This window comes from Amblyomma maculatum, chromosome 4 (assembly GCF_055883805.1).
Source record: "Amblyomma maculatum isolate TAMU_Amacu chromosome 4, ASM5588380v1, whole genome shotgun sequence".
Lineage (NCBI taxonomy): Eukaryota > Metazoa > Arthropoda > Arachnida > Ixodida > Ixodidae > Amblyomma > Amblyomma maculatum.
Genome location: NC_139347.1, coordinates 98,432,357 through 98,720,714, shown reverse-complemented (window position 1 = coordinate 98,720,714; position 288,358 = coordinate 98,432,357). Strand labels below are relative to the sequence as shown.

At 47.0% G+C, this 288,358-nt stretch overlaps 6 protein-coding genes and 1 long non-coding RNA gene across 12 annotated transcripts in view; 3 read left to right on the top strand and 4 right to left on the bottom strand.

Moving 5' to 3' along the window:
• The window catches only part of LOC146191770 (uncharacterized), a 6,485-nt gene extending 143 nt beyond the window's left edge, over positions 1-6,342 (bottom strand). Inside the window, exon 1 of the mRNA XM_084602280.1 lies at positions 1-6,342. This exon is cut by the window's left edge and continues 143 nt beyond it. Within this exon, the coding sequence (XP_084458406.1) occupies positions 369-6,107 (5,739 nt within the window). The 5' untranslated portion in view covers positions 6,108-6,342 and the 3' untranslated portion in view covers positions 1-368.
• Positions 6,343-21,709: 15,367 nt separating this feature from the next.
• On the top strand, positions 21,710-27,040 carry LOC146191769 (uncharacterized). Of its 2 annotated transcripts, XM_084599983.1 has the most exons (3): positions 21,710-23,099; positions 24,179-24,270; positions 26,112-27,040. In XM_084599983.1, exon 1 carries the CDS (start codon positions 21,880-21,882, stop codon positions 23,071-23,073), a length of 1,194 nt encoding a protein of 397 aa, XP_084456109.1. In that variant the 5' UTR covers positions 21,710-21,879; the 3' UTR covers positions 23,074-23,099; positions 24,179-24,270; positions 26,112-27,040. The 2 variants fall into 2 exon arrangements, with proteins under 2 accessions (XP_084456109.1, XP_084456107.1); XM_084599981.1 differs by having other exon boundaries at positions 21,710-24,270.
• A 25,189-nt stretch (positions 27,041-52,229) lies between these two features.
• Positions 52,230-85,185, bottom strand: LOC146191768 (heart- and neural crest derivatives-expressed protein 2-like). Of its 3 annotated transcripts, none has more exons than XR_014706701.1 (2): positions 85,025-85,185; positions 52,230-54,414 (listed from the first exon to the last, which is right to left on the bottom strand). XR_014706701.1 is itself a non-coding variant. In XM_084602279.1 (2 exons), exons 1-2 carry the CDS (start codon positions 76,612-76,614, stop codon positions 54,325-54,327), a joined length of 702 nt encoding a protein of 233 aa, XP_084458405.1. In that variant the 3' UTR covers positions 52,230-54,324. The 3 variants fall into 3 exon arrangements, 2 of the variants coding, with proteins under 2 accessions (XP_084458405.1, XP_084458404.1); XM_084602279.1 differs by lacking the exon at positions 85,025-85,185 and adding an exon at positions 75,998-76,614 and having other exon boundaries at positions 52,230-54,409; XM_084602278.1 differs by lacking the exon at positions 85,025-85,185 and adding an exon at positions 76,018-76,614.
• A 296-nt stretch (positions 85,186-85,481) lies between these two features.
• On the top strand, positions 85,482-91,626 carry LOC146191767 (uncharacterized). The gene is made up of 3 exons (XR_014706366.1): positions 85,482-85,567; positions 85,633-85,716; positions 91,360-91,626. It is a non-coding gene; the product is annotated as an uncharacterized LOC146191767 (long non-coding RNA).
• Positions 91,627-114,117: 22,491 nt separating this feature from the next.
• On the bottom strand, positions 114,118-217,940 carry LOC146191765 (uncharacterized). Its single transcript, XM_084602276.1, has 26 exons — positions 217,522-217,940; positions 216,907-216,999; positions 209,951-210,063; positions 198,454-200,833; positions 193,727-193,809; positions 187,287-187,371; positions 184,176-184,482; positions 175,023-175,368; positions 170,562-170,696; positions 169,694-169,838; positions 168,121-168,236; positions 167,331-167,477; positions 160,743-160,920; positions 158,715-158,852; positions 156,785-156,960; positions 150,814-151,074; positions 144,308-144,465; positions 135,820-135,893; positions 133,122-133,284; positions 132,056-132,470; positions 127,941-128,111; positions 126,135-126,315; positions 124,651-124,733; positions 121,997-122,107; positions 121,798-121,911; positions 114,118-116,019 (listed from the first exon to the last, which is right to left on the bottom strand). The coding sequence occupies exons 1-26, from the start codon at positions 217,556-217,558 to the stop codon at positions 115,540-115,542; spliced, it is 6,690 nt and encodes a 2,229-aa protein (XP_084458402.1). The 5' UTR covers positions 217,559-217,940; the 3' UTR covers positions 114,118-115,539.
• Positions 148,743-149,503, top strand: LOC146191766 (uncharacterized). The gene has a single exon (XM_084602277.1). The coding sequence runs from the start codon at positions 148,784-148,786 to the stop codon at positions 149,477-149,479; it is 696 nt and encodes a 231-aa protein (XP_084458403.1). The 5' UTR covers positions 148,743-148,783; the 3' UTR covers positions 149,480-149,503.
• A 12,398-nt stretch (positions 217,941-230,338) lies between the features above and the next one.
• Positions 230,339-280,484, bottom strand: Cyfip (Cytoplasmic FMR1-interacting protein Sra-1). Of its 3 annotated transcripts, none has more exons than XM_084602274.1 (27): positions 280,385-280,484; positions 279,510-279,800; positions 276,748-276,825; positions 276,558-276,659; positions 275,728-275,909; positions 273,858-274,083; positions 272,705-272,809; positions 268,711-268,914; positions 267,682-267,855; positions 265,859-265,954; positions 261,146-261,285; positions 260,127-260,274; positions 259,595-259,748; positions 258,092-258,174; positions 257,536-257,609; positions 257,015-257,188; positions 255,686-255,914; positions 251,544-251,743; positions 248,891-248,981; positions 246,623-246,766; positions 245,531-245,621; positions 244,202-244,332; positions 240,320-240,392; positions 238,113-238,207; positions 235,327-235,565; positions 233,712-233,859; positions 230,339-233,371 (listed from the first exon to the last, which is right to left on the bottom strand). In XM_084602274.1, the coding sequence occupies exons 2-27, from the start codon at positions 279,714-279,716 to the stop codon at positions 233,159-233,161; spliced, it is 3,801 nt and encodes a 1,266-aa protein (XP_084458400.1). In that variant the 5' UTR covers positions 279,717-279,800; positions 280,385-280,484; the 3' UTR covers positions 230,339-233,158. The 3 variants fall into 3 exon arrangements, with proteins under 3 accessions (XP_084458400.1, XP_084458401.1, XP_084458399.1); XM_084602275.1 differs by having other exon boundaries at positions 240,320-240,386; XM_084602273.1 differs by lacking the exon at positions 280,385-280,484 and having other exon boundaries at positions 279,510-279,809.
• Between the last annotated feature and the right edge of the window lie 7,874 nt (positions 280,485-288,358).

Here is a 288,358-nt window from a genome sequence, read left to right as displayed (position 1 = left end):
CAGCTCTACTTGAGGTTTCAGGAAGAAAAGGGGGAACCAATTTTGTAAAATGTAAGGAAGCTGCAGAAACAAAACAAACTATGGGCCAGTCTATTGAGTCCCTCCATCAGCTTTAGCTTTCTCACAGAATGCAGTGTGTAATCTAAACAAGACGGTCGCAGTGAAACTTGTGCAAAAACAAAATGAATGCACAAAAAGTTGTAATGACTATACAAGCTGAGCAAAGAAAGACCTTAAAAGTAACCTTACAAATGTTAAATGCAGTCAAAATGCTTGCCTGTTAATACAAAATTTACATTCCGCTAGTGCTGATGGCATTCAAAAGTGCAAAAAACTGCTGCAACCTGCTTCCATCATTGCACAATTGATTATTTCTTCCTGATAATATCAGAAACAAGATTTGAAGAGCAGCTAGCTGAGATGTCCTGGACTTTACAGCGTTCATGCGCATCAGAAATTAAAGCACACCACTCTTCAGTGTCCTTGAGGGAGTCAAGATGTCCGCAGATAAACAAAGCCTTCCTGGCTCTCGTAATAGCAACATTCAGTCTTCGTGCATCAGCGACAAAGCCGATGGAGCCTTTCGGATGGTGGGCACGCACACATGAAAGGACAATGACGTCCCTCTCCTGGCCCTGAAAACCGTCCACAGTATTCACATCAACAGCAGCAGCCCATCGAGGCAAATTCTCCTGAAGCTGCTCCATAATGGCAGTCTTCTGAGCCTGATATGGTGTTATGACACCGAGTGACACATCTGGTCCGGCGAGCTTGTAGATGGCATGGCAAAGGCGTGCAACAAAGGCAGCCTCACCACGGTTCAGCCAGGATGTGCTGGAGGACTCACTAGCCTCCTCCGGGCTGTCACCAATGTTGAAAATAAGGTACGGAGTCAAGGGAAAAGATGCATATTTAGCATCTAATCCAGCAATCGGTCGAAGCTTGCCACCATAAAAATTCCTTGATGGGAAAAGGCAAATCTCTGAGTGCATTCTTCGCTGCTCGTTGAGTGTGAAGATAGGCTTCGGGTCAGCTTCTAGACTTAAGTAGTTGTAGAAGCGCTCAAACAGGGATTCCTGAAAGCCACGCTCCACAGCATCTTGCGATATCACTGTGGCTGGTAGCTGCATGGGATCACCAACAAGAATGAGCTTGCTGTTTGGATACTGCAAGCAGAGCAGAGATTCCACTTCGGTGCACTGCGTGGCCTCATCTACCAGAACACAGGAGAAAGTGCGGCCACTGCTGCGGCCAAAAGCCTCTTCCATAAGGCGGCTACGACAGCTGTTCAATGTGGACAGGACAACATGGGCACCCCGCAGGATAGCAAGTTTCCTCTCGGGGATGCTTCGGCATTGTCGGCCAGTGTTTTCAAATGCCCTTTTCTTCTCTCTAGTTTGTTGGAGCTGAGCCTTCAAGTGGTTACTCTCAAATTCAAGACGCCTCAGCAATTTTTCATCAGGGCAGGGATCACGCTTGATCTTAGTCATTTTGTCAGCACACTTCTTCATTTCATGCTCAGTGTAAGCTATGCTTTGCTCAAAGTCTCTTAGGCGCTCATTCCCTTCCTTCTGAATGTTTTTCTGGAGCAACTCTTCGAGGCAGACTCCACGAACTTCTGGGTGGACCTTGCTGTCTTGACCAATGCGGACTACCTTTAGAACCTGCTCGGCGGGTGTTTTTAGCCTGTACTGCCACTGCCTGTGCGCCAAAAGCCGACGGCCAATTTCATCAACAGCAGCATTGGACGGTGCCACAATCAACATGGTCTGTCTGCTGTTGCGGCAGAGAAGCTCTGTAACTATGCCAACGATAGTGTGCGTCTTCCCTGTGCCAGGTGGTCCATGCAAGAGCACAATTCTTACTTCACTACCTGGAGTGCTGACAGCAGCAACAGCAGAGCTGATAACTTCATGTTGTTCATCACTGAACCTATTCCTGATGCCCGACTTCATGGCACTTCCTGTGCGGCACCAAAAATTGGAAGCATTAGGTCTGGCAATACATTGGGAAAAAGCTGTTTTTTCTAGCAAAGACACAGCTTCCATCTGGCGCAGAGTGGGAGTGATCTTGCTCACCACAGACAGGCGCTGTAGCTTCCCAAAATCAAGTGTAACAGGCCTAGCTTTTACCTGAATCTTTAGGGTAATAAGCTTGCACCCATCTGAGTACGTGTTTTCCAATAACTTGGGAAGAGTTCTTTGGTGTGTGTGAGAGTCTTTTATGAACTTGTGCTCCATCACGAAACCAAATACTGGCATCGCAGCACTCCTCTTGTCTCGAATCCGAAGGTCCAGGCGCACCAGGTGGCCTTCGATTGGATACATCGACTTCTGCATCTGCTGCTGGGTGGCCACAACCACACAGGTGAGAATCATTATGTCTCCTCCAGGAACGATAAGATGGTCCGTGACAGCAGAACTGTAAGTCATGCGGGAGGTGCGTGCAAAAAACTCGCACCAGTTGCGGAACACAATCTGCCAAACCTCAACACACAAAAAATAGAAGTTCACCATCTTGTACTCCTCCAAGTTGCTGTACATAAACCGCTTGTTCCGGAACTTATCCATGTCCACCACAGGAGGTAGCACTGGAGATTCCAGCTGCTCCTTTAACCACTGCACCTTCCAGTTTAGAATGTTCATAATAAAGACATCCAAGTTAGCCTTGCACTTCTGGATTTGGTCAAGCCTCCTCTTCTTCAATGACGCCCGAACACGTTCGGCGAACTCTGCTCTCTGCTCATCTGTTTTGACGCTGGGGTGTTCAATATGAAACCGCACGCGCGTCTTCCTCTCTGTCACATCAATGTCCATTGGCTCGGGCGTCTTCCTTTCTGTCACATCAATGTCCATTGGCTCGGGTAACTGGTCATCAGGCCCAAAAGGCGGAGCCATACGCACCTCATTCTCTACACGAGGAACTACAGCAGAATCACAGGTCGACCGGTCAACAGGCAGAGCCACGGGCGCCTTATCCTCTATCCGAGCATCTACAGCAGAATCGCAAGAGGAGCGCTTTGCCGCTCTTGAAATGCGCACAGAATGTTTGAAGGCTGGCACAGTAAAGCGTTCCTCATTTCTTACAGACTCAGTTTCCACAGGATTAGCAGCAACAGAGAAAGGAGTATCCTGTCTCAGAGGTGAATTTGACGGTCTTACTGTTTCAGCAGCAGCGCCGCTTGAGACTGAAGTTCCTACTCCCTTTTGAAGGGACTGCGCACTGCTCAAAGGTTTGATTGACCGGCTTTGCTTTTTCCTTAATGTGCTCGTAGCAGCATCCAAGCTCTCTTGTGTATTTAGCAGGTGCACAGTGCGAGACTGGAACCTCTCTTTATAATGGGGCTTTTTGGAGCTTTCTTTGCCTGCTGCACCCAAACTTGGTTTCTCCACAATCTCGCCACTTTTCTTTTGCACTGCAGATCCACCTCCTGCCATTGGGACCCTGTGCTTCATAGACTTCATAAGCTTTTCTCTCAGGTTTCCTTTCTTCTTGGGACTTCTGGGTTGTCGCCTGTCTGTGTTGTTAGGCCGGTAGCTGATAGAAGACGGTAGAACGCTGTTTCTATCCACTAGTGTGCCAGAGGTTTTTATTTTTTTTGCAGGAACAGGTGAATCAAAAAAGCTCTGCGACAACTCGGGAAAGAAATCGACTGGCTGATCCTGATCGGCGACCTTTTCAGGCTCTGGGTCATTCCAAACCAGCCTTTTCTCGAGTTCCTTATCTTCAGCTAGTGGAGGTATTGACTCAACTTTCCCCTCTTCAGGCAGGTCATCCAAACAACTAACTGCAAATGGCATGTTATCATCCACATCAGCATCATTTCTGATAGACTCTTCCACTTCTTCTGGCTCTTTCTTGAACTGAAAATCAATTACATTAGATGCCTCATCTTCGGAATCAGAGAGAACAATAATTATGTCTTTCTGAGAAAACTGCACATCATGATTGTCATCATCATGCAATGCATCCAGATTGTCTGATGCCGACTCGACTTCATCATGCTCTATGTCATCTTGATCTGCCTCATCATCTTCACTAGAGCTCTCATTTTTATCCACGGGGCTCTGCACATATCCTTCGACTAGCACACATTCAAGCTTCTCAAGAACAACGCTGCACGGCTTAACCAACACTGACAAACAATAATCCGTATTTTTTTTAGATGCAGGGTACTTCTTTGCTCTGCTGTCAATCTCTCGAAAAGAATTTCCTGCTGTAAGGTCACCCTGTGCTTTCTTTGGAACAGAAGCACTGGAAACTTCCTTTGGCCCGTCACATCGGAAAGAAGTCCCTGCTGTAAAGCCACCCTGTGCTTTCTTTGCAACAGCAACACTGGAAACTTCCTTTGGCATGTCACTCATCCCTGGATTACAAAGCATGTTACTACTACCGCAAAGCAAGGGCTCCACTTTCACAGAAATGCTTGCAGCACCAACCTCTGGTGCTTGAGCTGACTGTAAAGGAGCTTCCTGTACAGAAGTTTCTTCACCTTCTTCAGCAGTAGTGGCCAAATCAGAAGGACTGCTGCTGTCCCTACTGTTAGCGAACACAGGTTCCTTCTTCACAGAAATATTTGCAGCATACTTCGTTGGCACTGTTTTCAACTGTACAGAAGACTTAAAACAAGACCCCTGTGGGCCTAATATACCATGTTCCACTCTGCTTTCAACTCTCTGCTGTGGCACGCCTTGAGCTTCATCATTTCTTGTAAGAGTAGCTACACAACCGACCGATTCAAAACGCCGGCCAAGGCTACTTTGAGTGGGTACATCACAAGAAACCTTGCTTCGGTTATTATAAATGCCAAGTCTGCTCATATCATTTAAAACTGGCATTTCTGAATCTTTTTTGATATTTTTCGGCACACCTCCTGGGACAGCTCCAAGAACATTGACTTTCTTGGGATCAGGACTTTGTGGTACTTCACCAGAAATTTGTCCTCCCTGGGCACTGTGTGCCGATTCTCCCCTTACAGCTGCAAATAACTGTGCAAGTGCAGAGTTTCCTTGGTGGGTCTCCGAAACGGCATGGCATTGGAGGCTTCCATTTGTAGTAATCGGCTCAGGTCTTAAACTCACAGGTGAACCTAAGGTGCCTAATGTTGTGCAAGCACCTATGATGCTAGACGTGTTACGCAAGTCCCAGTCATTCTTCTCAGTCTTGACTGTAACTGGCTCGATATTTAAGGGAGGAGGAGGAAGCGCTGGTGAACCTAAGGTGCTTAATGTCGTGGAACAACTTGTTGTGCTGCAGGCATCACTCAAGTCCCAGGCATTCTTCTCGGTTTTGACTTTAGTTCCTAAACCTCCATGTCGCTCAGTCCCAAGTGCAGAAGTAGTCGGCGTGGTATCAGGCGTTTGCTCCCTAACAGGCGTGCTGTTAGCATGCAGAACGCCGGCTCTATCAGTCTTCGGAATGCCAGCGCACAGAACGCCGGCTCTGTCCGTCTTCGGAATGCCAGCGTGCAGAACGCCAGCTCTGTCAGTCTTCGGAACATCAGCGGACGCTGAGAACTGGTCGGCGGAGGCCCGCGAGACGCTGAGGTTACGGCCACTTTCCGAGGGCTCCTTTTTCAGCTTTACAGTCGGGAAAGCATTTTTGGCAACAGCTGACGATAAAGGACTACGCGCCGCATTTTCAAGGCTTGAACTCCTCGCTGAAGCCGCCCGATGCCTTTTAGCAGGAATAACTTCAGTGACCACGACATCGTCATCATCGCTGAGCAGGTTGACACTCACCGAAGCGTCAGGTAAACCGTTGGTCGGGGCCACGGGAGCACTGTCCTTTCTTAATGTAAACACGAACACGTCCGCGCCTAAAGGATAAGGCTTCCCAAAACCGATGCAATCGCCTTCCTGCAGAGGCACGGGAACGGAAGGCGTTATTTTGGCGCCATTGACAAACACACCGTTGTAGCTGCGAAGATCAGAGACTTGTAATGTTCCGTTGCTGGAGGTTGTAAAGCGTGCATGCTGGCGGCTGATGTTGTTGGCTTCAACGCGATACTTGAACTCAACGTTGCGTCCAACCACGACGTTTTCAGAATCTAAAACTATAACGCGACCGTCTTCACCGCACCGAACAAGACGCCAAACGTCACCCATAGCGGAACGGGTTGATTCCGTTCTCTGTCAACGCCACAGATATGAACTGGTTGTCGCCCGCGAGATCCGCAAATAGCAAACATACTGGACGTCGCAGTCAAACGACATTGCAGCTAGCTTTCAAACGAACGATCAGAACCATCTCAACTGTTCGAACGCCGTTGAGCCGAGCGTTCCACTCGCGAGCCCGCGAGACTCGACTCGAGCCCCCCTAGCCTCTAGGCTTGCACCAGTTCAACTAGAAATCAACACATGTTCACCTCAATGTCCTAAATTCGCAAATTACGCTAAAATAAATATACAAAAATAAATATTCTCTCCAGAATGTATAAACATCGCGTATAAAGTAGCGTACAGATTGTCACCTAAATTACCTAAATTAAAGCTGAGTTGTCATTTCATGTCATTTGGCCGTCTGCCGTTTGTAATGTGTTCGTTTTTTTCTCATCACATTTTTTTTTTGTTACCAAAGTTTACAATTTCATTACTAGAGATAAAGCTATGAGGTGTAATCGTGTAATCTTGCATTATTTGTTGCCGAAGCAAGAGATCAGTAGCGGTTTGAGAGGCAGAAAATAAAAATCAGTTACTAACTTCATCTCTATATATTTGCGTCAAAAATAGTGTAAATCATTTTCTAAATTTTATTAGAACAATTTTTAAGCATGTTGTAAAACTCTATATACAGAACTATTTTGACATTGTTTTGGTACCTAACATGTCGATCGTCTGCACGAGCAGACAACCAGAGCTCTGGCAGACAACTGCAAGAATGAGCGAGTGCCAGCATAAAAATCTAATGGCGTCTTCTGCTGACGGCACTCGTGGAGTTTTTTGTGCACTCTGCATAGCCCATCATATCCTCCGAGACATATCTGTCTCGGAGGCTATCCTACGTCCGTACAAATGGTGTGTAGAGCTAGTGCTGGCGCATGCTGCGAAATGTTCCGAATGTGGCGGTGTTGACAGTGTTGGTTTGTCAGGCAGCCGAAGACACCATATAATATATGAAAGCAAACATGGCATCAGGCAACGTTGTCTTCGAGTTGCGCAGAGTCATGCCTTACTCCACACATAATTAGTATTTTTTTAAATTTGCTATATTGTACAAAAAAAAGGGGGTGGGGGGGGGGTGGGGGGAGGGGGGGGGGGGGCAAGACAAGTACCTTTCATTAAGCCGGTCAAACTATATAAAACCAAAACCAAGCAACAATGCTATAAAGCACGCTATAAATTCACTTCTCTTCTATAAATGTGCACAATACAAGTGGTTGTGTTTCCCCATTAGCGTACAAAGCGTTAAAATGTGTTATTCGTATATATTGCAGCTGACGACCTTTAATGAAGCGTTAAATTAAATTTGCCGCTTGTGATCTTCATGTAATGAGATTTCTTCCATGGTGTTACAATGTTTGCAGGGTTCTGTGAAAGGAGGCATCATCTGTTAGCCAGGCTTACCCATGATTAAAAAGAATAATAAACTTGCTTCGATATATTGAGGTGCTATTATAACGGTGTCACGTAGTTTTTGTTGTTTTCAGCTTCTGGCAATGCTGAGAGTGGGTAATTACTAAACTGTTGTTACGACAGCACCTGAAACTCGCAAGAATAGATGTAGCAGACAACATTCTTGGCAGCGAATAATTTAGTGGCGCCATCTAGAAAGAACCTTTGACTCTTCATATTTGCCTGCAAAGCAAACTAGCAGGTAGCGCTAGCTTTCTAGTTTAAGTCATCGCCGGAAAAATATTTTTGCAGATCCTCTGGTACGCAATCACGTGACACATAGGTGCTTCTTGGAGCTTTTTTCTTATTTTATTCTATTTTATTTGAGTGAAGGGCGATGCGTAGAGGAGAAGGAGAAGGAAATGTAGAGTGGAGCGCAGGATCCGCTCTTTTGCACTTTTTTGCTTTCGTTCTTTTTCTTCCGGTGGTTTGGCGTCGAATTTAGTGGCGGGAGTGGGCTTCTTCCCAGCGCGCAGGGACATAGGAGGCTATGCAAGGGATCGTGCGTTTGGTTTATTCTCAAAACATGCAAGAGTACTGCCCGTGTGCGGTTGAGTACCTAGCTGCGCATACGCGCGCGAGCGTACCAGCCACCGGTGCCCATACACGTGCAGCTTTGTAGTGGCAGAAAAGAAATAACTATCAGATTACAGCATCGTATATGTAAATAAATGCATTTTGTTATGGGAAAAGAGCAGCGTATCGGCCGTTGGCGGCCGAGGTCTTCTAACAAGTGGAAATGCCTCAGCGGACTCGCACAATGTTGTTCTCCTGGTTATCAACACCATTTTTCTGCATGCCGACCTCAAAGGTTGCCCGTGTCGTGGTCCTAATTTCGACGCACTCGCCCAGATTTTGAACCTCCATGAAATTATTTGCGTTAGCCAGTACGAAATGAACCAACTTTTGGACGCTTACCTGCGACAACATATTTTGTCAAACAGAAGCTTGTGGAAAACGCAGAGTTTCTTGTCAAAGGTCTAGAGTGCATGTATACGTACGTGTTTGACCCGGAGAAGGAGGAAGACAAAACATCTTTATTTTTTAGTAAGCGGGGGGGGGGGGGGGGGGGGGGGGGACCCTCAGTCCAGGCCGGGTCCAGTTGGGCGTGGCTGCAACGCGGCAAGCCAGCCATTGCTGGCGCTCCAGACAAGGGTCCTGCAGGGCGGCCTGCAATTTTCCATGCAGATGTGGGGGAGTGAAACTTGGCACGCCCAAACCATGTGGTAGAGCGTTGCCCGCTCACCGCAATGTGGGCGGTCAGGTGAATAAAGGGAGGGGTACCAGAAGTTTAGGAGAAATTGTGTAACAAAGGTATTAGTTTGCAGGCGGCGGTAAGTTCTGCTTCTTGAGTAGAAAGGGTGGGAGAAGGGGGTGGTAATTTGTACGGCGAGACAGCCTAGCTGGCGCGAAGTCTCAAGGATGGAGTCACCGCAAGTACAATCCTGCAGACAGTATAATGTACCTCTTTGAAGCACATGCGTTAGTTATAATTTTAGAAGGCCTCCACTGCGTCTTCCGTGCAACGGGTTGGCCACGTTCGGCGCCAGGGCCGATCCGCTTTGAACGTATACAGTGGAGGGCATGCGTACTGAGCTATATGCTGACAGCTAGTTGCGTCAGGGCCAATAGGGAAGCTTGACGACGATGTGGCATTCAAGCATAATATAGACGTGGCGGATGCTGTGGACGCTGTTGGTCAAACTCTGCCAGGAGCTCCCAACAGACAGGGGAATAAAGTCCTCTCCGCCGAACACCAGTGGACAACCTACAACGGCTGATCTCCTATTGGTTAAGCGTCTGCGGGCCAAAGCCACCGGACCCAGCCCCAGCCGAGCTAACCGCTCGCGGCCGAGTGCCTGCAGCGTCAGATCCATCTGCGGAATAACAGCTGGACACTTCACTTGAAGTCTGAAGATAAAGCAAACAGCTCCATCGATGATGCCCCTATGTCACGTGAATGCAGTAATTAATGTTCCGGGTGCAGTGTCATCATCTAGTATGGCCTGTGCTTTATCCACTGTTGTGGCTGCAAGCGACGTGGTCCGCTCTGCGCTTACGCCTTGGCAGAATCGGAAGAGGCAGAGGCCGTGGACAACAGCGCACCTTTGAAGCGTCCTGCAGATGAGGAGGTGTATGTGAGTGGAGATGAGCAAGAGACATTTGATGTGGTGGTCGCGGGGAGGGTAAATTAAATTAAATAAGGAGGTGGACGCTATCTTCATTAAAGGCCGCCGATTAGCGACATGCCAGCCCATCCAGGAGGCGGCGTGAACAGCCACCGAAAATGGCGAGCGTCGCAACATTTCAGGTCGCTACCCTTAACATTCGGGGTTTGCATAATCGCCGAAGGCAAAATCAGTTACGTAATTTTCAGAAGAAATTGGGTGTGAGCATGGCAACCATCCAGGAAACCAAGCTGTCATCATCGCTAGGATAGAAGCAGCTCTCGAGCCATTTTGCGAGAATAGATTGTTATCGTTTGCCACTCAAGAGGCTTAACTCGAGGGTGCATACTATTCTTGGCCAACACACTGGATATTACAGCGATGTCATACTGCATAGACGATGAAAGGCGACTTATATGGGCCTAAAGTTGGCTTAGGGTTTCCGCCATCCTGGGTGGCTAGGGTGGCAACCTGCCATGGTGAACACTGCTTCGAACTTAGAGAAATTCAAACTCAAGCCTTTGGTGGTCAAGTGATCGACAAACCCGGACAAACCGACGTGAAATCGCTGAGCGTAAGAAGCTTAACTATTTTAGAAGGCATGTAGACAAGTCCCCTGCACAATGCGTGCAAAAGGGTGCAAAACTGGACGAGTTCTAATCGTTACATTTTGGGAAACTAGCGCAATAAAAGGCCAGAGATGAAAGATAGGAGACACACGCTAGCGTTTCTCACAATTGTATTTTATTGCAAAGCCTAGATAATTTATATTGTAGGTAATTGTGAGAAGCGCTCGTGTGTATCCCCGTGTTTTGCGCTAGTTTTCCAACACGTAATCAGCCAATCCAGGAACGCCGGAATCGGGGAAGGGGGGAGGGGGCCAGAGCCCTCCAAATATTCTCATGGCTACCTGCCTTCCTACCTTGATGTTTTTCTGTGACATATAACTTCGGACCACCTCGTTCTCATAAAATTGGCTTCATACCACGAAGCCGTAGTGGGCAATTTTACCTTTATGGCACCCACAAAATACTAAAACAGGCAAGAATTAATTAGATGTGCTTGGCATCATTTTGTTCCGAACATTAATTTCCACAATAGAAACGGACTGGCGTGGGTAACTTGCTCGCTGGTATCGTTATGCTCAAAAATGCGAGAAAGGACATAGAGTACACGAGCGAGTACTTTTCACATGCATATGCAATAAATAAAAACAAAAAAAAAAGACAACTAGGCACCTACAACAGATAGGATTGCCATCATTCTTTTTCTTTAATTTCTACCTCACAGAAATGGCTAAAATCGTGTCGAATCTCAGGCTGCTACAGCAGTGATAACCAGGCAACTGCCGAGGCGAAGGCATGCTTGTTGTTATTGTTGTTGTTGTTGTGGCTGTAGGAACAAAGAAAAGAAAATGCACGGGCCTGTTGCTGGCTCTGTAGCTGAGCCACCTCCGCTGCCTCGTGCGGACAGAAGAGAAAATAGACAAGAAAGAAAAAAAAAAGAAGAGGGAGAGAAAGACGCGCGCCGCAACAACAGCTGTTGTGCTTGCATAGACAAAAAAAAAGTGAAAAGCTGCACTTTCGAATAAACAGGGACGCTAATTGTTTTGGTTGTTGGGGGAAGATCATGAAAGCGCTCAGCCTGCAACTTTATATTTTCGTTAAATTTCGAGTACAGAATTTCTAGAGTTAAAAGAATTTTTAGTTAAACCACCATTGCTTCGGGGTCAGCGTTAACCGACCGACGCCCGCTTAGCCTTCGACAAGCTTTCGGTTTAAACACCCTCCATACTGCTTTTTAATATTCGTGCTGCTGCCCAATGGCTTGCTCAAACCGGTATACTTCCAAAGACATACTGTTTTCATGCGGGGCCAGACAAAAAAAAAAAATATGTGTGCAATTGGAAATTTTCCACTTGAAACCTATTGGTCGAAAACGAGCTATTCATTAACTGTAGGGCCCAACTATTTGAGATCAATTGTTTCCACTTAGAAATAATCGCCAACTGAACGCTAGTGGTATATCTATTTCAACGGCCCAGCGAAAAAGAAAAAAAAAACTGGAATTCTATTTGGAGCATTTCTTGAGCACATAGGAGACCACTCCCTGACTCCGTATTTCAGGGAATTGAAATTACAAAAATTACAAGTTTGCGATTTCAAATTACAATAAAAGGCAAGCACACACCGCACACAAGGATCAACATAGGTTCAATACATATCGATAGAACGCTTTTGCGCTGACTTCGGGGAGTGGAGCTCTCCTGCTGGGGCCAGTGAGGATTTTCAGTTGATCGCGAAGTCATTTAATTACACAAACTTTGATTGTGGGATTGTGGGCGAAATCGAACGCTGAAGCTGGTGAAGCTGCTAACACATTTGTAGCGCCCTCCTATGTCGTACGTAGAGGTTTGACTTAGGCGCTCACAAACGGCGCCTTGGTGCCGACTAAGAAGAGGATAAAGTTGGGTCGCGCGTGCTATGATGCGCAAGCCGCAGTGCAGTCCCGTTCTAGATTCTTGCCACGCTGGTCGCTTCTTCTGGTGCACCGTTGCAATTCTCGACAGTGGAGGCTTAAGAAATGACTGCCCCTAGCAAACCACCACATTCAGACGATCCCCCGCCTCACGCTGCCTCGCACACAAGGCCCCGCGATCTCGCATGCAGCAATCCAGCTCGCCCGCCATCGTTCTGGCACAAGAATCCGATTGAAGGTGCGATTCACCCAGATGGAAGCAATATTTAATCGCATCACCTATTCCACCCCCTTTCCTGCTTGTCTTCTAGTGTGACTCAACTAGAGGTGACAGACGTCACCACTGGTCCGGTGAGCGATTCCCCGTACCAGCGCCTCAAGCAGAAATTTTCGAACACATGCCGTTCGAGGGCACGCTCCTTCGGCACCTGTCCACCAGCAAAGATCTTGATGTGGACACCAGCTAAGTTTACTCCAACGGTGCGCTCTTGTGGGAACTTTTCCTGCAGCGTTTGCTGCAGTCAACCCGCCTCACCTTGACGGCTGCGGGTAACTCTCAACCGCCTCGAAGAGCTCACTGATCGGGTGCACGAAGCAATCATGCGAATTCTTCCGGTGGCTCGGTGGTTGCCGTTTCAACATCACAGACCACAGAGAACATCATAGAAGGGATAGGTCTCGCCTAGAGGCTCGGCTGGACCAGCTTGCCGCTTCAATCTAAGCCCTTCAGACCTATTCAAATTGTCAGCGCGACCCATCCCCGAGTACGAGTCGCCGTTCCGATGCCACGAGCGGCACCCGTTTTTGCAGTTCTCGTCGTTCGCCTACCTGCTAGTATCGCCGCATCCTCCAGTATCGTGCACGCAAGTGCCCTTCACCATGCAGCTGGTCGGGAAGCTTGGCCGCCTTTTCTTTGTCATGGATAGCATTTCGGTACTGCGTTTCCTCGTGGACACTGGTACTGAGACCAGCGTTTTTCCGATCACCAAAGCTGACCGCAGTTCTGTCATCGGGAAATACGCTCCGTGCGAAGAATTCTATAACGCCACTTACGAGCTGCGTTCCTTTACACGACGTTAATAGCTCATTCTCGGTTCCGCGAATTTTCGACCCACTTTGACTTGGACGTTAGCATGCGGCGACATCGCCTCATTGACTTCGATGTTCCTTTCCATTTTAGGCGTGGTGTTGCCAGTCACTATACCACTGAGATCGCACCTTGATTCCGCCATTCCCGTACGCCAAGATTGTAGCGGATTTTTCTGCGGGCACGAAACCCTGCACTTCTACCTTGCCAACCAAGCACAACGTGGCTCACCTCATTGTCACGTTCGGTCTACCTGTCGCAGCTCGACCACTTCGACTCTACAGTAAGCGTCTGGTGATAGCTAAGTGGGAATTTGACACATGCTCCAGCTGGGAATTATACAACCTTCAGCCAGCAACTGTGCCTCGCCTCCACAATTGATGCCGAAGAAAGAACCGGGAGATTAGCGGCCGTGAGAAGATTAAAGAGCACTCAAAGCTCACACAGACCAGTGATGGATCGGGCTAGTTGCTGCAGGTTTGACATTTTTCGAAAGCGCTAAAACAAGGACGGAGGAGAAACAGACGGGAACAAGCGCTAGGGGAAGCGCTTGTCCCTGTCTGCTTCTTCTTCGTCCTTGCTGTTTTAGCGAAAAATGTCAAACCTCACACAGACAACGACAGCTATTCTCTTTCATACATTCAAGACTTCACCGCCAGTTTGGACGGTTGCGCAATCTTTAGCAATGTAGATCTTGGCGCTGGGAATTCATCCTCTGGCTTTCTACGTCCAGGCATTGACAAACTTCCCAGCAGTCCGCAAGTTACGTGAGTTCTTGGGCCAGGTCAGTTTCGCAAGGAACTTTATTCCGCGCTGTGCCGAGACCTTGCGCCAATTGACAGGCATTTTTCGCACGTCCAAGAGCTCATCCTAAAGCTCAAACCGCTTTCACGGCTGTTAACAAGTCACAAATGCAGTCCTTCTCATCCATCGGAAGACTGACGTGCCAACTCGCATCGTGGTGAATGCTTCCACCACCATAGGCGCTGTTTCCCAGCACGCAGCAAAACGACGCCAATTTCGTGGCACTCTCTGGGTTTCGTTTCTCAGAAACTCCAACCTGCTGAGACCCCCTACAGCGTTTTTGACCGAGAGCTTCTCGCTATACGCTCGACTATTTAGCATTTCCGGTGTTTTATGGAGGGCAAACATTTCATGTTCTGATGAGCAACAAGCCTCCAGTGTGTTTCGTGTGAACTCTTTAAAGTATGTCTCACGATAACTTCGTCACTTGGCACACATTTAAGAGCTCATAGTGTACATCCGCCATGTAAAGGGAACTGACAACGAGACAGCTGATGATCCTTCACCAGTTCCATTGGTACCTCTGCACCAGTAGTAAAGGGGGAATATTGGCCTTAGTGCAGGTGGAAGATCTGGAACTGCAAGCGCTACGTGACAACCGCGTTACCTCTGCCTGTGTCGGGGTTAACCTGGTGTGGCATGTCAGCGGCTATGTCTTGCGCTTTCATTCCCAATGCAAACATTGGTACTGTTTCCAACCCGTAACCGGCATGTCATCCCAGCATCCGAACCACGCAACCCCTCGTCACACACTGCTGGAATGTTCACTAGTGGACACGCTCGTGCCTACCCTGCCAGCCTGCCAGTTACCCTCCACACGAAGACTCCCATCTAGTTTTTCTATACCACCTGGATGCCGGTTTGACCATATCCATTTCGACGTTGGAGGATCTCTTCATCTCGAGGTTGCCATTGTATCCTAACACTGATTGATCGCCTGACTCGTTGGCCTGAAGCTCCAACATTTCAGATGTTACTATACCGAGACAGTTGCCTAAGCCTTCGTCTCGGCATGGGTTTCTCGCTTCAGCTGTCTCGGCATTGTCACAATTAACAGACCATGGCTGCCAATTCGAATGTGCCTTCATCACAAGATTGAAGCCCCTGCTTGGCACAAAGCACGGCCATACAACCGCATACCACTACAGTGCCGAAGGCACGGTCAGGCGTCTCCATTGTCAGCTCAATGTTGCCCTCACTTCCCGCCTAGAAGGAGCCCTCAGTCTACTACTTCCTGTGTTGCTTCTAGGTCTACTCGCCGTTCTGCAAAACGATCTTGCCTGTTCAGCGGCTGAACTCATCTTCGGTGCTGTACTTCTTTCCGGAGACTTATTTTCGACTTCAGCTCCCTCACCTTATCCTCAGCAGTATCTCCAACGCCTACAAGGCTTCATTCAGCCACTGCCACCAGTCCCATCTCGATCCTTCAACCGCCACCTCTCTCTCTGAGTCTCTGTGCATCCAGACCTTGCGTCTGCGACGCACGTGTTTCTACTGCGAGAAGCTGAAAGGCGCCTGTTACATAATAATAATTGGTTCACAGGAAATGAAAGACGCACTGCCACACTTGTTTTGTGGACACTTGACCCGCGCCGTAAGGGAAGGGATTGATTGATTTATCGGAAGGGAAAGGCGCGGTAACTGTCTCAATTGTAAGGGAAGGGACTCGATCGGGAGGAAGGTGGAAGTGAAAGCGGAGAGAGACAGATAGGTGCCGTAGTGGAGGGGTATACAGAATAATATCGGCCACCTGGGGATCTTTCACGTGCAGTGACATCTCAAAGCACGCGGACTCCTCGATCCTCCATCGAAACGCAGTCGCCGGCAGTCGGGGTAGAACCAGCGCGCACCATCCGGGAACTCCGACACTGTAGTCGGGCTCTTAACCACTGCCCCACCGCGGCGGGGCACACCCAGCTGCGTACAATGGACAGTACTGCGTCCTTAACAGAACGTCGAAGTCCGCGACCAGCTTAGTAAATGGACGCGAATAAGTGGTAACTTTAGACCGTTTTAACCCGCCTACATCGCGACGTCACCCACAGAGCTTCCCACATATGTCGCATGTCTATCTGCTGATGTGCCAGCCTCCAGAGCAGCCTCAATACTCTCTCCTCGGCGTATTCATTTCGCCATTTCGTCTGGGCGGGGGCGCTAGCTAATGTTCACAGGCGGCGCCTGGTGCCAGCTGAAAGAAAAGCAGTCTCGTTCAAAATGCCTGCCACGCTGGTCGCTTTTTCTGGTGCTCCGCTGCGATTCCCGACAGCTTTTTGCAAGTATGCAATTAAGTTTGGTTTCGTTTGAGAGACGCCATAGTGGACGACTCTGGAAATTCGACCACCTGGGGTTCTTTAACGTGTATTGATATCGCACAGCACACAGACGCCACTTTGTTTCGCTTCCATCGAAACGCAGCCGCTGGCAGTCGGGTTCGAACTCGGGTACTTCGGCACAGTAGTCCCAATTATCTCGTGACCCAATTATCTTATAAATCGAAATCTTTACTGGCTCAGCAGGAGCCAAGACCATCGACAGGCCAGATTTGACCTCGGGTGCAGCGCTAGGTGTCGACGTTGCGTTACTTCTTCGCACGTGCAGCGCGTAGAGCCAGCGGCTCTCGCTTGTTCTACTTCGCACACCTGGCGAACTTATTAATGCGTAAGCATTAAGGATATATTTGAGGAGTTTGTTACCAAAACTTTGTCGGCAGGATTGCGTCGAAGTGAGGGGAGGTAGGAAAAAACGAATGGTTGTAGTCGATAGAGGAGAAAAAAATGTCGCCAAGGAAACCATTTGGTACATGTGGAGTGATTAGTCAGAGCCAATTAATAAATCGGACGTCGAAATAGTGAACTAGGGTAGTCACATTATAGTCACATGGCCAATGAAGACGTCGGAATAGTGACGTAGTTATGTGAACGTTGGGATGTGACGTCATTGTGTGACGTCACAAAACCGGGAGTGGACATGCTTCGACATGAATGAGCCGAATAAACGAGTGAAAGTGATCAGAAAGTGTGTAAAGTGTCATTTATCAAAGAAAATTGAAGTTCCGAGAGCACTGCACAATATGCAGTTGAGAAATACGAAAACCTGAGCATTGTTGCTTCAAACGGTACATCGCGAGCTCCTTGTAGAACAGAACCAGCGTTCCTTTGAACGCATCAAAGTTCACTGGCGTTCTGTAATTGGTTTACAGGAAAGGAAAAGCGCAGTATATGGGGAATGAGGGGGCAGATAAACTGGATCGAAGTCTCACTTTTTATAATGGTTTCCACGTCGGCGGTACGCGAGAGATGTTGAACAGCAAGTTTACTGAATGAGGTGTATTCCTATATAGTAGCCTGAACTGCTGCGTATTTTCTCGACAGATTTTGTGTAATTCTTGTTCATTAGTTTTCTTTTTCTTTTTATTATGCGACCTTTGCCCTTATTTAAAGTGAACTAATTGTTCACGGTCTTTCTCATTAGCGTCGATGTCGTAGACGTTGCTATAGTATAACCCGACACATCAACGGCATCACATCTATTTAGACAGCCCTGTAATTTCAATTCGTAGGGAAACCCTTGGTCGTGAGATATTGACACACACGATACGTGTAGCGTGCAGTTTTGCAGAAAACGAGTAATTTAGCAGATGTACTTTCGGAATACCAAAAGCAGCACAGCAGAGCAAATGGTGAATACTTAATTTGAAGCTCGTACCTCCTCGTACAAAGACGAATTTCGCCTCAAGATTGTTTCACTCAGCAAGGGCATCGGTCGGCGAGAATAATATTTTGTGCTCGCTGTCAGGCTTAGTCATATAGGCTCACATATATTTCAACGTATATTTATATAGTATATTTCGCTCTTACACAATGCATGGGCGAAGGTGTGTGCCGGTGATCTCAAAAGTCGCCTCCTTCCTGCACCTCGAATACGATACGATGTTTTCAAGCGAATTTGAGTTTTGCATGTACACGAAGGCACTGCTGTTTAAAGTGGGAGTGGCTTTTCTCTTAGTCGTATTATTGCAAACGCGCTAGCATAGAAGCCTCTTGAATGTCTCTTTTAGAAGTAGCTAACTCGTACACCAGGCGGCAGGTTCGCAAATATTGCAAAGCTTTAAACTCTGCATGTGTCAATGCGTATGCGCTACTATTTGGACACTTCCGGCGAGTCGCTAGAAAGGCACGCGCGTCGTGCCGACGCGACCAGCCTCCACGGAGCCGCTTGGCGTAGCGTTGCACAGCTCTGCTCTCCCGCCTACGCTCTGCTCTCTCCAGTCTCGCTGTTGCTCTTCCCGGCAGCAACGGTTGCTGCCGAGTTAAGAAACTCGACTTCTCGTTAGCTAATACGACGGCTCCGTTTCCTCCGTCTATATGCTTCCTAGCCTTCGGAGGGCACTGCTCAACTAAAGTACATACATACGTATGTTAAATGAAATTTTGACAAAATTGAACTTCAACGTCTGGATCTGCTCCAGTTCGCTCCTCATCCTGCACGAGCTGTTGGAAATGACGCGAACAGGTTTGCAACGGGCTGATAAGCGCACAGTTAGTGATCGAGTTGGTGTCCGGGCACTAGCTGTCAGGTTAGTTATGGTAGAGGCTAAGAAAGCACGATTTTGGCAGCAGTAGCACGAGCTCTAGTATGCGCTAATATAACCAATATTTTGAATGGATTAGATTGGATTGGATTGGAAAACATTTATTGTCAGCAATGAGCGATTTGTGGGCGGATTCGTCAAGACTCGAAATGTAGCGGACCGAGGCTGCCCCCTCGAGCCTATTCGTTTAGTTTTGTGCGGCGAAAATGTTGTACTCTCGTTGTTTTTGTCTGTCTGGCTCTTTGTTTGCTTGCTTGCTTGCTTGTTTGTTTGTTTGTCTCTCTGTCCATCTGTATATTTGTTTGTTTGTTCTGTGGAGCACAGCGACGCTGTAAAGCGGGTTGTTTGTTTGTTTATTTTGTAGCGCACAGCGACGCTGTAGAGCGGAGGCGCTAAGATCGGCGTTCTCAGCCGGCGAAAGAAGAAAATAAAGTTGAACGGCGTGTGCTCGGTGGGCACGCGCGGCACGGCAGAGTTGTTCGGTTTGAGAATCCTGCCACGCTGGTCGTTTTCTTTGGTTGCTCCGCTGCGACCCCGTAAATTCCCTACTGTGGTGACTCCGGCCTATGAGATGACCGACCGCAGCAACCTACCGCCCTAACGCGACCCTCCGCCTGACGCTACCTTGCACCCACGGGACGTCGCGTCTATCCAGCTCTACCTGCCGACATTCTGGCCCAAGCAGCCACAGATCTGGTTCGCCCAGATGGAAGCCATCTTCCATCTGCACAACGTCACCACAGAGGCATCTCGGTTTCGTCACTTACTTTCCAACCTGCCTGCTGAGGTGGCTCAAGAGGTGGCGGATGTCATCCTTAGACCCTTGGGCGATACTGCGTACCAGCGACTTAGCAGTTTATTCTGGTTTCCTGGACCGCACCACGGCGTCTGAGACTGCGCGCCTCTAGCAGCTGCTCATCTGCAGAGTTGAGAGAACGCCGCCCTTCCCAGCTACTCACTAGCATGCGGCAGCTCCTGGGCGAAAGCAACGCCGACTCGCACGGTGCACTGTTGAAAGAGCTCTTCCTTCAGCGCTTGCCGCGCAGTCCACCCGCCTCGTCTTGGGCGCGACGGAGGACTTGACCCTTGACCGCCTCGTCCAGCCAGATGATTGAGTCCATGACGCGACTTCTCTTTCCGTCGCCGCCCTCTCCTCTCCACCAGAATCCACCGTCATTTCACGATTAGAGACCCGGATTGATCAGCTGGCCACTTGTCTTACTGCCCTTCGGACGTCCTCTCATGCCCAGCACGGATTCTCCTCCAGTCCTCGCCGAGAGGTTCGTGCTCTTCCAGTCCTCACAGTAAGCGTATTTTCTGGTATCACCGAACTTTTCAACACCGTGCCCGCCAATGCACTCCACCATGCAACTGGTCGGGAAACCTGATGCGAGATCACTGATGGCGACATATGACCTCGCCCTTCACCCTGGCCGCCTTTTCGAAGTCATGAACCACATTTCCGGCCTGCGCTTCCTCGTCGACACTGGTGCCGAAGTCATCGTTCTTCCGTCCAAGGCTGAGCGCACTTCCAAGTCACGTGGACTTATTCTGTGTGCGGCCAACTCAACCTCCATCGTCACATATGGTTTCCGGTCTCTCACTCTGGACCTTGGCCTGCGGCGCATGCACGTTTCGATCGGTCTTCATCGTCACCGACGTCCATCAACCCATCCTTGGATTTGACTTCCTGACGCATTTTGATCTGGACGTCAGCATTGTCACCATCGTCTCATCAACCCATCCTTGGATTTGACTTCCTGACGCATTTTGATCTGGACGTCAGCATTGTCACCATCGTCTCACCGACAAGACAACGCGCCTTTTCATCACTGGCAATATATCGGCTGTCGCTTCCACTGGCATTCGCACGCTGATCCCGTCATGCTCGTACGCCTAAGTCATCGCAGACTTTCCTGAGGTCACGAGGCCTTGTAATCTCTACCAGCCACCCAAGCATGGTATAACTCACCACACTGTCACGCGTGGTTCACCTGTCGCAGCTCCCCCGCGCCGCCTCTTCGGTGAGCGTCTGGCGATTGCTAAACGGGAATTCGACCACATGCTTCAGCTGGGTATTATTTGCCCTTCGGCCTCACCGCTCCATCTGGTGCCCAAGAAAGAACCGGGTGACTGGCATCCGTGCGTCGACTACAGGGCTCTCAACGCTCACATGGTCCATGATAACTATCCCCTTCCACACATCCAAGACTTCACTGGACACCTGGACCGATGCAAGATGTTTAGTAGAGTGGACCTTTTAAAAGCGTACCATCGAATCCGTGTTGAACCAGCTGATATCCCGAAGACGGCCATCACAACACCGTTCCGCCTGTTTGAGTACGTGCGCATGCCGTTTGGGCTGCCAAACAGCTCAAACTTTTCAGAGATTTATTGCTGAAGTGATGCGCGTACTCCCGGCTGTGTTTGTCTACATCGATGACATCCTCGTCGCGAGTCGTACTCCACAAGATCACGAGCGTTACCTCCGGGAACTCCTTCAACATCTCTAAGAATTTGACTTGGTCGTCAAAGCCCAGAAATGTGTTTTCGGCTCTTCTGAGCTTGAGTTACTGGGCCACCTCATCTCGGCGCAGGAAATTCGTAAATTGCCTTCCCACGTCCAAGTTAGACTTCCGAGCACCCACTCCCCTACACAAGCTCAGCAAGTTCCCGGGCCTAGCGAATTTTTTCCGACGCTTTATCCCGCACTGCGCCGAGTTTCTTCACCCACTGACCGGCCTTCTTCGCACAACCAAATCTTGGCCTCCAGAGGCTCAGGCTGCTTTCACGGCTGGAAAACAAGCCCTCGCCAATTCTATCTGTATCGTATCGAACATGGCACGAGCCACGCGTCGATAAAGCGCGTGACGTCAACAAGGTGCGTTCAACGCACAGGAAGCACACCCTCTCCCAGTTGCGGTGTATAAGCGATTGATGTATAAACCTGCGTCTGGTTTCGCAGTGGGATCGCAGTCGACGCCCTGTCTTGGTAAACCGAAGATTTCCATTGCAATTGACTTCTTGAAGCCACCGGGTCCGCTGAGAACTGATGGGGAAATTGCGAAGAACTGGCAGGCATTCAAACAAAGGTTTAAATTTTTCTTGACCGCATCAGAAACTGCTGACAAGCCGCGCATGGAATCGGTGAAGACAGCGCTTCTGCTGAGTGTTGCGGGCGATGAAGCCATCGAGATATTCAACACGTTCAGCTTCGGCGAGAAGGAAAGCAAGAGCAACTACGCAGCCGTCGTGCAGAAATTTCAAGCATACTGCTCAGCGCAGCTGAGCGAGGTACACGAACGCTACATCTTCCGCTCGAGAGTCCAGGCCCCTGGTGAGCCCTTCGAACCATTCCTTCGAGGCCTGAAGAAGCAAGCAAGTGTACGCAATTTTGGCTCCCGGAGGGATTCAATGATTAGGGACCAGGTCGTTTATGGAATCGCTGACCAGAAAGTTCGAGAAAAGCTGCTGCAGGACCACCAGCTGACGTTACAGAAGGCTGAGCAGGTGGCTAAATCAGCGGAAGTAGCAGCGTCCCTACAGAAGGTGTGGGCATGGCACGAAAGCCAGATGGATGTTGTGCGGAAGGAAAATGTAGGCAGTCAAGGCGAGGCACCACCCAGGCTTTACAAATGTGGCAGGTGTGGACGCAGCCACGCTCCAAGGAGCTGTCCTGCGTATGGAAAAATATGCAGGAAATGTCAAAGGCCGAACCATTTTGCTACCTTCTGCAAACGTTTTGCGATGTATGCGAGCTACAGGGCTCGCCTGTCGACATGTCGACAGGCAACAGGCGACATGTTGACAGGTCTCGACATGTCAAGAAGGGCGACAAACCAACGCGACTGGACAGTACGAGCCCAGATCTGCAACATGTCCCTTGAATTCAAAGTAAATACAGGAGCAAAAGCAAACCTGCTTCCCTTAGGATGCTATCAGAAAATTCACCCGAAGCTGCCCCTGAACCCAAGAAGTGCTGTGCTGCGTGCCTACGGCCGGGGCGTGATCAAACCTGCTGGTGTCGTTCGAACAGAGGTAGCACTTGGCGACCGGTGTGCGTTCCTTGACTTCTTCGTCGTACGCAAGGGCCATCAAGCCATCCTAGGCCTACAAGCCAGCGAAAGTCTCGGACTTCTATCGCGCGTACATACAGTATCTCGAAACAGTTTCACCATCTGTTCACGGGAACCGGCTGCGTTCAAAGGGCCTACCGAATGGTTCTGCATGACGCCGCCACACCAACAGTACAACCATTCCGACGGGTGCCACTCGCGCTCCAGGAGCTCCTCCGAGAAGAGCTGGATCGCATGGAACGCGCAGGGACCATAGCCAAAGTCACTGAGCCCATGGATTGGGTAAGTGCCTTGGTTATTGTCCGTAAGAAAGACGAGAAATTGTGGTTGTACATCGATCCCAGGAAAATTACTCATTGCATCAAGAGAGAACATTATAAAATGTCTCGCCGGGGGGACATAGATGCAGAGTTGTCAGGTGCAACAGTGTTCACGCGCCTTGATGCAAATTCTGGCTTCCACCAAATTCCATTGGATGATGCAACATCTCGAATCTGCACCTTTTCCATGCCATTTGGGCGCTACAGATTGCTACGCTTACCCTTCGGGATATCATCCGCGTCTGAAGTGTTCCAAAAGCACTGAATGAAATTTTTGAGGGCCTCCAGGTGTCAGAGTGTACGTTGATGACGTACTGGTATGGGGGTCATCGCGGCAACAACATGACACGCGCCTAAAGTCGGTGCTGCTAGCGGCAGAACGAGCAGGCGGCTGTTGTGTTGGTGTAGACAAGATCGAGTTTCTGGGTGACGTGATCGATAAGGAAGGCCTCAGGCCTAGCCCCTCACTGATAAAGTGCATGCTACAAATGCCAGAACCGACAGAAAAGCAGGGAGTTCAAAGAATGCTTAGCGTCGTCAGTTACTTCAGTAAGTTTATGCCGTCATTAGCGAAGAGGACAACGCTCCTCAGAAGTCTTATCAAGCAAAATGCTGTCTTTGACTGGACGTCAAATCATGCGCAAGAATGGAAACAACTATGCGACAGTCTATGTAAAGAGCCTCTACAAGCCGTGCTCGACCCGACAAAAGCAACTAAAGTGTCCTGTGACGCGTCATAAAATGGAATCGGCGCCGAGCTGTTGCAGGACCACGGTAACGCATGGAAGCCTGTTGCGTACGCTTCACGTGCCCTTACGGAGCCTGAGCAGCGTTACTCGCAAGTTGAGAAGGAGGCAATCGCCGTGGTATACGGTTGTGAAAAGTTCGATCACTTGGTATACGGTCGTGGGGTGATTGCTGAAACGGATGATCACCCTTTCATAGCTATATCGCAGAAGGCTATCGGGAACATACCCCCGGGGTTACAGCGGTTCTTTCTGCGCCTCCTTCACTATGACGTACAATTGAAATTCATTCCAGGCAAAGAACTTCTGCTGGCTGACATGCTGTCGCGGGCAACAACCGGATCGAGCACAATCAACGACGTAAACGACGACGTGGAAGTACACGCAGTAAGTGTTGTTTCTTCCCTCGTCACCTTGATAAGGTTGGTCGAGGAAACTAACCGCCGCGACGAACTAAAGCAAGTGCTTGCGAATTTAGAGGCAGGAAGAGCGGTTACAGGCCGGTGGAAGTCACCTGAAGGAGAGCTTTCCCAAGTGAAGGAAGTCTTGTAAAGGGGTGCGAAATGATAATTCCAAAGAGCTTGAGAACAGAAATGCTGGAAAGAATTCATCAGGAAAGTATTCCGGCCAGCAGACATGGCAGTAATGGAATTACAGTAATGAAATTACTGTAATTTAATCACTTTTTGCAGTAATTTGTAATGTAATGAATTACTTTTTCGGGTTGGTAATTTAGAAATGTAATGAATTACCTTTGGTAGTAATTTTGCAGCAAAAGTAATTAATTCCTTTCGAAATTACTTTTACTAAAGTGCACCACTACTCCTTCAAAGTAGTGCCGCGAAAGCAGGAACGACGTGCGGCAAGCCGAAGCCAGCGTATACCGGATCGGCAAAAGTAGACAGAATTGAGCAGAACAGTGCGTCTGAGACCTCGTGTGTAGTAGGGTCGCTTAGTGCGGCTATCCCATGATAACCATTCTCCAAGCAGCAGGATACAAGGTTTCAAGGGAATGCCGAAGGGACAGATGGTGCAAGAAGGCTGGAGTTGAAAACTAGCTGGGAGCGCGGCGCAGTGACACTCCCTCGGCTAGGGCACAGCGGCGCCTGGCTACACTGGTCACCACGGGGCAAGGTAGCTAAGATTGGGGGGGGAATAGGTCACAGGTGGAAGGCTCCATGGCGTGAGCCACCGTGGCTTGAGCATTCTGAGCAGGGAGTACAAGGGGCCGACGTCGATTCTTGGGACTGCGGAAGCAATAAATAAGCTAGCTTTTTCGGGCCCTTGAAATGGCGAAGACAGGCCAGCAAGGCGCTGGGTTTGCCGGTCATTTCACGACCGTTCGACCCTGCTTCTGCTTTTTTTTTCTTTTTTTTCCTTTTTTATTGCGGTTGTCTTGTTCTGGTAATGGCAGTGCTGTAGGAAAGAAGGAAGGAATAGGTCTCTGGGACAGAATTTGGCGGGAAGACGAAAGAATGTGTGTGCTTCGCGTCTGGAGAACAAGTTGTCTAAGTAAAGCTAGTGAACAAAGTTTGTTCACTAGCTTTACTTAGTTTTTGAATGGATGGAAACTAGAACGTAATTTAAAAGTAATTGAATTACTCAGTATAAGTCATTGTAATGTAATTTCAATACTTTTTGGGAGCAGTAATGTAACGTAATTTAATTACTTTCTTGCAATTTTCGGCAAAGTAATTAGTAATGTAATTTAATTCCTTTTGAAAAGTAATTTTGCCATGTATGCTGGCCAGGGATCAATTCGGACACAGAAGCTTTCACTCAGGCATATTCTGTATGCAAGATGTATGCCTACCGACAGCCGCCAGAACCCTTGATGTTGCGCCCAACGTCTGAAGACCCATGGTATCGTTTCGGTATTGACATCTTTTCAGCATGGCGGACGGGCATACCTGTGCATCTACGATGCTTTATCTAACTTTCTGAAAGTTGAGTTGCTCAAGGACACGTCTGCAAAAGCCGTCATTGAAGCAACAAGTGCGATTTTTGCTATGGTATACCAGTTGAAGTCTGCTCGGACAACGGCCCATAATTTGCAAGCCACGATTTTGCATCTTTTGCCCGCGCTTACGATTTCATCCATATAACTTCCAGTACGACTTACCCCCAATCCAATGGTCTGGCAGAAAAGGGGGTTCAAGTAGTTGAACGAATTTTAAGAAATCTAGTGCATTGAACCAAGACTTTTGGCTGGGTCTCCTTGCCTACAGGTCTACATCTTTGGAATCCGGGCCGTCACCTGGCGAAGTGCTACAACGGAGGAGATTACGAACAACATTGCCTGATGTGCGGCCGCGGCCGGTTCGCAGTGTGCAGAAGCGTTGACAGACAAGTCGTTCTAGCCGACAACTTCCACCGTTCAACCCTGGAGACATTGTTCGCGTCAAGAAAGAGGCATGGGCAACCAAAGCACAAGTCCTTCAAACTTCAAGGTATCCTAGATCGTATGAAGTCATTACAGAAGACGCAACAATCCTACGGCGCAATCGATGGCACCTACTGCAAACAAAGGAGGTTTTTGAAGAAGCTGTTGGGACATCGGTTCCGATGCCAGACAGGAAGGTGATCAAAGTTCTACTTCAGCACCATGCAGCCACAATGCCGCAGAGCTTCCGATAACCCCTGAAAGCAGGCATATCACAGACAACGTTCCTGTCATCGTCCCCCAGCATAATCAACCTCCACCTGCTCCAAGAAGGTCATCGTGACCACGAAGACCGCAACAGAAGTTGACTGATGGTCGAAACTTTGAACAAGTGCCATAGCCTGTGCTCCGAACAGTTTGGGTTGCTTCTACAGTGTGATGTGTATGATTTCTTTATTAAAAAAGGAGGATGTATCATCGAACGTGGCACGAGCCACGCGTCGATAAAGCGCGTGACGTCAACAAGGTGCATTCAACGCACAGGAAGCACACCCTCTCCCAGTTGCGGTATATAAACGATTGATGAACAAACCTGCGTCTGGTTGTTCCCCTTACTCACGGCCTGCCATGTCTGTCTGCGTCCCTCGACGATACACGATTCTTCTCATCCACCCTAGGACTTCCGCGCCCACTCATATTGTGGTGGATGCTTGCAGCGTGGCCATTGGTGCTGTTCTCCAGCAGAAAATCGACTCCAAGTGGCACCCACTGGGTTTCTTCTCTCGGGGGAGACAACGCGTAGTGACAGCGGCGACGGACGCATTTCACTTGGGCTCCGCAACTTTCTTGTCTTAACCCTGGACAGTGAGACTCCAGCGTACTATCATCGATGCTACTGGATTCCTAACGTCGTTAGGGTCCTAGGGAAACCATTTGGAAGTGCGTGCAACGATTTTTGACCATTCACGGTAGATTTTCCCCGCGGACACGCCGTATACTCTGCTAGGCCTATCGCGCCACCTCAGAGCTCCTCGTCACGGCTGCGCTGCCAGCTGCTTTGGGCACCGAACGAGCCCGCGCGCCGCCTGCCGCCATGAAGGTCACTGTGGAGGGCGTAGAGCTATAACGCCTGAAAGATTTGCAGCTAGTGAATGGCTGACTAAGGTGGATAAGCTCTGGGAAGCTAGAAGAGTGAAGGGGACACCCGCACCCGAAGTTTCCGGCTCTCAGGATGGAACTCCAGTGACCCAAACGACCTTCGAGGCTCCGGACGATTGTGAAAAGGTAGCAGACGCGCTTACGCCTCGCCAACGTTGACGCTAACTCGCTAGGCACTCGGTAGCTTCTAAGCAGCCCCGCCTGCCCAAACAACGTGCTCAAGCTCATTGTCCGCCCCAGAGGGAGATTACTACTCTCCAAGACAACTACGTTTCAACTGCTCGAAGCAATCTGCACGCCACCAAACTTCACTCGCGATTCCATCCGGCATGAAGACCTTATACAAACCAACTACCTACAGAACACTTTCGCTTGCAGCACGACAAACGTCGAACGCGCTGAGCGCATTATACATATTAAAGAGTTCGTCATCGACCAACGGCCGTACGAAATATCAGTGTACTGTGCACCAGACTACTCTTCAGGAAGAGGAGGGATCAGAGGGGTTGATCTATGTCTCGATCATGCAACTATTCAAGCGGAACTCCAGGACAACCGAAACCCTCCTATCGAGGACTTCAGAAGACTCGGCAACACCACTGCCGTGTTGATCACCTTCACCCAACCCCAAGTCCCTGCATGGATCTATTTTTGTAACAACAGACACCGCTGTACCATCTTCAAAAACCACTGCGCCAAACTCGGCCACCGATCCGACCTATGCGTGAGCAGTGACCAAATACCGAGACTGTGGGCTTCCCAACCCGGCCAACGACCACTCCTGCACGCCAACCTGCCATATCTGCGGGAAAAAACACCTCACGGGCGACAGCCGATGTAAAGAAATATTTCGCATTCCCTATGCCGTCAAGAGCCGTCAGTGGGAAAAGCTCAGACAAGGTGAAGCTCTTAAGCAACAAGAACAAGTACCTTCATGCCAGGTAACTTTACAACACGCCAGCCGCTGGGACCGTCAATGTTCCGGCAGCGATAAACGCAGTCCCAGGGACCGGTCGGACTCCTTCCCACCCATCGGGCCCAATGCCTCCAGTCGATCATCTCGGATGCCGCCCAGAACGCGGCCAGGTACGCCTGCAGTCGTCCAGCAGCATCAGCAGCAAGCTGCTCCTCCGGGGCAGCTCCAGGGCCCGGCTCCACCTCAGGCAGTGAGTACACTAGGAGGGAGTCCCTATTAGGAGGGAATCCCTCCACTCGAACAAGCCATTACACACCTCACGGCCGTCGTAACACTACTGGTCCATAGAAACGAGACTATCGAGAAACGCCTAGACGCTCCTCTTCCTACATCCCCCCCGCCAGCTGGCACTGCTCAGTGCTCACAAACGTAATGCTCTTGCCGCGAGCGATACGCAAACGCAAGACATACACGCACAGATAATGTTTTCACCACCACCTCCTCGAAGCACAGGGCGTCTTCTTTCAAGGCCGTATCCAATCGCTGGAGGAACATATTGAGAACTCCGTTCGCACCCTCAGCTCTCAGTTTGCTCTACAGCTAGAATCTCTTGATGAGGCAATCGATTCCCTCTGCAAATATGAAGGCATGACCCCACTCTCGGTTCAGACGCCATATCTCCCAACCTATTCGTGGCGGCTCGCTCTGTTAACACTACCATCTTCCAATGGAACTGCAGGGTGTTCGCGTGCAATAGCGCGGTCCTTCAGCAGTTCCTTACCGCGAGCGACACCCCTGAAATCTTTGCCCTTCAAGAAGCAGGAAAAAACGCGAAATTGGCTGGATATCGGACTTACACATCGGGAATAGCAAACTCCCAGGTGTCTACTCTGATTAAGCGAAACCTTATGGCTATCTTGCATGAGCTAGACTCCCCTTTCCCAGACCATATAATTCTCTAAATTCTCCCCCGATCCTCTCGTGCGACCAGGCAATGCCTTTTCGTGCTCAACATCTGCAGCCCACCCCGGTCAAAAAACGCCATCTTCGGGCCACTTTTCCTTCGAGTACAGCAGCTAGCGCGAGGGCAACCTCCAATTATTCTGGATGATTTCAACGCTCCGCATAAAGGAAGGAGTTACAACTAAGTTACGCTCAAGGGCCGAGTGAGATGATTGGCACGCACTCCATCTGAAACCCTTAACGGATATCACCCAACCCACTCGGAAAGGAACGGGAGTCTCCTGGGACACAACCCCGGATCTTGCCTTTACGGGACCGGGGATCACAGCTACCTGGTGTAATACTCGGGAAACATTCGGCAGCGACCACTACGTTCTGGAGATTGTCACGCAGGAGCCTACTCGACAATGTACGCGACCAGCTAAAGTGGTCAATTGGTACTGCTTTCGCGCCAAGCGCCAAAAGCCAAGAACAAGGCTCTTCCTAAGCTATCACAGACTTCGCCGCTTGGTCAACCGACATCCTCAAACAAGTTGCAAATATCACTGCTGAAATAGCTGTGGAGGACTCCATACCAAACTGCGACAGATATTATGCCCAACTGTCGGACCGCAAGCGCAATCTGGAGGCACTGGTGAAAACTCGCAAATGGGATCGGGACCTTTGACGACGGCTCTCCCGAGTGCATACTAACATCGAGAACTATGCCATAGAGCTTACACGTCCCAATATATATGACCAGATGGATAAGGCAGCACCTGGCAATTACTCCGTCACCTCCTCGATGCTAAAGGGAGCAATTTCCAAGCTTGCCAGCAGCTATGCTTATGCCAGCAGAACTATGCCATAGAGCTTACATGTCCCAATATATGTGACCAGATGGATAAGGCAGCACCTAGCAATTACTCCGTCACCTCCTCGATGCTAAAGGGAGCAATTTCCAAGCTTGCCAGCAGCTCCAGCGTATCTCCCACTACTTTCCCGGCATCTCAGACGCCCTCAAACAAGAGCTAGTAGACACCTACATCCGCTCGGGACCAGTGATATCTCACCCTCCTTATCAGAGGGAAGGAAAACGTCTGTTTAGATGCTCCCATCACCTTACCAGAGATACGAGCCGAGCTCAATCGTATTAAGACAAACCCAGCTGCAGGGCCGGACCGGATATATCTAACCGTATGCTTCGTAACGTCGACGACGCCTCGGTTCATGCGCTCACAGAGTTTCTGAAAACAATTCTGGGAGCGGAGAGCCATCCCGCAAGAGTGGAAATGCGCCAGCCTCGTTCTCATCCCCAGCCGAGCAAACCACTTACTCTCTCGAACTTCCGCCCCATTTCTCTCACGTCCTGCGTGGGAAAGCTATTGGAGCATGTTATTCATTCCCGTCATCTTCGTTACCTAGAAGAACATCACCTACTCCCAGACACGACGTTTGGTTTTCGACCGCACCTTGCGGCCCCAGATATCATGCTCTTGCTCAAGCATCAGGTGCTGACACACAACACTTTCGACACCAAAGTCATAGTTGGTTTAGACGTCGCCAAGGCCTTTGACAATGTACGGCACGAAGCCGTTCTGCAGAACCTCCAGACCCTAGGGGTGGGACGACGGACATATGCACGTTGTAACGGCGTAAGGTGCTGACACTTGCAAGACAGTCACTTTCACAGGCACAGGCACCAAGAAGCTCGCTCAACCGGTCTTCGTCCTCCTTGTCATCTCTCCTCTTCCACGCGCTTACCCCGCGCATCCTCTTCTTCGCCCTAACATCTTTCCACCAAAGGGGGGAGGGGTAAGAGTTCAAGATGTGGTTTAAGTTCACCCCATCTCCTTAGTCAACCTTGAGCAGGAAATCGGTTCCCTTCGCGAGGCACTCCTCGAGTGGAGCCGCAAACAAGAGCTGTGTGGTATTTGTAGCTTCCTTCGCTTTTTGCAGCACCGCTAGGAGCTCTGCACACAGACACTCGTGCACAGATTCTTCTCCAGGTTCTGCAACAGGCACATGTGCACGACCGCTTCGTCCGCGAATCGTTCTGAGGCGTTGCGTTCTGTGACCAGCTCGACAGTGAGGTCTTCCGGTCGGGTCTACAGCGCGTGCACCGTTTTCTCCATTTCCAAGGAGCATTATTGTTTTTAGTAGGGCTGTCAAATGTACACTGCGCTTAGCAAAGTTCGGGATGAATCGACGGAATGAGCGCCCACAGATTTTCATGGTCGGGACGTATGACATGCCGGTTCACGGCATGACCTAAGTACGTAAATTGCGGAAAAGCGAAGAAACATGTTTTTGGCTTCAAGCGAAGCCCAGTAGAGGTAAGGGCTTCGAGGACAAGTTTGAGGCGTCTCTGATGCTCTTCAAAAGTCGCGACGTAAACAGTTACGTCATCTAAGTAGACCAGCACCATAGTCCACTTCATATGGCCCGAGACGCGGTCCATGAGGCGCTGGAAAGTGGCTGGAGCACTGGAGAGCCCGAAAGGCATGTGGTTGAACTGGTAAAGGCCGTCGGGCGTCACAAGGAAGCACAATTGCCAGTATCAGGAGAGCAGATCTAGAGTGGAAAAATAGCGGGCTCCCTTAAGAAGATCAAGCTCGTCGTCCAGGCGGGGTAGCGGATACACATCGAGAATGTTCCATCCTTCTTGCGAACAAGAACGACAGGGGAGAACCAAGGACTACACGAAGGAGCAATGATCCCCTGATCAAGCATATAGCATACGTGCTGCTGTATGACTCGAGTTCAATTGGTGCCACGTGACGAACGGGTCCGCGGCCGTCGGTGTCGATCCGGTGTTGAGTCCAGGAAGTGCACCTGAGTTCCGCTGTGCTGACAGCAAGGCAACTGCGGTAATCAAGCAGCAAGGCCTTGAGAGAGGCAAGCCCTCGCAGGTCAAGTTAGGCCCAAAGTTGAATATTTCCCACGGTCGGTCCGCCAGCTCTGGAGGGTGGTGAGGCGTAACATCAGGTTGCAGGGACGCCACTGGCGAGCCAGGGTTCAAAACTGAAGCTGTGCCTAATTTTGTGCCGGGAGTCAGCTTGAGAGGCACGCAGCTGATGTTAAGCAGAAAAACATGGGCCTCTCCTTTAAGCACAGGGCTTCGAGAGGAGGTCATCTCGTAGGCTGGAGCGAAAGACCGGGCGGATTCGAAAAGCACGCCCGCCGTGACCGGGCTGGAAAGCTTAGCACGTACCCAAGTTGCCGCGCCCGGTGGCAGAATCACGGTGGACGCTGCAATCACGGTAGTCATGTCGGATGGCTTGACTCGACGTGGACACTTCGTTGCGAGGTAACGTAGAAAAACTGAGGCGCGTCTGGCGGCCGACATCTCAGACTGGCACAGGGCACCACTGAGGTCGAAAAGCCACCTAAGCCAACCTGACCCACAGAGGGTTTGTATCACCCGTGGTTTTGATGTTGCAAAATTGAGGACAATCCCCACTTTTTGGCACCAGCCACATCCAAGTACCACCGGCCAAATAGGACTGTCTGCCACAACAAATGCGGTAGAGATGGTCTTGCCGAGTGCTTGCACATTGACGATTACACGTCCGATTTGCTCTATCGGGGCGCTGTTAAAAGCTAATAGCCAGGTCTCGGCGGCTAGCAGAAGCACGTGGAATGCGTTAATAAGACGCGATTTGTCCAAGACACTGCCAGCTGCTCCAGTGTCGATCAGGCCCTAACATGTCGACCAAGCATAGTGACGTCGACTAGTACTTAAGGCGTATCAGGTGTATTCGAAAGCGATGCAAGGAGAGGACGCAGAGAGCGAAGGATTGTGGGGACGAACTTTTCTTCGGCGGAATTAGGCACCCGGATGTTCGCCAAATCATTTGCCGACCTGGGAGAGCTGGCACAATTCGCGTAGTGTCCCCGCTGGCCGCAGCAGCAGCAGGTCATGCTGAGGTCGCTGCGATCACGTCGGACAGCGGCCGCCGTAGGGGCCGCGGATCGAAAAGCCTGCCCCGGTACGCTGCGCCTGGCAGATAGTGTCGGCCCCCGCGTGGCCAGCAAAGTCATCTCCGCTTTGATCGCGAGTGCCATGGCGGCGCGGCCGGAATTAGGGCGCCCAAAGCGGACCAAGCGCTGAACCTCAAAATCCCCGATGGCATCCACAAAAGCTTAGGGTCCCAATCAGGGCCACAGCGTTCTGAGGTGCCCCGGCAGCGACTGTAGAGCCAGCCGCTCAACGACTGCAGCGAGGTCCTCTTGTGCCCCCCCTGGCTTTTGACGGCGGGCCCACAGGCGCTGGTACTACACCCGGGGGTGGCCTAAGGCACTGTAATGGTCGGAGAGGAGGCCCGCCAGCACAGAATAAGAGCCTAGCTGGTCGGGAGGCACATTCTGCAGGAGTTCGGTCGCGTGGCCTCGCAGTTTGGGGATGAGAATCCAGGTATTTGTTTCCTCGTCCCAGCCACTTACTGCCGTAATACCGTCCAGCTGGATACGGATACAGTTCCGTCATATGTAGGTAGATCTACAAGCTCTAGTACATACTGCCGTGAGGACGTACCCGCGCCGAGTACGTGATTGGCAGTTGTGACCGCACGCCCAACGACAGCTGAGTTAGACACAGCAGCGGCGATGACGTTCAAAGGCAACGGACCTATTAGCAAGCTGACGTACGCCGCGTCGAAGAGCGCTGACCTCCGCAGCCTTGGCAGCCATTCCCATGCGTCCAGCCGCTGGCCGAATAAATCGAGGAAGCGCTCAGCACAGGTGTCCGGCTGCTGAGAAGGACCGAACCCCTCCGCTCACCTAGGCCTAGCGGCGCCGGCCCTGGCATCGTTGGCGCCACCAGCTGGCGATGGTTTTTGGTCATCCGGCTCATCAAAAGCTTGTATAGTGGGAGCGGGTTAGGAACATGATCCAACCGCTGCCGCCAAATGTAATGGTGTAATATGCTGACACTTAGAAGACAATCACACGCACAAGTACAGGCACCAAGAAGCCCGCCCAACCGGTCTTCGTCCTCCTTGTCATCTCTCCTCTTTCACGCGCTTGCCCCGCGCATCCTCTTCTTCGCCTTAACAATATATTATACGCGACTTTCTCACGAACCGCACAGTGCAACTTCACACCGGCCCAGGAGATCCTTCCATCATCTCTCCTGGGAGCTGGGGTACACCCCAAGGCTAGGTTCTTTCATCACTCCTGTTCAATACTGCGCTGCTTGGCCTACCTAACCTTTTGGCTGACATCCCCCACTTGCACCACAGTCTCTACGCCGACGACCTCTTTCTGTGGATTACACACCGCGGTGACATGCCAGATCGAGGAGACTCTGCAGACAGCCATAGATCGCGTTGGTACCTACCTGGCCACAGTGGTACCTACCTCGGCCACCAAGTCTGAATAAATTATTGTCCCGATCCCGGGTAGATGCCCCAGATCACCTCCAGCATCTTTAAATCTGCAAGTACAGGGCACCCCCATACCCCGTAGCGACCGAATCCGCACCCTGGGTCTTCATCTACAAGAAAATGAAGGAAACGCCACTAGATCAATCTATAATCCAGATCAGCCGCCTTCTCAAGAGAGTCGCCAACAAGCATAAAGGCATGCGTGAATCCAACCTTCTGCGCCTCGTGCAAGCCTTCGTTTGTACGCGAATTGCCTACGTTGCCCCTTACCTTCGCCTCACGCGAACAGATCGTTAGCGACTCGATGCATCACTACGCAAGGCATACAAGACAGCATTGGGTCTACCATGCCCACGTCCATCACCAAACTTATGGCCCTCGGGATCTCCAACACAGGGACGAGCTGATTGTAGCTACGCTAACTTCTCAATAGAGCGCCTCTCGCTGACGCATGTGGGCCACGCAATGCTGGGCGGCAGGTAGGAATCACCCATCTGAGGGCGACTTATACTTATATGGACCTCACGCCTGAGCAGAGACTCAGTCTTCGTATACCTCCGCTCCCCAACCGTATGCATCCAGAGTATTAAACAGAGCCGACCGAGCCCGCCAACTCCAGAAACGTTTTGCCGGTCGCCTCGACGTTACATACACAGATACCTCCCACCACCCCTTCGCCCGCTATGGTTGCGGTTGCATTGGCACCGCACCGAACCTGGCACAATGCCTGCAGCATCCTTAACGCCGCAACTGTTACCACCGCGGGAGAGGTTGCCATCGCGTTAGCTCTGACCGATCCGTTCACCGAAGTTGTCGTTAGCGATTCTAAACAAGCAATTCGTAACTTCGATGCAGGTCGCATATCCCGACAGGCACACACTATCCTCCGATATCTCCCCTTACCGTCTACACCTCGTCTTCTCATATGGGCCCCAGCCCATGCGGCGCTCAGCGAGGACGCATAGGCGCATGGTCTAGCCTGAGAACTCAACTACCGGGCGGAGCACCCTCCTCAGCCTGCCGCATCCTCTGACACTCCCCAAGGCACTCATTCACGCCTTGTTACGTACACGGAGATCCCCCAACATTATCGGCTCGAACGGTGTCTATGCCCCCCAGTACACCGGGAACTATCCCTGCGCGAGGCCGTCCGCTGGCGCAAAATACAAACAGGAACCTTTCCAAACCCATGGATATAGATCACACTTTTCCCAAATCTTATTGTACCTACACCTGCAAATACTGCTCACAACCGGCCACATTCATTCACATGATGTGGACATGTATACGACACAACGCAAACAATACAGCTACAAGGGATGCGTGGGAGTCCCTCCTGCGTACCACCGAGCTCGCTCAACAGCGCCAGCTCATTTTGCGCGCATTGGAGGCCGCAGAGTCCCAAGGGATCCCTGCTGACCTCTGTGATGCCGCCGAGGTCGGGTTCGAACCCGGGTACTAAGGTACAGTAGTCGGGCGTCTTACCACTGCACCACCCCGCCCTCCGCTGCCTCGTGCGGACAGACCGGACAGAAGAGAAAATAGAGAAGAAATAAAAAGAAGAGGGAGAGAAAGACGCGCGCCGCAACAACAGCCGTCGTCCACCACCGAAGCAGTGGTGGGTGCAATGACGGCCTACAACATATAAAATTAGGTAGCTGGCTAGCCCCCGCCGCTAGCGGCGTTGACCTACCGTCCCAGCCCCGTAGGGCCAGGAACTGCCACCCTTCACCCCCTCCCACGCTGGCTCTGAGCCATTTGCTCCGCGCTCATATACCCTAGCCGCAGCGGATGTTATGGCTGTCTCCATCGCGTGATGACGAGATGGCGTGGTTTGAAGCCAATCACGTGAACAGTCACAAAGATCCGCCCCATTCACCGCTCTCGCAAACCATATTTGAACGGTCACCCGCAAGGTCAGAGGTCAAAGGTCGCCCAAAGATCAAATGTTTTGAAGAAAGAAAACGACAGGACAAGTGCTAAAATAGCACCTGTTCTATCGTTTTCTTCTCAAGGCCATGACTTGTGGTGCGACGCCAAGGTGGTCCACAAAGTTGGGCTGAAGGACTTAGCAGTGGTGAGACTTAGGTGTAATTCCCAGGCACGCGAAGCGCGGTTCTACCTAGCGTAGTGAAGCTTCTAGAAAGTATAGTAATTAGGCATCCGCCGAAAAAATAAGGGGGGGGGGGGGGGGGCATCGAGCAAAAGAAGTGATGAACAAAACACAGCAGTAATGTGATGATGTAGAGAAAAAAAAAATGCATTTAGGAATACAACACACTCATAACATTTTGACTACGATCCGTATTAGGGCACAAAAATAGACAAATGAAATGCGTGACACAGTATAGTAAAGCCAGTGCTTATAGTGTGGCTCCATCGAAGGGGGTCTATACTGATTCGAGCACAGGTGGCAAGAAAAATAAATAAGAAGAGAGAGAAAGCAGCTAGTGATCTGCTTCGCAAATCGTGTTATGCAAAGGGGAGAAATTAAATTTATTCGTCCTGGTTTTAGGAAATATATTAGTTGTTCTTTTTAAAACTCACTGCTATGTTGTACAACCACTGACAAGAATAAAAGATGTCAGCCTGCATTGTATTCATGCCGTCCTTATAGGTTCGAGTGCGTTCTTAAATACTTGCGCGGGTCTGAGACCCCACGAGACCCCCCTGACTTATATGTCCTGGGTCAAACGAAAAAAGAAGGAAAACCAAACTAAAACAAACCAACTAAAATATGAATATTTCCCACTAAGCCATTAGGCCTTTCAGTATTGAGATAAAGTTATCATGATCAATAGTGTCAGAACGGCAGAGCATTCCGTTCCCTTATCGCTATGTGTATATATGAATGAAAACTTTACAGCGTCGGTTTGTGCAAATGGGGGTTCGATTTTTTTATCGCAATCGAATCAATGAATTGTGCGTGTAGCAAGCCTAATTAACGTTTCGGAGAAGGATGTGGGTTATAGTTTAATTTATTAAAAAACGCAAGGCTCATAAAACGCAAAACGGGATGGCGTACGTCTGCTTTCTAACGTTGGGAGTTCAAAATTCTCTTTTATTTCAAATATGCTTGAATAACGTGAGTACTCGCAAGAGATGAATCGACTGGCTTTGTTTTGAAGTGTCTCCAATTTGTTAATAGGGTGCAGTTGACGAGGACTCCAAATTAATGACGCGTATGCAAACTTCTGTCTCGCTACTGTTGTATAAGCAATTAGTCGAGTATCTGTATTAGCGTTGAACAGGGACTGGCAGATAAAACTCGGAGCTTTATTAGCGTAATTCAAAAGATGATTGAATGCGTACTCCGAAACCGATGAGGGGTTAAATACTCCTAAATATTTAAAAGACTCCACAGACTTTATTTCAACGTTGCTAATATAGTAGGTGTTTCACAAATCATGGCTGCGGGTAGTGAATCGCATTGACTTAGTATTTTTAGTTTTTATAGTCATTTGCCATTCAGTATACTATCTGTCTAATTTAGATAAATCATCCTGTAACGTAACGCAGTCCATAAAATTGTAAACTGGACGATAAAGGATGTAACAGTCGTCTAATAAGCGGATTGATGCTGTAATACTGGAAAAAAATTATGCGGGCCCAAGGACGGATACTTGGGGGACACCAGATTTTACAGACCGCGGAGAAGAATTAACACCTTTGTTAATAACCGACTGAAGTTTGTTGTGCAAATACCCATCTGATAACTTCATTATTTATGTTAATACTGTTTATTTTGTATCAGGCGATTACGGGGCACACGATTTAAGAAAAAGGCTTTTGCAAAATCATTGAAAATGACATCAGTTTTCCGCAACTGCTCTAAGTTTCGGTGAAGGTCAGTAGTCAGTAGTAGACTCAATCTGACCTTAATCATAAAGTGTTTTTTTTAATATTAATATAATATTATATTATTATATTATTGTTTTTATAATAATATCTTAATATTATTATAATACGTATTAAAGAGGCATGACTGTATGTATATCTCAACTATACTGAGCACGGGTGTCCAGGTTTGGTACTGGTCGCGGCGGCCAATTTTCTATTGAGACGAGACACAGCACCCGTGTGCTGTGCGATGTCAGTGTGTGTTAAAGAACCCCAGGTGGCCGAAATAGACTGAAGCACTCTACTGCGGCACCCTTCATAGAATGAGTTGGTTTGGGTCATGCGCAATACTTTTTTTTTTCTTTTTTCTTTTAGCCTCTATTGAAAGGCGATCGATCAGCTCTCTCATGATTGAACCCGCGAAGTCGTATAGATTAAAAAAAAAAAAAAAACGACATTGCACTGACTGCGAGGATGGTCGGAAAAATACGACTGATTAAAATATTGAGCTAGGGAATTCAAAATAGTTTATTGGGCATGTTTGCAAGGTTTTTTATTGGCTCCTGAAACTTAAGTTCACTTATGCTCGGCGCTTCTAAGGGCATTCGAATAGTTACTGCGATGTAAGCTTCTTCATTGACTAGATTTTCATTTTTGTATTTGGATCGAGTCTGCTTGCACATAATTAGCAATTTATCTCATGCGTTACCATGAGAGCGCACCTAGTCTGGGACCAGGCTCGGCTTCACTCCGAGCTTTGCGGGCCGTGCCTGACTCAGAAGTGCGCTAATTTAGCGCTCACGAGCTGGGTCCTGGCTTGAAGCCGCGGGTCTGAAATTGAGCCCCGTGCAGTGCTCTATACGAAACTGTTAACGAGGCAGGTGCAATTCTCACTAGCGATTCCGGAGACATTTGGCCGATCTGCATAACTGTAATTACGAGAGGCTCACTCAACAGCTTGCACTGCTAACGAAAGCCTTAATCATTAATATATTTACGAAACACAGGAAGCTTCGTCCGGGCTGCATGCTGTGCTCGTGCGTAACGTTAGATGTGAAGTCGGGGTCTCCTGAGCGTTCAAAACAATCAACGCTCTTCTCATCTGCAAGCGAGCACTCTCAGACTGATGAGGCGCAGTCATCATCTCGAAATGCGCACAAGTCCCGCGCATTGTTCCTGACGCCGAAGCTCCGAAGCCAGACAACGAAGAAGGAGAGCATCGACAAGGCGATCGATCTCTTAGAACTGCTCTGCCGGGAACCAGCGCAGAGCAGCAGAGGGGCGTGGACTGCCGAGAAATAAAGACTTTAGAAGAGGAAAAGAAACAAGCAAGGATTCCGAAGGAATCAGGAAAGAGAAAGATGAAGCACCAGGCGAGGAGTAGTACAGCTAGAGACAGGGACCGCTGAGGATGAGGAAAGAAGAAAAAATGGGAAATAGGGGGTACCGTCGGCCGTCGAGGAAGACATAAAACAAATAGAAGGAGGGAAAAAGAAGATAGAGCGAGAGGAGAAGATAAGCGCGAAAGAAGGAACGACGTCGCAGTGTTTAGAGACGGGGTCGAATTACATGCGACGTAACGGCGACGTCGTCTTTCACTCAGCTGAGGACGCGGCGGAGCTCAGTGGTGAGGGGAATCTACGACGACGCATCGCTAACTCTCCTCCTCCCCTCCCCACTCTTCCTTTTTCTTTTTTTTTTTCTTTTTTTTTTTTTTTTTTTTTGTTCAGCCGCGCGGCGGGTTTAGGCCGTGGCTGGCCATTTACCTCAGTCGACCGGCTGCGGCTGCCTAGCTCTTTCCGCAGTCTCTATCTCAGCATTCTTAAAAGTGTGTACATGCACGCTCGCAGTGGCAGCGTGCCTGTTGCTCTGCAAAAGACAAGAAAGAGATGGACACAAGAGACCCAGGGGCTCTGCAACTACCTCTGGTGGTCCCGCCGGCGCCTGAAATAAGAGAGAGAGAGAGAGATGGCTTACCAGAGACCCTGGCCTTGCTTGAGGCATTCATAATGCCCGAACGCTCACTCTTACCACGAGAACTCCTGGCCGGCTGTTTCGGGCGATAAGCTTTATGTATTCCCCCATTTATGTATTCGTGTAGCAGAATAATGGCCGTGCTAAGTTGGTGTGTGCATGTAATAATCCCTCGGTGCGCCCCGAACACTTGGGAAGTACGATATCAAAGAATCGAACACTCAGGTGACATAGATGTTCTGAGTAATAGATATAATAGATATGCGCTTGATTTAAAGCCCTCCTGCTTGTCAATTTTAATGGCATTTACTTACCGTACGCACGAATGGAATTCTGTCCGCTTGTCACGACTGGACTGTGATGTTATTCAACCTCAAACTATAATTCATTGCCCTTTTTACGCGTTACAACTAATAATGCCCCAATAGCTGGGCTATCACGTGCTAACTTTAACCCTTGCGATGGGAGCTTCCGCTAAAATAGTTTCGAGAAAGGCGGCTAACGCAGTAAAATTATTCCCGGAACTAGATTTTGATTATGAAGGTCGAACTAAAGACCCATTTTCCAGGCATGTTACTCCGCACATAGAGTATCGCACATAGTGAGTACTAGGCTAAATGAAAGCTATAGCTGGGCCCTATTGTTTCATGGGGGGGGACACCCGGCGACACATGCAGCCGTGTAAGAGATGCTCAAACCAATGTTAGAAGTAAAAGGTGAAGCGCTATGCCCTTTGATGCTATATAAAACTGGCCTCCGATCGCTTCTTGGGCCGCTTCGTTCCGTCGCACAACCTTCTGTCATCCCGTTTCTAAGTAGAGTTGGTGAAAACGGGTCGTCTCGAACGGCGAGAAACAGTGCATAGCATAGCTTTCTTCCGAGAATCGGGACAACCACTGATGCCGCCGGCCCTGTTCTTGTTTCCTCACCAGTGCGCCATTGCTCATTACACGCTTCTCCTTCGGCAGTGGAGGAGAAGAGAGGTGGCACCATGGCGCCAGAGTGAGGGCGATGTCCTAACTCCTGCTCTCACGAGCACGGTGCTCACGAGACCGCGCCGCTACACGTATTGCTTGCCTGTGGCGCCGGTATCGACAGCTTCCCGGGACTGCGGACAATCTTTAAGTGCACCCTCCTCCTCCTCCTCCTCGTCGTCTTTTATTTTCTTTCCCCTTCCCTCGGAGGTCGTAAATTGGCGGGCCGCGGCGTCGGCGGAGGGCTCCGGCCTGCTGCCGAGAAGGCGAAGGGCTCGGTCGTACGCGGCTGGACGAAGAGGGCTCCCCGTTACCTTCTCTCTCTTAACTCCCTGGCGGTCTTCTAGGTTGTTGTTGTTTTCCTTTTTTTTTTTTTTTTTTCAAGTTTTGTGAGCAATGGGGGTGAGCTACAAGTTTCCTTAACCAAAAGCGTTGTTTTTTTTTTTTTCTTTCCCGGCTTTCCTCTAAAATAATAATTATTACAATAAAAATGTTTCCCATCTAATCCGTCCTCCATATAGATTAAGCCATGCAAAAATGAATGCGTGTTGTTCGAAGTTGCGATTCCATGCGCAAGCTTGGAAGAGCGCGGAGAAGGCTGCCATTAAAGGAACCTTTGCGCACCCACTTGGTAACAGCGATGACCAGCGATGACAGAGCACCACATAGAACCCGACTACTGTTCCCAAGGACGCGGGATCGAATCTCGGAGGCAGCTTTTCGATGGAGGCGAAAAGGAAGGCGCCCGTGTGCTGTGCGATGTCAGTGCACGTTAAAGAACCCCAGGTGGTCGAAATTTCCGGAGTCCTCCACTACGGCGTCTCTCATAGCCTGGGTTGCTTTGGGACGTTAAACCCCACAAACCAACCAACCAACCACATAGAACCAGCGTCTCTTAGCGGCGCTTTGGAGCAATCCTTTGACTTTTTATTTCTGCTATTATCCTACTGTGTTACGAGTTTCAGGTGAAGTAACTGGGGCGGATTGAAGCAATGAGGACACAGGAATATTAGGCAGTTTATGCATGCAGTAAGACTCAATCACAAAATTGGAAAACAAACGCTGCCGCTGCAAACACCTGCCAAGACGGATGAAAACACGTGCAAGGGAGAACGAGGGCTAGAATGCAGTAGAGAGCGCTTCGTAAACAGGTCCCAAAACGATAAATGCGACGTTCTCAACGAATCTCTTTTTATTAAATTTATTCTCATGCGGTGACATTTTTTATTCCTACCTGAGTAAGAGTTGAATGGGACTGCATTATCGGAAAAGCTCGCATCACGCGTTCACTATAGGTCCTTTCAATGCGTAAGCACTAATAGGCTCATGATGCCAAAAGCTCCCGCAGAAAGTATATGTAGTACAGAAACTGCGTACAGAAAGTGTCTGTTCGCACCCCCAAAACTATTATATGTGATCTAAGGTTCTGCCACCGCATTGGCTGCACTCTGGCTGAGTCTGTGTGCCTGCGTGTCGTAGGGGTAATGAGCAATGCAAACGGTTCTGGCAGGCTGATTCTGATATCACCCTCCCATATGAAAGGAGCGACCTGAGTTAGCAGCTCCTATCTGTGGCATAGGGGTAACGCTAATTCAAATGCCATGGCAGGCTGATTTTTTTTATGAAGAGACCGTAGCTACGCCTCTTCACGGCGTGGCTGCGGCCACCCAAGGTCTCGCTTTGGCTGTCGTAGCATTGCTTTCGGAATAAAAGGGGAAAAAAAGGAAAAAGGAAAAGAAAGGAATAGGAAGGAAGGAAAAGAAAGGCCTTTGTGTGAGCTGCACGAGTTTTAATATGACGAAGATGGGTGATTGCGAAGCTGCCTGTTTTGCATTGCATCACGGGTGTTTTGATTGTTTGTTCTGTGCTATTTCGTGGTATGCCAAATCAAGGCAATAAAGGGTAAGGTCATCCTTCGTGGCCTATATGAGTAGAGTGCCCGTCTCGCAATTCGAAGGTACCTCATGCGTTCCATTCCAATCATACCGAATTCAATGCCGATTTGGGTTAGCGTAATTACTGTCGTTAGTTTATACAAGAACCTCCCTGGGGAATTTGGCGCCAATTCGAACATTTTCTTACCTGTTCCTGCAGCTCCATACGGCCCAGTTTAGCTTTTTCTCGCGGCGTGGATGGACGGACGGAAGAATGACCAGAATGAACCGTTTGTGTTTTGTTGGGTTTTAACGTCCCAAAGCGATTTAGGCTATGAGAGACGCCGTAGCGGAGGACTCTGAAAATTTCGACTACCTGGGGTTCTTTAACGTGCACTGACATCGCACAGCACACGGACGCCACTCCGTTCCGCCTCCATCAAAAAGCAGCCGTCGAGGTCGGGATTCGGTCCCGCATCCTTGGGAACAGTAGTCGAGCGCCGTAACCATTGCGCCACTCCGGTAGGGTCAGAATGAACAAGCGTGATGCATATACGCTTATACGATAAGGCCGCTCGTGCCACAAGTGAGCCGCTAACAACTTCACCTGGAAAACACACACACGAACGAATTACTTTGTCAAGCGAAATCGTGGCTATGTGCGCGGCCACAAACTAAGCACACACTCATTAACTTCGAGAGCTAACGCCATACGATCATACCGCCATTACTGCCACTTTCACTTCTGGCGGACCAAAAAGCAGGACAGTTAGTGTACATCATATACAGTATATTCTAATTATCACCGCTATTTTCTGTTGTCGAGCTGTTTTCTGTGTGTGGTTTACTATCAGTCACGCGCATTAGACTATGTTCGGTGTACTACGACGTCATCACTTCCAGTCTGCCTTATCTCCCACTTACTGACCTCCCTCTCATCTAGTATAGCAGCACAGAGGCTCTCCCTCGCTCTGAGATTAAACCTTTCTACTCATCCTGTGCTGCATCCGCCACTCTTGTTCCGTCCAGAGCCGAATTGGGCAGGATGGAGGAGGACAGAGGAGGAGGAGGACGAGAGAGACAATCGAATGATGGCTGCTGCCTGCGCACAAGAGGAGACAAATGGGGACGGGGTGAGCGGTGCGGAACCGGGTCGATATAGGGCGTCTGCAGCGTTGCCGCATCGCGGACCACCGGCCGTCCAATGGGGAGCTGCGACTCCGCCTCAGCGCCCGGGTTCTTGCTGTCTGCTGGCGGGCACAGCCCCCGGCCGCCGTCGAAGGCGCAGCGAGGTCGTTGCGCACATATCGCGCCTTCGAACGACGCCGGAGGAGAGGAGAAACAATGAAGTGCACCCGCGGGCAACGGGAGTTACTCAGGAGTGACGGAGAGATGGTCCTGCAACGATGCTTGTGAGGGAGGAGGCAGGGAGGAAACGACCGTCGGACGAGAATGCTCTTTCGAAAATGGCTCCTGGGTATGTGAAGAGGCACAACGGAATAATCATGGAACCAAGGGGGTCACGGTGACATGCATGAAGACGATGCGTAACTGCACTCACATCACTGCCCACTACTGCTCCGCTGCGTGCGAACGCCATATTCTTTTTTTTTTTCTTTGTTCTGTTGTAAGGAATAACCGCTTCGATATAGGAGTCTTTTTCTACTGGCGGCTGTAGTTACGCTCACATGTTTATGCCCGTCACAGGTTACATGCCTACCGCAAAGTTGCCACCTTCGCAGCAGGCACATCTTTCGACCGAACTGCGCGTGATCACTGCCCTTCTCTTCAGTAATAGTGGGTAGTGGTGGTGGGGCTGAGGACCAGGTGGGATTAGTCTCTCATCGATCACGCCGACAGTCACTCACCGGTGTGACATAATCTAAAACAAACTTATCTTAATCTTCTACCACTGTGCATGTCCCTAAGACTAGTCGTGAACAAAATTTCTAAGGTATACCCTCGTTACTTCGCGCCTATCAGTTAGTGGGCCTTCAGTGAACAACACAACGTGAACGGCGCTGCCTGTGCATATTCCGCCACCCCAGGTTGCACAGTCGTCCCTAAGGCATTGGCACAAAACTCTGGACATCACTCACAACGACATAACTGCAACACAGAGGCACATCAACACGATGGATGCACACTATACGAGGGATACGATCGCCAACATCAACTTCATCTCCGTCCGGCACTAGCCCGCCATTCAGATTTACGCGGCGACGACAAAACCAATGTAAAAAAGAGTCGCGCGCTGCCGCCCTTATTCCTGTTTTAACAAAAAGCACAACCAAGCTGTACGCGCACTCCCAAAGTGAGCGTGCAAGACGAGCAGCTCACAGCAATGGCTCATTCATCAAACCCCCGCCGTCTAGGCGAAGTAAGGAAAATAAAAATAAGAGCCGAGAATATGCTACGGACACACTAGTCCGCGCCTGCACGTTGCCGCCGCTTCGCGCACCACCATCGTGGCAATGGCGAGCGCTGTAGATAGAGGCTGTTTGCGCGCCCGTGTTTGTTTCTCCCTCCGCTTACGGCAGCAGCAGCACGCGAAGGTTGGCAGCGTTCCCGTCCCGAGGCCTGCGGCGCGAATCAGCCGCGAAATGTGGTCGCCACGCTGGCGTCGTAAAGCGCGCGCGTTTCGGCTCCCGAACTCAGTAGTAACGTCCACGTGCTGCTGCCGGTGCCGCACGCGTTTGTTGCCCGCTCTCTTTTACAGCACGTGGAAGCAGGGAGGAGCGGGCTAAACAAACGTTAGGACTGACACATCGCAACTGCTCAAAGGAAAGATAAAGGATAGGCGGAAGCCGAGCGGCACAAATAAAATGGGAAAAGGAAGAAAGCGAGCACACACTTAGCATATAGCGTATAGTGCGCAAATTTGAGAAAACAGAGTCCCTAGCCACGGCGATCGTCTGCGGTGAAGGCCTCCCAGGCACTGCTCCGCTTTATGAAAAGCAGAGGACTGATCGAAAGGCTATGATTCTTTATGTTACGTGATATGACTGTGACGTGATGTGATGTGACATGTCTGTGATGTAACTGTACTGTCATCACCCATCCCTCTCTCACCCACAACTTTTATACCCACCTACCGCTATCCCCCAGTGCAGGGTAGCAAACCATTTCCTTTACCGGTTAACCTCCCTGCCTTTCCTCCTCATCTTCCTCCTCCTACTCCTTGAGAAAACAGAGAATTCTCGCAAAATATCAGTATACCCCTAATGTACCTTCAGCCGTTTCTTCCTGTTTCCACACTCTGCCTTTATACTCCATTTCGACCGGTCGCGACTAAGTGTTCTATGAATATGGGGAAGTTTTGGCGGCCAGCGATCACCTTTGTTCCTTCTTAATTTCGACCTGGTGGTGGTGGGTAATCTGTCCGGAATAGACTGGACCAAGCCATTACAACACTATACCGCTTTCAAAGATGTGTAGTTGTTAAATTTTGCGTCATATATACCTGATCTTCTTCCAAAAGAATACCAAAAAGAAACTACTCCGGGAACACGATCAATCTGCGTTTCTTAAATTTTGGCTCTGTGCATATCTCACCACCTGACATCCGCCCATGACTCCTGATAAATCTCATCTCTACTTATAGCCTCCCTACAGTTCGTGGCATATATATGTTAAAATTCACACGCTTCTTATCACTTCTCGAAGCCTCCCTACAACTATACGTCGGCGCTCTGTAGTCTCGGCAGCTTCTATTGTTTATCCCCATTAACTGGTCGCAGCCGTTCAACATGAGCTGCGTAAATGAGCAAGTTCGACTTTTCTCAGCTCTCCTCCATGAGGGTAGGCGCTGGTTTGTCCCCTCTTAAGCGGTCTAAAAATCTCACATTCTTCACCGCCGTTCCCCTTGAGCTGCCAGCTGTCATCAGTGATTGCTCACTGTGAAGCAAATCACACTGTCGAATTTACTATCCCACATGTTTTATTGCAAAAGCAATACTGCTCGCAGTTTGAGCCGTCAGCGTGGCCCGGCGGTGACTACCATTGACCTTTGATCTTTAGACGACCCCCGTAGATGACCCCAAGCTGGCAGGGGCTGCTAACTTGGGTCTCTCGTTTCACATGGGACGGTTATGTCAGAATCAGCCTGCCAGGACCCTGGCATTCACGTTATTCCTCTAGGCCACTAAGGCATATTCACGCGGCTTGGTTAAAGCAGGGCTTTATGTGTGGGCTGGAGAAGAAGAAGAAGAAGAATTAGAAGAATGCTCGGTCACCCGCAGTGATTGCTTTCGTTCAATACTCGGTTCAGCAGCGTTGAACTCTTCTAATTTTTTTTTTTCAACGATTTTTCAATTATTATTGTTAATGTTATGTCCTTTCAGCCTTCAAAAAAAAAAAAGACTCGTGATGCCTAACGCTTCTGGCGGAATGTATTCGCTCGGGGAGAACCAATAACGTCATTGAAGATATTTCGCTGGTTTACGGGGAGGGAAGTTTCACTCACTGATAGATGATGCCCGGTTTGCGAAAAAGATTTTTCTTTTTTTTCTGTTTTCCGATCTTATGTCCTTCACTTCCCCTCCTCAACTTTCTTCTCTTTCTGCCCAGTGTTGCCTGTAAGTAATTACCGTGGCTGACGTTAACAAGGCTTTCCGTCTACTGATGTCATCTTTTTCTTGTGTTCCTGATCACATTCCTCCTTCTTTATTGAAAGCGGTAGCATTCTGGCTACGGTTCTCCATAATATAATAACTCCATTGCGCCTAGCTGTTAATCGTCTTCGAGTCTTCTGAAGATCGCAGATCACAGCGTCTGTGTTCGTCTTACCTTTCTGCGTCCTATGTGTGGTTTTTGCGCTGTTTTACCTTGTGATGATCAACCAACTAGCCTGCAATGTGTTATTCAAGCGCATATATAAGAATTTTCTTTTTCAAATATGGTTCAGGAACAAGTGCAGATTTCAGGCTTATTCCCCTCTTCTTCGCTGCAAGCCAACACTTCCATTCCGTGCTTAACACAATCCTGTCGTTTACAGGGAAGAGCGCACTGCTCCCTTAGCAATCGGGCCGTTCTATCGGGCAGAGGAAGCAACTCGACATGGTGTACGCCGCCTCAGCAATTCGTTCGGTGTTGTGTAACACCCATTGCTAACCAGCTTAAGCTATGACTGATTGTGACACTTAACATAGTGTTAGTTGTACCATTCCTGGGCTGCTACATTGAACGTCGTGCTTGCATGACGTTATAGTTAATGGGCAAAAGTCCTTCAATTACTTCGCCACTAAGGCATCCCTCAAAGTTATGTTCTTCGCATATGTAACAACTCACTACTCCGTTTTACTTCATTCTGATGACATCAAGCTTTTTAAAATAATGACTTCTACGGAGAGCCCCCCCCCCCCCCCCCCCCCCCCCCCCCCCCCCAATTACTTGGTTCGGAAAAATACTTTGATTTTCCCATACATGGATTTTATCGCACATTTGCCTTTCGTTGTTGAAACTATAAGCCTTTGACATCATGTCTCTAAAACAAATTGCACCGTCCTTCATTGGTGTCGTCGGTTGTGCATCAAAGGGCGAGTCGTGTAACGAATATAACGACCATATGCTGTCATCTATCTGCTCTGCTCAATTATGTAACTGCTGTTTGGAACGAGACATGGTGATCGAACGCCGAGATGATCGATAACGTGCAAAAGGAAATTTTGGTCGGTCTATACAAGCATTGTTTTTCCGGCCCCTTCAATTCGCCTCCATGTTCTTCATTTATCCTAATCTTCGTAGCCCAGTTTCCTCTAGTTTACTTCAGGGGGCGAAGACCCGAGGAACCAACCCTGAACATCCGCGGCAGTTCGGATATTTTCTCATTTCCGGCCATTTTGCTCGACTCAGTGGCAGTTTCGGATAGGGTGTGGATACTATTGTTATTTATTTCATTTGTAGGGCTTTCACGTCTTTTGGGAATTATTTTATACCTTCTGCGCTGTGAGGGGTTCGCCATCTGTATCGTCCATTGGCGCCCCAAACTACAGATACTAAAATGATTTTTTACTATATAGCCAGAAAACTGTGCTAGAATTAATTTTCGTTTTTTTTTTTTTTTATTCAGAAGTGTTTTGCTATTTGAGTGGCAGACATTTTGTATACTCTAAAGTTTCCTTAAACGTTTTCTTTTTTTTTTCTGCATTTAGGAATATCTTCGCAAGTTTTGTTAAAATTTAATCAACCTTTATTTTCCAAAAAAAATTTGATGCATTAAAAGCCTTACCTAGGTTTATATATTATTGAAGCGTGTTTTTCGATTATTTTACTTTGATGCATCGAGACGAATTTTAAACCTTCTAATTACTGAATAAACAAAATTTAACTCGAACCTTCAATGGAATACCATATTTTCCCATGATATAGGGAAAAAGTTAAGGTTATGCCGTTTCCTTTAATCAAGTTTTAGGCCTCTGTTGTTCTTTACACTTGTTGCTAGCCGATCATGCATGTGGGTCGGTTTTCGTCTATGCTTGAGTATATACTGTGTCTCATTTTCTTCGCCGCTTTTCTGCTTTGAGCCCTTTTCATTTTTGTACTCTATTATTATCATTTTCCCTAATACTGAGACCTGTGATTTAATGCTTCAATACACAATAGTATACAACTTTTTTTAAGAGCTGTTCCATAACTATGGACCATTGTCCGCGATGTTCTGTATTACTCCGCTGACCAGTCACAACAGTAAACAAACTCAGATTTTTGATGTTGCCTATATCAAGCCATATGCATCGAAATTCTTGAGGATATAATTTCATTTGATGATTAGATTCTTATTTCGGGAATAAGAAATGTTTTAACAGCGGACTATTTTTTCGTCGCGGAAGAATTGTGTGGTGATCACGGTTGGTTTGAACTGTATCCGACTATGGTTGCCCGATGCAACTTTCTCCTCGTATTTCTCCTGTTCCGTTTTCGCATTGTTGTGTATCGGCGTGTATCGTAAATGCCTGTATTTCTCCCATTATTTGCTTCAATTTGAGCGTCCCAGATTCGCCCGCACAAAGGGTCTCGTTGCTCCCGGGAACAATAAAGAAAAGTACAAACTGATCGATTGATTAATGGATCATCCTATCCTTCATATTTGTAATAGAAGCACTATGATCAAAACGTTAAAAAAAAAAAAGAAAAACTGTGCAACTTCCCGTTTCGATCTTAACTTCAATCGTTCCCTTTCCCTAGGACTTACTCTATTTCAAGGAATGTAACAAATGACGGACTGAAATCCTCTCTCTCCCGCTTCCAATTGCTGTGAGGGAGGCGACCTCGACCCTCAAACTTTCCAGCTGCCCGAACCGCTGATGACCCATGCTGGGCGTCGGCTCGGGTCGCAAGGCGTCATCACGTGACCCACTATCGCATAAATAGCCCCGTGTTCGCGGTTCCGAGGGGCCTCCATGTTCCCAGAGTTCAAGACGCACTCCGTAGCCCCTGTTTTCCCACGAGGCCGCGCGCAAAGGCCACGCCACGCGATAAGTTCCCAGCGTGAGAGCTCTCGGATGCGTATAGCTAACGTTGTGTATATGCGGGCGCACCACGGTCGGCGTGGGCATGCGCAGTGCAGGGAGAGCGGCGGCTAACGAAAGTGAACGCTTTGCGTGGCCGCTATCACGACGAACGGGTCTCGAGTGACCAGCTCGACACGGCTCCCATGTCACTGATTGGCACAAGAGCCCAGTGTCCCCTTGCCGCGGCTACAAAGCACATAGTTGACTGGTCAGACGTCGGAGCGCGGAACGCCCGTATGTATATACTCCCTTGAAGCAAGAACTTTACGCGAAGAGCAAAATCTTTACAGCTTGCCCGGGTGGTCGTTGCACTCGTTAACTGCACTCCAGAGATAGTTGACTGAACTGTATAAACCTGCGACATCCTGGGACTTGTTTGCTTGTTTTCAAACAGATGGATATGAAGCAGCGTAACCTGAAGAGAAGGCGTAGAGAAAGATTTTTTTTTTTTTTTTTTTTTTTTGCTGGTCTGAAAGCACAATAGAAACGGTACGTGCCACTTTATAGTTTAGGCTTACAGAACCGTGCGCTGACCAAGAAACTCCAGCGACCGTATCGGTAAGCACTTGCAATGTAGGCCCCAACCTTCGTTATACGCGTACAAGAGAGGAGGAGGGGGGGGGGGGGGGGGGGGGGGGTTATAATTTTGACAGGTTTCTGCACGTACACACCTAAAGTTTTCTGATTATTAACAGCTTTCTCTCTCTCTCCGACAGAGTGGCTGGAACTGTTCAAGACACCCGACGAGCCCCGCAGTGATTTCTGGAAATTTCAGAACTGTGGTCGAAGTCGTGCATTCTCCTTCATCGCGCGTGAATCCCGAAACTGGCAATGAAATGATACTCGATGCAGTCCACCTTTTATCGCACTGAATGCAGAAACGAACCCTCCTGGGTGTCAATAACCTGCTACAACTACTGCATAGAGTATTAATGAACAAGCTGGTATGCTGTCATGACAGATCTGGGGTCTCCTGACCGCTAACTCTTCCGCTATCAAAACGTCATTCTCTAGAGAAGCACGACACCTACTTGGCTTTCCTTTCCTTTACTGGTTTCGGCAGCAGCGGAGAGCAAGCACTCAAGAATCGTATTCATTTGCCTTTACGAATAAAGAATATACCTTTTTCGGGATACTGCAGAGCTTGAATGCACACATACACACACACAAAAAAAACAACAGCTAGCAAAAAACAAAGGTCTGCGAAAAGGGAACGTTGTTTGTAAGGGCATTTAATATTTATTGACCATGTATCCCTTTAACTCAGACAAGATTCGTAATGTACAAAACTGTACAAAACGCTTAAATATGGACGCGGTTTGTTCATTCACTGGTGTTTGTGGTAAGGCATGCATCTACTTCCAAGAAACAAAACTCATATCGCGATTGCTCTTGTTGTCTTTATTCTGGAACAAATTGCTTCAATCAATAGAAACACAAAAGGAACAAAACATTGCACTTAAGTACTTCGCCGGAAAAAATTCAAAGCTAAATTACAACAGATATTGTAAAACAAAATAAGCAGCCTTTGGTATAAAGAGAGAAATGAGGCTTCCAAACGAAGCATTGCAATTGCCTTACGGCGGAACATAAATGCAGGTCAGAGTATTTACACGAGCAAACCTTTATCACCGTACTTCACGTGCACTTGTAAATATGTGTAGGAGGTATACCGGCACCTCAAAATGTTTATATATGCAAGCGAAAATTCATTTTCATTGCTTTGGTATATAACGCGTCTTGGGCGGCAGAGGCTTTCGCTGACGGAAACGTGAGTATTGTTATCAGGCACTGGCTCATGCCCGCACGAATAGACCACACAGTCTTGAACAGTGCATTATGCGTCAATACATCGGTGAACTGAGCTGCCACCGCGCTCCAAGCAAAAGACATCCCATTAATTTTTTTCTTTTTTTTTTAATTTTGCTATGTTGCAGCCATAGCTGTATACATTTCACCGCATACATGAAACAGTGGGCTCACGGGGCTTATTCGTATTTCGTAAACCGCTTAATTTTTCGATAAAAAGAAATCGATAAACCCATCTAAGGACTGTCAGCCGAATCTATGGATGCCTTATTCATTCTCATTGCTTTTCGATTTACCGTAAATTGCTAAGACGGTGTAACACTTCCCCCATCGCGTTGTTTTAAACCTTGAAGTGCCCAGCAGGTATAAACACTTCGCTTTTTTACGTATAGCTATATATATATATTGCTTTGGTATCGATTCGCGGTTAGGAAACAAAGCCTGCAACTAGATCTTTGGTTTGACCTATAAAGCTGGCTCATATACTATAAATGTACAATGCGCAATCCTGGACAGCGTTGCAGCTTCAGCGCACACTCGAACTGTTTAACAGACAGCGCCAAAAAAAGGTGCTTGCTGCGGATGTGTCCAAGTTTCACAGGCACGTATACAGCACACCATCTGGTCGGTATAGAACCTCCGGGCTCGTGTGTCAATTGTTTTTCTTAGCGTGCAGCGCGTCAGTTGGAGACAGTCGCCTTCGTGCTTCGGTGGGTGGCCCACGGGGGAAATAACACCTCTTTTCGCGTGCAGTTATTCGCCGTCTAGAGCGACTTCGCGCAAATGCGTGTTTCTCTTCCGCTTCGTGACAGCTGCGCTGCCCAGTCCCGCGCAGGGGGACTCGCACCCCGTGTCCTCGTTTCGGCCTTCGCTCCTACGGTTGCGCCGACTTTCTCCCGACGTGGTCACAAATGTTTCGGCATTTCACGTCTGGCAGGCGTATAGTCTCTGTACTTAACTTCGCACACCAGGGCAAAGAAAGCGTGACCACAGCATCCAGGGATTCTTACTCATACAAAAAAAAAAAAGGCTAAAATAAACGGAGCTTTGGTATCATGACTTTGGTACGAGCTATCACGATGTAGTACAGCAGCGCGAAGTTCGATTGCTGTAGGGTAAAATTTAAGGTAACCGGGTCATCTTGATACCGGTTGAAACAGTCTTTTGGATACAGCCTTGCAGGCATCTAACAGTCTTGCAGACATCTAACGCTTCACACTACGGAAGGGACATGAGGAGCATCCGTCGCCGACACAAGCAACGACAAAGATGCGTCCAAGTTTTTAACACTTGTTGACGGCGAAAGAAGGGTTGGTTTCCTCTCCTATCCTCGTGGTGATCACTGTTTCCAAAGCAGAGGACACGGTTGAGCACGTGCGGCTCGGACAGCGGCGATATAGCGATGCGTGCACGTAGTCCTCTTGCGGACGTTCCCACCAACACCACGCGCCGTTCGAAGAAGGGGCGAACGAGCGTCACAGCTGGCCGTGGACTCGAAGGACTCGCCGAGGCTCGCATTTGGCCGCGCCAGTTCTCATCCTACGGCGCTGAAGAGTAGTGGCACAGTGTCCCCGCGACGATGCACCGCAAGTTCTCCGCGCACACGTTATACACGACAGCAACAGCAGCAGCGGCGAGTGTGGGGCACGGCTGAAACTCGAAGGCGGCGGATCTCAGGCGTCGTGCTTGAGCTCCAGCGCCCAGACGTGCTGTGGCCAGCCTGTCCGCCCTTTCCCCCTCTTCTCGGCTTGGATGACGCTCGCCTGCGGCAGAAAGAAGGAGGAGCGGTTAAAAGGGCAAGAATAGAAAAAATTAAATCAGATCAAATTCAAATCAAATTAAATCAAATTTTATTTTACTGTACAAGGATAGAGCGGAAGCAAAAAGCTGCTGCTGCCAGCAGCTTGACGAGGCGATTGCCCCATTATTAACAGCATTATTAGCACATTAAACAGTGTCTGATGCGAATCAACATAAAAGACACGTGCATCTTTTACAGGAATAAACTTCTGAGCACGAATAAAAGAAAACAAGAAGGAAAGCGATAAAAGAATCCCTTGAACCGCAGACACACTCATTAGGCAAAAGAAGCAAATAACGTCACAAAAACAATCATGTTCCAATGATTTCCTGGGCAGTTCGGTAACATCCATAGTCTGGTCGCCATAATTATTCAGGAGGACTGGAAGCGCGTAGGTCACTGATTGAAGGCAATAATAGGTTCTGCTGGGAGTTGGTGTGTACCATACATCCGGATGGCGTGCATGATATGTGATTACATTTTTCCTTAGTGTGGAAATATTTGCGCTCTAATAAAATACCGTCAGTCCATGGTTGTAACATTTCCAGAATTACTGATCGCCCGAGGGCTCACTTTCCGGTCGATTGCCGTCGACGGTTCTCCTCCAAACGAGGAACCTCTCCGTTCGGGTGATGAACTTCGCAACATTTCGCGAAATCATTTCTCATTACAAGCTCGGTCGTAGGACCTAACCAGCAGAGGATAAACAGCTCAGCAGAAAAGGTGAAATCACGTGGAGGAAATTGCAAACCAGGGTGTTTCCAAACCCTCAGCTGTGCAGTAAATGGCATCCCAGATGTACGCATTGCAATAGTACTGCAGATCTAGTCCACATGGTCTGGACCTGCCCTTCGTATAACGGCCCGAATAGAAACGTAGATTCCTGGTAGATCTTATTACACAACCACGAAGCAGTAATCATCGGTCTCGCCCTGACCGCTATGATTCCAGCCGACTGTTAGGGAAATGAAGGGGGGTTTAGGCTAAAGCCTTCTTCCTCGCAATTCTTGACGGGTTCGAATAAAAGTTATTTATCTTTCTCTGTGTCTCTCTCTTGTAACAGAATCTGTAACAGAGACAGACAGAGATTGTAACAAAATCTGTATGTTTTTTTTCTTTTTCTCAAAATAGGCGCGCCCAGCGTTAATTTCCAATCGCAGACATCTAGCGCAATGTAAATTAATACCATTTGCTTAATTAACTAACATCATTAATATCATAATTAATAATCATTAAATAATTAATACCATTTGCTTTCCACGTCCCCTTTCTCTTCCCCTCTTTAACCCCCTTATCCCTTTTCCCTAGTGTAGGGTAGCCAACCGGAGGCCTTTCTGGTTAACATCCCTGCCTTCCATCCTCATCTCTGTCTAATATCATTTGGTTCATTCAATTCAGTTATTTTCAGAGTGGTGGGCAAGTATACATATCTGCGAAATTTCTCACTGCGTCGTGATCGACATCGAATGGCACGAAAACCGAGAACTAAAGATCATGACGCCTCTGTAGCCTTCTGTCAACAAACTGTGACGTGCACCATGCAATTCGAGGAGCTGCGGGTGTTCCTCACTACAGCGCAGTGGAGAAGCGACGTTTCGCATCAGGGATTTTAATGCCCGTGTGACATCAGCGATGTCATCTCTCCAGAATCTCGCGCGCTGGCAGCAAAGAAGCCGAAACCAACGATAAAAAAAAAAAAAAAATGCTTGCAATTGATTACACAAACTGCGCTGTATGCCTTCTCCGGTCAATTTTTGTTACCAGCATGCAGTCTTCGTTTCAAGGCAAAAACGCCGGCATGTATACAAGCTTTATAACTCTATCCCTTTGCTTTTCTCGGACATCCTTCCCAGTTCAGGTTGAAAAACGAATATTTTTCAGCATAAATACCGCATCCAGCCCTCACGAAAGCAAACTGCTAAATTGTCCAACGGAAAACATAAATATTAGTTCACTTGCTACAGCCACTTTGCAAGGTTTCACATAAACTCTCAAAAATAGTTCAAACTAAGGAATTCATGAAACCGAAACCCAAGAGGTCGTGGAACTATTCTATACTCCGAAGTTGCATGTAACGCAAGAATAACTTGAACAAATGGACGTTACACTTCTCGCAAAATCTGCCAGCAAGAGAGTGAATTTTCGAGGCTCTTATGACAGCGGAAACGATGAATATGGATAGCCACACTTGTCGAGAACAAAGAGATTAAGTGAAGTTTATATGCAAAGCTTTAAAATATATGTACAGGAATGTTAGGCTAAATAAAACATGGATCTGCCTAGCTCGGCCTAGCCGAAGATGTGCACCTCAACTAGATCGAATGGGCTCTCGAGCACTTTCTATACTTCGTAACCCGACCCACATTCAATATGATTGCTTACTTGCTGCCTATAACGTCCCTTCAACTTTAACAACGGTTATCCGCCTCATACATGCAATCAAAAAGAGAATCAAAATATATAGACGACATAGCGATCCGAGCGACCGCGATTGGTCCGCCAAATCCCAGGCCCTGCCTCAAAACCCTCAAAGTGTACGCGAAACTCTCTCTCTTAGAGAGGGGGCGGGGGAAACAGACAAATAACGCGGCATTCCCTTTAGTCATGTGTCGCCTGCGCGCCGATATTCCTGGTCATCTCGACGGCATACGATTGTCATTGCCAATTTGGCGGTGCCGTTTCTACGCATCTTTCTCGCATTCTTTGGTGCCGTATCTACTGCAATATAAGTCGCCGCCGCCTGGTCCTTCGGTTCTCCCAAAATCTGCCTTGTCGATGACCTTCGATTCCACGAACGCGTTGTTGTTGCCGAAACGACACCGATGAACTCCGTCCAAGCAGGTGCATGCCATGTCCTTTGCCACAGGCCGGTCCAGAAGCAATGCACCGCCTTGAAATCGTCAAGCCGGAAGCGAAGTTCGCACTCAAGCTCATCCTCCACCAAAGCCCGGGGCCCGATTGTTTGCAAGCCCGCACACGATGCCGCGTGCGTATACACCGATCTTTGCAAAAGAGAATAGAGGAAGGTATATGCCGCCAGGCTCTCTGTTTCGTAAATGCACGATTTTTTTTTTTTATTTTTTTTTTTTTTTTTGCTACGTACCGCTATGATTGGTATCAAAAGTGTCCTATTTTCAAAGTTTAACCATGGTAAAACTGTCCGAATTGAATAAGTCGGTGCTGGCCATCTGAGAACAAGCTGTGAGTTCGAAATGCGCACGGTTTTGCAGAAGGCGCTTTACTACGTGGACATGACGTGCGTCGGGTACCGAGTTCGCTTCATTCGACCTATACTCATTCCACACATGTCACAGGTAAGTGAATCAGTGCCCAATTCGTAATGTATATTTAGCCCTGTGTATACCTATGTGTGAGACAGAGCAGCTGATGTCACAGTCCCGCGTCCTTCGCCAAGCACCAGTCTGCCAGATTGCCAGGACAGCTTGCCAAAGAGAACTTTCTGCACGCAGAGAGCACGGTATATACAGATAAGAGGCGAAGCGGGAACACAAACATTCCTCCGTGCTTTTCTGCTTTCGATTTATTTTGTTGTCTGAAGTCTGCGACGCTTTTCGACGCAAACAATGCCTTGTATGGTTCCTAACAGCTCACAATTACCAGATGGCATCACTTCTTTAAAACGGCCTCGATTCATTTTTTTTTTTTCTGAAAAAGAAAACCATCCTTAGTCTTAGGAACAAAGCCTAATTATCAAAAATCAGGCACGATGTAAGGTAGAATAAATCCTGAGATTCTTATATACTGACTCGCAGGCGGACAAAGGTATAAAAAAAAAACGCCTATTATCCGCGTGCATATTTCGGAGTTCGCGACAAATATATTTAATTTGCATACGATGGGAAAGAAACGTGAAAATTTAACGTGCCAAAATATTAGTGACGCGCGGCCGACGCTAAAGCAAAAACAATAAGAGTCATCTTAATTACTAATCACAGTTATAATTAGTTTGGTTCACGGGGTTTAACGTCGCAAAGTGACTCAGGCTACGAGAGAAGCCGTAGTGGAGGACTCGAAAATTTCGACCACCTGTAGATCTTTAACGTGAACCGACATTGCACCGCACACGGGCGCCCCTTGCTTTTCACCTCTATCGAAAAGCGGCCGCAGAGACCGGGATTCGATCCCGTATATACTTGGGCACAGTATAGTCGAACGTCCTAACCATTGCACCAGCACAGCGCGTCTTGCAAAGCTATAATTATTACCCGCAAAAAAAAAAAAAAAAAAAAAAAAAAAAAAAAAAACTTTTCGGAGCCTTGTGTATCAGAGCACACACACAAGCGTCTTCCATTTGTGCGTGCTCAAGCCACAAAATACGCGCGTTAAGCTTAACAACTAAATTTTATGATTTTGTCGACCATCCCTTAATTGTACCTTAACAAGACAAATGTACAGACTTGTCGAGAGGCTTCTTGAAGTGCTCTTGTAGCTGTTGTACTGGCCACGTGGCAGCGCTTTTCCTCAAAGCTATGCCGTAAGATTGTGATTGTGCTAAACTTGTCAGGTTCATTGCCAACTTTTTAGGCACAGAACAAAAAAGAATTGAAGATCGCAGCTGCCCTTGTAGCTTTTTACACAATCGTGTATACGAGTACATGATGAGGCATTTCTACACTAAGGTTCCTGGTTTTACCAAGCGGTCACAGCCGGCGCTATTTTTGTTGCGGTGGCACAAAAAAAAAAAAAGAAAGAAATTTCGTTGTCAGGACACGTAGCCCTTCAAGACTCCGAAACTGTGAGCAGAACGCGAAAAACAACAAACCAATTCAGCCTACAACACCGAACAGTGCAAACGAGACTAGGCCAGACCTGGACCGAGCGCAATCGAGTGAAACAGAACAGAAAGAGAAATTCCAAGACGAAGGAGGCCAGTACTTCGCTTACACGCGCAAACCTAGCTGGTCATCACAAGACAAAACTCCGTCGTCGTTAGGCTGCGGCGGATATGCTTCACACAATGCTGTTCAGAGGCACTGCTTTCCTTTGACACCCACTCCGCGTCCAGGAAGGCTGATTCGATCCATCATGCACACATGCACAGAATCCGAGAATAAACCCAAATTAGCGGCGAAGGCTTCGCGCTCTGCCGTGCACATGACACTTCATGTTCGCTGTGTCGGTGGTCCATCCTCTAACCGCCGCAGTCGACCACTTGAGCTTCCCGCTCTCACCGGTATATAGTGCCGCCTCAAATAGAAGCCGCGGTCATCTGGTTTGTGTCCAACGACCCACTTAACCCGCGATAGGGTCTGGCAGCCACGCACGCACGGACTGTGCTTCTTTTTGCTCCAGGCGCACTGTGCTTGCACCGGGGCGGGGGCTGACGCGTACCGGCGTTCCATTGAGGCCACCAGCCGGGCAGTCGCGGAGGGCCATGTGGCGTCGCCAATGATGAGCCGATTGTCCGTGCCAAGCTCGGCGCTTCTCCATTAAAGGCAGGTCGTGCCATATCGTTCGTTCTGTCCTCTTTTACCTTCCCGCCATCATTTCTTCCTGCAGGGATGGACTGGGGACAATGCGGTAAACAGCCATAGTTTTCCTATCGTTGACCTCGCTGCAGTCGTGTGCTCGAATTCTTTACCCGTGGGCTCATTCTCCAATGAATAGTTGCGTAGTTAATGACGAAGACTAGTCATTCCATGCCATCGCTGTTTCAGTCTGTGCGCTCGTCTGTCGCTTTTTGAGTGGAAAAAGTGGAGCGGCTGCAAAGATACCCAGCTTTTGATGTTTTAAAAGGTGCACATTTTCACAAAGACTATAGTGGTATTTGGTTGATACACAAAAAGCGATGAAAGAATGTTACTATTCTGCAGCACGACACAACGTTGCCCTCGTTTGGTCAGATGCAGTGCCTTCTCATTACTGCGGTTTGCGAAAAACGCGCAGGCTTTGTCAACTAATCCTTTGTCTCGTTGTTGAGACTGGGATGGTGGATAAGAGAAGACGGGCATGTAGGACACAATAAATTCAGACCGCGTCATGAGCACGAACACGAGCTCCTCATTATTTGGCGCTCCTTCACCTCTCATATTACACACGTGTATTCCTTTTTCCAGTAGACAAGTTCGTTTTGCAGACAAAATATCCAAACAGCAGGTCATCCGTATAATAAATACCTCTGTTTAAGAAAAAGAAAATTAAAGTTGACTTGTTGCTGATAGCGACTCAAGGCGTCTGAGGCTGTAAAGAGACATGTAATATAGTATTCTTTATTTGCCATGTCTTCCTTGTTTTGACACCACTAAAGTGTGTTCTCAATAGCTTCTCCCACGAACCCGCACACATTACTCTCACTATTCCTAGATGCCAAGAGCTAGGGAAGGTAGATCGCACGTGCATGCTGTGACGCAAGACGCCACTGACTTCGTTCAAACACGGAATACGCTGCAGATGCGTAAGCCAAAAACAGTGAAAGATGAATTCTAGCTGATGCCTTACTGGCAGCAGGACGGAGTTGACTTTTCGTTTTTCTTCTGCACCTTACGGCTCATAAGCTTCCATCGCTCGCACGCGATAGGGCAGTTTGTTTATTTATTTAATCTTTCCCTAAAGAAGTGCTCTTGTGGAGTAAACGATAGCGTATCTGAGATGGCGCATTAACCGCGAGCACGAAGCAGCGACCGCGCCGAGGCGCGCCTCCCAACGTTTGCGACAGAGGCGCCTCGCGCGGGCCCTCGGTCGATCCGTGCGGCGATAAAAATGAAGCCTGCGCCACTTGCACTGGCGTTCCTTTTTTATTGTTTTTCGTCCCTTGGTCGCAGGGGCGTGCGTCTGCGCTCACGCGTGCGTACGTTAGATAGAAGATCCCGCCACCATCGCCACAGCGAAGCCTGCCCACGGCCCCAGCTTCTGTCGGCCCCTTACCGAGAACTTATTAGATTATCCCGTAATGGGGAAATACCAGGCGGCCTCCCGGCCATTGTTGTTGCCGCCGCCAAAAGCACGGAGAGGAGCGGAAGGGGAACCAGGGCAGGGGAGAGTAGACTCGTCGACCAGGGCTGTCCTTCCCTTTCCATACCACCAGTGCACCCGCCATATATTGCACCGTTACTGAAAAGCGTTTGTGCGCAGCCATGCCATCGTCGTACGGGAACGAGTGAAATGAGTGGATAGGTGTTCTCGGTATAATACGCCGCCGGCTGCAGCGGTCCCTGAGGGCACGTGCGGCGAAACGTTTGCAAGAAAATCAAACGGGGAGTGTGTAGCGCGACCACAAAGTTTGTGCATATAGAGTCATCGAACGCTAATACGCTATCGTGTGGAGGATCTCTTCAACTCAATTTGCGAACTGTGGCTGCAGATGTCACTTGCACGACAGGGCCGCGGGTGAATGGCGCGTGCGCGGCGTGGCAGTGTAGTGGTGTTTTTGACGCCACTAACAATTAGGGGTGCCGCGGGCGGCACACCGCCGGTTATCCGGCGGAATCGAGATTTCTCGGATGACATGGCACTCACATCGACATGTGATTTTTATCGCAGATTATCACAAATGCAAGTTGGCTTCATAATCAAATTTCAGTCCTATAAGCGATCTCGCGGATACGATGGAGCAGTACGTTGTTGTTAAGCGATGTGCAAATCGCTGCTAGTTGGGAGAAAAGGATATGAGAACAATGGAAAGATGTTTGGAAAGCTCCACAAATTCGTCTGGGATAGAGTAGCGTTTATCCTGCGAGCACGTGATGCATCTTTCTTGACGTGTGTATTAAACTCCCAATGATTTATCTCTGCTAGAAGCTCACAGACACGATTTCACTGTAATGGCGAATGAGTAACTGCCGATATAGAGATCAGCATTTACGTTCGTTACGTTTGCGATTTTCCAGGCAGTTAAGGTTTATCGAGCACGATAGAATGTCTTATAAAGTATGGGCTAAAAAAAGCAGCAGTATTCACTTAGCTCCGGCCCGGTACGGATCCATGCAAAGAACGAGCAAGCATACTAGCACCTATTAGAATCCAAAATAGATCAATAGGCAATGAATTCGCAGAACTTTCAGTAAGGTGGAAAGCTGCGATATCGAGTAATTGGATTCGTGATGAAAGTATAGCGCGAAGGACAAAGACACTAAAGCACTCGTGTCGTACTTCTTGTTGTCCTCATCCCTCGCCCTACCCGCATTGCACCTTGTCGCGACATTTAAACCAACCAAGTGTTCACCGCGCAAAAATTTAAGCTGTCCTCATTGTTGGTCACAGGCATCAAATCCGCTAAAGTGAAACAAAATAAAAATGTCTTCTGTTTGCGTATAACGGCAGAACTCAGAAAATTATGCGTACTGTCGTGCATTGAAGGAAATGCGGATTGATTTCGACTAGTGCGCCTTTTCAGCCTGCTCCGATTTCTCACTGCATGTTGGGTAGCGCCTAGCCTGTCGCGATGCTTGTTTGTTTGTTTTGTGAGGTTTAACGTCCCAAAGCGACTCAGGCTATGAGAGACGCTGTAGTGGAGGACTCCGGAAATTTAGACCACCTTGGGCTCTTTAACGTCCACTGACATCGCACAGCACAGGGACACCGTGCTTTTCGCCTCCATCGAAAAGCGGCCGCCAAGGCCGGGATTCGATCCCGCGTCCTTGGGAACAGTAGTCGAGCGCCGTAACCACTGTGCGGCGGCCAGGAAAATTGTATGCGTTCAGTGACCACGAATTTAACCGGGCCCCGCCGTGGTGGTGCAGCGGTTATAGGGCGCTCGACTACTGTGCCCAAAGATGCGGGATCGAATCTCGGCCTCGGGGGCCGCTTTTCGATGGAGGTGAAAAGCAAGGCGCCCGTGTGTTGTGCGATGTTATTGCACGTTAAAGAACCCCAGGTGGTCGAAATTTCCAGAGTCCTCGCTTTGGGACATAAAACCCCACAAACTAACTAAGAATTTGACCGGATTTGTAAGAACAGTTAAACAAACGTTTTGACCCTAGCGTCTGCGAACATTAAGTGAAGATGGTGCAAAACGAAAACGATTATTAGTGCTCTCGCTTATTCCAAGCTAGAAACCTCAATACGATACATTTCTCTCGTCATAACACACCACTGGGTGCTATGAGCTTTGCGACGCCATTGTCTGTCGGTCAGAGCATCTGAAATATATTTTGTTTTTCTTAAGCGTTTACTTTTGTCTTGCTCGCCGAAAAAAAAAAAAAAAACAGTGCGCGCGTCCGTGTAAATGCGCACGTGCTGTCTCTTGCAACCAGGGGCGCGTGAATACCCAAGCCGTGACACGACACGGATGACGCACTAACTGCAGAAATATCTATATACATGCGCGCCCAGACGCTGCCTGCAAGAAAACAGCCCCAGCAACACGGCGTGGCGGAAACGCAGAAGCTACGCGAGTATTTTCGCTCGCAGGAATACCTCTTGTTATGGCAGCTCTTGACCGCCGCGGGATGGAGACAGACCAGAGCCCCCGACCGAACCCACTCTTCCAAAGCACCGTCGAGCGGCGCTGCTGCTCCTGACAGGGAGCGCCATCTCTGACAGAAAAATAGAAACTGGGGATAAACGCGGCGGCACCACCTAGGCATCCCGTGCAAGTTTTCTCCTTTCGCTCGCTCGCTTCTGCGCACGTGCAGACGTCTCGCGCTGCTTTGTCGCGCGGGCACTCACTGGACGCCGCCGGCTCGCTCGCTGCCTTCACGGCGTGCGCCGTGCGCTTTCTCTCGCAAGAGCACGCGCATTGACGCGCCCCCGCAGGCGCACCGCGACATGCAACCCGCGTTCCGTCTTGATTGGGCAACCTGACGCGTACTTCCATGAAGGATACTTTAATATAAGTGGGAAACTTTTTATTCACGTCTGCACTGTAGAGCAGACGACAGACGGGGATGAGTAAATATTGATTGTGAATGCGTCCCATGTTAGCAAAAAGGTAGGAATGCATCCGAGGTAAGTCCGCTATGTGATTATATTGTCGTACATAATATCTTTAAAAACTGCTAAAGTATCATCAGTACTGTGGAATAAAGTGGCCCGCTCGTTGACCATCGTTTTGGCCTGTAGCATGCGATCTATATACGGATTTGTTTTTTTTTTTATTATTACGACGCTAGCAAAGGAAATTTCGCAGTAAAAGAATAAGTATATAGTTCGAAGGAGGTGTTTCATCAAAGACAAGAACGCTAGCAATCTCATAAGCACATGCGTGCTCCGTGCGCTACACGCGATGTAACCGGCTCGCTGGCTCGGAAGGCAGGTGAAATCCAAGCTTGTACTACACAGTGTTTTATTTCGGTTCTTATTAAATGGTTGTGCTTCATTTATAATATTTGGTTTGCACTCACGAACCTTGTGACGCGAATGGGATGCTCCGTGCGAGTAGTGTTAGTCGAGCCATAGCTAGGATCATTTTTGTACTGCACTTCCGACATATCTTCGTTAATAATAATAATAATAATAATAATAATAATAATAATAATAATAATAATAATAATAATAATAATAATAATAATTGGTTCACTTATTGGCCAATTTGCGAAAATCTGTAAAAGCGACTCAGCAAGGCATGCTTTCCAACGCCGCCCCCAACCCCGAAAAAAAAGGGCCTCGTTCCTAGATATTTTCTTGGTCAATCTAAAAATGAAAAGGCAGCTGTGGGCACTTAGGGCACATTCACACATCTGTCTCGATTGCGGAAGTCACATCTGTTGATTTGGTTGCTCTCAGAGCACTCACAAAGCAGGGAGAGAGCACAAAAAATCGGCAAAGCTAGACACGCGGGGAGCGACGAGCAGGATAATCTTCCATCCTCTTCACTTTTTATGCATGGTGTTTAACCACTGTACTTTTTTGATGGCTCTCCAAGCCGTCTTTGTCAACTGTCAACATTTCTGAGTTTACGAAGAAAGGGAAAATTTGCTCTTTTCGTTTCCACAAAGAACGCGAGACTTCTCAGAACGCTGTCATGATGTTGGAAAACAGGTCTTGCGGACACGCTTCCACAGGAATCTGCAAAGTTTCACACGTGAGCCTCGAATTTTGGTGCGTCGCCTACTATTGTGGCTTCCCATGACACAATGCTACTTAGTACATCCGTTCCGCATCAGCGGAAGCGTTTTTGTATCGCCAAATAACCGCCTGACGCAACGCGATCGCCGCGCGTGCACAGGAATCTAGCGGAGCGTCTGCTCCGGCGAAGCCCCATCGTTTCACATTTCGCCACCACGCCAGGAATGCGGCGCTGCCGTCGCGCGGCGAAACTTGAGCGCTGTCATGATGTTGGAAAACAGGTCTTGCGGACACGCTTCCACAGGAATCTGCAAAGTTTCACACGTGAGCCTCGAATTTTGGTGCGTCGCCTACTATTGTGGCTTCCCATGACACAATGCTACTTAGTACATCCGTTCCGCATCAGCGGAAGCGTTTTTGTATCGCCAAATAACCGCCTGACGCAACGCGATCGCCGCGCGTGCACAGGAATCTAGCGGAGCGTCTGCTCCGGCGAAGCCCCATCGTTTCACATTTCGCCACCACGCCAGGAATGCGGCGCTGCCGTCGCGCGGCGAAACTTGAGCTTGGGCTCCGCGGAGAAGGCCAAGAAACGCGCGCGACAGCCTCGCGTGATGAATGAATGAATGAATGAATGAATGAATGAATGAATGAATGAATGAATGAATGAATGAATGAATTTGCATTACATGTTACCTCACTAATACTAATGAGTGGAAAAGTAGGGAGGGCTGGTCTGGAGTAGCCTGACAGTTCAAACAAATTTCAGTGGCTTCTTTTGTCTATAGTTCCTTGAGATGTGTAGTCGTCCTACCTGTACTGGTACCCAACTTAAAGCCAAAGGAGGGAGGGAGGGAGGCGAATTTGCTGGAGGTGAACACACTGCAGCGGCACTATTGATATCAACAGTGCACTGCGCCGCCTCGGCTCGTCACACGTGCTGGCGCAGGCTGCGAGGAACCGCGCGCAGAGTAGAATCAGTTAAAACCTGCCTACTCGCTTCGTCCGCGTCGTGCTCCATTTGATTCGTAGGGGACTAAGGAGGACAACCTCTACAACACGACTTGGTGCGTTTGTGACAACTGCGAAGGAAGGCAGCCTGCGAGGAGGAGGCACATGAAGAGCGAAAACACCGGACGGCCTTCACTCGGAGGGCACTCGAGGAAGTGTATAAATAGAAATGAAATAATGAAAATAGTACAAGCAATGCAAAGGAGCCAGCGATAATCAAGTGACGGCAGGTCTGATGGACTATAGGGCGGAGGAGAGGTATCGAATTATGGAAAAGTTTGCAACGTTTCGTGATCTCAACTTCATACTAGAAACCTGTAAGAATACCAGTCTGATAATTAAACCCACCCTAAAGATAAGTTCAAACACGGAATATTGCAGACCGTTTACCTTACTTTCTCTACTACAAGGTATTTTATTTATTTATTCAGGTTGCCTCAGAGGCTCCAAGCGTTGCAGTATTGTGTGAGGAGGAGGGGGGGGGGGATTACTTAAATAGGGGAAATAACAGGAGCATGAATGACATTATTATACAATGCTGATTTACTTTCAGTACTCATTTAACAGTAAGAACATAACTACACAATGCTAACCGACTGTTAGTACTCATCATAAAACAATAAGAACATTATTATAAAATAAATATTGACGCCTCAGTAATTAGAAAAAATGGCTGTTATTTTGGTCCTAAAAGAAGCTGTATCACGAATATTGACGATGTGCTCCGGAAGACTCATTTACAAATGTAGCTGTTAAAGGAATCAATACAATTTACCCTCTGTGACGACAAGTAAATAAATAAATGAATAAACCAGGTCTAGCTTTCCGGAAAGGCTATTCAACATATAAGACTTCCCTACGTGATTAGTCAGGTGATAAATGTTGATATCGCAAAGAGTCGTATAATAACCGTCACTAACTACAAGAATGTCTACTCTGCTCAAAAGCAACTTCATAATATCCCGAATCCCGAATAATAACCCATTCCCGAGTCATCACCGCTCTCTCTGCAAGTTTAATTAGACAAAATATCGATTATGTCGAAAAAGAAACAAAAGAGAAGACTGCTTCGTACACACATCTTCCCGAATGTTCGCAGTCCCAAAGCCAAATGACGGTCGTGCAGAAGAAAGACGATCGCGATAACAAATAAACGAACTTTTTTCTCTTTTTTTTTTCTTTTTTAATTTTATTATCTTAAAGACCCCTTCCGGGGTATTACATAAGCGTATATAAACAAGCGCAATGAAGTCTCTTCTCACCGAATAAGGCACAGGATCGAGGTCGTTATCTCTTGGAACTGTGATATGCAACGGCGATATTGACGTTGTCGCAATTCAATTCGCAGATGACCCGTGCATATTGGCTCAGTTGCAGTTGAGTGCAACCGCTGGCGCTTCCTTTCGAAAGGGGTCGATTTTTAATCAGGAGTTCCACAGTCCGCATTCCCCCTCTCTCTATGTTGCTGCCTCCTCACGCACGATGAGGAACAGCTCTTTTGGATCTGCCCCCGCAAGACGCAATCACTGAATTTCACGGACAGTAAAACATCGTTTTATGTGTCTTGCGAGCAAGAGAACCTCCAGTGGTTAACGTTGAGGGTATCTCTTGCTAAGCCACGCTAGATGCAAGCAAAACATGGACATTTTCTAGCATTTAGCTGTTCTTTTTTTCGTGCGCGCGCGCGCGCGCGCGTGTGTGTGTGTGTGTGTGTGTGTGTGTGTGTGCGTGCGTGCGTGCGTGCGTGTGTGTGCGTGCGTGTGTGTGTGTGTGTGTGTGTGTGTGTGTGTGTGTGTGTGTGTGTGTGTGTGTGTGTGTGTGTGTGTGTGTGTGTGTGTGTGTGTGTGTGTGTGTGTGTGTGTGTGTGTGTGTGTGTGTGTGTGTGTGTGTGTGTGTGTGTGTGTGTGTGTGTGTGTGTGTGAGTGAGAGAGAGAGAGAGAGAGAGAGACACATGGCACACCCGACTTCCCTACGAATTTCAGGTGGTGGAGGTGGTGGCGGTGATATCGTAACGAAACTTTCGAAACGTTGACGGCACGACGGCTCCGTCCCATCGAAGGGGACCAGTTGGTGTAGATTTACGGCATTAGTTAAATTTATTTATTTATTTAAAATGAGGCAGAACATTAGTTAAATCAAAATGAACTGATACAGATTAAACAACAAACTCAAATTAAACAACAAATCAGTCAGTGATACGCAAACATCTTCCGAGCAGGGGCGAGCAGCATCTCGGATGGTTGCCTTTCCTATTCCACTTGACGCGCAAAACCCCTCTGAAATCAAGTTTGCTCAGGATTCTAGAGGCACTTTTTGTGATCAATCGGAAAGGCGCTTATCGGAGCCAATGAGAAGATTTTCTTTAAAACTGAGGGACCAGTAGGACGCCGGTGCCCACTAGGTTGTTTACTCGAGATAACCGCGTAAATTCCAAAAAGACGCGACGCATTTCCGTTTGGTACGCAAATACATCAACCGAAACAGGAGGAAAGCCAACACACAGTCGGTACAAAAACAATGCTTCGTCCGCGCTCTCTGCCGTCGCTACCCATTGCTGGGGCATCGGGTCCGTACGCGGCGCTGTCCAGAGAACACCATTATCCAGAGCGATAAATTACCGCGTCCACAATCCCACCGGGGTCCGTATGTTAACTGGCCCCGTTTGACGGTTGGGACGCGAGCTTCCAAGAACTCGCCTTATCCGCAGCCCACTACCCGTTTCACGAACGGCGTCGATCGCAAAATACCCTCTCAAAAAAAAGTCAAAGGAGACGCTACGCGCTCCGGCGTGTGAAACAGGGGGAGAAAGCAACAGCCATGCCGCGCAGGCAAGAAAACGGACCGCTCCTCGACTGTGGGCCAGAAAAATTGGCGCGCGAAATCCGCGTAGCTGGCTATGCGACAATATTACTGTAGCCATAACGACACTTGTTGGGTATCAGGTGCTGCATTTGGAGTATATAGTATATCCCGTATTGGACAGGGCCAATTGGATATCATGGCAGGGGCCTTTGTCTACCTGCAGCGTGCATAGATGGATATCGACAACGATGATGGTAATAGCACATTAAAATGCGTGAACGCGTCGTCACCCGGTGGTGCAAGGATAGTGCATCAGCAGGCTAGCAACGCCAAGGAGAGAAAGGGAAATCTATACGGAAACAAAACAAAACAAAAACCTCGGAGGTAATAGTGCGAAAGCACTAGCGCGGCCGCGTTTTTACTAATTGCATATCATTAACTATCTCGTCACTGATTATGCTGCCACTAAATACCTATTACTAATCATCTTATCATTAATTGTTATCACTAGTAATAATTATCATTTTATCAATGCTTTTGTTATCATCAATAACTGCTATTAATGACATCACCGATGATGACGTCATATCTGGCGACAGACTCTGATGACAGATTTTGCGGACGCAATAAGCCTGTAAGGCTGTCGCCTTAACAATGGCAGCGTCGAACATGGGCACGCCTTAACCATCAGTCGCAATTCGCAACCGTGTAACCACATATGTGTTTCAGAGTCACCAGCCTTATATAGACAGCGGAAGAGGAGACTGGAAGCTGAAGCTGTTAAATGTGCCCAACATTCGTGGCGGAAGACGAAAGACGTGCTTCCAGGAACCGGTGCACTGGCATCGCCACACGTCATCCGCTTGGCTTGAAAGACACGACGGGGGGAGGACGTTGACACGATCGAAGAGAAGGCGACAGACACGTTGCCATTAGTAAGACAAATGACGATGCTGATAAACGCGGAGACTCGAGCAAAGTAAGTTTCCAATAAATGAACCGTATGTACGCGCACGCACGCACGCAAGCATGCTCGTGCACGAAAAGGAACTGTAGCGACAAGTTGCATTAATAAGACGACTTCTACGCGAAAAGAATTCGTCGTAATGAGACGATTCATACACAGTCCAAGTGCGTGCCACTCATAACGGACGTTTGAACCTCAACAATTCGAGCATAGCGATAAAATTTTCTTTTCATATATACTTTTTTGTTTGCTCATCACAAGAGTGCACCCCAGCGGGACTGCTCGGGTGTATAGTAAGTAAATCGTACGCGTTTCTCCGCTCCGGTTCGTCTCGCCGACGCTGTCACGCGGGCTCGGCAGCGGTCCGCTGAGAGCCCGCGGCGTCGTCCCGGCTGAAAAATGGATTCTAGCGCCAACGGCGCATCGCGCAGCGTCTTCGAAGGAATCAAGGCTGCGCTCTGGCCGATGGAGATCCACGGCGTCGGGATGGCGCCAGCCACTTTCAATGGGGGCCCCTTGTTGGCGCGCGCGATGGAAGGGCGCGCGCTTTATCGCTGCTCTCAGCCGCCGCCGCCGAGGAACGCGGGCTCCGGTTTCGCGCGCCTCGGCTATCATCGGCCGCTCGGACAGCGCCGAGCATCCAGAGGGCCCCGCCTGTGACGAACGCTGGGCTAGCTGCGTGGGCTAGGGGACGCGCCAACTATGTGTGCCCGTGGTTAAAAGGAATGCCAACGACAGCATGCCGCGGAAGAGCCAATCTGCATGCACTCGCCGACTTGGCCGAAACGCTAGTCTACCCGAAATGTTATACTTGAATATTTCTTTTCCGCAGAGCGCAGAATCCGCTCACACTCACTACGTTATTTACGATCGTTGGTACGGTTACAGCAACAACCTGCTACGCTCAGCGGTCGCGAGTTTGTAAGAAGAACGAACTCACGCTCTCCGACTTCGCCCATATCAGAAAATAAACGTTTTTCACTCACTCGCTCACTGGCAGCATCTGTCTCGTTGCTTTCACACACTGCTTCTTTATATTTTTTATGGCTTTGAACGGAACCGTCCCTGCGATGTAGCAGCCCGAAGTGTACGTGTCGTGCCGGAACAATACGAAAACACCACGCCGATGTTCAGTACAGTCGTGACCATTGTCCCGGCATGCCTTTTTGTACAACTTTTTGTGAGGTAACTCTAGAATATTGCAAGGTGCTCCTATCTAAATGTTAAACGGAATGGCCTGAATTGCGCCACAAAAACCTTTCTTTTGAAGTTTGTCACTCGCTAGCACCGAAATATAAAACCAATTGCGAACATTTTCAATTTGGAACAATATTAGCCAAAAACTGCGATTCTCCGGACAGGAGATCAGCGGATACGAGAAAAAAAAAAAAAAAACTACGCGTAAACAAACTCCCGTTGAAAAATGCGCTTCCATACATCTCAAATAAAACTGATGTCCAAGAAAGCTGGACTTGATTGGACTAATGGGGCGTCCAAATTTTTCTGGCGCCTGCCGGCCCACGGGTTCAATCTCTCAGTCAGCATGCCAACCCTTCACCCGACATTAAGAGGGAGTCACAATTCTTTCAAGCGACGAATCACCGATTAAAGGAATTGTTCGTTAAATAGTGGCAGGAAAACGAAAAGGAAAAGAAAGAAGAGCTATAGTATAAGGAACGCATTTTCTAAACAATGCATTTCGAATAGATAGGTTGATTGGTTGGTTGGTTTGTGGGGTTTAACGTCCCAAAGCGACTCAGGCTATGAGAGACGCTGTAGTGGAAGACTGGAAATTTCGACCACCTGGGGTTCTTTGACGGGCACTGACATCGCACAGCACACGGACGCCTTGCTTTTCGCCTCCATCGAAAAGCGGCCGCCGAGGCCGGGATTCGATCCCGCATCCTTGGGAACAGTAGTCGAGCGCCGTAACCACTGCCCCCCCCCCCCCCCCCCCCCCCTGCGGGGGCGAATAGATAGAACAAGGTCAAAGACTACATGTACTTCTTCCATCCCAGCAGCCGACAGACAGGTGTGCCGCGACCATGAGAACAAGGGAACGTAAATACGATATTCATGTACCAGTACGATGATTCGATATCCCACACTGGTGCCGCGGGCGGTGGCTTCAAGGTGAGCTGAGAGACAATAGGTGCACCAACCGCCGTGGGAGCATCGTAGTTACAGGAGACGCGTGGTCTGAGCAATACGAGAACGGGCTCCGGCCGCACGTACAGCGGCCGTGGGAACACGTTCTTGCAAAGAGTGACCGTGACAGCGAAGCACCTGAAGCTTTGAAAGAGATGCTCTAACCAGAGCCGCACCTTTCACTACGACGCCCACGTCTGACCGTGTCGTCTTGCACACGGCATACATGACACGGAGGGGAGCATCTCAGTGTCTAAATAAGCGGCCTGAAAGCTGCTCGGTGATAGTTGTCCATCGCGGGTGTGTCTCGGTTAGACTGTTGATATATTCTACAACGGCACCCGACTGAAGAGCGTTCTCCATAAATGCCATCCAATGGTTTGTCTCTTGCATTTCGCCGCCGCGGAAAAAACGCGCAATGTCGATGAAATCATGCACCAACTAGCCCCCCAGACGGTATTATTCGGTTCTGTATAACAAGTCATCTAGTTTCAGCGTGAGGTATACCTTTCTGAGCACGTGAAGAATTTTGCTTATGACGGTGGGCCCGAATTATCAGGACGCGTGAAATATAACTATGCTAACATAACATTATATATATATATATATATATATATATATACATATAATATTCTCTACCGTGAAAACTCTGAGACTGACGAACTAATCGAAGGTCGCATTTAAGTCTGTGACTTTGGGTCTCTAGTCTGTAATATAATTATTTGATGCACGATGTAATTACATGTTATTGTAGTAATAGTAATCATAATAATAAATTGAAATCCAGTGTCGCCGCTTTTAGAAGCGGGGTCGACTGATATGAACCACAGGGAAATTTGAGGGCGCCGAATCTTCAAAGGCACTTTGAGGTCGCCCGATTGACATATCCAAAACAACATCCCTAAACGGGATCTTCAATAATCGAGAGCTTCGTTATTGTCAAAACGTCGTTACACCAATTAATTTCTGGATGCTAGAAGTCCGTTATTCAGTCTGACGTTTGAAGCGGCATTCATTTCTGTTTAGGTGAAGGAGCGACCGAGAACAAGCATAAAGAAAAAGAATGGAAATAAGGGTGCCACGCGGGAGAGAAGGGCGCGGCGTGGAGCCCTCCTAGCTGTTTGCTCTGCAATGGGATACACGTGTTTCAGCGTCTCGGGCACCGTGCCGCGGCTCGCCGACGCATGTCACTGCCCCGGTGACAAACCGGCATCGCTAAATTGACGTTTGGGGCCGACCCCAGTGGCAGCATCTTTTCGGACAGAGACACCACCGGGGTGCGCTCCCGACAAGTGTCACGTGTGTCACGCAGTGCTCCCCCGATGGACGCACCATGCACCGGGACACGCGCTTCGACGCCCTGGCAGCTTTTTCCTCCGCTCTCCCCGGAGGGAACAAGCACGGACGATTCACGGCGCGGTGTATTCACTGTAAATAAGGCGGCCCGAGAGCGACACAGCTGTGCGCGGACACCCTGCAGAGCCGACAAAAGGCACCGCATCGTCTTCGTTCTTGTCGCACTATCGGGGGAGGAAGTTTGGTATGGGAGGTTGTAACGCCCACCCGAGCTACTTTACTAAGGAGACAAATCACTCGGTGATCACAGTGGTGTCTTGCGAAAAGATTGCTGGTCTTAACATCTTTGGTGCGTCATTAGAAATCTTCGGATCAATAAAGTGTTCATGCGAGCGGGCACTCCATCAGCGGAACTCCTGGTGACGAGCCGGACACAAGGAGCGGAAGAGTGAGCTGCCTCGTTGCGGCACTTCATGCTTCACTTTCTTGCTCACTGCACACACAGAGTGGCAAACCGGAGCAGATTCGATATATTTTACAAGGGCAACGACAATGTGTCTGCCAGACGCGGCTATATGCTATATTTTGATGTGCCGTAATTTCAAGCGTTGAAATCATGTGCTGCAAACTGTGCATGCTGCAAAACTGTGCACTGAGTCAATCATGAGCTGGAAACAGTTACGAAAGGAAAAACGACCAGAGCACGAAAATTTGGTCGCGCCTTAGTCGCTACTCACAAGATGCATAGTGAATTATAAACTGCACATTGTAGACTGCGACAAATTTTTAATGTTATCCGCTGCTACCGTATCATCTGTTCAGGGAGACTGATTAAGAAGCTATAGATAATCTGGCACACGAATGGAATGGCATATGAACGCGCTAATACATTGACTTGCTTAGTCACGGTGGCGCTGAAATAAAACGGCAAGCTTGGTTTACCTGAATTCACGAATATCACGCGACTTTAAGCTAACACTTTACACATGAGCGAGCACTTCGTGCAAATTCATGCCTGCTGAAAGAATTGGCAACAGCCCTGCCGGGTGGTCTTCCATCATCGCTCGCAAATGGTTCGTATTCTTCAGGTATTTAACACTCTCCTTTAGCTTCACCAGAGGCCAGAAGTATTTATGCATATATCAAAACTCGATTTAAGACTTGACTCCCGATTTAATGAAGATATCCCGATTCCCCCCTCAGACACCCATATATGATTCAATGCTTTGAATAACTCGAAATAACGAAAGCAGTTTCTTAATTTGTTCCGATTTAACAACCCCCCTCTTCTTATTTTTTGTACGAAAAATGAAGGCGTAAAAATGCTAATTTTTGGTCTGTTTTGTAGACAATGTCCAAAAGATTGTTGACTGCGAAACAAATGTAACATCGTGAAGCGCCTTCGTCCCGCTTTTACCAAACTGCGCGCGGCAAAACGAGATTTATAATTTTGAACTGAACTCACCAGATTACAGGTGAAGTGCTGGATGCGTTTTACGTGCTGCGGCACTTTGCCAGAAGACACGAGGGAGCGAAAAACATTGTGGACGCACTTCGAACGTATGAGGAACCCGTGCGGTTGTCGCTTACAAAGCGCTCGCAGGCGAAAGCCACTAATTTGCCATCATGCAAGCTAAGACTATAAGACAAAGACATTGCTGGGAGATAAATTTGTAGTCTCCTGGGTCTCTCCTTGTTAAGGTAATAATTATTGCTGTTTCTTTTCATATGCTCTAGTGGTGTCGTTTGTTTCCGCAGGCCGCAATTTCATTTTCGGCACAATTACGCTTTGCTAATATGACGCCACGGTATACCTTTCTGGATATATGACCGAATGTATCGAATTAGGCAAACGAGAAAGACCTCTCTATTTAGCGAAATTTCCAATTTAACGAAATAATTCAGGTTCGCCTCAATTTCGTTAAATAGATTTAAGTGTACGCGGTGACGTCTGACAACGAGAAAGAGGTTAGCATAAGGTAACGCTTCTATCCTTATCCCTGTTGCATTCACGAATGTAATTCAGTTTATTTTATTATAAAAATAGCCTGAAGCCATCCCATCGATGGAGTTGCAAACGGGCTACCATGCAACGTGAACTACTGCGTACTCTCATTTGATACAGTACAGGTAATTCATAAAGAAAAATGTAGCAGTAGCAAAACGCACTTTTTGACCCTGGACTATCTGGTCAGGGGAACATCTTGTTCAAGCCTATTTTATCCCATTAGCTACTTAATTGTTTTAATTGGCTTTCTACATTTATGACGTATATTAATCCCTATAGAATGAAACTAAGTAGCCCGCCAACTGAATTCGCCGCACGCGTTTCCTACAAGGCCCAAGGTACACCTACTATAATGCATATACACCTACCAGTTCCTTGCGGCGCACGTCGTCGGGAGATCCGAGCGGCGTGAGCTGCGGCTGCGGGTGCTGCTGGTGCTGTTGTTGCTGCTGCTGGTGCAGGGTGAGCGCAGCGTGTGCCGCCTGTAGGTCTGCCTTGAAGCATGCCTGGTGAGCCGCATTCGGCGGCCCCTGCAGCAAGTCCATGAGGTAAGCGATGTACGAGGTGGCCAGCCGCAGCGTCTTGATCTTGGACAGCTTGGTGTCGGCGGGAACGTTCGGGATGCACTCTCGCAGCTCGGCGAACGCGTTGTTGATGCTCTGCGTGCGGCGTCGCTCCTTGCGGTTGGCGGTCACCCTCCGCTTGACCCCGCGCGCCGGCGGGGCGCTGCAGGGCGGGTGAGGCGAGGCCCAGGGCTCCTCAGAGCCCGACCTCGCGGGTCCGCCGGCCGAGTACGAGCACGCCGGCACGCCGCCGCTCAAGTCGCCGGCCGCCGTTGCCTGGTCCCCCAGAAGCCAGCCCAGGTACTCGGCTCCCGGAGGACCGCCCGCGTAGTACGCGCCGTACAGGGGCTCGGGCGCCGCGAAGGCCGCGGCCGAAGGAGGAAAGCCGCCCACCAGGCTCATGTCTCTGTGTACGAGGCGGCCTTCTCTGTACGCTGTGTCCTGGGGCTTGATTGTTGCGTAAGGGCGGTCACTTAGCGTCCTTCTATTTCAACGTCCTTTGCCTTCGGGATCCTTCGATGAACACGCTGAATTTTTGGCTATCTTGCTGCGCGCTGACTAACACGAAACACCAGGCGCGGCTTCCATTGTCCTAGACACGACTTGAGATGAATACGCTTGATGCACTTTGGCTGCTGTTTATATTGGCCAGCGGAATATGTGCCACTTTGCGGGAGTCCTAATACAAGTGTCACGAATCGCGAATGATAAATTCGATATTTAGTGGGAGACTGGAAGCACGAAACTATATAGCTGCCGTTGCACACGTAGCTCAGTCGGCGGTCGTGAATTCCTTTTTGGCTTCCAAGTATTCAGCTTGAATGAAATATTGAATCCCAGCAGGTATTCTTAGCCCACGTCACGGAACACGCACTAAGGGCAGGACCCTGCACAGTGTTGTGACGAATAGTTCGAGCCTTGGGAGCTAGGTGATTATGTCGCTCTCCACTAATAATAGATCAATCGATACATTTGTAGCGCGGTTACTTCTGATACCAGAAAAATATCGATGACTTGCCAAATAAAAGGACTGCTAATACTTTAGTTATATCCGTTGTTCCGGGTATCTGTAGATAACCTGCATTTTCTTTCGCGATGATCACGAGTGTTTCATTTATGAGTATTCCGCGTAGATTTTTTTAGTGATGCCAGAGAAATAAAATTTCGAATAGGCCCTGTTTTCTAGCCCGTCTTCAAACAGATGACTTGTAAAAATAATCAGTCGCAAGTTGCCGCCACCTTCTCTTTTACGAACGGTCCTTAATCTAAAAGCCGCGCACACTGGTGTCTGGAAGAGCAATCTCCTCAACCGCAGCTGTGGATCGGGTGCCACGAACGCACGAGGCCCGTTCGGGGTCCCTCTCTATGCCAAAAGGAAAGCTCCGAGGAGTTCTCTTTCAAGGCGTTTTGTTATGTGGTTTCGACGCAACCTGCCGCAATAAATAGCGAGGCCGTTAGCCTATAATGTGCGCCGCAGACCCTATGCGCGCTACCATCGAACACAACCTTCAATCACTCCAATTGCCTGAGGCTCGCGAAGTTGAAATGATGCGGTTGGATCAGCCCTGCGGCGACGGCACGTCTCTTCAGTTCAGGGTGGTTAGCGAGAATTGCACAAAGTTCGAAAGTCTTCGGCAATCTTCGATTTACAGGACAGACGGTTCCTCGAGTCGCCTTTCACGGGATGACTGCACCCAACTATTGCACGTGCACTCGCCTTGAACGGTATTCTCGAGGGAAGCCCATGGTTCTTGCTCCGTCTTCATGAGGACGTGGCTACGGGTGCTGTGTTCTCGCACGCTCCGGATCCAACCGGTGTAGACAGACACGTGGGATCAAGAGGAAGCTTGGCCGTCATTCACGTCATCGGGCCGCGACAGTCCGGTGCTCGGGCATCGCGTGGCCGGACTGCGCTTCAACTGCGGCGGTCCGCCATGCGCCCCACGGAGGCCGCAGAGGCGGGCAGCTGCCTGGCCCCGCCCGCGCGCCCCTCTCTCTCGCTCGAGGACGCCCCTCACCGCTGCCAGCGCCGGAGCACCCCGACAAGCACCACCGATGGGTGCACCGACGACCTAGCGGTCCTGCGCACTCAAAGGGGCTGCCTTTGCACCTTTATGATAATACGTACGCCGACTCCTTTCTGTTCTTTTTTCTTTTAATCTCATGTGTATGCGAGCTTCGAAGCCGGTGTACAGCTTTTCGTTGTTTTACTGCTCCGAGTCATTACGACGCAAAGGGGCGGGAGGCGTGCTGAAGGCAGTGGTCTGTGCGTTCCAACTGCCTCTCGTGAGCGCGCTGACAGTGAGCTCTGCATTGAATGTTCTTCAGAGTTCTGCCACTAAACTCTGCAGAGCCGAAATGAGTTCTTGTCCAACGCTCAAAGAAATGTCATTACTGTGGGTCGAAATAGGCCGCACTGACAAGCAGTGTAGCTTCGGTGCGTAGACATTAGGTAATAAACATTCGATCTAACTTTAGGCCCCTTCGTTCTTTCGCAGAGGAAGGACGCTGAAACTCGCTGGAAACGTGACAGCATTAACAACTGTATTTTTTATTTTTTTTTTGTTATAAGATCTATCGGCTACGTAGAAGCACATTCGTCGCTTGGAAAATAAACGATGGCCAGCCTTCAAACTGTTGCTAACTAGCAATAAGTACCAGTGCTGCAGTACAGATCTGAGTCGACAAACTGATGCTCGGTTAAGCAGTGTAGCGACAAGTTACACTTTCGAGGGAATTTCAGAATTAGCGCGTAAATAGAGAGATCTCCCGTGTTCTTGAGAGGCGTCTCCACGAAAACATGGCTTAAAGCAAACTTGCGTAAGTAGGCCTCCGGTATTAGCTGTGACTGAACAAGGATGTAACTTAATTCACTTCATTTTGCATCACTTGTATATCGTCATTATACTCCATTTGCAAAGTTTTGGTAAATTATCTCACAAAACTGGGCTTCGTGTTCTGAGACGCCGTCTTGAGCTTTCCTAAAGCATACAGCCTTTTTCAAAGATTTAGAGATAATGATTAAAACCTGGTGGTGCCCTCAAAAACCATTGGGCAGGTCTCTTCCTTCTAAAATATTTCCCAACTATACATATATTATGGTGAGGCTACCCCCCCCCCCCAAAAAAAAAAAAAAAAAAATTAATGTGCCTCTGCCCATGCCACTAACTATACAATCACAAAGGTGCTTTTGGCAACGAGGTGCTGTTTGCCATTAAACCCGCGGTACACCAAAGCCACATTGTCAGTCTGTCAAATCTGCACTCGAAACCTGACTTCACAACAGACGATCTTGCGAACTTCAAGGTCTGCAGGTTGGTTGTACTATATATTTTGTTTCTAATATGAAGTAGATATTTTTGCACTTCAACACATTTAAGCTACGAGCAGGCAGAATTATGAGCACATATACTTAGCTATAAGAAGTTGACGCTAAACACGAGGCAGTAAGGTTAAACCAATAAATTCGAACAGCCCACGGTTACATATTTACGTCACGTCACTCATAAGTTATAACGGAGGGAATGGCACAGGGCGCGAACAAGGAATCAGTAAGCTCTCCAGGCACGCGAACTAAGATGAGGCATACAGACAAACAAGGAATTCTGAGCCAGGAATCCCGGACGCGGCCACCCGTGTCGGCCGTGCCTGGAAAGAGACGGCACTTAAAAAAAGTGATCGTATGAAGACAGCGCAAGTAAGGCCACGGGGCGAACCGTCGGCCGTTTCCTTGCACGAAAGGAAAAAATAAAAAGAAGAGAATAGACGGGGAAAAAAACAAAGGGGGGGGGGGGGGGGCACAGCGGCGGTCAACTGCACAGTCGGTACCCGAACGCGCGCCGAGACTACAGACTCGAAGGCGACGACAGCATCGCGTAGCATGCATGGCACCCAAACACTCCAGACAGACAGACAGGCTTGCGGTCTCGGCTTAACAAAAAACGAACCGAGCCAATCACTACAGCAACCGTCGCCTCTCCGCTGTCTCTCCGTTCCTTTATTTCTCTTCCAGGAGCGTCCCGTGGTGCGGACGTACGGAGGGCCGGAAAATTGACCGGGGTTCGGGTTTCTTCTGTCGCGACGTGTCGTGAAAGCCCACGGGCTCTCAGCGAACTGCGGGTCCGGCCGTTTCAACGAGAGCAAGTAGCCAAGAAGGCGTCATGCTACGCAGCACTCGCACTGACAGACGGTGCGCTATCTGAGTGGCGCGCCGCCTAAACAGTGCTGCCACTGCTCCCGAAAAAGAGGGAGCGGAGGGAGGACCTCCCTTCGTCCTGGCTGTAGTATTTTACCCACCGGCTGAGTTATTGCTTTCCTGGGAGAAGAGACACAAGACGAATGCAGCCCTGGGCCAACGCCGGTGGCACCGGACGCTTTCTTTGGTTCGTGCGAGCCCGCGCACCATCACCGAGTCCCCTTCGCCGACTTTCATCTTTTTTTCTGTTACTTTTGGGTTCGAAATACGTCGCGTGCCATGCAATAACTATAGTGATGGATCCAGTGGTGAAATATCGATGAGACTGTGACCTGGCAGCAAGGTCTCGTTGAGGCAACAACTATGGAGAACACACACACAAAAGATATATGTATTTGTTTTGTTCTCTAGCCAACCACGAAAACACTATGGACCGTGAAATGAAGCAGGAAACGCATCGTCCATAAAAAAAAAAAAAAAAAAAAAAAAAAAAAAAGAACTTAAACACGAGTAGCCGTTTTGAATGCAGCGAATCTGGCCCGCTGTATATACACACGCCCGTTTATTCCTTCAGAGTATAGCTCCCGCCCAGCGGTCGAACCGTGTCGCCGTAGGTGCCGTTACCGGTGTAACGGAGCGAAAGTGTGCTACGAGCCACAAAAGATGCACGATCCAAAGAGTAATTCTCAGAAGAAGCGAAAGAAGAGCCGCGAGCTGCGGCCCCTCGTTCCGTGGCTCTTCTTTCTCTCCTTCCGAGAGAGAAATTCTTGGCTCGTGAGAAAACAACTGCGCATGGATGCATACGTACAAGCATCTCTTATTGCCTCAATCTGTCTCAAAAACGCTCGAATAGCTATACACTCAAATTTCACATACTCAGCAGGGCATGTAGTGCGAAGAGAGGATAACCGATGGTCGAAACTATACCAAAGGAAGGAAAGCATAGCAAGGGGCGGCAGAAAGTCAGGTGGGCGGTGAGGTTACGAAGTTCTCAGGGGTCAAGTGGATGCAGCTAGCAGAGGACCGGGTCAATTCGAGGGAAATCCCTTTGCCCTGCAGTGCGTATAGTCCGGCTGATGATGATGATGATGTACCTGTATGGGCAGACAGCTGGGTGCCGGACGCGACGCATGATGGCCGAATTATTGACGCATCGGGACACAAAGCTGCATGCTCCGCATTCCTTTGCCGGCCAAAGTTCGAGTCCCGCTCGGGGATGAAGGTCTTCTTTCTGCTCGATACCGTTGCCATGCCAACGATGATGACGCTCCGGTTGGCTTTCCTCCAGCCTCTATTGGAGGGATTGACGCTGCAGGTATTGGACTCGCCGTGCACTGGTATATGTCGACGTTTCCTGTATATCTTGTGCAGTCTTTTGAAGGCAACAACGTCGAAAGGAAAACGAGCTATTTGGCATGTACGCCTATGGGCGCCGGGTATGTCGTACTCACAAACGCATAGGAATATAAACGACTTTGCATATAACGCTACAAAACACCGGTACTCCGATTCAGCATTAATGCGCGGTCGAGAATTTGTCGTCAAGCGAATAACAAAGTTTTCGAGGCTTTCAAGATATAATGCTGAAATTTGCGCCATGCATCGATTGGAGAAGCGAGTGAAAACGTGCATTGGCGATATCTCACCTTCACTGACGCAATAGCAAATATATCAAAAATATAACTGGTACTTAATTAGCTATACCGAGACTTAAAAGAAGGTCGATAAAGGTGTAGTTATCACATCATTTATAATACTTTTGCGTGTTTTTGTTGCTTCTCCGTGAGAAACGCGTCATGTGTAGTTACTTATTATAGTTGCGTATACGTGCCGCTACTTCGGCTGCACACATTGCTTCGGAAACCGTCGTCTGGACACTTGAAATTTGGCAATTAATGACATTCCGCGCACTCGGTGACAGCAGGTACAATGCAGTGGAGGAACTAAATTCTGTACAAAGCAACTGCAAACCAGCATGGCGTGTTTTGCAATGTTATACTGAAATGGCATAACATGGCTTCGTTAGATATATCTAACGAATTAGTCCTCCCTCTTATTTACGCCGCTTTCTATAGAAAGCGGTGTAAATAAGAGGGAGGACTAATTTGGCAGTAAATTAGCGATCGGTCTGCGTACTTTGCTATATAGGGCAGGAGAAAGACAAGGAACGATGAAAGAAAAATGAGGTTTGGTGGTCACGATGACGGCGCATATAATAGAATATACACGGGCAGCAAATGTTCTCCCCGGGATCTGAAATGACGCCACTAGCTGCTCTGACCACAGAATGATCGGGACGGCCGCCGCATCTCTCATCCATAATTTTCACCCCCAGTCCGAAATAGCAATTTCCGATATGATGCCTCCCTGCCTTTCCTCTTCATCTTTCTCCTCCTCCTCCTCCGATATGACGCGTTAGCTTGATCAGCTTGCACGTAAACCATGATCTCACGTATAATGAAGGCAAACATGCTATTAGAATGTGACGTATTCTTGGTAGCTTCGCAGTGCAATGAATGGCAACCGCACGTCAAGGTTATCTGTTGTCTGCAGATCTAAATACTTGATTATCATCCGCATAGTGGTCGTCAGCCGAGTACTGTTTCGTGCCGGGAAAAAGCAGCTTCAAAGCATCAGAAATCGGATTGCAACACCATACAGTCATAAAATAAAATGGTAAATACAATGATACGGATCACATTGATGAAGGGCGCATTTTTTTCCCCACTTAAACGATTCCGTGAGGCCTCTTATAGCCGCATGCTTAACCGTGTACGTAACGAAGTGCACAACCAAAAGATGCGCGAATTGGCGTGGAAACAGCAAGTTCTCTTATACACCTGCTCGAAAGGTTAATTGCCGCTCACTTGTTATTTATTGTTACCGTTTCCCATAAATGCTCGGTTGTTGAGATGCCTTCATTTGCTGCCGGGTCTACATCCAATAGTCTATACGCATGGATAAGCTATACTGCGTTCAATTCAACGCAAAGTCAGCCTCCGGAACTTTTATTCGATACCTCCATCCCCTGTTTTTTTTTATTTTTTCTCGCTAATACGACGAGCTTCGCTCGTCGCCTTTTCTCGTACACATACGAGGTCCTTTGGTTCTTTGCACTTGTTCCCTCCTGCAGACAGCTTGGCCCTTGTCGGTGGCGGCAAAGGCATATTTCACCACGGCATGATTTACGATGCCCGAGTGCGCGCATCAGGTTCGGCAAAGTCGCCTACAAGCCGGCTGCAGAGGGTCGCATGCAGTGACGAGACGAGGACTTCGCCCGGAAGAGCCCCCACGAGAGCGCCGCCGTTGTGCGACACGACGTCGTAAAAGGAAGCACGGAGACACATAAAAGTGGACGCGCCCACGAAGAAGCTAAAAGAAGACTGAAAACAAAACAAAACAAAACAAAAAAAAAAGACGAGAGAGAGAGAGAAAGCGCCGGCGAAGTGCTTATTCCCTACGCTTTCTTATCTTTACATATTTTGTCTTCCTATCTGTTCGCTTTATACTGCATTACGCGCGTTTTTATAGATGCAAAGCATCAAGCAAAACGGTGGAGCGTAAAAAGGTGGAACCAGCGAAGACAGATGCAGGACAAGGCAGAGGAGGGAGCACCGAACAAATTTGCGTTTAGACACGGGACGCAACCTGGCCTCGCACGTCCGAGTGACGCAATGGCAGTCCTTGAAGGACTGCCATTGTGCACGGTCCCTCGGTTTCAGCATGCCAGTATTGCCAGTAGGGGAAAATCAAACTTAAAGGAGAGCGTGAGCTGCTGGAAAAGTTTTTAATCAAAAAGAATAAGTAAGCATGCACAAGTGATCGATCAGTTGTTATCACCGAAAAAGAAAAAAAAAAGTTGCGTTTTTTCTTTGGTCAGCGGCCCTAGCTATACACTGTCCCTGCCTGCGAAGGAACAATATATGTTTATTATTTATTTTGGTTTATTCTTCGGAATAGACCAGTTGTAATTCCAGCGCTCCCTTGTCTTGCGTCTTTCTTCGACCAGCAATTATAGGCTCTTGAACGGTGGAGCGAAGTGGGGAAAAGGGGCATTTTGTAAACCGAGGCTATTGCCTCTCTTCAAGAGAACGAAATCTCGACTGCAGCACGCAATTTCGGGTCCCTTCATGTAGATATGCCTGGTGCATTAGTTAAGAACAAAGCTTCCATGGCGGGAAACTCAGAAAGGGGGAGAGATTTTCAAGCATGTTACACCTGACTACAGAGTGTAAATAACTCATAAATAAATAAACGAAATGTCCCCTCTCTGTTTATCGCAATCGTCGACATCGCCGAGTTACGACCACGTAAAGAACCACAGCATCACTTAATCGCAAAATAAAAATGTTCAAAATCAATCGCGATCACTCGACCACACTCGTGGCGTTGGTACCTTGGTTTGGCTCATACCGAATGCGTAAACTTTATTTCATCCTTTTTTTTTATTTGTTTTTTTAGTGCAGCGGTGCCAACTCGAAAACATACACAGCGTGTGCTGACTGATGTCATAGAAATTAAAACCAGCGAATTTAAGAAAGCCGGCCACTTTTAGGGAACCTGCAAAAGTAATTAACACAGACCGTCCAACAGAACAAGAAGAACCAAGGCGCATACCACGTTAACGCTCTGCACCGGCCGTCTTCGGAGCGATGCTGCATTCACGGTTTCCCACGCCTGACGATTCTTTCAGGCAGCCACACAGTGAAGCCGAAGGTTACGATACCTGAAGCATGGAACTGATCTTGTCCGCTCAGTCTTTCGGGGAATAAGTAAAAGCTCGGCATGAACATTTATAATTTTCTTCCGACCGAGCGCACCGTGCTCAAATTCGAGAGCCTATTCATTTGCCGCACCCAAGAAGAAGAAGAAGAAGAAGAAGAAAAAAAAAGGAGCACATGGAAAACGATTTGTGCTTCGTCATATAGGCACCCATTCTGTGCACATATGGCTTCTGCAAAGCTAATGCGTCATATCTGCCGACAGCAAACACAGTGTCATTTTCCAGCGCGCAATAGCTCACACAACGGAGCAGAGCGCGTTGATGGCATTCCACGTAACCGCGGTGGCGTGACGCTGAATAAGGAGCGCACGGCCTCTGGTATGCGACACGCAAACACGGGGGCGTATACCACGCGCAGTCCAAGTTACGCATAAACGGTATGTAGGGGACTGCAGTTCAGACTGGAACTCATCTAACACCCTCCCCGCCCCTCCTTCTGTAGATGTCCACCCCGCTGCTGATGTTGCAGAGGCAGAGGCGGCAGCGGCGACAATCGCCCGTCTGACTGGCCTTTGTGAGCGGAAAGGTGAGCCTGGAGCATTTGTGGAGATCATTAGTCGGCCGCAGACTGGAACCGGCGCGCTGCACATGAGGACCGCTTGACCGCTGCTCGCCCACGATCGCCCTCTGCGACATCGTGGACACAGTAGGCGCCGCTTACTGTATATAGCTGCCTGCATTGGAACTGCGTTTTGAGCCCTGCCTCATTCACTGCACAGATAACTGCCGAACTCTTTGTTGCATGTCCGATAAGGATTAGGGCTAAAGCTTTGGATATAGCCTTGCTTTTTGGAAATCAAGATTCTGCGTCGAGTCTACGCAATTGTTTGACAGATATATTGAGGAAATAGGCAGGCTCATTTTTAGAGCTGAAGATGCTAGGAAGGTGAAGTGATATATATGTAATATTTACTTTACGTATAGCTTTGTAGACGAGCGTCCACCTGTGCTAATAATTGCGAGATACGGTGGCACAGACCTGGAATGTGACGCATTTTTAGACTGGATGCGCATCAGTCGAATAAAGTAACGAATTCTTGTACTCTCATCAGTCTGCAGAACAATAACTTTGCCGAAAGAAATACCTCGGAATGATATATGTTGCTCATTACAATACACGAAAACCCGCCATTATTGCAAGGGGGATATAGAAGTATCAGAGGGTAATCAACTTATGACACGCCGGCCAGTACAGATGTCGCATCTGATGCAGTAACGTGGTTTCATGCGACGTGTACGGGTCGTGGGTTCGAACCCCAAGATTTTCAGCTCACTTTCTTCTTCTTTCCACCCGCCGGGGTGGCTCGAGTGGTTGGAGGGGTCGGCTACTGAGCCGGAGGAAGAGCCGAGTTCAATTATTATGAATCCCTCTACTAAGGCGTCCTTGTATAATTTAATGGAAAGTTAAAACCACAATTTCTTTCTTCTAGCACTTTCGCCGACCAAACAACAGCAAAAATAAAAAGCCGGTTTTTGAACAGAAACCTCGCTTCGGTTGGTAATTAATTCACCTCTCAATCAATTCTAAACCTCAATAGTCACGGGACACTTCTATTATTACCATGAATACGGCGTGGTTGGACGCCCAGCTCCTGCAGGAAAAAGCAGTTTCCCGCTAGGGTCGATTAAGCAAGAGCCAACAGAGTTCATCTAAACATCATGCGGACCCAATGTGGTTATTGCATGCAGAAGCTGCTTGCTGATGCACCGGAGGGGTATACACTATACGCGAATCGTCGGCAGTCCACACATCGCGGCGTTCACAACAAGCGGCGGTATGCGACCGTCCACTTCTCGCACCGATCACCGGTCTCCGCCCGAGTCGTTAGGAGGCCGCCCAGAGCAGGCCGTTTCCCACGCCGCGCCTCGTTGACTTTAGCAGGTGACCACCACTTACCCCTCTTCAATGCGAGAAGCTTCCGCGGTACGCATTGAGTGCGCATGCTTCATTTGGAGCCGCTTACCTTGCACTGCCACACAAACCTGCAGCCCTGATGTACCGGGAGAAAAGCTGCATACTTGCAAGTTGCGACTCTATGGAATAGGAAAGAAGAGCGCCTCGTGCGTGGCTGAATGGACACAATTTCCCAGTATATTTAGCGGCGTTGAGTTCGGCAACCCCTTGGAAACAAATTCACTAAGCATGTCCGTGGCATGCCGGGCACTTGACCGGAGAGCAAGCCCTTTCTTTTGTCTCTTTTGAGGTGGTATCCCTCTTCACGAAAGTCCCATGCAAAGCTTGCAGAACCCGTTACTCGAGATGGCGACGCACTTAGCGCACGAACCAGTGTATAGACGAAGTGGCCTATATATCTTGTATACGATGAGGCGATGACAGTAATGCGCTGAAAAGGGCAAAACAACTCAGGCACGAGAAACTCCGATGTTTTATTTTTTTTTTTTTAAGTTGCGCGCGGAAACATTGGAAGTTTCTTTTTTTAAGTTGCAAGCAGAAGCATAGGTCATGAAGGCATTTGTGGAGAAGGAAGGACTGTCCATATACCTTTATTGGAGAGCATACTGGCAAGCAGTTGGAGACAATCGATAGTGTATTCCGGCATTGCTGAGAAAGCGTCTACTTGTGGGACATCTTGCAAAAGACAATACGAAAGACTTCATTCGGCACTTATAGAATACGATATCTCTAGGTAGAAAACATGTTTTGTGGAAATACAAAGAAGAGCTGTTCAGGTTCCTGAACGGTTGGACCTCTACAGTAACTTTAATATGGCGAAGCCAGCTGTGACTGGTTGATTATAAAATGTCCACATGGACGAGGATCGTTGTAAATATATTTTGTATTTTGCATATAATAGCAATAAATTTTGTTTATCATCATGGCATCATTATCATCCACACAGATTATACTGACTTCCTTTTCAGCTTAATTTCTTTCTTTTAATTACAGCCCTGGCCTTCCTGAGAAATCTGACGTCAATCCGGATACATTTTACCTGTTCCTGATTACATATATATGGTCCAGTTCACTTCCCCGTAGTGTGGGCGGACGGGAGGGCAAAGGTATAGGCGAAAAGACAGCCGCTAAATGCAAGCCCATTAAAACCTCGCGACCGCTGCATAACTCGCGGCATACTCAAGGGACACGAAGTGTAAGCAATTCAAGCTCGCTTGTCGCACGCGTAGACAAAGCCCTACCTACTAGAGAGAGAGAGAGATCGATCGATCGATCTACTTATGGGCACAACCGATCTACTTATGGGCACAACCGCGCTCATAACGGGTATACATTTGTCAAAAATGTTCAGGCCAGAGTAAGTACAAAATGTCTGTAAATGTGGAGACGAGGGTTCTCAAGCAGAATAGGTTTCAAAACAGTCATGCAGAGTTAAAAAAGAAATTGTCCCCTGAAGTCTCTTCAGGTGACGCGACATCGATACAAATGGTTATATGTGGACGGCTTCCGTGGCCTTTAACACGGGCGCTCACTCCGGTGCACAGCTCGACTTGCGATGCAGTCAACATAGAGAACCGAAAGAGCGCCACAAACCGAAGCTCGCGCTCCCCTCAGCTGTAAACTCGGGGAGACACCATGTGAGACGACTCTGCGCTTGCCGGTGCACATGGGAAACGCGAGCATTATTTCGTTGCGCTGCTTGCCCAGGCGTTGAAAGCTGGACAGCACTCGTGGTATACACGTGTATCTATGCACGGAGAAGGAAACGACATGCGCGCACACCTATATATACCGTGTTTATGCGCATTAGCCGCCACTTCTATTTCTTCCGGGTGTACACACTAGAGCAGACGAAAAAGAAATGCCGCGTCATCAGTCCTCCGCGCGTCTAGTCGAGTCCCCTAAGTTGAGACGGAATGAGACATGACTTTTTCTTTTTTACCAACACAAGCAGCGCTCCACGAACTTGTTTACATTGAGTGCAGGGCTGTAAACAAACGTAGCATCCGGGACTCTAGTCCTCCTGCGTCCGAAGCTGTGCGAGCGGTATTTTTTGCGCAACCTATGCACGAGAAGCAACGGGCGCCTTCCCTTGGGGAACAATACACAGAAAGACTAAGAGAGAGAGAAAAAAAAAAAGGAGGACTCTTGCGCCGCGGGTTTCGTGGGTCGTGGCCGCGCCAAGCGATGAGTGAGAAGGGTAAACGGCAGACTCCGGGGGTGGAGCAGTAACAAGATGGCGGCCGACTCCGGTGGGTCGGGCCTACACGGCTCGAGACGCTTTGTTGGTTTACGAATCAGCGTGGCGCTGACAAGCTAATCAGCCGCGAAGGACGTTGTTTGATCGGGAACCGGAATGCGAGTCCGAAATAGAAGCGCGCTGGCCACGTAGCACTTCCGAGGATGCGTCGTTGCGGGACGCTATGCATAAACTTTTGCTCTTTTAGTCCAGCGGGCGCGTTCGTTCGTGGAGATGCCTTGTCTCGGAGCTCCCGGAAACAATGTGGCCCTATAATTAGATCGTAAACTGACGTGCGTATCGCAACGACTATCGTCATGTGTTTGCTGCAGAGAATGCTTTGAGTGTCCCGGTGGTCAATGCCCTCCAATGTTACATATATGCTCCCCGCGCTGAAGACTGGCTTGATGAGCGATAAAACATTTTTCACGACGACGTCCTGTTTCAGGCTCGAAACTTCATGCGCAAAACAAAAAGGAGAAAAAGTTTTCGTTAAAAGGCGGGATATGTGCAGTTCGCCGTTCAGAAAGCCTACATTGGAGTTGTGCTTTACGCGCGATCTAAGCAAATCGGGCGTACTAAACTGTAGCACGAAAACTGCCCGCAGTTCAAGACGAACTTCTGTGCTTCTCAGCTTGAATTGCTTGAACAGACGTTTAATTAAAAAAATATATACTTCGTAATGCGCAGGAGCTCCCCTAGGGTTAGTCTCTGCGTGGATTAAATTTCCCGAAGAACTGTCATAGTATATCAGTGATTTGTCGGCCTAGGTGTGCAATGGTATCAGCACTATCTTGGTGCTGCATGGCAAGCCCCGGGAATCCCGCCGGCGTTAAGATTGCGGGTAAAAGTTTGATTCCATAAACCTGTCAGCTGGACTGCTATAGCAGCACCGTCTGAAATGGTGGCAGTGAAAAATGCAGAACTATCGCCCAGCCCCCCCCCCCCCCCCCCCCCCCCCCCCCCCCCCCCCTTCTCGTGCCCTATTCCAAACTTCCGCGTTTTTTCTTTGTGTGTAATAACAGTTATTAAACCATGCAACGCTGTACAAAACCTCGACATTTATGCCTGCAGACGAGGCATTGATTATACATGTATATTTTGATAAATACAGAAATGAGTATCTCTATTAAATGAAAAGGCTGGTATACGAACTAAAGATGCTATGACGTCACTGATGTACAGAGCTGACTTGTGCTTAGAAAAGACCTTATACTTTCCATCCGCCTGACAGTGTTTAAACTCAGCCGTGAGCACTCATTGCGAAACATCACAGAAGTGCGTAGACCTCACGTTCATTGTCACGCTTACCTGTTTCTTCTCCATGAGAGTGCTGCGAAACTGTATGCTTCTGTGCCAGCCGCAATTCATAAGATAGTCACTTGTTTTAAGGTGCGTTTGTGCAGCGTATTTATGAGTACAGGACATGCATAAAAAAATCAGAAGCCCAAACTCAAAATTAGTGCCTGCAGTCTGCACTATATCTAAACCGACGACAACGTGTTTGTATGAGAAACAAAAGTCATAACGAACATCCGGCAGTCCTGAGGTTTCAATTTCCCAGTGCTGAAACCCATCCCTCATACACACGGTTCCTAGACGCTAAAAAAGCAAGCGATCATGCAATCCGTATCTGCAACTTTTTTCTCTCTTTTCGTGGATGGGATGATGAAGGGAGGAGAGAAAGGGAGGCGGTTTCATCACAGCTGCATCATACCGGAACGCGTCGTTAATGCGGCGAAACCTCCGCAGGCACGACCCGCGCCCACGACCGGAGAAGAGGTTATTAGTCAAGCAGCGTGTTCTCACTAACACAGCACGTGCGTGTTGACTGGAATTCGGTAACAACGATCAGCTTCTATTCCGCGGTACCCGATTACCACGTGTGTTGCTCTTTTTTACTCGGTTCCACGCCTACAGTTTTGCGTGTCGCTCACAGCCCCATATTTCTGCTTTTCTCTCCCCGCTTTGCTCCCAATTTTTTTTTTTTTTTCGTTGTTATTTCTTCCCCGCAGTTGTACCAGCCTTGCCCGTGCGGCCGCGCAGCGGAGAGGAAGAGGCATGAGATAAATCAGCACGCGACAGCGCCCGAGTATCGTGTTACATTTGCCCGGTGACGTTCGCTCGAGCGGAGCGGGAAATTGCGACTCAAAGGACCCTATTGTCCACCATGGAGTTCCATAGCGGCAACCCCGCGGATCGCCAACAATTCCGACGCCCCTTCACTGGAGCGGAGGTGCTGCCTTTTCAACATCCCGCTATATATATTCTGAGTAAAGATTCACTCACATCCAGTTTTCCTTTTTATTAGGCCGGTTTGACCGTTCTAATTAAGTAGATATTATGAATTATCCTAGTCAAAATTCGGAAGAAGATATCAGCATGGACAGATGGAAAACAACCGATGGTCACTTAGGGTAACAAACTGGATTCCAAGGGAGAGAAGACATTACAGGGAGTGGTATAGTAAGATAGGCGGGCGGATGAGGTTAAGAAAGAAGTTCGCAGTGTCAAGTGAATGCGGGCAGCACAAGACTGGATTAATTGGTGCGATATGGCATTTACCCTGCAGTTGATGCAGTAAGGCTGCTGCTGATGATGATGAAATGGGAGGCAAGCATTAAGTGTACGAATTAAGACGGGCTAAATTATGTAGCTTCCTGCTCTGGATGTGTACACGTTCCTGATCCGACCACGTATCCAGTGGCAGTAAAGTTGGGATCCGCATCCGAAGGTCCAGAAACGGAAACCAGGCCGTGACGGTCGCATTCTGTCGATGCAGGGGAAGGCACCGTGTGCCGTGCAATGCGAAACCGCGGGTGACGACCGTAAACGCCCATATATCGCTTCGGGATGCTGAATCCGACATATATAAAGCACTAAATTTATACGCGTTTCCCTATATTTGCACGCGATATTACGTGTGCCCTATTACCACCTGCCTCGGAATTTGCGTTCACCGACGTGCCGGTGCGTCATGCTCGACTAGCAAACCCGAGAGCAATGTCAGAATGGCAATTTTAAGAGTAAAATATCGCGAAAGATTTTGTTTTTCTTTTGCAGAGTTTCAAGTAATCTTAGCGAATAAATTGGCTCACATTTAGCTAACTGACGATGTTTTTAAGCTACTTTAAGGGAAAAAAAGGCCTGAAATGGAGAATTTCCAGTCAACAGAGGAAATTTTCGTTTATGACATGAAACACCAGTGTATACAGGACGTAAGGTGGCTGTTCTTTAGTCCTCACACACCTGTCTTTGTCACGAAGAATGTGCATAACAAGCATATAGGCCTACAGGCGGTCTTCGCAAAGGCGCTCTCCACGAGGAGCTGGACAAATACGGGTATCTCGAAAAGTGCGCCCTGTACACTATCGAGGTACAACACGCGAGCGTGTACTGCGACATTTCTCGAGAAATTTGGCTCTGTATACATTACAAGAATGCACCGCGCATTGTGAAATACGTCGGCCAGCCTCTTTCGCGCTACGTTGTGCAGTCCGTGAATACACATGCAGGCTCTCCTATATGTAACGAGCCAGCGTGGTCGCGTGGGTTTCGGTGACCGTGGAGGGAGCAGGAACAAGTGCAAGCATCGGCACGGCAAAAAGTGGCGCGCGCAAAGGACACTTCCGCGACGGGTCGCACGCGGAGTCGACACGGGTCGGCAAGCGCGCTCAACGTGAGCCCCCTGTGCCACCCTCCTTGATGAGAAAGCGCCTTTTCTTCGCCGCTAATGGGCTGGCTGCGCCGTTATGCCATTACACTGACTCCCAGTGTGCATGCCGCTACAAAGGAGAAACGCTATTCGCTTTTACTGGGAACCAAGTTTAGTATATCATCCGCGACATGTCATGTATACATACCAGCGTTATATAGTTATGGTCGGGGTATATCCTCCGTTCCAGTTACAGAGCTTGCGGTCCCCAGGCCTTTGGTCTTTGCAGTTTCTCTCAGCACAACAACGAACGCGAAGATGAGGACGGGAGCGAACATACGAGCTTACATATATGTTGTTGCCTTCGTTTGTGTTACGCAGCACATGATAACAATGCAGCATTGCAAACAACCATTTAAGCTGTGCACAACATGGTGTGAACAAAACGCGGTGCCAAGAAGACACGGAACCTTTCTCAACCCACGCTTTAGGCATCGCTTATTACGTTTCTACCTCTATCAATCCAATCCGCGACAATATAGTAGACCCTTCAAGGCGCGGTTTAGTGATTGGATCTTCTTTAAACTGCGCGAAAATAGTCTTAATTGAAACAATCAGTGTGCCACATTCTCATTACCATGTATACGCTCGATCGCGTCGAACAGGTGTTTTAGTCCTCTAGTATTAAGACCTATGCGCCCTAAGTGATTTCAGCGATCTCTCTCCGAAGCCTCCAGGCTCGTGCAGCACTGGGGATCGTGTGACACACTCATGCCTCTGTTGAAGAGGCAGAAGGGCCTCTCCGGCCGCTTCTCGGTGCGGCCAAGTGGTGTTCTTCTGCCAACCAAAGAAACGTTAATCAAGGCCACAATGTGCACTACATAGCACTGAAGCAGTATGCAGCAGTTGGTATGAACACATCGCCTGGAAATGCCGCACTATGCCCACTGAGGTGTAGCCGTGAATGAGCCGAGGCCATCCGGGTTGTCTGAGGCGGGACACCGGGCTCGGCGAAATCGACTACGACAGCAAAGAACGCGACCGCAACGTGAGTCGAAGCACTGTGAATGTGTGGCTAAACGGAAGAGCCCAAAGAAGGACAATTGCGGAAACGTTCAGAACGGGGGAAGAAAAGAGTTCAGCAAAACCGGGCAAATTCTTGCCATAACCAACAAACAATTACCTTGCTATGGGCTAGACAGGAATATCAGAAATGCAGGTGTAGGAATTAATGTGCAGAATATTAAGGTATCGTTCAACAGCCTCGGAAATCAACAGCAGTGTACAATAGGTAGCGTGCACTGGAAGTGTCTATACTTAGGACAGGTATAGTGACCGCAGATCTGGACCTTAAAGGAAAATAACTAGGAGAATAAGCTTGGGAAGGCGCACATTTGGCAAGTACTTGCATATTATCGATATATCCCTCGAGGAAAGTACATAACAGTTGCATCTTACACCTGAAACGTGGAGGCTAACGAAAAGGGTTCTATTTAAGGTGAGGACGACGCAGATGGAATTCGAAAAATGGTAGGTGTAACGTTAAGAGACAGGAAGCGTGCAGAGTGGGTCAGAGAAATAACTCGTTAATGATAGTGGAAATCAAGGTCCATTTGTCAGCGCAAAACAAAGCTCCACGACAAATAGTGTCAGGCAAAGCTTTTAGAATGGTAGCCAATATGCTGCCGTGAAGACTGCATTCGGTCCGCAGTCATCTAAGCAGAGCGCCGGGCCCGACACCAACACCAATGGGCGCTTTTTTTGCACAAATACAGGTTTTCTTTATAGAAAGATTGGGGGGGGGGGGGGGGGGGGGGGAGCAGCTGGAAGTAATTGGTAGCAAACCGCTCCCCGCGCCGGGGCAAAAACGGGCGCGGTCAGCCAAGCAGTTCATTAGCGCGCGCAGAGGTCCGCTGGCCTCTAGACGCTGACGGTGATAACCGTTTTTCTCTCCTTGACATCCTGTCGTTTTTCTTTCCTAGTGCCTCGCGCTGCTAAGTCGTCGCGCTTTTTAAAGTTTCCTTTCCGCTCCTCCATTCCCCGTTTGCCACCACTGGCGACGGCACGCACCTTCGACGACATTTCGTCACGTCTGCCCACATAAAAGGTTTGCGCGCGAGCGCCTGCCACAAACGCGATCCGGAAACGAACCCGAGGCGCGCGTTGCGTTGGTTTAGCACACGCGAGGAAAAACTGCACTGTATCCCGCCCCCACTTCGCTCGGACGTTTGGTGCCGCCGGCGTTCGCTCCCCCTTGAGTTGTGTTTCCTGAGAGTGTCGCCGTTCTAAGCTCCGGCGGCGCAGAGTAGTGGCCCACGCGAGGTAAACTCGTGCTCTTCCCGCAGAAAACACGTCTGCTCGGAGCGGCAGGGGAGCGGAGGGAACGAGCGTGGGGAGGAAGCGGAGAAAGCTGCTTGGATGCGCCGAGTCTGAGCCCACAGAGCCTATCCCCCCGTGCTCGTTCGAGCGGTCTAGACACCGCCGCCAGGGCTGCCAAGGCTGTGTAGTACGTGTCAGGTCGAATCATTGCCGAGACAAGACAGGCCCGCCTGGGAGATTGAGCGAGCTCGGTCAAGGTTCGGTCGGTCTATCCGGAAACGGCACCGCACCTCGGAACGCGCAATGCTTCACGGAGGCCTGCACCGACAGAGGTGTACCGTGATCTAGCTAGGCCTCGACCGAAACTCGCGTTGGTGTTTCTTAGTCCGCCTGCTTTTAGCTGGGCAAAACTTGTAAGCGAAAGTGGTATACTATCATTGTTGTCAGTTCCACATTGTTGAACACGTTCCTCTCGGGTTCATTTTTAGCTGAGTTCCTGCAGTCAATAACGGCTCTACCCGGCTGCGGTGCCGCAGTGGTTAGGGCGCTCGACTGCAGTACCAAAGGACGTGGGGTCGAATACCGGCAGCGGCGGCAGCTTTTCGATGGAGGCGAAAAGCAATGCGCCCTGTGTGCTGTGCGGTGTCAGCGCACGTTAATGAACCCTAGATGGTCGAAATTTCTGGAGCCCTCCACTACGGTGCCTCTCATAGCCTGAGTTGCTTCGGTGCCCTCCCAGAAACTCCACATCATTGTAGGGCTTTGCGAATGCTACGCCTAATAGGTGGCCCAACGTCTGTAATGGCTTTTTGCACAATCGCGATGGCTTCTTGCACGCAAGCACGATTCGTGACAGACTCGCGCCGTTCGTTTTGACAGCCGTACAACGATGGCAAGGGCAGTCAGAGGGTTGCGCACTTCGAGTTACGCCTAGAAAGTACGCCTAGCATCAACAGCTGCAGCTGTTGATGCTAGGCGTACTTTCTACAACAATGTCAAGAAACCGTGCAGCACAGATTGGTTTCGGTATTATATGTACGTCCAGCCTAACAAAATCAGATGCCGTTGCTAGCAGGTGGCTGTACTGTAGATATACTATAGTGCAGCTTTCTGTTCTTTCCCGCCGGGGTGGCGCAGTGGTTACGGCGCTCGACCACTGTTCCCGAGGATGCGGGATCGAATCCCGGCCTCGGCGGACGCTTTTCGACTACAGTCCTCCACTACGGCGTCTCTCATAGCCTGAATTGCTTTGAGACGTTAAACCCAACAAACCAAACCAGCTTTCTCCTCTTCTCAGAGCTACCGCGTGCCTACATAGCTTACGCACAGCACCCATGGAATGACTCGCTAAAAGTTTGTTTGTTTTCTTTCTTTTTTTCACGCTAAGTGTGTTTATGTCGTACAACATGGTTTGTTCAGTCGGTGCCACATGACGGTTTCCAGCTCCGCAAGGCGGAACACCGAAGGTGACAGACGGAAAGGTTGCTTGCGAGTCGCGCGATACTCTTGCTGTCTGTAGCGTCTTTGGGCGAAATGCCTAATCCGCAACCTCGGAGGCGCTACGCACGGGGAACAGTCTAGCACCCATCGCCGAGTCGAAGGCAAAGAAAGGGTCAACGACTCAAAACAATTCGGCATGAAAAAAATGCACCCAAAAGAAAACCACTTCTACAAATCCGGAAGCCCAGCCACCTGCAAGCACTATCGCTTTCCACTGACACGTGGGTTCGTCGCGGGCACGGCTTCTCAAATGTTTTTCTTTTTTTTTTCTTTACGGAAATAATGTTTTCACCACCTCGCACTTAATAACTGTGCAGCGTTCTGGAAGCTGAAAGGGTGCCAGCCGACTGCGGGCTGAATCTCACGAAGCTGCTTTTCGCAGCCACGTCTCACGTTCGGTAACAGTTTTGTACATACTGCCTCGCCAGCGAGTTTGGCAGAGAAAAGCGTTAACTCTGAGACGGCAGTTCGAATCGGAGAGGATGTGACAAGCCTTGATCGTATACCACTGGCAACGAGGAATGGAGGGAGAAGGCACGTTTATTTGCCCAAGGGGCCCGCGGTCTCCTTTGACGGCACTGCGACGTCAACGGCCTCGCTCCAGCTGAAGCCAGTGTTTTTCCTTCGCTGTCCCCCATTGGGATATGTGCGCCCCTTGTCTTTGCGTGCCCTCTTCCGCCGCAGCTTACTCAAAAGTTATCTTTGTACTATAGACTCCTAAAGCCGTATTGTCTGCCCATTCATGCCCACATATCGTCACAGTCCTATGCTCTGTCCGCTGACAAAGGCACTTATGTGAAATGCTGAGCATTCTGTCGCAAAGAATAATTTCGTTCCCGATCATGAGAAAACAGTGAAAACAAGGTCACAATATCCATATTGGTATCCGAAGTATTTCGGTCATAATTCCGCCGTGACCGTTTTATTTTGAGTCACACTTCCAATTATGACCAGTATTGATGAATAGTTGGTCATCTCCGCAAACAATGAACAGGCATTTGCGCTCCTTTTTCAGCCAAACTCATTATTTTTTATACGTTCTTGTTATATGTTCCCCAAACGTGAGCACTACAAAGTTTTTAAAGCATATGGCGAAAACCGAGTGCTTCGCAGAGCATTTTAATAGTGTATACATACGGACGTCCAGGCTGATTGTGAAAGGCACCGGCGGTAGAAGGAGCCCTGCAGACTCGTGGCTGGTGAACCATCGGAACCGACCATCGATCTGTTGCCGCGCTTCCGATCGCTTTGCTATTCTGAAAGCCTCGAGCGCCAGAGCTCGGGCGCTAAGGCTTTGCGCACTGTGCCACTGTATACAGTATGATGGCGTAAAAGTAATAAACGCGAGTTAGATACAGTTCTCAAATGGTCTATATATGCGCGGCGAATAACGATCCCCATGTACAAATATATACACAAATTTGCGAGACAGTCCAGCGGTGTCGGAAGTTCCCGGCTGGCATGACAGGTGCACAGGAAAGTCCCGGGAGTGTGTGTGTGGTGAGGCTCGAAAAATCCAGTCGGCAAGGCATAAATCGGCAGCCGGCGTGATAAGTATGCGACATGTGAAGAGGGTTAAGAAACCCACAATCTTTGTCAGGGGAAAGCGGTGAAAGACCAAAGTGGCCGCACCAAACTCAAGTGAATGCGGTAACGTTCGCGTTCTGATGGGATGAAATCGCGAGCAGTGCATTTAGGCCAGGGGGGCAGCAGAAGGCTCTCTCGCAGATGGCTGGAAGAATGCAAAGAAACAGTCGCATGCATATATGCACTACCGAACCATGGGCAGCGATATTCAGAGTTTGCATTAGACTGGAGAGGTGGGGCGACATGCGAAGACGTATGCACCAGTTCACCCAAGGCAGGTGAAAACTGATCCATTAGACATTTAAACATCGTTATAGCGCAACACACGAGAGAGACAAAGAACGAGGGTACGCACACGTTTGTCCTTTCACGTGTGTTGTCTTACAAAGACGTTTAAATTACAGAACTAGCAAGCTCATGTTCAAGCCGAAGTTTCTACCTTATCGATCTATTAATTAGTACAGCGTATGCAACCTCATTGGCAGAACGCATTGGCAGCTCAGCAGGAACGGGTGAAGGAATATGGAGTTTAGTGGAAGAGGGTACACCGATGCGTGCTTTTGAGTCCGTATGAACAGTGCCGGCACCGCCAAGCGATCCATGGTATTGAGGACGGAAGGGGCAGATTGGCGCTGAAGGCCGAGTGCGGGAAGAGTGCTTGAAGACAAGTTAGAGCGGGTGGAATGGTAGAAGAAGGCATGGTCAGATGGAAAGGTTGCTGAGGGCAGGAGCATGTAGGAGTGGCTACTGCCTAACCTGCAGGCACAGGGGAGGATGAGCAGAGTATGCGCCGAAGCAGCCGTGGGGGATGGGGCGCAGCTACGGGTGGTGAAACAAAGATGACGAATGATTCGGCACCGAATCTGGAGCGCAAGGAGACCCCGGGAGCTCCATACACGTAGCAAGACCAGTATTGAAGTCAGCACAGATTCTATGGCCTGGTGGCGGCAACCATGGGTCTGGTCAGGAGACGGAGTGGCAGCTCGCGGCTGGCTGTAAAAAAAGTCACCAGATTGACGTATAAGTGGGAGTCCAGCAGAGCCAGCCACAAGACGGGGTCCTTAACGATGACACATCGGGCAGCCCAAGAAGGAAAGGGCGCTGGTAGGACGAGAAAAGCTCATTGGGAGCGTTGCGCGGGTCGGACATGGCGGCAAGAAATTTGGCACATGTCAGGAACCGGTAGAGGGTGGTAGAAATACAGGCAACGGCAGGCGGACGGCGGCGCAGGACCAAAGCGGTGATTCAAGGATTAAGAGCTTGGACGAGCAGCGCCGGTGGTTGCGCGCGGTTGCGAAGTTACCAACTTAGCGGACTCCCAAGCTGATTGTGGAAGGCGGCTTGTGGTTGAGATCGCGGCTGTTTCTTGAAGGAGCCCCGAACACATGGGCTAGCGAAACCGGCCATTGAGCCGTTACCGTGTCCGAGCGCTGGGCTGTTGTTGCTGTTGTTGTTGTGCCCTTAGGTAATGGCACATAACCTCGAGGGGGATTGACCACGCATGAATCCAGCAGAAATGGGTATTATGTTGTTTGATATGATGCTAAAATATATGCGCATGCATATAAATATGCAATACGATAGAAAAAAAAAAAAGGCTGTTCTGAAAGCCCCGAGCGCCCGACCTTGGGGGCCAAACTTCAACCACCGTCGTAGGTGCCGATGGCAGCGCGATCCTGCAGGTATACACGCACTATATGGTCACAACATCGTTTCTTTGGACTGTTGCAAAAGGTTGCTGAAAGGTATAGTGCTGATATACTTACCATGTACCTGCACGAGTGTTCCCAACAGTTTGTGCGAGGAACATATGGCAACTCAACGTACACGCCCTCATTAGTCATGCATATTTCCTGCGGATCGCTCTGATTTGAGCTCCGAATTAAATGACGGTTGGGCAATTTGATTCGCACAACGAATGATAAGTTCTAGCCCATTACGCGAATCATTCTTAGTCTGCGCTTAAGCTTACCAGCTTATCAGAAACTGGTTATAAGTGGTGCAAGTAGCATTTGCTGCTCTTGAACAATGAATTAAGAGACCACGGGTGGAAGATATTTCGACATTATTCCGCTATTTCATTCTGATTTTCACGTCGCCATTCCCGCGCGAAAAAAAAAAAAAAAAATGTAGCAGGCATATTTGACCTTGTCGCTGCACGTGATTTCGGATAGCATATCTGCTGCAGGGTTTCATAAGTTGCGCCTTCGAGCGTATAGGGGGTATTCACGTGACGTCACAGCTGACGTCAGTATGCAGTCGATGCCATATTTGTGTCCTATTCGGACTAGTACTAGTACGGGGCGGCGGTTAGCTTAGCTGTTCGTGCGCGTCCGTTTGCTCTGCCACTCTGCCTCATGCCAGCACCGTTGTTATGAAAACTCAATCGGTATTATGAGTGACAGTTTGATTTATCAGCAAAGTGTGCGCGATGCGGACAGAGACCTGTACGAAATAAAACTTAGGTACCTACCCGTGTGCAGTCGATATGCGCAACTGCACGGTAAGCGGCCTGTGCCCATGCATACATAAGTGCGACATTCATGAATTCCTTGTCCTACGGACGAGCTTCGTCACGAGAAACCAATCGCAAGCCTACTGACCACTCGAAGAATGCAACTACGTTACAAGCAACTGGGTTAAGAGCCGCGGTTGAAGCAGACGAACTCGCTCTTTGTATAATTACGTGCGTGCCGTCCAACGTTTATACCAACAAACCGCTGAGGTTTTGTAGCTGATATTCTGCATAGAAATGGCATTTGGTAGTCAGTATCTTTTATACAAAGCTTGTTTGGTGTACTTGCCTCAATCGATCAGAAGAAGTCGGATGTTTGCATCGTCTGTGGCGGTAAGGAAGCAAAAAAAACCGCTGCCACAGGCCACAGCGATGACACCGGTGGCGCCACCTCGTTGCCTAGCGGGCTCGAAATAACTTTTTGCAACAAAACTCTTATACAGCGCAGTTTTGGCCAAGCTAAACTTAATTTGTTATTAGAGATAAATAAGTTTATAAAGTTCTTCAAACCTTCTGCAAAACAACTCTGCCCGCCTACGTTCCTTCGCCGAATCTGCATGCGGTCTGCTTTGATTAGCAGACGACACAGACGATGCGAACATCCGACTTCTTCTGATCGAATGAGGCAAGTACGACAAACACAAAGTTTAGCGAGCCCTCTTTGAAGGATTTTATTGCAGCAAAACCCGACGAGGTGGTGTTGGCGGCGCGCTGCATGCATGCGCATGACTGGAAGCGATACCGCGCTGCTCTTTTACCGGGAATGTGTCTTCCGAGTGCGTGAAGAACAGTCGTGCACGGATAGTGACAAGAGCTGGCTGCTGGGGCACATCCGGAAGATTCCAGTCCAGCCAATTTTGGCATGCATTTCTCATATTCCATGATACTTGTGCGGTTGAGCCGTGCCAGCCATACGTGACGTCGCATCTCGGTGAGGTATCTCGTTCGAGTGGAGTTGTTCGTGTGTACTCCCGGAACCTTAAAATGCCGAGGTCGTTCGCGCAGCTCTTCAGCTTCCTTTGTTTACACTATGCACGCGTCTATTACAGCTAGTCTACGATAGCTCAAAAAACAACATATTGCTGCGGATGCCACTGATTGTAGAACCGCATGACAGCAGTTGATACGTACGTTCGCCCTGTTCGTTCCGTGGATACAAAAATGGCCGACTGCGCCTCAATTACCCACAATGCACCGCGCACAGTGCGTCAGTGAATACCCCCTATATTCGCAATAATGCAACTTTGCGAAGCAGAGTATGCACTTAAGGGGGCTTAACAAAGATAGGCAAGCTAGCAACATCGAAATCTCTCTCGAGCAGGCTAGAGACAATTTTCACCGACTGATCTTCTCTGCACTTTCTTTCTTTTCCCGACAAGAAGCCTTTATTACTGACGAGACCGGTGTGTTGCGCTAGAGCATGTATCTCACCGTGGAACCGTTCTATCTCCCGCTGCAGGCTTTCTAATGCTTCCATTAATGCTCAAGATGGTAGGTTGCCCGCCCGCAGCCAAGTTGCGACTTCACTAACACCTTGTATAATGTAACCCATCGGAGAAGTGGCGCAGTTAGAGTAGTACCTCAGGGACAGATTTAGCGACACAGCGCATTCGGGCTTCCATGGGATTCACAGAAGACTGAAAGGTGACGTTCCCAGGCCCTTGAAGGGATATCAATCTGACACCGTCTGACGAGCGCGACATCTGGCACTCGACTTTCCAATTAAATCCGCCTCACATCAGTTTCGCTGATCCCCCGCTCTTTTCAAATCGACCGCAGCGTAACCACGCGCGGGGGAGATCCCAGCCGCAGATACGCGCATCCGCTGCCTACGAAGCCACGGCAGCGATCGACGCTCACCGCAGATAAGCCGAGGGTTTTCGCCTCCGCCGTCCTCTAATTGTATTTCGCACTCGTCAGTCCCTTGAGTGCGTGCGACCAGAAGAAGTCAGCATTTCTTCTTTTTTTTTTTTTTTTTTTCACTCGCATTGACAAATGACCCATTAGCCAAGCGAACGTAGGCCCATCGGGAGAAGAGAGCTGTGTTTCGGAAAACCTTTGCGTCAAGCTCTCTTAATTTAATATTTGGGTTATATGTACAAGCGAAGGTGCATGTTCAAGGCACACGAGTGCGCACGTGCGGAGATATGACAGGCGCTGGAGAGAAACCAAGCCACGCATGTATATGGTGCAGCTGATCACCGCAGGGCGATAAGGTTTACCGACGATGGAGGACTACGCTTAGACAAAGTAGCTAACATGAATGCTTACTTTAGAAATTTTTACAAAGGTTTAAGTACACTCGTGAGCACCTGAGAACGAAGAGAATAAAAGTCACAAGTATGAAGCGCGCAAACCCTCCAGTTTACGGTTTACTGTCCCAGATACCTTAGGAATGCTAGGAATGCAACTGTGTGACAAGAGTCTAACAGCCCTCTAGCCCACACATAGGCTCTACTCCCATCACACGTGACTCCCCCCCCCCCCCCCCCCCCCCCCCCTCGCACACACACGCACGCACGCACGCACAACACATGTGAACAGACACAAATTCTGGCGCTTTGGCGTCGCGAGTTGTTTTTATTGTATAGCAGAGGCGGCGTCAAGGGCGAAAGGGATCTCTACTTCTGGCGCGGCGAGCCACACGGTGGGAAACAAGGGGTATTGACATGCCTCACCATTGAATTCGTGAGCTGGACCGAAAGAAGAGACGTTTTTGTACGCCCCCGCTTCGTCGAGCCGATCAAGGGCGAACGCCCAGTGTCCTATTCATTGCCATCGCCGCCGATCGGAATGCACTCCCAGGGCGTGAGAAGCGCACCATTACGCATCGCACACGTAAGGGAATACCTCCCTTTGCTTACAGCCGGCACCGTCGCCGGCCGTCACGCCGGCGCCTATTGAGTATTCTCCTCCAGTAGTATATCAATGCGTGCAGTGCCTCGTTTATGCGTCGGGTTATCGTTTTTTAGATTAGATATCAAGCAGGGTCTTCCCCGTTAGATTCCACCCTTACTTGTTTTTCTCTTCGTATATGCCAGTGCGCGCCGACTGACTTACGACAGTTGCTTCCTAGAAAGATGTGGAACGACCCAGTCTGTTATGCTTTATTTGAGCGCGATTTTGGCTGTCTAGTTTGCTCAACAGTCAACAGAAAAAACAAAACAAAAACAAAAACTGTTTCACGAAGGGAATGGCAGCAGCCGGTGATTGAAAGCTTATAGTGCCAGTGGAGATGAAATCAGGAAGCTTCCTGGGAGATGGCGACCCAGGTAGGCGCATGTAGTCCTAATTTTGGACACTAAGATATGAGTTTCTCCTTCAGTGGACGTATAATCATGTTGATGCTGATGATTAGCCATAAAATGTTAATGCGTGGAGAGTGGAATTGAGGAGCAGAATTGTGAGACAAAAAAAAAAAAAACGCAAAAAAAATCGGCAGCGCCGCTTCGATCCTCCGGGTATCATTGAAAAAATCAATGCGAACCGCGGAGTGCGTCTCAACTGGGTAGGTGGTTAAGAAAAAAAATTAACCCCCATTTAGTACGTTAAACCATGTGGCGTTGGTGTGCTATCACAGTCGCTTTGCTTAACTGCGTCTATATTTGTTGATCTTTATGAATATAATGTCCAGGTTAAATCGGCGATTCAATGTAGCAAGATCAAGTTTACTGACGAGGAGAAAATGCGAATTCTATACCTTTTCGACTTTGCTGAAGTATACTAACGAGGAGCGCATTAGATAATTCTGTTTTGTCCACGTCCTTCGATATAATCAGGTATTTCGTTATATTCGAATCTTTTATCTCTTCCGCATCTCTTCTATAAGAAGAAAGGCGGGATATCCCTTCCTCTATTTTGCCTCTTGCCAGCCCTGCTAGACGGCTCTTGTTATTAACCCGAAGCTTCATCCCCAGGCAAAACTTTTTCGCTTCTAAGTCACTATAATTAGTGCTGAAGCACTAAAGGACAGTCGTCTTTGACTGCCATGTTCGGCTCTAATGTATTTTTCTTACCACTCGATCAGGTGCAGGTGGGATGAAAATAATTGCGAGCTGACACATCGTAACCGTTCGTGAACGCTGTGAGTCATTTGAACTTTCACAGTGCCTTCGTAATTGCCGTAACGAGACGGTCATTACGCGCCGTTCTTGTGGAAAACTGTAGTCACAACTCACGATTGCTGCGTGATCGAGTTGCCTGAACTGGATCTTCGTTAATTCAATTGGTTCAACACAGTGACATTGCCCTTTGCACTCGTCTGCGGCGCGTTTCTGCGTACGAAGAACGTTTTGTGCGGCATACAGTTCGCACGAGTGTGTGCGTTTAAATAAACTAAATTTCTCTTCATTTGTCTCCATTACAGTGTACTGTAGTCTCCATTTCATTTTAGCGCATCGTGGGGCGCCCCGAAGACATCGTCAAGTGCTGTTCCGTCGTCGTGGGAGCAATGGCACCACTAACACTGTTGACTGCTACAACGCCTTGAGCGGCATTTCTTGCTAAGTCTTTGCGCAGGCACAAAAACTATTAGACATTTTATGTATGTGTGTGTGTGGGGGGGGGGGGGGGGAGGTGCAAGGGGTTCCGCCCCCCTTTCCAAAATTCCACAAAGCGCGCGCTACAAAGTGGACGCAGCGCATACCTCTCGCATGAGCGGCAGCGGCGTAACCTTGAAGCCATGCTCGGTCCTCCTGTTCCGCGCAGCTTTGTGGTATAGACAGTGACAAAGTTCGGCCAAGCGCCTGCAACTTCGGAACCTCTATTTATTCGCAGCGTCCTGTTCACGTAGAGTGAAGCACCGGAAATAGCAGAAAAGGGAAATTTTGGTGCGCGTTGTGTCATATTATACTATACTACAGTTCCAGTTTGTGAGAATTGTCACTTTGGTTCCACCAGCATCGAGAGCTCCTCAGTTTAAGCTTCCAATTAATTTGGACTCACTTTCCATACACTTAAAATTTGGACTACCGACAACAGACTATATAACAGTAAAACTTCCGCTGTCCAAAAGAAAGGCCACACGACCAGTGAACGCGGTCTCTACGTCCCTTCCCTGGCAGGTGAAACACAGAGCTCGCCTCAGCTTTACCATCACTGCACACAATTTTTTTTTGGCGACGGTGAACTCCATCCCACACCTAAGCACTCGTCCTCCGAAGAAGCGCGACAAGTGGACCGACCACACCTGCCCAATAATCGTCGTTTCCGGCGCGGCGATCAGGAAAAAAATAGACGCATCAACGCAAATGGAGCCTACGCGGAACACTGGTAGCGCTGAAGAGGCCGTACTTAAAAAACCATTTCGAGACATTCTTGGAACAGCGCGAGACTATATAGTTATTGTGCCCACTGCGTTTGGGTTGCTCCTCACGCGAGCCCTGTTGTTACGGCAACAATCAGGAAACTCCTGCGCTGCCCTCCTTTTGCGAGTTCTTTCTGCACGTGCTAGCAAGAGGAAATGGGGCGCATTCCTTGATCTCCTTTATTGTTTTCGATGGCCTTTAAGGCTAGTAGTTGAAGGGGACGCGAAGCATTTCTTGGCATGATTAGATGGAAAACCTCCCAGTCACTGGAATTTCTCTCAAGATGTAAATACGTGGTGTTTCAGTAAATTTGTGCCAGACATTAAAAAACGACGACGCACTAATGAATACTCGACTTGTTCACCATTCTAGGCAGTCGCTTTGACAGGGTTGCTTTGAGCGCAGCTGATTTGCTGACTAGCAAGGATAAACGACAACATTTTGAATCGCTGACTTCAGTCCGAAATTTTCAAATTATATATATATATATATATGAAAAGCTGCTCTCATGTTGTCAGTAGTACTACCACATTCGCGGCGGTCTGGTTTGCAGCGGCATTCTGTAACCTGTTTACACACACACACACACACACACACACACACACACACACACACACACACACACACACACACACACACACACACACACACACACACACACACACACACACACACACACACACACACACACACACACACACACACACACACACACACACACACACACACACACACACACACACGCACACACACACACGCACACACACGCACACACACACACGCACACACACACACACACACACACACACACACACACACACACACACACACACACACACACACACACACACACACACACACACACACACACACACACACACACACACACGTACATATACACATGCAGCGGTGGTGTAGCGATGGAACATCCGCCTCGCATGCAAGAGTACCGGGGTTCAAATCCCGGTGCGACCTGATATGCCGGTGTGTACACCTCCGGAAACGCACTCCCTCACCAGAACAGGTGCAGTAATTGGCCACAACCTCTCATGATTAGTTCCATAAAACCCCGGCCCTCAGTCACCAGCGGCTGCGGAACAACCACGGCGGAACAACCAACTGACCACGGCGGCGGTCAGACCTGTGACGCAGCAGGGGGTGCTAAGAACTTCTGGCTCCGCTGGACAGGCCGCCATTGGAAACTGACCCTGGCAACGTTTAACGCTCCGCCCCCCTCTCGCCGCCGACCGCGCGTGTTATCTGATTGCTGCGCGCACTCCCTCGTTCACCGCTGCTTACCCCCCCCCCCCCCCCTCTTTCTGCGTGGCGGCGAAGGTGTTTCTTTCTTTCCACTTTCACTCCCACCTTACTCCCTTCCCTTACGGCGCGGTTGCGGTGTCCACAGAAAACAAGTGAGACAGTTACCGCGCCTTCCCTTCCTATAAATAAATCAGATCAGTTCTCCGGTTGCCGAAACGCCGGCTCGCTATCAAGGTGCGTGCATCCCGAGCCAAAACGCAGAGTCACGTTCTCTTCACTCGCTTGCGGCATCAGTCTGTCGCAGCTATCTGTTCGTCGCGCAACGTAGTTACAACAGAAAAGTGCTACACAACTACAGACAACAGAAATATACTACAGAAAAACTACAGAACTACAGAAAAGTACTACAGAACTACAGAAAAATCTGATGGTTACGACAGAACTGCAGGATATTGTGTCGTATTTTTGACGCAGTTCTGTAGTTTTTTTCGACTGGGATTCCTTTGGGCCCACGCGCTGCCTCCCGCGATCTCTCGAGATCTTCATTTTTCCGACCAGAAAGCTTCTGTGATGACAGCTAAGAACTGTTCGTTGAGTGTTTCTTGAAGGAATACATGTGAAAAAAAAAAAAAAAGCTGTCTGTAATTGTACATACGTGTCTTGCTTTAAATCTTTGCCTCAATCCATCGAAAAGGTGAAGCAGCTGATGAGCTGCGCTCAAATTTCGCATTAGGAAGTAACGTAATCGTCGGCAATGTTTTTTTTTTTTTTTGTCTCAGAGCCTGCCAGCAAGCGCTCTTTGAAAACAATGTTCGCGGCGATCGTTTTTCAGGACCTGAAGCGGCACGACAGTCTACCATCATCATCATCAGCCTGATTATACCCACTGCAGGGCGAAGGCCTCTCCCATATTTGCTAGCTGCATCCACTTGACAGTCTACCAGTTAATCATAATTTTTCGCTTTCGAAAGCACCGCGATCAAAAAATTACCAGGGACTTGAGGGACAAAAGTAGTGAAAGGCGAAAGCCTGAGAAGTCTCACCTTGTCTGGCGTTCCTGCCATCTGCAATCCCACACTTGAACGCGCGCCAAGAAACGCCACGCGACAGCCGCTGCAAAAGCGGGACACTTTGTCCACGACAGTGTGAGCCATTAAAGGCTCTCGCCTTAAAAACACGTAGCCTCTTTGCCAGCCGGGGAACCGAAAAAAGCAAAAATGACTCTAAACCAAACTGGCGAAGAGCGCCGGCTTTTCGCGCGTCTGTACGTGGCTGTTCCCCCTCCTTCTCTGTGTGCACGCGCGGCTGCGCCAAGCTGGAGTTCGCTCCGCGACGCCAGCGCTCGGTTTCTAGCGGAGCGGAACCACAAAACCTGGTTCCAACAGGGCAACTTGCACATGCCCAAATTAACGCGCATACGCACCTGAAAAATTGGGCTGATACCTGATTGTTTTGCTACAGACCGCTGCATGTCTTCCGCATGTCGTAATCGATAGCTGTGCCTCTAGGTGTCACAATTAACATAGCCATTCGACATATACTGCACTTTTGTTTTCTGGTAGGTAACTTTGGACTTTATTATTCGATTTCCGATGTCTGAGCTAGATGCATTCTTTATTCTGATCGAAATCGTGACTGCAAAGCTTCTCCCACACACGACCACCATTCTTCCTGTCACGCACGGCACAATCGAATTGCAGCCGGCCACTGCGTTGTCTGCAAAGGCAGCTGTAACTGTAACAAGCTGCCGACACAATGCACCAACAGTGCTCGCACTTGCACCCATACATGTGGTATTGCTTAGAACCCAACGCGACTCTCGAAGATTACAGCGAGCATAAGAGCTCGTCAAGAGTGCATACAGGCATCTACCTTTGGCATGACCGCAGGAACCTACAACAGTGACATGTACATTGAAAACATTCCGAGACACCTTCTTCTGGTTGAAAATATTACATGTGACAACACACTGGCAGAACTCGTAGGCACTTCACAAGACGTTATCAACATGGCGCAGCTAGCTTTGTGGGACATTTTCTGCATTATATAGCTCAATTTGCTGTTGTGCGCAGTGCAACTTCGCTTTGCATGAGGTTTAGTATCGTTCATGTCTTGGTGGGCCACACCATGCTATTTTTTTTTCTTTATGTGAGCAAACTTTGCAAAAGGTTCTGTGCTTACTGTCTTCCCTTGGAGATGTAACATATCTCTGAATATGATGCATGAGCAAAGTTGCAGAAAAAGTCCGTTTCTGTCCAGACATTTTTTTACGGCAAGCACAGATGATGATGGCTTCTGTGATGAAGATTGCAAACAAACTTCAAAGACCCAGTGTCAGTAAGTTCTACTCTAGGTTATGCAGTTTTTTTTATATGGTCATATATAAGGGTGAAAATATAAAATTTTGGATTTCTTTGCCAATGGAATTCATTTTTACAATGAAAAGCGCTGTGCTTAAAATGCACCCCTGTGATACTCCATTCTCCTTAACAAAGCTTCTTGACAAGGTGGCACCAGATGCACTTGAAAAGAACGATGAGAGAGAAAGTCGTTAAAAACTTTGAGTATTCGGACATGGATGCCTAAATCTCCGAAGTCATGCAGGATCCCAAACATCCAAGTTGAATCTTACGTTTTCCTTAGATCAAAGAAAACAGCAAGACTAGCTGCCTGTGTATAAAAGCCTCTCGAACAGTGCTTTCAAGGTACGTAAGTGGTCTGTTGTAGAGCATCCTCTTTAAAATCGCACTGATGTAAAGAAGTTCAGAAACAAAGGGCAATGTGGTGTACGTTTAAAATGGAAAGATCTTGCTAGACAACTAGTGAGACAACTTTCCAGAAGAAGTCATGACTTTCCAGGTTCCTCTTTTCTGGCTCTTTTCCAAGCCTTCGGCACCCGATTTAGAAACAAAACTTTGTTAAATAGTTTCAACAGAGCCTCTACAAAAATCTGAGATAGATTGGCAAAAGTCTCATAATGAATTTTATCAGGACCAGGTGCAGTTTGTTTACCAGCAGCTTCACTTCCTGCAGTGTATCTCAACTATTTTACGGTTCATTCATGCTACCACTCGATGGAAGTGTTTTTTAGCTGTGTTCTTTTATTTCAGGAATGCTTGTGTGTAGTGTGATGAATTTACAGAAATGTCCTCCTAGTACATCTGCCTGTTCTTCAATACTTGTTTGCATACCAGGAGCTGTGAGAATCAAAACTGTGAAAGGGGAAGAGCTGCCATTTAGTCTATGCACTTGTTCCCACACTTTTTAGGTGTAGCCGAGCTGATAGATGCCACATATCGCTGCCAAGATTGTTTTTCGGCATTATGACAAATATATCGAGCTTTAGCTTTCACTTTTTTAAAATGTATTAGATTTCATATGTCGGATGTCTTGAAAAATGCCCCAGGTTTTATTGCTTTTTTTTACACCAGACCTTGTGGTTTTGTCGCACCATTTCCGAGGTCTTTGGAATGGCAACGCATGCGGCATAAATGGTACAAGCTGTGGACAATTCATTAAGTTGGTCTATTTTAAGATTTTCTGAAAAATATATTTTCTATAATTGCTTTTGTTCCAAACAAAATCCTGGTTTGCTAAATGAAGTTTCCACCATGGCAGTTTGGCTGGTATGACTGATGGTGAAGATCAGCTGATCAGTGCGGGTAGGTGATCACTTCCATATGCGTTGTTTAAGACATCCCATTTAAAATCGTTAAAAGTAGAGGGCGAGTAAAAAAAGACCAATTAAAACACTCATTTTTTCCTACTCTCAAGCAGAATATGGGCTTTCCACAGCTTGACAAACACATATTATTGCAAAGAATAAGGTCCTGTATAATTTTTCCTTGCATCGTCTTTCACTTCCCCACAAAGGGGAGTGTGCATTGAAGCCCCCGACTAACAAGTATGGCTCTGGTAGGTGACTGATAGGGTGTTCTAAATCATGCAGTTATTTTTAGGTTTAGTTCAATATGCACACCGCACACACTAATGGTTTTAAATGTAATTAATGTGGCTGCCACGATTTTTAGCCTGGTGTTTAGTTTGTATTCTCGAGTTTCAATGAATTGCGCACTGTGATAGCTGCTCTGCCGCAAAGCTGCAGACTTGCTGTTAGTCTCTGCGGAAGACTCTATATTTCTTTTATATATCTGCATGCTTGGGACCAAAGTTTTTCTTGCAAGCATAACACAACTAGTGAGAGTGTAGCTGGGATATCTTTTGTGTCGTTTATGTTGTTTAAAAGTCTCCTACAGTTCCATCGCACTAGCAACACCCTTTTATTCCTTTGCAAGTTGAGAGACTAGGATTTTTCGGGGCCCGTGACTTGGACCATGTCTTTCCTTAGCCATTTCAAGAAGCTCCATAGTCTGCATGACAACAATGGCACAGAGCTGTCTTATCGCCTCTCCGGAGTAGCTTGATGACTGTGCCGGAGGTCTTGTGGTCCAATGCCCCTGAGGGACAGGTAGCCCGTTTTGGAGCCGGTGTGAGCCACTTCCACTGGGGGTGTGAAGAGCCCTACCTCAGGCACACCTTACGTAACCTGGGCAGAGGCTGAAGGCCGGTGTGGTGCCCTGCCCCGTCACACACCAGTTTGGTGAGATATGGCTTAGCCATGAATTGAAATGCTTGACAGCCTGCAGTGATTTACGTGTGCGCGTGCGGTGTGTGCAAGAGTGCTTTTTGTTTGTTTCGTTGTTCCTGTGTGCTTTTGCTCATCTATCTGCCTCTTGCAAAAGGAATGTGTACAGGCCCCACGCTCCATTAAAAACAAAAATACTTGTCCATAGCGAATATGTTACGCTGGAAAGGACATTATTAGACGCGGTTTCGGCGCTTGAGATTCTTTGACAAGCGGTGTCTCAAACGAAACGCTGCTGTCGTTAGGCGCAGTGTCAAAGCAAAACAGGTTGCTGTCGTCAATACAACCTAATGCAAACGCTTAAAAATCGTATATTATTGCGAAAGCAATACTGTGCTAGGTTTTGAGCCGTCGCGTGGTCCCGGTGGAGGCCACGCTTGACCTTGAACAGCTGAGGAGGAGGAGAAGAAGACTGGTAAGTTACGCTCTAGTGTCATACTCTTAAATGATGAGCTTAATGGCGCATTCGGTTGGGGGGACAAGAGCAGAGGCGCCGAGCCGTACAGAGCAGTACAGGAGCACGCCGAGCGAGGGTGTAACTGTCTTCCCACGAGAACGCTCTCTGCGTGTCGAGAGCAGCGTGCCACGACCATGTGACCGCACTTCTCTCCCCAGCATTCTCCGTCTGCCCGCAGTGGCAGCAGTTGCAACCCGAGCAGAGGCCAACGCTCCGTGTAGAACCACTTCTTTTGTATGCCTTTGTTCTTATAGAGCGGCGAACTGCCTTTGGCCCTTTCGACGCCAGCAGCGACTCTCAAACATGCATACAGCACCTGAGCAATGCTTTCCGCTTGCCGAGCGCCGACACTTTGCAGCCGCCACATTGAGCGTCGCCGACTCAAGAGAAAAAAAAACAAAACAAAAGATGGCGCGTATATGACGCTTTATGCCATGTGACTTCTACACTCGCTTTAGACGAGGGAGCAGTCAGGAATGCATTCGGGTGCTCACAGCGAAGGAAAAGCCCTCCTCCTCTACCTTTGGAAGCCAGTGATTTTACTCCTGCTTTCTCACTGGAGGGCGCTCGCTTGTCTGAGAGCACTTTCGAAGTGCTCTCGAGTGCGCCTGCTCTCCCACTCGAATTCGCCATAAGTGTTCCCAATAATGTAGCACTTTACACTGATAGGGCATGACAGGGAAATAATGTAGCAGGCAAAAGAAGCTTCCGCCGTTGCAATTGCTATTCAACTAGGGTTAACCAGAGTTAAACCACAACTAATTTTATTCCAGTTTCCATTTGGAATACCGCGACTACTGAAACATGCGACCGCAGACTGCTGAATAGCAAAATCCAGTTTGAACAAGCCACTCTGTGCCTTCTGTATCCACGATAAAGTTGTCAGAGTACTAGTATGAAAGATAGCAGCCGATTTCCTCTTAGTGGGTCAGCCCGTAGGTGCCGTCTACAGGCAACGTGGGGCTAAAGTGGTGTGTTGCCTCCACCGAGGGGCCTTAAAGGTCCGAACACTCGGCATCTGTTCGAACACCAGGATCCCCATTTCCCGGACATGGCTATGCTATGCACGGCTAAGCGCAGGTGCTCGGGGTCCATGGTGCTGCACAGTAGACACAAACATCTGCTTTAGCAGATGCCCCCCTGTGGGGGTTTATTTAGGGCACAGCATGTCTTACAACATTCTTTTGCTGTTCTACAGATATATTATGTCCTACAAGACACATAATTATGACCCAGTGAATGTGCAAAATGACCTCAAAATCTTTGTAATGGCATCGGTCACTGGTTGCCTTACGCCATGCAGATCAATCATTTGCTACACTGCTAGCCACCCCTGAACATCTCGAGATGCACACCAATGCTTGAATAGTATGTAAATGATGCCATGGCTTCATTTTGGTGCAGGCACTGGTCGGCAACTGACACAGCAAAGTACCAGATAACCTAGCCCTAAATTTCAGCATGCAAATCGCTGCTCCAACGACCCCTGATCAAAGCTGGCATTCGTAAGAAAAACTGTTACTATCATCTACAATACTCACAAAACTTTATTTGGCCCAATAACACACAATATCCATGCTTTACCTAAAGCATGGCTTGCACTGCTACTGAACATAAATTACCAAATAAAGTAAAATTCCCACAGGCTCTGCAAAACGTACGCCGAAAAAAAAACACCTAGCATTGCACTTATCTGAGAAGCAGTGTCAATGAACGTTAAAATAGTTATAAAACAGAAAACAACTTGCATGCTGTCTTCACGTTTCTTATGAGAAAAACATTAACAAACAGGCCTTACGACTTTGCAATGAGCTTAATTTGCAGACACTGCTGTCAGGCTCAGTGCGCACGAAACACACTCTAAAAAGAACAGTGGCTACACACTGCCAAACGCTGACACTCTGTGGCTTCACAGTGATATTTACAAACTTTCCCCACCAGGAAACCTTGAGATAAAAGAGGAAGGTGCCTGCACTCTCCACAAACACATAAAATGCAGAGATCGTAACTAAATGAAAAATGAAAAGTGGCAGAAAGTGTAACAGATATATCTACTGGAATATAGTACATAAATGTGAAGTGACTCTAAATATATGCGTTTCCTAAATTTGCAGCATAAAATCTTCGTGTTTACTAGTACACGACGTTATAGTACAGGGTGTTTCGCATGCGTTATTCCGCATGCAAAAAAATAATAAAAAATAAAAATAAATCCTGGTACATTTCAAAATAACGAAACAAGCAGTACTGCCACATAGCGCAAGTACATTTGAGTGCTGAAAATAATTTATGAAAAGGCTTATCAAATTATTTCTGGTACCATAGAAGGTATAAGAAATTTTTCAATTATAAGCACGAAAACCTGACACAGCCCAACGTCTCATAGAAAGGTTTATTTGGAATGCTTTTAGATGTCCTAAACAAGGCACACAAGAATGAAAATGTGTGCAGCATGGGCCCCTACTGGCTGCTGCATTGAGCACCATGAGTTTGGTGCTTATTTGCTGCTGTTTTTGCCAAACAGTCGGCACAGCTGCACCCATTATAAGCATGTGCCACCAATTGTACTCTTACATGCAGCCCCACTGTGTAGTTTGGCGAGGGTGAAAAAAAATTTTCATAATGCAACGTAGCTACTTTGAATTTCATTGTCGGACACGTTCCAATTCTCTAATCGGGAAACTCAAGTACTTACTCCAGTGGCAGAGAAGCATGACCAGTTGGGAAACAAAGACACTCCTTACGAATGCAAATTTCTTGCTAACACTGCTGTAACGTTGTGATAATGACCACAGCTGTGTCTTACAAATGCAGCAACCTCAGCTGCTTTCCTTGAAAATCACAAGGTGCTCACATAAGCTCAGAAAGCCGGAAGAGCTTTGCCTCAGAGCACGGCACTCTCATGAAGGCAGTGACGAACAGTCCTGAAAGTCAACTGGCATCTGCCAGTTTCAGTCTATCACCTCAGTGATGACCACAGATGATGACGATGGCTGTCGTGTCGATCCTCCAGCAGTGGATGTGCCTGCAGCGCTGGCGTCATCGTCCACTTCCGAGACCACAGGCACAGACACAGGCTGCATTGTGGCCCCAAACTGCATCATGTACTGCTCGTATGCCGCCCTCTGCTGGCTCAAGGCATACGAATGCGCCACTGGTGGTTTGGCACCACGCTGAATGCAGAAGTTATATGCTTTGATGTAGACTTCATTGGCCTGTGGCAGCCTTGTTCTTGCCTGCTGCTGTGTTGCCTGTGCCCGCTGATACTGGTATTGGGCTTGCTGCTGCTGCTGCTGTGGCTGTTGTACATATACGCGCTGCTGCGGCATGTACGCCTGCTGTTGTCCTGCTCGAGCTGAGTGCGCCTGCTGATACCCGTACTGGGCACGCTGCTGCTGTTGTTGTTGCTGCTGCTGTTGCTGTTGTTGTGGCTGTAAATGAAGCAAAGGCTTCATCAACATCACTGCCATTTGCTAGATTAAAGGCACATCAAAGACAACTCCCTCCTTTTCTTTTTGTATGCAAAAATCTACTATATGGTACATTCTAGCTAAGCTGATATTAGTCAAGCAACAAAAGGCACGTTTGATTTCAGAAAAAGCTGAATTTTAGAGAGGTCCCATAATTTGATGCGAACTCGTGACACTGGGAGTGAAGAGGACTCCGTGACAACAGCAAGGAAGCGAATGGCGGCTTTGGAGAGTGGCACGCATGCTACGTACAGATTCGCAGCAGTGGTTTAAAAGATGCAGTCCACAGTGCTCCGTCTGCAGAACCCTCTTCAATATCAGAGGAGTGAAGGCCCTTATGAACAATTCTGCAGTGCAGCTGTACCAAACAAGAATTAACACATTTTAAAGAAACACTTAGTGTGAATTGAGCTAGGTTTCATTTGGTTTGTCGCGTTTAATGTCCCAAAGCGACTCAGGCTATGAGAGACGACTCAGTGGAAGAACTCTGAATATTTCTACCACCTGGGGTCCCTTGACATGCCCAGGCATCGCATAGCACATGAGTGCCTTGCTTTTCGCCTCCATCAGAAAAGCGGCCTACATGGCCGGAATTCGATCCTGCATCCTTGGACACAGTAGTGGAGCACTCTAAACACTGCACCACTACGATGGGGTAAAAACTGAATTAGGCATGCATCAATATTGTCACGTAGCCGTATAGGCCCATAACCAGAAGGTTGGTTTTTAATAGGGGGTTGACCTAGCAGGCACAGAAGAGCAGGTCCAGAGCACCGAGTGTCAGGAGTCGACTTCAGCTTCTTCTCGAACGCCACGGGGCCACTTCTTCGAGTCCGCGCACGAGACTCTCGATGAGCAGCCGCCTAGCGGTTGCTGTTGCACACGCTACAATATGTTGCCATGTTTCAAATATTGAGCCACTTTATTCTTGCTGAATACGGAGCTTTCATAAGCTTTCTTAGAAAAGGCCAGAAGAAAAATGGAAGGAAGATGGAATGCAGTTATCGCCGTTTATAACAGCCATTCTCCCAAACAAAACGTGATGACATCAACAATTTTTCTTGTTTTCCTTTTGTGTCTGTTTGGGCCTCCGATGCAAGCCTGCATTGTCCGCTGACTTCCAAACGAGGAAAACTGAGTACTAAGAGTGAGTGAATATTCAAAATTTCCAGTACAGATTGAATGATCATTATTCGATTCATATTCATATTTGAAAAGCTGCTATTTGAAACTTTCTGAATGCTCGGAAACGACCGAATACACAGAAAATTTTCCACAGAAAATTCACCGCAGTTCCATATCATCCCGTTTCAAAGTAATGCTTGGCCATGCAGACTACACAGTGAAGCACCCTCAAAACGCGACGAGCCATTCTGTGCAGAGGGACCTTCGCTTTTGTGAAGAGGGATTTCCCGGCAGTGTGCGCAAACCTGACGAAGCTGGGAAAAGATGTCATTTTCACCTCGGTTTAATCTCAAACGCAAAAAACCATTGTGCAAGTGTTTACCAGATAAAATTACTGTGATGCAAACATTTTTCACCAGGCTTTTTCAGGCCGATTCAATAATTCGAGCTTTCTGTTAACTTGGTCCCTTGAAGGTTGAACTGACAAGAAGTTACTGTATTCGGCAGTGACACGAGAGCTCCACCCGGACTCGTGCAGGTTCTTCCTGTTCAAAACAAGCATACAAATCTTGCATAAAATTTACACTCCAGTTCTCAGCAGGGATTTGTCAATGTGTAATTCTAGTTTCATCCCAGTTGCAAATACCATATGAATTCTGAAATAAACAAGATGAACAACGTGCGTTGTTTCTTAGCAAACAGACAAGCTGTAGCAACAAACGTGAAATGCAACTAGCCACAGCAACTTTGGCTTTAGCTTGATTTAGCTTTGATCAGCTACTCGGCTAATAATGCTAGCAGTACTGTTACCACACTTGATGCCGATACTTGTGATTACGACGCAGCTGCAGATTCCACGATGCTAGCTTTGCAAAAACCAATCCTTGTGCGGGCGCAGGCAACTTATCCGGAAGATGGTTGTACAATCGTGAAGTTCATGATCAGTAAAAGAATTGAAAGTCTCTTGGGCGAATTGGGAGGGTTGGCAGGAATGTAGACATCGCTCTCTCGTTGCCAAAAGAACTTTAAAAATAATTTTCAAGAGTAATACAATCGAATTTCCACTGAAAACCAAAACTAGATGCAATTGTCCTGAGTGTCTCTTTTAAATAAGTAACTGCAGACTACCTAAACAGGCATGACAAGCGATATCAGTTCACACCAAAGCCCTAAACAGATTTAAAAAAAAAAAAAAAAAAAAGTATTGCTGACAGCTTCCGGCATACACCATGTTCTTTCTAACACTGCCCAATGCTGTTCAGATTACTGAAGCAAGGTATATGCAGCAGGCTAGACCGCAGACCTTACATACTACATATACAGTGAAATCTCTATATGACCCCGCTCAATTCTTGGCATAATTTTTTTTTCGTCCCGGCTGACACCTTATAGAGGCAATGCATTTTTGTACGGCTAATAGTATCATATTTACACATGGATTTGGATAATACAATTACGAAATTACCATCAAAGCCCGCATATAATACAAAGGTTTTCCCCTGATTTTATGTCAGATTTCCACCTCACATTATATGCAGATCGGAATAAAATTTAAGCCTAAATTCAGAGTTCCGGCCTCGCTATTATTCAGCGCTATCAGTATCAGGCTTCCAGCCAGAGAAGTCGGCTGAGTGTTTCGATGGTTTCGGTTTCACCATGCTGACCCCGTGATCCTCGCAATAGGGAACCCAAGCTGGAGCTTTTTTGCGACGCCAGCGCTCGGTTTCTAACAGAGCAGAGAGAAGCGGCATTACCTACACGCAGCTGTGTAGCCCGTCCGCACAGGATTGCGTGCCAGGTGCAAACGCATATGCACACGAAGATGAACAAGGAGGGGGAGAAGGAACAGTCGTGTAGAGAAGAAGCACGCAAAGCCGGCACTTTTCGCCAGTGGGGCTTCTCATTTTTGCATTTTTCGTTTCCTCGGCTGACATACAGGCTGGTAGACTGTCATCACTATGCGTGGGTTAAAAACGATTGCCGCAAACACTGTTTTCAAAGAGCACTTGTAAGCAAGCTCCAAGAGGGGAGGGGGGAAGAAGAAAACAGTGAACGCGGAATTGTTACTTGGAGGCGAGCGGCATGCGACAGATAGTTTGAGGGACCTGAGGCAGCACCTCTTGTGTTGTTGTAGGAGAGTACAGTAGAATCTCGATAAACGGAAATCGGTTAAACGGAACTACCGCTTAAACGGAACAAACGCCTCGCGATTGGTTGGTTTTGTATTAAGCCAATGTAAAAAAAATCTCGTTAATCGGAACTCAAATTTTGCGACTACCGCGTTAACGGAACCGAAAAACTCGAAACCGCAACTAGTTGGACAAGCGCAGTGTCATCGCGGTACGCATCAATGCTCCCCTCCTTCTCCTCCCCGCGTCACCACTCCGGTTTCCGTCTCCGGCGGTTTCCGGTTTGCTCGTACACTGCCCTCCGCATCGCTCGCTCGTGTTCACGACGGTTGTGTTCAGTTAGGCCTAAGCCCTAGAGCTTTTGTTCGGTCCGATGGCAGTGCAAAAACGACCGCACAATGCACTTGCGTTGGAAAGGAAGATGGAGATCATCAACGACTTCGAGAGTGGTGGCTTCACGAAAACGGCGCTAGCGACAAAGTACGCCGTCCCCAAAAGCAGCCTAACAAGAATTCTTCAGGAATTCTTCAGGAATTCTTCAGGAATCCTTTTTCACTAGCCAATAAGTGGTAATTCCCACTCTTTTGACATTTTTTTTATAATTTCAGTACTAGTATTACTGGAACAAAAATTCACTGCTTATTTTTCTCTAATAAAGTTTGTTCTCATAGTGTACCGTTCTCCTTATTACCCAGATTTCGCAAATTGAGATCCGCTGAGACTGCCAACTGCGCGCGCGCGCGCCAGCCGCGTAGGGTTCACGCGGAAGCGGATTGCGCAATGCTGAACCTATTTTCTCTTTAAACGGAACTCCTGATAAACGGAACATATTTTCCCGGTCCCTTGAGGTTCCGTTTATCAAGATTCTACTGTAAAGAATAATGCGGAAGCCCCGATGTCTCTGTCCATGAGCACAGTCTTCTCGTGGAGAATCACTGATACAGATATACACAGCGAGTGGTCCGGGCACTGGTTGGCGAGGTTTCCTTCTCTTTGTGACCAGTCACTTGGAAGGGACAGGCAACCCCCCAACAGTTGCCGCCCATAATGACCCATCTGCTTCAGCACAGGGCGCTACCAGTGCCGTAGTGCCTGTTTTCGGCACGTTTTGGGTGTGTTCCCTACAATGGTAAAAACATACTGCCTTGCCCTTTGACCCATGACGACAGCAGCCAGGGGAACTTAGTTCGCTGCTGTGCGAAATTAATGACCTATCTACATTTAATGATGAGTGGTTTTGTAACAGCCTGGGTCATTGACAAGAAGCCGAGGCATGCCATTCTTGCGGCAGTTTTGTCTCTCTCTATCCACGGACGAACAGCGAGGAAATGCCCAACAATTTTCGATGCAGGCGGGGACAGTTCTCCGTGGAAACCTTTGTCTTCTTAGTTCTACAGCTACTCTGTGTAATCCCTTGCTCAGTTATTTGCTTATGCGAGTGCGCAGTGTTTGAGCTCCGAAAGCAGACCGCATATGAGAATACAATGACCGACACACGTATCGTTGGAGGCTGACTTGGTCCCATGATGGCTTACAGGATTTAGATCAAACTGAAGACGATGCAGCTTCCGTGGTCACCGAGGCGAATGACAGCTCTTCTTACGGCGCATGAAATTCTTCGATCTAGCGTGTTGGCGGGAGAAGGGGAGCGAGCCAACACCCGCATATGAAGATTCGCAGCACTACTCGACGCCTGGTGAGGAGTGGCGTTGGATGCGAAAGCACGGAGTGCATAAACCTCGCGGGGCAACTGCGAAATGTAGTGAAAATAAATACTTTTACTGATCTTTCCTCGCCTGCATTATACATGCATAAAAACTTTTTTCCATTTTTGCTATCCCGAAAGTAAACCTCGTATTATACGCGGGTTTTCACGGTATGTGAAAAACTAGCACTTGGTTTTTCCTGCATTTGTCATTGAGAATTAAGATTTTTTTTTCTACATTTTTGTAGAGGGTCCCTCAGTTCCGTGCGCCTCACTGTTGCAGTCTGAAATGATGCTGCTGCAGATAATATCTGGGCATGTTTATCTTGAGGGCTCCTATGCGGAGACGACGTTCTTGGCGAAACTGGCAGCGCTCCAAGTTTTAGAAGCTTTTGGTAGCTTTGTAGGAGGTGCAGAGGTAAGCAATGAAATGCAACTCGTTTCAACGAGTTTCAGAAAAGCTTGGTACTTGATGTCGAGAAACAAAAAAAGTAATCCCAGCCCGAAGTGACAGGTTATTCAAAGCGCAATAATAAAAGCAAGCTCTGAACCATGTATGTTTCATTCACAACTTTCTGTGGTCTGGTTTGGATAATACCACAATTTTCAGACAAAACTTCTCAATTTTCAATTCCCGCGAGAATCATACCAACAAGATTCCACAGCAGAAGTTATCGATGGCGCCCCGAGTGGGCAGGTTGAGAATAGAATGGCAGACGTGCAGCTGGCTTGTAGCCATGTCTAGGGATGTGTCTAGGGGCCTTAGTCTGTATCACTTACCCTCACTGCTGCGTCAAGCTTGGCGAGGACTTGGTTCAACTGCTGGATAGCCAGACCAGACTCGGTGAGCTGCGCAATGATCTCGTTGGGCACCAGCTGTTTGAGCTTGAGGAACTGAAATGCAGGGCAGCAGTGATGAGAGTAGTTAAGGGATGACCATTCACGAGAACTGGCATAGCGGCCTTCTCGGAAGCCTTACCTCAGCCCTTTTCTCGAAAGCGTTTAACTGTCGGCGTTGGAATTCATTCCGGTATGCTAACAAGGCCCTCCTCAGTTGATCGAGGAGCTGGTGCGGAGTCAGGAATGGGTACTGCATCGGTGAACAGAGAAAGTACAACGGTCACAGTTCAGGCTGAGCTTCCAGTTTTCGAGAGGTAATCACACAGGACTGCAGTGCAGGAAGTTTAAAGACGAGGTAATACCTGGCATCCAAATGGCAATATGATGAAGGCAACAAAAGGAGCAATAGAGAGTGGCACATTTCTGCCTGGACTAAAGATTTCAACCAAGGGGAAGAGGGAGAAAAAAAAAAAAAAACGAAATTATTTCAAGGCTTTATTACTGCTTGCTTTAAGTTTGTGTCTATTTTTTTCTTTAGTCGAGTGCTTATGTTATTACTGCCTGTTTAGACGGTGTCTTTCAGACGTTCATACTGTGAGAAAGTGGGCTCTTCCAAGGCACAAGGTTGAACACAAGTCTAATTTAATGCTTTACCTTAACAAAAAGGCTGAATGTGCTGCCTTGCATTGAAAACAGGACAATCTTGTGGACAATACTGACTGTTGTATGGGAAGTTGTTGGGAAGGCTATACAATATATTTATGCGAGGTATATAACCTCACTGCCATCTAATGAGCTTTAGGGGAAACAAGGCAAAAGCTTGAACTCAAATGGCTGCACAATCTTGCCATGTGTATTCGCATACAGCAAAGAAAAGAGAGTGCGGACGGTAGTTGGCTAGCGTGTTATATTGTTACAAACATCGAGAAAGGTTCACCCGCAGTTCAACGCGTGGAAGGAATGTCTGTGACTGAACTGGCCACTGGGCGAAAAAGCGATCAGTGTGCAAATACTGTAACGTTGAGCATGGATGGATACATTCCATGGTCATATGAATGGAATGTATACAAGTTATGTTTACATAGAATGTTACATTTTAGCATTCATGACTGTACATATCCTTATATATGTTGATGGCATCATACCAGCATGATGGTAACCGAATGTCGTGCCACGGACGGTGCCGCTGCAGCCGTCCCACCGATCAGTGCTTGGCCCACGCCACCTGAAACTACTACTTGCCAGACACATGCTCATGAGAAGGGCCACCATGTATGTTGCCCACGTTGGCAAGAGCGACTTCGGCCATGACATGAGCGTCACACAAATGGCCGGACAGTCAGTGCCCTGCCACATCACCTGCCAACTACTTCTGGCGGAGGCATGTCTGCAATCCATGTCATCGGCCAAACACCACCAACCAGCGACATGATTGCGTTTCTTGTACTATTTTTGTACACGCTGCTGGCTTTTCTCGTAAGCAGGGCTAGTAGTGCTTTCGCATTACTAATGCAAATATTAATGAGCTAGTAAAACCGGTGTCAGCACTATGAGCGAAGAATCCCGGGTATGGCTTTGGCAGGTGGTAGTTGGCAGGTGGCAAGGTGGAACACAGATTTGTCAATGGGATGTTTGATGTAGCGATACCACATGCGGTCACAAAATTGGGAAGGGCTGCCAACTTGGTCTGCTCATTTTAAAGCGGGAGGGTTGGAGAGGAATCAACCTTCCAAGGCTTTGGATGCAGAGTTAGGCATGCTGCTTCTAAGCTATGCAGGCACATTTTTAAGGCTTGGTTAAAGTGGGGCTTACGGCGGTCACTTACGACTGGTAGCTGGGTAACGTGTTAGCATAGGACTGCATGCTAATAAAAATGTCTGATATTAGAGGCACAAATTAAGGAATTGGTAATTAAGTGACCAGACACTACATGAACGCCAGCAAGGAACCACAAGCGGAGTCGCAGACAAGAGCCATTAACTCTATTACATCATGTTCTTAAAGGCAGAGCTTAAAATAATCCACATAAGCTTCTATTCGTGTGCGTGAAAAGCCATCTAAATACTATTTCGGTATCTGTTATAGCAAGATCACGCAAACATTTCATTTAATGAATTTCTGCGTGGTGCGTGGTCGGGAAGCGGACGTCCAGCTCAGCACCACTGTCTCGACGTGGAGAAATGGCAGAAACGTCACTCTTGCAATTTCAACCCCCTGTGTTCATTCGCATGCAGTGAAATCACAAGATGAGTTTTCGTGTTTCATCCCCATCGAAAAGCATCTAGTTTCAATTGGGGACATTCAGGTCAGCAGTCTGGAGCCAAAGCGAATAAAGCACCGAGAAAACAAAAAAAGAGGCAACCACAGGAAGGCTGAGAGATAAGTGCAAATTACCAATTCTCTACACGACGGCAGCGCGCACCAAGTAGATCTTTCACAACGGCTTCACAGCAAATGGGAGAAAGGGCACGTGCGTGTGCAGAACACGTTTCTTTCAAGTGCAGACGGATCAAACGCATTTAAGTCAGTGGGAGAACAAGTCGGTCTGCCCAATAGGTTACAGGGAGCTGCTCGGAGACTGTGCTGTTTGCTGACGCCTACAGCACCAGGCTGCGATATTTATGTCCCCTATAACTGCAACAACGAAAAACACTTACAGTCTATGGATGGCGAACCAGGACTTTAGTTTCACTTTACTATATCTGAGTTCACTGTAGCGGGGGGTTCCAGTACTGGCCTGCCCAAGAAACAGCAGTAAATGGAACGAATGTCGAAAGCTTCTGGAGCACTTACCTTCTCTTTTATGCTGGTCATCATCTGTTGGATGTCTACTGCAAGCATGAATGTTTGCCCAGAGCCTTGCAGTGTGATTCCGGCTGCAGTGATGCACAGAGGAGAAACATTCGTTTACCCGATTAACGAACACACAACAAAACAAAGGCCAAGACAAAAACATTCACCTTTCCCAATGGTCACGGGAGTGTCACAATGAACCCACCAACTCTTCCACCTTACTATTCACCAGAAACAGTAAACCCTCGTCATTTCAACACCCATTAATACGAAAATTTAGATAATTCAGACTGGCTCCGGACTACCGCAAAACATCTGTAACAAGTCCACAGAATCACGGAAGCTTGTTTACTTGAATGCCCTGAAGCTGGCATTGGTAATTTGACGGAGCTCTCGAAGTGGTGCCATATAGCAGTGAAAGTATCACCCAACAAATATTTGCCCTTAGGCTTGAAATTCATGTTACACTGCCTAGCATGCTCCATTGATGCGTGTTCAATGACAGGAGAGTTGATGACTGGCAGGCCGACAGAGTCAGGGCACACAGCTTCATTCCTTGCGACTTCGTCACCAGCTCACAATGACGGTAGCCATCGGCTGCGCGTATCAGCCAGCCAGCTCAGCCCGTAGCAACGTGTCAATTATAACGACTGCGTTGTAACCCCCCCCCCTTTTTTTTCGAAGCCGACTCGCGCTTTCCCGACTTCCATCCATCTGAGACACTTCTGTTCCCAAAATTTCGCGCACCTCAAGTGTTGTTTGCTGTTTGTACAGTGAAACCTCCTCGCATGCAGCACCTCAAGCAAAGAAGCTCGAGCTTTACCGTGTCGTACACCAAAAGAAATAGTGTAGACCTTTGCCAACATGGAATAATGGTTCTGCTTCCAACCAATCTGAAAGTGCGTATGAATTAAAAGCATTGTTACATTATCAGTGAAGAAGCAAGAAGTTAAGCTTTCCTCTAAGGATGTTACCACTACCAGATTTTCACCGACTATTTTTTGCCTTTATACAAATCGTTTTTGGCACTGTATCGGGGCCACTCTATAATGCAACCGTTCGTTTTTATACTCCACTCAACTCCCAGTTAATGAGGTTCTACTGTATATAACCCAGCTGCAGCTTGCAAAACACAACTACCACACAACAGGTGCTGTCCTGAAATTAATACCAGCGTCGGGAAACAAGTGCCCCATACCCACCACAAGGAACTGTTAGGAGGTTTTAGAAGAAGAAAAAAATAAAATAAATAAATAAATAAAGAGAGAGAGAGAGAGAGAGAGAGAGAGAGAGAGAGAGAGAGAGAGAGAGAGAGAGAGAGAGAGAGAGAGAGAGAGAGAGAGAGAGACATCATTCTGTGTCCAAACCAGCGAGAATAAAGAAAGGGACTGCCACGGTGCGCGTCTACGTAATGATCAGATTACCTTGGGTGGGCTGGGGTTGCCATACATAGCTCAACAATTTCGATAAAGGTGCGGACTCACGGACGGAGTCAAGGTTGGGCTTAATCTTTCCTTCACGCTCGTCCTTGTATTCTTCCCACGCCAGCTTGCGCTCCTCCTCTGTCAGTTCCTCTGACGTGACATTCTGAAGCAGGGAGTCATGCTCATGGTAGGATACAATCCATTCCTTGTTGCGGATCAATAACTCCGCAAGAAGCCGATCCTGCACAAAGAGTTAAGAAGAGCAAAAAAAAAAAAAAAAAAAAAAATTGGAGCACAGGGACGTCAAGCAACGAAGCACTCGTTCAGCAGTCAAGCAACAACAGTAATTTGCGGTTGCATTTATTTTAGCAGTTAATGCTACCATGCACCCAACACAGGCCATGTCTGTTGGCATAGAAGAACTAAATGCCTAGTGAAGCATTTGCTTCTTTCACTAACCAAAGTATTTGTTGTCAGTGGACAACTCAACCATGCAATCGGCAAAAATGTTAACGAATGCAGAGTCCTCACTGCCAGCTAGTGCTTTTTCTTTTTACTTTCCCTATTCGCATTGCTCAGCCACAGCAACAGAAAGGGCAACCTACTCAAACGACTAAGTATGTTAGTCGCTAACAAGCAGCATCTACAATTACATTTTCTTCTAGAAACAGGCTAGGCAAAGAGGAACGCGTTCTTCACAAAACTGCCCGAGCGATACTTTGTTCTGGCCGTGAAAAAAGCCAGCTTTCACAGCACAGGCCTAGCACTTCACTGGATTCACTGTAAAATAGAAGTTCACCAGAACCACTTGAACAGAGTGTAAACCGAGATTTCTTAAATAGCTTGAAGAGCAGTGTCAATTCAGAAGTTGCAAATTTTCCTGAAAAACGGTTGGCAAATTTTCTGCACCAATGCACCATTCACACAGCTTTAGTTACCGGCCTTAGAAAAAAGAAAAAAAACTAATCATGTGACCAGCTGCTGGTGAATCTCTCTTAGAATGCATGCGCAAAGCTACATCTGGGACAGCGCTTCACGAAAATGAGGATTTTGTTCTGGGCTGTGTCGTGCAACACTGACGAGGCACCCCTGTCCCATAAGAGCACGTTTACATTTTTATTGCGCATGTTATTTCTTCAGGCTGGTAAAAAAAAATAACCTTGGTGCAAGCAGTTCAAGATGGTCTGCAACTTCTGCACTGACAATTTGTCTTCCTGAAACCATTATTTAAAGATTAGATAATTTGTTAGGCTTTACCGATTAATTAATATTGAAGAAAAATACAGCAGACTAGGCCCAGTGACTCTCAACAGCAGCCCTCAGTTGATTTTCCTGGGTTAGAACATTCCCCAACCCTCTTTCAGCAGCCTGACTACCCTCAACAGGAACAGCTGGCACGTACAGATGTTTGCCAAACACGAAAATTACAATAACGCCTAACTGTTCAGCAATGTAACTGTGTAGCCACAAACTAAAGGGCATGCTCTGGGGTTCTATGCACAAACTTCACACCGCACTCGTCAGTGCCTAGCTACACCTCTAAGCAGAAAGCAAATTTAAGTTCTCCATAATTTCCATGTTCCGAACACTTTTGTGGGTAAACAAACATGTACAGTGCATAAAACAACACAAAATATGCAACAATGCGAGAGAGAGAGGAAAAAAAAAATACCATAATGATGGCAAAGCCGGTAGAATGAATACACAAAACTACTATGTATCAAGGTCAGCAAAAATCAAGTTAGTTTTAACATTTTCTTTCTACACAGAGGACCCAACAGAAGCCTAGCATCCTCTAGTACGCTTTCCAGTGGCATTCCAGTTTACACTCTACTGTTTACAAAGGTGTGTAAAGTTGACGCATACTTTTGGCAACATGGGTGTGGGCCGATTGCTCTTCTTGTCCGGGTCAAATTTGTACAGCTCCTGGAGGTCAGCGGCATTGAAATGCCGCTCGATCTGCTGCTCGTCGATCACGCGGCACGAGAGTGACTGCTTGGTCACCTGACGGTCGTAGATCTTTTCCTCCATCGTCCCCTGAGAAGCAAAATTTCGAATGCCCGAATAAGGCTGACTGCAGGTTCACATCGTCTCCTTGAGGAAGCATGCAAGAACAGAGTTGTGAGCAGTTTATGCCGTATGCCCGCACTAAACAATATGTACGCCTACATGCAGCTCGTCAGATCCGTGTTCCTTAACATTGTGCCGCAACTTTTAACATCTTTAGTTTATTAAGAGAAGAAAACCATGAGCAATCCTCCTACACTAGTGACCAATCCAATCTCCATACGCAGAATGAGAAAAATGTAAACCACTCGCTCCAATAGGTGCAAGGAAGCTGCTGATCAATGTACATCTAATGTGTCCTGGAGACAGCCATTTACCATGCTGCCGAGTCTCGTTGCTGCAACTATTGAAGCATTCTAAACGATCAAGATGTAGGGAACCTGCTGTGGTGGCATAGGAGTTTTGGCGTTCAGCCGTTGATCCCAAGGTACCAAGACCGAATCCTATGAATACGAAACCTATGAACCCCAGTGTTCTAACCCAGTGGCGGATCATCGCGAAGAGTGCTCAAAATTATCATATTATTTTTTTTTCTTTTTCCCTAAAAATAACTATCTAAAACGATATCCTCCCTTAACCATAAGCCGGTTGTAGAAGTGCCTGCCAGTGGCAATTCTATCCTAGACCTTCCATTTCTGTGTGAAGTGTTTAGTGGGGAAACTGTTCCAAGTTGAGGCAGGTATTTCAAACCATAAATTAATAGTAACCTTTTTCTGCATGCAAGGTGAAGGGGAAAAAAAACACCCCAAGTTTCATAAATGATCGAGGTTCGGCGCTACAAGGCTGATGGCGATTGAATAATCGACTAGTCTTACACCTTCACACCACTACCAATGATATCGAAAGTTTGTGGCGACAGCTCTGTGGCACCAATAAGCTTAGCATTGAAAAATTACCACCGATAAAAAAAGGTTAATAAATGCCGCCTGCATCCCCGAATAACATGCAACAAAATTCATAAAGAAAACGTAAAATTAAGCACAAGACAAAAATTTAACACCTACTACAAAATAAAGTTAAAGTGACTAAAAATTTTCTTTTTTTTTTTGCCACAAGCTTGAAACGTTTGTTACTTTGAACCCCAAAAGTCATCTAAGGGAAACAAAACAAGAGATAAGAATAAAAGTTAATGGTTCCAACATAACAAATGAAAGCTTAATTGCAATGAGCTTCAATAATTGTTTTCAAAGTAGTGTATTTAAGAAGTCCGAGGAATATTGTCCATAAAATCCTTTTGTCCCGGTAAGTGACCTATTGTAATCCGACACTGCGTTGCGGCATTGGCGATATTCTGAACGCATTTTTGAGGTCGTATGCTGAGCATATCGCTGGGTTTCCGAACCTTTTATAATTTGTCCTTAAAAACAGGTAACATATTAAGCAACTGGCGTAGAGCTTGGGTAACTATAATTCTTGAAAAGGGTGTTATCTGCTTCCAATTATTGGCCCGTTTCTTTAGGAAGGGCATGTTCACTGTCTTGCAGCTTGTGTAGACAGTGCATGAATTTTCGTGACTGACTGATGCCGCGAGTCAGATGAATGCATTAGTTTTGGACTGTGGTAATGCACTTGGTACCCCATGGCAAGCTGCTGTATAAATTGGAACACATAGGTCTTCTGTCTATTATTATTACTCAGTTGATCAGTGTGCCTCTTAAGGACAGACGCCAATATGTTGAAATTAACGACTGTTTCAGACGTGCTGCATGTCAGTTCGGGCGTTCCCCAGGGCAGTGTGTGGGGGCCTCTGTTGTTTTTAATCTAAGTAAAAGATTTGGTTCATGTACTCGATCGAGAGGTATCTACAAAATTGTTCGCAGGCATTTGCGTTGCGTTTGAACAAATATCATCTGAAAGTGATAATATCACTGCACAGAAATCTCTTGTAGTGATTGCCAATTGGTGTGTACATTTGGGTATGGAATTTAAGAGGCTGGCCACGAGGATCAGAATGCAGAAAGTTAGCGAAAAATCAAAGTTTAGAAAGATCAGATTCGAAATCTACAAGGCCTTTTCAATCATGCAGCAAAAAACCTGCCGAAAACAGCCTCAAAGTGAGCCTAAAGGTTGTTTTTGTTCTATCAGAATTACGTGCCCGTGATGAAAAATGAACGCACGCACAAACATAAAAAATTCGAAGGACTCTGCAGAGCCACTGGTAGGCACTGATTGGTCACACCAGTCCCGTGGCGGTCGGTATGCCCCGTGAGTGGCTGCTGGAAAGCGTGCCATTCCTTGCATCGTCTGCTCCAGTCTCATTTGCCCCGTCTCATTCGCATATGCTTTTGTCGACTGCTTGGTAGTTTGCGAATCCGCGGCTCCCGTTCTGCATTTTTCATCAATCCATCTACTGCATAAGGCTTCGTCTGTGTGCTAGAGATGGAGTGTCGCGTGGTATAGAAGTATAAGAGAGACAACCTCGGCCAGGGGTCGCTGCGCCGCTCTGTGCGCAGTACCCCTCTGAACACCTTGGCAAAACCTTGGACTATTTTTTTCTGGTATTGCAGCCAAAGATACAGACCTGATAATGTATCAGCTCATTGCACAGCAGAATATATAACCCCCTTCATAAATTCTGTGAATTGTGGTCTAGAATATTATGACATTACGGAAATACTCCACTATTATTACAGCACGATTTTACTACAATACAAGCCAGTACAACGTTAGTGTAATGCATTTTCAAATCAGTACAGTATGCCGAGCAAACGCGATTGCTGTGCCATCTGTCGATAATCTCCTAAATATTTGCCGGACGGGCCACTGTCCACAATAGGATGCATGAGCACCAGTGCAATGTAAAGAGATATCGATGTGCACTTGGTACATTTATTTGCCTTTCTTGTGTAGATAGTTTCATGAATTTACCTTGTCGCTTTTTCCATGCCTTTTTTTTTTATTTTTCATAGCTACCTGTACCGCTATCGCCTTTTTTTCTTTCCTTTGAACTATGCGCATAGCAATAACATCTAGCAGGATGCAGGAAAAGGCTTGCAGACTTATATTTGGAGTCAACCTTTTGCACAGCGAGGCCCATGAGTTTGAGGGTCAGCTTATATTCAGAGCCAAGCAATCGATGATAGTCTGGAGCCCCCCACTACGAACACTGTGCATAAACACAGAACATGCGCCGCTTCAGGACCTTAAAGGGCCACTGTCCAGGGAAGGCCCTTTTAAGCAAAGGAGCCCAGTGTTTCGATCAGGTACCGGAGGTAGTCTGTGCAAAATGCTACAGTGACACGCGCGCCGCAAAGCATCGAAAATGCAATTCAAAGCTCACTCATGCTCTCCTTTGAGAAGCCAGCTCCCCCGTTTCCTGCGCTGGCCCGACGGGCCACAATAATGACGTACGTACCGCGAACGACGTCCATTGGTCCGTCTCGCTGACTGACGGGAGAAGGATGGGTGTCTACCGCTCACTGCGCACTTTTCCCTCGCCACGGCCAGACTGAATCCAGCGGCGCGCGCTCCCTCGGCCGTTTTTGTTTTTCTTTCGCGCTCGCGGAGTGCCACGCCCCACCTCCCGCCAAACGTGGAAGAGGAAGGGGAATTTGTCTTGCGGAGGCTAGACGACCTCGGGCAGGAGAGTGAAAAACCTTTGCGAGGGAACGGAAGGAGAGAAGCATGACAGAATCGGGTGATTGCGGTGGCTGTAACTGCGTTATTAGTTACTCTTTTCAAAAACATTTTGCTGCCTTGCGTCCTAGGGACGAAGTCTCACAGTTACCGGGGAAGAAAATATTTTCGACCGGAGGGTGGACAGTGGGCCTTTAAGGGGACTGTAAAATAGGAAGCAGCCATGATCCCCATAAGGCTACAAGAGCGCCATGTCTATGAAGATAAAATAGTAGAGTCCTTTCAACTTGGCAGTGACAAAGTTCACCTGTAATCGCCTCAGAAATCAGTTGCAGTACCTGTGCCAGCAGGCGGTAAATGAAGACTGGCTTCTTCTGTCCAAACCGGTATACTCGGAAGATGGCCTGCACATCATCCGTAGGGTTCCAGGAGGCATCCATGAGCACCACGCGGTTGGCGCCCACTAGGTTGGTGCCCAGTGAGCCGGCCTTGGTCGAGATGAGAAATAGGCGGCCACGGGGGTTGTCTTCGTCGTTGAACATTTCGATCCAGCGCGTGCGTAGGTCCACTGAGGTGGAACCGTCCATGCGGAAGTAATCTATGCCCGCAACCCAAGTGTTGTGGCAGTCGCGCCACGGGTCTGAGGGGTCCACCAGGGCCGTCTCCGGGTCCACTAAGGTTGCGCGCTCGTCGCACTGCTCGAGCAGCTTCTCCACCATGTTCAGCGTCAGCAGGCTTTGGCTGAACAGGATTCTGCAGCAAGGAACAGGGAATGCCACATGTCCACAAGTTCCCGCATGCTTGCCTTTGGGTTTATAGTGCAGCTGCTTTGCAAGTGTTTCAGCAGCTCAGTTAGCTCAACTTCCAAGGAGTGGCAGCACATGTTGACTCTTCCAGAAAATGCAACGGTGTGGTGCACTTGTGCATGCAAATGTTTTAAATGCCCTCACTCGTGGAGAGAGAGACAGAGCGCGTTAACTGCTACCGCAGTTAGCTTGAGCAAGGCCAAGTAGTCATTGCTGCTTCAACTTGTATACCCTCCTACAGCATCCAATGTCAGTCGTCAGCAGCAGCAAGGCCATGCTTGTCCTGCTAAAGAGACCTAAGTAGCCGTGTTCCGCCTTCCAAACTTTGAAATTGCCAAGACAGATGGCGCACAAAATGCAACACGAACTGAGCCACATCTTGGACAAAACCATTTTGGAGAGATGCTTTCCATCGAAAAGGACAATAAGGTGACTATAGCGCAAAGTTTTCAATTCACACAGAATTAAATTCTGCCACAGAACTACTAACAGCTTTCTTTGCAGTGCAAAGGCCTCGCGCTGTTACTAGAGACAGTAACACTGCAGTGTAATGCAGTTTGCCTCTGCAGTACATATGACAATGCACGAAGCAGCTTACACTTTGTCCCCGATGGCATCACATTCCTGGAGGATGTTGTACAGAAGAGTCATCTTCCCACTGATCTGCAGCTTCTCCATGTCTTCTTCAGACAAGTACTGGTCCCACCATTCCCTTTTTTGCGGCGCAGGTGGCGGCGTTGGTGGCTGCTCGTCTGGGTTACCTGTTTGAGAGGTAATGGCATGCTACAGCTTAAGTCCTAAATGACTTTTTTTCTTATTCTTGGTCCAATCTGAGTGGAACTTTTCAGTCTTGATCAGATTTTCATGCCGATTTCAAATCTGTACATGGATTTTTTATAGCTACACTGGATCAGGGACAGCCAAAGTTTAACAATATAATTAAAAGGCACTTCTTACGGAATGTTTTGGCGATTTCGCTTCGCCAAACACAAAAAGTATGTGCATAGACTCAATGCCGAATACATGCTCTAAGGGGTGATGCTATTTTGATTCATTTAAAAGCAACTTATAGGCACGGAAACGAACCAACTCTTACTTTTTACACTTTTGTTTAACTATGTCTCATTACCATGGTAATTTGTAATTAGTACAATTGCACTAGAGCAATATCAATAGCATCATCCCCTAGATCATTTTAATACAATTATAATGAGATCTGATTTGTCATGTAACTTAAAAGCAACACAGAAAAAAGCCCCATAAGGCTGAGTGTGGTGCACGGATCCAAAATTTCAGACAACTAACATTTTAGAATGCAGCTACAGTATGTGAATGACATCAACGCGTAGCTCTGTTCTTCTAGAGAAAGTTTATACTAAATATGTGACAGTACCATCCCCCGAAATTGCAAAAGCTTGTCACAAAGCCATGTAACACCTCTAGAATCGGCATGAGAAACTACATTTATCCCTTCACATGCCTGTTACAGTGGCCTACAAGGTAAAGAAAACTTAAATTGTGCAGTAACATGGCATCACCATCTTAATAAACTTGCACAAGGTTTAAGGCCAATACACAGTGGCATATGTTTCTCAAACTGAGCTAATAAAATGGTCACTGTTCCATAATGAAACTTTGCTGTACAGCAGATACAAAGCCGCACTCGGGGTCCTTTGGTGGAGCAAAAGCTTCTATTCACACTCCATTGCTGCTTACTTGCGTACTCAGTGACAAAAAAAACCATTTCGAACTTGTTCATGAAACTCGCAGTTGAGGATCACCGACAACGGCGTGCTGTCAGGATCGCTTGTCAGAAGTGATGTGATGAAAAAGAAAGCTGTGAACGGGGGCGTGGGTGGAGTTGATCATTACCAACTGATCAGTAGAATATATCCATGCTGTCTTGGATGCGCCAGGAAGCGCTCGGTGATGATTCTATGCTGGTGCTGGAGCTAGGCTGAGAACATGCCCCATTGCACGCAACATGCGACCCGGGCTGCATGCCTTTGGCCCTCATTCTTTAGCGGTGCGTTCCCCGGACGCTTTCTTTTCTTTATCTGCTCCTGACACGTATATGTCCGAAAGATTAGTGCCGACTGCGACGATTGATACGATTGCAAAAGCAGGAAAGAAACATGCATGGCGGCAGCCGCAGCGGCGAACCAAACAAAAAAGAAAATGGCGCCAGTCGTGGTGACTAATGGGAAGCGCCAGATGCGGGGCTCGCCTCATGATCGCGCGCGCCAGCCAATCAGCGGCCTGAGAAAGGCTTTCAGAAAACCTACGAGGGCAGTCACCATTTTGACATACTGCAAAATTTACACAAAGAAACAAGGCGATGATCAGCCAACTGCTGTGCCCATGGCGCGCGCGGCAATTTTAAGCAAATTTTATTTCTTCTAGGCCATTTCGTGGCTCTTGTGGCGTTCTAAAGGTCAGTTTTACTGTATTTCCTGATCGAATTCAGCGCTGATATTTTTAGGACAGGCGCCTGAAGATACAAATTTCCCGAAATCCGTTTTTATCAAAATCAATTTTTTTGTCCATCTTTTTTTACTACTATTCTAAGATTACTAAGAAACATTTCTGCATGCAAGATCAATGGCTTGGCAAACCCTCATTAAATAAGCTCCTCTTTGGTCTCAGTAACTGTTTTTTCCACCCTCCTCACATATCGCGCTGTAATCCTTTGCTGCTTCTAAATAAAACTGGGGTAGACGGCACAGTTCAGAAACGCAGATTGTTGCGACAGAGAAATCTTGGAGAGCCGGGCATACAACACAATGTCTGTCAAAAACGGAACAAGAAAGCTCCGAGGTATATCGCAGAACTTGTGTGAATGCCTCTGCCACGAAGAGTTAGAACCCCAGGAGTTCTAATAGATGTACAGGGTCGTACGCTCTCAGGGTGAACACGTGAGGTGGTGGTCGCTCTCTTCGAAGCACTGCTGCACGCTACGCGGCTGCCCATCGCAGCAAAGTAGTGCAGGTACAGATGGACCTGGAGGCGGCGTTTCTCATTAGCTGCCGCTTCACAGTCGGGTCAAGCGCAGTGGAGCTCTGAAGAGAACGGTCACTACACGAGAGGAATAACATATGTGGCCGAGTTCAACTGCACAAGTTAAGCAAGGCCTTTTTTTTTTATACCACATTCATTCTTATCAAAGCCTGCATCGAGAGGAAGCACAGCAGGTCAATTTCACAGCATCGGCAAAAAGCAGCAAACACATATTAGTCATAGCAAAGCACACAAGCATGCAAACATTCCAAGGGCAGAAGACTGTGCTCCGAACAAACCTCGGCTCCTTGTTTTCCATGTAGATATGACTTCGTCCCCACTGCTTTCATCCTCTTTGTCTTCTTTTTTATCCCTGAAAGTGTAAAACAGCATTCACAGCCATTATTGACCCTATTTTGAACCTAGGCGCAGTTTTTTTTTTCTCGTAAAAAACATCATGAACTGCGTACTGAACATCAGGCCGACACACCATGCGGAGCGACTGAAAGACAGCCCCTGTTCTCTGCTTATATTGACAGACTTCGGGTACCAGGCAACACTCTGCTGGTGATAATGTTTTTAACAATAAAATCAAAACAAATATTCCAAGCTTAACCTTGATCATTAGAAAGGAATTTGTCAGGAGCACCCAGTGAAGCTTGGGAATGTTACCGCATTGAGGTAAAACGTAAAAGCTTAACGTTCCACTCAATTTCCCAGTTCCTGATGTGCACCGAAAAAAACTTCTCTTAAGATGGCATCACTTGACAAGTGTCCTACATCGTCACGGCATCACTCAATTTTGGCTTACAGAGAATAGAGGAAAGGGGTTCAGGGCCCTTCAAGAAAAGAAATGAAGATCACACAAAAAAAAAAAAAAAAGTGTTTAGAAAGCTACACTTTTTTGGCACAGTCGTGAAGGAGCGTCGAGCAGACAACGGCTTGCTTGCAAACAACATTGACCATGGAATCACTGTCCTGTACTTAATGCATTCCTTGCTGCAATAGATGATAGGCAGCGTTGTGTACTATTGTGTATGCTAAAACTGCTTAGTTTTTTTCTTTCAATTGCAACTGAATGACGAGTCCTGGTCGCCACTGCCCGATGACATTAAGGACAACTTACTGACATCAAATAGTATTTTCCACATGGTGCTGTACATGAAAGTGCGAAACGCGTGATACACCTCGGCAAAACTGCAGCGGGTGCGTGAGGCTTGGCTGCACGGCAGTGTCGTCATGTGATGTCACTCAAAGCACTGCTCTCCGGGGCCCGCATGGGGGGATCCAATTTTGATTGAAGTCTTTTGCTTATTAAAATTTATTGTATTCGTGTTGTAAAAAATGAGATCGCGCACTGTGATGACCAAACCTCAAGCAATATAAACCAACCATTAATTCAGTACAGTCGTAGCTGCCCTTTAATGTTTCCTTCCCGACAGGCAAAAAAACCCAATTTTATTTTTTGTTATTCAATAATCGATTCCTTGCTCACTATGCACACGGGGGAGGACAAACAGCAAAAACATGTACACAGAAATAACGCAGCTGACCTCATCAACAATTTGGAACACACTAGCAGCAAACAAAGTGCCACGATTCTATGCTCCACAACTTGAACGTCAAGTTAGACTAAAAGCTTCTGAATATTTTGCCTTGATACCTTCAAATAAGGAGTCTGCCACTTTGATGCGGACCACCACAGCCACTAGTTTGGAGTCTGCATTCAGTGAGCAGCGCATTTCTGCTCTATATCTTGTGCCCAGCCTTTCTGATCCTATGCCTGCACTGATAAACTTTGTGGGCACTGGTGAGCAGGGACTTCAGGGAGGGTGGACGACACTCAAGGATAGCATTTTCCACTGACAGTTTCCTTCACGGGCTTCTGCCAGTAGCTCATGTTTTCTCTTGGACAATGCTGGGGCTACCTGAATTTCAAAATGTTAGCAGCAAGCTCTGCACGGCTTTCGAACTGGAAAGAACATTTTTTACGACTGGCACTTTCGTGGCGTCACCCCCGTAACACTTCAAGAATGCCTTTGTCTGACAAAGGCTTGAAGTTCTTATTAAAAAAGAGGCTCAGTGGCGAATTACCTGCTTGCTTTCGCAGCAGAACCATTAGAACGGCTCATGTGGTTCTTTGTAGCCGGACAAGCTTTCTAATAGCTCGCGACGGCTTGTGGCATCTGCCTCACTTGCTATCGCTCTCCACCAATGATTCAAAATGCTGGAAGAAGGTGCTATGTCATGTGCACAGGGCAATTTTCCCATTTAAACCTTCCCATCGCTTGCATCTCGTTTAAAGTATACGGTCAAACCAACTTACAAAAATATTGAAGTGCCATGGAAATATTGTTGTATAACCGGGTTAGGCCGAAAAAACAAAGAAAACACTATAAACTACACATTTAATGAGGACGAGGTAGCGTTTTGTGTTTTAGCGGGAAGAAACTCTTAATCCGTAAGCGTTGTCTGTTTCACGGCAATCTGGCCGACATCTTTCTGCAGGGCATCCAACTGCTGAACATAGTGCAGGAGAAGGTTTTTAGCAAAAACAAAGTCCTGCTCAAAGCCTCCTGGTGAGATGCAACCTGCACAGGTTCTGGTCCATCATCGTCATCGCTACTGTTGCCATCCTCCGCGCCAGTGACTGCTGTGACGATAGCCTCGTCTGTGAGCTCTTCATCTGTTGCAACTGTATCGTCGGCATGTACAAATTCCTCAAGTCCCGACGCGTTGCCGTCACTACCGCTCACTGTGGACCAAAGTTTGGTCATCGTTGTGTCGGCAGGAGCTTCGTGACCTTCCGTGTTGCCGGCATCCCCAGCAAAGCCAGCTCTCCCGAAGCAGTTCATGATGGTGAAGAAGCTTACGAGCCCATGCTACAAAAATTAACTGCACCGCCATCAGGAGTGAGATCTTCAAGTCTGGCGCCGGTCGGCGTTCTCGGAAAATCCAGGGCCAGCAAGATAGCGGCAACAATGATCGCACACTAGGAGAACCACACTAGAAAGACATGTGCACGAACGCTGCAGCATGCCTGCTACAAAACGTGCAACAGCGAAGCGGGGGCCTGGACAAAGCAATAGGGGAGGATCGTGCGTGGTCAGCACACCCTCAGAATGGACAGCTCCACCGTGCAGAGGCAGAGAGGACGTGAGTTCCCTAGGACACGGACGGCCTCGAAAGGAAGCGCCTAAAGCTCTCCCTCTTCCTCCGCCTGAGGAAGCGCTTTGTCCTCCCCCACGTTTCCGCGGCATGCAAGCTTCCCCGCTACAACCGGCCAACGCATTCGCTCAAAAGCGCTCTATTTGTTCCTTTTTTTTTTATTGTAGCTCCATCGGTGTTGTCGGCGTATCCGCGTACGCGAGCTTTTGTGGTCGCTGCGTTTTCGTTGAATTTCGATGACCAATAATAATATATGAAATCATTGTAATAAGCGGTTTATTTTAGCATAGAACACATGACAAACCTGACGGTGCAACGGCTGCCCATTGTTATAGCCGATATGCAGTAGAACCCCAATGATACCATTACGGCTGATAACGAATTTTAAATGCTTTGAACGGACTGCATTGTATAGAATATGTTAAGATTCGGGGTGATACGAACAGTTTCTGAGCCCGCCGCGGATGATACGAACGCGCAAACCAGCGGTGCATGCGAGCCGGTCGGTGCGGCTGGTCTCAAAAGGGGAACATACCCGCCGCGGCCGCCGCTGACTCCTCTCCACCCCCCGCCACAGATGATACGAATGTTGTACAAACGCGCAAGCCGAACTCAGAGGGAGAAAGGGTACCTGCCGCGGCCACTGCCTTTTCTCTCCACTCCCGCTAGCCTTACGCTAGCCACCCTAACCTCACCTCCCTTTCGTAAACTGTAGCAACTCGATGAGCCAAGGATGGCCAAGGAGAGTCAAGTGCCCGGCCGTGTAGCGTCACCTCTTTGCTGATAGCTCATTGGTCTATTGAAAAGTTGTCTCGCCGGCTGCTCCCGGGAAGCATGTGCCGCTCGCCTGGCTGCCGTCGCTGCAGTTCTCGTTCTCCATTCGCCGCGACGTCCGCCGCAGTTTTCCGTTCGCCGCTGTGATGTCTGCCAGTTTTCTGTTCGCTGCTTCTTTGTGTGTAACTTCGCTGTGACGTGAACTGCCCAAACGTAATAAGAATGCACGTGTTCGCTGCTGTCGACATGTCGCGGAAGTGTAAAGCCCTCTCTTTTAACCTTTTCGCTATCATGAACGTATCGGTATGTTTTCGCGCTCTCTCTGGCCCCCCTGCAGTGTCACTGACGTTACGGTACGTTCTCTATCGTACATCGAAGCTGGTGCGCTTGGACAGGCTGCGCCATCTGTCAAATCTTTCTACAAGTTCGTATTTTTGCCCCGCATTGTGTTGGTACGTATATACTGAAGAGTATGGAGTGACCGCGCCCACCCCCGCCACCTTCTTTGCTGGGGGGCGTGGTCGCTACGAGCGTGCTGCTCTATCGCGCTAAGCGATCATTCAGCACGCGCGTTTCGTGGCACACGCGTGCGGTTACGGGTTCGAGGGTTGTTCTGCCATCTGCCGCAGGTTTGCAGGTTTTAATTTTTATTCTGTTGGAGTGTCTGCTACGACGCGTCACTTTCTGGGGCTCGCGTGATTGCCTCTCCAATAGGTCGACATATGACTCGATGACTGCTTTCGCTCTCTCTTGTCGCGCGCTTGGTTGCGACTAACAGCGGCAAAGGAGGTTGTTTCAGCCTCTTTCCATCTCCCTCTGTCATCTTGATTTCACAATGTGCCATTTATCTGTTTTGCGGGGCACTGAAAGTGCGCCCAGAAACCCATTTACTTCTGCTTTATTGATTATGCGAAAGCGTTTGACTGCGTAGATCACAGCAGATTGTGGCAAGCTCTCCAAGAGATGGGAGTTCCAATTTACCTCATCTGTCTCCTCAGGAACCTTTATGAAGGTCAAGAGGCCACAGTCAGAACTGGGCATGGTCTTACTGATTGGTTTCCGATTGAGAAAGGGGTGAGGCAAGGCTGCATACTGTCGCCCTGCCTATTTAACCTATATGCGGAGTGCATCATGAGGAAGGCCGGTCTGGACGAGTCTTCAGCTGGAGTGAAGATTGCTGGAAAACGTATCAACAACCTTAGATATGCGGATGATACCACTTTAATGGCAGAAAGTGAAGTGGAACTCAAGAGACTTCTGATGCGCATACAAGAAGAGAGTGAGAAGTTTGGGCTCAAACTGAACATTAAAAAGACGAAGATCATGGCGTCTTGCCCTATCAAGTCCTGGAGCATCAATGGACAAGAAGTGGAAGCTGTGACAGATTTTCTGTTCTTGGGCGCCAAGATTACCTCGGAAGGAAACTGCAGCCATGAAATTAGGAGACGCCTGCTTCTGGGAAAGAGAGCAATGGTTAGCCTTGACCGCCTAGTAAAGAGCAGAGACATTAGTCTGCCAACCAAGATCCGTATAACCCGTGCTATGGTCTTTCCAGTTGTGATGTATGGATGCGAGAGATGGACTGTGAATAAGGCTGACCGCCGAAGAATTGACGCGTTTGAATTGTGGTGCTGGCGAAGACTCTTAAGAGTCCCTTGGACTGCCAGAAGATCAAATCAGTCGATATTGTTGACCATAAACCCTGACTGCTCATTGGAGGGTCAAATTCTAAAGTTAAAGCTCAGCTACTTTGGTCATCTGATGAGAAGAGAGGAGTCGCTGGAGAAAGATTTGATGTTGGGAAAGGTTGAGGGTCGCCGGAGAAGGGGTAGGCAGCGAACGCGATGGTTAGATGGCATTCTCGAGGCATTGCAGATGAAGCTATGTGATGTTAAGAAGATAGTGAGAGACCGGAAAGCGTGGCGTGACATGGTCCATAGGGTCACGAAGAGTCGGACACGACTGAACGCCTGAACTGAACTGAACTGAAAGTGCGCCCTCCCTGCGAGCTGTTACTTTCGGATGGCTGACAGCGTGGGACCTTCGACTGCAGACTGGAGCGATGGCTCTTTTGATTATAAATACCAGTCAAGCTCGGATTCGGTCTCTTATCCCCATTTATCTAATTTATAACCAGGCTGATGATGATGTTAATTAACAACCCCTGCAGAACACTGAAATGTGCATATTCTGTTGACTATTTTATTTGTATAGCAATCATAATAAAAATAAATCTCTATGCTCATTCCCTGAAACCAAGACGACACTGGGGGTGCGTCACGGCCAGAAACGCCCGACAGCGATGGGGTTAAGGAGAAGCTTGATGTGCTGAAGAAGGTTGACGAAAACCCAAAGAAACGTGTCGACTTAGCAAAAAAGCTAAGGTTAGCATCGTCGACTCTCTGCACCATTTTTGGTCATCATAAAGAATGCGCAGCACTTCAGTGTGAATATCAAGCAGGCAGAAACGGCGACCCATGTCAAGCTGAAAAAGGTCCTGCTGACTTGGTTCTGCGAAGTGACAGCGGCCGGCGTCAACGTGGATGGCAAGGTGCTGTGTGAAAAAGCCGACCGCATCGCACTTTCGCTTGGAATTGAAAATTTTCAAGCCTCTGGAAAATGGCTGCACCGGTTAAGAGAGGCACGGACTTGTCTACTGGGTTGTCTCAGGTGAAGGCGAAAAAGTGGAAGAGGCCGCTGTCGACGAGTGGCTGAACACGCTGCCGGCACTGATTTCGGAGTACGCGCCACGTGACATATTTAATGCCGAGGCGGGCCTCTTCTTCAATCTTCAACCATAAGGGAGTTTGTGTGTGAAAGGCCACGCATGCCAGGGCAGCCAAAAAAGCAAGGAGAGAGTAACAGTACTCTCTTGCTGCAATTCTGATGGATCCAAGAAGCTCCAGCTTACCATCATCGGTAAGTCGAAGAAACCGAGGTGTTTCCGATCGGCGGAACGTTTGCCTGTCTTTAACAAAGATAACCGAAAGGCGTGGATGACAAGTTTTTTTCCGAGAGTTCTTGACAAGCCTTGATCGCGAAATGGTGTCAAGAAACCGGAAAATTTTGCTTTTCATGGACCAGTGCTCTGTCCACCCAAAGGAAACTATGATCAATAATGTGAGAGTCAGGTTCCTACTGGCAAACACTTCCAGCCATCTGCAGCCACTGGACGCTGGGATAATTCGAAATGTAAACAATTTTGAAGGACTTCTAGTGATGCGTCTGCTGGCGAAAATTGACCGTAAAGAAGACAACTTGCGAATCAGTCTCTTGCATGCTTTGCACTTTCTAGCCATGTCGTGGGATAATGCAACTGCAGAGACAATCTCGAACTGTTTTAGAAAGTACGGATTTGCCATCGGACTTGATGCGGCTTCGGCGAGAAATTATCAAGAGACAGATGACCTCGTGATTGATGGCTGGAACAGCCTGGAAACTCAAGCTCTGGCTCGAGACTTCGTTACCGCAGACGAAAACATTGTGACCTGCGGGCTAAGGTGTACTGAAGACTAAGTCAGCGAAGCAGATGATGGTGAACATGTGCCTGACAGTGATGTTGAAGACGCCGACGAGTGCGATCAACCGCCGTCAACAGCAGGTACTCTTCACGCTCTGGACGTTCCGTGCCGTGCTCTAAGTGCTGGAAGCGTGAGTGACGAAACCGTTGCATGATTTTATGCATTTCAGGTGGGGCTTGTCCGCAACATCAACACAAAAAAGTGCAGAGAAGCATTACGGACTTTTTCAGCCGACGCCATAATAAACTTTGGTTCATTTTTGTGCGCAATACTCGAGATTATACTGTATTGTTAGAACCAGTATTGTTGTAAGTGGGTCTGACTGTACTTGCGAAAAAATATTTATGCTGCATGCTTTTGTAGCTTATGAAACTTTTATATGCATTAGGAGACACGCGAAATGCCTTTTGCCTCTACCACTGAGGTGCTGCCATTGCTTTGACTATCACGGTCCCTATAGCGTGTACACACAACTCGCAACATGCCATCGTCCTGCTGCGCTTCTCAGAGTTTCCCAATTAAATCGCAGTTGACCGCATTTTTGTAGGCAATACCATTGGCAAAACAATATTCTGCTAAACTTGATGGCAAACATCGAGGCAGCCAGTTTGGAGCAGGATGGAGCAGGGAAAGCAGTTTACAGTAGAATGGAGCAGCACTTGCACCCCTGCACGATTAATGTGGCCGCTTATACACAACTTAATGTGGACCGAGGCTTAGTCAAGCACTTTCAGGCTTTTCGTTTATGACCGCTAACAACCTATAACATAAACTTTGGTTGTGTTCGATAAATAAAAGTCACATGTCATGCTTCACTGACATAAAAAACAATAAACCAAACCAAACAATAAAAACAAAGCCTCCTACCTACAGATAACTAACTCAGTCACTGCCACTTGCGCTAAAGAAATTTCTCAGCTCACTCAGTGAGCGAGTCCAAATGACACCAGGTGAGTGCCGCGTCGAGACGGGTGATTGAGTCCAAACGAGTTGTGAGGGGAAGTGAGTGAGTGAGCCCAGATGAGCCGCGGGTCGAAGTGTGTCGCGAGTCGCCGCAACGACTGGTTGAATCTCGACGAGTCACGAGCTGGAGTGAGTTCAATTGAGTTGCGAGTCTAAATGAGTTTAGGCTCATGAGTTCTGTGAGCCCGAGCAAGTGCGAGTCTATTTTGAGCGAACCAGCGGCTTGACCAATATTTTGTGAACGAGCCAGGGTGAGCCCTCGTGATTTCGCAAGATCTGCAGAAAGTGGTGAAAAAAAAAAAAGGCATCACTGCGTAGCATGCTGCGCTACTTTAAAACGGGAAGCAAAAAAGTGACAAACTTTTGTTGCTTGGAGCGGGTGGTGCGAGTGGAAGGCCCCTCCAGTTTGTCCAAGCAGACCACCTCATCATCATCATCACCGCCACTGGCATCGTTTGTCTCTGGGGTGCTCTTCTCCGAATCTGTTCCATCATCGATGAAGGAGGCCATTTCATCACTCTGGAAAGACGAACAAAAATTCCAAGAACGGTTATGATACTCCTTTATGCAAAATTTGAGCGCAGCTATTAAAGTGTTTTCGAGATATGTTAAGGCAAAACATTTGACAGATGCTTGTATCTATGCACATGCAGTTACAAAGCACTATTTTTTTTATGAGCCAAAGAGAAAATCTCCAAAGAAGAGAAAGAGCCACAAGGGAGCGGCACACAGCTTGCAACTCTCTTTTGCTCAAGTACACCGGCAACAACACCGAGGGCGACACGACTCGACCACCAATAGGTGCATAAAGGCTGTGATCAAAGAGAGAAAGAGAAAAAAAAAGTGATGTGACTTGCAATGTGCAGAACACATTGATAATGTGGGTTTTACAGACATGAAAAGATGGATCTATGAGCCTGCTTTATGCAGCTCTTACAGCAAAAGCTGTCATAGGATTCGTCAAGCCCTGTACAGCAACATTCTATCATGGGATCTACAGCGAACGAACTTTAACTACTTGGCAAATTAATTTGTTCACCACCTGCCACAAACCACACGCAGTTAAGTTGAACTGAGTTGACTTATATTTAATAGAGCCGCCACATGCCAACTGTGGAAATCCCCTCCCCCATTGCAGGCGATGGAAAGTTTGAGGGAGAAGAGAGAAGAGGGTGGAAAGAAACGCGTCACGGCCCAGTGGCCTAGCATTGAGAAATGTGCGACCTTAAAACATGGCTACACCCAAGCTATAACAGCTTTCACCTAGCTCTAATAGTAATTTTGCCCTCAATCTCTTCTGCACTCGATTCGGGCCCATTTCCAATTCCTGTGCACGACCACTCCGGTTCCTTTCTTTATTTGTTTTTACCCTCAAGGCTGAGGGCATTGAAGAGGGGAGTGGATACAAACAAGAAGCTTGTTTATAGGGTGTTTATATTGCTACTCATACAATTCTAGCTGAAGCAGTACAAATGACTTGATGGTCGGTGATGGAGGCAGTAGGCCAGGGAAGGTGGTTCCAGTCCTTTACTGTTTGTGGAATGAATGGGCATGCTGCGCATTTTGTTTTAAAGAAAGAAACACCGGCCTTATGGGAAATCAATTCGGGATGAGACATATGATGAAGGGGGCACAAGATCGATACGCAGCATGGGGTTATGGTACACTATTTTGTGAAAGAAAAAGGAAGAGCGTACTTAAGACGGGAAGCAGGCAACGTTAATTGCTATGTGTCTTTAAAGGCCCACTGTCCACCCTCCGGTCGAAAATATTTTCTTCCCCGGTGACTGTGAGACTTCGCCCCTGGAACGCAAGGCCGCAAAATGTTTTTGAAAAGAGTAACTAATAACGCAGTTACAGCCACCGCAATCACCCGATTCTATCCTGCCTCTCTCCTTCCGTTCCCTCGCAAAAGTTTTTCACTCTCCTGCCCGAGGTCGTCTAGCCTCCGCAATACAAATTCCCCTTCCTCCTCCGCGTTTGGCGGGAAGTGGGGCGTGGCTCTCCGCGAGCGCGAAAAAAAAAAAAGCGGTCGAGGGAGCGCGCGCCGCTGGATTCAGTCTGGACGTGGCGAGGGAAAAGCGCGCTGCGAGCGGTAGACACCCATTATTCTCCCGTCAGTCAGCGAGACGGACCAATGGACGTCGTTCCCGATACGTACGTAATTATCGGGGGGCCGTCGGGCCAGCGCAGGAAGCGGTGAAGCTGGCTTCTCAAAGGAGAGCATGAGAGAGCTTTGAATTGTATTTTCGATGCTTTGCGGCGCGCGTGTCGCTGTAGAATTTTGCACAGACTATCTCCGGTACCTGATTGAAACACTGGGCTCCTTTGCCTGAAAGGGCCTTCCCTGGACAATGGCCCTTTAATAGATGCTACGCTAGCAGTGGGTTTATAGCTCTGAAGGATGAAGCGAGCAGAGTTATTTTGCACTAATTCGATGGCGGTGATGAGATGGTTATCCGTGCTGTGATCCCAAATGGACGCAGCCTATTCTAACTTACTGCGAACTAAGGATTTATAAAGAAGTTTCAATGAGACAGAAGCAGAGGAGAAGTTATGACGAAGATAACCAAGAGCGCGATTGGCTCTGTTAAGGGGGGATGCGGGGATCAGATCGCGAAAATCACGGAAAAAAATCGATTTTTGAAAAGTGCGCTTTTCGGAATCTACAACATTATTTCTATGTTGTCCTGAAATATGTCACCAAAAAACAAACTCTAAGTAGTCTAAATAAATATATTTATCGGTGCCGGCGTCGAGATATTCTTCCCAAACCGCGAAAAAGCAGCCAAGTTCAGGGCATAACTGCTTGACTTTCCCGCCACGGAGCGCCGCCATTTTGGCATCGTTGGAAAGCCCGACTCTTCAGCTCTTTGTCCCAACCCCTCCCTTCCTTCTCCGCCAGCTAGCAAGCGCACAAAAAAGGAATATCCGCAGGACGGCAGCACGAAGCAGCCAATGAATACCGCGCCCCGATTGGCTCTGCGCCGCGACGTGTTGCTAGGCGCTTCCTCATTGTCCGATGCCGCGGCAAGATAACCAGCGCAAGGAGCGTCTGCTTTGTTCGCCGCTGGAAAGCAATTCTTTTTCTTGCGTTTCGAGTCTTCGACCACGTGCAATGGATCAGCGAACGTTCGAAAAGAAGTTCCGGACAAAGCATGCTTATGGGAAGCGAAAACGCAAGCCTGTTACAGCAAGGAAGAAGCGGCGATCATCAACAGGTGGTTCTACCGAGCCGAGCGTCCGTTCGGAATCGGCGGAGTACGCGCCCAGCGTGCTACGCGATCTCTCTCCCAATGTGCTGTGCGATCTCATGCCGAGTCGGGCACCAGCCAGCGATTGTGAGAACAACCAACAACGTGCTGCGCTGTCGAGGCACGGGTGCAATGTTACTTCACCAGCGACGATCGACATGCCAGTGAGCATCGCCGCACACGTGCGTCTCGCCGTGCACGGACGTGCCACTGCAAGTTCGTCGGGTGAGGCACCAGCCAGCGAAGGTGAGACGGGCCACGATTTCTCGCCGTTGAGCCGTGGGCGCAACGTTAATTCGCCAGTGAGGATCGACACGCCAGTGAATGTCACCGTATGCGAGCGTCCCGGCACGAACTCGTCGAGCGAAGTGGTCTTGCAACAGTCATCACCGCCTGACTGCAGAGCAGTGGAGACACGTTTCCACGATGTGTTTTTCAACTCCAAAATGTGTCCACAGCCGACAACCGCGAGTGAAGGCAATCCTATGCCATCGACGAGTTACGGCGATCACGGGTGCACGCTCGCTTCCACGGACTCGCCGGTGGCCGATCATCGCAGTGACGAATATTCACCCAGTGAACGTCGCACTATTCAAGCTCACCTCAGAACACGATTTGTGTCCGCGGAAACGGCAAAGGTGCAAGCATCGAGTGTTTGCGAATCGCTTCGCGCGGTTTCAGCTACGGAGCGCAAGTTTGCGCTGACTGACTCAAGAGAAGATACCATTTCCGCACCTCCAGAAGAGGAATTTATGCTTGTGCAAGTAGCAGCCTTGAACTCGCTGATTAGTTCCATGCTTTGCCCAATATGTCACCAGCCTGGCCTAACTGTGCATCGGGAAACTAAATTAGGGCTAGCTGTGAAGATGGTACTTTCGTGTATTTCCTGTGGTGCCCTCCAATCTGAATGGTCTTCACAAAGGCAGAGTGGTTCTAGAGCCTTTGATATCAACATCAGATCAATTCAAGCGATAAAGAGCATTGGTAAAGGACCAACTGCTCTCAATGACTTCTGGGCCACCATGAATGTTTCACATAGAGGATTACACCACAAAACATATGAAGAGCATCTAAAAAAATCTTTCAAGCCTGCTGCAGAAGCAGCTGCAAACAACATCTTTGCAGATGCTGTAGAGGCAGTGAGAAAGGTGTACACAGAAATGGAAACTACCTTTTCAAGGAATATTACAGTCGTGTACGATGGCACGTGGCTGACACGTGGCCACAGTTCTCACACTGGCGTAGGCTGTGTAATTGAGTTTCATACAGGGCTTGTGTTAGACTGTGTGGTTCTCTCGAACTTCTGCCTTGGATGCAGCAGACAGCCAGCTGAAAGTGACCCCACTTATGCTGAGTGGAAGCAACAGCACTAGTGCCAGAAAAACACTGATGTGAATTCTGGACGAGTGGAGGTGGAGGCTGCACTGCAGCTGTTCAGGCGCTCTTTGAGCAAGAATGATCTCCGGTACACAAACATAGTCTGTGATGGGGACAGGCGCGTGTTCCGCACTCTGTGTGACGAAGAAGTTTATGGTTTTGTGCAGCTCTCCGAAGAGGACTGCATAAATCACGTGAAAAAACGGATGGGTGCTGCACTTCGCTCCCTGGTCAGCAAGGCTAAAAAAGGAGAGCCACTAGGTGGAAAGGGGGGCCTGACACAGCAACTGATGAAAAAACTGACTGACTACTATGGCCTCGCTCTGCGGAACCACTCAGAAGTTGAAGAAATGCAAAGGGCAGTAATGTCGACCTATTATCATGTGACGTCGACGGATGGTGAGCCCCATCATGAGCTGTGTCCCCCTGGCCCCCTTAGCTGGTGCAAACATCGATCAGCAGAGGCAGAAGGACAACCACCACCCCCTCACAAGTACAAGTTGTCACCGAAGGTCGCTGAAGCACTTCTGCCAGTGTACCAGCGCCTCTCAGACCCTCAGTTGCTGGCCCGGTGCAGGGGAGGCAAAACTCAAAATGCGGCTGAGAGCCTCCATTCAGTGATTTGGTCACTATTATCAAAAGACCAGCATGCCTCACTGTTCGCTGTGGAAACAGCAGTGCACGAGGCGATTTTGAAGTACAACTCAGGCAATCTGAGAGCATATTCAAACCTGTGCACAACATTGGGCCTGCGCCCTGGAGCCCTTTCTCTTCAGCGGGCCGCCGAGAAAGACTCTCAGCACATTAAGAAGGCCCACAAAGCCCATCTTTTGAAAGGACAAAGGTCTAAGAAATTGCCTGCTGCCAGAGACATGAAATTTTACAGTGCAGGAGCATTTTAGACAGTGTGTGCCAGTTTGGAACTTTCGAGCTTGTTTTCTGAAAATTTCGTTTTGAACTTACCACCTTGCTTGTGGAAAACGCAGCATCGCAATGGGTGAATGGATTTTTATCCCGTTTGTCTTGTTGTAATTGCTGAAATGTGCTTTACATCAAGACAGTCTCAGATTTGCTTTTTAGGCTCACCATTTTTTTATTACACAGTAATTAGAGCATGATACCTTCTAAACATAAAGAGAAGATCTATAATAAGTCATTTAGGAAAAGAGCAGAAAAGTTTAAAAAAATTTAAGGAGAATCTTGACCTAGACCACACTTCTTAGTAACTATTAAGAACATTTACAGACCCATAGCCCATTTTGCTGTCATGCTAGGCTTTCCACGAGCAAGCACCATTTTACCAACATATAAACGATGGTAAAATTTTGAAACTTTATACCTTTCTGTTTGATGCTATTTCAAGCCAGCCTGCCAAATTTCATTCCTCTAAGTCAAAAAATAAAAAAGTTTGCTCCGATCCCCTCATCCCCCCTTAATTATGGCATTGCATTGGCATATATGGAATGTGAGAGCACAAGAGCTCCACTCGAACAAAAAGACAGCGGTAGTGTCACACATTCGCTATCTGCCGTGGCTGGCCGGTGGCAAAGTGGAGAGAGGGAAATAAATCCCTCTAGTGACCAGAACGTGACAGCACAATTCCAGCATGAAGTGCTTTCCCAATTTAATTTTCTTATCATACTAGATTCAAGGTAATAAACTAGACAACAATTCAAAAAGTGCCTATCCCATGTACAAATATGAAAGATAAATTTGCAACTTAACATGCTTTTATACGCAAATTCACAAAGGGGTAAAAGGTGCCGGGCTGCTGTCATAGCAAAGCAAGAGTTGACAAATACCCACCCTAACAGCGCAGTAAAATCGGTTTCCCTGAAGGCCGTGAAAAGGTTTATAATGAGAACTTGAAAAGCGAGAGCCCAGCAAAAAATAAATATGATTATTTTACCACTAACAGCTGCTCTTGAGATGGACAGGAAAAAAATAATACTTAAGAACTGCTTATGTGCTCCAATGTGCCCATATATTTTTCAAGAGGGGAGAAAAAAAAGAGGGGGGCTACTTTCAGTGGCAGATACAATGGAAATCTAGCAGGTCGATCTGTGCGATCGAAAAGGCGGAACTCAAATCCCTAACTTGCAATATGAAAGACGCTCATATCTCCAAGTGCAACTCCAACGATGTGGATTCAACTCCCATGACCTCATAGCCTGTGCTTACTTGGGTTGTAATGAGCAAATACTTATAATCTCTTATTTTTAGTTTCTCCACCCACCTCCTCCTGCTCTTTGAGCAGATCCCTGGCCGCTTGTCTCTCTGCGCTCAGCTCGAGGAGCAGGGGGTGTGTCCAGATATTGCGCAGCATGTTGAAGTCCCAGAAGAGAGACATCCCCCGGGTGGCCTGTGGGCGGGCGCCCTTCGCCAGGTGCTCCAGGAAATGCCGGTACAGGGACACTTGCACGTCCGAGAGCCGCACGCTGATGACATACTCGCACTTGGGTGGCAGGTACGGAGACAGGGATTCATAGCCACAGCGCTGTAACAAGGAAGAGTGAGCAGAAAGATCAAACAAAAGAGTTGTTGAAACCCACAGAAACCCATGGAGAAACCCTACATTCAGAGTGAAAAAGAGTTTTAACGCAATAGCATTAGAGGTCCCATTCTTCAGAAAATCGGCACGGTGAGCGGAATGCAACAGGAATGCCCTTGGCACTTCCACATGACACACTGAGCCGAGAGCAAGCCACTACACTTAGGCACCTACAAGCAAACACATACCCAACCCAAACAAATACCTAAACAGAGCCCTGTACCACAAGATATGGCCCGCACGATACAAAAGCGAATGTGTCTGGTGCGGGGACACTGCTACACTATACCACACAACATGGGTATACAGGGCTAGCCCCATAATGCCTACAATAGCCCTAATCCTGAGCAGTGGGAGGACCTTTAAGCAGGCTCAGACACTCAGCATCAGCTCATACTGGTGCAGCGAGACAGAGCTGAAGCCGAGGCCAACGGACTCCTGGACCAAGGGCTGCCGACCACTGCTCCCTCACCAACTGTTCCCTACACTCTTTCCCATCAACTCTTCCCTAAACTCTTTCCTAACTCACCACCCCTAACCCCCAATTTTCAGATGATAAAGTCTATCAATCAGTCAAATCTGGCCGGTGGTAGTAGGCAGGTGACATGGCCTTGCACATGAGATCACATGACCAACTCGGGCTTGATTTTTGAGAGTGGAGGGTGAGATCGAAATCTAGCCTATCAGGAATCCAGAGTTAGACATGTTGCCCTAAGGTTACGGAGGTACATTTGTATGGCTTGGTTAAAGCAGGCCTTTACATCTATGTCCGGTGGTCATTCGTACAATGTGGTACCTTAGAACTGTATGCTAATGAGCACGAGCAAGGTAACAGAGGCACAAATTAAAACATCACTGATCAGGTGAAAAGAAACAAGGTGCACTGAGGGGCATGCAGCTTGGGGTGCATTGGAGTCGTATAGGCAGTAAGTATGACATCTGTCAGTGCAAGTCGAAGTTTACGCTTCGAATACCAGAGTTTTCATCCAATTAACGCACAAATATCATTTACATGCAGTTTCCAATTCAGATTGCCACTATGGTTATGCCTAAATATCTGAAATGCCTGTCGTGTGCCACATGTTTACTAACTCGTAATCAAAAAGCAAAATATTTTAATGTGGCAGCGTTAAAGGCCTTGTTATGCAGAAAATCAAGCATCGATTTCAATGGGATTAGCGAAAAATCGTGGGCATGGCAGTGGCAGGTAGTAGCGCGGTAGCTGGCAGCTAACATGGCCGAGCACAGATTCTTCGATGGTTTGTGCAGTTTAACGAGACCACACGATATCAAAAAGTTGGAAAGAGCTGCCAACTCGGGCTGCTCATTTGAGGTGGGAAAGTTTGGTTTGGTTTTGTTTGTGGGGTTCATTCACAACCTTTTGGAGCCTGTTTCGGATAATTGGATAATATGGGTATTGAAAATTTAAAGCGCATTTTCTACAAATCTTATTATCATAATCCAGTTCTCAGATAATATCTTAAGTTTCGATGCCCATGAGAACCGTATCAATGAGATCCTAGTGTATTTGTAGGGAGGGAGTTCCATTATAAATGACTGTAAATATGGTAAAGCGTCTTTCATATTGCAAGTTAGGGATTTGAGTTCCGCTTTTTCGATCGCACAGATAGACCTGCTAGATTTCCATTGTACAGTAGACTCCCGTTAAGACGAACTCGCTTAAGATGAACCCTCGGTTAAGATGAACAGTGGAGGTCGTTTGTTTGGTTCCCCATAGAGTCATGCAAAAAACATCCGCTTAAGATGAACACTTTGCAATCGCTAATCGGTTAAGATGAATTTTCACGGCCAGCCGCACCCCACCCGCGCAGCTTACTCGACCGTCCGAGCAGCGCTTCAGCGGAAAGAAAAAGAAAAAAGCTTTTCAGTGCCACGACCATCTGTGCCGCTGACGCACGCAGACCCAAGCACACCGGCATCGGAAATGCAATTCTACGAAGGCGGAAGAGTGTCGCTGCTCGTCCTCTCCCACCGTTCCCCCGCTCACTCCTTTTGTCCCCGCAGTAGGAGTAGGTTTGCGTTTCGCATCGCACCGGCTGTCTTGGTACGACCTCGGGCAAGGACGAAACAGAGCGCAGAGAGGAAGAGAGAGAGAGAGAGAAAAAAAGAGTATGCGCGGCCTGGCCAGCAAAACTAGCGAAACACGGGAAAAAAAAACGGTGAGAAGAAAAAGCAGCCAATGACGTTTCCCAATGGTGATCACGTGAGTGTCGTCATGCCAGTGCTACCGAGCTCCGCGCCTTTGCTGACCGCCAACGACGGTCACTACGCAGTTCACAGATCCATTGTTCGTGGCGGGTGTGCGCATCGTGTCCCGTAATTTTCTACCAGGCTGTACGCTGTCACCTCGTGGTGTGCGCTGTTTGTTTTCGTGCGCGCCGTGTTCGCCGTGTTGCTACTATGGCTAGTCGGCCAACAACTCGAAAAAAGCCGCTTGAGCTTCGTGAGAAGGCCGAAGTTTTGACTGAAGTTCGCGCCGGCCGGCTTTCAAAGACTGAAATAGCGCGCAAGTTCGGCATCGCGAAAAGTACCGCGAGTGGTATCGTGAAGGACGAAGTGCGGATTACCAGTGCTTTGGAAGATGGTGAGTTTGCGCCGAAGCGGAAGAGAATGCGCACAGCTATGCACAAAGACCTTGAAGACGTTCTGCTTGCCTGGGTGAAGAGAGCGCGCAGTGCGAATTTGCCAGCGAATGGAGTGCTACTGAAAGCTAAGGCGGAAGAAATTGCCCTGCGACTGAATGTCGAGTTTGCATGCAGCGATGGGTGGCTCGACCGTTTTCGGAAAAGGCATGGACTGGCCTTTCGTTGTGTTGTCGGCGAGGCCGCTGCAGTGGATGAAGCGGTCTGCAGCGATTGGAGGCAGAACAAGATGAATGAACTCATGGACGAATATGACCCTCAAGACATATACAATGTGGATGAAACTGCGCTTTTCTACCAGCTACTCCCAAATAAAACGCTCGCATTTGCTGGTGATGACTGTGTGGCGGGCAAACGGAGCAAGCTTCGAGTAACGGTCCTCATGGGCGCAAATATGACTGGGACTGACAAACTAAAGTTGCTGGTGATTGGCAAATCTAAAGCACCACGCTGCTTTAATTAAAAACATAAAAATGCTGCCGGTCCCGTACATGGCTAATTCAAAAGCGTGGATGACGCAGGCACTTTTCGAGCAGTGGCTTCAAGAGATGGATCGCCACTTCCAGAGACAAGAGAAAAGTTCTCATTGTTGTTGACAACTGTCCTGGACACGGCCACGTCGCCGGACTTCATGCCATCCGACTGGAGTTTCTACCAGCGAATACAACGGCGAAGCTGTAGCCTATGGACCAGGGAGTAATAAGTAGCTTGAAGAGGCACTATCGTCGCTCTCTGCTGCAAAGGATGCTGATTTGCATGGAGAGCAGTAAGGAGTACACAGTTAACCTGTTAAGTGCTGTCCACTTACTGACGAGCGCCTGGGAGCAGGTTACTCAAGCCACTATTGCCAACGCCTTCCGCCATGCAGGATTTGTGGCGCTTAGTGATTGCTCAGTGCAGAATGACTGCGATACTACGAATGAGGACCACACTGCGAACTTGGAGGATAGAAGCATTGTTTCTGCGCTGAGCAGTAAGGGTGTGTTCATTGACATCAGTGCGTATGTCAGCATTGACGAAAGTGTGGAAACGTGTAGGGCTGACACACTGGACGCTCTGATTGAAGAAGTGCTTGACCTACCATCGGAAACTGCTGCTGAAGATGACAGCTTGAATGTTATGCCTGAATCTGCACTAGTTACCTGTGATGCAGCTGATGCCTGCCTAGACACTTTAGTGCAGTTTTTTTAACAGTGTGAAGGCAATGAAGGGTATCTTCAAAAGTTAAGCGAGATGTCTGCTTTTGTAGCAGGCCGTCGACTTTCACGACAGACACAAAAAAATATAACAGACTGGGTAGCAGTCAACAATGCCTGATGCCTTACTACTGCAAAGTGTAGTAGACAATCATTAGTCCAATAAATGCTTGTATTGCAGTTTATTTTCCTGAAAGGCCATTTTATTCATTTGTTCTCATATACGAGGTATTTGGACACGCTCTGCATGCTCAAACATCATTTTTGGAATCACTCCTGATTAGACGAACTTCTGATAAAACGAACAATTTTCATGGTCCCTTGGAGTTCGTCTTAAAGGGAGTCTACTGTATCTGCCACCGAAAGTAGCCCCCCTCTTTTATTTCCCCCCTCTTGAAAAATATACGGGCACCTTGGAGCACATAAGCACTGCAGCGAAGCGCATCACGCGGTGAAACTGCACATGACCAGCGCACAATATCTGTGCAATGGAAGCAGAATGTGGATGCACGCAAGCGATATACGTAGGCGTCAGACCGACGTGATACCATCCCAAAATAAAAGAGCAAGGAAACGGCAAACAGCGCCGAAGCAGTACGACTGGCTGATGGACACACCCTATGCAACTGAGCTTTATTTCAGAAATGGTGCATGTCCGATCGTTGTTATACCTGCCACAGAGTACACAAAGTGTACGGACATCATGCAACAAAAGTTCAAGGAAGGGAGGCCTATTGTGGTGATCGCAGGCAGTGCGGGTCGTACTTAACGACTCGCCATGAGAATTAACCAGAGCGAGCACACCCATGTCTGAATTAACGAGCGTCCGACAACATAAGACTGAAATGGGCGTCGCCCAGGACGACACTCCTAGGACAAATGATCTGAAGTTCTGAATTAACGGGGGTCAAATTAAAGAGACTTTAGTCCAAAAACTACACGAAAATTGATCATGCAACCCACTATTTAAATTATTTAGAAGGAGTGCAATGGTTTAAAAATTCTTGCTCGAGGTAATAAAATGAAGATAAGACTAATGGCAGCAGCTAAAAACAGTAGCTGCAATCGATTAACCATTAATTTCAACTGAGAAAAGGCTCTCATGCCACCACCCTTTCATGAAACCCACGGCGATAACAGCATTAGGACAAGTACCGCAAGTGAACCAAACAGTTGTGGGTGTGGCTACGTCTATATGCTGTGTCTTTTTGTAGCAAGCAACCAGTGTTACTCAGTCATTGAGAATACTCAGACAGCATCATAATTGTTGTTGCCCTGCCTCTGTGCTGTCGAGCAGCGTCGTAGAGCAGCTGTCAGGCAGTGGGCAGCTCATTGATGACCTTCGCACTGCAGGTGTCAAAATTCCATCGACCATCTCGTTTTTAGAGTTCACAGACGTGGGCCAACAACAGGCAAGCATGAGTAGCACTATGTGTATGCTCAAAAAAAGCAGCCGGCCATGCATACTGTGCATGCACTCTGTGTGATCGTTTGTCGCCAACTCTCTTGGAAGTGCTTTGTAAAGTGCAGTAGCCAAGCAGTCTCGCGTTCCCTGTAACAGTGGACCGTACTGTACAAGCAATGCAAACAAGCCAGGGTGGAGAGGGATGCTCTGCATTTGTTTCTTGTAAATGCTTGACGCCTGATGGGGCTTCTGGACGCACGTTAACCTGACGACCCAGTAGTCCGTGGACTAGCCACAACGTTTTCAACTCTTATGAATACATCTTTACAGTGCAGCCATGACAACCACATATCTCACACCCACGGGGAACATCTTGCATTGCCATAACTCACCTGCACACATCCGTCCAGTAGTCGGTGGAGGATGTGAACCCTCTTCTTCATGAGCTTTACATCATGGACGGTGGAGTCTGCGCACTGTCCATTGGCGATTGGGTTCACAAAGCGGTTTCTGAACTCATTCTTGGTTCCAAGAAGACCTGGCTTGACAAAATTCACCATACAATGATCTGCACACACAAAAAAGAAAGAACAAGGCTGTAAGCGAAGGCATCCTTCAACGTATACCAAAGGTTCATTGTGCTCATACACTGCTCATACACATCAATAATATGCCAACTAAATTCAAAAGTTAATGCGTAAATCAAGAAACTTCAACCGAAATAAACACCCACCCCGTACGTTATCACTTCGATGGGCAGTTATAAAACTTCATAAATACCTTTCGGACGATTATTAGATCTCTTTACGCCAAACTGTTTTCATTTTTACGTTCGCTTGCGATCGGTTCTTTGCTTATGACACCTAAAGTTCTGCTACAGTCAACTTGTTTCACTCAAGAAAGTAGCTCCTGAGGCATAATGAGAACCTGTGTAGACAGGTAAAATCTCGTAAATGCTCTCCTCTTTCCTCACTGGGCCCACTGTGCACGGGCCATTGGTGGCCCCCAATATTACACTGAAAACCTGCACATACCACGAGGTTGCTTTCCCAATTTTAGCACATCAGCTTTTCACGTTGTATTGCATACAGATTGCGTATGATTTTCAGCCTCAATTTAGAGTTCCGGCTTTCTCATCATCATTTAGCGCTACCAGCATAAGGCTTCCAGCAAGAGGATGCGGCAGTTTTAGTAGCGGCAGCAGTTGACTGTTTGATGGTATTGGTTTCGACACTATTTCGCCATGCTGATCTTGTGATGACACTTGCAACCGAAAGCAGGACAAGTGCATTTTGCGTGATGCTGGGATCGCAAGAGCAGCATCCAGCCTTCTTAAAAGGAATGTGCTCATATCTACTAAACATGCAGAATACTGAATGCATTCAGAGCTACCAGCGATTTTCTAGATGAAGATGCCTCTGGCAAGAAATACACTGGACAGTGACGATTGCCACTACTCCTGCAATCCTGCAATATGAATGTGTTTTGTGAGTACCCTGGGCAGCATTGCTGGCCTTGCCTTCTGCCCAGAGTTTTTGGTGTCTGTCCCTTTTTCGTCCCGTTCCGCCATGTGTTCATGATGTCAGTATGCCAGTGCAACCACAGCCATGGCAATGTTTGGCTTTGTGTTCATGACCTTTGAAATTCATCCCTCTCTCATGATGCTGCCTGTTTGGTTTTGCTTCAGCGGCTTAGATTGACTGTCTAGGGCTGTGATTCATTTGTGCGTTGGCTTATATTACAGTCGCAGTGGGTTACTTTTTGTGCTTGAACCTTTGTGTGTGGTGGCCCATGTCTTTTTAGATTCCTAGGTGCTACCAATTAGCAGTATTTAGCTGTGGATGCCACCACTTCCGTGTCATCTCTCTGAAAACTTTAGATGCGACTTGGATTAACATAGCAATCGAATTCGACACGCAGAAGAGCCAATACATCGTGGGAGGCAGTGGACCAAGCACAGCGACGCGAATGCACTCGGTGACTTTTCCCCCGCGAAGTAAAATATGCGCTGGAGGGAGGCCTCATGTGCACTGCATGCGACCTCAAGAAAGCACTCACGAGGCCTCCCTCCAGCCTACATTTTGAGCCCCCCCCCTTAACTGACAATTTTCAAGCAGGAATAACGAAGAAACAAAACCAAAAAGCACTATTTACCCATGGCAAGCAAGAGTTAACCCACACCAGGATTAACTTGAAGAAACAGCCTCCGACAAGTATGCATATTATTGCTATCAGCACATTACAGGGATGTTACAGGTTTGCCAACAGCCTCATAATAAGGCACCAAAACGCAGAATAAAATAAAAACATAGTGCCACTTACATTCCTGGAGGTTATTCTGCAACGGGGTCCCAGTCAAGACAATCCTCCGGCAAGTTTTGAGTAAGCTCATCGCCTTTGACAGGCCAGTGCTGTCATTCTTCAATATGTGTCCTTCATCACAAATCACCAGCTTCGGTCCTGTAGATGTTTAATGACGCAAGAAAAAAGGCAAGGGAGGTGTAGGGGGGAATTGGATGTGAGGGGGCATTTAAATATTTAAATTGGCTGCAAATCAGTTGCAAACAGAGCTAAAAATACTAGCCACAGCACAAGAGATAATACTCCAATAATAGACAGCCCCCGTGCAAGCTTTCCACACAAGGGTGACAGCAACCAAAGCATCTGCACGTGCTTCAAAATGCTAATCAACCACATTGCGGCAAGACTTTTTGCTCACTTTTGGCGATATATTTTTCACGACCCCATGAGATTTGTACAAACGAGATTCTATTGTACTAATTTACTAATCTACTAATGTATCAATTTTCAAGGCAGTGCTACATCGCACTCTGCACATGGTGCAGCACTTGGTAGCTTTTGTGACTCAACCAAGAAGAGAAGAAATTGAGGCACGGCTTGCTCCCAGTGCCACAGTGGCATGTTCGCAAGCACACATGACTGCCAGCTGCCGACCTGGCCTGGTTGCTCACGAGATGTCACAGCACGCTGAATGCCAGGAAAGAATCAAAGTTCAGAATCACAAACATTGAGGCCAAAGCAATTCAAAGCAGTGATGAAAAAAGAAAAAGGAAAAAGTAGGGCTGTGCAAATATTTGAAATATTGAACACAAATCAAATATGTTTGTTATTCGATTCGAATTAGATTAGAAAAACTGACATTCGGAGTTTTCCAACATTCGAATAGTGGTGAATATTCTAGTCTTGGGAAAGGGTTAAAAATTGCTGAATCGATCCCGTTAAATCGAAAAATTCCACTCAGGAGTATGGTCTCAGCAGACACCCATGTAAGTGTATTGCATCAGACCCGCAATTCGAACATGGGCGGGCTTGCATCAGACGGGGAATTGGGGAGACGACAGGCGCAATGACAACTGAAACATCCTCATTTATAAAGTAATGCCCGGTCACATATAGTTTTGGTTTCGCTTTCCCCAATTCACACCATCCTGCGGCTGTGACCAGACGTGCACCAACCAGTCGCACTGTTCAGTATGGTACTTGGTACGTTACTGTTTTTATTTTGGCGATGGTGTTACGCTGTTCTAATGCTGATGCATATATCCTTCGCTTGCATCCACATGCTGCTTACACCATGCTGAAACTGCTCGTAACGCGCAGTCTTACCCGTTTCGTGTAAAGCAATGCTTCAACATTGCGTTAACTGTGCGTTGAAGCATCCTCAAAACATGATCGGGCTGTTTTGTGAAGATGGGACCACTGCTGCTGTGTCGCGCTGTGAAAATGGTAGCGGAGGCCTTAACGACTTTGCAGCAATTTTCTAAGGTTCTCGACGGCATGAGCAAGGCGAAGAACTTGACAAAGCCAGGAAAAGAAAACAACATCGCTCTTACTTGGGCTTTGTCTCAAACTCAGACAACCGTCATGCAGATGTTCAGCAGATGAAATTAATGTGTTGCAAATGGTTTCTGGCAGTTTTTGCAGTTCCGTTCAATAATCGCAACCTTTGATTAATTCTAGCCCTTTTTTTGGTTCCTTGAAGGCCAAATTAAAGTTTACTGCATTCGGCAGGGATATAAAATTTCCACCTGTGTAAACAAACCGGTATACTGAATGCTGCACAAAATTCATAACACATTTTTCAGCGCGGTATATACTTCTGTGCAGTTTTGTTTGCAAATACCATGCACTATTCTGAGAAAAACAAACAAACAAAACAAAAACAAGATGACTAATGTCTGGTGTGGTAAAATTGTAATATATTCAAAAGTCTCTAAAAAAAACAAACAAACTTATTTTTACACTCAACTTCCCACGGATACTGGCCATACCTGTGCATGCTTGCAGTGCGAAGCACCAGAGACCTTCTGCACAACGTGGGATGCATACCTGGGTCAAGGAGAATCTTCCTGAACTTTTCCTGCATGCTCTTTTTTGCCCTTCCAGTGATGTTCACCAGACGACGGAACATGTCGTAGCCAATGATGGCCACGCCACCTTTCCTGTGCCACCTTTCTAGAACTTCCAGCCTTACTGAGTTCACCTTGATGGAAGATGTCTCGTACACCTGCAGCATGCAAATAGAAGAGGCACACGCTCACAAAGTGTTGCTGACAAGTCACTGGAGCCCCGAAAGAATGCGCTGATACGGGGCTGTGCAGAGAACTCTTCCACAATGAGCTTCAGTAAAGCAGCCTTGTGCAATCATACCTGAAGTAAAAGCTTCTTGATTTGAACTTCAAGGGGAAAAAAAAAAAAAAAAAAAACCCAGCAGTTTGAGATTGACCCCCAAAAGAACCGTAGAGAACTGCTTACATCATGGCAAATTTGTTTCGTGAAAGATACTCTATCACCGCATAAACACCTTTACTACATAACCACTGATCTTTACTGCATAAACACTGTACAAAATACTGAAGCAGAACTGCTCCACCTTGTTAGCGAATCTGTCTCGCGTAAGGAGTCTTTACCCCACACACAGCGAAAGGTGTGACAAGTGCGCAGTTCTGGCACACTGAAAGAGTGGAGCCAGGTGGACAAAAGCGAAGGAAATGGGCGGCGGCACTGAAGAGGCAAGAAAAAAATTCATCAATAATTATTATCCTCTCTAATGCGAAACTTTAGCACGGCCCTTACGGCGTTTTGATTGTGCAATGTAATGAGACAATCACTAATACTGATCAATATACTGAGGCAATCGACGATCAGGGAAGGCAGCATGAAGCTCACGTTGGGGCCCGCATCAAAGCGGCTGTCGCTGATGCATCCCAGCTCATGGCCTCAAAGCAGCCCGGTTGGGTACACGTTTGAGACGCACAACTCTATCACCATCTCAGAGCGAGCGTAGGCCCGCTAGTACAATTTCGCGCAAGTGATTGCTCCCACATGGTCGTGCACACCCTAGTGGTGACATTATCAGAGACCAGACATCAGCACTTGCACTACTGTGACCCCCTCTCCAAGTGGGTCGCTGCTGTAGAGCTTGTAATCACGCTACTGCCAAACGCTCTCCTTCCACTTTCCTCCTCACACTACCTTTTAACCTCCGCGTTTCATTCTTTGCTTTGCTAGAGTACTGTCAGTTTGCCTTGCTCTGCACTTTACTGTAGCTCTGCCTGTTATGCCAAAGGTGATGGTGACGCTGCTCACTTCACGAATGGGTGTCTATGAGCACCCATCTCTGCATTCCTGACTTAGAAGGTAGGCAGGAATGCTAGTGACACACCGATCAGCATCCGGTGCTTAGCTGGGTTAGGCTGGCCAGTCAAGCGGCGCAAAGCTCAGAAAAGCAAAGCAGAAAATAAGAGGCCGAACTGGGCTAGGAAATTAGGCCGCCCATTCACTTTTGCACCTCATGCTGTGTGCATGTCAAAGGTGCATGAGCAAATGAAACACTAACTTGGGTTTTGAATAAGGGTATTTGGATAGTCTCTCACAGCACAGGTCATACCTGGACAAGGCATACCTTTAGCAGCCCACCAGAATAAGCAGGCATGCAAAATGATGCAACATGCAGCATCTAAATTAAGCATTCACGCCACATAGGCACTGGGCAGAACCAAGCTCAGAGTTCAAATTATTCAAATTTCTGAATTAATGGAATCGAAGTAACAAGCTTTTACTGTAACAAGCTCCAGAGTCTTAATACCAAGGGCTGTTTACATATAGCAATCGGGTAAGCATCTCTTAGTTCAAATTAGTGCCCGAAATCGATGAGAGAGACAGAAATACTTTATTTTTGTCAGTTCAATAAAAGTTCTTGAATTCAATTAGATTGTTCTCCTTGACCATGTGAGGCAGATAAAAAAAAAATAATAACGCAACTCAAGACCCAAATGGTGATTTACCGTATAAACTTGTTATGCACAAAGCTTACCCCTGTCAATTGCACAGCAAGGTGGCCCCAGTAACAATATGATAGATATTATTCTAAAAGTTTAATCTAATTAACTGTTGCTTTAAACGAAATAATTCCGCAAGTTGAATCCTTAAGTTAAAACCCGGCATTGCTCCTTGCTCGCTCCTGACTGCAGAGAGCGCTACAGCCAATGTGAAGAAGACAAGTAAACAGCAGTGAGCGGTGCTCTATATTTTCCTGCTATAAGGCCCGGCTCCATTTTGCTGAGATGCAACACTGGACATTATTTGGAGTCATCCTTACTCCGACTGCTCCGACCAGAAAATTCTCCAATAAAGTGTTTTACTTCAGGTCACAAAATGCATTTCCCGGCTGAAAGGCATCTCTACACTATTCACATTGACTAACACTACCATGTACCGTAAAAACCTGCAAATAATACCAGGGTTTTTTTCCCCTGATTTTATCATGTCATATTTCTGCATCAGATTAAGTATGCACCTGAACAAATTTAATCCTAAATTTGCAGCTCCGGCCTCGCTATTAATCGGCACTATCAGCATTAAGGTTCCAGCCAGAGGAGCGGTGGTGTCGGCTGACCGTTTATCACCACGCTGACCCTGCGACTTGCGACCACAGTGCCTGCGATGCACACGTGGCCGGAAGGAGGTCGATTGCCACCTGCACGATGTAAGGATAACTAAAGGATCACTTGGCAAGTTGCGTTGGTCACTCACTGACATACGTTTCCAGCCATGCTGGCCACACCCTACAGCCAAATCGCGGACACTTGACCAGCATTCCGAACGAGTGCGTCGGTTGCACCTTCGAAAAATGCGGGATAGTGAACGCGTTTAGAGGTGTGAGAAAGTTTCAACAAACGATACACCAGACGCCGACAATCGCGAAAATCCTGGATCTGAGAACACTCCCTAGGCACATATGCTGCAAGCTTGCACGTGGTGCTAGACGCGGAGCCGCGAGTGCAGCGCATGCGAGCTGGCAGCTCATGTGCTGTTGTCCCGCATCCAAGCTGGAAGCGACGTACTGGTTTTACAACAAACTGAGAACCATGTGGCTTCCGCAATTGCTGGGGCAAATGTGAGCTGATCTTTTCAATATGCTTGAAATTCTCCAATCTAACGTGTCGGCGCGAGAAGGGGAGTGAACCAGCCCCGACACATGAAAGTTCGTGACATCATTCGGCACCTGGTGCAAGGTGGCGTTGGACACGAAAGTGCGTACGCCTTGTGGGCCAACCGCGAAACGTGGAGCAAATAAATAGTTTTACTGATCTTTCCTCACTAGCATTATAGCCGGGAGAAAATATATTTTTTTTTACGGTTCTGCTTTCCCGAAACTATACCTCGTATAACACGCGGGTTTTTGCGGCATGCCTGAGCTCGGACCAGAAGCTGCATCTGCGTCCGTATTTTGAGTTAGCGTCGTTTTTAGAAACGCTGCAACTGAATATGGTAGCGACATCCGGTTCTGGTCCCCCAATGAGATGACTCAAGGTCAGGGAGGTAACAAAACTTTATAGCTCTCCTCGCAGCTGCTTGATAAGGACTTTGTCTGCAGCAGTCTTGATCTGCACCTTCAGTTAACGTGTAGAGTATACGATACCCATTGCCACGTGGCTGATTTTTTTTTTCTATTTTGCATCCATACTTTTAGGAAATCTGTGCTGCTGAAGCTGATGGCATATATTTGCAGCCGGAGGGAAGTTCAGTGCAGTGAACAGCAACTATGGAGCAACGCTGTGGTTGCATGCAGAAGCTCAATTTGCAAAATTATCTTCTTAAAACAAAAAGTACTCTGATCAAGCTTTCAGAAATAAATGTCTTTGGCTGGTGCTGTGCAACTTACTATCTTTCATATTTTTACTAGAAATACTGAGTCGTTTGATTGCAGGAATATTTTTATAGGCTTCTTTGCCTTCTGAATAATTTATCGAAATAACTAAAATCACTACTGCGAGAACATAAAATTGGATAAATAACTTCAATGTTTCATCTATTTGTATGCCCTTCTGTAGCTTATGCTTAAACAAAAATATGACTTACTTCTCATGAAAGCACAAAGCATTTTATTTGTAAAGATAAAAGTTTCAAAAATGTGCGCCAGAAAGTTCATTTTTTACAAATATTTTTGTGCGACCAGGTTTCACAACTGCTTGCAAAACTCAGATGACGACCAGGGGTGAAAAAATTTGTTCACCAAAACCCCGCTAGTATAATGCTGGTCACAATAATACAATAGGTCGTAATATTTTAAAACAAAATCGAAAATGAGCGAGCACACAGTCTGGGCCAGTTGGCACAGAATTACCCTATACTGTATTTGTAATGGTCACATTATGAGAATCTGGGACAACAGTGTATCTGATGATGCAAAGGCAATGAGGGCACGAAACTCTGCCATGCAATGGGGAAATATCTGGCAATGGCTTTCACAAATTTCAATAACTGAAGCTTGCATTTTGCTGCAAATTTTTGAAGCACTCATCATACTGGAACCCAACTAAACTGTAGCCAATTCACATTTTACAAATTTCGAATGCAAACCTGCGTTACATTACAGAACACAACTTTTCAGCATGCTGCTTCATACAATCACTAAAGCCTAAATTTCTCAAAAGTATAATTCAAATGCAGCTGCTCCAGGATGCAATTAAAAAATAAAGGTGAGCTAAAATCCTTAACTTGGTCTGAACCAACTACAACCATAAATTGTCTCGGCATGAATTATTACAGGCCAAGTTTGTAAAGATGAAACATTGCATTAAACAAGTTTGATGTAATAGTGAAGCAGAAAGTTTGTATTCCTTCCCTCTTGAGACATGCGGAGAACAAATGAGCTCCATGCTGGCATTAACAAAACGAAGACAATCCGCACAACTCTAGCCCCGATTACTGATGAATTGAAGGAATCGAGGGAAGGCAAAACGCCTAGCTAGCACTGAAGCTGTGTTTCGAACAGCCAGTGCTTGGAAAGTGCACGTCACAATGCACACCTAAAGCTCATCCAAATTCTTTTTACTTTCAACATTCCTTTTTAGACCAAGCTACTGAAACAATTGTATCTGAATAAAAATCCATTTAGCACGTATGCAGCCCGTTGGGTTCTAACGAACAGCGACTGGTAAGATGACATGCCACGGTGCGTGGGACTTCCATGTTCCAACAGGTCACACGGCCTATGAGAGGCACCACTATAGCGAAGGGCTTCAGATTAATTTTGACCACCTGGGGTTTTTGAACATGCACTGATATCACACAACCCTAATGATATGAGTCAGGATTCGAACCCATTAAATCGGGCTCAGCAGCCGATGTCAAAGGCACACCGCACTGAGATCACTAAGCAACCACCAAAAGTATAACAGATTTTTTTTAATCAGTTCAAAAAGTCAAATCAGAAAAGGACATCTAGCAGGAAAGAAGAACGAAAATAAGGGCACGCAAATATTTGAAATTTTGAATACGAATCAAATATGTTTGCTGTTCGATTCATATTCGAAAAACAGATATGTATAATCGGTATTTTCGAATGCCCAAAAATTAGTGAATACAGCAGGACCTCTTTGATACATTCCATGTTCATACGATTTCCCATTTCATAAGCTCAAAACTATGGGCAGTAAATAATCTCCCTAGAGTTACACTATTTTTCTTCTGGCACACGAGTTCCTAGTTACTACATTCGAAATTTCGACAAATTGTGGTCGTGTAATATGTTTTGCGATCAACCGAACATGTGCTAACTCGTGCTAGTGACATGAAAAGCCAGTGGCGCTCACTGCCGCAGCTGCTTTCCTGCATTACTTAGGTGCAAACGGGCTAAGCATCTAACAACGCCAACATTCGAGGCGCTTGTTCACGTAGAAACATGACTTCGTAAGGAGAAATGCAGCGGTTTGTTCGCAATCCCTTTGAGGCATTGGGGTGAACCCTTTGATAACTACAACTATTCGCTTGCATACGAGCAGGCCAGGTCTGGTGGATGGAGCATGAGCAAAAACGCGGAGGCTGTAAGAAATCGCAATGGCTTTTCCACATGTCACTGGTGTAAAGGGGGCAAAGCATCCGGAAACAACCAAGGAAACGATTTTGGCTGGGTATCACCTTCTACGAACCGGACTTGTTACCAGATCTCTTCCATGCTTAGGACAACGCAAATGCGGACTCAACTCTGCGAGAGCTAAAAAAAGGAGCTGTGCCCACTGGATGTCTATAAATGGTAACATACACTTTTATTCTGTAAAGAGGGAATTTCTGACAATGTGCACAAATAGAAACACTTGAAATCAAGGAAAAAAACGCCTTTCCAATTCAAAAGACGGCAAACATTGCGCAGATGAATATTACTGTTTTCCCACCGTTTTTTTTCCGGCCAATTCGATAACTACTATTTTCCACATTACCACTGATTAGACAATCGATGTTCGAAGGCATTTTCCCCCCACATTTGTATTCGATTCCTATTTGGAAATTTTACATATTCCCGCACCCCTAATTGAAAGCCAAGAATTAGACAAAATGGTCTCCCCAAAGGCAAGATACTGACCATGCTTGATCACACAAAGTATGGCGAAACGATTCAAGAGCTATTTTCACCTTCATCTTCAGGCCATTGTCGTCTATCCACCGTTCAAACTCGTTTGCCCAGTTGAGGACAGTGTTGTAGGGGCACACCACAAGGGCAGTGCGAAGCAGAGGACCAGCCACCTCGTGATTCATCACGGTGTGAAGGAACGAGATAACCTGCACAATGCAAGAGAGCACAGCAGCGTGTTATTGCAGCATTTGTCATCACAAGATATGGTGGCTATCAAAGGCTAGCAAATACTGAAGAGTTGAGGAGAGCTGAGGAAGTACAAGGAACACCTAGTGGTCCATAAAATTTGGCGGAATGCCATAACACAATGCTTTACATCCGACACAACCTGTCCCTCCTAAGAAAATGGTCTCATGCTGCTGCCTCTGCCACCAGCCAAAGTGACCTCGAAGGTCTTATAATGGGGCGGTAACTTTCCTAAACGAGCAAGCTTGCAGTTGGCAGTTACATCAGACTCCTAGAGTGAAACAGCTTCCTTTCTTTACCCGGAGGACAGATATGTCCATGTGTGTGTGCACGCATGTGAAAAACACCAGTTTCAGATTGAACCTATCTAGGTGAAGACAGGTTTAATAAAATAGATAAAGGAATGTCTTGAAGCAACTCTAAGCAATTTTCAAAGCCAAGCTCAAAGTGAACGGCAATATTTGAAGCTAAAAGCATTGCATGTGCAGGCCTTTTCTCCACCTTTTAGAATGAAATTTGAACCAGCCTCTAGTATCACACCCATATCTTATCTACTCCTACCTCTACTAGCGCCTACATCCAAGCATAAAGAAAATGCAGCACCTGAAATGTTTTCCCAAGGCCCATGCAGTGGGCCAGGATGCAGCCCGATCCTCTGTCTGGGTCCTTCTTCAACATCTCCAATGACTCAATTACACAGTCGTACATGAACTTGACCCCTGCAATAAGATGAGATTCCACTCATGCAAACACCACGCTCATATGTCCACGCATGTGATGAAAAACTCGGGGAAAGATTTAAAGAACAGAACAAAAGCTAGCACACACTATTGGACTAGAATAGCATACAAGAAGTGCTTAGCCTTCAATATCATTTCAGCACAGCACAAAGTTAATGAAATTAAGAACAATGGCACAACATGCAGAAACAACACATTTTCTTTAACGTAAACATCGTATAAAGCGCGGAATTGTATAACAATGTGCAAGTGTTCCCTGTTTAACATACTGTGAAATGAGCCTGTGTGCACCCTGTCAATGCCAAAACGTCGCCTGGTGGCCTGCTTTCCATACAAATGCATGCCAGAAGAAGGAAAAAAAAAAAAAAAAAAAGGAAAAGTATGTTTAATGCGAGGACAAACAAAAATATATTTATGGCCAAGACTTGGGTGTACTTACGACACAAATCAATATATGTTACTGTGGAGGCTGGGCTCCATGTATGCAAAAATGCACACAACGTAACGGTGTTAAGCGTCACACGAAGCCTTCCGAGTAGAAATGCATCTGTCGCTCGAATCGTCAATCACACCCGCTGAAATAGAAAATTTCGCTCTTCGCCCAGCAGCGTTCACACGATTAGTTAATCAGACTTTCGGTTCCCAGTTTGTCACATAGCTCCCCCCCGGCCTTCTGTGTTAGCCTCAACAAGTGCGTCGTCTGGGTCTGCTGCAGCACCCACTGCTGCAGCACCGCTGCCGGAGAGATTTGCATTAGCTGTGGGGTGGACGCAAAATTTAAATAAAGGGAACAATCTTCTCATCGGTATCGGAGGGCTCAACATTAGGAGCAGGTTAAGAGAGCGCACCGTGGGTGCATGCGAGTTGAGGCACCACGGATGCTCGATTACCAGTGTCGCTGTGCTACGGCTGTAGGTACAATATCACTCGCGGCGCATATGCCCACTTGCATGGTTTGCCATCTCACAAGATCAAAAAACAGTTTATGGGTGTGTTTACTAAGCTGGAGTGCACAGAATCATCATGGTAGTGCACGCCATGCCCCATGAATCCATTATCAGTCCTTGCCTCGCAAGCGGATCGAATTGGTCATCGCTGCTGTAGCTACATTGCTGCCATAAGGAAAATATTTCCTTTGTCCTCGCCAACAGGTAAGCCTGTAAACTTTGCAAAGAGAACAGAGAGCAGGTTATGGGAGTGTTACGGGGGGAGCGAAACTGCAGAGCAGGTTACGGGAGAGTTACGGGGGTTACGGGGGGAGCGTAACTGCAGAGTGCCACAAATATTGAAGCCGCTGTGCACGTCACTGTTGCTTTCGCTTGCATGGGGATTGCCCACTAAGCGACTGTCGCCTTTGGCGCGCTGCTTCGTCGAGTCGCTCTCATTTTTGCGAACATGGAGCTCGCTCTCAAGTGGCATAAGGCAAGGTGCATTACCGTTGACCTGATGAGGTTTCATGGACTTGACAAGGTTTTCGTCCACCTGCACGAGCGGTTCCTTTGTCTTGAGGTCTATTTCGAGCACCAGTTGCTTCACCGCCAACTCGGCTTCGCTTGGTCCAGTTCCCAGGGCTTCATTGTACTGCGCAGTTTAGAGGACATGGATTAGCAAAGGAGCTCCTACTAGTCTGGCAATGAGGCTGGTGACATACCAGTATAGGACAGCAACCGAGCACTTGAAATAATGAGCAATGTAGATTCTATCGGGCAGACAACAACCTTGAAACTATTGATGCCATTTTGAGAACAGCAGTAAAACTTCACGCACGCTTCACACGTTTTTTAACAACTTCCAAACAAATGCGCTGTGTTGTTTTGCCCAGCCCTGTCATTTCGCGCAAGAAGAAAGAAAAATCAAGAGATCCTGGTTGGGCCTCACTCAAAGCAGGCCTGGAAGTAAGGCCAGTGGTGTTCCCTCGCAAGGTTTCTTTTCTTTTCCCCTCAGTGTGGAACCACTAAAAGCACACCATTATACAGATAAAACTATTCGAAGGCCACGGTGAAAGTCTAGAGGCAATTCACTGTGACTGCTTCACATAACAGCAACACCAGACCCCCACTGAAGCACGTCATCCTAAGAAGCACTAAAGTTTGCTCAAGTGTTCTGTAAGCGGACAACATTCAGTAGCAACCACAAAGAGCTACTCTCCCAGGAAATACATACCTGCGATTCCAGCATGGCTTCATGACTGTGTGGGAGTAAGAGTGTTCACCAAACACCTTTAAAAAAAAAAAAAAAAAAAAAAAAAAAAAAAAAAAAAAAGCATCAACTGGAAAACGAAAGCTGAGGAACAGCGCAGCATACCAGCTTCTGCCGTTCTGAAATGCGTTTCTTCCTCTCCTCTTCAGCTTGAGCAGCAGCCTTAGTCTCTTGAGTGAGCTTTTTGTCAGAGATGAGTTTGCGGATGTTCTTACGGCTCTTGCCGTCCGCATCTTGACTCTGCAAGAAAAAGAAGCCGCCTTTTGCTACGGACACACTGCCAAGAGGTTCTTGGGACACTGCGATAAGCCAAGCCAAGAATGAAAATAGCAGTGTGCAATCTGCCAAAGCTCAGGAAAACTAAGAAATGAGTGGCTGATAATCCAAAGCACAGTGTATTAAAGGAACTGCATGACGAATAGCGCAATAACAAACTCCTACAGCTCGTAGACACTTTGTTGTATATATACTATCCAGTCATAAGAAGTTTAGACACAATATTCCGTGTGCGTATATATATGATCTCAATCGAACGCAAGGAAGCCGCACTGCGAGATCCCATTCACCTGCAGTACTACTGCCCGTGCATATGTTCATACAGAAAAGGAAATAGAAGCTGCTGCAAAGGTAACTGCAGTTACAAGCTTGAGTGGTCACTCAAGTGCGACATTGCCAAAACAGGTCCAGACTTTTCTTTTCTCTGTTTTCACTTTTGAGAGTTTCAGCATTCAAGTGACTCTCCATCACCAGTCCTAGAAAGTGAGTAAACATCCCGGTCCTGGCAAAGTCACGCAGCGTTATTTCTCAGATTATAAATTTTCTATTTGAAGGTCATTGATTAGAACCTGAAGAACGAATAAATACCCACATACATCTAGCTCTGATCAAGCAGGATATCTACATGCAGTTTAATGTCCCAAACTTGAATCAGCTATGAGGGATGCTAAATAAGCAGAATAAGAGGACACGGATTTTAATAAAAATTTTCCAAGTATATTAAAAAGCTCTGCAGATCACGTACAATTTCGCTGCAAGCGATCATGGAGAATATTGCATTTGCGCTCATGCACCTCTCCTTAGAGCAAAGAGAACAAAATGAGAGCATTCTGACGGGCCTTCATGTATATATTAACCTGTGAATGACCTTTGAACGTCTTTTTTTGATAGAGCAGAATAAAACAAGTTGGCAGCGCACTAGGCGAATATTACAGTTAACTAAATGACTGACATCTTCTTATTCAATAAAATTCTATGATTTAGGTTGCTGGTAGAAAGAGCTAGAAATATGATTTTTAATTCATTTAGTTGCCGGTAATTGTTATTTGAGTGAACGTGCTTGCAGCAGCAAAAAGTCCACCAAAACAGTCGTCGTATGAAAAACACTTCGAGTCATTAATCGTCATCCTCCTATCGTCGGGCATATTGCTAGCACCCGAGAGTTAAACAGTGTTGACAATTAGTTTTCTTACACATTACGCTTTCTCATTTTCGTTTAACTTAAGCAGTCAATACAGTCACCCACCGTAACCGCGGCGCTGTTGGGATTACGGCGAAGGAAGCCAATGCAGCTCTTTGCCGGGTAATTCTAGCAACAATTGGTTAGAAAACGGCTCAACTGCTCTCCAGGCACAAGCCAAACCATTTCTACGCACAAGCGAAGCTTACGCTTCAGAATATTCGCACATGCGAACTGGTTTCGAAGGCAGCGTCGCTTGATGCTGTGTAGGCACGCTGCATTTTTGCCTACACCCATGTCGCTGCCGATTGCAGCGCCTAATTTGTTTACAAACCTGACGCTTGTCTATAGTGTCACACAAAGGACACTGCTAGCTGAAATAAAGGAACAGGATGACGTGCACAAAAAAAAAGGAGCACACTGAATAATGAAATGTGGGGTGGTCGGAGGCTCTCGTCCAGCTCGTCTTTTTCCACGAGTTTCATCTTGCAGACTTCATGAGCATCATTACCCGTGGAGACTGAATGTCACTGCTTCGCACAGCGTGCGCATTAGTCTTAACTTGTTATAGTGGTTAGAGCTAAGCGCGGTCCACTTGCACATGTGAAGATAGCCCTGAGCAAGTTGCATGCTTCACGGCGGTGTGCACACCTTCCACGTCGAGGCAATCAGCATGCACCTCCTAGCGGACACACACGCCGTGTCTGGTCGTGCTAGCGTGTGCACACGGGTTGTGCGCGAATGTGAATCATAATACCAGATCACGCTATGCTATAATTCCCTACCATCAACATAAACGAAACATGGGGATCGGCGAAGTTTGTGATAAGTAAAGCCAATTTTTCGCAGAAAAGTAATTTTTTTTACAAGTTCACAAAATTTTCGGTATGTTCGATAATTCAGATATTTTCCAGCATCCCATGAAACCCGAAAAATTTTTTCAGCGACTGTGGTTTAGTCATGATGCCGCCATGGCTGACACGTAACAGGGCCTTTTTTTTTTTTTAGCCCTACGGTGAGCTTTTTTTGTGCTGTGGCCCAGTGAATGGCAAGGAAATGGGGCCCAGTTGAGATCAGGCTGAGCAGTTTTTGCAGAAGCATTCCTTTTCTGTACAAGCTGCGCATACATTTTCGCACATATAACAGTCTACTTGCAAATCTCTTAATTCTACATATGGCATTGAACTTTTTCAAGTTGTTAACTTGAGGAAAGAGTAGCACATCTTTTAAGTCCACACATGATGTGGCATAAAAAAATAATAATAAATTTGTTACTTCCAAAACACATGGTAACATACGTTGCTTGCAGCTCTCGCTTTTGTGGCAAGAATAATCTAAGCCTTTAATAATGCACTCGAGTTATTAATGGCTTCCAGGCTTTGCAGAAATGCTGTGCATTGTCGTTAATGGTCTCTATGGATTTTTTTTGTGTTTGTGCAGGTGTGGTTTATTTGGTTTTGTTTGCTGGTTCGGGGTCATGAAAGCAGTACTAGGCTGGTTCTAAAAGGAAAAGAATCATACTGCTGAAAGCATCGGCACTACATCGAGAGCTTTTAAATGACTGGATGAGAAAAGGAAAGCGCACAAACACTGCCACCAGACAGATGAAAAGGGCCTTTCCAGCCCTACATTGCAGTTGAATCACGGACACACTGACCAGTTTCCGAGGAGCTCGTCGGTCCTGCTCTTAACAAAAGCAGGATACCAAACGCTTTTAGCGGTACTTATGAAGAATTTGTATGGAAAGATACCTCTGACAAAGAACTTTCAGCCGATACACCTGACGATAATGATCCCTGAAGCTCCGGCTGCGAGGATACTTCACCACGTGTCACGTGCAGGTGTAAGCGTGGACCCACATCTGTTACATGTTCCAACTTATGTGCAAGAATGGCAGCACGCCACTGGGTCCTTAGTGCGCACAAAAAGCTGGAGGTGGCACATCAGTTACCAACGATCACTAGGGCTGTGTGGCCCCCGTGGGTGCTAAGGCAAATGCGAGTTGGTCTAGTTTTCACAGCACAAAACACTCTCGGAGCGAAAGGGCAAGCGAGCCAGCCCCCGGCACATAGATATGCCTGGCATAGGGAGGGGCACACACCTTCGCAAGTGTCTGTCAAGCCAAGCTCGAAATGTAGTGCTGATAAATGCTTTCAATGAGCTTTCCTTTTCCTCACTTGCATTATAAGTAGATGAACACTGCCATTTTCCATTTCTGCTATTCCAAAGCTGCACCTCACAGTTTACTATTTGCTTCGAGGAAGCCAGCCACTAGTTTTCAAATGTAGGCTTTTTGACATTTGAAGTTGAGCTCTGTAGAATCATAACACCGGTGTTGGCAAAAACTGTGAAAGGTCAAGGTCGAGGTTGAAAGGACAGGCTAGTTGGTAGTTCATGTTTTTTTTGCCAAAAAGAATAAAGGCAGTAGTTCACACAGCAGAAAAAAAAAACGATTTTTGGTTTGTGAGGGTTAACCTCCCAAAGCAACTTGGGCTAAGAGAGACGCTGTAGTGGAGGACTCCGGAAATTTTGAACACGTGCATTGACATCGCACAGCACACAGGTGCCTTGCTTTTCGCCTCCAGTGAAAAGCGGCCGCCGAGGCCGGGATTCGATCCCACACACTTGAGCACCGTAGTCAAGCACTGTAGCCACTGCACCATCCTGGCGAAGCAAACAAGGTTCACTACAGGACAACACTTCAGCTTGTTAAAAGCAATTTTCATGGCAAAATTAAATTTTGTTTCATTGATGTTAAGTGCTTAATTCTGGCAATATAAAAGGGCATCTTTTCATTTCCATCACCATCTGTCAACCGATTGCCATCAGCTGTCAGTACCTTTAATCTAATACTGCTGCAAAGATTATACTACTAATCACCAAAAGCAAACCTGACATGCTGTAAATGGTGCACAAAATATGATTGTTCTAAATTATGGCCTTTGCTTACAAGCAGATTTTATAGTGTTCCAATTTCCTCTAACAAAAATTCCTACCCTGTTCTCTATTGCTCGAGCAAGGCACTATCAAATATGCACGGCACTATCAAAATACAGCTCTGCACGGCACTATCAAAATACAGCTCATAGCACCCACAATGCTCCACTTACGGCATTTAGTATTTCGACAGAACTGTCGTCATCATCATTGTCCTCTTCAGCTGTAGAGCAAGCTATCTTGATGCGCTTCCGCTTCTTCTTACGCTTGTTCACATCTGAAGATGAGGAGGCACCTTTCCTGGATTTCTTTCCTGCAAAGTCAGAGTCATCTGAAGCAGGCGCCTTGGCAGCTTTCTTCTTTGTCTTCTTGCGGGCAGGAGTGAACCCAGAACTTGCATCTGATGAGCTGTCATTAATGGAGATGACATCCGAGGAAGACTTTTCGTCGGACTTTTTGTCGGACTTTTCATCGGGAGAGTCATCGCTATACACAATTTTCCTCTTTTTCGATGTACTCCTAGGTGGAACAAAGAGACAACACATTTAAGACAAGGTTGTTCACTGTGTCAATTTCCTTACCGCTCGGTGACAGGACACAATTATAAAAATCCGCGCAGAAACAGCTTGGAAAGCATGTGAAAGAACAATCAACAAATACATGAGCCAAATCACTTGCCTATTCAGTCAAGAAGAGTAGTTAATTAACTAAAGCAAATTTCAAATTAAGAAGCAAATTTCTTCTGCAGCAGATGCTCAACCCCCCCACACCTATCGGAAGAGGTCGCCCGCCTAACCAGAGATGCAAAAACATCTGGAACCATGTCCTCCCCACTGTCAGGACCATTAAACATGCACAGTAAAAGTGGTTCTCAAAAGGCCTTCTTGATCTGAACTCACTTTCTGTGTCAGTTAAAGCGGTCACGCCATGATCATCCAATATATGGCAGTTTTGTAATCTGGCGGATAATGCTAGACCGTATTATTTTATTTCCGAAATTTGAGAGCCCTAGAAGCATTCCTTATTTCAAATGAAATGACTGAAGCTGACACAACGAAGCTCCTCCCAGTGACAGCGACCGCCATGTTGAGACGATTGTTGACGTCACAAATTGAATCCGCGTCGTCTGCTGCTTTCGCGCTAGCTCAAAGACCAGCATGACTCCCAATAAGTGTACTCAATATGTTTCTGAAAGCAAAACACAGACTGCAGTGAAGCGCGATTTAGTTCTTGGCTCCACATTCACCTTCAGTGTGACCACCGCCATCGTTCGTTCGTAGATTGTACAAAACCGCTGTCAGACGGCATTCTATGCACATTTTTGTGTTGCTTTTTAGATTGTTTCAATGTAGTGTGCACGTTGTTCCAGTGGGCCAGCTCATGTGGCTTTCGTACTTGGGCGCCGATGTGCTCCTGAATCCCATCCACAGGCGCCGCGCTATTGCCTAGGTTTGGTTTTATTGGGTTTTATGGCGCAAAAGCGACGAAGGCTATGCTGCACCAAACACAAGGTTAAAACTGATGATAGATGTTAAAATGGTATACCTTGATTGTTATAGTTTGTTTAAAATGTTGGCATCTTTAAGGAACTTAAAAATCTGCACAGAATCAGTGCTTGTTCACCTAAAAGGAGCATGGGGTGTAATGGGATGTGTTCTTTATAAAATACTGTAAAATATTTTTTTCCTTAGATCTTCTAGTTCTGAACAGGCAATCAAGATGTGGTTAACTTTGAGTTCATCACCACACCTTTCACAGAGCGGTTTGTCTTGTTTTGTCAGCAAGAAATTGTGGATGAGGTGGGTGTGCCCAATGCGTAAGCGACATAAAATTACTTTTTTAGAACGTTCCTGATGTCTGCAGGATTTCCATTCAGATAAAAAGGGCTTTACGAATTGTAATTTGTTGCTCACTTGTTCATTACATGTAGCTTGCAATTTAGCTCTTAATTCACTGTATAAGAGCTTTAAACAATCCCTATTCGGCATGCTCACTTCTGTAACTTGGCCAAATTGGGCTTGTGCAGCACATACAACCACTCTCTCACTGCCCTCAATTCCAACATAGCTAGGGAGCCAGCAGAACTTTATTTTTTCGAGCTGTGATTTTACCACTGTTATGTATTATAGTTCCTAATAAAGGTTGTTGAGCATTTTTGTGTTGTATGGCTGTAAGTAGGCTCAAGGAATCGGTGTAGATTATGCTGTTTTTATTTTCTTCTTGGTTATCTCCTCTACAGCGACACATACAGCATAGCATTCGGCAGTGAAAACCGAAATGCACTCTGGCAGCCGTACTATTGTTTTACTGGTGCCTTGAACCACTGCACTTCCTACGTGTACTTCTGTTTTTGAGCCATCTGTATAATATTCAGTGCAGGCATCATATTTTTCTTGGACTGCAAGGAATTCTTGTAATGTGTGCTCCTGTGGTGTTTTATTTTTCTGTAAATGTGTAAGTGAAAAGTCGCATACTGCAGGGAGGTTGTACCATGGTGGTAGGGGGTCATTTATTGGTGCAATGTCAGGTAAAACATCAAGCAAGTTTAGTTCTTTGCAATTATCTTCAAACCGCAAAATCAACGGCCTGATAGAATTTGGTCTGTTCAGAAATAGTGTTTCAGACGGGCATTTTGTTACAATGGGGTAGCAGAGATGCCTCGGGAAAGAACGGATTTTTAACACATATGTGCACATTTGTGCCGTTCTGCGATCCTCTAATCGAGGCTCATTTGAGTCTGCATATAGACTTAGACCAGCTACAGGGGATGTTCTATACGCTCCGGATGCTAGGCGCAGACCCAAGATTATGAACGGGATCGAGGAGTTTCAAGTAGGATGATCTTGCTGAGCCAAATACTACGCATCCATAATCTAACTTGCAACAACCACAGAGCGCTAGATTTGCAACAGGTATGCTCGATCAGACCCCCAACGTTTTCGTGCTAACAGAGGTTGAAAAAGTTTGCAGTAACCGCGGTTAGCGGCATAAGGGCTGTTTGGTTTGTCACATCGACTTCCCATAAGCGCGGTTGACACTGTTCGTGCACACAACATGTAGCACACGACGCAGCGTTAGTTTATGTCGTAAACCGGCTAGGCCGGTGGCCACATCAGCAGGCTGTTCACAAAGAAGCTAAAGCACTAGTGCCGCCGGTCAAAACTGGCACAGCGCACACCTCTATTTAAACTTTTGTAGCGTAAAGCTACACTACGCGGGGCAGAGCTGAGTTTCGTGTGAGTGTGCACCGCCCGTTATGAACATGCGCGAGAGCCGCCAAATTCGAAGCGACCAACCAGAAGTCTCATGTCCAATCACCATTGAATCGATACTTTAAAAATAAATTAATAAACCTTGCCTTCCACCGGGGTATCGAACCTCCATCCCTTGGATCCCCAGACCAGCGCTTTACCACTACGCCACACCCCAGACTGTGAAACGCTCTTCATAATTACCCTTGTCTACAGTGAGAATGATAGCGGGGTTCTGCGAGTGACAGATACTGTGCCTTGCCTTTCCTGTAGATGAATTATAGAACGCCGGTAAACTTTAATGCGTTCAATGAAATGCTGGTTGTGTTCAACAAGGGCCGCGCGATGTACTGTCACGACAAGACGCTTTACCAGAGCAATCGCGAGAGAGGCCCCGAAGACTGGATCCTCCCAGAGCACACTGCCGCGGGCGCTTTAAGCTATGTATATCCAAGCATAGCAGAACAAAGCCACTGCTATTTTTTTTTTTTTTATAGAGCCAGGCCGGCCAGTCACAGATACTTTGGCTTTGGCTCGAATTGGCCTTGAACGGCAGGTTAGCTGATGATGCCGATGGTGCTAAAGTGGCCGTTGATGGTGACGATTACAACGCAGCTGCTGACTTCTCTGTCGGGGTTTTGCAGAAACCATTCTTGTGCAGACAGAAGCACAGAAGCAAATATAGGAAGATTTAGAGCAGTGATCACACAATTGGAAAGTTTAGTAAAAAAAAAACCGGGAATCTCCCAGGTGAACCAAGCAGGTTGGCAGGTATGGGTATCAATTTGACACCATGTTGCACAACATGGGGCCAAGTGTGTCTCAGTAAATTTTGTTTGCCATATTCGCTGCACTTGCCACGTGCCAAATGACCATGAAAGTCACATGTAGCATGATGCAGCGTAACTGACAGTAGGAGAGCGCAGTTTTTTTTTCTTTTTAACTGTTTCGCTACCGCAGAATAATGGCCAATTTTGGGTGTATATAAAGAAATATTTTTTTTTTTTAGAAGAAGTACTCAACGCATCGCACATTGCAATGTATGCAATAGTAGCTTATTAGTTGTACTTTTGAATGAAACAGACAGCAAAGTTGTGCGTGTCAGAAATTTTATTCAATGCACACGCTAGTAAGTGAAAAGTAAACACAAACAAAACAAAAATTAGCAGCTGCATGAAGCCAGAACTTGATCACAGAAAAACTGAAAAATACGAACTGTTACGCATGGTTTTAACAATCACATTTGCAAGTTTCAACTCAGCAGAAAAATAACTGCACTTTCCATTGATTTCCGCTTTTGTATTCTGGTAACAGAGTTTACAATTTCTTCTCTTTTCTACTTTTTTTGGTTGGTGGAGAATTCGTTCCACGGGAGTATTGGGGGCGTGGCTCTCTTCTACCTCGTCATACTCAAACATCTGCTGAATGAGCTGCTCTCTAAACGCAAGCTGGTAAAATCTGGCATTTTCGGCAAGTTCTGGGATGTTCGGATGAGCTTGATACAGAATAAACTGTTTACGCAGGCAATGTACACACAGTGAAAAAAGAGTTTTCCACCAAGGTACGCATTTTCGCAGGATATTGAAGGTTCCAATTTTCTGATTGGACTTATCCACGCCCAACATGCCTGCGTTATATTCGTGCACCAGGAGTGGCTTCGTGATCGTCGTCACAGTCCATGTGCCTCCTATTTTCTGCCTTCATTTGGCAGGAAGGTGCTGGTTGGCTGTGTGGATTATACTCATTAGGTGTACAGCACGCCGATCCTTCCACTGCATATACAAGGTGTTTCCATCCCGAAGCCACCGGACATCTCCGCGCTCTGCTCTTCTCTTCCATATGACATCCTTCAATTCAGATGGAAAGCCCCAGCGATCTTTCCGGGCCGTCCCACACGCAAGCATTTTGCACTCGAGGAGATGCTCAAAAAGTTTGGTGGATGTATAGAAGTTGTTCATTTAAATTTTGTACCCTCGGTCCAGGTATTCCGAGCAGAGCTTGTTGACAACATCAAAAGCTAGACCACGTGATCCTGGGATCTCCAGTTTGCCTGGGTACACAAAAAAACTGAAGAGTATACCCTGTTTCGGAGTCAGCTAAGACCCAGAGTTTGTATCCCCACTTCGTCACTTTGCCGCATATGTACTGCCTAATTCCTGATCTCCCCTTGCACTTCACCATTCTTTCATCAACTGCAAGGTTATGTTTTGGCTGGAAAAAATTTACTAATGTTTGATTGATGTACTCCAAAAGCCAGGATACTTTCCAGGTCTTGCCAATAGATATTGCACCCACTGAATCATCTGGGTCCACAACATGTAAGAAGGCAAGCAAAGCAAAAATGCGGTTTCTAGGCATGATCTTTCGAGAGAGAAGGCCAGAGTACAAATTCCCAGTGTTCCAATAAAGATGCAGTCACGGCACTTCAACGATTCCCATATATACGATGATCCCAATGAACTTCAGCATCTCCAATGGTGTGACTTCCTCCCATGAGCCGTCATACCGAGCATATGTCTGTCGGTCCAAAATTTTGATCCGTGCATACTTATTGGTGTTCTCACACAAAGTCCTGATCACTTCCGCTGTGAAAAACATTAAGAAATAATCCAGCGGTCCAACGAACCTCCGAGCGCCGCTTCGCAGTAATGCGCCGATATGGGCACCTGGCTGTCGTCGAGGCAGAAAAATGATGCGGGTTGCAGCATAGGGCAAACTATCTTGCCTATATGTTGTTGAGACCCTGAAGAACAAAAACAAAGCACTGTCATCATATACAATCTTCACGGGCTATGAAAAACACACCGTAAACGAAAAGCAAACTTTACCTGCGAGCATGTGCTGAAGTCCCGGGCCTCTGAGACGAAGTGTCGCTGTCTGCGCTGAAGTCTGATGTTTCCACATTGTTCTCTGACTCATCACTGCTACTTTCATCACTAAAAGCGGCACTAAAAAACAGCTGAAGTGCTCGGTATCGACTTTTGTTTTTCAGCGGCACGCGCAGAGGCGGACGCCATGTTCTTTGAATGACGCTGCTATGCGCGATCAAAGTTTTACTTTCCCCGGCGCCCCCTCACATTTTAAACTGAAAACAATAGCTGCAGCTAAGAACTGGGTTCTATAGAAACAACTTAAATGGCACAGTGTGTACGCAACCACCAGAATTAATTTTTGGTGGCTTTTTCAAAACATCGGTCATATGCGCCCAATCGCCTTATGTCTTGCTCCGGCATGTCTTTTTGCCTAGATGGCCAGGGCCTGAGGATTCAACATGCGGCAGCATCAGCGACACTCCGCTTACAGTTTTGGCTGGCTTTGAGGTTGACAGTCAGCACATATCTTCGCCCGTTAGTCAGCTATGCTAGCCAGTCAGTCTCTGCTAACACTGCCTGCTGACAATGAGTGAAATAAATCAAATAAATAAATCAAAGCTCAAATTTCGACGCCTTTTCTACCGTAATTCGTGACAACTGGCTACACATAACAATGGCGACAGTTTGAACAAGCAGGGGTGGAAGCGGGCTTCAGCATTTTGGAGCAGGTTTGAGAGCATCAATAAAACCATTTTGGAGCAGCTTTGGAGCATTTGAGTTATGTTTTGGAACACATTTCTAAAATCAAATACCTTTGATAATTGCCGTTTTCTTTTTCTGAAATACAATATCTCCAATTTGGTTCCTTTTTATGCAAGTTCAATGCCTTTCCAACTTCGTACTCATCTCTGACAAGACAAACATCAAAAGCATATAAAGATATATAATGTAACACAGGCCGACATTAGAAAAAAACTTGGAAGAGACTAGCAACAAACGTTACACTTGCTGGTGCACTTCACAACTGAACACTCAGCCTGACCTAATGCATTTACATATTTTGACTTGATGAATTCAAATGTCAAGTTACCACTTCGATGTGCTCTAGCAGCGATACTAATTTGAAGTCCATATTAATAGGCATGACATTTTCACTCCCTATCTTGTGCATGTCTACCTATTTATTTATTTATTTAGAATACACCTCAAAGCCCCCAGATATGGGGTATTACATGACCCTTTTTGATCCTATGCTTGGGCTTATCTGATAAATTCCTGAGCACTGGTTATTTCGTCTGCCAAGAAGGCGCCTTCGGACCACATTAACGTGCTTTGACAACCTTAGCGCCAGTGCCGCTCCAGTACTTTTTGCCTACAGTGGGATGATCACAGATGACTGCAGCGCCACCTTGATTGCCTTGTTTGTTTGTAAACATGGAGGAGGTCTGCAGAGGTGAAAGCAGGCTCGAGCATTTTGGAGCAGCTTTGGAATATAGACAGATGGCATTGAAAGGTATACCATCATTCAGCTTTGCTTCACTGCCTACTGCCAATTATTTATTTTTTTGCTAGAGAAATGCTGGAGCTCGTTTTTAATATGTTGGCAGGAGGCAGTAAAGAAGCTTCCTAGTGATTGACAGCTTTGGCATACCAACCCATAACACTTCAAGTATGATTCTGTCTGATGTAGGCCTGACTAGCTCCTCAGGGACAAAGGGGCTCAATGTTGAAGTACTCACTTGTTTTCATAGCAAAAGCATTACAAAGACTTGTGCATTTTTTGCTGCCGTATAAGTTTCCTAATGACTCGCGGTAATTTACGCTATCTGCTTCGTTTCCTACTCTCTCCACTGGCGATTCAAAAGGCTGGAAGGAGGTGCTACGTCACATGCACAGAGCATTTTATTTCTGCAATTAACTATCTCCAATCACCTATGCCTCATACTAAATTTAATTACGAACAAATATTTATTATGCTCCATGCTTCCTTCCTTTAGAATAATTTCATTTAATTAAGCCCAGTGCAAGATGCGTTATATCTTTGCCTCTAGCGCCGTAACATTATTCCAGTGTTCTGCTATATTTGATGACAGAACATCAAGGCAGCCAGTTTGGAGCAGAATGGAGCAGCACTTCCACCCCTGAACAAGGTGCACAAACTGTCTAAGATTCTGTGTGAGTCTGAATAAACTTGAATTCTAATCAAAGTATTTTGTTGTCACTTTGTCTGAATGTCTGTTAAATCGACGATTTTTGCCTGTGCAACTTTGCACAAAGCAACCGAAAAGTCAAGTTCTCCATCACATTAGAAGAAGACAAAACCTCGTATGGCATATGATGAGCCCACGCAACGGTGACTCACATTACAAATACTACCAAAACATAGCCATAATAAATGAACGTTTCTGCATTTCTGTGCTTGGTTTGGCTGCCGCACTAGGAGCAATAATGACGCCAGGCTGTACTCATGTTACAAGAACTGTTGACTGCTGGACCAGAGTTGACACAAAATTGGAAACCTTAAAGTGCAGCTGCAGATGAAGGGACAGTAGGACTGGGTTGTCCAAGCTTTTTTCACGTCCAGTTCCGCTGTTCCTTGCCTTCCACTAAACTTCGAAGCTACAAAAACACTAACATTTTTGCTCCTGTATGACTGAATTTCCTGACTTTTCGTTATGCTGTTGACATTCTTTTAGCCGCAAGCTGCATTTACTGCTGAGAAATCTGAAGGTGAAAATTCAATGTTTGTTCCTGAAAATCCATGGCACCAAAACTGCAAAGGACTCAGTCATCACCGCTTGTGACGGAGTACTGGCATAACCTAGCCTTGTGAATCTGTGCGAAAAAATGCCTCAACTTCGCGGCGAGCGTTTTGCTTGCAGGAACGGCTGGTTGCAATGGTACCTGCACTAGCTTTTTTTTTTTCCCAGCTCATAAAAGCAATGTTTGGTCAAAGCAGCCCCTTTGTCTTTAGAACATAATTGATCGATACAAACAAGCTTCATTTGCCCTCTTCATCCCCAGTCAACGTATGTACATTGCTAGACAGTGGCCTCCCCCGCTGAACTCTAATCAACCCTGTATGCACCAGTTGAAGCCCCCCACATACCGGCCAAAGTTCCGAATCTCACCCACCCCACCTACCTAACCCACTTGCCCTTTGCTCTAGTCTGCCTTTTCATGCAATCCATTTGGTTATTCTGTTCTCAATATCACTCCAAGATTGGCGAGAACCAAAAGCTGAGATACGAGACCCACTCACACTTTCTGCGGCTGGGCACGGGTACGCTTTTCTTCCTTTTCCTCTTTTTCCTCCTCCTCATTGTCGCTTTCTCCCTCGCCACTGCTGGCCAGGGGGTTTTTCCGCAAAAGCTTGTCATACTTGCTCCACTTCTTGGATTTCTTCTTCACAGCATTCTCATTCTCCTCACCGGAGCCCCCATCACCACCTTCCTCAGCTTTGCATGCTTCCTTCTCAGACGCAGATTTATCGGCTTCAGCTTTCTTCGTCTCCTCATCCTGACTGCGTTTCTTCTTCTTGGGTTTTTCTGGAGAGTCAGAAGGTTCATCTGCATAGAACAGGCTCTTCTTAGATTTGCCAACTTGAATAAATGACACAATTTTTCTTCTTATTTTTTTTTCACGAGATTAATTCCTACAAATTACAGTTTATTGTTTAGAAAGTTGTCAATGGGTGAAGTTCGTGTCAAAGCCAAGCTGGGGACCATGGAAAAATAGTTTGGTAGATATTTCCGGTTCCAACTTTTTCACCTACTCTACTGCTTTCTCACAGACTGCGTTGATAGTGCTTAGGTTACTAATGCACAAATAATTGAAATCACTAATCGCCTTGCATCACTGCAAAACCAGAATATGGTGTGTACATACATATAATGCAAGCGCAGAAATGGACAATCCCAAATGGTGACCATGTGCTGGTATGTTTAATATACGATGGTTAAAGCTGGCTGTGGGGCTTATGTGTGACGACCAGTTTCTCGTACGTCTGAATGAGTTTAACAGCTAGCATCGATCATTCCTCTGCCAAGCTTGAACAAAACCTGGAAAGTTGGGCAGGAAACGAATGCATAAACTCTGCAACGCGTAAAAGGCTGCCAGAGGGCTGGCAAGCAACCGATAAATGTCACTGTGTGCCCAATGCACGTCAACAGTCAACACAGTGCACAATTTTGCCAATCCCCGTCCCTTTGTGTCATCTCGATTTCATAGTAGCATTTCATATTTATGTCGCACAGCGGATCTCAGACACACTAATCTTGAGATTATGTAGCATAATCAGCAACATGGAAACACAAGTAAATTTGTAAAATACACGGAGAATGCACAAAATGCAATCAAGATAGGAGAGAGAGACAGTAGCAACTGGAAGTAGCGTAGTAGGTGGTTTTTCAATTATCCTTTGCACATTGCCTGCTGTCCACCCCAAGAATGTAAAGAAAAGAAAAAGGGAGAAAAAATATTAGCACAGGTTCAACCTGGTCAATCCGACGGTTGAGCAATAGCTCTTTGCGGTAATCTTATAGGTCTTCTGTTTACTAACATTGTTAGATGCTTGGGCATTTGCTATTGCCGCCTGACATTTTGGACAGAGTAGAGCTATCAATCTGAAAAGAGGAAGGAAATATGCGAGGTAAGCTACAAAACAGCATCCGCGAAAAAGTTTCCAATAGAATGTGTAAATTCCAGAAGACCCCAGAGCAAGCTTGCCTGAATGCTCCAAAAGAAACTATTTCTCTCCGGATTCACAGTAGTTGCTGATACAAACTGTTGCTAAAAATTGACCAGGAGAATTAAATTGAATGGTTAAAACCAGCACAAAGAAGGGCTAACAGATCAGCAACAACACAAAGATGGGCTAGAACTCATCTTTGCATTCTTTTTTTAGCCGCCCTCTTTCCTTGGCGACAATTTTCACTGTGAACAGCTGTTGCTTGCAACCTTAATGGTGCCAAGACACAGCAACGGCAATTAGCAACAGTTCGTGTGAAACCTTCAGGCTCATTTGGTGTCCTTACGAAATTAGCCACATTAATGCATAAACAGAAGGCAGTTCAAATGCTACCGCGCATTTTTCAAGTTACGGATATCAGCACTCCCACGAAGCTGTTTCGAAGGTGATTACTGCAATGGCCAAATATTACAGCAAGTTTCATGCTCAAGTCCCAAGTAAAACTGACAATACACACTAGCACATTATCTATTTATACAAGAGAACTAGGTACGAAGCTATCGAAGTGACTAAAACACAATGTTATTGTGTGTAAACTTTTTCAACACCACTAAAGAACAAAAACATTAATATTACCGATTCAGAAAGAGTGAGGAGCAAAGTGCAATCTCTAAAAACAAAGAAAAGCTAGAAAAACCAATACCAAAATTTTATTGTCCCATTTTTAAACCCCAGGTTTGATGCTTTGAGTGTATATCCAGGAGCTCTGTCCTAGCACCTCATAACAAGACAGCAAAGGATATAATTCTTTCCTGTTTTGTAAGAACATGTGACTTGAGGTGATTCTGTGTGCTACCTTTTGCAGCCAGCACTTTTTGCTTCCGCCACTAGCCAGGTTGGCACCTGGCGATGCCTGCCTACACATACAAACGTCGATGAAGAAGGCAGAAAGCAACAACAAGGATTCTACTGCAGAGAGCCTTGAATGCTGGCCACATTTGAGTTTTCACGAAGTATGGCAATCGCTAGAAGTGAGCTGCATGAAGGCTTCGCAAGCAGTTTTCTTTAAATAAGCTGCGCAAATGATAAGGCAGATATGAAGACCACACCGTCCCCAGTGGCGTCATTGTGAAATCTGAACTTCTCCACGCAGCAAGTTGTGCATCCTGAGCGTCTGCTTAGAGTAGCCTAAGTCTTTGGTGGAGAGTATAGCAAGGTGCCACAGCAGCCTCAATATGTGCACTACACCAGTCGTCTTAACTGAATGTTGGCAGCCGATAGATTCTGTTTGCTTAGCTATACGCCATTCAATCTTTTTTTTTTTCTTTCGGTTCTCGTGTTGGGGGCCACCCATAGGACGTATCAACCAGAATGCATGTAAATTTGCAATTTGTTCTATAGGACACTGTACAGCGGGAAATCTCTATGTACGCAGAAGAACCCAAAACAATACCCGCGAACCAAATATTATTATTATTATTATTATAACCAAGAAGCACATTCAAGACAGAAAACAATAATGTAGGCGAACGCGCCTGACAAGGCCTTTTCTCAACATTCTGCTGCTGCAAGAGCCACGTGGTACAAGCTCTTCTAAACCTTCACAAAAAGAAGAAAGGAAACACAGCTGCCATGCATAATCTCTGGCATTCATGCATTGCAAGCAAAGGAAAGCTGCAACACCTTTGCTCGACTCCTCGGATGAGCTCCCCAGAATGCCCTCGAGGAGAACATCGTCTAATGCATCTGCATGTGGCTTGCTCACAGTCTGAGAAAAATGGGGAGAAAGAGGAGAAAAAGGAATAAACTTTCATGCAACCTCAATATATGCGCACTAAAACACAAACATGCTCACACACACACACATACACACAAAACGCACTCTTCACCGAGATACCGCCATAGAAACAGGCTTGGAACATATGGAATTCATAACGGCTAGGCGGATGATAAAAAAAAAAAAAAAAAAAAAAACATAGTGCCACCTGTTAAAAGTGAACGTCAAACCTTTTTCAGGTCTCTGCGTGATTTAACTAAACAGAAATGCCCCATACTGATAACAGAATGTTGTTGTACAGGGTACAGTCGTGCCCCGTTAATATGACCCCCGTTAATATGGACGACCCGAATTATGGACAGTTTTTCTGGGGACGAAACCTTTTCAATGTATTTATGCCTCGTTAATATGGAAATTCGCTGTCCGGACAATGGACAGGGGAAGAATGCACGCGCCCCACTTGGGCCCATGTATTTTTGTCTCGTTAATATGTACAGTGCTTGAAAAAAGCAGAGTAGTCCGAACGCAAGATAAAGAAGGGCGCGTCGACCGCGAACCTACGCGACAGCCGATGCGGCGGGATGCCTGAACGAGTCCTGTGGGGTTGGAAAGAACCAAAGCCTGCGTGTCGCCGTACTAAGGGAGGGGGAGGGGGAGGGGGGGGGGGGGGAGCGTAAGAGCGGAGTGGTACGTACACAGAAAACCGAGGGTCAGCGGAAGAGAGACCCCGAAAGGGGGTAACCAGAAGATTTCTGGGTGCAGCGGAAGTGCCGCCGCAGTCGGGAAAACAGCAACATGTGGTTGCAATAAATTCTGCTGAACGTGAACAGAGAGGCCGGTAAAAGCGTAAGAAAGAAATGACAGGAAGAAAGACAAGTGCCTACAGTGGCGGTGGGAACTGAAGTTTTCTTTCCCAAAGCGCAATGTGTGTTCCATGAAGCCGTTAACGCTTTTCGGTGAGAGTTAAGACACACTCACAAAGTAGAGCGACAAAAGAAAGGCGACGTACGAACACGCAACCGGGACCGGGCGTCCCGTCCTGGACGCGCTTCCCTCTCATGCTCCTGGTTTTCGTCCCTGTTGCGCTGCCGAACTGACAAACATTGCACACTAAGCGGTCCGTATGTCGGCTTCGCTTTGAGTCAACGATGCGGCCTTGACAAGGTCTGAGCCCGTCGTAGTCGGCTAGCCGTCGTTCTAAACTGTACTTCAGCTTGCAGTGTTTGTTTTATGGGAACACATAAAAACGGCGCCAAGAAGATGGGATGTTCGATAGCCCTCTGCATAGCAGCTTGCCAACTTGACTCCCTTGCTTCCTTACAGAAACAGTACAAGGCAAAAAAAGAAACAATCAGAATGGAAAGGCAGAAAGGTTAACTAGGCAAAAAAGTGCACAGCATCAGGAGCCTGTAGTCCCCAACTTGAGTCTGGCTTTTGGCAAGGCGGGAGTTAAACACAAAAGAACAGAGCTGAACGTAGACGCGAAGAAATCTGTGAATACAAGCGGCAAAAGCCATCTCAGTCAATCCAAGCTGCGAGGGACTAGTATCGACAGCTCAGCTGTTTTCTCGCCTCAGGAGAATCTCAAGCAGCTACTTAGCGGCTACTTTGCTCAGTGAAGAGGCCATTTTGGAAGTGGCGGTGAGTAGAGAATCAGACGCTGATTTATCGGCCAGTGAGGAGTTCGTGCTCGAAAGTTCGACCAGCACAAAGCCCAACATCACGGGTGTCATGGTAAGCGAGTCGCTTCAGACTGCACTAAAATTTTTGAGACAATAATGACAAGGATAATGCACTCAAAATTGCCGGTGTTCTGTGGAATTTTGAGTCCAGTGCACACCGTTATGTACAAAAGCAGTCGTTAATTACAATTCTCTGTTTTCAATAAAATCCTTTTTGTTTTTATTCATGACTCGTTATTATGGATGACTCGCTTTATGGACAGTTTTGGTCGGAAACCAAAGTGTCCATATTAACGAGGCACGACTGTATTAGAGTTTTCGTATACTTTCTCTGAATGAAAAATACAGTGGCGAGAACAAATCAATATTTTAATTATACTGTAGCAGCACCCTCTCTGGAAGATGAAAGTGGCAGAAAAAGAACGGACAAGGGCCACATGCCGGGAACACTTGGGCTCCTGGGTTGGGACTCGGAGGCAGAAAAACAACTTTTAGTTTCCTAATTCATTCAAATTTCATCCAAATTTGACTGGTCCGGGTCCCGTTTCCTGACAGCGCTCAACAATACTAAACAAAGAGAAGATTCCGATGCCAGCAACACTGCAATGACCTGCTAAAACATACTACAAGAGCTGTTTCTTATAAACGTTGATGAGAAAAAAAAAAAAAGGGTACTTTGCAAGGTGAGACACGAAATTTAAACAGTAAAGTACTTGACAAATATGAACAAATAATAAAAACAAATCACTTAAAATGCTTAATCAACTATAGAAATATAACCAGATAAATTCATTTGCACAGAAGATGAAAGGTGATGAAAGCAATTCCAGATAAGTGCACTTGTGCCATCAACTCAATGCATGCAGAGTGTACAGCAATGTTTGGCAAAATATTTTGAAAATGTAGACACATTTTTATGGACGAGAAAACGAATTTACAGAGTAGAAAACAGAATACACTTGAAAATTATGTGACCCTCTACTCTATACAATCAACGCTTTTTGAAGCCGCCATGCCTCTGGGGCACTTCTGTGACCGATGTACTGTGGTAAAAGCAGAGACTTCATTTTGAAGCAGCGAACAGGACTAAGGGCCTCACTCATTGTCCTCGCCAACTTTGTGAGCACTGAGAGAGCCTTGCTATTTGTGAAGCAGTAACATAGTTTCCTTCTCGCATCGTTAAAAAAAAGCTGCCCTTGCTCTTGTTTCACTGAGAACAAGGCTGCCAGTGACTGATTGCGCAAATTAGAACAGTTTGCAAGTTATGTTAATTTAAACTCCCACCAAAACAAGACATGGGGCAAGCAGCGCTCAAGCCGGTGAGCAATGGCGATATATATGAACACCTAGATGCTTTACACCTGCCAATGTGCTTTATTCTTTCTAAAAAAATACCACTGCAAGATGGCAGCCCTCCCACAGCCAGCACACACTGCTGGTGAAGAACAAAGCGGTGGGTATATAGGCTACCATATTTACTCAAATCTAGGCCAAGACTTAAAAAAAAATGAAAAAAAGAAATGCTTATTAAAGTCAGAGATCGACTTAGATTCGAGCATGCGGTTTGCCCACAACCGATAGATATGTAACGCCATCTCATGGCTACACCAGCTACATGCTTGCAGGTTTCCAGGCTCCATTTTGCTTTTCCGAACGCTGTGACAATGCTGGCTGTGAACAAAGGTCTTGTCATAATCGTGGTTGCGTGCTTGCTTCAAGAAGTGTCCGTTTTTGCAGCTTAACGGTGCCCACTAGGCGATGTCATTACAGTGCGGCTTTTAGGCAGAAGGTACCTTTGGAGGAGGAGAGAACTTGAAGCCTACAAGCCCATTGTGACTTCAGCGTGGACGAAAAGAATGTGCACCGGTGGCGGAAACAATGGGACAAACTTCTCAACTGCGCCTCCAAGCGAATGGCTTTCAGTGGACCCAAGAGCGGGCGACTCCACGAGGTGGAGAAGGATGTCACCAATTTTATCAAAAAGCAAAGGGAAGGTGCAATGCCCGTGATGATGGAGATGATACAGACGAAGGCGAGGAAGATCACAAACATTGGAGGTGTCGCGCGGACCCAATTTAAGGCCAGCAGGGGCTAGGTCACTCGCTTCATGAAGCATTACGGGTTCAGCCTTTGATGTCGGACTTCTGCGTACCAAAACCTGCCGCCTGACTTGAGAAAAAGCTTGCAGCATTCCTTTACTAGAGCAGAAATGGCCGCACTTCGTGCTGCTGTAAAGTATATCTCTGAACAAACTCCTCAAAAATGGGCTGTGTTCCAATCCTAAACCTGCCCTACAATGTCTTCAATCGGACTTAAGCCGTGGCGACCATAAACAACTTATAGCGAAGGTACGACATCTGCACCACCAGGCATTACAAGAGGGTCAGGAAATCATCTACCAGTGGATACCAGGCCAAGTGGAATTGTTGGCAATGACTTGGCTGACGATGCTGCTCGATTGGCTCATGATACAACCAACAGTGTCGAGATACCACTGACAAGAGCCGATGCAGCAAGGCACCTTCGACTGCTCACACGAAACATGACTAGACAATCAAGGTCTACGCCAGGAGGCTGGACATCCCGCTCGCACCATTTTGATCAATTACTTCAACGGCAGGTACCAATCGGCCTCGCTGTGATGCTACAATGTTGTGTCGCCTGCGGCTAGGAGTGACGTTTACAAATGCCGATTCCCATCTCATTGGAATGGGAGACTCTCCAACGTGTGAGCAGTGCGGGTGTGTTGAAACGATTGCGCACATATTTTGTGACTGCCCTCAGTTTGAGCGTGAGTGTACCTTCCTAGCTGCTAACAAGCTAAGATTCTGGGCCCTTGAACGACACCTTCATCAGAAAGGAAAGCAGTGAAGGCACTCCTTAGTTTTTAAAGGACTTGGTGTTGAGTTCTAGACTAAGTGTACGCTCTCTACCCCCATTTTACTATAGATCTCCAGACATGTGACAGACTCCTCTCCTTGGTGCTTTCTTCCTTCCCTTTTTTCTCCCTTTGTTACCCTCCCCACGTGTAGGGTAGCCTATTAGTCATTCCTTAGTTAACCTCCCTGCCTTTCTATTCTATTCTATGCAAAGCAGGTCATTGTGTAATTGTACAATAATCCAACGAAAAAAGCATGCAGCAATATTTGTGTTACGATATCAGCCCTTTCTCCACAAAGTTGAAAAATGCATTTACTACTTTTGGGGCAATATTTGGCATGCCCTACATACCTGAAACCCTTGGAAACAAAATTCTTCACGAGAATTGAAGCAGCACTGAATTTACATTGGCGTTTCAGTTTCCACTACAAGTCTTCCTTTTTAGCTCGAACGCATCGGACCATGAAGCGTTGATGTGAAACCTCAGTTCAAGCTCAATTCTGTTCCTAAAATGTGTTGCGATAGGAACACGTTGGAGGAAACTTACACCATGAGAGCTTGTGTGCAATATGGTAAGCACTCTAAAATAAACGATGTGATTAATGTTTGCTATATTTCAATTTTGTTTTTGTTTTTTTTGTTTTTTTTTTTTACTGCTCAGATATTCTATACCCAATTCGACATTCGAAGGCCTTCTTTACCATATTCATAATCAAAATTTTTATATTTGCGCACCTCTACTAAATATTGAAGCAGCATACCTTTTAAAAGCTTACAGAGTGGAAATGTTCTAAAGTATACGAGTCCACCAGGGACTTTTTCAGAGCGCGGCGCAGTGGCCACAGGACTCGGCTTCCTTTTTTTATGCTGATCTGGGGATGTGGAACTAAGAGTTTTAGAAATTTCCATACCCTTTTCCAACAAAATGACGTACCAAATCTCAATTCCAGATTCGAACCACCAGTTACACTGAAAAGCTGGGTACATCAACCTGGTAATAACACTTACGTAACAAGTACAGATTTCTGGTGCTCAGTGTTTCAAACTACATTGTCGGTAGAGAAAATTTCCAGGCTAGACTGGCTCTCGACTTTTGTGAGCGTTAATTTTGTTCTCGAGCTTCTTTTTCATCTGCACATAAATTTTGTTAAAGGTTTCGCAATACATCATGACATCTTTTCTAATTCCCGAAAAAAGACTCTTTAGTTTCTTTTTGTTACCTTGTAATGAACCACCAAACTTTCTATGTCTGCATTTCAACTCAATTTATAAACACAACACCCTGAACTTGCCTAATTTTCTGCACTATGAAGTAGCTATGAAGTATCAACAGTAGCTGATGGTTAGTTTTTTTTATACTGCCCACTAATATTAGGCTGCAAGAGGTTCAAGAATGAAGAAATATCACGGCAGAGTTCCCAATTCTATTTCCAAACCACTGTGTGTGTGTGTCTCGAGCTCACTGTTGTAACTTTATGCACATTTTTGCTGCCTACTTGTGACACTGTGCAAATGTTGGTTGCACTAAATTCAGCGCTTTCAAAATTCAATGCCACATCGCAAAAAACACAATCTTCTTAACGGATGCTGCAGGATTGCCCTTTTTAATTCACAATCAGCTGCTACATACGCATTATTCTATACAAGGAAAGGAATCGAAGTCTTCCTTCTGAGCTTTGAGAATTACCAACACCAATGAAGTACACACGCACATACACACATGCATGCACACACACACACACACATACTGCGGCAGACTTGAGAAACAGAAACAAGATAGTTACCGTCACAGTTGGCAGGTCAACATCCTCCTCGTTGGCGTCATCCCTCTCTTCTGCGCTGTGTTCACTGTTTGAGCCATCAGAGGCTGCAAATTAAAAGTGTAAAATGCCACAATTTTTCAGGACAGTAAAAGGATTCTGATGGCAAAATTTCCAATTTCCAACAAATACTTATTATCATGGTGACATAAATGGAACACCTTGCCAGAAGCAAGCCAGCCCAGCGTAGCTAGCAATAGCATAGCATTAGCAAAATGATGCAATACATCAGGGTGGATGTTCGGGCAAGTTGGTTCATTGTCGAGGAAATACAGCGCTTTTAACACAAAGACAAAACACAGAGTGGACAGCACGTAGCGCACGTGCTGTCCACTTTTTGTTTTGTCTTCGTTGTCTTAAAAGCAATGTATTTCCTTGCTGATGCAATATCAGCAAACCACCATCAACGATACCACAATTTAGCGCTAGCCGATAGTCTTCTACAGCCCAAAATGTCACTGTGCCACACACTCCCAGGCACCATGTGCCCGACTGACAGGCCACAACAGAACAGGAGGTATTACGGCGAAAGCTGTTGTAATGCCAGATGAGACGCTCGCACGAGCTGTCGGAGGAGGCGCAAAAGTCAACAAGAGTGCCCTGCAAAGCACTCTTCAAATAATGACCCCGTAGGACACCTCCTCTCACAAAAATGTAAATACAGGGCAAGCCACAAAACACAGAATACTCCTCAGCAAACGGACGACCGGTGAATGTGCATACGCTCAAAAAGCAGCTGCTTTTACCCTCTTGCCAAAAATTTCACGCCGCTCACATATCTCTCTTTCCCTTTGCTCGAGACGTGCTTTCCCAAATTGCCTTTCCTGCCTAACTTGTTTGCTCATGACGTCGCAATGCACCATTAGTGTGCCGCGCAGTTTGACACATTGCGGCTTATAGGAAAGCGCTAGAGAAAGAGCCAGAGGCCAATAAAAGACGACCTGCGAGCTCCGTGCATTCCCCCGCAAAACTGCACCAGATAGGCCAGTGAACAAGTGGTTATTACATGCTCATAGGGTTACACATCCCGGTCAATGTGCTTATTCTAAGTGCATGTGATCTGCCTTTGGGCACAGAGAAATTAACAGTTAGGGAGAAATTTGGTAATGGTTTAAAAAGATAGAACGTCAAACTTCTCCGTTTCCAATTAAGGGACTCCAAGAAGCATGAAGTGTTCATTTTTCCTTTCCAGTTATTTGAAACTACTGCAAACTTTCGGAGGGGTGTGAAAATATTTAAATTTTCAAATACAAAATAAATACGGGAAAAAATGCCCTCGAATATAGAATATGCGATCAGTGAAAAAAGAAAAGAAAAAAATATTATAAATATAGCAAGCACTGTTTATCTTGCTTATTGCAGAATTCACATAGTGCTTGCAAATAAAACTAATCTAGAATTGGTTAGGTTTGGTTTATGGAGTTTAACGTCCCAAAGCGATTCAGGCTATGAGAGACGCCGTAAAGAAAGGTTGTGGTAAGTTCGACCACCTGGGCTTCATTAACAATCGCTAAACTAGAATTGCATAGAAGTGTATACCCTACTGAAAAATCCAGCATAGCTTTTATACAGGATTTCGTATACTAGTTTTTTGTGCAGGAAGGAGCTATGTGAAACTGCGTGGAGCTGTCATATCGTTGCTGAATACAACAAACTCTCGTTATTAGGCCTTCAAAGAACCAGAAAAAATTTCCGAATTAACTGACAGGTTGAATTATCAAATGGGCTGAAAAAACAAAATGTTGAAAATTGTTTGCATCACAGTAATTTTATATAGGATGAACATCTGCATGATGGAGGTCTGCATCTGACATGGAACCCGAAGTAAGATGTGCGGGGTTTGCTCAAGTGCGCCGCTTTGCGAGCAATGTCGGAAAGGGAGCTACCTCTTCACAAAACGGCCCTGTTGCATTTTGAGGGTGCTTCACTGCACTGCGCATGCAATATAGCGTTGCAGGGAAACGCACAGTGCGGGATAACTGCGATGAGTAAAAATTTTGGTACATTTGATCATCTTTGAATATTCGAAAGTTCTAAATATCAGTTTTCTAATACAATCCCCAAATTAGATTGGCCATTTGTACTGGTAGAAAACTAGCAAACTTCAAAATAATGACTTGCCCCATCTCTAATGCATTTCAGTTCAGTTCAGTTCAGTTCAGGCGTTCAGTCGTGTCCGACTCTTCGTGACCCTATGGACCATGTCACGCCACGCTTTCCGGTCTCTCACTATCTTCTTAACATCACATAGCTTCATCTGCAATGCCTCGAGAATGCCATCTAACCATCGCGTTCGCTGCCTACCCCTTCTCCGGCGACCCTCAACCTTTCCCAACATCAAATCTTTCTCTAGCGACTCCTCTCTTCTCATCAGATGACCAAAGTAGCTGAGCTTTAACTTTAGAATTTGACCCTCCAATGAGCAGTCAGGGTTTATGGTCGACAATATCGACTGATTTGATCTTCTGGCAGTCCAAGGAACTCTTAAGAGTCTTCGCCAGCACCACAATTCAAACGCGTCAATTCTTCGGCGGTCAGCCTTTTTCACAGTCCAACTCTCGCATCCATACATCACAACTGGAAAGACCATAGCACGGGTTATACGGATCTTGGTTGGCAGACTAGTGTCTCTGCTCTTTACTAGGCGGTCAAGGCTAACCATTGCTCTCTTTCCCAGAAGCAGGCGTCTCCTAATTTCATGGCTGCAGTCTCCTTCCGAGGTAATCTTGGCGCCCAAGAACAGAAAATCTGTCACAGCTTCCACTTCTTGTCCATTGATGCTCCAGGACTTGATAGGGCAAGACGCCATGATCTTTGTCTTTTTAATGTTCAGTTTAAGCCCAAACTTCTCACTCTCTTCTTGTACGCGCATCAGAAGTCTCTTGAGTTCCACTTCACTTTCTGCCATTAAAGTGGTATCATCCGCATATCTAAGGTTGTTGATACGTTTTCCAGCAATCTTCACTCCAGCTGAAGACTCGTCCAGACCGGCCTTTCTCATGATGCACTCTGCATATAGGTTAAATAGGCAGGGCGACAGTATGCAGCCTTGCCTCACCCCTTTCTCAATCGGAAACCAATCAGTAAGACCATGCCCAGTTCTGACTGTGGCCTCTTGCCCTTCATAAAGGTTCCTGAGGAGACAGATGAGGTGAATTGGAACTCCCATCTCTTGGAGAGCTTGCCACAATCTGCTGTGATCTACGCAGTCAAACGCTTTCGCATAATCAATAAAGCAGAAGTAAATGGGTTTCTGGAACTCTCTTGCTTTTTCCATGATCCAGCAAAGGTTGGCAATTATGTCTCTAGTTCCTCTGCCCTTGCGAAACCCAGCTTGCACGTCCGGAAGCTCCCGATCCACATACTGCTGCAGCCTACCTTGCAGGATTTTTAACATCACCTTGCTAGCATGCGAAATAAGCGCGATCGTGCGGTAGTTGGAACAATCTTTGGCACTGCCTTTCTTTGGAATGGGGATGTAAACTGACCTCCTCCAATCCTGTGGCCACTGCAGGGTTGTCCAAATCTTTTGACATAATGTATGCAGTGTGTTAACAGCGTCGTGGTTGAGGTTTTGAAGCAACTCAGCTGGAATACCATCAATTCCGCTAGCTTTGTTCTTAGCAAGGCTGGCTAAGGCCCATTCAACTTCACTCTTCAGGATGCCCGGCTCGAGATCAGTAATCACAACCGTCCTATGTTGGGTTTGCACTAATGCATTTATGGTTGCTCAATTCAAATGGCATTTCCAGCTGTTTAGTATTCCTGAATTCCTCCCACGTCTCTCATTCATGAAAGATGGCAAGGATGCTAATAGTGGGAAAAGTGGCAGAGCAGTCACAGCACTAACTTCTTAGCCCAAATACTACAGCCTCTTCTAAAAGCTGCTTCACAGCCTGGACTTGGACGACTGAATTATTCAATCAGCGTCGTGGTTGAGGTTTTGAAGCAACTCAGCTGGAATACCATCAATTCCGCTAGCTTTGTTCTTAGCAAGGCTGGCTAAGGCCCATTCAACTTCACTCTTCAGGATGCCCGGCTCGAGATCAGTAATCACAACCGTCCTATGTTGGGTTTGCACTAATGCATTTATGGTTGCTCAATTCAAATGGCATTTCCAGCTGTTTAGTATTCCTGAATTCCACCCACGTCTCTCATTCATGAAAGATGGCAAGGATGCTAATAGTGGGAAAAGTGGCAGAGCAGTCACAGCACTAACTTCTTAGCCCAAATACTACAGCCTCTTCTAAAAGCTGCTTCACAGCCTGGACTTGGACGACTGAATTATTCAATAAACCTATGCTCCTTGCTTTCACTGGCCTTCTTGTCATCCGTCTCCATGAAGAAATTTTTAACATGACTTTCCTTTGCCTGAAATGCTCATGTAATAACCCGAAGTAAACACGTGCACACACATCCTCCCCCCCCCCCCCCCCTCCAAAGAATGTATATGCATGGATAACTTATTTAATAGGCACATATTTCAGACTTGCAACAAATATCTCATGTTATGCTCAACATAATTAGGCCAATGAGCAAAACATTGTCAGTATAACCTTACTCTGTTTCCGACATTCATAATGAAAGGCATATTTTTGGCTTTGCATCCAAGCAGATATAGACCTCTCGACCAATTTCGATCAAGCATTTGCAGCCACATTAACCACACTCTCAAGGGTCACTGAACTTACCTTCTGTTTTGTTTTTAGGAACTTTCTTCTTGTTCTTTTGGCAAGTTTTTTGTGCACTCGCCTCATCCTTGGACTTCTTTGTGCTCCGTGACTTGGTAGACATCTTTATTGGAGCAAGAAGCCTGGCAATCTCATTGTCTTCTTCTTCGTCACTATCAAGCACGGCAAGCCTTCTTTTTTTGGTCTCTGCTGTTTCCTCAACAATCATTGATGGGTCAATAGGCAGGCGTAGCAACGTTACACAAGCAGACATTTTCAGCTTTGGATCGTCGAATTCTTCAGCTGCCTTGTCAAGGCACCTCAGCACAACTTCACTCGACAGTGTTGCCGAGCCGGTGGAAGACACACGCCTTCTCTTCCTTGGAGTTCTGTGCTTTGGGGTGCGTGGTGTGCTTCTCAGTGAGTCATTCACTTCTTCATCACTCGATGACGGACTAGAATAACGCAAGCTCCGTATCAGGGCAAGGCGTGCCTTCGTACCCTTACTCAAAGGACTGCGCTTCTTCAACTGACTACCAGTCATTTTCTGTTGTCTTTCCAGGATTTCTTCAGAGCTTGGCATGCTTTCAGTCATTCGGCTCTCTTCGCCAGCAGAAGAGGGTGAACCACTTGAACCATTTCGATGCGTTCGTACTGCACTAGTCTTGCATTTTCTAGATAAATGATTACTATTAGTCTCATGACCAGTATTGCTGCTAGATGCTACACCCCATACAGCCACTTTATCCTTTCCTGATGCCTCTCCAGCATCATCTAACTGACTGCTGTCAACATCCACTGTTTTCTCCTCAATCCTGGGAGATGTCTTGTGGTCAGCCAATGGTTTTCCACAGTCTTCATGCTGATCGTGGTCAACATCTTCTCGTTTCTCCTTAATGCTCAGAGATGCTTCACATACAGCCAATGCTTCCCCAGCACCTTCCGAATTATTGCTGTCAGAAGATTTTGGATCCTTTTCTACGTTTGACAGTGTTTCTTCATGTACAACTTCTGACTGATCACTGTTGAAGGTCTTTTCCCGCTCTTTATTCGTGGGAGGTGTTTCCGGCACAATTTCTACTACATCCAACATGCCTGCAAGGAGGCTTTCAGACTCATTTTCACTTTCACCAGATTGAATCAAAGGTGAAAATTCATCTCCGAGGCTAAGAACAGGTGGAGCATGCATGTTTTTGGATAGTTGGTCCTCTTTCTCCCTTTCCTTATCTGCCCCTAAATCTTCTGAGCTTTCCTCTACAATAGCACTCACTTCAATATCATTCCCATCTTGAAGCACATCTTTTGAGTTTTCTTCATCAGCAGCAATAGTGGGCTTCCCTGTATCACAGCTTACAGCTCCGGCAACCTCATCATCTGAACTATCAACCAGCATCTGCCGAAGAACATTGCTCACTTTAAAACCATTCACTTCATCTTCAGAGTCTATGCCAATTTCCTTGTGAGCCCGTTCAACATTTGTTGCATTCAGGTCACTATTATCATTGCTTACACTTGCATGAGTAGAGTTGACTGCTGAAGAATCATTTGCTGCTGGCTGACGACCCAGTTCATTTTTTTCATGAGCCTGTTTGCCTTGCTTTGTCTTCACTCCCTGGTTGTTACCGCTGGGTGTTACCGCAGCGCTCTCCTCTTTTCGAGCATTTGGTTCAGCTTCAGTATCCTTCTCTTCTTGATCAGCCTGCTTAGTTTGTCTCGGCTTTGCTTCCTGGTCACCCTCATCGGAATCAATGTGGCAATACTCCACATCCTGTCTCAGAAGCCGTTTGTTCTTTGTCTGCTTCTTTGCAATGCAGTTTTGAGAGTCCACAGATGCAGAGGAATCATTCAAGTCCTCCTTCATATCTTTGCCCTCTGCTCGCTTCTTTGACCTTAGTTGGCGCTTCTGGCATTCCTCAGCACCTTGCGCTATGTGGGACAGGCTGCGAGCATGGTCCCGAAGCAACTTGCTCATGTCTGTCAAGAAATTTTCCCCACTCCCATGCTGAGCTAGCTCAGCAATCGAGCGCTGAAGTTCCGCTGCTTTCTGCAGGGCCAATTTCTTTACGTCAACCTCTTTGAGTTTCGTCGACATGCCAGAGCTGCTGGAACCTGTCGACGTCCGCTTCTGCAGCTGCTTGCTGTAGTCTACAATCATGTTGGTGTAGTTGACCAGTGGCACGAGTGGTTCTGGATCGCACGCATAGCAGTGCCACTCATCCAGTGACTCGATCCTGGTCAGTTCCCGGCGAGACAAGTTGCGGCGAATGCATTTCTTGCAAAAAACACGACTGCAAGAGTCACACAATACAAGGCTTCCACCTTCGGCGCACCAACTGCAGTACTCGTCCATGCCACTTTCGTCCTTCTTGAACTTGCCATCCCCATAAAAGGAGTAGCACCGCTGCAAACAAACAAACAAAAAACAAAACAATTGCACTGAATCGAAACAAACTAAAGCAAAACAAACCATTGGTGCACTCGTTAACATTATAGGCAATTAGTATGAGTAATGCGACAATGAAATGCTTGCATGAAGACAGCTTTACACAGTCTAGGTCTTAGCCCAGAGCAGAGGCAGGCAAAATAAATACACAGAGGATGTAACAGTAGAGGGTAACGGGCAGCTTGTTTAATACAAGTGGAATGCCTTAGCTAAACAAACTGTGCCTATTGAATGTCCCATGCAAAGCAATAAACAGTTCAGCAATGCTGCCTCTAGATGGGAAGAAACCCCTACATGTGCAAACTCGACTTTATGTTTACATTCCTAGCCTCAGTGCAGCACATTCTGTTCCCTCACATAATACACAAGAATGATATAGACCAATCCACCAATTCTGCAAGGTCACAATCAATGTGCAGTTACAAGATTTCATGTTAGCCAATGCGCACACATCAAATGATTAACGCATCAATCAGATTTGTTTTTAAACATTTGCGTGAGACAGCGTGTTGGCATCTTTTGTTTATGGCCAGATTTGTATGCAATGGTATAGTCAAATTCCTGTAAGCACAGCCTCGACAGGCCGGAGAGTCGGCCCAAAGAATGGCCAGCCAGCACAAGGAATGATCATCTGTCACCACTTTGAAATGGAGTTCATAGAAGTATGGTCGAAACTTCATCATGGCCCCAACGACCGCAAGGAACTCCTTTTGCGAACGAATAGTTGGTTTGGTTTGGTTTGTGGGGTTTAACGTCCCAAAGCGACTAAGGTTATGAGAGACGCCGTAGTAGAGGACTCCAGAAATTTATTTTGGCACCTGAGATAGTGCAACTAGCATACTTGATCACCCATTTCACGCTGTCCTGTTGCTAAATGAGGATAGCCTCAAGACCGTTATTACTAGCGTCCGTGTGGATCTCAGTGTCGGCACCCTAATCAAAATGAGCAAGAACAGGAGCAGTTTGCAGCCGTCTGCACAGTTTTACAAAAGCCTCCTGCGCTCCTTAATCCAGACAAATGGTATGCTGATAAGTGTTAAGCAAGTCAGAGGTTTGGCAACTTGGAGAAGTCAGCAATAAAATGTCGGTAGCAGGTGCAGAGACCCAGGGAACGTCTGAGAGCTTTTTTTGTAGCAGGAACAAGAAAATCAGTTACAGCGGCGGTTTTGTTGAGATCGGGTCGCGCTCACAACATGGCCAAGAAATTTGAGCTATTCATAGCCAAAATGGCACTTTTCAGGTTTGAGCGTTCAATTGGCCAAGCGCAGAGACTCTAAAACAGTTGCAGCCATTTAAGATGGTCAAAGGTTTCCGAAAACACATCATTCAGCTACGCTAGACAGGCTTGCCATCTCAGATGGCAAGCCTGTCTAGCGTAGCTGTCTAGCAACCATGGCTATCACCAAACGCAAGGTTAGATGTCTTGATACTTATAGTTGACTTTCTTGAGAAACATAAAAACATGCGAGAAATTGACAACTGCTTGTTCGCCTATAAGCACCACTAGATAAAATTAGATGCATTGACAAATAAAGTAAAATAAAGTAAAATACTTTTCTCCCAGCTCCTCGAGTTTGTGGACATGATTAAAATGTGATTTACTTTAAAACCATCACCATACATTTCATATACAGGTTTGTCTTTCTTCCTAAGAAATTGTATGTTATGTGTGCATGTCCTATATGTAGATAACATAAAATCACTTCAATGAAAAATTTGTGATGCTGAAAAAATTTCCATACTCCTAATAGTATATGGGCTTTAATGGATGGAGCTTGTTCTTTGCTTCATTTTTCCCAAGCAGCTTGCCATTTAGCTCTTAGTTCGCCATGTACTAACTTCATGCAATCTCTGTGTGGCATGTTCATGTTTTATTACAATGGTTCTGGCTAGCACACCGCATATGTCTGCTCTCTCATTCTCCTTAATCCCAACATGACTATGGACCAAGCAGAATGTTTTTGTGCTCTGACCTTCACTATGTTGTGTACTATATTTTCTATCAGTGGTTCGACAGCCTATAATTTAATGTAGTGAGGATGCTTAAAAAAAATTGTATAAATGATGTTATATTTGACATTCTTATCCAGTGTTTCTCAAATAAGAATCTGCAAAACGATTTTTGGGGTCCGCAAAAACCCACCTTCATAAAAGAAAAGAAAAGGAATGCTGTGTGTGATCGCTCTGGACTGGCTGTAGTTTTGCAGGGTTAAAAGCACCGACATCAAAAGTGAAAGAAATGTGAGAGGAGCACGGAAATGAAGAGTGCACAAATGAGAGAGGGAGAAAAAGAGAGTCTATAGTATTGTTGATGTCGGCATAGGTGAAACTCGAGTTCTGGCTGCACAGCTGGACGGGGCAGAAATTGCAAAGCATCTCAGTCGGGACGGGCGAGCAACGTGGTGTTTAGAGGGGTCAAATCCCTTCTAGCGGGATGCATACTGGCGCCAACACAACGCCTCTTCTCTACGTTCTCTGCAGACCAGGGCGCGCTGGCTTATTAAGCGAGCTATTCTAAAGGCCAGTTTAGCCTTGACTCAATCCTGGTGCCACGACCTGATCCTGGAACTGTGACAGGAGTCCGCACAAGATCACCCCCACTCTCCTCTAGTCTGAAGGAGTCCCTGACACATCCATGGTTGAGAACCACTGTTCTCATCCACTATTTTCCTCACAGCAACACAGAGTAACATTCAGCAGCAAAAAATTATGCACGCTGAAGCAGTCGTATTGTTCAGTCTGTTTCGTCCTGTACTATTGCACTTCCAGCACAGCCTTAAGTTTTTGAACCATCTGTGTACAATGCAGTGTAATTCCTATGTTTGTTTTTCAGTACCAGATATTCTTGTAATATGTGCTCATGTGGCATATGAGTTTTCTGAAACTGAGCTACTGAGAGGTCGAAAATTGCAGGAAGAGTGTACCACGCTGGGAGCAGTTCATGCCTCGTGAAAATACTTGATGTTTCACTAACTGTGCCCAAGTCCCGGCATTTTTCTTCAAACCGCAAGTGCAGTGGCTTTATTGCCTGGGGCTTGCTGTGGAGTCTTACATAGACATTCTGTGACTATAGAATAGCAGAAATGTTTAGGATGAGAACGGATTCTAAGGACGTACATATATAGTAGTGCAGTTCCTCAATCTTCTAGAGCAGGCTCATTTGTTTCTGTAAGCACCTGATGATAACCGTAGACCAAGATTATGAACAGGGTCTATGCACTTTAAATAGGATGCTCATGCTGAACTATATATGATGCCGCCATAATCTAGCTTGAAGCATACTTGAGAATGACAGATACGTAATCGGCAAGCCCTATCAACCCCCAGTATTTTTGTGACAGCAGTTTCAGGATATTAAGTGTGCTTGGGAAGTTCTTTTTCCTGCAGGCTGTTATATGCTTTAAAAAAGTGAGTTTTTTTTACCAAAAGTTGAACCTAAGATTTATATTCTTGTTTGACCGGTAGTGCAGTTTGGTTAATATGGAGAGTGGGATCGAGCTGTAAGCCTTGTCTTGATTTTTATCTGCCCAGGCAGCCAGTTTATTTAATGCCATCTGTCTCTGCCTCTCACAGGTAGATAGGCTGGAAGAAGTGCACGTCATTTGTAGGTCATCTACATAAACATAAACTAAGTGAATTTGGATTTTGAGATTATTTTTGCTATGGAATTCATGTTCACTATGAAGAGGGCTGTGCTGAGGATGCAGCCCAGGGGTACACTGTTCTCGAGAAAAAAAGTATTGAAGTTGCGCCTAGGCAAACTATGCATGGTTACCAAGAAAATCACTGAAACAGTTTCAGTAGCCTGCGACAGATATCTAGTTATGCCAGGTCATGGAGGATACCGAACCTCCATGTGAGATGAGGCTCTAGCTTTTTGGAGCAGGCAAGGGAGCTGCAAAAGTACAATTTCAGAGCATGTTTGGAGTAATTTATAGGCTACTTAGGAGCACTTTGGTGGCATCATATGCTACTAACCGCTTGCTTCTGTTCACAGCTGCAGTAAGTTCTATTTAATTTTGTCTGCAATGGAGGCAAAACAAATGTTCAAACTAACCTAAACTTTGAATTATTGAATGGGTTTGGAAAACTGCCAAAAACAGTTCGCATTACAGTAATTTTATTTTTTACAACCTCCTTGCATGGGCATCAGCCAGGCTAGCACTTTCACTTCAAAATATCTGAAGTTCCGAAGTAAAGGGGGTTGCATTGACATTGTTGGTCCAAAAATTGCATAAAAATTCAGTCTATTCCATTGGCCAGAATAATCTAGGAGCGCAATCAATTTTTGCTCAAATTCATGAAAGAAATATAGACAAATGACAGCTGCTAAAAATTGCAGTGGACTTATTAACACTCAATTCAGAAAGGCTCATGCCAACAGCCTTTCATGAAAGCTGCGGCGATAACAGCTTAAGGACAAACACCAAGAGTGAACCAATCTGCCTTGGATGTGCAGTTGTGTTGTATTTTGTTGCAACTGTAGGAAGGAAGAAAAGAAAATGCCTGCGCCTGCCCACCGGATCTATAGCTGAGCCACCACCGTTGCCTCGTGCGGACAGAAGAGAATTGAAAGAGATGAGTGAAGAAAGAAAGATGCGCGTCACAACAACCATTGTACACCCCCAAAGCGGCAGCAAGCCCTATGACAGCATGCACAACAGGTACAGACACACTGGTGAAATAAGAGCTTCTGCCGCAAAGGGCAAAGGCTCCTAGGTTCCCAGCCTCGGAGGACCGGGAGCAGCCACCTCTCACCTCCCCTCCGCCCTCCCAGCCACCCCCTATCTCTTGGATGTAGATGCAGCTATGTCCTTTTGTAAGGAGTGCCCAGTGTTGCTCAACCAACGATAATACTCATCTAAATTTGGTGCTGTATACTTGTGATAGGCAATTATCTTGTAAATTACCATTTAGGCACAGTTTGACGCAATTGGCACAGCACTTTATTCGGTTGACAAAAAAGACTGATACAATGTTGGTTGTTGACTAACACTTCCCGGAAAGTGTAGTCAAGATAATCAGTAGTTGAAGCTTTTTTTTTTTAATCCACACTCATGTATGTCTAAATGTCACTGGGATTCAAGTATGTGAGTAAGGCTTTGCACAACTTTCAAATAATTTTGCTACACTTGTATCCATGCTCCTGTGTTGTTAAGCTGGCAGAACCCAGGCCTAGCGCACCATTGTGTTCAAGCAATGGAGCGGTAGTTCTGTATATATTTGCAGCCGGTGGAAAGTGTGTCGAAGTGAAAGCTAGCATGGAGCAATGCATAGTTGCATGCACGGACTAAATTAAAAAAATTGTTTTCTCACTTAAAGCAAAACGTACCCTCAATGAACTTTCAGAAATAAACGGCACTGAATGGCACTGTCCAAGTTAGAATCTTTCATATTTTTACGAGGAACACTTCATTATGCTAATGACGAAGGATGCCTCAAAAGCTACTATAAAAACACGCATATAATACGAGGTGTGACTTCGAAATAGCAAAAATGGAAAGAGCTTTCACCCACATATAATGCGAGTGGGAAAGATCAGCAAAAGTGTTTATTTCCACTACACCTTGAAGCTTCCTTGAAAATTGGACGCATTCCACGTTTTCGCATCAAACGCGACCCCGCACCAGGCGTCGAATAGTGCCACGAAGCTTCATGTGCCGGTGCTGGTTTGCTCCCCTTTTCTCACCAACATGCTTGATCGGAGAATTTCACACACTGTGAGACAAGAGCTCCAGCACCCTCGCTCAAGCAGCTGCAGAAGTCAAATTGTCCTCCGGTTGTCCTAAAGCCAGTAGGCCGCTTCTAGCTCGGACACGGGACGGCAGCATAATGCACAGCCCTCGCGCCTGTTTGCATCTAGCACCTTGCACAGGCACCCAGCATGTGTGCCCAAGAAGTGTTCTCAGATTCGAAGTTTTCCCGATCCTCATAGTCCAGCAGGTGTATCGTGTGCGATGAGTCCCTTGCTTGAGACATCTTTCTGTAGCAGCTCTTTTTCAGTACCTCTAAACATGTTTAGCACCCCACATTTCTCAAAAGCACAACCGACACACCCTTTGGGAATGCTGGTCGAGCTTTTTTGCGATTCGGCAGTAGGGTGTGGCCAGCATGAGATCCATGCAACGTGCAGAATTATTCTTTCGCCATCCCTACATCGTGTGCGGTGGAATCGATCGACCTCTTTCCGGTCGCTTGTGCATCGCAGGCACCAGGGTCACGAGGATCGCGGACTGTCGTGGGTCAGCATAGTGAAATCAAAACCACCGAAACAGTCAGCCACTGCCGCTGCTAGATTGCGCCTCCTCTCGCCGAAAGCCTGATGCTCACGGTGCTGATTATTTAAAGGCAGGCGTATTTAGGCTGAAATTTGTTTGGATCCGCGTATAATATGAAGCGGAATTGCGACATGATAGAATAGGGGAAAAAACCTCGTATTATATGCGGGTTTGTACAGCCATTTTCTCAAATTTTGAATTTTTTTGCAGATGCACCTTACACTGTTTGATCTCTGGAATATTCTTATGGGCTTCTTTGCCTTCCGAGAAATTGAGAGAAATAGCTGAATCAAATACTATGAGAACAAAAAATTTGATAAAAATTTCATCTTTTTGTACTTTCTTTTATAGTTTATATTTAAACCCTTTTGTTACACGCATATTCAAATCTATCTCCGGTGATCGATGCTTTAAATCGTCAATTTCGACATGTTGGAATCGTTTCTCATGCACCTAGTGCTCACAGTGGTTAGTCTACGCACTGCACTTGTAGAGCCTGTTTAAATTTTCCGGTTCTGGCAATGTTCTGATTTTCGATAGACCTTTTTGAGAACTAATGTGCATGTGTTGTGACAAAAGAGAAAAAAATGGCGGCACTTGAAAAAAAAAAAAAAGAAAAAAAAGAAAACCTGCCACTCGTGGGTATCATTAACATCAAATTTTTGTGATCAAGACTTCCAGCAAGTCAAATATCGCATCATATTGCCAGATTTATTTGACGGTGTTGAGTGGTGATAATAACCCGAAAATGACGCCAGCTATTCATTAGTGAGCTTTGACTCTGAGTATGAGTAGTTTTACTCCACGAAAACGCATTCCTGAAGGTTCGCCGCATGTCGAACATACATACCTGGCCTTTACAGCCAGTTTGCTGTAGTTTTGGTTTGCTGCCTCACGAAAAACAGGAACTGCTTCACTGTATGGCTCAAGAAATGACGCTGTTTCCACCTGTAGATATTTTTTATGCAGCTGAAGAACGGCGCTGTACAGATAGTTTATTTTTTAAACAGTCATCCAGGGTCACTGATGTTCAAGATGTATTGTTAACAATGTGCCTGTAGATATCGTGATTTTTATATCTTATTTTTTTTATCAACTCGTCACAAAAATGGCAATTTTCCGATTTTTTGCCTTGTAGCTAATGCTTTTGGAAAGAGCATTCGATTATGTGCAGTTTTGTATGCTGCAATATGTGCTACAGTATTATTTGTGCCGGCAGAAAAATCTTCCCGAGACCTATGAAAAACAATCATTTCCTTATGGTAAGGCCCGTTTCATATGCTGTGACTGCAGCGAAAATTTTCGGTGCAGCCGGTGACGCCGCAGTGTGATTTTCGCAGAGTGGTTTCACGTGCAGCGAACCCGCGTGTGAATTCGGTGAGAAATACTTTGAGGGTTGTTTGATGTTTTGTAGAAAACTCGTACACAGAGCGTGCTTCATTTATATACTCACAGGTATTTTTGGATGCCAAGCGATAGTTCATACATATACGAAAACAGGCAGTCTTTCAGCATACAAAAAGTGCGTTGCTGCACCGAATGAAACCACTCGGAAGTAAATATAGCAGCGGCTGCCTAGGCGTCGATATAGCGCTGCTCTGCCATGGCCAGACTCAAGGGAGAGCGCATGCGCATTCTCCTTCAAGACTGGCCATATCTCTGCCATGCCAGCTCGTTTCACATTACCAGACGTCACATGACGTCACAACACTCCTCGGCTCCTCATTGATCAGACGCAAAACGATTTAATTCCAGTCGGTTGGAATCTCCTCCGCGGTTGAAGCGCCGCCTCGACCGACAAGAATCGAAGCGTTGCAGGGCAAAAATCGTAGCATGTGAAATGGGTTTAACGAAAAAGTTAAGTCAGAGTTAGTTTAAATTGCTGCATTCGGAAGTGCAATGCATTTTATAGCTTTTGCGTGACTAGGTTTTGCTACCGCTTGCAAATTTAAGATGACAGTCATGGGCCAAAAGAGTTTTTTTTAACAAAAGCAAGTTGGGATAATGTTTGTAATAGTAATGCAATAGCCCCCGATTTTTTAAAGAGAGTTGGCATAGAATGGCCCAATAATTCTATTTATTTAAAATAAATGGCCTCCAGTCAATGGGCTCATAGTCTGCTGGTAGTTTTGCAGCGTGACTGGCCTATTTGATGTTGCTCAACATAGATCAGCTCCTCTTGCCGCAAGTATGTCAAGAGCTTTCAACAATTTCACCTGAATTTGATTGCTTGTTGCCAAATGTGTCAAAAATGCCTACTGAAGGAAAGGCTGATAACGCCAGTTCCTCCAAAAATTTCACACTGCAGAGAATGACTGCCCCCTCTGTCCACCATACATGTTGCAGGATAGCCTTCAAAAACTGCCTCTAAGGTTTGTACCGTTCACTTTGACCTCGAGTCATCATTTTCTTTTGATCTTGCGGCAGATACTGTGACCAGCCGGACACATCTGAAATCAAAATTCCCTATAACTGCTTTTCCCAGTTAGGTGCATCAGACATACTTTTACCAGCCTATTTTTGATGCCTAAAACAGATCCCACGAATGACACTATGTGATGCCATAATGTAGCGCAGCCAGATGCTTTGCTATGGCACAATTTTCGTTTCATAAGCGCTTGCGTGGGATAGAAATTATAAGTAAGAACAGTCTATCCATATTCTATTCTATCACTATTCAATTTGCGTTCCATTAAGATTTTTAAGCAAAAATCCTTTGTTTCCAATTTGATCTTGGAACAGCCATTCGCATGCCCCTTTTTGCACTCCCAATATAAAGGAACTTCAAGGCACTCACTTTGCAGGAGAGGACTTTCAGCAAGCTATGAAGGCGGAGGCTATTTTTCTGGTGATGATTCAGTTGGTCTCCACAAGACGTGCAAACGACATAAAGCTGGGAAATTTCTTCATCTGCAAGTATAATAATACACGAAATCGCAGGTTTGTTACCAAAGTTAAGCACCAGGACATGTACAGGCAAGGAAGTGACACAAGGCCCCAAGACAGGCGTTCATCAAAACATGTGACCTTGGTAAAAAGAAACCACATTCCTCGAGTTTGGTTATACAAGGGCTACAAGCTGATAAAGAACATATCTGCAAAAGCTTGTCATGATCTGTGCAACAGATGTGCTGAAAAAAGAACAGCAAAGAAATTGGACAATTACCACCATACACAGTGAGAGTCAGTGACAGCGGTTGTGATGTGGCATAAAATACTGTTCCCTCAATATTAAATGTCTTGTTCTTTGCTAGAGTATGTACACGCGGCATCACCGCTTTTGGACCACTCAGAGTGGAGAGCTGCTGCAATGTGACCTCACTGTACGTTGACTGCACTGGATAAGCCTGCGCTGTGCTTTTTCCCATTTATTTCGTGATACTGCAGAACTACTTGAATACCCCCCCCCCCCTCCCCCCTTACAATATACAACACGCAAGGCGTTCTTCAAGGCCCTTCAGGGACATCGTTTCAGGGCCCTTCTCTTTTCCCGTTGCCTCCTCTCTTTCCATGGTAAACTATCAGCATTCTGCAACAAGAGCTCCCACTTCAACTGATGTTTTATGCTTATTGATGTGATACCGGCTTTCGATGAGAGGGAGTTTTATCATGCAAGACAAAAGCACGCATTCACTCTGCAGTTGCAAAACTCATGGGTCCTAGGATTTGCTGACCAAAGGCAGTGGTGTTTGCACGTATCTCTTGAAGTATAATTTCAAGACTGTGACCAATAAAAAAATCCCTCAAATAAATCGCTCAGGATGGCTCCAAACAATGACGTCATAAAAGCATGACTTAAAATCTTTCCTTTTCAGAAACAATTCGCTTCCTGCTTGAATGACAGTTCAATTGAGGCTGCCACTGGTGTTAAAAAGAATTCCATCAAACAATTTATGCACACCAAAAGAAAGCTAATTAGTTACTTGTAAAGCATGAAACAGCCATTTGCTTTTTTTTTTTCTCCAAGTACCTTAACTGTTGTTGGAGAAATGAACACATTTGAGAAACTAACATTTTTCACAAGATCAAAGGAAGCCAGCAATCAAGGTGCAGTGTTTCTTTTCCTAGCAGCAGACAACACAAGAAATCCGGAATAAGATTTTATAAGATTAGAGAGATGCACAAATATCTGAAATTTTCAAACAGCTAATCAAATATCCTTCTGTTCAACTTGCAGGGGTAGGACAGCAAAAACACGTTCTGGAGTAGCTATGGAGCAGAAAATGCGTGCTGGAGCCTCTATGGCGCATCACTTGGTAGCAGCAACAGCAGCATTTTTGAACAACCTGAGAAGATGCAGTAAAATCTCCGTTAAAACAGTAAGAGCATCCGCTGAGCCCTTCGCAATGCAACGCTTGCTTGCACACGGCCCTGTCGCATTTTGTGGATACTTCACTGCGCGAACTGTGAACTGCGCGTAACCAGCGAGCAAATTCAGTGAGTTTCCAGAACGGTTGCTTGGCGGGCTAGTTGGTTCATATCTAACTTGTATTGCAGCGCGAACCACAAGAAGGGACGACGACAGCGCTCTTTTCACTCTGTCGTCATCCCTTCTTGTGGTTCGCGCTGCAATACAAGTTAAATTCAGTGTGCTTGGAGCAAGCACATGGGTGCAAGTGAGGCGAGAGGAATATGTGCATTTGTTAAACGCATGAAGTTGTCCCCAAATAAGAACGATCAGCGGCTCACCGCTGGTCTTTCGTCTCGACATAGCGCAACATGCCGATGCGCGCGTGATTGCAGCCGTGGGATGACGCGAATTTGAGTAACCCATAACTATGCAACTGAGCGGTACTTTGGAATAGGGAGACTCCGATCATCAGATCGTCATCGTGCCTGCCATAGCACGCACGAGTACCCATCTCTGTTCCATTAAATACAGATTCGGGAGGACTATCACATAAACTGGAATATAGGTCAATATTTTTTCTCGAAAAAAGCAAGCTAAAGTTGCCCCTCATCTTATATTGTGGTCTTTAGCAGAATTTGAGGCACAGTCTGGCAACATGTGTCATGCCTGCTCGTCTGGTTGAGGCTGAAGTGCCAGTCGATTGGAAATGCAACAGAATCAGACCTTTATATAAGGGCTCAGGGGACAAGGCAGATTGGGAATTACCACCCCATTGCGGTATCCCCTGTACTCCCTGTACTGTATAGACCTCCTTCATGTTTGCAAACAAACAAGACGACCGAGGTGGCGCTGCTCTCGTCAGCGATCCCACGGTAGGCAAAAAGCTCGTCCGTGGCACTATGGCCAAGCTTGTCAAGGCCGTGTTATTGTAACTTGAAGGCGCCTTCTTGGCTGACAAAATTATCATGTGCTAGTATTTTGTAAGCCTCAGCGGTGAGGAAAGAAGCGATACATTGAAAAACTCTACGTACACGGCGTGCAGTGTACGGACCCGCACGCCTTACCGATGGAGATTGGGTTCAAGGCGCACGAGAGAAGCGTCGCTGCCAGCCAGGGAACATGAGCAACGTTGACATTTATTTGGTGTTTATTCCCATAAAATTGAGCGCGTAACGCATCGATATTACAAAGCTTCGAATGCTTACAACTACTTGACGGTTATTTTTCTCACTCGTAAAAAGCGCGCGCAAATCGCGTACGAAGCAGTCCGCTCGAAGCATAATGCGTTATCGGATGATTTTCCCACCGAGCGGCAAATGAGCGTTCTTGGTAAGCACGAAGCATCTCACGAGCGTCGAGCGGCTGTATGGCTAAGATGATTTAGGCCAGCATGGCAATAGTAGCCTTGACATCGTACGGATTTGCGTATCATTTCGTTATTCGTTGAAATCACAGCGCTGCGCGTCTGTTATATCTGCTCCATTCGTGGGCGGCTGTCATCATAGCTTGCATTAATATTACGAGCTGCAGCGGCCACTGTGGTTCCGTGGGTTCTGGTAAAAAACGTCCCGGGAAAAAATGGTCTCGGAAAAAATGGCCCCGGATAAAAAACGTCCCCAAACAGATGCAATCAAACATACTTCGAAGTCGAGCTTCCGCCCTGCCTTGTGTTTGGCTTATCAGCGATCATTGTAATCAACTTTTACCGTTTTTATCTTACATCTGTGTTTATGGTTTTCGCTTGAACAATATATTTTGAACCCTGCCGTTTTATTTTTATTTTTCACGTTCTGGTAGTTCTGTTTACTAAAGGCGTAGACGGGAGTTTCCTCGTGTATAGCAGCAGTAATGTATGCTACAGTACTTCTTTATACCCGTCCTCTTAAAATTTGCAAAACACGGTACAGATGCCGTGAGTTCGAAAAAAAAAGAAAAAGAATAGAAAAAAAAAAAAACCATTATGGCGCTGAAATTTGTGCAGTCAAGCACAAGCACGTCTCTCGAATGTTTAATATTAGCCGGGTGAGTAGACCTATATTAAAAAGCGATATTTCACAGCTTGAAAACTGGAAAATATATGCACTGCATACTACTCGCTGGATGTTATATAGTGGTGGGGTTCTTTTTTCCAATGCTTTCTCGCCAAACCTTCTCCAGTTCCTGTAAGCGTGTAAAGCACCCAGAGAACCCAGTGCCCAAACAACGGTTACATCTAGTTGGTTGGGTTGTGGGGTTTAACGTCCCAAAGCAACTCAGGCTATAAGAGGCGCCGTAGTGGAGGACTCCGGAAATTTCGACCACCTGGGGTTCTTTAACGTGCACTGACATCGCACAGCATGCATCTATTCTAAAAAAAGGGCATCCAATAAGATGTTCAATTTTTCGTTCCAGGCAGATTTTCAGTCAGTTTCTTCGGTGAAATTTTTTCCTAGGGGCCGCTTCCTGAGGGGAACTTTCTGGACGTTTTTTACCGGGGCCGTATATTCCAGGGACATTTTTTTCGGGGCTGCATTTTCTGGGGACCTCTTTTCTGGGGCCATTTTTACCTTCACCAGTGAATCCGTAGTTAGGGCGGCCCAGTTCGGTATCTGCCACTGTGGCCGCGTTAATGTAGGATAAACCCCACAACTCGCATTCACATTCAGCCGCTGTGAATACAAATATAAGTGCTCAGCATAAATAAAAAATTACAGCTCCAATCAAAATCAGTAGGCGTCAACGTGAAGTGGGAATCTTCATCAGGAAGTAGATTAAAATAATCTGACGTGAACGCGGCAAAGGTAAGCCATGCAACATTTATTTCACAGATCGAGGAGTGCAACACGTTTCTCCCGCGTAGCAGCTCACTGCGCATATATACACTTACCAAAGTGAAAACAACGGGCTTGTGCAACAGTTTACATAGATAAAACATCGATGCATGCTCTAACAAAGAACAGGCCTACGCATTACAACATATATATGACTGCCTCGTCTACATATGTTACCTGCGCACACGCCCCCGCACCGGCACTGACACAGTACCAAGGTCCTATCACGCGTCGTAAAAAGGCCAAACTAGAGTTATTGGCGACCTTTGATCCGATAGACCGCTGTGGCGTAAAGGTGAATAAGCTCCAACTTAGCCGTGACGAAGTGTTTGCCGCACATTCTATAGGCAGGCGTCGGTATCCAGCCTTGGCGCTTCAGCGCGGCGGCCCACCACTGTTTACGGCGACTATTGTGGGCAAGAAACCTGTGCAGCTTCTAAACTTCCTCTTGAGTGCCTTTCAGCACATGTCATAGCGACGCGATCAGTCGGCATGGGGCATGGTACTCTGCATTTCCCAACCGCAGCAAGCCATCGCGCAATCACGGTAGACAAAGTGACTGAAGCGTTGTTTTGCCTACCACGCGAAAGTCACTAACGACGACAGCGCCACCGCATTTTCGTGACGTAGCCAGAGTGAAGGAGGTCTATAGGATGATGATGATGCAGGTGGTGAAATCCAGATTGCCGAAATGGGCCGAGACAAAAGGAGTACCGGGAGAGCTGCAGGTGGGTTTCTGGTCAGGGAGATGCATTGAAGATGACCTCTTTGTCCTGACACAGTGTATTGAGATTGCCCAACTAGCCGGGAACCTCGTGTTTGTGGCTATCCTCGGCATCCCAAAAGCATACGACAGTGTGAACCGGCAAATCTGGCTCATCTTGCAGGATTTTGGGCTTGAGGCAGCTGACATACGTCTTCCTTCATGCACTCTACTCGGAGGTGACAGTATGGGTGGAGTGGGATGGACACGTGACAGCGCCAGTGGACATAAGATGCAGTCTTAGACAGGGCTGCCCACTCTCTTCAGTGTTATTTATGTTGTATGTTGCGGGACTGGGGCAGCAGCTGGAAGGATCATGGCTGGGCTATGCGCTTAAACACCACGAGGAGGGTCAGTCGGTGGTGCGAAGGGTACTGGCCCTCGTCTATGCAGATGATTTCGCGGTACTGGCAAACCCCCCAGAAAGTTGCAACAGCTACTGAAAATGTGTGGCACAAGGATGGCATGACTTAAGCTGCGTTTCAGCATTTCAATGAGACTAAGAGCGTGATCATGGCATGGGGAGTGGGCTCGGAGCGCATGCAAACAATGGGCTTTACAGGGTGGTGCCACCCTGCTGGTGGAAATAGCGAAGTACCTTGGGGTGGTTTTCAGTGCAATGGTGGACTACCGGCTCCGCATGAGTGCACATTGAAGATCAAGGCGGCCCGCAACTAACGGATGTTGGTCCGGCAAGCACTGTGGGCATTCTCATGATATGAGGTGTTACGGGCTCTGTGGAAGATGGTGGCAGTACTAAGCCCGACCTACACCAGTGCCGTGCTCTGTCTCTCGGTGCGGACAAGGAAATTTGCGGAGAGGCGCCTAAGGGAGGTGGGCCGGATGGCGCTTGGAGCGCCCAAACACACCCCTATCTAGAGCATTCAGGGGGACACGAGTTGGTCAACTTTCACAGCCCGGGAAGCAGTGGCGAAAGCGGATTCCAAGAATCGCCTCTTCTGTCTCCGCGAGTCGAATTTGGACCGCCAGACCCTTGCCCACATAATTTTCGCCTGCCGAAAGAGATATGCCAGACGTGGACCCTTCACCAGAGGTACCGGCTCCCGATAGCTTCACTGGCTACGAAAGCATCAGAGATCCGACTACAGAGCAGAACAGAAGATAAGAACAAAAGAGAAGAACAGCAGAACTGAAAACCTTCCATCACCTCTCCTGCTGTGAGAGTTGGGGGAAAATTAACTTGCCACCACTGCTGAAATTACTGTAGTATTGCAGGTGCTGCTAGGTAGCACTACTGCTTCCCTGGCTATATATTTGTGTCCAATAAAGCATGGGGTCTTTCGCCAGCTAAGTGGTGTAGCATGTCGTTCGGGGTTCATGCTTGCAGAAGCTCATTCTGCTACATTACAGAGCAGCTGACCTGCATGGCCTACAAGATTGACAGTTTGAGAGCGAGCTTTCAGATCAATTTTAACGTCATGCTTAAGAAGTGCGGTGCCTAGTAATAGAACACCAGAAGTGCTTGAACTGCGTACATTACTGGTTACAGCTTATCCTCCGGAAAAGAATTTGGAACATAGCCAGAATCCAACACATTACAAACGTCAGAGGAGAAGAAAAGATGTCATGCAATGTTAACGAATTGCGTACTTTGCACTCGAAAATAATGGCAGCCATTGTGCTAATTTCATTCATGGTATCCCTAACTACTCCCGAATTTTTCGAGCTACACAAAACTTCTCTATTTCGGTTTTTCCAAGTTGATCATTCTTACTGTGCACATGGTGTTTAAAGGGTTAATTTATATTACAAAAGTGAAATTAAAAACATGCACATGCTTCAATAAAACTTCTTCAAAATGATCTTACTGGTCAGCCGAGGCCGCCGCACTGCACAGTTTTCAGAGCTCATCCAAAGAAGCATTTTAGTGCCTGCTTTTGTTGAAGCTCCAGAGTCTTCACCTGAAATGCAGAAGCCACCGGCAAATGGTTAAAAAGAGGTAAGCAACTATACGAATATACACAAGTTAGGCCATGAACACTGTTCATGAGTCAACATCGCTTGGCCACCGATCAGACATCAGCCCTGCATATCTTTTTCCTGAATATCAGTCCTGCATATCTGTGCATATATGCACACAGTGCAAAATAAGATGTACCGCATCAACCAATGTGATGACAGCAAGACAGTAAATTATAGTAATTATGCGTTTAACACATTTCTCGATTTTTTTTAGTGGGCTTTTCGTCGTGGCTTGAGCACGGTAGGTCTTTAGCATGCCAGGCACCCCCCCCCCCCCCCCCCCCCCCTCCCGACAGTAGCCACAAAATTAACAGTAACCGAAGAAATAAGACTTCAGCAGTTATTCTCTGCAGGTGGGCTGGCCCCATGAATAAAACGGCGTTCACGGAGCCACTTCACGCCGTAAAGATTAATATGCTACACAACATAACCTCCCCTTGTGAATATAAGCAAGCAGTTACCTGCCACCTCGGTGTTCGTAACGTCGCGATGAGCCATGCTGACAATCTTCTCTTTACGCGCCCTTCTGGTGTAAGCAGCCTTATATCAAACTCTAGAATCCAAAGGAGTGAGACCACTTGTGAGGAGAGAGTTGGTGCACAAGGGAGGACATTACACAGAATGCAGCCGCTTTTGGCGCTTGAAGAGGCGCCAAAAGCTTAGTTCCGCTCGCAGTTCAACCTCGGCGAGTCAGAAAAGGGCGTAAATGCTCTGAATGAACAGTGCTGAGTTCTGGCACGCCACTTTCTACGGCATTAGGTTCGTTAGAAAGGATCACAACGCTAATAAAAGTGGCAAATTACAATCTGTGCGCAACAAGCCTTTCTACCACATTATGCACCTTGTTCTGCCTTGCTGGTGATCGCCGGTAGAACGAAACTACGAAACGGCACGGGCTGGTGAACAAGAACTTCGGAGAAAAAGAGAAGCTGAACTCTGCGTTTGGACTTCGCGAATCATTAAGAGGTTGCCCTATGCATTGTACTGACCTACCTGACAGGTGCAGTCATGTCAAAAAGTAATGCATGCGGCCACAGGCGCTGTCGCAGAGATGTTTAAAAGCCCGCGAGCCCGTTCCCTTTCGCGTTTTGCTAAGTGCGTAAGTACCGGCATGGCCACCTATTTACCGCCAGCATCCTCAATAAGCCGCACAGAGAGAATGCGCCAATTATAGTTTCTTATTTCACCGCTATAGGCGCTCTCATACCTTGTTCAAATTTTGCATTTAGCTAAGGGACAGTGGAGAACAGACTTTGAACAGGGTAGAAGTAACTAAACGAATTTTATCTGATTAGCAGTTATTGCAAGACAAGAGTTAGTACAGAAAACTGCAAAGACTACTGCAAAATACATCCCTATTCACGGCTAGGTTGCGCGCGCCAACGATCCATGAGCGCAACATATGGGCAACCACGTGACAAATCTAAACACGAAGGAAGAAAAATACTTTTGCTTTCCTCCATAAAGTGTAAGACACTAATATTATCGTACAGCTGTGGGCTTTCAGTTTGTTCAGGATGGTTATACTGTTTCGTGGTTTCGTTTTCATGACGTACTCCGGCATTCAAAACTACAAAGCGGGAAATAGAAATGGCGGGCCCGCGTAGCATGTGCAGGCACTAAAGCCAGAACTATCCTTTCGGGTAATAAGGCGGCTGTTAGGAACTTCGGCAAAGGCCTAATTTCCAAGCAGGCGGCCAGTCTACTGAGAAAGCACCCGCTAAACCGGGAGGTTTCAGTTATCTGGGTTCCAGCTCACGAAGGTCTACCAGGCAATGAGGCTGCCCATCGCCTCGCTCGAGATGTATTCACCCGAGCGGCCATAGAGACCCCGCTACCCGGAGACAAAGACCCCCTCATCACCTACAAGGAGCTGTCTGAGACTCCCAGACTAAACAGAAGGATCTATCCACCACAAGATAGGTCCCTATAATACCCTCAGAATGCAGGGCCTGGCGAAAAATTCAGGCCAATCGTTTCTTTCCTCATGTTACTCTGCATATTGAGTTGACAGGGGACCCAGAGGCTTGCAATCTCTGCAACGTACCTCTGAGAGACCCCGCTACCCGGAGACAAAGACCCCCTCATCACCTACAAGGAGCCGTCTGAGACTCCCAGACTAAACAGAAGGATCTATCCACCGCAAGATAGGTCCCTATAATACCCTCAGAATGCAGGGCCTGGCGAAAAATTCAGGCCAATCGTTTCTTTCCTCATGTTACTCTGCATAATGAGTTGACAGGGGACCCAGAGGCTTGCAATCTCTGCAACGTACCTCTGAGTCAAAATCACCTAATCTGGCAATGCTCCGATTCTCCGGGAGCTAAAAAAAACTGATCTCCTTGATCAAATTACCTGGGAGTCCTACATCCACAGCCCAAATGTGGATGAACAGAAGATCGCCCTACGTCTGGCGGAGGAGGCTTACTTCAAGACCTTCTCTGCGGCCACGGCACAGGAGAGCCGGCAAGGAGACCCTGCCCCTGGCTGAACCCCTGCCCCGAGGTCATTGTCGGTGTAAATAAAGTATTCTCACTCACTCACATGTAGTATCTCAACTAAGCAAGAATAGATGCTCGTACAATTTGTTGAGCAGCATCCATGCTTGGTAAAGATGTTTGCGGATTTTTCGCAAACTATTAGCGCTCGTAAAAGTGAGCTATGGAAGCAGACACTGCCGCTGTGAACAAGCAGAGACCAGCTGTTAAATCGGCACAGCATTGGCGCTGCACGTGGGCAAAAACGGTTTAAATTTCTTGGTAAAGTTGCTCAGCTGGCAGCGCAGAAAGGTGAGCTGCCTATTAAAATCGGCGAGTGCTTAATCTTTCAATTTCGCAATAGCAGGAGGCGAGCGGTCACTGAAAGCGGCGGTCGCGTTCTCAACCTTGTCGGACGTACTCCCCATCTTCTTTGGTACGTGGTACCCCCCGAATTTTGGTTGACCAATCTGCCAACTTCGCTGAGGTGTAGCACACTGGAGATGAGTGAACGATATGATTATTCGGCGGCGCGTGCTGTCTCCGTGCTGATAGACAAAAATGTTCAGCCGATATTTGTGCTTCTTTAAGTGCTGCAGCGCGCACGTGCGCTGTTGTTCTGTTAGAAAAAACAAACCTAGTGGTACTCATATGAGCAAGTTTAGCGCGCCCAAAGTCGCCTGCTGCTACAAGAATACAATTCTGCACTTTCAGATATTTCTAACGCAAAATGCAAATTTCTTGTTGCCAGGGGCTGTATTCCGAGTTTGCGTTATCGAAAGTGTCGCTATGTCGGCTATGTCCCTGAACTCTATTCATTTGATTGATCGGAACCGAATATTAGTTAATTTATGGCCACCATTCTGGTTTCGGTGTTACCAATCGGGTGGCTCGAGGTCAGGGAGTGGCGACTCTTTCTATGACGTCATCATTTGCATCAAGTGAAGCCTGCTAAGGCAGCAAGCTCGAATAATTCAGATTTCATGCGCAACGTTCACGTCTGCAACCAACCACTGCAATATGTCACATACGTACAACTTGGTTTCAAAAGAGTGAATTATTTGGAAGAGCATCCAAAGGAGGCTGTGCCTACTATTGTTGCAGAGACGCCATTGGTATGCTGCCACCTCAGATAGGGACTCTTCCTAGGCAGAGTCCACCACGACGAAGGGCCACGGGAAATGAGAACGGATTAGAAATCCAGAGCGCGATGAGGCCAGTTGATATAGAAAGTACGGCATAAGTAAGGTAGAGTTTTGCTGTTTAGGAAGATGGGCGATGACGTGAAAAGAACATCGGTACTGCGGGAAAAAGCGGAGGGCACAAGGATGAAAGAGCAGGCAGGGAGGTCAATAGCGATGGCGACTTTGGGAAAAGGAACGTCCGGCGAGGGTTCGTCAAGCGCAAAAAACTCCAGTTCAGCACGAGCACAGTTTATCACTGCATTATGACGCGACAGAAAATCCCAGCCCAAGATGATAAGATCATTCGAGCAGGTAGGCAAAACGACGAACTCTATTGCGTACACAACATTTTTCCTGAATGATGACTCGTGCTGTGCACACCGCTATAGGCTCTACAGGATGTGCATTTGCCATGCATAGCGAGAGTCCTGAAATTGGTGTCGTCACTTTGAGCAATGAACGGCAAAGACTAGCAACCATGGCAGAAACAGCTAGCAGCGCGCCGGTGTCGACCAGAGCCAGCGAGCCACGTACCACAACGCCTTCAACAGGAACTTCAAGCAGATTCGCGGGAGATACGTGAGGCCTTTGACAGTTCGCTCGTTGCGCAGTTTTCGCCTCAGGAACTGCGGCATTCAGTTTTCCTCTTGCGCAAGATTTGGACGCCGTCGAAGAGGAGATAGAGAGCGGCGACGCGGCGAGGTTGAGCGGCGAGGAGAAAAGGTGGCACGGTGCACGGTCATCCGCGACGGAACTTGCGGATGGATCGCCGGCCGCGTACTGATTTCGGGGCGGCTGCCAGGAAGATGACATTCGGCGCGGTAGAAAATCGTCGGGAGTGCGATTTCGGCAGTACCAGGCAATATGGCCAGCAAATCCGCAGGAATAACAGATATGACGGTTATCACTTGTTCGCCATGGATTGCCGCGCTGAGGACGAGGTGGAACCAAAGGCTGTGGTGCCTGAAGAAATTCCTGCACAGGCCCTGGAGGCTTAGCGTACACCACAGTGTAGCTAGGTAGCCGTGGTCGGGCAGCGACGGCAGCGTACGTCAGCGGTGCGACAGGAGCGGGGGCGCGCATATGTCATTCAGGGGGCTTACATGAGACCGACTAAGTCGGGTCGGGGATGCCTATCAGGCTGAACCGGCTACGGGGCTCATGTATACGCTAGGGAGTCGAGCTAAACTACCGTCGGGTCGGGTCCCGCCAGCCCAACTGCAGGGGGTGGGCTGGCTCTACCGTATACCCGATGGGTGAGGGGCGAAACGTCGGGCAGGCGCCTCCTCTCTTGCCTCCTTGCTGGTTGGGGACGGGACCGTGAGCTGTTCGTCTAAGCATTCCTCCTCTTCCGCCTGGCTCACTTGCTCGACGCACGGTGTAGCAGCGCTCTTTGCCCGACTTGGCACCCTATGCCCAACAGAAACGAACTCATGTAAACCCGGACGGGTCGGGTTGGCAGCTCGACAACCCCCATGCACTACCCGACCCGCTTGCGTCGGGCTCATGTATACAAGGCTGTGGAGCGACAGGGACGTTGGCGTATGCGAGGGGCTCAACGGTTGGTACGGGCTGAGACATGGGCGCTGGCGGAGGGACCCCCCTGCCTTCTCGCCACCGTGACGCGACACACATGAGGCAGCAGTTCAAGGACCTGCAGCCTGTGGACCAGCCGCCCCCCAAGCAGCGACAGCAGCGCAAGCAGAAAGGGCCGTGGCAGAAAAAGTGCCCCGGGATCACCGAAACATCCAAGGATGTGGTAAGTGATACCCACTGCATTAACCCCCTTCCGCCACCTCTTTGCCCTGCAGATGCACACAGCGTTGCAGCTGCCACGGTGCCTGGGCTCAAAGACACAGCTGGACAAAACTCGGACTCCTTCCCCGGTGCCGCCCCACCCCCCTCGGCAGGTGACTCAACGACCCTCACCTCTGCTGAGGAGACCGTTGGCTCCCCTGCCGACCACCAGCCCAAAACAGCGGACAGCCTGGCATCCAACGCAGCTCACGGACAACTGTCCCAAAGCTGACGCCCCCTCGACAGAGGTAAGTATTTCCTCTCTTCCACCACCTAATGGGATTTCCGTCCCCGCAGGGAAGCAGGATGGCAGTAGCTGGATTCAGGTACAGCGCAGGGCCAGATGCCAGCGCAGCCGCAACCTGCCCAGACTGACCACCATCCTCTTCCGTCCGTTGGAACGAGGCCTCTCCCTCAGGGACATCGCGAAGGAGCTAGGACTACAGCGCCTTCCTCTATGCCTTCCCTGCAGTCCTGGAGGTTCGGGTGAACACGAAGCGAAATATCACTGCAGACGTGTCTACGGAGGCTGTCCGTGACCAGCTCCTGGCCTTCTCACTACTTGCTACTCCGGTACGTGCGTTCGAGGCCTCCCAACGGAACAACTACGTTGGCATTGTGTACGGCGTCAACCGGGAGGTGAGCGACAGCGTCGTGCCGACTCCATCAAGGCCGACGTGGGAATGGTCAGCCTGAGACGCAGCGACCAGGCCGCGACAGTCCTGTTTGCTGCTCCTCCTCCAGACCACGTCATCATCGCTGGAATGCGGTTCCGAGTCCGCCCTCTCATGGCCCGTTCCTTGCAGTGTCCCCTTTGCGGCGGATACAACCACGCCAAGTCCGACTGCACCCGTACGCTGCACCACCTGCAGTGGGTTCCACCTCCGGAAGGACTGTATGGCCCCTGCTCCCAAGTGCATCCACTGCAGTGGACGCCACAAGGCCTCGGACTCGTCCTGTCCAAGGTGGAAACAGCAGAGCAAGGTGACCACTGCACTACGGAGCAACCCCAACCTAGAGGCAAGACGGTCAATCCTCACCGAGCTGCGCTCACAGTAGCCGAGTCAATGCCCCCTTGGACCCACAGCTCACCTGGCGGGAAAAGGTAACTGTGCAGGGGTCCTCAAGGCGCGAAGCACCAGACCACCTCGTCCTGCAGCCCAAGGCCCTGCCAAGCCTTCTGTCACGGTGGAAACAGTGCAACCAGGCGTGACCGCTGCCATCTGACTGGTTGTCCAGACTCTCCTCTCCTGCAGCTTCCCCCCAACTCGGGGGCACGTAAGCTGTATGAGGCAGCTCTCGCTGCAGAAAGCCCTTCTCTCCTTAATCATGGCAAGCCGTAGAGGAACCACAGAGAGGCCACGCGTCCTCCAATGGAATGTGCATTCCCTACGCGCTCACCTGGCTGACTTACGAGATCTGATTTTGCAGGGAACCCTGAACGTCGACGTCCTGGTGCTTCAGGAGATCAGGATACCTCAAAATCTGCTCGCCTACCAGGCTACACTGGCTACTCTGGCCTGTCCTGCTGTGCCCTCGGGACGTGTGCAGACGCCCCCTGCCTAGACCCAACCCATCCTCATGCAGGACCGACCCCGCACCGCCATCTACGTGTGCAACTCCATCCCACACACGGTGCTAAATGTCGCTGCCAAAGACCTGGGCCACCTCGAGATCTGTGCCATCCGTGTCCGACTTGGCAACACCGACACCTCGGTGGCCTCGGTCTACGTCCCCCCCCCCCCCCTGCGTTTTATGGAATCTTTCCTGCCTTACGGCCCTGCACTGCCGTCTAGGTAATGATGCTGTAATCTGTGGCGATTTCAACTCCCACCACAGGGCCTGGGGCAGCCAGACGTCCTCAGCCAGGGGCAGGAAGCTGCTGAATGCCATCTCAGCTGCCGGCCTGCGGTTCCTGAAGCTCACGGCCCCGACCTTCATCAGGCCTCGACACTCTTCCATTCTTGACCTGGCCTTGCTGACTGATGCCTGCTTCTTCACCTGGCAGCGGCAGCTGACTCCCTGGGCTCCGACCACTTCCCCATATACCTGACACCTACCAAGCAGCGTCGACAACGACGCAGGGTGTATCGGGTAAAGAGGTAGTCGCAGTTCAGGGAGCTGTCTAAGGGTATTCTTCATGCAGGTGACTTCCTGGCTCTCCTGAAAGAGTGCGCCCAGAGTGCCACAGTGTCCTGCCACGTCCCTAGACTGACACCGGTGTCTGACCTCCGGCTTCTGGGCCTTCGAGCAGCCAGACGAAGGGCGGAACGCACGGCCAAGCGGACAGAGCTCCCCCAGGACTGATCCAAATGGCGGAAGATTGATGCTTGCTGCCGCCGACAGGCCAACCGACGCGGACGAGAAGGCTGGGTCAGAATCTGCCACAAGCTGCAGACCGCCCGGCAGTCGGCGACAGCATGGCGTCTCTATTCCGATCCCTCCTCCAGGTAACTGTTAAGCCACCATCCTGTTCTGGGCGCTGCCATTGCCAAAGGGATGTCCTACTAGGTGCTAGCCGAGGAGCTGGCAGACAACCTGTCCAAGGCCGCCCATCCTGTCCTCGGCCCTCAGCCCAGCCCCCCGCTACCTGAGCACCAGAGCCGTGACCCCCTCCCTGCTGCAGTAATCGCCAAGGTCGCTGCCCAGTGCTCGGATCCCATCACCACCAACGAGCTCCTTCGGGCCCTCAACCGGTCTAAGTGAGCTCCAACCTTCCAAATGCTACGCAACCTTGACACCCCCGGAAAGGCCCGTCTCCTGCAGGTGTTCAACGAGATTTGGGAGAGCGGTACCCTTTCTGAGAGCTGGACCACGGCCATCGTAGTCCTCATCCTCAAGGCAAAGAAGCCCCTCCCCCCCCCCCCCCGCCAGCTGCTCTCCTCCTACCGCCCCGTGTCCCTGACGTCCGCTGCCTGCAAGACCATGAAGTCCGTGGCTCTGGAGCGTCTATCTTGGATTGTCCGGGTGAAAAACTCTCCCTGAAAGCCAGACCGGGTTCCGGAGACAGGTATACTGCGGACTCCATCGCAGATGTGGTGTCCGCCCTGGAGGAGGCAAAGCACGCGGGAGACGTCGCCCCTCTCGCCCTCCTGGACGTCCAGTCCGCCTTTGATCACCTACCACATCAGGCTATTCATCAGGCACTGGACGACCTGGGGGTAACAGGTAACCTGCGTCGTTTCATAACGGCGTTTCTTTCCAATCGCTCTTCTGGATTGGAAAGACCCTCAGCTCGCCTCGCTCCATCAACACCGGAGTGCCCCAGGGGTCTGTCCTCAGCCCCTTCCTGTTCAACCTGGCCCTAGCTGGCCTCCCGAGTGCCACGGACACGGTCGCCATCACAGAGTGCTGACCTCTGCCTATGCCAACGACGTGGCGCTCTGGTCCGGGCCCCAAGGAGACAGGTGGTCTCAGCAAGGAAAGCCCTGCAACGAGCCCTCGACTCCGTGCAGCAGTTCCTCCTCAACAAGGGACTCAAGCTCTCCGCTTCGAAGTCGGAGGCTAATGGTCCACCCATTGGGAGTGCGATCATCAGCCCGTGCAGCCACCCTCGTGATTGACGGCACCAGCCTGCCCTGGAGATGCCAGGTCAAGTACCTGGGGCTCGTGATAGACCACCGCCTCACATGGATCCCTGCGGACAAAGCTTACTTGGACCATCTGAACCGGGTTAACCGAGAAGCCCAACGTCTCCTTGCAGGGGGCAACGGCTGCGCAACATCATGGGCGATCCGGCTGTTTGGGGCGGCTGCCACCTCTTCCATTCTCTATGCTTTCTTTTGTCTCCCTCAGGCCCACCAGAGTGAACATCCTGAACGGAGCCCACAGGAGATGGATCCGACGCCTGTTGGGAGCAACGCAGCGCTCTAGGATTGCGGCAACACTAGCGGAAGCTGATGTCTACCCCCTGACCCTGCAGCTCCTCCAGAGGTGTCTCACCCAGGTGGGCCGCCTTCACCACGCCCCTGACTGAGCTTCCCTCCAGGCACGGCTGAGCAGTGCCCCCCACTCGCGAATGGAACAACTGACAGCTGCGTACACGGACCTCATCGGAACCCCAGGGTATTCCATTCTTCCTCCACCGCCAACACGTCCCCCTTTACAGGTCACCCTCGACTTGGATGGGGTCAGCAAGCGCCGCTCCCCTGTTGCTGCCCTGGGCTAGGCTGCCGCAGCCCTGATAGAAGAGTGCAAAGGGAGCACCCTCATCTTCACCGACGGCTCGGTCCTGCCTTCCACGGGCCAGGCTGCAGCGGCTATAACGGCCCCACAGACGGGGGTGTCCAGCTCCTGCAGGTTCTTCTTCCCAGGCAGCTCTACTGTAGCCGAGCTGGCGGGACTCCATTTGGCGGCGGACTACCTGGAGACCGGCCAGACCCCGGGCCCCATGCCGCGTCCTGTGCGACTCAAGGCCGGCACTGCAGCTCCTGCTCAAGCCGTCCTGCTCTCAGCTATCGGCTTGTCCCCTACGAGCGCGCCTCCAGGCCCCGGAGGATGCCGGCTTCACTGAACTGGATCCCTGGTCATGCGGACATCCAGGGCAACGATAAGGCCGACGCACTCGCCAAAGCGGCCCACTTCAATCAGGTATGTCTAACGATGTATCTATTTTTGACTTTTCCAGGCTTCCCTTCAAGAAGGCGGTAAAGGCCCTGCATCCTGATCGGCGCATCGCCGAAGGGACGACCTTCCACCGCCTCTCCGACAAGCTTGCCCGCAGGAAGCGAGCTCTCCTCCTACGCCTCCGGACCGGAGGCTCCTGGACTCCCACGGAGATGACCGTGGCCGGGCTTCTTCCCCTACATGCCCCTCCTGTGGCGACGTGGGAACGCTGGGGCACCTCCTGTGTGTGTGCCCAGCACACGCCTACCACCGTGGCAGATCATCTCTATCTTCCACCGGACCTGCGGAGCAGACGACGGCGAGAGCGGCAACATGACGATGACCCCCCCCCCCCCACGTATCACATCTCATCTCCCCAAGAGTGCCGCCAAGACAGGCCGGCATAACCCGCGTGCAGTATCCCCTCCCCAAGAATACCCCACAGGACTTAGAAGAAGAAGGAGGGCCTCCGCCACGCGGTCAGCGATGACCTGTCGAAGGGGCGCCAAATTTTGGGACAGCTCGCAGTTCTTGGGAAGCAGCTAGTGATATATCTGGAGAGCCACCTCCTCCCGGATGAAATCTTTGAGCTGCTGCAGCAGCGTGGATCTCCCAGATGTAGAGGAGAGACCAGAAAGTGATTCGACAGGCGCGGGAGACGGTCGAGTGACGAGGCGCTGCTTGCGCAATTCATCGTAGCTCTGGCAAAGGTTGGCAGCTTGGGCAACAATAGTCAAATCGCGGGATGTTAACATTTTGAAATGCGTCATGTTCGATGCCCTTCAGGGTGTGCTTTATCTTGTCTTCCTCGGACATCTGCGCGTTGACGTGACTGCATATTTGGACCACATCTTCAATGTAACTTGTAAATGTTTCGCCAAGCCGCTGTTGTCGATCGTGCAGACGTTGTTCGAACAGCAGGACGACCAAAGACGCTTTAAGATTAGCCTTAAATGAGTCCTAAGTCGTGATATCGGCTTCGTGGTTACGATACAAGTTGGCAACGCCGGCCAAATAAAAGATGACGTTTGTTAACTTCGTGGCGTCGTCCCACTTATTGTCAGAACGCACTCGCTCGTACGAAGCTAGGCATCACAGTGTCGTCAGTACCACTTAAGACCGCAGGGCCTCGCTGGCGTAAGGAGCCAGAGCAGATAACCGGCGGGTTCATCGGGGTGGCCGGGGGGTGTTCTTCGTCAGCCATACGAGTTAAGCGCGCGGGTGCGAAGCTCCAGCGTGAGGCAAAAATATCAGGCCGCACCTCCACCAAATGTAGAAGGACGTTGAGGTCGGCGTGGAAGTGGGGCGATCCCGACTAACACGATCTGCGCGATGGCAATTCCACAACTGCTTCTTCCTCATCAGCGTCCAGCAATGGGGGTCCATCTTCTTCACACCATGCAGGTTCTATATGTTCCTTTTTAAGGACAGGAATTATAATGCAGTTCTACATATCTAGATACCTGCATAGGGAGGTCTCCCTGCTAGGGATAAAGGTTAACCAATCTATTTCACGACCAAGCATTACATGGCTCGGCAGAATCTGCTTGGTACATTTGTGAGCAGAAGTTTAACGAATGCGTGCACTCACGAACAAGCAGATTCTAGTGCTGCCCCATTGGCCAGTAGCCAAATTTTGATGAACATGCTGACATTGTAGGCATTAAGCTTCTGCTGCTGAGCTAAACATTTTCATACACACATCCACACTCCGTAACCTTTTACTGCCAACCGAATGACCTTTGCCAATGTTAGGACATGCATACAAAATGGTCTGCCTTTACACTATTAGTTAAAAATGATACACTGACAAAGTGTTGCCCTGTTCTTTCTCCCTGTCGCTCATTTCTTTGAATTCCCCTCCCTGTTCATTGCTATCCCTTTATTTCCGCTGACCCAGTTCAGGTGCTTCAACTGTTGAGATAGCAAATATGGGGGCTGGCAAACATCTTTTTACTTTATTTTATAATTTCAAGTAAGGAACCACACACTACTACAAATTGGGTGCCAAGACTAGGAGGAACAAGCAGATGCACCTCGCCTCCAAGTAGTAGATGTTGCCTGGTGGTTAAGGATCTGTCTTATGTAAAGGTAAAGGTGTAAAGGCTGATAGAGACCTACCAATTTCTTTCCATGGCTACAAGCCCCTTCCAGCCAGACGCTTGGCTTCCCTAAGGAAGAAGCTTTCAGGTCTAGTTTCTTCATTCTACAGAGGAGCTGTGTGTGTGTGTGTGTGTGTGTGTGTGTGTGTGTGTGTGTGTGGTTGTTGGGGGGGCATGTGATGCTTCAAGCTGCAGTTCTCACGGCAATAAACGATGCAGGTTCTTGCTTACTCTGGATCGACATGTACAATGAACATACATAGGTGTCTGAGGATACGGAATATGGTTTTGAGCAAATTTACTTGGTTATGAAGATGTGAAAAGTCAGCGTTTTCAGTTTAATATACTACTAGTACAGCCAAAGATCCGTTAGAAGCATAGTTTGTCTCATGGGCTTTCTGGGAGCAGCTATGTCCGTGATTACTCGCCTAACAGAGCAAAAATTAAGCGAAAATTTTGAATGACACTGTGGAAATGTGTCCACACTTATATGGAAGCAGTAAAGAGGGCCACGGGCGGTGGCAGCTGACAGCTAAATAAGGCAACTCCGACAGCTAGAGATGTTGTACCAAGCTAGTGTATTTCTTGTCTATAGGCTTGGGTGTTTGGTGACACCACTACAACACCACATTTGTGCATGCAAGATGAAAGTTTTTAATTTGTTGCCTGCGTGTTCGGCAACGACAAAGAACACATGCACAACAGGTTTGCGCAAAATTAGGCCTGGCAGGTTCATCTGCATCACGAATGTCGAATAACCACTGATACTTTTATTTCCGAGTGAAGGTTTAATGAAAGCCAGTTGTATAAACACTTCCTGTCAGGACTACTGCATGAGCATCTCTGCTTTAACAGGAAATTTCACCGGAAAAACTATTTGTATTGAGCATCATGAATATACGTACCATCAAATCAAACTAAAATGCACCAGTTGGAAATATACTTATTTCACTTAATTAAAAGTAGCACATAACTGGTTCCCTTATACGGTGTGCTGTAGCTCTTTCATTGGCTTTACAGAGCACAGTTGTGCAAAATAACTACAAGCTAGAATGATTTGCAGCAAACACTTTGCCCCCTCACTGCACATAAAAAGAAATATTATAACAGCAGTTGTACAAAGCATACTAAACAATGTGCTGCATTTATTTCCTGAATGTGAATGCAATGCAGGGCTATTAAAAAAGAATAATACAAAACCACAATAGTTACTATGTAAATGACTATCAGAATCATATATATTAATGGGTACATCACTCACAACCAACACATAACAGACTTCCTGTGCGACACTTCATTTCAGCGTAAAAAGAAAGTGGGATACACACATTAAGGAAATGCAGTAAACTGATTCACTTAAAAGAATAATGTAGCATTGCGGAATGACTAATGCTGTTTTGCTTCGACTTAATTGCCGTTTAATCTGGATTGAATTCATACAATGGCCATAGCAGACCTGTAGAAAGGCACATCAAAGCTATATAGAGGGCAAACAACATTCAGAAAGCTGGAACTACCAAACCCTGATGAGTATGTGATAAATAGCATTGGAACACGCAAACAATTACTTCCAGACATCCTTGTACGAGCAAAGAGCATAACTAAGTGTAAACTTGCATGTTTTAATCAGTGGCAGAGTAAAGAGATGTCAAAGAAAAGAGCAATCATGCAAGCTTACATCGGTTAGCAAGCAGTTGCCCACATTCGAAAAAAGAAACCTTTTGGCAGTACATTCGATTTAAACGACTGGTGCAATGCCCACCAATGTGCTTCGCTTTACTAACCAGTGCTGGCTGACATCAGCAATTCTCCTGGTTTCCATTTGGTTATAAAAATGCCTTTTCTAGGAACACTGAATAGGCTGCACTTGTTGATGCGATCAACAGAGCCAAGGTAAAGCAGTCGCAGCTCGCAGCAAGTCACTTTAACTGTGAGAAAAACTGAAGAGACTGCATTCATCATTTCTATTTGTATAGCATGAGAGAGCACTGAGCTAAGGTTGAGGAGAAGCCCCAGTTCGCAAGCCGAGCCAACATTTCGACAAGGGCACTTGTCTTTGTATGGACAGCGCGATCATCACTGGCGTGGTTTATACACGCTTTTCCCCCTCCATGGCTTTTTTTTTCTTCAATATCACACTGCCCAGACAAAGACAAGTCCCCTTGTTGAAACATTCGCTCGGCTTGTGAACTGAGGCTCCTCCAGTTCTCTTTCATGCTGTGTATCCATCTTCTTTCCCTTGTTCTATTCGTACAGTGTATTTCCCGAACCATTTCAGCAAAAAAGTGGGGCATGGTGGTTTTCCTATGAACAACATCTGGTTTAGAGGTAATGATGAGTTTCAATTGATCTCCGAACTTGGCTGCAAGTCATGGCAAAAACCACGTGTCTAGGTGCCACGAAAGGCAAACGAAATTTACATGACATAAAATGTATGCCCGAAAGGTAAGCAAGAAAAGCTTGAAAGCTCGGCTCATGCAGACTTTGCAAGCAGTTATAATGGCTGGAATATCAACTCTGTTTTTGGATTAGAAATAAAAAAAGAAGTAAATACTACATGCATAAAGGACACTTTAAAGGGCAACTCCGGAGGTTTTTTGACATTCGAATATTGTAGTAAAAAGTTTACCATAGGTTCTCCTCTCCGTCCTGATGCATTATACAAAATTTGGGCGCCGTACGATGATTCGTGCAGGGTTTTAAAATATGCCGTTTTCATGGCTTGAGAGTATTTCTGCGGGCAACACTGAGTTTCTGATGTCGCAAACAGTATACCGGCGTTACTGTCCACTTCCCGCGTGATTATGAAATTGAGAGGCTTATATTGAACTACCTCAGACATTTTATGCAGTGCGTCATGATTTCCATACTTTATTTTCACCATCCAACACACGTACGAGTGTTTTTCTAACACTGAGTGTGAAGTCACCATTTCGTCAACTGGGACGTCGTGTCTGGCCGTGAAAGCAGTTTCGGTTTCAGTTTGCTGTTTTTCTTTTTTAAAAATACTTCTAACTAGAATTTCGAAAACGGTTTTTGTTTTGGAGTCAGGACATGCCGAAGAATGTAATCCAACTAAAAACACAAAATGATGAAAAAAACACCGGAGTTGCCCTTTAAGTAAAACCAATCTCTGGCAAGTTTCAACCTGGAAGGTAGATGTCCCCACCTCAATCTCTAAGCTAGAGCACCTGTTCTCAACATTTACTGCATCGGTGCAAGCTCGGGTAACTGTGGCACACCTGTCTATTTTGTATTGTAATTAGATTTGCAGACAGGGCAATCGACAAACGTTAGCCACTAATATATAACTTCCAACTACTATGTCATGATGCAGCATTAAAATGGACAGTTATCAATACTGTACAAAAGTATTCCTAGCGTATGCCTGCCATGAGACAGCCTTTCATGCTGAGGATACAGTCAAGTTTGGAATGTCCTTTTCCCTCTCTTCATTTAAAATGCTCCAGCTGGGTAGCTAGTATCAACTACTGATGGTATACTATACTGTCACTGTGAATACTACAAGCCACAAGCTGCTAGATCTCGCAAACGCAGCTACAATTATGCCAAAGGGCACGAATGTGACTTCACTGCCTAAGCCAGCATGTATATGAGCGACCTACACTCTGAGATCGCAATCTTTTTTTTTTTTTTTTTTTTTTTTTTGTTCTTGGGTACAGGCATGCCCAGACATGTGCAGCCAAGGAATGGCATGCCCAGACATGTCCAGAGAATGTAAAAGCCAGTATTGGCAATAGCAAATCTGGAATCGAGTGCAGCGATCGCCCGTGCATGGCACATTGTGCCAGCTCGTTCTCAGAACTCACATGAGCCTCATATTGATCTGGAATCCCTTCTCGTTATCTAGTTTCGAGATCTATTAGTGTTAGCTCAAGTATTTGGGCAAAGAGAGTGAGGGCAGGCTTCCCACTACTTGAGGACAGCATCGGCACGCATATAAATGGTGCCTGGGTGTGGCCTGGTGGCGGCAAGAGACTGGTGGATGGGTGGAGGGAAGCAGCGCACATGCTCAACGGGCAAGCTGTCGGAGTCGCTTGTCTTCAAGTATTTGTTCAGCACTGCAAATATTTGAGAGTTCAGCACTTGAAAGCGTCTGATGCGGTCCACCATCCTCTTCAGAGGCTACGAAAAATGATAGGGCACAGAATTAAGAAAAGCATTAAGAAAAGCCTTGCAGCAACAAAGCACTACTAACAGTGCTAGGTATAAGAAAAAAAAAAGTATGCAACAGGCAGCAAAAATTAACAGCAAAACACTTTTGCGAACTTAACAAAATAGTCATTACTGCAGTGGGCTTTTCTAGTGGCAATAATCGACAGTGACATAGCAGTGCTGGTGCAGTATTTTACTCCACAAATCAAGTTTGCTAAAGCACAACCCCCAGCATGAAAACAAATGTACTTTCAAGGTTGGCAACCTATGTATCAGGGGCCCAAAGTTTAAAACCAAGGGTGAGACTCACTATGCCCTTGATCAGCTCGTCCTTGCCGTCGACACGCTGTACTCGCAGTATGTGGTAGCAAAAGTCGAGTGCTTCAAACCGTCGCTGCTGCCCGAGCAGCACAATCATGGCACAACCAGCCCAGTGAAGTCCCTCACCAAACAGTTGCCTGCACAAACAAAGGGTTGTTGCGAAAAAGTAAACAAATAAGTGAAGCGTAATCGAATGCACCCAGTCACTGTTTGCATAACTATGCTGCATTAAAGAGCACAGTGAAATTGGGCATAACAAATATACCCCACCTGTCTAAAAGATGCGCTCGTACAGTTGTTCACAGTAGGCTTGCACAAATACATTGCAGTTGTATTGCATTGTATTGCAGTTAGTACCCGTACAGCTGACTGTAGCAACCACAAGAAAAAAGTCTGCCACACTCCAAATAGTGTTGCATTCTGTAAATCACTTCACTGAAACATTGTTCAAAAGGCTGTCACAATACAGTCGCCGACCGATTTTTTGGATTTGGCGGGAGCTGGAAAATGGTCCGAATAATCAAGTAATCCAAAAAATCAGTGAACTTGAAAAAATCACTTTTCTCTGAAAAATCAGCTTTAAAAATAATGAGTTTCGCTGCTCCCCATGTTTTGTTTACCACAGCGTGATCTGCTACTGCGATCTTCTTCTGTATACCACCCATGCACACGTGCTAGCGCGATCAGACATGGCGGGCGTGGCTACTAGTGCGCGCGCTCCGATTGGTGCAGACGCGGCAAGCATGTGTGTTGCCAGGAAGCATACAACTCACTCAAGGTGGTCACCGCATGCGCAATGGTGCCCTGCAAAAGCGGGCCGTGCTAAGTCATGACCACTATAACCCTTCAGCTAGAATATTTTGACCAGTCATGCTTTCTTCATGACCATGCCACTTCACGACGTACTGTGATGCAGCAGCAGGTCATGCTTGTGCTGCGAACGAATGCAAGCCCCGCGCGAAGCAATAAAATTGCTTCTATGATTAATGATGGCAGCAAAGACTGCGAGATGGAACTCACGGGAAAAAGGTGACCAGAACGTGAATATTCCCCGCGGGCGGATAGTGCTCACGTTCCACTTTCAGTCCGATTGCGAGCTCTTTGTAGGCTGCCACCGCGATTACAACAATGAGCATTCTTTCACCGCCACTGCCTCAAACGACGATGAATAGAGAGCCAAGCTAGTCCGTCCGAATGACAAGTATAAAATAGGAATCAAAACAGTCATTCCTACAAGTAGGAGCTGGCTCTGCACAATGCAACACTTGGGCTAAAGTCTGATAAATGCTAGCAAGCTGCTGGGTATTTTTCTAATGAGAAAAAGCCCCAAGGTTCATTTGTTTGACACCAGTGTGCGCAGATTTGACCCCTGAAAAGCATTGCTTGCTGCTTTAGCTGCTCGTCCTCAACAAGTTGGCCAACCACTACATTGATAACACCTTGCATTCAGACAAAAGTGCTTGCATCTGCCCACTGTGCCCTGGCCTGTCTCATGCTGTACTCTGCCAGCAAATCACCGCTAGCTAGCCAAACCAACAAAAATAGCCGGTGTTTATCCGAGCCAGAGCTGAAAAACAGGGAAGGGAGGAAGTGGCCAAACTTACTCGACAGTGAACTCGTTCTCGCCCACCGGGATGCAGTAGACAAACTGCAGGGCGCTCCAGAGGCGGTGGAACTCGGTGCACTCCTCGACATTCATGACCCCGTTGGCTGGCGGAGGGCCCACCCAAAGGGGGTCCTCCAGGTAGGACTTGATGCGCGTGAGTATCACCTCGAACACGGACAGGCCACAGCAGAGGCGCTCCTTTGTCAGGAGGTCCCCTTCCTTGGCAATGCTGGCTTGCTGCAACAAACAGAAAACGCAATGGCAACGGCACATGCAGTTGCTTTAAAACTACCTCTTCCGCCAATATGGAATACTAAACAAAGATACTTCGTAAACAACACTGAATCCCTGCAAAACCATGCTGTTCACTTCGTCTTTTCTGATTACTCGCGCTTCAGCAGTGTCACAGCACTAACCTTTTTGCTGTCACGAACATCCCAGTACGTTTTCGCACTTCTCCCCCACAGTGCCAACGACATAACGGTACATTCTCTATCGTGCGTTCAAAACTTCGCGCCTGAGCGCGAAGCTAGCGTGCTTGAACAGGCTGCGTCATCTGTCAAATCTTTCTACAAGTTCGTATTTTTGCTCCGTGTTGTACTGATACGTATATATTGAAGAGTATGGAGCGACCACGCCCACCCCCGTCACCTTCTTTGCTGGGGGGCGCGGTCGCTCCACGTGCGCTACTCTATCGCGCTAAACGATCATGCGGCGTGCGGTTACGGGTTCAAGGGTTGTTCTTCCATCTGCCGCAGGTTTTTATTTTTATTCTGTTAGCGTGTCTGCTACCATGCATCAAGTTCAGGGGCTCGCGCCACGTCGCCACTGCCTCTCCAATTGGTCGACACGACTCGAACGCTGCTTTCGCTCTCTCTTGCCGTGCCCTTGCTTGCCGCTGGCAGCAGCAAAGGAGGTTGTTATAACCTCTTTCCATCTCCCTCTGTCATCTTGATTTTACAACGTGCCATTTCTCTTCATTGTGCGGGCCACTGAAAGTGCGCCCTCTGTGCGCGCTGTTACTTTCGGATGGCTGACCGCGCGGGACCTTCGACTGCAGACTGGAGCGATGGCTCTTTCATTACCGAGCTCGGATTCGGACTCTCAAGAAGCATCAAGCAGTTTTTTCTTATATTATCCTCATTCATCTAATTTATAATCAGGCTGATAATGATGATGATGTTAATTAACACCTGCAAAACACTGAAATGTGCATATTCCGCTGACTCTGTTATTTGTATCGCCATCATAAAAATAAATCGCTATGCTCGTTCCCCGACACCAAGCCGACATTGGGTGTGAGTCATGGCCAGAAACGCCCGACAGCGAAAGGGTTAAAATAATGTGCCAAGTTAGAACTACTATCATACCGAAGCCACTTTCCTTTGCTTAAGCTTATTTCATAAACAGTATCATCATTCAACCCATGACAACTTTGTTTTTTGCCACCCCTACAAACTTCCCGCGCCATGACCACAACAGCAAAGTAAAAAGCATAACTTGCCGCTCATAGTATCTTTACGCAAGATCATTCATTCCGTGCACAATAAGAGACTGGAATAGCCTGCCATCACACATGAAGAAAGCTTTACAATAATTTCAATATCTTTAGCAACAAAACGCTGTTTAATAGCTTATTTATTATTACCTAGTACAATGTTTTGTGTTTTTTTTTTTTTTTTTTTTTTGCTATATACTGGGTATCAAGTGTGTTGTGTGAATTTCAGTTGTGAAAATGCTGTTGCTGCATTTCTGTTGTGTGTAACACCCTCGCAAGAGGGCCTTTGGGGTACTGTAGATAAATATATCAAATAAAAGCAAACCGTTTGTCAAGATAACCTAAGCTAAAAAACGAGGAAATTCGATGGAAGCACAGATGACATGCCGCTGTCTAACATCAAGCCATAAAAAGAGGTGCTGCTGCATGCCAGCCACCAGCCAAAAACGTTACCCTGATTAAAACACTGATGTAAGTTAACATCAAGACCAGTTATTTTTGAATGTTCACAAGTTCCAGATGTGCCAAAAAATTAAGCAGATCAATGGGCACAACAATGACGACTGCACCTCAAGGACATTTTCACGCTCTATCATCAGCTGTCACATACAACACATAACAAGCAACAAAAAACTACAAACAAACAACAATGGAACTGACTTCTAGCTTACATTTCATTTTGAAGCAGTAACCTCAGTGATATGAGCCCATCTGATACGAACTCGTCAAATTCTCCGGACGGGGTGCATTGTGCACAATGTGCAGAACACACTCCAGCACCACAACAGATGGTATGAACAAGCTGGCCATGGCTGCAAGTTGGAACGCAACGTGTGCTCGCACATTGTTGCCTCTGAAATCGCTAGTTGGGCTGTATGTATAGGGTGCAATAGTGTAGGACGGCCAGTTCTACACTGTGACTGCCAGTCACAATGTACTTATTGAAACTAGTGAACTGTGGCCCACACAGCCGTAATTATACCTTTTCAACCACAAACAGATCTGCCAGAATGGTGGCGGCAAGAGATCCGCAAATGCCTGCATGTGGACCTCGATTGTTTTGATGATGTAAAATTTTTCGCAATCCCAAGAGACTCGCATCACCAAGATCCTATCGCACTTATTTTAAACATTATTTTTAATTCAGGTTCTAATCTCAAAAGATGCCCCACAAACATTAAAAAGAAAGAAGCTAAGAAGCTTCCGCAAAACCTCCCTTCCCTAGCCAGAAGAGGCTGCCGTAAAAATAAACATAATAAAAAAAATATTACAAAAATGTCTCTGACCTTAGCTGTTCCCAGACGTTCGATGGTCTGCACCACCTGTAGTGGGCCGTACCTGGCTTCAAGGCGTTTCAGCTTGGTCTCAGGCTTTTCACCATCTGAAGAAAATCAAAATAAATATCACCAAAAAATTTACAAATGTAAGTTTTCTGCTTCCCGTCGAAAAGGAGCAGGCATCCAGAGCAACCTAAAGGCCACTGCAAGATGTCTCAGTACGGAACCAGAGATTTGCATCTGCTAGCACATTTACACATTCATGCCTATATATTTGTAATAGAGGCACTTGCAATGTTTGCTGTAACTATCAGCGTCAAGCTGTATGCTAATCAAGTGCTTTAAATGTCTGGTTCAGTGCAGCTCCAAAAACTGCGGGACATTTTGCCAAACAGCACAGTCAGCCAATTATTGCAGAATCTGTAAACTCAGTAAATGTGCCAGTAAAAAAGAAAACAATATTGATCAGTGTAGGAGTACCATCTGTTGCAAGAATCTGTACACAAGCGTTACAAAACTTTGTGATAAAGGTTTTACTGAAAGCAGTTTTACATCAGCCAGCAGCCCAGTACTGTCCTCTACCCTAGATGAAAACGCCAAAAGCAATCAGTGATAATAATAACCTCAGTCAAATGTACAATGCACTTGCACAATTCCTTTGAAAGCACAAGCACGCACAAAGGTGTAAAGACCACGTGACTGATGGCTGTTGCAATTTTCCCTAGAGGTGTGGGGAGGTTCTCCTTTAAAATGGTGACCATTTGGGCTAGTTGGTGCGACTCTAACATATTGAACCAGAAAAAGAAACAGAAACACCAGAAGAGAAGTACACGAGACAGCACTGTACAACGAGCCCAGCGCTGTCCCGTGTACTTCTCTTCTTGTGATTCTGTGTCTTTTTCTGATTCAATATGTTAGAAGTTCTCCTGTGGGATGTTTTCCTTGCTGATGAAACAGTTGCTGATGAAACAGCGGCAGTGCTAAAGCACCTATTAACCAAAAATCTGGCGTTGGCACCGGCTTTGTGAGCGAAAAACGACGAGCATGGCTCTGGAAAGCAGTAGCTGGCGACTGGCATGGCCAAGCACTGACTGAACGTAGGGTTGCCTGACATTACTTTTGGAAGGAGCTGCCAAATCGGGCCTCTACTTTCATATGGGAAGGTGACATCAGAATCAGCCTGCCAGGACACTTGCATTCACGCTACCCCTAGGCCACTCAGGCATGTTCATACGGCTCGGTTAAAGCAGGGCTTTATATTGTCAAGGAAAGCAGGTCTACACTTCACGAAAAAGGCAGGCGAGGCTTTATCAACAAACAGCGTTCCCCCGACAGAGCGCAAACCCACTTCAACGTCCTTTTCTTCCAGGCGCCACCTGAGAACACCAGGTGGCAATATGTTGGATGATAGCTTACACTACCACATCATCGCAAAGGTGGGTGTGAAAATAGAGAGAAAGAGGTGCCGTAGTGAAGGGCTTTGGACCACCACACGATAGAAGCCTCATTGCAGTTTAGTGATCGAAAGTGCCCCCCAGGATTTTTATTGCGAAAGCAATACTACTCTAGGTTTCGAGCATTCATCGTAGCATGGCGGTAGCCACATACGTCTTACCCACGTGACACTAGGGTGTGGGCTCGCAAGAGCTGCCAACTTGGGTCTCTCGTTTCACATGGGACGGTTATGTCAGAATCAGCCTGCTAGGACCCTGGCATTCACGTTACCCCTATAGGCCATTAAGGCACATTCATACGGCTTGGTTAAAGCCGGGCTTTATATGTGGGCTGAAGAAGAAGAAAAAGAGAAGAACGCTCGGTCACCTGCAGCTAATGCTTCCACTCAATATTTGGTTCAGCAGCAGCATTGAAACCTTGTAATTTTTTTGTTTCTCTCTAGCTTGCCTCGAGTGCCTCGCAGGCACTCCACAAGGTGCCACTGCGTTACGTCGCTGAAGGCCCAATGAGCAGTTTGTATTAAGCACATTGCTTTTACACTGACCCTATGCATTTTAACTGAGTTCATCTTAACAGTAGTACACGCCACATAGTACTTAGATTTTTTTTTTTTCCCCCACATGCAGTAACAACAATAGAAGAGCCTCTCAGGAATTAGTTTTCATTCTTCAAGTTTGCACTCTTCGTGCGTAGGCATTTATACCAGCGAGCAGAAAGAGTAAAACAAAAGCAGAGAAAAGAGATACTCAAGCGTCACCAACCTTTGCAGTATGGTCGCGGCAGAATGTTTTGGAATGGAGCAGCATGCTGGAGGTCACACACTTCTTCCTGCGACTGCACAAAATCAAGCACAGGCAATTCACATGTCGAAAACTTCCCGTTTACTTTTTAAATCCCACATCTGGCATCGAATGTGGCCCAACAACCACTGAACATGAGTTAGCTCAGTTGTTCTGTGGAATACTGCGCTACTTGATATACAGAGACAAATGGACGACGACACACGAATGAAGCGCAAACTTACAACTATTTATTTTTATCGACAAAACACGTACATATATACAAAAGGCATCCTTGTCAAATCACAGACACATCATTCATGCATGTGATCACGCACGTTATCATTTCGACCACAACTCCGCATCTGCACAGCTATCATATCTAGCTCCTCTTTTGTGAGAGCCACAGAAGATGTACAACGCACGTATCTTTTTCTGCTGACTCGATTAAGAAGGCTTCTACTATTTCTCTTTCAATTTTTTCCTTTTGTTTACCTACAATTTCAGTCCTATGGAATAATGGTTTGCAGCCATTTACGCATCGCAAGCAATGTTGCGCAAGATTTCCAGGGTGGCTGATTTTCCCACAGTCATTATGATGTTCCAGGAGCCTCTTATTAACACACCTTCCCGTTTGTCCGATGTATTGTTTTCCGCACGAAATCGGGATCTTGTAAATGATTTCATCCTGACAAGGTATGAACCTTTTTTGATGTGCAATTTCACATTCCTTCCTCTTGCCACGCTTATCATGCTCATTTACTGCATTACAGAGGCTTATCAACTTTTTTGGCGCCCTAAATATCACCTTCACATTATGTTTGGTTGCTACCTTCTTTAATCCATGTGATACTTTGTGTATATACGAAATTACAACACATCGCTCTCTGTTGCTCTCTTCTCTCTGCACCTGCGTTTTCTTCGTTATGTTATTCAGCAGCTTTTCTGCCACAGACGAAATGACACTATCTGGGAAACCACTGGCTTTCAGCCTGGTTATTTGCATGCCGATGCTTTCTGTCATTTTGTGATCGCAGGACTTCTTAATGCTCTGCAACATGCATGAGTGGGCGACGCTCCTTTTAACAAGCTTGGACTGGCTCGAATCGAATCTCATGAGGCTTTTTTCGTTTTTGGTATGATACCACCAGCATGTGTGCATGGGGGTCTCCTGTATTTGTAGATCGAGGAACCTTATCATCCCTTTATCAGGTACTTCATAGGTAAAGTCAAGCCCATTGAACTTGCCCTTGAAAAGCGCGACCATCATATCCGCGTCAACCGTACCAGATCTTTCTGTACTAAAACAAAGCAAAAAATCGTCTACGTATCGAAAGCATGCTACAACACCCCTGCTATCCAGTTCAGGTTTCAGGCTGCGGTCTCCCTTTGCCATGTAAAGGTTCGAAAGGACAGGAGCCAAGCACGACCTGATACAAATGCCTCCTCGCTGTGCGTATATTTTCCCTTCGTACAGCACATACAGGGATCTCAGATACACCCACAGTAGTTCAAGGAAGCCGCTGACGCTCGTCCCACACTCGTTCTGAAACTTCGTAGGTCCATAGCTGTCAATACATTCTTCAACTGCTGATATCGCCCCGTCTTGAGGAATTGAATAGAACATGTTTTTCACGTCTACTGACATGCACGTCACAGGTTGGTCTTTCCTCAGAAAGCTGATGACTTCTTCGGAGCCTTGCACCATATATGGGTCATCACAAGTCAACTTAGACAGACACACAAGACGCACAAAGAAGGAAACCCTTTCAGGATGATTGTGGAAGACAGGAATACGTGGCAAAGTCATGTGGCTAGATACCTGCAGGGGCAACTGTCTAAGTTGACTTGTGATGACCCATATATGGTGCAAGGCTCCGAAGAAGTCATCAGCTTTCTGAGGAAAGACCAACCTGTGACGTGCATGTCAGTAGACGTGAAAGACATGTTCTATTCAATTCCTCAAGACGGGGCGATATCAGCAGTTGAAGAATGTATTGACAGCTATGGACCTACGAAGTTTCAGAACGAGTGTGGGACGAGCGTCAGCGGCTTCCTTGAACTACTGTGGGTGTATCTGAGATCCCTGTATGTGCTGTACGAAGGGAAAATATACGCACAGCGAGGAGGCATTTGTATCGGGTCGTGCTTGGCTCCTGTCCTTTCGAACCTTTACATGGCAAAGGGAGACCGCAGCCTGAAACCTGAACTGGATAGCAGGGGTGTTGTAGCATGCTTTCGATACGTAGACGATTTTTTGCTTTGTTTTAGTACAGAAAGATCTGGTACGGTTGACGCGGATATGATGGTCGTGCTTTTCAAGGGCAAGTTCAATGGGCTTGACTTTACCTATGAAGTACCTGATAAAGGGATGATAAGGTTCCTCGATCTACAAATACAGGAGACCCCCATGCACACATGCTGGTGGTATCATACCAAAAACGAAAAAAGCCTCATGAGATTCGATTCGAGCCAGTCCAAGCTTGTTAAAAGGAGTGTCGCCCACTCATGCATGTTGCAGAGCATTAAGAAGTCCTGCGATCACAAAATGACAGAAAGCATCGGCATGCAAATAACCAGGCTGAAAGCCAGTGGTTTCCCAGATAGTGTCATTTCGTCTGTGGCAGAAAAGCTGCTGAATAACATAACGAAGAAAACGCAGGTGCAGAGAGAAGAGAGCAACAGAGAGCGATGTGTTGTAATTCCGTATATACACAAAGTATCACATGGATTAAAGAAGGTAGCAACCAAACATAATGTGAAGGTGATATTTAGGGCGCCAAAAAAGTTGATAAGCCTCTGTAATGCAGTAAATGAGCATGATAAGCGTGGCAAGAGGAAGGAATGTGAAATTGCACATCAAAAAAGGTTCATACCTTGTCAGGATGAAATCATTTACAAGATCCCGATTTCGTGCGGAAAACAATACATCGGACAAACGGGAAGGTGTGTTAATAAGAGGCTTCTGGAACATCATAATGACTGTGGGAAAATCAGCCACCCTGGAAATCTTGCGCAACATTGCTTGCGATGCGTAAATGGCTGCAAACCATTATTCCATAGGACTGAAATTGTAGGTAAACAAAAGGAAAGAATTGAAAGAGAAATAGTAGAAGCCTTCTTAATCGAGTCAGCAGAAAAAGATACGTGCGTTAGTACATCTTCTGTGGCTCTCACAAAAGAGGAGCTAGATATGATAGCTGTGCAGATGCAGAGTTGTGGTCGAAATGATAACGTGCGTGATCACATGCATGAATGATGTGTCTGTGATTTGACAAGGATGCCTTTTGTATATATGTACGTGTTTTGTCGATAAAAATAAATAGTTGTAAGTTTGCGCTTCATCCGTGTGTCGTCGTCCATTTGTCTCTGTATATCAAGTAGCGCAGTATTCCACAGAATGATCAACCAACTGGCCCCCGTGTTTGCATTATTAGCTCAGTTGTGACTAAGCAGGATGATTCAAATTTGAATAAGGAATGCTGCGTTGGAGAGTAGTGAACGTGGTGGAGGTGACATTAGTATAAGTAACAGAAAAATGTGCTCAGCCATTATAACACAAAGCAGCAGAATTTTTTTAATCCACACAAATATTTCATCAAGGCACCAATTGTAAGAGTGCTACATCTACCTTTCCTTCATGAAAACGGACTCAAAAAGGAGCTAAATAATATACTGAATATGTTGCAATTCTTGTTACTGAGTAGCGTACACAAGAAAAGGGGTTGTATAACATGCACATTCATCAAATACACTACATGGCCAGCACTGCATGCATGGAGTTGAACACCAAGTAAGTTAGAGTATTGATTATACTGTATTGAAAGTACAGCAGAAATAACTGCATCGAAGGTACCTACTCACCAAGCTCTGTTCAATGAGAAGGCAGAACAGGATGGCGTTGCCTACTTCCCGAAAACTCTGGAACATCTCAGTCTTGACGTCAGGATACTGCACAATGTCATTCAGCTGGGCATGGTAGTAACCAAGGATGCCTGCAGACAAGCGCAAGAACAACAGTAAGCCATAATGAGTGTGCTTCAGGACAAACCGAGTCAAACAAAACTGCCACATGTTGACGTTGCATGTGTATAGTAAGCTTACACATCACCCTTGCCAAAACCATCTAAGAAATAAATTTGCCCAAGGAGTCAAAACAAAGGGATAGGTAAACCGTGAAAGTACACATACATCGAAATAGGGCTTTTTTTTTTTTTAAATATTGTTAGTTATATTCTGACCGTTTCAGCAGCCTTAATTATTCTCCTTTTACACAAGCAAAAATTAAAACCAGAAAAGATAGGTGCTAATAAAAACTAAGTTAAACCACTTGCAGCGGCTGTGGGAGGTGTAGATCTGAAGTTTTAAGTGGGTGATACATAAAATCCCGGTGTCGCCCGCTATCAGGCTTGTCCAAGCCTTTCGCCCTCCTCTTGATAGTGGGAAAGCACTGATCCAGAAGTTCAGATTTTAGCAAAATAGTCTGACATTTGTAGGTCCCCTTCATGTAAGTGTCTACCAAGGAATCAGGCAGATATTAGCTATGAGTTGGTATAGTGGAGGGCTCCAGAAATTTTGATCCCCTGGGATTCTTTAACATGCACTGACGTTGCACAAACTCTTGCAAACTCTGAATAAATTGCAAACTGGTCTATAGGAAAAGAAAGACGCAGTATCTTTCACACTTCTCCCTGTACACCCGAAAGCACTGTATGGTGAGTGAAGAAGATGGGAGTGAAAAAGAGAAAGAGGCAATGTAGTAGAGGGCGCCAGAAATTTTCGCCACTTGGAGTTCTTTAACATGTACTAACATCGCACAGCACATGGGCGCCTTGCAAACTCTGCATAAACTGCAAACTGGTGTATAGGAAAGGAAAAGCGCAGTATCTTTTGCACTGCTCACTGGATACCAGAGAGCACCGTATGGGAAGGGGAAGAAGGTAGGAGTGAAAAAGAGAAAAAGGTACCGTAATGGAGTACAGCAAGGGGTATTTCTTTTTCTGTAAAACGTTTTTCATACTGCAGGACAAATCAAATGAAAACAAACAAAAGCAAAAGAAGTCAGCAGACTACAAGCAATTTCTCTTGCGGGCTTCATAGTTTGCTCAAATGTGGTTCGACACAGCACAGTGTGTCTCTAGGCAGAGGGCCGATGCCCACTGTAGCCACTATCACAATCGGTTGAAAACTCACCAGGCGAGCCATAGTCGTAGCGTGGGAGTCTGCAGTGCTTTGGCATGACTTTCAGGAGGGTCTTCGTGTACTGCAGCAGCGTACCTTGAATCTGCAGCAGCAAAAAAAAAAAGAGGTATGCACAACAGCGTGCAGCCATACATCAGTAAAAGTTGCCAAGTAGATCTCGTGCAGCATTCACTCCGAAGTAACTTGCGAGGAGGTCCATTTGAGAAACCACATTATTCAAATACCATTGAGTTACATTTTAACCAAGACTGCATGAAGTGAAATGAAGAATGCCAGAATATGACCTATAATTGGACCTATAACTGTTGCGGCTTAAACCTGGCAACGGCTACTGTTTAAATCCTCAGCAGTGTTGTTTTGATGAACAGCCATTGTGCCTATGTCGGCAGTTTTCTTTTTTCCCCATGGAAAGTAAAATAAGTTCTCCTGATTGAAAAACAAGTTGGCCTTTTGGTTTGCTACAAATCTCGCTGCCTCTTCATTCCTTCCAATCTGTACACCACCTGCCACACACCACAATGCATCACTCGCGTCCTTGCAGCGTAACAACAAAACAAAATGTTGCAGAACCTGCTCATTGCGGACTGCACAGGTGCAAGCATGGATAGTTAATTGTCACCCAACACTTCGCTAAGCAACTAGCCACTTTAGTATTCCTATCATACTCTGTCTCGCAATTTGCCAACAGTACAGTGGAAACTACAGGCGTCTGGCAATCTCTTTTGGACGTGCTCGGCTGGCATGTGAGCATGAGGAAGGTGTACTCTCTCGTCTGCAAGAAATGAGGCCAGAAATCATCGTCTCACGCCCACAGGTTCCACTCTGCTGTAAACAAAAGCTGTGCGCTAGGACGCACATCTCCCCAGAGTTTTGTATCTGTATCACGTACCCAATTTCTACTCTGCAAGGTGTTTGCTTGATTAACCCTTGGAAATGGACGGGCCCCGCACTGCTTTCACTAAACCTGCTACTCAAGAACCCGTGTATAATGCAGCTACATTTTAACGCTCAGTTGGGTTTCATGTTAGGCCTAACGTTAGGCATAACGACAGAAGAGGAGGAAGAAAAGGGGAGAGATCTGACCAGGCTCTTGACGATCTTGAGCAGTTCCTCCATGACGACAGCGATGCCCTGGTAACCCAGCAGCCGGCAGATGGCACGGAAGTGCGGCGCACCCACAAAGCCACTGTACAGGCTGTAGATTTGCTGGTACGCAGAGTTCAGGGCCTGAACACGCGCAAACGGAAGCAGGCACTCACTAAGGAGAAGAAGACAAAAGGCTAGCATCCAATGAGACTGGCGATTCTACCACTACGACAAGCAATCACCATAGTGTAAGACACAGCATGTACAGTGCCTGCTGAGACTGCAGTCTTTTGCAAGCTGATTTGCAGTACCATTCGAATGAGAAAAAAAAAAAAAAACTAGCTTTCACCGATAATTGGCCATACATGTTATACAGAACAACAATAGAGTGAGGAACTGCCTTTCTCGATTAAGCTAATCCACACAGTTTCCAGAAAAGAATCTCTTCAGGAGCGCTAATTAAATAACTGTACAAATTGCAGAAATGACAGCATAACACCAGAGTAAGCATAGCCTCCATCCATCCATGAGCAACCGGCTGATTTCACCCTTTTCTGAAGCATGCTTTCAGGTAGCCGATTCGCCCGCCTTAGCAGCAAAGAGTGACTGCAATACGAAGCAGAGTTTGTTTCCTAGTGCAGTAGTGGTGGGTGTATCGACACTGAGGGAACATGTGGTTGGCCAGGTGGTGCCACGAACGCTTGCCCATCTCTAACCTGTTTATGTAGCCTCAAACTACAATCCCCACCCATAGTAGGTTGTGAGAGCAGGGGCGGAGGCGGTAGTGAGTACCGCTGTAGATGCACTATTAGCCTGTGCAATCACAAAATGTTCTGTGCATTTATAACTTCGAGTAATGCAGACTGGCATAACGTGGGACACAAATCTTTGTATACGAATATCAAAGGGCTGCAAAAAAATGCTATGTACTGTCCAAAAATTTGTACCATCAAAACGAACAAGAACCAGTATGCCAAAGCATGGGTAGGGTATTCACTTAGGTCGTTTAGAGTTGAGATTTGTTTACGATTGCACTGCCCTACCTCACCACTCGCGGCGTGCACAGCACGGCAGACAATCGCGATGTCGGCATGTGCGGACCGCGCGCCTCTGCTAACTTCTCGCAGCATCTACAGTACAACAGAAGATCACGACGTCGGAGAAGTTTGGATCACACACCGCCGTAAACTGCTCCCTGTGCTTACAGTGCGACTAGCAATCACAGAGTCAACCAGGTGCAGGCCGTGCACGGCTAGTCCGTGCGCCGCCGCCAATTGCTCACGCTGTGTAGAGTGCAACCGGCAACAGCAATGTAGGAGATTTGTGAGCCGCATATCCACAAATTTGCGCATTTGTATCATCCGTAGCGGCGCGAGAGAGTGCTCAGAACATTTGAAATTCTGCACATCGCACACAATGCATTTTGAACAGAGAATTTTAAGTATAATCCCGAAATTTTCATTACCAAGATTCGTATCATCGAAATTCTACTGTACCTAATTGGACATCGTAAGATACCTTTAGATCTAAGACCACTGCATATTTGGAATCTGCAGAGAAAAATGTATTTGGTGCAATGGTCTGGTTTATGTGGTAGTGGAAACTTCAGCCACCTGAGGTTCTTAACGTGCACCGACATTGCACAGTACAAAGGCGTCTTATTTTTTTGCCTCCATAGAAATGCGGCTGCCGTGGTCGGAATTCGATCCCACATCCTTGACACAGTAGTCGAGCGCCCTAACCACTGCACACCACTACAGTGGGGCAATTCGGTGCAATGTTCCATGGTATTCTGTCCGTAAATAAAGATAGCTTACTTCAACACCTTGTGGCAATATAAGGAAAACTTAAGTCACTTTCAAGTGTCAGTGGCATGTGAAATTTCTGATTAAGTTTCCACAAACTGGTTTCAGTAAAATTTTTAATTTTTTAAGTTTAATTTAAATTTTTTTAAGTTTAATTTTTCCCATATGTTCAAGAAATAAAAGTGGCAGTGACAGTAAAACATTAAACACAATTTTCTCAAGTTTCCTTTTTTGTTAGGTACCTTCGCAGAAGTTTCGACAATGCTTGCATGAACAGAATTCAGCGAACTTTCTTTATAGTATTTTTATAGTATAGTACTAAGAAAAGCTGTATGATGCTTGTACTACTTCAAGCCTCTTCATGATACCTACTTCACAAGAGCTAGCAAAAAGACAAAACATGCACAGGCTGCCACATACAATGAGAACAATATGGAAGGGCTTGACACTGCTGTCCTACCTTTGTGCCATAGATGTAATGTGGCTGGGCACTCGGCATTTTTTCTCTCGTCACAGGTTGCGTCAGAGTGATATCTTTCACCTTGACAAACCTGCCAAGGAGAGGAGGCATAAAGCAAGAACAAAATTCCATAGCCTGAATCATGCGGCCCTTTCAAAGCCCTTCAACTGTTTTATTTGCGAGGGTTTGACTCCACCTTGGAGGCTTAGTGGTTAAAGCACTCAACTAATGAGACGGGAGAGCTGGGTTCGATCTCATCCATGATGGGTGCGTTTCGATGGAGGTGAAACGCAAGTTGCTCATCTACTGTGTGATGACAGCGTGAGCTAAAGAACCCCGGGTAGTCAAAATTATCATAAGCATTCCACTATGGTACCCCTCATAACCCGAATCGCTTTGGGACGTTAAACCTGACTGACCAAACCAAGCATTAAGACACTGTATGGCAGAATATGGTTTTGTTTATGGGGTTTAACGTGCCAAAGTGACTTGGGCTATGAGGGATGCCGTAGTGGAGGGCTCCGAATATTTTGATCACCTGGAGTTCTTTAGCACGCACTGACATCACACAACATATGGGCCTTGCTTACGCCTTGCTTTTCGTCTCCATCGAAAAGTGGCGGGGTGTATGACAGGATGATGACAGAGTTATGTAATGTGGTGTTTAACACCCTAAAGATGCATATGAGCTGTGAGGAACGACATAGCAGACAAAGACAAATTAATTTTGGCCATGAGGGGCTCTCTGATATCCGCCGACATCCAACAGTGCACAGGCATGCTTTGCACTTGGTCTCCACTGAAATAAGGCTGCAATGGCCAGGATTTGATGGAAATTTAAGTTCAGCAGGCAAACGAAAAAAAGCCGAAGAGCCACTGCAACAGATCAACGAGGAATTGAGTTTGTTATGGGCTCAACAGGAAAAGAAAACAACACTACACAACACAGTCCTACTTTAAAAGCAGCAGAACCCTCTATAAATTGAAATAAAGCAAAATCTATTTACGAAGAGACATGACAGTGAATTATGCATGCTCATTTGAAAATCGCCTATCTAGGCGCTTCAAAAGAGATATTTCACTCAAAGCAAAGCAGTTGCAGAGAACAACGTGAAAATACTAGTACACTTCTTGACATGAAACATGCATCTAGTGCTAAATGATACAATCTAATCATTCACAGACCACACCCTGCAAACAATAACAGCAGTGCACAAACAAGACAATGAAGTTTCAGCGCGAATAATGTTGACATTCTATACAAAATACATTTCAGTAATGTATTGCTAGGAAATAGAATTATCTGCAAACAAGAGATTACACTTGATCAGCTCCATTTCACAGGCACGTCTAGAGCAGTTAAAAAAGTGCCTTTGGCTGATATGCCCTGGCACAGAAAACCCGCACCATTTCATATTGCAACGCTGAGGGCAAAATGTGCTGCGGCGGTTGACTTTGGTATAATGTAGTCACTACACTGGCTATCTGTCAATTTGTATAACTCAAAATCTGGCAGAACTGCGGAAAAGTTTCGTGAAGACAAAACACGAACTGACATAAGAGGAATGTCTACGATCACAATGAGTGACTGCAGCTGATACAGCACGGCATTCTTCGGTATCGACGGCACATCTACAAATGCTTGCAAATGCAGCAGTCCCCACTACTTTCGTCCTTGGAACTTGGCACTGCAACAGCTCATCCTCAAAAGCAGTGAAAAATAACAGTACACAGAAGAAAAAAAAAAAGACAATGAGCTAGCAGTGTGCACCTATCGCCAACGCGCGATTGCTCGCGTGATTCTGGCGCCAATAGCTCTCTCGCATTGGTAGCACGGAGGGCAGAGAGCGCTGGCGAGGCCAATAAGCCATTTCATGGGGCAAGGATGACACACAGACTAAAAGCGGAAGCATGCATGAAAAAGCAGGCTCGCTCTCCTCTAGCTTAGCCATGGTACCTATGGTACTACTCTGCCTTTCCCACTCTGCCCGTCGCACGAACCACAAAGAAGGTGTCATTTCCAATTTTGATTTCCATTCTGCATTGTCTTTCAGAGCCTCAACACAAAAACTGCATGCAACAAAAGCCTGGATGTGGTAAAAAATCGCAGACCTTTTTTTATTTCATCACAACCGGGCATACTTCCGTGTCTGAACAGGCAGCATCAACAAAGCACAGGCATATTTTTTGGGAAAGAACCATCAATATTACCTGCCTGAGCTATTTTTCTTTGCCATGCAATACTGAAACTCCTTCATCCACGCAAATAAATTTTACATGAAAATAAATTTTTCAGGCAATAAATATCTTGTACTAGGGCCATTCACACTTGAGTCATAATTACTTTCACTAACAGCTGAATATGATGTCACATATATCATACGGTAGCTGCGTTAACTCAGACACTGCTAAGTAGACAGCAAAATAATGGGCAAAATGTTTTGCAAATAAATAATTGACAGAAATGAGCAAGGAAAGCTATAGAAAGAGTATAATTCATTTTGTAAAATAGTTCCTGTTCACTTCCCTTGCATTGTTTGAGAAGTTTTATAGCCATCTGCTCCCCATGTGGATCTACACTGTAAATGGCTCAGACCGGACAAAAGCATGAACCCTAGACTCCTTCCAAACGGCCCATGGCATAGTTCCCAACCTGTTTGTTGCTGCATTGTAGCAGTAGTTGGGCAGGAAGTCGTAGTTCAGCTCCCAGAAGACGTGAAGGCACACACGGCCATACGGTGCCAGGACGTTGTGGTTGGCCTCCCTCAGCATTGCATCAAAATCGTCCAGGGTGACAAACTTGCTCAGCAGCTTGTGGGTCATGCGATTCACTGACAGCAAACCTTCCAGTTCCTGCATAGTGAGACAGACATGCAGTGCACTTCCTTTCCTTCCAAGATGTGCCAACAATTCAGGAGCACATGATAGGTGGCATAGGCATATGCGTTCATATAGCTATGCCGTGTAGGTAAATTTTGTGGGGCCAGATGCTTTGCGTCACTCATGTAGACTCGCGGTGTTTCATAGCAGAAGAGGCAGAATGAGGACAACGACACCCCACTAAACTATAAAGATGCAGCTTAAAGCTGCATTCAATGTCCCGGATGTGCTTTTGAGGTATCGTCTGGCGACACGACAACTTCAGGCACATTTGGCACAAGGCAAAAGCAAGAACTCATGCAAAACTTTCTGTGTGGCAAATACAATCACCTGAAGTTCATGTCAGCAAATGTTCAACTTATTTCTAAAAAAAATATACATAAAAAATAAACTTGTAAAATAAGCGTCCTTATCGCAAGCTCTCCATGCACACAAAGGCATCGTGATGGAGTACTAGTAAAACCTCGTTACAAGAGACACTCAAGGGACCCGAAAACATGTCTCTTGTAAGCAAGGTCTCTTGTGACCAAAAATTCTAAAATCACTGTGTTGATCAGTTTACTGCACATCAGTATAGAAATGCATTCACATGCATTCACATGCATTAACAGGAAATTGTTCAGGAAAGCTTAAAGAAGTTATTCTTACTAGTATGTATTTTTGTGAGTGCAGAGTGTATTCCTTACCAAATTCTGGAGGTAAAGCACTTCACTTTGCAAGCCTTCCTGTTGCTCTAATACCTTTGAGGCACTCTTACATGCTCGTCACCCTCAGATGATTCACAAAGAGCAAGACATCAGGATTCTAAGCTTTCATCTCGTGATCAAATTTTAACAGTGAGGAGTTAAAAATGCTGGGTGTCATTCATGCATTTTGATTTGCTTTGTAGGTAACAGTAATGCGTGCCGTTTTGACTTTCCAATCATGGGGAACATGGGGAAGCACTCCTCAGTTCCAGACATACACAATAAAAAGGACACTGATATGAAACAGAATTTAGCTAAGGGAATCTGAAGTGCATCATGTACGAGTTGGTACGTTCCAGATGCATTGCATGGGCACACCTGGGTTATGTCTCTTGTAAATAGTGAAGATTTTACTCCAGCGACCTGAAAAAGTTGTCCTTAGTAATCGAGTGTCTCTTGTAACCATGTCTCTTGTATGCAATGTTGTTAACATGGCAGACATAGGAAAACCAACCAAACCATTTTCAAATGTCTCTTATAACAGTGTCTCTTGTAACGAGATTTAACGTTCTAAACCTGCGTAAATTTTCTAAACATTTGTTTCACTGTTATGCCTTTACATTAAACAGTTCCTAGTCTGCACCTACTATCAAGCGTGTCTCTTCATCAATTCTGTCATGCATAATTCTGTTACTCACTGTGAACATCAGACTAATAAACCAACTACCCTCCAGCGATGCCTTCATGACACATTTCATGCTCAGAAAAAGGGGACATGCAAAATTCACACTTCTTTTTTTTCAAAATGCTTCGCACTATTTCATGCACCTACTTCTCAGAAGTACAGTGAAGCTTCACTTGAACAAATTTCAAGGGACCTTTATAAGAAGTTTGTTCAAGTGAAAGTTCGCTTAACTGAAATAATTGCGTAGAAGCTCGTTTCCATTAGCTCCAAGAAAAATCAGGTGTTTAAATCGCATTTCAATCGATTGATTTGTTATTGCACTCATTTGCAAGTGAAGAATGCAGTGCCCTTTTGCAGCACTTTTGAACTTATAACTGCAGTGGTCTTGAACTAAATCACTGTGTGCAAGCTCCCGTGAACCTTGTCCGGCACAACAGTCTCCTGGGTATTGAAGGCCTTCATTTTCTCCAAGATCACTGCTTCAGCAGATCGTAGTTAACCAGCATGCATATGCACGCCTTTCGTTTTTTGGAGCTAAAAGGCTTAGCAGCAGGGCTCTGGCGTGGCTGGCAATGATTGTGGAGGCAGTGCAAAGCCAGCTATGGATTTGGCTGGCTACTAGCTTAGCCAATTCAGTTTAAAGAAAAATGACGGCCACTTCGTCACGCGGTAATGAAATGATGTTCTGAACGTAAAAATATGCAAGGAAACGGGAGGGTTGTGCTTGGTAAGTACTCAGTATGACATAAGAGGATGACGCCACGGAAAATGTTTGTAGAACTGAAATGAGCAATAACTAAATTTCGTTAAAATGAAGGGTGTTTGCATAGCATTCAATGGAGCTTCGATGGGGGGATTTAATAAAGCTAGTACAAATGAATACTTTGTTTAAATGACGTCTGTTTAAGTAGTATTCTACTGTATACGGGGAGGAAGCGCTCTGAATTGCAACCATGCTACACTTCTTACACTTCAAGGTGTTACATACACAATAGTGAACATTGTAAATTTGCAGTTTTTCCTGCACTATGTTACAGACAAATTTATAGCTCTAATATATCTCCAGAAAAAACACTCTAAGAAAAAGCACTAGGGGTTCTTTTTCATGTTTTCTATCGAATGCAATACATTTCTAAAAACACTGAGTGCTTCAAGCCTTCAACACACATATGTACAGTCAAATCTCGTTACTACAAATTTTACATTAAATAATTTTTCAAATTAACGAAGTTTTTAAGATCCCCAATAGATTTCCTATGTTTTCAAGGTAAAAAATATTTCAGAAGTATGAATTTCAATATAGCGTATATTACAGAATAACACATATTTTAGTTTTTCTTCTATAACCTAGGAACATCAGTATTATGAACTCGGCTAAAATTAACTGCACTGCAGCTCGCAACTCGCGTGAAACAGAAACTGCCATTTCTGTGTGCATGGTCCGTGGGTTGTAGCTATCATCATCAGCATATCTAGTGCCAGCTCCTAGTGCCATCAAAAAGGTGTGGTTTAATATGCAATAGCCAGCAGGCCCAACCACCAGTGGCCAGCCCGTTTTTCTTGCGTGTCATTAGCGGGTCGGTCATTCATGCCATCCGCGCGTGCAGGAAGGCGCTTTCTTTCTTTCTTTCTTTTTTCTTTTTTTTCTTTTTTTTTTTCAGATTATCTTATTGCTTATTGCGAAGCTTGTGCGAGATTTGATGATAATTGCAGTTAGCAAAAATGCCAAGAAGATAAGAGAGCAGCTTTTGCAGCAAGAAATCGGCATAAAGAAAAAGCGAATCGGCCTGTGCAGAACGACAGCCACGATCATCTTGAAAGAATGAGACAAGGTTTTCAAACCTCGAACACTGAAGATGAGGTCATATAGAGCTGAATGAATTTTGTGCGTGGACAAGGTCCATACTTTCATTGCTCAGCGCAATCACAAACCCGTTGAGGTGTTGTGTAAAGTGGAAGCTGTGTGTGTGCTGTAATGGTACAATGCAGTGTGTGGTCGAGTGTGCTGCATGTGGGACAAGCAAATAAATTTTTTCAAATAAATCAGCTTTGATGTTCGTGCGACATTTTCATTTGAGATTTAGCTTGTCTACACACGTGCCTACAGCCAAGGTACGTCATTTTCATACCTAGGTTTGACCACTGGGTTATAAACGCAGATTTTTCATTACGATACTTTCAAAATAACGAACGATTTCTTGCGGTCCAGTGTGATTCGTTATATCGAGATTTGACTGCATAATGACATTTCACTCGCTATACTAATCCGATTTTTTTCTCTATTTTCTAAGTCACGTGCATCTTCGAAACAAGTCTACAAGAAAAAATGTGATCCTTCAATCCTCAAGTACTCTTCTGACAGATCATACTGTCTCAATGTTACAATTCTGAACCACCTTGATACACTTTGTAAAACATTTTGCACATGCCCATAAATTACTATTTGTATTCTGTACTGACAAACTGAAAACTTTATAAACTAGAAAAAATTGTTCTAAACAGAAATGGCACATGTCGGTAAAACATGACAGCTGCTGGACGTACCACGACACCCGTGATGTCCTGTGCTTCGAAGCGGGCAACAGCCAGCTCCAGGCTCCGCTGAAGTGCAGCGCCCAGCCGCTGGGCGACGAGCCGGTTCAGGTCAACAGAGCGGCCAAGCAGCTGCACATGCCGCTGCCGCAGCAGAGTCTCGTACCGGTTGGCCACAGGGTACGCAAACACGGTCGAGTTGCTCGCACACTCCACGCGGAAACGCTTGTCCAGCAGGATGCTGCATTGCCATCACAACAGAGTGACAGAGGGAAAAACACGCTCCCTTATAAAGAGCAGACAAAGGGCCAAGATTATGATACGAGATTACTCAAGCACATGCATCAGAAAAAAAAAAAAAGGGGGGGGGGGGGGGGAAAGAAAGGCCAAAAGAGGGGAGTAAATGACTGCTGCAGCATACACGCAGCCCTTATGCCCTACACAGGACACAGGGTGGTACAGCATTAGTAAGTGACTAAAAAAGCGAAAAAGCAACAACAGTTTGTAGGATCTCCACTGCACTTCAGTGTCCAGCAAGAAGTGGGTTTCTTGCATCGTAGGTTTTGCTGTGACATTTTGGACGTGACTGCGCACCAAGGACGTGGGCGTGTGCCGCCCGTGCACACACCCACGCGTGTGCACGGGCGGCACGAGAAAGCAGATCACAGTAGTGGATCACACCAGGCAATAACTCACTATCGACATACAAACGAAACACCGGGAGTGGTGAAGTTCATGACCTTTAATTGTCGATTTTTTGCAGAAAAGAATTTTTTTTCAAGTTTATGCATTTTTTGGATTATTCGGACCATTTCCAGGGTCCCATCAATTACAAAATATCGGTCGGCGACTGTAGTATCACCACTGGCAGTAAATTAATTGTATCGATAATGCGATCGTGTCTCCATAGCTAACACTCATTATCCACCCACACGACTAATCACCTTTCCTTTTTCTTTTTCTTTCTTTCTTTCTTTTTTTTTTTTGCAATGAAACAAGAACTGGTAAGAATTTTCTGTAATAACAAAACACAACAGGCTCACATATTAATTGTCACATCAACTACCACGATCTTGTTGCCTCACTTGTATTCTTTGCAATTAACTGCTAAATAAGACCATGTGTTACATAAAAAAAGAAAGAAAAAAGAAACAGCATCTACTAAACACATCCTGGTGACCTGTATAACTAGCTCCCAGCTTATCTACGAATCTGTGCCAAGTAATGTACAGCCACAGTTCTCCTAATGTGGCAATATTCTTAGGTACTGGTTTCCACATGATAACCGCGACATGACATGATGCTTAAGAATGAGGAATGCTGAAGTCAAACAGGCATTACCTTCCAGCAAGGTGCTTGTAGTAGGCGAATATCTGGTCGCTCAGTTTGTACGCAAACTGGTCAAAGCACAGGTTGACCTCAGCTTCCACTTCATCGTAAAGAAACTGCTTCTTGAACTTGGTGAGCGCATAAAATGCACTGTCATTATAAAGATCCAGAGGGTAGAGCACGCACCTGAAATAATGTGCAATCATGAATTTCAGGCTGCCAAAAAGAAGCAGGGGGTATCAGAACAAGAAAGGTGTGGCAATCCAGACAGTCAAAAATGAAAATGATGAATAAGAAGAAAGCCTGAGGCATACCAGACAGTTAAAGCAAAGATAGGGTATGAAACAATGTTTACTTTTACAGCAGCTACCATAATATGGGTAGAATGCCTTCCTGAAACATTGCGTTTATCTATGTATATGCCCGCACTTTTTGAGGCTGAGTGCCAGACACAGACAAAACATTGAAGCGCTCTCAAGAGCCTCCGCAAATTGACTCCACGGTGCAGCAGAGAAATAATGAGGGACACTCACTCCATCATGGAAGGGTTTTTTGTGGTCAGAATGTGGTCAGTCAGGATCCACGGAAGGGACATTTCAATCGGGAACTGGAACCAGAGAACAGATGGCAGCAACCACCAGAGTCACTCTTAAAAGATTCACCATTCCCCGTGTGTAGCCATTATCATAGTCCGTATGCTACGTGCAACACGGGACAGAGGGCCATTAATATGTTGAAAACTGACGTACCCTCAGTTAGAAGGTTGCCACATGGCAGCAGATAAAGAATGTCTCAAAGTTAAACTCTACTTCTTGCCGCAGAAAATGCTATCTGAATTAGGGCATTTTCTACTGTCTCCAACTGACCAAGTATAAGTAGCTGCTTCACAACCAAGTTAGGTGCAAAAACTGATAGCCAATTAGTGACAGGTGCCAAGCTTGCATCAACAAAATCACATGTCACTGTGCAAAACTACATTCAATACACACGAGTCGAAAAACAAAGTCGAGTTGCGTTTGCATGAATTAGGGAAACGCTGCTGCAAACAATCAAAGTGCGTAAGAAGCATCTATGTAGCAAAAAAGTTACCTGAATTCTTTTTCCCATCGTCATTTCCAAGTAGAATTCTCGGTACCACAACTGGGACAGGTCACAACACTCTTGCAAAGTCTCTAAAATGCCAGGAAAAGTGTGTGTGTGTGGGGGGGGGGGGGGGGGGGGGAGAACAAAAAGAGCGAATAAGTGCTGCAAAGTAGTAAGCTTTCCCAAGAAGGCCAGCAAGCATCACTTTGATCACTTTTAACAATCCATAGACCCAAGTGAACAACAAAAAGAAGGAAAAAAACATGCAAGTAATGATAACAGTGTTGTTAGTCATGTAAACATAAAGATGATTTCCTCACTCGCATAGATGAGATTTTTCGTAAACATCTACACTGACCTGCTGTTCAACAATGGTTGACACATTTTGCGCTGCTTTGTATTGCATATTAATGTGAGCATCAACTAAGGCTGCAAATTTTGTACTGGAAAGAAGTACAATAAACCAACAGATACCGTATATGCTTGTGTAAGTGCTGCACTATTTTTCATGGTTCTGACAGGGTGTGGCCCTTACGCAAGACGATCACTTTTTCATTTAAATTTGCTGTCTACAATGCATCCCCGATTACGCGTCCGTTTTTTTTTACACGGTGACATTCATTTTTAAGTCGAATCAGTGCAGGCGTTGTGAATCCTTAAAATGCACACTACATTGAAAGCATGGATGTGATCTCCTGCGATCTGCGCAATTACAACCTGCTTTAAAACAGGTTACTAGCAGCTGCTTGAGTACTGTATATTACTTTACTGAAAAACATTAAGTGATGCTAAGTTAAGATCCCTCTAAGGACTGGCGCTTTGGAGTGGCACTCCACATGCAACCTACAGCCACTGTTGGTGCAGGTGGCCTTCTTATCTGTGTGGCATTTTTCGCGCGCATCGCTGTCAAAGTCTGGCGGAAATAGTTATATGTTCACTTTAATTGGAGGTTATTGTCTGGTGGCAAATGTATAGCAAGGTTACACTTTGCAATGCACGCACGCTACGAAACATGTCACGCCTAGCACCAATGGATGAATGGCGCCCTTGTACGACGCATATCTTGGCAGTGGCCAAGTCCGACGGACAGCGTGTCACTACAAGAAAACTTGCCACTCGCATTTCCTTGCACAGTGAGGTGCACCCAACACGCCTGCATCCAATTTTGTCTTTTGCACAGCATGTCTCGTTCTTTCTAGTGTGAACACAAGATGAGCTTGAGCGTCGCTGACGAACTGTGTGTCTGGCTGGGGTTCCAAGCTGAGCACGGTGCACAGGACGATGTGTAAGCAGTGCAGGACGGGGTTTTTCCACTGCATGGCTTCCATCTTGAGGTTGCTGGAGAGAATCCTTTAGAGACGATCTACCTAAGAGGGACCAACAGAGAAGAGCCCTCTTGGTCCCTCTTGGGTAAAGCGCCGTTGTTAAGGATTCTCTCCAGCAACTTCAAGATGGAGCCATGCTGTGGAAAAACCCTGTCCTGCACTGATGAAGCATCCTCTGACTCACGGCTAAAGTTGAGCAGGTAGTTCCAGTAGAAAGATCCCTTGTGGAACCTGTCAATCTCCATGAGGGAAGGGCCATCAATGTCCTTACGCAGGGTCCGCTTGCCACCGCTCTTGTCCGCAATCAGCGACTCTAACATGGTGCGGACCATGTACAGCTGCAAAGGATGAGGGCTGTGTCACACAAGGTGGCGAGGAAAAGCAGGAAAGGGCCAAAGTGCAGGCTGCCAGTTAGGGTGCATCTCCACACAGCCAGAGATTTCTTGAACCCAAGCATTGGAACCATTCACACATATTCACACACAGACAAAATGACAGCAACCCTGTCATGTACTCCTGGTGCTGTGGACACTCACAACTGTCAGGGACCATGAAAGTTTGGAGTGCTAGAAAATCATTACACAAACATAGAACTGCACCAAAGAGACAAACTTAAATTGAGGTCTACTCTCTCATTTCTAATCTTTTTTTCGCCCAGAGTAACCATGCCAGAAAATGAGTCGAAAAGATTAAAGCAAGGAAGCTAGCTAGCAGACCTGCGTGCTGGAAGGGCCAACATTCCTCCGAGGTGCCGAAATGTCAAATCCGTTGTCAGGGTCTTTTTTCCCTCTGAGCGCAGGATCTTCGTTTGGTTCTGTTCCGCGCTTCCAGTCAGCACAGGTTTCTCGAACAGACATGATGATGCTGCACAGCGGAGACATACAACTTGAGCCACCCCTCGCCTGAGGTTAGCAATTACCACACACGCAAAGCATGTAAAACCTTAGCAGAATGCAAGAAAGCATAGCACAAGAAAGGCAAGGATGAAATTTAGCAACGAAATTCTTAGCATCTAAAACACTAAGGATCAAACCAGTTATACGCCTGTGGTAATCTGCAAACTCAAGTTTGATGTCGCCCCGTTGCCTCAAAGTTCATAAAAACAAAAGAAAGTGAACTATGAGGATGCTGCAACTTTGTAGCAAAATCTTTACGTTACGATTAGCTTCTGAAGCTTGAAGGTGCTATGTACTGGTTGAATAAAGCGTGCAAACACCCGGTGACACCAATTGGTAAACCCATGAGCTGGGATATGCTTACATTGCGCAAGCAGAAATAAAACCACTGCCAACTTCGCTTATGCATTTACACGAACTGCTGTAAGTGATGTAATAACAACTTAGATGCCATTTCGGTCATATTGGCCTGGGCTTGCTGGCTTAAACAGCAGTTTACATCTTTAGTTATAAAGTGACCAAACGGAAACCAACAGACAGCTTCCATACCAGCAAACATCAGCCAAATCCTGCGCACAGCACATTTTTATGCTTTCGTTACGAGTAATGTACCAAGTCATGCCCAGTGCGTAAAATATGTAAACTGCCACACTGACAGCTCATTTCTTGCATACGAGATTAGTCTAAATACACTTGAAAAATAAATGCAAATCTGGTTTCTGGGAGCAAAGTTGAAAATAGACTTCACTACTTGATTAACTGAAACCTACTATAGCAAACAGTTCAGATTTACATGATTCTGAGCACAACAAAGAAAGAAAGTTCCAAAGATAACTAACCTGCGCACAAGGTCTCGCTTGTTCTTCACAGCCTTTCGCAATGGCTCTCGCAAGGTGTGTTGGACAAATCCCTGGAGTTCGAAGTACACATGCCGGCGCACAGCATCCGTGAAGACTGTTTCCATTCGGCTCATGAGGACCTAGCAGATGAGCGAAATGCCAGTTGAGGAAAGGGCACTGACGTGCAACCAAGATTTTTGGAAAGACAACAGCAATTGCAATCACCACACTGTCCAAGGAATTAGTCTTCGCTGTGATTCACGTAGCTGCCCTGCCCACAACATAGAACCAATAAATGCTCGGCCTGGCTTGGCTTTGGTTTACGGGGTGTCTCAGGCTATGAGAGACACCGGAGTGGAGGGCTCCGAAAGTTTCGACCACCTGGGGTTCTTTAACGTGCCAGTGTTACATCGCACAGTACACAGATGCCTTCTTTTTGCCTCCATCAAAAAGCAACCACCGCAACCAGGATTTGACTTTGCGTCCTTGGGTTCAGCAGCAGCCGAGTGCCCTAACCACTCAGCCACTGCAGCGGGGCCCAAAGCTGCATCGATTACCTAGCTTATGCACTATGAGCAGGTAGCTTCCACGACTGGATTTCCACCAGTACTGCACCATTACAAGACCTAGTAGGGGCATCATCTGCTATAAGAAGGCTACTTCAAGACTTCCCCAAGAGCTAAAGAAGGAGATGCACTCTTGCAAACACTCCCTATACATTTTTGTGAACTGTTGAGGCAACCAGTATGGTACAGCTCTTGACAGTCGACCCCCGTTATGCTATCCCAAATTCAGGGCATGTGGCTCATACAGTGAAACCTCGTTGGCTCATACAGTGAAACCTCGTTATAACGAACAGTTAAAAAATCGGAAAATAGTTCGCTCTATCCATAATTCGTAATATAAAATTTCGTAGCAAATACATGCAAGCGCAGCAAAATTCAATCAGAGAAGGCACAGTAACTCATAGGGTGCCTACTTGGGTCACGTCCGTTTATTTACGCGCAAAGAACTGCGTTATCGCGGCCTGCTTTTTTGTGTTGATAGCGTTCCGTAGCACGCCCTGTTCCACAGTCTGCAAACACTCAACAACGGCAAACCCACTGCTCTCAATAGCACTGCAGTGGCGGCACAGTAAATCCATTGCAGCAAGCACTTCTTGTGATGTCGGAATGCTCTCGTCTGCAGGGTCAGCCTGAGCTTTGTCTGCGGGATGTTCAAAAACGTTCACAGCGATTTCGGCGTCCATCGGTACAGCCGTGGTCGCCGCGATGTCATCGTCGCCTACAAAGTCCCCTACAGTCATTGTTGCGGGCAAGTCACCAACAAAACGCGAAAAATCATTCCAGGCCTCATTGCGCTCGCGGAGCTCTGCTTCTGCTTCATCGGGATCGTCCCCATCGTCATTTGATGCACGGGCCTCTGCTGGAACAAAACCTGCGTGCCGAAAGCAGTTGGCAATCGTTTCGCCTTTCACGCTGTCCCATGCCGCTTTAATGCTCCCAGCAAGTTGATCTTTAAGTCCTGCTTCATACTGTCACGTAGTGGTGACGAGGTCGACGACACAATTGAAGGGTCGATGATTGCACTAAAGAAACTGTTTATTTGGGCTGACTTGCGCCCGCAAAAAAACTAAGCAACTCGGCGGCGGCGATAGAAACAAACGTGCTCATCGATCGTCGAACAAAGAATGCCCGTCACACTCGGCAACGCTCAATTTAAAGGCTGCACAGAACAAACTAGATAACGTCGCAGGCAGCTACCAGCACGGGCTGGAACATCGTGGAAAGACACCCGAGTGGCCGGAACCTTCGAGACAGATCTCGGTGCATCTTGTGCTACAACAAAACTGATAAAGGTGTGACTCGCGGCATCGAGCATTAACAAACAAAGATTACGGAACTGATACGCGGTCCAGAATCAGAGTGATAAGCCTGTATGCCGGCGGCTGTTAAAAAACAACAAATACTGTTCTGAAGGTTTCGCGGCATTACTCCCCCCTTAAAAAAAAACATCGCCTCGATGGGCCAAAACAAAGCAACTTAAACATAAGCACTGCAAATTTTAAACACTACACATTCTTTAACGCGCGTAATATGGCTTCAGTCATACAACATGTACAATTTCTGGGCGTGCGCGTCGCCGTTGTGATGCTGACATTCCGTCGGGAATGACTTCATAGTCCAGTGGGCCGACGCGGCGAATGATTTTGTACGGTCCAAAGTATCGACGCAACAACTTTTCACTTAATCCGCGACGGCGAACAGGTGTCCAAACCCACACTTGGTCTCCTGGATTGTACTCTGCGTGGTGTCGTCGTAAGTTGTATCGTCGGCTGTCGGTGCGCTGTTGGTCTTTAATACGCAGCCGTGCGAGTCGTCGGGCTTCCTCTGCACGCTGCAGGTAGACGGCTACGTCGAGGTTGTCCTCGTTGGTTACGTGCGGTAGCATTGCGTCGAGCGTCGTCGTGGGCTCCCTACCGTACACAAGCTTGAACGGAGTCGCTCTGGTCGTCTCCTGGACTGCCGTGTTATACGCGAAGATCACGTACGGCAAGATGGCGTCCCAGGTCGATGCATTACGTCGCCCTCCGCTCCGACGTGATGACTTTCCGAGCCCTCGCCGCTACCGGCCTGTTCCTGAAAACCGCCCCTTGGCTCCCGCCCGCCAAGCCTACGAACGACCAATAAGCCCTAGGAAGCGCGACGCATGGAGGACAGCGAATAACCGCCCATTATGCTTCCACTGCGGTGAGGCCGGCCACATTCTGCGGCACTGCCACGAGCTGGAACATTGTGGAAAGACACCCGAGTGGCCGGAACCTTCGAGACAGATCTCGGTGCATCTTGTGCTACAACAAAACTGATAAAGGTGTGACTCGCGGCATCGAGCATTAACGAACAAAGATTACGGAACTGATACGCGGTCCAGAATCAGAGTGATAAGCCTGTATGCCGGCGGCTGTTAAAAAACAACAAATACTGTTCTGAAGGTTTCGCGGCAATACGAAGTTTCAAGAGAAGAATGTCAATCAGTCTCCTCTTGTAAACTGCCTTGAGGGCCTTGATTTTATCTCGAGCTTGGTCTTTAACGTCAGTGCTGCTTTTTTATTCACGTTCACCGCCATCACAGCACTACTACGCACACCCGCGCACCACACTCGGCACGACGACAGACGCAGCGTCGGCCATGCCGCGCCGCCGCTGCTAACACTAAAACCAAAAAACGCAAAAACTCGGCAGAGTGCCAGCACTCGTCCGGTTGTGCTGGCCTCGTTTTCACTTTATTATGTTGCGTTTGGGGCGGGCACCGTCCGATGCCACACAATCACTGGAACGCGTGACAGTTCAAATGTCTTTTGAAGCGAACGGTGCTAAGCCGGCATCATGATCACTAGTGACTGCGTGCTTTCGTTGATGGTTGGAAGGATGGACGACTGTTGCAAAAAAAAAAAAAAAAGCGTAACGATTTGGTTTTTTTACTTGGAAACGCGTAGCGCCCGGCGCAGACGAAACACTTATCCATACTTCTGAATTAACGGTGGTCAAATTAGTGAGTATTTATTTGTAAGCTTCGGAGGTTGCGCAGAAGAGGAGGGCAGGTAGCCGCCGTCGCGGCCGTCTACCCCCACACTTCGGTACCACTGGCCGACAAGCTGGTCTTGGCGCCATTTCGAATTTATTTTCTTTTCCATGGTTATTCTTCTGTCTCCGTTTTGGACGTGCACAGCCTCTAACTATGGCTCCCTATTGCGGATGCTTTTATTTGGCCTAGCACTGGGCACCAGGCCGGCCGGACGCGGCAGCGCGTAGTTCGCATGATCCGCAGCGGAATCGACTCGCGTTCGAATTAAAGGACATTTTTTATACACCTCTATGGAGCTTGACCAAACCCAGTAGTGCAGTTCGAATAATCGAGGTTTGAATTAATGAGCTTTCACTGTAGTTGTAGCTATAAAATGGTTCATCCATATGTCCTTAAGGCACTGCAAAAGAAGCCATCGCGCTTCTCCTTATTAGGAACTGTTTCCACAGGAACGGGCGCCTCGTATTTTGACTCGGTGTTTTTTGATGCTTCGCCCCGCTTCACCTATGCACCGCAGGAAAGCAATTGTGGCGGGGCAGCATCGCTGATTAGTTTTTCACGTCGCGAGCGCTTGTTAGATTGTGTCTGGTTGATTGCAAAAGTATTATACGACCAAAGTTTTCGAAATTTCAAACGTAGTAACTGGGAAATCGTGTTTTCCGGGAACATATTAACTGGGAAAAAAGTAGCGTAACTCTATGGGAGATGTTTTAATGCCTGCGATTTTGAACGTATGAAACGGGAAAGTGTATAAACTAAGAATGTATCAATGAGATTCTAGTGTACTAAGAGTGTAACAAAACACCCGGTGTCAAAATGCTTATGACAGGGAAAATATACATAAAAGCCACGTCTGAGAGTTATGCATGTTTAGAACATAGCTGCAAGGTTATTGCAAAAGGCTATTGTGGAACCATGAGGGAATTTTCCTAAATTCTCGTAAACAATTTTAAATTTTAAACACTGACGCATCCAGTCATAATCTATCTTGTGTCAGTTGTATGTCCTGAAAGAAACGCTCAAGTAAAATGTTCAAGTACATAGGTACTAAGCCCTCAGTCCGTCAAATTTTCAACTAAAAAAAAAAAAAGCAGCAGCGACTAAAAGAAAGTGCAAAGTGAAACTAACCTGAAGACCTTTTACCATGGCAATCACTTCAATCAAGCCAAACTTCTCTTCATCAGTGTAGTTATACCTTGTGGCTCGCTCATACTCCTCAGCCTCCTGCAAGTAGAACCGAAAACAGGAACAGAGTGCATGAGGCTCTATTGTGTAGAAGAAAACAAAACAAGTAAACAGAACAACCTCGATGATCTGAGCGCAGTTGATAGGAATTTTGGGATGATATAAATTCTCAAATTTCCTGGCCGGAGTGTGCAGCATGTACAATGTGCAAAATGTGCACCAGAAGTGAGCGTACGCACAATGCCAATGCTGCGAGTGGGTGTGGGTGCGCACCCCGTATATTGTCGACACAGCAAGCTTCGTCTTTAGTAAGGTGATATCGTCACATAGTTGTGATGAAGGATCAGGAGTGAGCGAGACTGTAAAAGGGCTTCCTAAAGAAGCACTTTATTGGGCTGACTTGTGCCCACAAAAGAGCAAAGCAACTTGGCAGCAACAACAGCGTGGCAATGCTTTAAAACATACACCTGCGCTGCATTTTTCCAATGACCCCACTCTGCTACCATGATCCTGGTTTTTACAATACTATATTCATTTTTCATGCTCAATAACCAGTCAATCGTGGCGTACATCTCGAGCATACTAGACTTTTTCGGTTAAGGCCAAATCTCAAGAGTGCATATGACATCCATTTTTTTTTTTTTTTTGGGGGGGGGGGATGTTGTTTTCATTACAAAATAAAAGCTCCAGTCCTGAAGTATAAACTAGCAGGGGCAGTTTCAATAACTTGATTGTGGTAGCAGTACGCATGGGTGGCAGTTGTCAGTAACAGTTACCACTGCTCCTAGCCACATTCTTCTTGACTCTGATGCTTAATTTGTTTTTGAACAACCTTAAACACAATAGAAATATAGGTGCTTAATTATGAGGGCCGTTATGCCCTATATTTTAAGGCATGTGAGGACACTTTAGTTTGTAACCATAACAAGCCATTGCTAACATGAGTCTGTGCTCAAGAAGCTCCAAAAAGGCTCAGGGCCTCACTTCTGCAATAGTATGCGGCCCTTTCACCCCTGCTGTGACTGTGCAGACTATACAGTGACTATGTGGACTCAGGCATTCTGGCTGCTTCTAACATTTTCGCTGCAGTCACTTTATTACTATTTCGAATAATGTGAAGTTCCGTTGTGAAGCACTTGCTTCTTTCACTGTCAACTCCATGACTAAACGAGCAAACAAGAAATATGCTTGCATTTATGTTGACCCCTGCCCCTAACACACACATCCAGATAAAGAAACTTATTTCCAACATGAAGCTGATTAGATTAGATTAGATTAGGTTTGGTTTGGATGCATGCTGCTCTCAATCTGCTAATTTCGGTCTTTTCTCGTTCATTTGATTTTCATGCCATGTGGCTTTTAGAAGAAAACCTCTAGTATTCGCATTTTTGTCCCGTGGTTTGATCACTCGACTTCTGCACTTTTATTTTTCTTACAGTGATAGCATTATGAGTTTTCAACCATTGTTTCTCTACCAACAACTCACGAACTGCTTCTTACAATGTCTCAACTTCCTCCCACAACACTGGGCCCCTTACTGTATAGGTATGTAGCTCTCTAGAGCAGTGTTTAATAACATAGTATGTGCTTGCCCTAAGAGGACGGGACAAATTGAAGAAACACATATGACATATAGAGCACAAGCAATGTTGTGCAAATGTTGTCTATCTGTAGCTCTGCTCTTGCACCTTACAGGTTTGCAATGTTCTGCAAGTAACAAAAATAGAACAACCGCAGCTGACTTGAGCAAGTGAAGCAAAACTCACCTGGGGACAATCTTTGTTTTGATGCGGGTCCGTGGGGTGCATCAATTTCCACGAGTAGAGCTCGGTGACATGTGTCGTCCAGTCGGAGAGGAGCTGCAGTCCCCGAAGAGCCAGGTCGTTCAGCTCCTTGTTCTCGGCATCAGTGCGCGGTGTCTCCTTCACAGTTGTCGTTACCTGCAACAACCACAAAAGGCCTCCACTCACTCTGGGGGGCAATGCCCACCGCCTCCAGAACACAATTATAATTTTCTAGTGAACGAAAAACATGCACAGTGACAGAACTGTCACGCATCTCAGGTGCGAATATTATTAGTACAGGCCGGCGTATCACGCATAGCCAGCCAACACTGACAGGTGGTCCTATGAAAGAAAGGATTGTAGATGATGCAACTCTGCTCAGTCATGCCGCACCATTTTCACCCATAGTAGTGGTGTAAGCTGTCAGAGTAGACAGTCTTAGTTGTGAGAGAAAAGCTATGAACCATTAACCTACTCCACAGTCCTAAAAAAGAAGAAAAAAAAAAAAAAAGAGTGCTTTTGCAAGATGCCTGATCAATATATACTATATTATGCACAGTTCCCGATTCCTTTGAAGCCAAGGCTTTTGTCACTGCAACATCACAGGCCTGATGCAGTGAGCATTCATCACAAAATTTGGCTCAACATTAACCGATAACTGTTAAAAAAGAGCTTTTTTTCTAGCTTAGTGCTTAAAAAGCAGTGTAAAAAAAAAAAGTGGCTTATGCTACATGCCAAGACTTCCCACAGGTTGCAACGACATAACCAATCAACATGCTAGACTTTTCTAGAACATATATGGACCCAAATGCATATATATTTACAATAAACATTGGTTACAACAAAGATAGTGTTGTTTGAAACATTCCTTGATTAAATAATTCAGATTCAATTGAGCCATGTTACAGCAGCTTCTAATAGCACCCGTTGGTTTTTTTCTTTTCCGAGACAGAGGCAATTTTGATTGTTTACTGCCTGCAGGAGGACAAAGAGGACCAAGGCAGAGCCCACCTCGTTACTGTGTCGGGCCAGCTCACTGATGTAGCGCTCGTAGTCATCCCGAATGGCTGGCAAGTGCTGCAGCAAGTCCGACTGGGGGCTTGGGCTGCTCGAACTGGCCAGGGGCCACCGGGATGCCTCGTAATGGGGGCTGCACTTGATGTAGTGGAATGGTGCTATTTGCATGTCTCCAAACAATGGCACCATCTCCAGCGCCTGGGGGAGGGGGAGAACAGCAAACAAAGGGCACACAGGTCACGCACTGCACACACTTGATGTTTCCAACACAACATGGAGAGAAAGAAGCCTTCAGTGTACAGCATCGAAAGCTTCATTGGTTCTCTACTTTGTAGTAACATACTGGCATCCACTAACTGTATAACACAAGATAAGGATTTGTCAATGAGTGCAAGATAATTAAAAAGCCCTTAGTACAATGTAGCGGCAGTTTCCAAACCTATTAGAGTTAGCGAAATTGAGGACGTTGCTACATCAATCAGTAGGTTTGCAAAAGTAACAGCATGTGCACAATTCTGGGAAAACTAATAGGCCTGCTGCTGGTTTCTTTTTAAGTAGCACTCTTCTTCACTAGGTAAAATATGGTCAACACAAAAAGCACACTTGCTTAAAAATGAAGCAGCATAACCCCATTTGATACATCAGAGCTCTTAATGACAGATGTACACCCGACGTAACAGGCAAGTCAGAAAAAATAAGAAACCTGAACTGCACATCCTATTGTGTAGGTTTGATATGGGCCACTTATGATATCGTAAATAATCAAACCACACACAAGTCATTTAACAGCCGTTTAAAATGATAACTGAAACTGGGCGGGTGGCTTGAACGTCCAATAAATTCACCATAAGAATTCTACACAGTGGAGATTCTATACAAGCAGCAGTGTTCCAACATATGCATAGCCAACAGAGGAAGCAGCTTCTAACAGGAAGTGCTAACGTTTCCTAACGCCGCCCACTGTCCAAGTGTCTCAAGGAATGAGCATCCATTTTGCGCTGAAACTAGATCAGAGCACATCAAAGTGACTGGCCAGACAGGAAACACCAAAACAAGAAATGCTATACAGTCAAACCTGCACATAACGAACTTCCATGTAGCAAATTCCTTGCTGTTACGGTTCTTCAATTCTAAACACCAGAATTGCATGCATTTGAAAACTCCACATAACGAACACGTTGTAGCGGTTGACCTTGATGCAACGAACTCACGGCGCCGAATATATCATAGTTAGTGCTGAATAACAGAAAATTTGGCAAAATCCTGCAAGTTTCATGACGATGTGAGAGGAACGTCTACAATCGTGACGAGCAACCACAGTTGATACACAGCCGTTCAGCGTAAACAGGGCAACTATGTGGCAAATGCAGTAGTTTCCGCTGCTTCCGCTTTTGGGACGTGGTAACAAGTACTAGTTTATACTCAGAGTGAAAAATAACAGGAAAACGAAAAAAGATGCGACGCAAGCAGTAATGAGCCCATCGCCACCATGCAATTGCTCACGAGCTCTCACACATTGGTAGTGGCAACGCGGGGCAAAAGAGTGTTTCTGGGGGCAACAGTGACCGGCGAGTGGGAACATGCAGTGAAGAGGCATGCACCTCCTTGACTGGTGGCGGTGCACCACGCATGCTCTCCCCCAGAATCGGACTCCCCTGCCACCACCTTCTTCCTGCCCCTCTCATAGACCCCTCATTAGAGCCATAGAGGAGGTGAAGGCTGCTGCCGTAGTCATGCCACATCCTCAGCACGATCACGAAATGTTTCGCCACTTCTATAACTTCTTACTGTAAACACTTCAAAGGGGGTTTTCTCCACATTAAATTTTAATCTGATGGCTGTTCTGCATTGTCCTATCGAGTCTCCACGCGAGAACTGCATATAACGAAACCTAAATTAACGAAATACCATAGACATTTGTGGGAAGACATACATCACTGAAGCCTACATCACCGGCTCTCTCTGGCTACGCCGCAGTAACGAGGGAGAAGCGCGCGGCCTCTATTCTGCAGATCATGTGGTAGCCTCCTTTCCCCTCTCTCGTATGTTCCAGCAGTGGCGCGTGCTGTGTTGACTGGGTGTGGCGTTGGGGTGAGTGAGTGAATGCGCGTGTCTGTGCATCAAGGGCACTGCGGACCGGACGGGCCAGGAGAGCGGACGCGTCCACAAAGCCAGACGGACTGCTCAGGTGAACCCAGCCATTGCTTATCACACGCACGGCCGAGGAAGACCAATAAACGATTAACCCTTTGGTTCTCGGTGTTCGTGTTGTTCATTGGGGCCACCAGTGTGGTCTAGCTAGCAGAGCGGCTTTTGGCTCTGAGAGCCGCAGACCCGTAGAGAATCCCACACATTTTACAATTTCGTATAACCAGGTTTAACTATTCCTATTTTCACCATTAATCCAGGCAGCTGCTTCTAGCAGCTTTTAGTAGAGCAGTCAAAGAACTACGTCGCAAAATGAGCAATGCTGGCTTTCCATACCTTTCCCAAGTCTTTAAGGCACGAGCCGCTGTACCACACTGTACAGTCAAACCTCGATATAACGAACACGCTTATAACAAATTATTGAATATATCGAACTCTTCCGAAATATTTTTGTCAAACACATGTATTTTTAACTTCCCATAGCGAACGCAGTTTGACATAAAACGGATATTAAGAACTTCGCGACGCCAAGCACTACCTCACTTTAATAGCAGGAGGTAGGCTTCGTTGCACTACATGTGTGTTGTGCGGCGCAGCAAATGTTCAGGACTACCTCGCAGGCGCTGACAGCGCCACAGATGCCACGATGGCATTGGGAGTTGAAAGCCAAAGAAATCCATGGCCTCCGCGATCACCCCCGCGCGCCTGTTTGTGCATGCGGAGGTAATCTCAGAGGCCGTGAGAAATCGTTCGCATCTCACAATCGCTGACAGCGCCGCTTCAGCAGCGGCAGCAGCGGCGCGGTCGAATGTTGCTTTTGCCTTTTTGGTTTTTGAGTCTTTCGCGTTTTTTCGTTTTAGAGTTAGCAGCGGCGTTGCAGTGTGGCCGTCGCAGCGTTCGGCGGAAGCGGCCATCGGTCGTCGTGTCTAGTGTGTGCGCGGGTATGTGTAGTGCTGTGATGGCAGTGAACGTGAAAAAAAGAGCAGCACTGACGTTAAAGACCAAGCTCAAGATAAAATCAGGGCCTTCAAGGCAGTTTACAAGAGGAGACTGATTGACACTCTTCTCGTGAAGCTTTTTATGAAGCAGGACTTGAAGATCGGCTTGCTGGGAGCATTAAAGCGGCATGGGATAGCGTGAAAGGCGAAACGATTGCCAACTGCTTTCGGCACGTAGGTTTTGTTCCAGCAGAGGCCCGTGCATCAAATGACGATGGGGACGATTCCGACGAAGCAGAGCTCTGCGAGCTCGATGAGGCCTGGAAAGATTTTTCGCGTTTTGTTGGTGACATGCCCGCAACAATGACTGTAGAAGACTTTGTAGGCGACGATGACATCGCGGCGACCGCTGCTGTACTGACTGACGCCAAAATCGCTGTGGAAGTTTCTGAACATCCCGCAGACGGAGCTCAGGCTGACCCTGGAGACGATGAGAACATTCAGACTTCAAAAAAAGCGCTTGCTCAATTGGATTTACTGCGCTGCCACTGCAGTGCTATTGAGAGCAGTGGGTTTGCCCTTGTTGAGTGTTTGCAAACTGTGGAACAGGGCGTGATACGAAACGCGATCAACACAAAAAAGCAGGCCGTGATAACGCAGTTCTTTGCGCGTAAATAAATGAATGTGACCCGAGTAGGCACCCTTCGAGTTACTGTGCCTTCTCTGATTGAATTTTGCTGCTCTTGCATGTATTTTCTACGAAATTTTATATTACGAATTATAGATAGAGCGAACTATTTTCCGATTTTTTAACTCTTCGTTATAACGAGGTTTCACTGAGTAACATGCTACTCCATCATTCAGATGGGTGCACTAAGAAAATGTCATAGAAAGGCACACACCTTGAATATTTTGTCAATCTTGCTGATGTTTAGCCGCTTCTTCTGGTCTTGCTTATTGATGTTGCAGACCTCACCGTCCATCAGAAAAAGTCCAAAGCCCATCACCTGAGCGAAGAGCAAGAAAAAAATAGAACAGCAAAAAAAATGCCTTTGGAAACAGCATCAAGCACACAGGCTACCAAAGAAGATACAGTACAATCTTGCTGATATAACTCTCAGGGAGTCTCGAAAACATTCACAGAATAAAAAAATTTGTATCATCAAAACAGAAAAAAATCTGTACGTGGAAGCATCGGAAAGGCATTTACGCAGATCTAGTATTTACAGCCGAGGAGATTTACTTGCAGCTACATAGTGACAGCCCCACCAACCGCGGCACATACAGCACAACAGACGGTCATGATGGCGATGTGTGGGCTGTGCACTGCCACACACTTTTCGCGGCATGTAAAGCAGGACAGGCGTTGTGACAGCGGTGACGTGGGGACCATGCGCCGCCACAAACTGCATATGGCGTGTGCAGCGCAGCTGGCAATCACGGAGTCAACAATGTGCGGGCAGTGCGTAGTGCTGAAGGTTGCAGTCGCGATTTGCACGTTCGTATCATCTGTAATGGCACGGGCGAGTGTTCAGAATATCCAAAATTCTGAACGCTATACACAGTGCACTCTGGCCAGGGAATGTTACGAATTCATATCATGCTCTCTGTGGTACAACTTTATGGTGGATATAATTTTATGGTGGATAGGATAACAGTCCGAGGCAACACAGCCTACCACTTCATTCAGCCCCCATGAGGAACAAGCAAGCAGCAGTTTAGAATGATAATTTTAGGCTTCTGACCAACTTTCTTAATCCAAAACTTATTTAACTAGCAAGCCTGACAGAGCAGAGGAGGGAAGCATACTCGGAGGCACAAATGTTCTAGAAAAAATTGTGGAAAGGTCATCACTTCTGGTGAATTAAGGGCCCGATGGATACTATGTACTCTGTTGCAACAGTTAAACTGACAACGGCATTACTAAGCACGCTTATAAGCACTAAAAGCCTTCAACAACCCTCTGTTGCATACTTTTAATATTGAGCCTTTAAAGGCAGCAGTCTCGTGTCACACTTTGTGGACAGTGGGAGCCAGCAGCCACAGTGGGCTCACCTTAACCAGCATGTGCTTCTCAGCAGGCAGCATGTACATCTTGGTCTCGTACATCTGCACACAGATATTGACAATGTCCGCCAAGAGGTCGTCGTAGCCAGCGATCTTCTCCAGTGTCTCCTTGAGCGTGTCCCGTATCTTGTTCTGCGTCGCCAGGAACATGGACAGGTTCTGTGACTCCTGCAGTGCTTGGGAGTCGGCCATCACTTTCAGGAATTGGGCCGCCCTGCATATTGACACGTGAAAAGGCAGAGAGTAATACCCCAGTCAAGGGTGCAAGTTAAAGTGCACTTAAGGGGAGTGCACTTCGCAGCTTGAAGGACACTTTATGCTATGCAGTGCTAAACAGAGAAGCGTAGTGCACTCGCATTAGCACTCGATGGTACGAAACTGGTAACTGAAAAACATATTTGAAAAAAGAAGTTGGAGCCTCCAAGCGTGAAGTTAAGAGAACTGCTTTTTAAAGTAGTCAACCACACCAAAAATGCTTAAAATTTGACACCGAGCCATGATTTGGAGACCCCAAATCAGCGAACACCATGAACAACAACAACCGCTCCCTAAATGAAAATGGCGTCGCCGCACTGGCGCACCACGCAGTGCTCGTGTCTGTGCTTCTTTCCTGCCGTCCCGTGGTTTCGTGCTGTTTTGTTCTAAGTCATGAACCAACTAACCCAACAATATTCCCTTTTGCACCACGCTTAATTTGGAAGTTGCGTACACGGTTACATCATGTTTTTGTAATGTGAAATTTTGGCCATCGCTATTATAAAACAATTCCTGAAATAAAAATGTGTACAAAAAAGTAAGATCAATCTGTATGCATATCTTATTACATAATACATTTATGACGAAGAAATTTCTGTTGGCGAGGCTACGCACTTGGCCCTCAGTCTGTTTTGCGAACACACTCCGACCTCAGTGCACACTTTGGCAAGTGCACTTATGTTACGCCGTTTAGCAGCGGTAGAGTGCACTTTTCGTAAGTGACATTCGCCGTAAGTGCACTTTATTTTGCGCGCTTGACAGGAATATAATATGCACATTGATAACTATAAAAACTTATAATTGCGTGATTATGCAGAAACCTGCTAAAATTCGGCTCGCTTAAGCATCAAAATTGCAGTTTATGAGCACAGCTATGTAATTAAATAAGATTATGGCTTCTGGATTACAAAACACTAATTTGACGTCCAACATTAACGCCAGATTAATTCTATGCAAAAGTGAAGAATACAATGAATGTAATATAGAAAAGAAAAAGAGTTCAGTAACACCTCTACACAAACACGTCTAATGAGGCAAAAGAATATAAAAAACAGCATTACAGGACATGTATTATCGCCTATGATTAAGCCATGTGCCAGCTTTATCAAGGAAGAAGATAAATGGCACTAATAGACATGTATCAGGCTTTATCATAAACGCTATGAATAATTGGTGACTGTGCATGTTCACCCCGAAGTGAATACGAAGAGAAAAATTATTTTGTACAAATGCTTCTGCCCCAGAACGTAAGTGAGCAAACACAAGAGCGAGAATGCTCATAAATGCAACTTCCAAGTAATACTGACAACAAATTGAGGGCTTTTTTTAAATAAAAATATTCAAACACCATGCTTTATTTTTCTTGGCCATAGAAACTAAGTATGTTAGGATGAGGCATGCAAGCAAAGGAGCTGGAAAATTTAAAATGAGCTTATTCTGTTGAAAACTACTGAAGCAATCCCTACTAATGTCATTACTGTTTACTTCTGTATGATCCTACAGTCGACGAATGTAAACAGTGTGAGGGATGTGAACAAAAATGACATCATCAGCACTCTACCGGGGATGAAAATATTTGCATGCCCCCAAATAATGTGTGCACCTTCGATAAGTAGCGTAGTCATTTTTTACGCTGGACTTCATGTTCTTCAGCTCGTCCAGGACGGCAAACATGTTGATGAACTTGCCGAGGGTTAAGAGGTAGGCTTCCGATACGAAGTCTTTCCGTTTCTCGGCATGGCATAGCCTCCTAACCTCGGCTGTGAATCGGTCAATGGCTCTCCTCTGGAAAAGCAAAGGGGGCATCCATTACCCCTTTTTGCAGCACCTTCCGCACAAGTTTTCGAAGTGTTCTAGAAATAAGGGTTAGCGTTCACCTTACAATCAGTAAAAAAACGTTTGGTTTATGGTACTTAATGTCCCAAAGTGACTCAGGCTATGGGAGATGCTGTATTGGGGGGCTCCGGAAATTTCAGCCACCTGGGGTTCTTTAACATGCACTGACATCGCACAGCACACAGACGCCTATAGTTTTTCACCTCCATCAAAAAGTGGCCGCCGCGGCCAGGATTGGATCCCGCATCCTTGGGCACAGTAGTCGAGTGCCCTAACCACTGTGCCACCTCGGAGGGGTAGTAAAAAAAAAAAAAGGAAGTGTAGGCATATATGCAAAAATGCTGGGCAGAAATAATTAAAATATGCAGCACATCAGGGCAAAACACTAAATTTTTAACTGGAGTTGCACAGAAAAGTTTACGCAGGTATCCACTTCCTGCGCCCAGCAATGAGCCAGCCAAGACTGCAGAAGCAAAGAGAGCAAATTGAAGTGCAGGTATTAAATGCTTTTAGAAAAGCCTTACGGAACCTTTTTTTTTTTCATCAGCATATATGGAGACAGTTGTACATGAAACAAAATTGTGGGCAGTCTCTCACCTGAAAATACATAAAGTTGAGCAGCTTGTTGACCTCAGGTGCGAGTACTTCAACTGTCTTTTCATAAATTTCTACACGGTTCGGTTGCTCATTTGATTTGGGCTGCAAATGAGACGAGTGGCCCGTCAGAAAATTGGGTTAACTTTCATATGGTGAAAATAAAATAAAACACTAAAAAGAAAGAAAGTACCTGGGGAATGGCACGTGAGCAACATCTCCACGTATAAAGCATGACTGCATGCTCCTGTCCTTGCTCAAGCATTTCGTTCTGAAAAAAGTTGCAATAAGAACATCGGGTACCTCATAAGTGTGTGCAGGCAGAAGATTGCAGCGCTAAATATTCCAATGCAATTCAAAGGTCACTGCAGCCCATGAAAGAATAACTGAAAGGGATCCAACACTGGATTTTAATCATCCAGTTTTTTTTTCCGCAGTGGGAGGCTTGCTGTTTAAAGTGTTTGTTCCCACAATGGTTGATTTAGAAATAGTGTCGAAAACTGCCATTGGGAATTTTGCTACCAGTGCATGCATTCATTTTTATGTATCTTCATGCTGAACACTACGGTCAAAGAACACCATGGCAATCACGCATCGACAAAAATAATGTACTGAAAACTTGTAAATATCACCCACTAAACAGTAATTAGGCATTTTTAGCATAAAGCAGTGTTCAATTAAGTTTCTGCACCCAAAGCTGTTATGGAGTAGTGATGTATGGTTTGTCGGTGAAAGATATAGCAGACAGTGGTTACCGTGTGATTTAGGGAATGGAAAACACTGTGGCGCCATCTACTGGTGAAAACTAAAAGCACATCATTAGGGATCAGGGATGCCAAGGAGTGCAGCTTTTTATTAAATGGGGATGTGAAGAGAGCTTAAACACAATAAAACATGACGAGCACTAGTGACAAGGTTAAAAAACAACATTTTGCACTTCACGAAATTAGTGCTATTTTTATGAACAGCGGTGATGCAGAGAGATTAGTGCTCCCTATATTCTTTCAGTGCCCGGAAAAAGAAACAAAGTAGAAAAGAAACACACAGTGCCACCATCGGTGCTACAATAGGGCATCATTACAGGGAGCACCACCAATCTGGCTTTTAGTCACTCGTAATGCACTTGTCTGTATCAAGTGCATGTGAAGCTAGGTTTAAATTTGCATGCGATGCTGGGAGTTCCACACTGCTAATGCAATGATGGGGCAGAAATGAGGCCGAGGCATGCAGGATTGAGTGCACAGATCTCAAAATTGCTTTACTGCTCTAAGAAATTTAGTGTTGCTAGCATACTGCGTGCTCCAGCTAAAGAAGTCCCAGCAACTGTTGATGCACTGCGATCTCGTGTATGTGCACAGCATGCCTTCTGATGCTTCCATCTGCGTAAATGCAAGCGAATGCACATCAGAACATCTTTTACCAGAGCTTCAGGTGCTTCATCGAGAGTGGCTTCAAGGCAGTGATATGCACCCTGGCTACTGATGGTGCTGAATGTGTAGCCTGCCAGAATTAAGAAGCCTCAGGACGTGAACGTACAGCTTTTCAAAATTCGGTAGTTTTAGTTGTTGCATCTTGTCATGATATGCTTTGCCTCTCAATAGTTCTGACCCAGAATGATGGAACTGCATGATTCAGTGGTGTCAGAAGAGTTTGATTTTCTTCTGGAAATTCTTTTTTGCAGCCGATATAGGTTTGTAAAGGTTAAAGACGGCAGCAAGTTTGGAATGCATGCTATGGAAACTTCCATCAGCTCTCTACAGCAATCATTATTGTTTACGTTTGCCACACTGCCCTCTTGCATTAACTTTGGCTGCAAATATTGAAAGTAGTGACTGAAAACGGGAGATAAACACAGCATATCTTTTCAGCCTATTAGCTTCAAATAAAATCTTTTTGAGGTGTTCGTTGCACGCCTTAATGTAGGTTGATATATCATTTGGCGTCTAACCACTCTGTCAAATTGCGGCAAGACAACTTTTTTTTGCAACTCAATGTCAGATGGATTTCGCGGAGGACAGCAATGCCATGTTTTTCTTCTCATTCCACTTGCACACAGGAATGCAACAAGAGATTTTAGTGCATCTCAGCCATACATTGTTGGCATGAAAGCACACATTGGTAATGCCAAACACAAGGACAGAAAGCATTAACAACAAACGCAACAATTCCCGATTAAATGCTTTGAACAATGCACAATGTGCCCACTCATGAAGAATCAACCCTGCTTTCGCAGCATCCACATGTGACTGCAAGGCACGTAAATGCAACAGTGTTTTCAGGGTGAATTTCCAGGCACTAAAAGAATATAGGAAGCACTGGGTGGAATACACCAATAAAGACAGGCCTTAAATTTATTGTACGCAGTTTGCACTGCCAAATTAAAGTTATAAATCTTAATTTCTTTGATGTTGCAGCATTCAATCAATACAATATGAGGCAAGCTCCTTTAATTTCCACCATAATCTCATGAGAGGTTTTGGTCATTGGTTGCTCCCTTTAACATACATCCTAGAAGCTACACACATGTTTTCAGCAAATTAATGTCAGCTTAATAATGGTGAAACCGTATGGACCACAAACTTTCCACATGACAAGTGTGACCGCTGTCATGTTGCTGCCACTTTGTCTAATCATCTTATTAGTAAGAGATAGGCTACATCCTACATCCTAAATGTCACATTTTGTAAGTGCAATGCAAAATTTTGCTCAGCACATTTACTAGCAGCTTTCACTACAATCACAACACTCCTGCATCGCTTGGGGAATGATGAATGATGTCTTCGCACTCCACCATCCATCATAAAAACAAGCACCAAACAATCATGTTACTAAAAATGCACAAACTAAAAAACTTAGCCTTTGACGAGATAACGAACGAGTCCCTGCTATATACAAATTTCCAAGACTGATGAGCTGAACACAAGAGCATGTAAAGAAAAACGAAGAGCAGCTTACAAGCTCAGCATGGACGGTGGCTTCTTCAATGTACTTGGCAACTCCCGTTACGAAAGCATTGCGGTCCTCGAAGTTCGTGTCGAAGTTGGCGTGATACACTATACTACAGGGCAAGGCTTCGATGCAGGGCTGCTGATCCGGCAGGGGCAGCTCGTCCAACACATCCACGTTGGACAGAGCGTCCGCGAGCGTCACCTCCGCTGCCATGATTTCGTCCTTTGCTGCTGCGACGACTTTGGTGCTCCGGCCGGCCGGTTCGTCACCGCAGCCGACTTCTGTTTGCCCCGCGTCCTGCGACATGGTTGCAGCGCGGACGAACGGTCAGCAGTCAAGGCAAACACCTAAATCTCCAAAGCATTCCGAGCTGTCATCGCACATGAGTTCAGCAGCCACACGAACATAAACCGCTCACATCAACGTAGCCACAGTAGTGACGTTATCGCGATCAAGAAGGGAGGGGCTGGTGTTATCATTTTTACGTACGCATCTTCACGACGTACCGGAAGTTGACACAAGATGCGTTAGTCATTTAGTGATGGGGTCACTTGTACGGTAGCTACGCTCGCGGAGATGCGGTCCAGTTCGCAAAACATTTACAAGAGGCGAAACTTGCTATTGCATTGACGCGCCAGTGATCACAGCAAGTATTTTTTTGACATAGAAATAATTTGTCTATCTCTGAATCCGAAGGGGTATTATCTGATAATCAAAACACATTGAAGGAAACACAGATACACGAGTTTTCCGGGCATTTGTTGATGCTGTGATGTCATCGCCAAGTAAACAAAAATATTGAATAAAAGCTCGTAGGAACAAAATAGTTGTCTCAACTAGAGTTACTGTTTTCTTGACATGGCTCGGAAACAATTACAGACCTCGGCGGGGAAAACTTCAGCCTTTTACTCTTGTTTCAATAACTTTCGACACTCCCAATCACCCGCAATGTCAGCCATTTTGAAACTTTTGCCATGGAGCTTTTCGCAGCAGCGCCGTCTAACGGTCTAACTAGAGAAAAACCCTTGCAATGTTTTCAGTTAAGCAACAATGAAACACCGAAACCGAAACATGCAGCTGCGCTGGTTTTTGCGCTTGTCAGATCCAGACAGCTCTCTTTAGTGCACTTAGATAAAAAGGACAGGCCGGCACGCGGGAAAGTGGAACTGTTATTGTAGCGTTTTTGTAAAAAATATACAGCCCAAAGGAGTTTGCGTCCAAGCCATTTAGTTCTACGTTCTGTTACCCAGCATTCGCAGAGACCGTCCTCACCATCCTCGACCTCAGGCATTCGAGAAATGCTTGCAGAAGACTCATTAGGGGATAAGAAGTAAGCCCCTTGGCCTTTATATTTTTGACAAAGACTAAAGTTTTGTTCACACGAACTTCACTGCTGAGTGTGCGCGGGAAGAGTCTCCTCAGAAGTAAAGTGACAGAGCGAATTCATGGGCTTCATCGCATGCGTTTGTTCGGTTAGTACACATTTTATGTTCCTCCCGTTCACCTTAGCCTTGCGCATAAATCTGCTTACTAAGCATATACAACTACGATTCCTCAGAAGTATTTTGCTTGCTTTTTTTTTTTTTAACTTTACCACCGCCACCACTACAACGACAACAAACATGCCTCAGTGCCCCGCAGTAGGTTAAACCGGTGATAAGCAAAGCACACAGTGTTTTTATATTTCTTGTTATTTTTTGTTAATTCGCAGTTACTGACCTGGCGCTACGTTGAACTGTACAATGCAAATGTGTTTTCGTATCATCATCATTAGCTGCAGCATCATCTCAGCGCTCCAGGAAATTTTTTTGCAATTCTATCAGTTTCCGGGCCACATTCCTCCTTATTTTTTCTTCGTTTTTGTTTGGAGAAAAAGACGTAGTACATATACATATAGACTCTCTCATCGTCGATATTTCCCTTTACAATATCGATTGAGAATGTTCAAAAATTGTGCTCACATATTCGGTGTTGACGTGTTTCAATTTCACGATATAATCTGGAGCCCTGTATAAAAATGACAAGTTGATTATTTAACTTTATAGTAGTTAATGGGACTATGAGAAGATATTTACTAACGCTACAAAACGCGCACGAACAATCGTATATTTAATCAGTCGTCTCCGTAACGCAAAAAAAAAAAAAAAAACATTTCAGGTAGCTGTGTAAACGTCGTAGATGCCTGCGATAAAAAATGATGCTCCTCACTCCCCAAACTGAATACAGGCTGACACACAAGAAAAAATAAATAAATCATGTTTCGATGGCGCCCACCGGTCTCGGTGACGCCAATGTGAAGCTATTTACTAAAATTATAAAACGCGAGCAATAGGCAATTCCATCAATCTTCTCCGCAACAAAAACATTTTTAAACTAGCTTCCGATAGTAAAGGATGCCTCCGCCTCCAGCACACACACACACACACACACACACACACACACACACACACACACGCACACACACACACACACACACACACACACACACACACACACACACACACACACACACACACACACACACACACACACACACACACACACACACACACACACACGCACACGCACACACACACACACACACACACACACACACACACACACACACACACACACACACACACACACACACACGCACACACACACACACACACACACACACTGCTCCCGCGTCGAAAGGCGCGCCCGCACCCACTCACGTCAGAGGGGAGGTTTGCGCGCGGGGATGTGTCGCCCAAATCGACTGCGAGCGGTCGCCAGAGAATGATTTGTAAATTATCAGCTCCATGCAAAGCTTTTAAATTTGACTCGAATATTCACAGACCACCCCGGTGGGCTTCTTGCATTCATTTAAGGGGCCCTTTAATTGGGCACGTCCTATGAAAAGGCGTAACAAGTAGGGGCGCCTCGTGGTAAGGCATCACTTGGTGATTGATTGAATGTCCTTTATTGAATGGGAAGGCTCATGGCCATGGATGGGGATAAAGGGGAGTAGACAGAATCTTCATTGTTTAGGTCGTCACTTGAATCACATTGCTCTAACCAGGCCACTAAGCGAGCCATACTTGGCAAATATCATCTGTGTGTTAGCATCAGTTTCTAGAAGGGAACGGTAGTTCAGGCGGTAGGGTTTGATCATTTGTGTGTTAGCAGCATTAGTATCGGCGGAAAACATAAAAACAACCCCAGTATGCAGATCCATCTTCACATCGGAGGCAACACCATCACCTCCTCAAATGGGCAAATCCGCATTCTTGGCCTGCCCATCTCAAGCTGCAACTGTCCGCAGAAATGGGTTCATCAGCTACAACGCCTTTGGCCAGCACTGCTACACACTATTCGTCGCCTGTCCAACCGGCACGGCGGTGCGCGGCAACATGCCTGCCATGCGATGGTCTGAGCAGCGGCGGTCGGAAAAATCGTCTATGGCACACCCGTCCACTAACTTCGCTAAGGTCGAACACCTTCATCGCGCAACACTACGCACTATTACCGGTCTACCTAAGCACACTCCTATTGAGTGTTTGGCCGCTCTTCCACCGCTCACTACCATCGTTACCGAGTCACAGACGCGTCATCGAATACGTCTAGAAAACACTATCCAAGGGCGTCGTCTGCTGGCCTGGGATGAACAGCGTAACGACAAAACACCAGCCCTATATGCATCTCTTCCCCCTTAGGAGATGCCAGTAGTCACACGCCTCCATAGCCGACCTATAAACCGCGATTTTGCCATTCCCCAGGAGCCCTACAAGAGCGAGTCCCTGATACGACTGACATATACACCGACGCATCGATTACAAGCGAATTTGCCTCTATGGGCTGGGTATGCGATGACAACCCTTCCCTTTCATGCGCTTATGCCTGCCAACTACCTCAAGGTACCCCTCTTCATGCTGAACTCCTCGCGATTTGGGGAGCCTTGTCAGGAGTGCCTTGCACCGGAACTGGTTCCAATTCGTATTCTTACTGATTCCTATGAAGCTTGCAAGGAAATTGCTACTCCGGAACAGCTACGGCCATACAGCGCCTCCTTAAACGCCATCAACTCGCGGCCAGAACTGTCGCTACTCACTGGACCCCAGGTCACTCGGACGAATCAGAGTGCAATGCGGCGGCACACGCCGCGGCTGCCTTAGCAGGTGAGATGTCCACATTTACTTCCCCACCCCCCTTGATTCATCCTTACTCGACCTTGGGCAGGCAACCCACCCCTTCTCTTGCCCAATTATGCACTATACTCGGACCAGCCTTCGTAGCCTCAGTCAGCATCGCATGCAGGTGGCCACACCAGACCCACCTTTTACTAGAAAAACCCACCTCACCCGAAGTCAAGAAGTCTTTTTGAATAAGCTCATCGCTCATGCGGCTTACACGCCACGTATTATGGAGCATGCTCCGGAACTCCAGCTTCTTCCAGCTACTAAGGAAAAATTGCTTGACCGGCACTGGAATACGCGGGCTGCCTACCGCCACATTGGAAACACTCGGTAGTTGTCCCCATTCCCAAGCCTGGAAAACACCCCACGCAACTTGCCAACTTGCGACCGATCTTAACCTCAACCGTCTATAAGCTAATGGAACGCATGGTCACCAATTGACTTGCACATTATCTTGATACCTCAAATTATTTTTACCCGTTCCAGACTGGCTTCCGCCCTCAGCTAGGAACACAGGATAGCCTTTATCTTCTCCACACCAACCTGAACAAAGCACGCCGATGGTGCAAAAGCCGTCCTGACATACTCGTAGCTGTCGATTTACACAAGGCGTTCGATACCATCAGCCATCAAGCCATTGTCGACGCGCTCATCCACACTGGAGTTGGAGCCCGCGTCATCAACTTTGTGAAATCCTTCCTGAGTAATAGAACCTATGAAATTCAAATCGATACCAACCACACGGCACAACATTTTACAAACCGCACGGGTGTGCCTCAGGGCTCAGTAATTTCCCCCACCTTATTTAACATCGTCATGGCGAAAATCGCATGGCAACTAGACAAAACGATGGCCTATGGTTCACAATATATGCGGACGACATCACGCTCTGGACCACGTACCGTAATACGGCTCGAGAACAAACGGAGACGCTGCAACTAGCACTAGATACAATCGAGATTGAATTTCATTCTACAGGCATGCGTCCATCCCCAGAAAAAACTAAATTTGTGGTCATACATCCACCGCCTGGCGGCGTGGACGTCAACCTACACTTCGGCGGTCAAAACATCGCACAATCCCCGGAAGGTTATCTCCGGATACTTGGCGTTCCCATCAATCAGCATGGTACTGCTAAAGATTGGATCCAACAGCTAAAATCTCAATGGAGGCCAACGCTCCACCTAATCAAACGGCTCAGCAGCAAGAGTGGGGGCGCAGGGACGGAGGTAGCGCGCCGCCTCACCGTCGCTATTCTGCTCGCTAAGCTCCGCTACGGTGCCCCTTACTTTGACTTGACCGCAGCCAATTACAAGACACTTGGCTTACTTTATAACTCTGCCTTGAGGGTTATAACTGGTCTACCCGTACACACGCGCATCACGGAGCTTCACAGATTCGCTCAGCTCCCACCAGTGGATGCACTTATTGCTACGCACCGAGTCAATCATGAAACTCGCCTGCGTCACACACCCAACGGGCATCGCCTCCTCACTCGAATCTTTGACGAAGCTAACCTACACTTGCCCATATTGGACCACCTTACAGCACCATGGACAGAAACATTGGTAACAGATCCAAAACCCCTTCCAACCAACACCAAAGGGCCAGGAAGAGATCACCGACAACGCCACATAATTGATACACAAGACCAGCACATCGGTCTCCGCATTTATACCGACGCCGCCCTATATCATGACGATGACACCGGCATCACGTTTGCAACCACCGCTTACTACCAAGAGGGTTCACAGCTGCACGCTACTAGCCACAGTGGTCGCAGGTACTGGTCCACAACTGAACTCGAATTAACAACCATCGACGAGGCCCTTCAACACTGCACCAAAGGAACAGATCGTTTCATCCACATCTACACCGACAGTCAAGAGGCTATAAAAACCCTGCAAGTCCGTTCTTACAGGACCTCAGTACAACACAGCATCAAAGAGCGTTGCCGATACCTGCGAGAGACCTCATAAGTCTCGGTACGAATTCATTGGACACCTGGACATCACGCACAAGGAACTGGGAACAGAATGGCCCACGAGGTCGCTGGCGCGCAGCTAGAGGAAGACCGCCGGCATAGCCTTGATGTGGGCCCGTCCAACTCGGACCACCCTTACTGTTCTCCCGTCTCCTTCATCATACCGGACTCTGTCATCACGCGGCTTAAACATGAGCGGAGGGGTTTGTTGCGGGACCTTGTCCCCGGTATTACTCCTCCGATCCCTTCCGGCCTCTCTCGTCCTGCCCATGTTCTAACTCACAAGGCGCGAGCCGGTGCAGCGCACACACCGGACATCCTGAGTCAATGACGCCGAGCCAAGATCAGCTGCCCCAACTGCCCTGCTGACTCCGTTGACCTGAAGCACTTGATCTGGACCTGTCCTGGCACGGCTGGCCTCCGCGCCCGCTACACATCTGCTCACCACATGCAGACTTACGAAGACTGGACAGCCCCCAATACCAACGCCAAGCGCAAGCTTAGTGCACTGCTAGACTTCATGTCGGAGTCTGTCGCCCTCAACCTCACCTAACCCACCCTTCTCCTCTAGGCCTCATGTCATCCTCATGAATAAAGGTTTATGAATGAATGAAGAGGCCCTTGCCATTCCCAATGTATTGGAGAAAGTGGCGGAAGTGACGTCAAAATTTAGGGTTAGCGAAGTCGGGCCATTAGCAACGGCACCGCTGTTGCTATGAAAACTCGGGCCACTAGCAACAGCGTTGCTAAGGGCCCGAGGTACGTGAGCGTCGCGGAGATAGAAAATGCGGAGAGTAAAAAAGGAGGAGAGCGTACGGTCGCGGCGCGGCCATGCCTAGCCATGCCGGATTCAAAGAAGTGACGTCAGGGCCTCTTTTAAGTTCTTCTCTTCCTCCATAGTCACGAGGAGATAAATTTATTGGGATGAACCACCACAAATATATTTGGCAGGACCCGCTGAGCCAGGCGGGAACGGGACAGCGAACCGCCGGCATTCAGTCCTGCTGCCACGAAGAACGAACTGGGCGTTCTTGGCAGGCGGGCTGAGGCTGTCATCTTCTTTTGCGCCGAGGCCACGATGGCATGCCACAGGGCTCCCCTCTAGCGATGAAGCCATGAGCGAAGGGGAATGGCGAAATGCAGACACTGTGAGTGTGAATCGTACGCGGCGAGAACTGGCTCGATTGGGAGGGGTCAATGGCACAGTTTGCGATGACGTCTTAGTTAAGGTGGGTGGGTTGAAGGCGATCAACGGAGATCATGTCCTCCCGGCCGTTGATGCGCAGTAGAAAGTGGTTAGGAGCACGCCGAGCACCTGGTACAGACAAGCGTATGGTGGCTGTAAGCGTGGTGAACAAAGACGTGTGTGCACCGTTGATGGTCAGGGGAACATGGATACGACAGGAATACTGGCGCTGGCGTGGTGGAATGACAGCGCTCATAGCGCTACGTAGTCGGCACGCGTAATCTGTGACGTCATCAGGCGTCGGTGGCGATGGCTCAAATAACTCGCCAGGGACACGGAGAGTAGTGCCAAACGTTAACTCTGCTGCACAGGTAGAAGAGCCGCTGCAAAGTGCGGTGCGGAGACCAAGCAGAAGGAAAGGTAGGCGCTCAATCCATGGTGCAGGGAAAGCGGCCGCATAAGTGGAGCTTTCAACTTCCGGTGAAAACGTTCAGTGAAACCGTTCGAAATGGTATGGAAAGAGGTCGTCTTAACGTGCTTGATGCCAAGGAGCCGAGATAGGTTAGCAAATAATGCTGAGTCGAACTGACGACCACGATCAGTCGTAATGGTGGAAGGGACACCGTAGCGGCTTATCCAGAGTGTGATGAGCACTCTTGTGATCGACTACGCCGTTATGTCCAGAAGGGGCATCGCTTCAGGCCACCTCGTGAACCTGTCAATGCAGGTTAACAGGTAGCGACGGTTCCCGCAGGAAGGAAGGGGACCGACAATGTCGACGTGCAGATGGCTGAAGCGGGCGTCTGGGGATGGAAAGTATCCAAGAGGAGTCGCAGTGTGTCGGTGCATCTTACTTTGCTGGTAGCTGAGGCACGTGCGCGCCCAGCGGAGAACGTCGATGTTGATGCGAGGCCAGACATAACGAGCCATAACGAGGCGCTGAGTTGCGCGGATGCCAGGATGGGCCAAATAATGGAGGGCATCACCGACGGTTCGGCGGTATGATGGAGGCACGTAGGCGTGAGGGCGACCGGTCGACGTATCACAGATGGGAGCAAGATGTCCTCCAATACCAGAGAGGTGTCGCGCGTGCGAAGCCGTTACAGCTCGGCATCGGCTCGTTGAGCAGCAGCCATAACTGTAGGAGGAACTGTTGGATGCCAGCGCAGACGTCAGAGGTTTGTGGTCAGTCAGGATATGAAACGTGCTATATTCGAGAAAATGGCGGAAGTATTTCACGGTTTGATATATTGCAAGCAGCTCTCGGCCGAAGGTGCTGTAGCGGCGCTCATGAGGCGCAAGATTCTGGGAAAAGAAGGCGATTCGCTGCCAAACACCAGCCACGAACTGTTGCAAGACCGCGTCGAGAGCAGTGTCCGATGCGTCAACCCTGACGGATGTGGGCGCGTCACATTTGGGATGCATGAGGAGCGTGGCGCCGGCGATGGCAGCTTAGAAGCCGCTGAATGCGCGGTCAGCGGTAGCGCTCAGAGCGACAAGAGGTGTCGGCTTACTGTGGCCCGAG

Coding starts and splice junctions, on each gene's coding strand:
- LOC146191769 (XM_084599983.1), top strand. CDS start 21,880: ATGGAATCGGTGAAGACAGCGCTTCTGCTGAGTGTTGCGGGCGATGAA.
- LOC146191768 (XM_084602279.1), bottom strand. CDS start 76,614: ATGAGCCTGGTGGGCGGCTTTCCTCCTTCGGCCGCGGCCTTCGCGGCG. Junction 54,410..75,997: donor GTAGGTGTATATGCATTATA/GTAGGTGTACCT, acceptor GCCGCAGGCGAG/CGTCATCCAAGCCGAGAAGA.
- LOC146191766 (XM_084602277.1), top strand. CDS start 148,784: ATGGGTGCTGCACTTCGCTCCCTGGTCAGCAAGGCTAAAAAAGGAGAG.
- LOC146191765 (XM_084602276.1), bottom strand. CDS start 217,558: ATGGCTCATCGCGACGTTACGAACACCGAGGTGGCAG. Junction 210,064..216,906: donor GCGGCGGCCTCGGCTGACCA/GTAAGATCATTT, acceptor TTATACTTGCAG/ATGAAGAAATTTCCCAGCTT. Junction 116,020..121,797: donor AGCTTGACGCAGCAGTGAGG/GTAAGTGATACA, acceptor CTTCATTTACAG/CCACAACAACAGCAACAGCA.
- Cyfip (XM_084602273.1), bottom strand. CDS start 279,809: ATGTCGCAGGACGCGGGGCAAACAGAAGTCGGCTGCGGTGACGAACCG. Junction 267,856..268,710: donor TGGCCCGACACAGTAACGAG/GTGGGCTCTGCC, acceptor TGGTTGTTGCAG/GTAACGACAACTGTGAAGGA. Junction 257,610..258,091: donor CGATGGGAAAAAGAATTCAG/GTAACTTTTTTG, acceptor CTCTGGTTCCAG/TTCCCGATTGAAATGTCCCT.